Below are 283621 nucleotides of genomic sequence, written 5' to 3'. Positions count from 1 at the left end.
ACCATAACCAAATCAAGACACAATAACTAAATCAAGACACCACAACTAAATCAAGATATCTCAACTAGATCAAGACATCTCAACTAGATCAAGACACCACAACTAGATCAAGACACCACAACCAAGTCAATACATCACAACCAAGTCAATACATCACAACCAAATCAAGACATCACAACCAAATCAAGACATCACAGCTAAATCAAGACACCATAACCAAATCAAGACACAATAACTAAATCAAGACACCACAACCAAATCAAAACATCACAACCAAATCAAAACACCAAAACTAAATCAAGACACCACAACCAAATCAAAACACCACAACCAAATCAAGACATCACAACTAAATGAAAACACCACAACCAAATCAAGACATCACAACTAAATCAAGACATCTCAACTAGATCAAGACATCTCAACTAGATCAAGACACCACAACTAGATCAAGACACCACAACCAAATCAAGACACCACAACCAACAAAATCATTTGTACACCCACTGGCTTTAGTCTGATGAGCATTTAGCGTCTTATCAACATTGCCCTGCCTCCAAAGATAATAGCTCCCTTCAGATTCTCCATTCATATAATCTATTCTAAGACAAATGACAACATATAACCAAACACACAACTTTCTTGTTTAAAAATATATTTAGCTATGTTCTATTGTCTGTGGCTGGATTGCCTGTAGATGGTAATGCCTTTTCCTTGCATTTTGATGTATTGGCTGCATGTGGTTATTGTGTCAGTATTGTCTACTTTTTGTTGCCTTGCCTTTATTTTGCTGTATTTGATTGTGTTGAATGCATTTCTACAATTCTACAACTTATTTAGCAGACACTTTTATCCAAAGCAACATACATCAGAGAGTAATTTAAAAAAAGCGAGGATCTAGAGAGGAGGAAAACGATGTCAGTAAGTGCAAATGAACAGCTTTAAGTCAGATGCTGCTTACAGGCAGTGCACAGAGGCAAAGCACAACATTGACAGCTTTTCTTGGGAGTTCAATCAGTATAGAAACCATCCTAAAATCATGTTTATCAAACAAAAACTATCATCATCAATAATAATTAGGTTATGTTGTCTTGATTTGGTTGTGTTGTCTTTGGTTGTCTTGATTTGGTTGTGGTGTTTTGATTTGGTTGTGGTGTCTTGATTTGGTTATGTTATCTTGTTTGGTTGGTTGACCTTTTTTGATGGTTATTTTCTGCAGCAGTTGTTTTCTTAAAGCTCCTGGGAGGATTGTTTTGGTTGGTTATGTAGCTCACTTAAACTTGTACTGATATCTTGAAATGGTTTACAAAAGCAAACAAGACCTTAAGATGGAATATATTTTCTTCTGTGAAGTTATTCTTATTCATTACTGCTTTCAGCGGGTTGGTGTCATTTTACAGCCAAGATTCAGAGTTACGGATATATTTGACAGTTCAAATAAAGTAAACACAACTTACACAAGCACAGGACAAGATCAGCGAAGAGATAAGAGGTCAAACTTTGTCCCCAGGGGATGCTTACTGTAACACAACTAGTTGTACGGTGTTAAGCTCTCAGGTTCATATCCATATTGTCTGAAGTGGAAATCATCCTTTGTAATTAGCATTTAAAATCAAATGTCATTATATATAATGAGGTAAAATAAGTGTATAAAGAAGTTTCTCAAACATGTTTGCACGATTGTTATCCTAATTTACCTTACACATATTTACGCCATCATAAGAATTGTTTTGTATCCCAGATCCATTGGTTGCCTGATGAATCATTCAACAAAAATAGCTATTGTAGCTTTTTTTTAACACTATCATACTTAGGATATTATAAAAACTATCCCTTCATCCAGTGTATCCTCTGGAGTAACTAAGGTTCTTCTTAAAAGCAGGAGATATGGTGACTACACACCATCTTTATATGACTGAAATACATTTAAAAAAAACTACAACAGGCTGTATAGCAGATATACAAATACACTATATGAAGTATATTTAATTTCTAAGAACTCAAGGTTAGATATATATATCAATACTGTTTATTAGTTCATTAATATTTCACAACTGATGTCAAGACAATTCTTTAATTTTTTAGAATGAAATAGAAATAATGTCATAGGTGACAATATTGTTGAAAGCAACGGGTGTCATCATATCAATCATATGTAAGATAGAAAATATGAGACAAAATGTATTAGGAATAACTATAAAATGTTCAATTTTATTTATATATATATATTACAGAATACAATTATATTGTGTCTTGTTAAGTCTTAATCAATTGTTTGTGGCCACCTCCTCCCACATACACATCCATAGGGCCCCATTGTACCAGGTCGCCCTGAAATCCTGGCTGCACTAGTTTCCTGTTAGGGGCTGGTGACAGCATAGGGTCAAGTGAAAAGTAAAATAACTTGCTTTTATGTTGAGATAACAGTCTAAAGAAGATAAAAATGACATATTTGAATGTTTGGTGTCCTTACTTAAAAAATGACAGACTTTGATATACATACCTTCTGAATTTTTGTTTCAATTTTCAATTTCTGCCTAAACTAACATGTGTTGAAGTGTGAAAAATTCAAAAATTGAAAATGGTATTGATAAAAACTTTGCATAATTGTAACTAATAACTATCTGTGAACATCCTATCCAGATTTGGTGAAATTCTGATTCAGATTCCCAGAGATACATGTGATAAGGCTAGAGCTGTCACTTTTGGAGAAGCCCTAATTTGACTTATTTTTGTTTTTGGTAAGATGCATAAAACATCTAAAAAAAAAAAAAAGTTATTTTGCAGTAAAATATTTTTATACAACTATCCGTTTCATAACCTAAACATGTTCAAGTTATGAAAAAAATATGGTTGTGCTTTGTTCTACCTCAGGTAGGGGTATCTCAAAAACTAAAGCCTTTTTGGGGGGTTTGTTCCTCTACTAATAGAGATAGCAGGTCGGACCGTTCGGATCGAACAGCTGATTCCGGAAAAGACAAAGGCGGTGGAGTGTGTATTTATGTGAGTAACACCTGGTGCACATCCACAGACACTGTTGAGCAATTTTGTTCCCCGGACTTGGAGTTCATAACACTGAAATGCAGGCCGTTCTGTCTGCCCAGGGAGTTTACTGTTGTTTTTCTCACTGCTGTTTACATCCCACCACAAGCTAATACAAAGCTAGCGCTGTTTAAGCTGCATGATGCCACACATGAACTTCAAAATGACCATCCAGATGGCGTGTTTATGACAGCAGGGGACTTCAGAGAAGCCTCAAGACTGTGCTTCCCAAATTCCATCAGTTTATTGACTTCCCAACCAGAGGAACTAACATTTTAGACCATGTATATTGCAACGTAGCAAGGGGTTACAAAGCCTCGCCTTCCCCCCATCTTGGCCGGTCTGACCACATCAGCCTGCTTGTGACCCCTGCATACAGACCTCCCATTGCAAGGATTAAGCCCAGGGCCCATTAAGCCCTGGGCTTCCACTTCCACACAGAACAACCACACAGACCTGAACACCTATGCCTCATCTGTGCTGCACTACATCACCTTCTGCATGGACAATGTAACCACAGAGATGAACATACGCACACTCCCCAACCACAAACCGTGGATGAATGCAGCTGTGGTTAACCTGTTAAAGGCTCGGGATGCTGCTTTCCGCACAGGGGATCATGTGGCCTACAGAACAGCCAGGTCCAAACTGAGGAGCGGCATCAGAGAAGCCAAGCGGTGCTACAAAATGCGTATAGAGGAGCACTTTAACAGCTCTGACTCCCGACGCATGTGGCAGGGCATCAAGACAACAACAGGCTATGCAGGCAACAACCGCAGCCCAACACACACTGCCAACCCATCCCTACCCGAAGATCTGAACCGCTTCTTTGCCAGGTTTGATTGCAGGGACAGTCACAACGACTCACCACTGACACTGCAACGGGACCCACCAGGTGCACCGGTGCTGAGTGCCCACGAGGTGAGACGGGCTCTGAACAACATCAATCCCAACAAAGCTACTGGACCAGATGGAGTACCAGGGCGGGTCCTGAAACACTGCGCAGGACAGCTAACAGCAGTGTTCACTGACCTTTTCAACACCTCCCTGATACAGGCCACAGTCCCAACCTGCCTCAAGTCAGCCATAATCACTCCTGTGCCAAAACAGACAGCAATCGGGTCATTGAATGACTATCGACCAGTGGCGCTGGCCCCGGTAGTGATGTAGTGTTTTGAACGACTCGTTCTGACACACATCAAGAACATCTTCCCACTCTCCGTGGACCAACACCAGTTTACCTACAGGACCAACAGGTCAACTGAGGATGCGGTGTCACAGGCCCTCCATACTGGTGTGGATGCTGTTCATTGACTACAACTCCACTTTCAACACCATCCCCCCCCCCACAACCTAGCCACAAAACTGATCCACCTGGGCCTTAACACACATCTGTGCAGCTGGATCCATGACTTCCTTGCCGACAGACCACAGACTGTGCGCATCGGGAAACATGTCTCTACCTCTATCACACTAAACACAGGTGCACCGCAGGGTTGTGTGCTGAGCCCCTTACTGTTCTCCCTCTACACAAACGACTGCAAAGCCTCCCATGAGACCAACTCTGTCATCAAGTTTGCAGACGATACCACCGTGGTTGGCAGAATCACCAACAACAATGAGTCAGCCTACAGAGCAGAGGTCGAGAACCTAGAGAGCTGGAGTCGAGACTTTAGGAGGCTGAAGCCCAACGTCCACCGCCCCATAAACATCAACGGTGAGATAGTGGAGGCGACACCCCCCTCCCCCCCCCCACTGACTCTCTGCATCACAGAAGAATTTTTTTTCTTATTTGAATATTTGGTTTTAGTATTTGTTTATTTCTGATATTAGGCATCTACAGGCTTGCTCCAACAATATTTCGTTGTACTTGTAAAGTGACAATAAACATACTCAGGGGAGATGAAACACAAATCTGTGCTGCCTCTCAGACCTTTATGTAATTTTACTTGTATTGAACCCTGACTTCTCAACAAGCCTCACTAGAACTTAATTTTGCTATTTATGTGACATTGAACCTGCTAATGAAATTTTGTTTCAAAGAGATTCACTCCAAATATTAACTTGTTCGGTCTTCTGTGCTGATCAATGGCAAAGTTATAAGCAACCATGAAAGCATTCCTGTCCAATTATTGTGACCATGCGCTTTTTACAATAATGTGTTGCAGATTTTAAAGCCTGCCTTAAAAGATGACAGTAATGGGGGGAAATGTAACACTCTTTCCCTGTATGTCAGGGCCACTTGATAGTGGGAACATATTAGCACGTTTATCACTAGGACTTTTTGTTCTGAGGTGTTTGGAACTGAGTTAATGTGACAAAGTAGTAAGACTTTCTTTTCTCTGTATTGTGGATATGACAGTTCGACTTATAGGCTATTCCTTTTGAAAATGTCTTACAAATCTCACAGAGAGACATACGATTGTTACTCGTTCTTTATTACAAGATCTATCAGATTGCTTGTATAGTTATGACATGTTGCTGCTTCAGACCTCATCATAGACTTATTGAAACTGGCTTAAAGCTCACAATACATGTGATAAAGTCTGACCTGCAAACAATCAATCTTTATTTGTATAGTGCCAATTTATTACAAATGTTATGTCAAGCATTACCCTACCTTATTCTTTGTTATATAATCTACACAGACAAGTCTACAAGTCCATCATCAGCACACATGACAGGAGTACAATAGCAGCAGCAGAGGCTGTCGGATAATATTTGCTCTGCGGGGACATCTGCTGGTGAAAAACAAGTTTTACTCTCAAAAGTTTGACTCCCTACAAGATTAAAATCAAAATCATCCCAAATAAAGCTTTGAAGTTGTTGTGATGATTTACCTGAGTGAAGAACATTATGTTTCTTTCACTACTTCACTTTTAAGTACATACAAGACCAAAGTAGCCATAATCCTTTATTCACAGTCCATAGTTTCTGTTTGTTAAAGATGGTAGCTTTTTCTTTTTTCTCACCATGACGAGCATTTAAGGAACCACATGTGATTCTGTTTAACTCATCTGGACTCAAACAAACTTTGACAAACATGTCTTAACAAAGATGGAAAGATCAACACTACACAAAATGATCCTCAAAAAGTTGTTGGTAGATACATTATAGCCTAAGCAAACACTGTATTTTCCTATAATGGATCCAACAAAACAAAAGGGCATCAAGGAGGCATTAGAGTAGGAAAAAAATCACTTATTTTGCTTTGTTGTGGTTGTTCAGAAAATGCTGTGTAGTTTGCTGATAGCTTTTCATTGTTCATGTTTCTTAATCCTGGCAAAGGCATAGTGTTTTACTTGATAAATGGAGACTTTGTCAATGTTTTTATTTTCTCTGCTGAGACCTATTTTCTGCTTGGTTTAAGCAACCATTTGGTGACCCTTTTAGGACACACAACTATTGAAAACTGTCTCACTGCTCCATATAGGATTGAAAAGATCAACATATTTCTTGTCACCCATTGGGAATGAATGAATCCATAAAAACAAAAAATGTAACCAGATACAGTGGAGGAAATAATTATTTGATCCCCTGCTGATTTTGTAAGTTTGCCTGATTTCAAAGAAGTGAGAGGTCTATAATTTTTATGGTACCTTTATTTTAACACACAGAGACAGAATATAAAAAGAAAAGTCCAGAAAAAAACCATTGTTTAAAGTTATACATTCATTTGCATTTGATCGAAGGAAATAAGTATTTGATCCCCATGCAAAACATGACTTAGTACTTGGTGGAGTGACCCTTGTTGGAAAGCACAGAAGTCAGACGATTATTGTAGTTGGCCACCAGGTTTGCAGACATCTCATGAGGGATTTTGGTCCACTCCTCTTTCCAGATCTTCTCCAAATTCTGAAGGTTTCGAGGCTGTCGCTTTGCAACTCGAACTTTCAGCTCCCTCCACAATTTTTTTTTTTTTTTTATAGGATTAAGGTCTGGAGACTCGCAAAGCCACTCCATGACCTTAATGTGCTTCTTCTTGAGCCACTCCTTTGTTGCCTTAGCCGTATGTTTCGGGTTGTTGTCATGCTGGAAGACCCATCCACGACCCATCCTCAGTGCTCTGGCTGAGGAAAAGAGGTTCTTGTCCAAGATCTCACAGTACATGGCCCAATCCATCGGCCCCTCAATGTGTGAAGTCGTTCTGTACCCTTAGCAGAGAAACAGCCCCAAAGCATAATGTTTCCACCTCCATGCTTGACGGTGGAGATAGTGTTCTTGGGTTGGTATTCAGCATTTCTCTCCCTCCAAACACAACAACTTGAGTTTATGCCAAAGAGTTCAATTTGGTCTCATCTGACCACATCACCTTCTCCCAAGTCTTCTCTGAATCATTTAGGTGTTCATTGGCAAACTTCAGACGGGCCATCCTGAGCAGGGGGACATTGCGGGCACTGCAGGATTTTATTCCATTACGTCGTAGTGTTTTACCAATGGTTTTCTTGGTGACTGTGGTCCTAGCTGCTTTGAGATCATTACAAAGCTCCTCTCTAATAGTTCTGGGCTGATCCCTCACCATTCCCATGATCATCCTTACCCCACAAGACGAGATCTTGAATGGAGCTCCAGAAAGAGGGCGATTGATGGTTATTTTAAATTTCTTCCATTTCATTATAATTGCACCAACAGTGTCTCCTTCTCACCAAGCTTCTTGCTGATGGTCTTGTTGCCCATTCCAGTCTTGTGCAGGTCTACAATCTTGTCCCTGATGTCCTTTGAAAGTTCTTTGGTCTTGCCCATGGTGTTGGAGTGGTTGGAAAGAAGGAGATTGATTCTGTTGACATGTGTCTTTTTTACCCATAACGAGCAGTGATGGGAGTACTTTCTTAAAGTGACGGGACTAATCTGAGAGCCTCCCAGGCAAATAATGAGCCTGAGGGAGCCAGAATTCGTGTTGGTTTGTAGGGCATCAAATACTTGTTTCCTTCGATCACATGCAAATGAATTTATAACTTTATAAAATGTTTTTTTTTTTATATATTCTATCTCTGTTAAGATAAAGGTACCATAAAAATGATAGACCGCTCACTTCTTTGTAATTGGTCAAACTTACAAAATCAGCAGGGGATCAAATAATTATTTCCTCCACTGTACATGTAGCTCGAGAGAAAGTTCAGTCAGGAAGACTTTATATTCTGCATGCAGGTTTTAAAGCTTCATTTTCACTCTAAGCAAGCACTAGCTGTTCATATCACCTGGTAACATTTTCAAGGCAACAAACTTCGAAAAAAAATTTAAGTTGGGCAATTAAACTAAATATTTTAAGTTTTGCTTTTGAGGTTGCTCAACTCTGAATTCTGATGTTTGTCAACTCAACTGTAAATTGTACTAACTTAAAATTTTACGTTGTATAAATCTGAATTCTTCCACAGAATCCACTTAAATTTGGTTAAGTTAGTATAGCAGAATAATTTAAGAGGAATTTCAAATTGCACACTGCAATAGTTTATAATGTAACCAATAACTTCTAATCAAATGTATAAATAATTACAGATGCAACATATACATTCAAAACATTTGTTTTATTTAAACTGTACCAGCATCAAATCCCTTTCAACAGGGCCAAGTAAATGCAAACTGATGAGACCCAATTGTCCCAGTCCTAGCAGTCAACTTGTGCTACATTGTATACTTGTAAACTTTGAGATTGAATAAAAGATCAAACATGAGTCATGTTTACAAGACCATACAGAACCATGATACACAACTATGAATCTAATAAATCTGTTAACAAGGTAACTGAGCGCCGTAACTTCCGGTCTCAAAATAATCAGCATATTCTTTTTTGTAACACTGCTCAATACTATGTGACAATTTACAAACACTGAATCTTAACATGTTTAAGAAAAACCCAATAAAAGTGCAAAATAAAAGTAAGAGTTGGAGATGGAGGTACATAAGAGTTGAGAGTGAGTAACAGCAAGAGTAAATTAACATGGTGTTGGCTGGACAGAAGGGAACTTTTAGAGGTCAACATTTCACATCCAACATTATCAGTTAACTTGTGGATTCACTGAAGGAGTTTGTTTTTGAGGGATCTGACTCTTGCAGAGAGGTCTGTACCAAGTTCCAAGAAAACCTTCTGAACAGTTTCAAATGTGTACCGGAGATCTTTTGGGTGACTTCAGGTTTAAAGCATAGATCAGTCCAAAGAGGTAAGCAAAAGCAGCTGGCAGGTCAGGGAGATCTTGAAGGACAATCTCTTCTTCCACAACAACATCAACACTCACGACACTTTGAGGAGCTGCGTCGTTATTATCCTCCAACACAGTGAGGATACCCACAATGAGGCCCTTCGTCTGCTCCTCTTCTGGGTCAGTGTCCTTGTGTTGACAGACAGGAAAAGACCAACACATGGATTGCAAGACATTAGATTAAAATACTGTGAATCAGAATAAGCTATTACACTAAAATAAATCCAAATCATTGGATAAACATTTTTTTACAAATAGAATTAATTACGAGTTTCACATATTAATTAACTATTAACTATTTCCATCCCATACCCCACAACCAAAAATTTAACCCCCATACACACATCAACTGACATCAATTAGGCTACATCAAGTCATAGCCAGGACAGTACAACTATTGAAGACACTCTGGACATCGGGAAAGATGAAGGAAACTCTGCTCTATTCAATAAAAGCTAAATAACCTGATTCACGGAAACATAAACAAAGGCTTTTCTTGAAGTCCGGTCATACAATAACTCAGTTGGTTCAATGATGGAGAAATGCTCCCTGAAATATCTGTTTCTCTTATAATCTGTTGATAATGTACCTTTTTCTGATGTAGTAACAAGTACTGGATTTTTTTCAAACACAATATTACTTATCTCTTGAATAACTTCTTCCTCAACTTCAATATTATGTTTAGCAAAAACCTCTGAGAATTTCAGTTGTATGAAACCTGGAAAGGGACAAAATATCATTAAATTATTTTATAATTGCCTGTATTGCATGTTTCTACACATGTAGACATTGCATACGAAGAAAAACGGAAGCTAATCTGTGCTCAAGTATTTCGGAGTCAACATTCTGTACACAATCGGGTTCACCTTTTTCTGTGGAATCCAATCTAGGACTGCTTGTTAAAGAAAATCCAGCTTCAGGATCAACATTACATGGCTGGTCCGTGTCATTAGACTGAAAATCACTAACTACCCTGACTGGTGTCAGAAAATCTCTAAGCTTATGGTTTTTATGATTCTGTGATGTCCAGTAAAACTATTAAGACTATCTCTCTGCATCTAAGGCAATGATACAAATTAATTAATATTTTCTTTTTACAGAAAATGTCCTTGTCGGCAATGTCCATATATTGTTTTTGATATTTTATTTTATTATCTTGTTCAATCATATTGTTAGATATTTCTGTACAAAGGCACCGTGATATTTTAGTTGGTACATTTGTGGGTCAAATTGAAGAAGTATCACACAGGCACTTTTGGGGTAGCACAGGGGTCTTTGATGCCATGCGTAGCTCAGTCGACCCAGATGTCCAAGAGTGTGCAGCCACGCTGAGTTGATGTGTTTGTATCTCTGTGTTTCAGACCGAAGTAAAAGAATAATCATAAAACCCATGCACGCTTGGTTCTTGTGCAACACATGAGTGTTATTACCACAGTGTATTGACACCGCCAACATTTCTGTAAGATGACATCAAATGTCAGCTAATGTTGCGACCACCATTTTGAGTTAGCATTAATACTTTTTTTTTTTTTTCAAAATCAAGCCTGTAACGTGGTTCATTTTTTTGGAAAAGCTTTCTGCATTTAGCTCAGGTCATTCAATGGTTAAACAACAGTCCGCTTGTTTGCAAAAACTTTGCATACGTTTTTTTTCATAGTTAACAAAAAAAATGTGGAAAATAGAAAAAGCTGTAGATTTAAAAAAAACAACAACAAACATGTTACTGAACATTTTCTGTTTTAGGAATATTGTTCAGCCTTTGTTAACATGAAAAAGAAAAATAAGACAATGTGCCAATCTTAATCAAGGCCTTGGGCCAAAACCTTCTGATTAATTACTTCCTGCTTTCTTACAGTGCAGACACTTTTCTTCTTGCTCTCTGCTTTGCTTACATTCTTTTGCTGATATCTTCTTTTTTCTAAATCTAATTTAATCGACAGTCACACATGGGTATGGGCAGAGATGTGTTGATTTAACTCACCTGTTCAGCTTTTGTTCTCGGTGGAAGAGAGGGGGTGAGCTGGGTTGCCGTATTTTTTGTTGACCGCTATTGTTTCTGGTTCACTGTGATTATGAGTTAATGCACGTTATCATAAGTTAAGTTGATTATCTTTTTTATGTTAATAAAAAAGTCAAACTTATTTTTACGTATCACAGTATTCTTTTGAAAGCACGTCGGACAAATATATTAGGCCCAACCTTAGCCTCTCAGCGGCTTCATCTTCAGGAAAGCCGCTACAATCCATTTTCCACCTTCTTTACTGAAAAAATCCAGAAAATTAGACAAACTGTCAGTAACTCATCATCAGGATCAGGATATGTGCTGTGTCCATTTAAAACCAACTTAAGCACCATAACACAATTTAATCAACTCAACCTTAACAACCTGGAGGACATTATACAACAATTAAATTTCTCCTCCTGCTGTCTTGATGTTCTGCAAACAGGTTTTAAAAAAAAAGTCTCCCAAGTCATGGCTCCAGATCTGTTGCAAATTGTAAACCTGTCTCTTCTCTCAGGTGTCTTCCCACAGGCCCTGAAAACAGCAGTCATCAAGCCACTATTAAAAAAGAACCATCTGAACAAGTCAATAATGAACAATTACAGGCCGATATCAAATCTTCCTTTTTTAAGTAAAATAATCGAAAAAGCTGTTTTTCAACAGTTAAATAACTTCTTGACATTGAGCGACTGTTTCGATGTCTTCCAGTCAGGTTTTAGATAAAATCACAGCACTGAGACAGCTCTGGTTAAAGTGTTTAATGACATCTGTTTAAACACAGACAGTGGCAGAACCTCAGTCTTAGCTTTACTTGATCTCAGTGCTGCGTTCGACACAGTTGAACATAATATATTACTGACTGGAAAGCTTGATGGGTGTTTCTGGCACAGTACTAAACTGGTTTGAATCCTATGTAAAGGACAGGGACTTCTTTGTGTCTATAGGTAACTTCAAATCTGAGCAAACAAAAATTATTTGTGGAGTTCCCCAAGGTTCCATCCTGGGGCCTCTTCTGTTTAACCTCTACATGTGTCCACTAGCTCAGATTAAAAAAAATAAATAAAAAAGTTATCATAACTACGCAGACGACACACGAATATATATTACAATGTCGCCAGGCAACCATGGTCCCATAAAAGCACTGGGTAAATGCATAGAACAAATCAATGAGTGGGTGTGAAAAAATTTTCTCCAGCTAAACAAAGACAAAACCAAGGTTGTTGTTTTTGGAGCAAAGGAGGAGCGATTAAGAGTCAGCAATCAGCTTCAGTCAGTAAGATTTAAAACCACAGACCAGGCAAGAAATCTGGGCATAGTGATGGACTCAGACCTCAATTTTAAAAGCCACATTAAGACAATTACAAAGTCAGCCTACTATCACCTGAAGAACATATCAAGAATTAGAGGACTTATGTCCCAGCAGGACCTGGAAAAACTTGTCCATGCCTTTATCTTCAGTCGTCTTGATTACTGCAACAGTGTCTTTACAGGTCTGCCTAAAAAAATCTGTCAGACAACTACAGCTGATCCAGAACGCTGCTGCTAGAGTCCTCACCAAAACCAAGAAAATGGATCACATCAGTCCAGTTCTGAGGTCCTTACACTGGCTCCTAGTCTGTTAGAGAATAGACTTTAAAATCCTGTTGCTGGTTTATAAAGCGCTTAAAGGTTTAGGGCCAAAATACATTAGAGACCTCCTGATTAATTACAAACCATCCAGACCGCTCAGGTCGTCTGGGACAGGTCTGCTCTTTGTCCCCAGAGTCAGAACCAAACATGGAGAAGCAGCGTTCAGTTTCTATGCTCTTTATATAACTAGAACAAACTCCCAGAAAACTGCAGGTCTCAGCTCTTTTAAATCGAGGTTGAAGACATACCTGTTTACAGCTGCCTTTCCTTAAACAATTTTAATAAGATTTTAAATTTTAACTCTGCACTGTAACTTTTAACTCTTTTTATATTTTTACTTTATTTATTTCAATTAATTTTTAATTTTAATTTCATTTTAATTATTTTTATTTAAACATATGTTCAGATTGAATAATTCCAGTGATTTTTTTTTTTAATGTTCTATTTTAATGTTTCTTTTCATTCCTCTGTCATGATGCTTTTGATGTCTTGTGTGAAGCACTTTGAATTGCCTTGTTGTTGAAATGTACTATATAAATAAACTTGCCTGCCTTGCCTTGATTCGTCATATGAAGTCAAAAAAAAACCCTCAAAGGCCGCAAATGGCCCTCGGGCCGCACTTTGGACACCCCTGCCCTAATGACTACTTTTGTAGCTGTAACAAGTTATCGAGCATAAATTAACACAACCAGTCAGAAGATAGCATGTCTGTCCTGTTTGAACGATATTTGCCCAGATATGTTAACAATGCAGCGCCGTAGCATCAGTTTGCCGCTAGCTTTCGCTAATGACTGAAAACTTGTTTGTGTTTAAATGTTGAAAATGTGTAGGTCGCTTTCTCCATTAAACAACGTACAGTATACTGCACAATACAACTCAGAATAAAATTCCTGTATCATTTTAACTTAATTTAATTAAAGGTTGGTTAAAACTCCAGCTCGAGGCAGCACAGCCACAATGAGACTTCAAGTGAAGAAAGCCAACTCGGAAAGTTGGCTTTCCCGCATTTCACAACAAACAAATCAGAGTTAGCAGAACTGTTGTCCCTTGTATTGAACCCTAACTTAAAGATTTAACTATTAACAACTCACCAAAGTGTTTTGGAGTAATACAACTGTCTTGCTTTGTTGTGCTAACTTACATTGCCTTAAATGTAAAAAAATGAGCTCATAATGTTGTTAATATTGCATACCTTTGTCTGACATTCAGTATAAACAATTGATTATATTTTACACCTGGCAGAAACCTGAAGGACAGAGACTCATAACCATCCCCGCCTGCTTTGCCTAACTTCAACTGAGGAGAGGACTAACCACACTTCAGCTCTGAGTGAGTTCTTGTTCTGCTTTTCGTACTTTTTCTTCTTCTACTACTGCTTTTATTTTACTTTTTCCTCTTCTTCTACATCTACTTTTTCTTCATCTTCTACTGTTTCTGCTAATTCTTCTTCATTCAGCAAAAAATTTCAGCGGTCAGCATTCCCATGCATTTTCTGCAGGTAAATCTGGCATTACTGGTCAGTCTGTCATTCTAGTTTCTAGTTATCGCCTGAAGCTGAGCGGGCGGCTGTGAGAGATTGTCATCAGGAATGAGGAAATTTAAACTGATTTGAGAAATGCTCTGATCTGCACTTTTTTACATTTTTATTGTTACGAAAAACAGCGAGGGAATCAGAAATGAAGCAGATAGACGACTAGGTTTTTTAAACTCCAGACAGCAGCAATACAGCCTACACTTGTCTAACCTGAGAAAAGCTGAACAAAGTGCTTCATCCTGTAATTACTTGATTTTATTTTTGTGCGCACCTTCTGTCTTTTTTTTGGTCTCTTTCTCTCCCCAATCCGTTATTGAACTGGACAAGTAATTTGAAATAGTTTATTGTCCAAATGTTTAATTGTTTTTCTGAATTACACTTTCCACTGTTTGTAATTATTATTTATTTTCTGTCTGTTTCTTTTTATGTTCACCTTTGTCTTCTGTTATATGGGACCTTCAAATAAATTTGATTGGCTAAAAATTATCCGAAATCTTGGTCGCGATTTTTCAAGCAGTAGTTGGTAGTGGGTGCTCAGGCTGAAGTTGAAGTGGGGCAAAGGGGTCTTCTTTGAAAAGCATTGGAAGAATGTGCCATGTTCTGCATTCTTTTCTTCTATTTTTCAATTTTTTTCTCCATTTTAACATTTCTAATCAAAGGCAGAATTGTTATTATTTCTCGATCAGTCTGGAACCTCAGTTAAATCATGCAAAATTCCTCACCTTTTATTTGTTCATTTATTCGTAGCTTTTCAGATCTGTTCCATACATGAAATATAATTGATCATTTCTACATATGCTATAAAAATGAGATGTTTCTTTAAATACTAAGATATGAGAAAAATCCTGTCAGATTTTAAAAAATCTGAGGTCCCAGTCCCCCCATTTTAAAATGGCATGACACCTCTGTGTGCAGAAACAAAACAGACCATCTAAATCTAGTGAAATGTATCATGTCTCTAACTGTTGTTTGTATTTCTGCCTCAGGTTGGGAATCTACCCTCTTTGGCCAGATGAAAAAAGCAAAAGAACCCAGAGGGAAACTTTTCTTCCTGTTCGTTTCTACTATGGTTTCTACCATCATTTTCATTCTCTATGTCACTGGGACATCTCCTGTGGAGTACTTTTCCCCCCCAAGGCTGCCGGAGCCTCCGAAAATATGCCCTGTGAGGACTGCCGAGCACACCATCACCCCCCTGAACAACACTGACCACTTCCTGGTATCAGCCTTCATGGACCAGAGAGTGAAAGGATTTGATTTACGCATTATTAGCATATTCAAAACAAACTCCGCCAAACCTCTTTACTGTCTTTTCTGCTGTGCAGGCCAGTTATCAAATACAACTCCAACAAACATTTTACAACATACAGAAAACTTTGGTTTTCTCTTTGTCACTGCGGATATCATGTGTCAGATTCCTCAAAACTGCAACGCTACACATGTTACTCTTCAGACTGAGCCAGAAAGAGTGAAGGCATTGGACCAGCTTTGGCTTCCTATAAGAAACCAGAAGACCACAGGGAATGAGGAGAAAAAGTTGCAGTTTAACTTCACAGTCTGTATCTCTAATTTGTTTGGAGGAATCAACAACGTGCTTTAGTTTGTACAGACACTGGAGATGTACAGGTCAGCATCACACCACACATTACACAGCTCCAAATCAACCTTGAGGCATTTTCTCTAAATATTTCATGATTTAAAAGGTTCTGTAGAAAGTGCACTGAATTGCATCACATAATATCTGATTATCCCTCTGCTGCTGTTGTCATACTTTGAAAAGTTCAAGTTCAAACAAACACTTATCCATTCCAATACTTTTGAACGCAGTGATTTACCCTTCAGTACAGCCTTTGTCATTATGACATCAAAGTCGTCAGTTTTACCTCTTCTAATGCTTCATCTCGGAACTTCTTTAGCTGCAGTCCAACATTGTTCTACTGTCTCCTTCTTTTGCCTTATCCTGATGTCAACGGTTTTGGCCAATTAACTTCCATTAACACGACCCTAATTTATGTAATGGGTTAGGGTTAGGGTGCCACTAGTCGCCAGAGTCGTTAATTAATGACATGGTGAGTCAAATTTGTACAAAAATCAGTTTTAACTAGCTTGTTCCAATGTTACACATTGTTACCGATTTTCACTGTCTCCCCCTGTTGCGCCTGTTACATCTGAAGATAGATCATGGGTGGAACAACAAACCCCAACCATTCTGCATCCATGCATAAGAACATTGCAGACAGGGGCGTGAATATCCTGCTTTGAAATGCCAATATGTAAGCTACAAGAGATGTAAAAAATGCTGCCAAAAAAGCTGGAAATCACTAGCACAATATGACTAACTGTGTTATTTCTTTTAATTGGTTGAACAAATGATTGAACCTTTGATTTACCTATCTGCAGGTTGCTAGGCGTTGACAGGGTGGTGATCTACAACACCAGCTGTGGCCCAGAACTGGACCTCCTGTTTCAGAGCTACAGCAGGACAGGCTTCCTGGAGATAGTTCCTTGGCCGATCGACTTGTTTCTGAGTCCATCTTGGGGCTGGCTCTACTCTTTGAGCGGGGGGGACGTGCATTACTTTGGTCAACTGGCTACACTTAACGAGTGTGTTTACAGATCCATGGACCGGTCGCGTTACGTCCTGTTGAACGATATTGATGAGATTATAATGCCATACCAACACAACAACCTGATGTCTCTGATGAACACACTCCAACAGCAGCATCCAAAGGTAGGCCACTTTTGCTAGAACAGAATCAAAACAATCATATTTGACATGTATTAATATTTTTATATTTCCCCCCGTCTTCCATGTTGTGTCACATTCTACAGACAGGTGTGTTCCTCATTGAGAATCATGTCTTCCCCAAGACTGTTTTCGAGCCAAGCAAGAGGTTTCATCTACCTAAGTGGGACGAAGTGCCGGGGTTCAATATTCTGGAGCACATCTACAGGGAGGACCCCGACAGAACAAAATATCACCCGCACAAGTTAATAGTTCAGCCAAGGTAGGATGCGGATTTTTGGACTGATAACTTGCTCACTTAGTCAGAAGAGCCAGTGTTTTGGTACTATGAATTGTGTATTTTGCCAAGTCTTTTTGAAAAAAAAAACATTTTCAGTCATTGTAAAAAGTTTTTCCTAATCCTAATCCTTCCTAATCTTGCCTAAAAAAAAACACCCTCTCAAACCTGAGCATTTTTTGACAACAACCTCCCAAAACTCCAGAAAAACAGCAAAGAATTTCAATGTGGACTAAATTCTTAATTTTTCAGCTTTTGGAGCAGAAAGAGACATCAAATTAGAAATATGTGAAAGCTTAAACCTCAATAATTGCCTGTGCACTAAAGTGCAATAATTTTTTTTAGAATTATCAATGAAAAACAACAAAAACAATGTTACATGGCGACGTTGCATCAAGTCCTAAAGGTATGTGCACGTCAGCGTCAGATCTGATCTTAAAGGTGGACAGGCAAACGTTGCATCCAATCTAAATGGGTTAAATGTTGTAAAGATTGATGGGGGATATTCCTTACAGCAAATCAGAGTCCTAATAGACATGAAGTTATTCAGAATTGGAGAATAACATTGGAAGGACAGTCTGCTCTAAGTCAAACAGAAGCTCAATTCAGAGTGCAGCCGGATCCAAAACATATGCCTCCAAGCCAAGACGAGGGTCACTGATACACTGTTCTTTTGTGTCTCTGTGATTAACAGGTTGGTGGAGCAGGTTTCTGTGCATGATGTGCTCAAGGCTTTTGGAACCACATACAAAGTTCCCCCAGACGTTTGTCGGATCATTCACGTCCGTGGTTCTCTGAGGGGAAAATTGGATGCCAAGGAGCTCAATGAGGATACACGCCTGTGGGACTTTCACGAAAAACTAATTCCCAATGTTGACAAAGCACTGGAGAGAGCAGGGCTGCTGAGATCAGAACCTGCCCTTTAACAGGTTATGTACTTCAAGGTCTAGAAACGTCAACTGATCATCTGTTCTATTGTAACTCAGATTAGTCTTGAAACCTTTCTGTGTTCTAATCTCTTTCCATTTTTTACAAAAGCAGCTCCAATATTTTTGGCTCTTTTACCATGTTTCTGGTGGTGGAACTTTTTAGAAACATACCGAGATTTTTAGGTTGGGTAGAATCAAAGATCTGAATCAGTTTGCTTGACTGCTTCAATTGCTGCAACTCCTGTTGGTTTGCCATGACAACTGCTCTCATATCTCGCAAACTGAGGGGCGTCCAAAACGGTCGTGTCAGGGTGCCTTAAAACCGCCTACCTTCTTTGGTCAAAAGAAATGCAGATCATTCTGGCGTAGAATCCAAACAAGAAGGAGGACATACTGGCTGCTGCATCGAATGAATAAAACCTTTATTGCCCCTAGGGGAATTTGCCTTGCACCGAGAGCATAAAACCCTTTACAAGAAGCCAGTACATGTATTTGAACATAGAATGTTCCCCTAATTTCTGATGATAAAGTTAGGTAATTTTAGGATTTAAATCAGTAGTTATCTAACATATTACACATGTATTCTGTCACTTGTTTTTCTCCTCCTGCTTCCTGTGCTCTGGGAATTCAAGATTTGAACTCTTATAGACTAAAATAAAATATAGCCTATAAAAGCATATATATTATATAAATAGCAAGTTCAGTGGCTTTAGCTGTTACTGCTAACACTACACATACTTTTGTCTTTATTACTGACACTGTAGCTTATATATACCCTCTACCTGCTCCCCCTCGGTCACATCATCACCCGGCACGGAATCTCATTCCACTGCTATGCTGACGACATGCAACTGTACATGAAAACCCACACCACCTCGTCCACAGCCTCACCAGCTTCATCCACACTCACCACCTGCCTGGATGAGATAAAAGCGTGGACGAGTCAAAACTTCCTCCAATTAAACAGCTCAAAAACCAAAGCCATGCTAGTCGGCAAACACCTCACCAAGTTCAATCATCTCCCATAACCACCATATCTTTCTCTGGTCAAGACATCCATCTTTCACTGCTCATCACCAACCTAGGCGTAAAAATGGACCCTCATCTAACCTTTGATTCACACATAAAACACATCTGCAAAACCTTGTTTTTCCATCTCAAGAACATTGCTAAACTCCGCCCCTCACTCACCCCCCAAGACGCTGAGAAACTCGTCCACGCTTTTGTCTCCTCCAGGCTCCCTGGCAAGAGCATACAGAAACTCCAGTACATACAGAACAGCGCGACCAGGATCCTGAGGAGAGTGCGGAAACACGAGCACATCACACCCATCCTGCACTCACTACACTGGCTTCCTGTCTCACTCAGGATCGAATATAAAATCACATTACTCGCCCATCAATGCATACACGGAAATGCCCCTCCATACCTCAAAGAACTGCTCACCCCACTAACCTGCACAAGACACAAATTGCCTCCAAACCCCCAGGACTAAGCTCTGCTCCCTGGAGGACAGAGTCTTCTCTTCTGCTGCCCCAAGGCTATGGAATACTCTTCATGATTACCTGAGAGCCCCACAGACAGTGGACTCCTTTAAAAAAGACTTAAAAACTCTCCTCTTTAAAAGACCTTTTCCCTTAAACCACTGCTTTTAGATGTTGCTTAGATTTAGATTATGCTTACGTTCTTAACTCTAATTTCACCTTTGACTATTGCTATTGAGATTTTTGTTTAAAGGTAAAGTGTGTTTTAAATCAAATGTATTATTATTATTATTATTATTATAAATGGCAAGTTCAGTGGCTTTAGCTGTTACTGCTAACACTACACATACTTTTATAATTAATAAGAATCAGCCAAACAAAATGTGACAGAAATGATAGAATAAGGGCTTTATTTATTTAAGGAAGGTGACAGTTTTCCGATCTTTGCACACAGATCATGCACTTGCACGTTTTTAATAACAGGGGCATCAATATTTTTACAATGTTAGTATTTAACCCCAGTAGTAGAAAAGTTGATTCTTCTATACGTATATTCAAGTCTGCAGCAGGTTTAAATTCAATTCAGTTTAATTCAAAAAACTTTTTGTCCCCGGGGGGCAATTCAAAATCACACAGAGCAGTAAAATAACAACAGTGCAGGCAGGTGAAACATTTTAACCTAAATATAAACAGTCAGTTTAAATACAACTTAAAGCTTAAACTAAACATACAAAATATAAGAAAAGTAGATATAAGTGGACAGTGATAGGACTGACAGATGTAAACAGAACTATGTGCAGTAAACGAGAAATAAATATATATATATATATATATATATATACATACAAAGCTATGTGCAAGTAGGCAAAACTAAATGATAAGTTATAAGGTGCATGGTGAAAAATGGAACAACAGAACTAATATATACAATATAACTTGTTGGAGCTATTTAATTGTGGTTAGAATTAGTTTTGGTATTTAGTTTACTAATATTTGGATGGTGTTGTTTATTTATTCATTCTACACGTTTTCTTTGTTTAGAAAAGATTTTGGATAATATTTTCTTTTTGCTAGTTATTTGTTTAGTAAATTTAGTTTTGTATTAGTATTTTTGTTAGGTATTTGGGGAATACTGTGGGCACCGGAGGTTATTTAAATAAGAGGCAGATAGAGAACCAGCATGCACCTGGGTCGGCCTATTGTTTTTTACCAGAGCAAGAGAGGCAGCAGGAGCCACGATTTTCTTTGTTCTTTTGTTTGCTTTTTTCAAATAAACCACCAAAATACCGCAGCTCTTGCATGGACATTGGATTTCTTTTGCCTGCGTACATCACATCCCCATGGTGCATCAGTGGTCATTTGATTATTTAGATTTTTTATTTGTTTTTGGACAAATAGCCACTACATAACTATAAAGGTAAATATGAGATAAATTAAGTGACCGTAGTGCAATGATGGATAAGAAGCAACAGGAATAAAGTCACCAGGACTGTATAAATACTAATATAAACTGGATAGAATAAAATGATGTAGTTCATGAGACCAGATAAAGCAGAGGCAGTTAAGGTGCATGTCAAATATAAAGGAAGTTAAACAGCAAAGTTCACAGCTAAGAGTCTGCATTGGGTGAGAGGTGTTGGTGTCTGTTTGTTTGGTTTTTTTTTTGGTTTTTGGGGGGGGGGGTTAGGAGTTGAGGAGCTGGACAGCCCTGGGAACAATGGTTGCTCTTCTCTTCTGTGTCCTGCAGCAGGGACAGCGAAGCCAGCGTCCTGAGGGGAGCCACTCAAACGCTGGGAAGAGAGCGTGTGATGGGTTTCCTGCATAATCCGACCTGCTAGCCTGAGAGTCTGTTGCTCGTAGATGGATGTTAGAGTCCTTACAGGTAGTCCAGTGATCTTAGAGCAGACTGTGACCATGCTCTGCAGGTGGTTTCTGTTCTGGAGGGTGGTGGAGTGGAACCAGCAGGTCATAGAAAATGTAATAATGCTCTCAATGAAGGAGTAGTAGAAGGTCAGAAGAATGTTCTTACTGACTCCAAAGGAATTGAGCTTCCTCAGGAGGTATTTTCGCTGCGGACATTTCCTGAGAATCTCCTCGGTGTTGGAGGAGAATTTCAGCACGTCAAAGGTGGTACCCAGGTACTTCTACTCCTCTATTAGTTCAACAGGATTCCTATGGATTGTGGGGATTGCAGCTGCAGCCAGTTCCCTCTGCTTGTTGGAGAAGGTCACCACCATGCCTTTGGTCTTGCTCATGTTCAGTTGGAGGCAGGACCTCTCACACCACTCCACAAACTCCTGAAGAACTGGTCCATGGTGCTGAGAGGGGCCTGACAGCAGAGACAGGAGAACTGTGTCGTCTGCGTACTTCACCAGGGGACAGTTTGGCTGTGTGGTTCTGCAGTCGGTGTAGAGAATGAAGAGCAGAGGAGGGCACACACAGCCCTGAGGGGAGCCAGTTGGCCATATAGGCTAGTCCTTTTGAAAATGTCTTACAAATCTCACAGAAAGACATACGATTGTTACTCGTTCTTTATTACAGGATCTATCAGATTGCTTGTATAGTTATGACATGTTGCTGCTTCAGACCTCATCACAGACTTATTGAAACTGGCTTAAAGCTCACAATACATGTGATAAAGTCTGACCTGCAATCAATCAATCTTTATTTGTATAGTGCCAATTTATTACAAATGTTATGTCAAGCTTTACCCTACCTTATTCTCTGTTATATAATCTACACAGACCCATCATAAATCCATCATCAGCACACATGACAGGAGTACAATAGCAGCAGCAGAGGCTGCCGGATAATATTTGCTCTGCGGGGACATCTGCTGGTGAAAAACAAGTTTTACTCTCAAAAAAGTTTGACTCCCTACAAGATTGAAATAAAAATCATCCCACCTAAAGCTTTCAAGTTGTTGTGATTCACTACTTCACTTTTAAGTACAAACAAGACCAAAGTAGCCATAATCCTTTATTCACTGTCCATGGTTTCTGTTTGTTAAAGATGGTAGCTTTTTCTTTTTTCTCACCATGACGAGCGTTTAAGGAACCAAATGTGATTCTGTTTAACTCATCTGGACCCAAACAAACTTTAACAAACATGTCTTAACAAAGATGGAAAGATCAACACTTCACAAATGATCCTCAAAAAGTTGTTGGTAGATGCATTATGATAAGTTAATGCCTAACTAAGATATGCCTAAGCAAATACTGTATCCAACAAAACAAAAGGGCATCAAGGAGGCATTAGAGTAGGAAAAAAATCACTTCTTTGTTGTGGTTGTTCAGAAAATGCTGTGTAGTTTGCTTATAGCTTTTCATTGTTCATGTTTCTTAATCCTGGCAAAGGCATAGTGTTTTACTTGATAAATGGAGACTTTGTCAATATTTTTATTTATTTTCTCTACTGAGACCTATTTTCTGCTTGGTTTAAGCAACCATTTGGTGACCCTTTTAGGACACAAAACTATTGAAAACTGTCTCACTGCTCCATATAGGATTGAAAAGATCAACATATTTCTTGTCACCCATTGGGAATGAATGAATCCAGAAAAACAAATAATTTAACCAGATACATGTAGCTCTAGGGAAAGTTCAGTCAGGAAGACTTTATATTCTGCACGCGGGTTTTAAAGCTCCATTTTCACACTAAGCAAGCATCAGCTGTTCATATCACCTGGTAACATCTATCCAATAGCACTGCTCCACTCTTTATTTAAATATGACTTTGTTGCTCCTCCGACCTGGCCTAGGGGTGCCAGGGAGGAGTGTGTCTTTAACCTGCAGTGGTCTGTCTGTATGTAAATATAAAGAAGCAACTAAGTTTGGCTGTGTTCAGCTCGGCTGCAGGATTTATTCTGCAGATTTTGCGTCTTTGGGGTATAATGCTCCTCAAAGGCGCTATGCGCCCTCTAGCGACCCAGGTCGGTATTGTAATAACATAGTACTTCGCTCAGTGCACAGGAATCAGGCTTTAAATAGCTATTTGAGATACATAAACATAAAAAAATATATTGGGATCTCTTTTTAACTCATTTAACTTGTTCTTTTAGCAATGAACTGTATTTTCACTATAATTAACTTTTACAATGTCCCAATGACTTTGAACCTTGAATCTTGTGATCCATTTTTAACCTTTAAATAACCTTTGTTTTTTAGCTTAGAACAAAACACATTTTTCAACCCTTTACAACTTTCTCTTACTCAAGTTCATGCATGCCATTGTCACGTACAAACCTCCACTTCCCCCATCACCAGCAAGCCTATACACTGTTTCATCACCTTCTTCATCCCATCAGCCTCAGATGACATCATCAGCCATCATCTGGTTTTTAATCCCCCCAACAAATAAATGCGACTTTTTCAAAAGTTTATGTATGTAAACTACTTAAGTCGTCATGTGTCTCGTGAAGGTGCAGGTGAGACGTAAACCACTGCAAAAAAAGAAAAGTTGGGTGAACTCAAAATTTCAAGGCAACAAACTTCGATAAAATTTTAAGTTGGGCAATTAAACTAAATATTTTAAGTTTCGCTTTTGAGGTTGCTCAACTCTGAATTCTGATGTTTGTCAACTCAACTGTAAATTGTACTAACTTAGAAGTTTACATTGTAATAACTTTTAATCCTTACTTCTGCTAACTCTCCCGTAAAGTGCACTAACTTAGAATTTTACATTGTAATAACTCTGAATTCTTACACAGAATCCACTTAAATTTGGTTAAGTTAGTATAGCAGAATAATTTAAGAGGAATTTCAAATTGCACACTGCAATAGTTATAATGTTATATAAATAATATAATGTAACCAATAACTTCTAATCAAATGTATAAATAATTACAGATGCAACATATACATTCAAAACATTTGTTTTATTTAAACTGTACCAGCATCAAATCCCTTTCAACAGGGCCAAGTAAAAACAGATGAGACCCAATTGTCCCAGTCCTAGCAGTCAACTTGTGCTACATTGTATACTTGTAAACTTTGAGATTGAATAAAAGATCAAACATGAGTCATGTATACAAGACCATACAGAACCATGATACACAACTATGAATCTAATAAATCTGTTAACAAGGTAACTGAGCGCCGTAACTTCCGGTCTCAAAATAATCAGCATATTCTTTTTTGTAACACTGCTCAATACTATGTGACAATTTACAAACACTGAATCTTAACATGTAACATGTTTAAGAAAAACCCAATAAAAGTGCAAAATAAATATAAGAGTTGGAGATGGAGGTACATAAGAGTTGAGAGTGAGTAACAGCAAGAGTAAATTAACATGGTGTTGGCTGGACAGAAGGGAACTTTTAGAGGTCAACATCATTTCACATCCAACATTGTCAGTTAACTTGTGGATTCACTGAAGGAGTTTGTTTTTGAGGGATCTGACCCTTGCAGAGAGGTCTGTACCAAGTTCCATGAAAACCTTCTGAACAGTTTCAAATGTGTACCTCAGATCTTTCGGGTGACTTCAGGTTTAAAGCATAGATCAGTCCAAAGAGGTAAGCAAAAGCAGCTGGCAGGTCAGGGAGATCTTGAAGGACAATCTCTTCTTCCACAACAACACCAACACTCACGACACTTTGAGGAGCTGCGTCGTTATTATCCTCCAACACAGTCTCGACTGACTGGAAAGCTTGGTGGGAGTTTCTGGCACAGTACTAAACTGGTTTGAATCCTATGTAAAGGACAGGGACTTTTTTGTGTCTATAGGTAACTTCAAATCTGAGCAAACAAAAATTACTTGTGGAGTTCCCCAAGGTTCCATCCTGGGGCCTCTTCTGTTTAACCTCTACATGCGTCCACTAGCTCAGATTATATATATATATTTTTTTAAGTTATCATAACTACGCAGACGACACACAAATATATATTACAATGTCGCCAGGCAACCATGCTCCCATAAAAGCACTGGGTAAATGCATAGAACAAATCAGTGAGTGGATGTGCAAAAATCTTCTCCAGCTAAACAAAAACAAAACCAAGGTTGTTGTTTTTGGAGCAAAGGAGGAGCAACTAAGAGTCAGCAATCAGCTTCAGTCAGTAGGATTTAAAACCACAGACCAGGCAAGAAATCTGGGCGTAGTGATGGACTCAGACCTCAAGTTTAAAAGCCACATTAAGACAATTACAAAGTCAGCCTACTATCACCTGAAGAACATATCAAGAATTAGAGGACTTATGTCCCAGCAGGACCTGGAAAAACTTGTCCATGCTTTTATCTTCAGTCGTCTTGATTACTGCAACAGTGTCTTTACAGGTCTGCCTAAAAAAATCTGTCAGACAACTACAGCTGATCTAGAACGCTGCTGCTAGAGTCCTCACCAAAACCAAGAAAATGGATCACATCAGTCCAGTTCTGAGGTCTTTACACTGGCTTCCAGTCTGTCAGAGAATAGACTTTAAAATCCTGTTGCTGGTTTATAAAGCGCTTAAAGGTTTAGGGCCAAAATACATTAGTGACCTCCTGATTAATTACGAACCATCCAGACCGCTCAGGTCGTCTGGGACAGATCTGCTCTCTGTCCCCGGTGTCAGAACCAAAAATGGAGAAGCAGCGTTCAGTTTCTATGCTCTTTATATCTAGAACAAACTCCCAGAAAACTGCAGGTCTTCTGAAACTCTCAGCTCTTTTAAATCGAGGTTGAAGACACACCTGTTTACAGCTGCCTTTCATTAAACATTTTTTTGTTTAATCTCTGTTTAGATTTTAAATTTTAACTCTGCACTGTAACTTTTAACTCTTTTTATATTTTTACTTTATTTATTTCAATTAATTTCATTTTAATTATTTTTATTTAAACATATGTTCGGATTTAATAATTCCAGTGATAATTTCACACATTTCACAACAAACAAATCAGAGTTAGCAGAACTGTTGTCCCTTGTATTGAACCCTAACTTAAAGATTTAACTATTAACAACTCACTAAAGTGTTTTGGAGCATACAACTGTCTTGCTTTTATTGAACTAACATTATTGCCTTAAATGTAAATAATTTATATTTTCAAGTTTTACCAACATAAATTTTAGGCCAAAAAATACAAGTTGGCTTTTTTGCAGTGTAGTAATCCAACCGGAAATTATTCTTGTGAGCTCATAATGTTGTTAATATTGCATACTTTTGTCTGACATTCAGTATAAACTATTGATTAATGGGGTCATTGTTCTGATAGGCAGCAGATGTGCGGCAGCACGCAAAATACACACATCACTGCTTTGGCATCACCCCGCCCAACAGAGAGTCGGAGTCGCAGGTGTGTTAGACACAGAGTTTGTTGGACCTGGGAGTAGATTTAAAGGTGGAGAGGAGGGAATCAGATGGTAGTGGAGGATATAGAATAGAATAGAATTACTTTATTGATCTCAAACTGGGAAATTAATATTTGTCACCTGGCAGAAACCTGAAGGACAGAGACTCATAACCATCCCCGCCTGCTTTGCCTAACTTCAACTGAGGAGAGGACTAACCACACTTCAGCTCTGAGTGAGTTCTTGTTCTGCTTTTACTGCTTTTTCTTCTTCTACTTCTTATTCTTCTGATTGTACTACTTTTTCTTCATCTTCTATTACTTTTATTTTACTTTTTCCTCTTCTTCTACATCTACTTTTTCTTCATCTACTAATCCTTCAGCTGTTTCTGCTCATTCTTCTTCATTCAGCACTGTTTTGCAAAACATTTCAGCGGTCAGCATTCCCATGCATTTTCCGCAGGTAAATCTGGCATTACTTGTCAGTCTGTCATTCTAGTTTCTAGTTATTGCCTGAAGCTGAGCGAGCGGCTGTGAGAGATTGTCATTAGGAATGAGGAAATTTAAACTGATTTGAGAAATGCTCTGATCTGCACTTTTTTTTTATCAATTTGAGTTTTTTACACTTTTATTGTTACGAAAAACAGCGAGGGAATCAGAAATGAAAAAAATAGACGACTAGATTTTTAAAACTCCAGACAGCAGCAATACAGCCTACACTTGTCTAACCTGAGAAAAGCTGAACAAAGTGCTTCATCCTGTAATTACTTGATTTTATTTTTGTGCTCAGTTGATCATTTTTGGAATTAAGAATTCATAACAAATCTTGTACCAAAATAATGGGTCACTATTTTGCATCATTAAGGTGCACCACCTCCCCATAGGAGGAAATAAAACTAAGGAACATTTGTTAATAATCCATTTTTTGGAATTCATACACGCCCACAAAGTTCATTTCCAACACACCTCAAAAAGTTAAACTTTAACAGCAGACTTTAGATGGTCGTATGGGATCATGGCATTCCAGTCCTACAGTATCGTGCAGAGTTGTTAGGATTTATTAAAAAAACAATACGTGATGCACATGAGAGCTATTACTGAATGATTTGATCAGTAGTTTACCCAGTTTAATATTTAGTCAAGAGAAGCACTCAGGCGTTTCTCTGCTGAGATTTAAGACATATCTGCAGGAAATGCTGTTTGACCCTGCAAAAGGAATATGAATGATCGGGTTCTGAGTCGGGGTGAAATATCTTAGCTTTTCAAACTGATGAGAGATGGAACCAGTCTCCACAGGGTTATTAATAACTCTGTGCCTTATCACTCTTGCGGTCAGTAAAACAGGGAAAGTTAGTGTCCTATCAGGTCCAATAATCTCACTCAAGGATGCTTTGGAACCAAACTTCCGGGCTGGACAGTGTCATTGTGTCACATTTACAACTGAAGTCAATCCAGGCATGGCGAAAGACAAACAAAGCCGTTTAGAAAAAATAAAAGCGGGCTGGATGGAACAGCAATCAATGTTTGTACTGTAAAACAGTAATGGACTCTCTGTCTAGTCAAACCGGAGTTTGATCTGTTAGAAAATAAATGAATTAGCAGAAAGAGTCGCGGAAGTGTCAGCAGTGGGCTTTAAACGTGTTTGTTTTGTTTCTAGCTTCCGTCAGATGTTTTTACTGTCTGAGGTACAAAAAAGTCTGATGGAAGCCACAAACTGCACAATTTCTCATTAAATAAATTTGATTGGCTAAAAATTATCCGAAATCTTGGTCGCGATTTTTCAAGCAGTAGTTGGTAGTGGGTGCTCAGGCTAAAGTTGAAGTGGGGCGAAGGGGTCTTCTTTGAAAAGCATTGGAAGAATGTGCCATGTTCTGCAATCTTTTCTTCTATTTTTCAATTTTTTTCTCCATTTTAACATTTCTAATCAAAGGCATAATTGTTATTATTTCTCGATCAGTCTGGAACCTCAGTTAAATCATGCAAAATTCCTCACCTTTTATTTGTTCATTTATTCGTAGCTTTTCAGATCTGTTCCATACATGAAATATAATTGATCATTTCTACATATGCTATAAAAATCAGATGTTTCTTTAAATACTAAGATATGAGAAAAATCCTGTCAGATTTTAAAAAATCTGAGGTCCCAGTCCCCCCATTTTAAAATGGCATGACACCTCTGTGTGCAGAAACAAAACAGACCATCTAAATCTAGTGAAATGTATCATGTCTCTAACTGTTGTTTGTATTTCTGCCTCAGTTTGGGAATCTACCCTCTTTGGCCAGATGAAAAAAGCAAAAGAACCCAGAGGGAAACTGTTCTTCCTGTTCGTTTCTACTATGGTTTCTACCATCATTTTCATTCTCTATGTCACTGGGACATCTCCTGTGGAGTACTTTTCCCCCCCAAGGCCGGAGCCTCCGAAAATATGCCCTGTGGGGACTGCTGAGCACACCATCACCCCCCTGAACAACACTGACCACTTCCTGGTGTCAGCCTTCATGGACCAGAGAGTGAAAGGATTTGATTTACGCATTATTAGTATATTCAAAACAAACTCCGCCAAACCTCTTTACTGTCTTTTCTGCTGTGCAGGCCAGTTATCAAATACAACTCCAACAAACATTTTACAACATACAGAAAAATTTGGTTTTCTCTTTGTCACTGCGGATATCATGTGTCAGATTCCTAAAAACTGCAACGCTACACATGTTACTCTTCAGACTAAGCCAGAAAGAGTGAAGGCATTGGACCAGCTTTGGCTTCCTATAAGAAACCAGAAGACCAAAGGGAATGAGGAGAAAAAGTTGCAGTTTAACTTCACAGTCTGTATCTCTAATTTGTTTGGAGGAATCAACAACGTGCTTCAGTTTGTACAGACGCTGGAGATGTACAGGTCAGCATCACACCACACATTACACAGCTCCAAATCAACCTTAAGGCATTTTCTCTAAATATTTGAAAGGTTCTGTAGAAAGTGCACTGAATTGCATCACATAATATCTGATTATCCCTCCACTGCTGTTGTCATACTTTGAAAAGTTCAAGTTCTAACAAACACTTATCCATTCCAATACTTTTGAACGCAGTGATTTACCCTTCAGTACAGCCTTTGTCATTATGACATCAAAGTCGTCAGTTTTACCTCTTCTAATGCTTCATCTCGGAACTTCTTTAGCTACGGTCCAACATTGTTCTACTGTCTCCTTCTTTTGCCTTATCCTGATGTCAACGGTTTTGGCCAATTAACTTCCATTAACACGACCCTAATTTATGTAATGGGTTAGGGTTAGGGTGCCACTAGTCGCCAGAGTCGTTAATTAATGACATGGTGAGTCAAATTTGTACAAAAATCTGTTTTAACTAGTTTGTTCCAATGTTACACATTGTTACCGATTTTCACTGTCTCCCCCTGTTGCGCCTGTTACATCTGAAGATAGATCATGGGTGGAACAACAAACCCCAACCATTCTGCATCCATGCATAAAAACATTGCAGACAGGGGCGTGAATATCCTGCTTTGAAATGTCAATATGTAAGCTACAAGAGATGTAAAAAATGCTGCCAAAAAAGCTGGAAATCACTAGCACAATATGACTAACTGTGTTATTTCTTTTAATTGGTTGAACAAATGATTGAACCTTTGATTTACCTATCTGCAGGTTGCTAGGTGTTGACAGGGTGGTGATCTACAACACCAGCTGTGGCCCAGAACTGGACCTCCTGTTGAAGAGCTACAGCAGGACAGGCTTCCTGGAGATAGTTCCTTGGCCGATCGACTTGTTTCTGAGTCCATCTTGGGGCTGGCTCTACTCTTTGAGCGGGGGGGACGTGCATTACTTTGGTCAACTGGCTACACTTAACGAGTGTGTTTACAGATCCATGGACCGGTCGCGTTACGTCCTGTTGAACGATATTGATGAGATTATAATGCCATACCAACACAACAACCTGACGTCTCTGATGAACACACTCCAACAGCAGCATCCAAAGGTAGGCCACTTTTGCTAGAACAGAATCAAAACAATCATATTTGACATGTATTAATATTTTTATATTTCCCCCCGTCTTCCATGTTGTGTCACATTCTACAGACAGGTGTGTTCCTCATTGAGAATCATGTCTTCCCCAAGACTGTTTTCGAGCCAAGCAAGAGGTTTCATCTACCTAAGTGGGACGAAGTGCCGGGGGTCAATATTCTGGAGCACATCTACAGGGAGGACCCCGACAGAACAAAATATCACCCGCACAAGTTAATAGTTCAGCCAAGGTAGGATGAGGATTTTTGGACTGATAACTTGCTCACTTAGTCAGAAGAGCCAGTGTTTTGGTACTATGAATTGTGTATTTTGCCAAGTCTTTTTGAAAAAAAAAACATTTTCAGTCATTGTAAAAAGTTTTTCCTAATCCTAATCCTCCCTAATCTTGCCTAAAAAAAAACACCCTCTCAAACCTGAGCATTTTTTGACAACAACCTCCCAAAACTCCAGAAAAACAGCAAAGAATTTCAATGTGGACTAAATTCTTAATTTTTCAGCTTTTGGAGCAGAAAGAGACATCAAATTAGAAATATGTGAAAGCTTAAACCTCAATAAATGCCTGTGCACTAAAGTGCAATAATTTTTTTTAGAATTATCAATGAAAAACAACAAAAACAATGTTACATGGCGACGTTGCATCAAGTCCTAAAGGTATGTGCACGTCAGCGTCAGATCTGATCTTAAAGGTGGACAGGCAAACGTTGCATCCAATCTAAATGGGTTAAATGTTGTAAAGATTGATGGGGGATATTCCTTACAGCAAATCAGAGTCCTAAAAGACATGAAGTTATTCAGAATTGGATAATAACATTGGAAGGACAGTCTGCTCTAAGTCAAACAGAAGCTCAATTCAGAGTGCAGCCGGATCCAAAACATATGCCTCCAAGCCAAGACGAGGGTCACTGATACACTGTTCTTTTGTGTCTCTGTGATTAACAGGTTGGTGGAGCAGGTTTCTGTGCATGATGTGCTCAAGGCTTTTGGAACCACATACAAAGTTCCCCCAGACGTTTGTCGGATCATTCACGTCCGTGGTTCTCTGAGGGGAAAATTGGATGCCAAGGAGCTCAATGAGGATACACGCCTGTGGGACTTTCACGAAAAACTAATTCCCAATGTTGACAAAGCACTGGAGAGAGCAGGGCTGCTGAGATCAGAACCTGCCCTTTAACAGGTTATGTACTTCAAGGTCTAGAAACGTCAACTGATCATCTGTTCTATTGTAACTCAGATTAGTCTTGAAACCTTTCTGTGTTCTAATCTCTTTCCATTTTTTACAAAAGCAGCTCCAATATTGTTGCCTCTTTTACCATGTTTCTGGTGGTGGAACTTTTTAGAAACATACCGAGATTTTTAGGTTGGGTAGAATCAAAGATCTGAATCAGTTTGCTTGACTGCTTCAATTGCTGCAACTCCTGTTGATTTGCCATGACAACTGCTCTCATATCTCGCAAACTGAGGGGCGTCCAAAACGGTCGTGTCAGGGTGCCTTAAAACCGCCTACCTTCTTTGGTCAAAAGAAATGCAGATCATTCTGGCGTAGAATCCAAACAAGAAGGAGGACATACTGGCTGCTGCATCGAATGAATAAAACCTTTATTGCCCCTAGGGGAATTTGCCTTGCACCGAGAGCATAAAACCCTTTACAAGAAGCCAGTACATGTATTTGAACATAGAATGTTCCCCTAATTTCTGATGATAAAGTTAGGTAATTTTAGGATTTAAATCAGTAGTTATCTAACATATTACACATGTATTCTGTCACTTGTTTTTCTCCTCCTGCTTCCTGTGCTCTGGGAATTCAAGATTTGAACTCTTATAGACTAAAATAAAATATAGCCTATAAAAGCATATATATTATATAAATAGCAAGTTCAGTGGCTTTAGCTGTTACTGCTAACACTACACATACTTTTGTCTTTATTACTGACACTGTAGCTTATATATACCCTCTACCTGCTCCCCCTCGGTCACATCATCACCCGGCACGGAATCTCATTCCACTGCTATGCTGACGACATGCAACTGTACATGAAAACCCACACCACCTCGTCCACAGCCTCACCAGCTTCATCCACACTCACCACCTGCCTGGAGGAGATAAAAGCGTGGACGAGTCAAAACTTCCTCCAATTAAACAGCTCAAAAACCAAAGCCATGCTAGTCGGCAAACACCTCACCAAGTTCAATCATCTCCCATAACCACCATATTTTTCTCTGGTCAAGACATCCATCTTTCACTGCTCATCACCAACCTAGGCGTAAAAATGGACCCTCATCTAACCTTTGATTCACACATAAAACACATCTGCAAAACCTTGTTTTTCCATCTCAAGAACATTGCTAAACTCCGCCCCTCACTCACCCTCCAAGACGCTGAGAAACTCGTCCACGCTTTTGTCTCCTCCAGGCTCCCTGGCAAGAGCATACAGAAACTCCAGTACATACAGAACAGCGCGACCAGGATCCTGAGGAGAGTGCGGAAACACGAGCACATCACACCCATCCTGCACTCACTACACTGGCTTCCCGTCTCACTCAGGATCGAATATAAAATCACATTACTCGCCCATCAATGCATACACGGAAATGCCCCTCCATACCTCAAAGAACTGCTCACCCCACTAACCTGCACAAGACACAAATTGCCTCCAAACCCCCAGGACTAAGCTCTGCTCCCTGGAGGACAGAGTCTTCTCTTCTGCTGCCCCAAGGCTATGGAATACTCTTCATGATTACCTGAGAGCCCCACAGACAGTGGACTCCTTTAAAAAAGACTTAAAAACTCTCCTCTTTAAAAGACCTTTTCCCTTAAACCACTGCTTTTAGATGTTGCTTAGATTTAGATTATGCTTACGTTCTTAACTCTGATTTCACCTTTGACTATTGCTATTGAGATTTTTGTTTAAAGGTAAAGTGTGTTTTAAATCAAATGTATTATTATTATTATTATTATAAATGGCAAGTTCAGTGGCTTTAGCTGTTACTGCTAACACTACACATACTTTTATAATTAATAAGAATCAGCCAAACAAAATGTGACAGAAATGATAGAATAAGGGCTTTATTTATTTAAGGAAGGTGACAGTTTTCCGATCTTTGCACACAGATCATGCACTTGCACGTTTTTAATAACAGGGGCATCAATATTTTTACAATGTTAGTATTTAACCCCAGTAGTAGAAAAGTTGATTCTTCTATACGTATATTCAAGTCTGCAGCAGGTTTAAATTCAATTCAGTTTAATTCAAAAAACTTTTTGTCCCCGGGGGGCAATTCAAAATCACACAGAGCAGTAAAATAACAACAGTGCAGGCAGGTGAAACATTTTAACCTAAATATAAACAGTCAGTTTAAATACAACTTAAAGCTTAAACTAAACATACAAAATATAAGAAAAGTAGTGTGGACAGTGATAGGACTGACAGATGTAAACAGAACTATGTGCAGTAAACGAGAAATAAATATATATATATATATATATATATATATATATATATATATATATATATATATATACATACAAAGCTATGTGCAAGTAGGCAAAACTAAATGATAAGTTATAAGGTGCATGGTGAAAAATGGAACAACAGAACTAATATATACAATATAACTTGTTGGAGCTATTTAATTGTGGTTAGAATTAGTTTTGGTATTTAGTTTACTAATATTTGGATGGTGTTGTTTATTTATTCATTCTACACGTTTTCTTTGTTTAGAAAAGATTTTGGATAATATTTTCTTTTTGCTAGTTATTTGTTTAGTAAATTTAGTTTTGTATTAGTATTTTTGTTAGGTATTTGGGGAATACTGTGGGCACCGGAGGTTATTTAAATAAGAGGCAGGTAGAGAACCAGCATGCACCTGGGTCGGCCTATTGTTTTTTACCAGAGCAAGAGAGGCAGCAGGAGCCACGATTTTCTCTTCTCTTCTGTGTCCTGCAGCAGGGACAGCGAAGCCAGCGTCCTGAGGGGAGCCACTCAAACGCTGGGAAGAGAGCGTGTGATGGGTTTCCTGCATAATCCGACCTGCTAGCCTGAGAGTCTGTTGCTCGTAGATGGATGTTAGAGTCCTTACAGGTAGTCCAGTGATCTTAGAGCAGACTGTGACCATGCTCTGCAGGTGGTTTCTGTTCTGGAGGGTGGTGGAGTGGAACCAGCAGGTCATAGAAAATGTAATAATGCTCTCAATGAAGGAGTAGTAGAAGGTCAGAAGAATGTTCTTACTGACTCCAAAGGAATTGAGCTTCCTCAGGAGGTATTTTCGCTGCGGACATTTCCTGAGAATCTCCTCGGTGTTGGAGGAGAATTTCAGCACGTCAAAGGTGGTACCCAGGTACTTCTACTCCTCTATTAGTTTAACAGGATTCCTATGGATTGTGGGGATTGCAGCTGCAGCCAGTTCCCTCTGCTTGTTGGAGAAGGTCACCACCATGTCTTTGGTCTTGCTCATGTTCAGTTGGAGGCAGGACCTCTCACATCACTCCACAAACTCCTGAAGAACTGGTCCATGGTGCTGAGAGGGGCCTGACAGCAGAGACAGGAGAACTGTGTCGTCTGCGTACTTCACCAGGGGACAGTTTGGCTGTGTGGTTCTGCAGTCGGTGTAGAGAATGAAGAGCAGAGGAGGGCACACACAGCCCTGAGGGGAGCCAGTTGGCCATATAGGCTAGTCCTTTTGAAAATGTCTTACAAATCTCACAGAAAGACATACGATTGTTACTCGTTCTTTATTACAGGATCTATCAGATTGCTTGTATAGTTATGACATGTTGCTGCTTCAGACCTCATCACAGACTTATTGAAACTGGCTTAAAGCTCACAATACATGTGATAAAGTCTGACCTGCAATCAATCAATCTTTATTTGTATAGTGCCAATTTATTACAAATGTTATGTCAAGCTTTACCCTACCTTATTCTCTGTTATATAATCTACACAGACCCATCATAAGTCCATCATCAGCACACATGACAGGAGTACAATAGCAGCAGCAGAGGCTGCCGGATAATATTTGCTCTGCGGGGACATCTGCTGGTGAAAAACAAGATTTACTCTCAAAAAAGTTTGACTCCCTACAAGATTGAAATAAAAATCATCCCACCTAAAGCTTTCAAGTTGTTGTGATGATTTACCTGAGTGAAGAACATTATGTTTCTTTCACTACTTCACTTTTAAGTACATACAAGACCAAAGTAGCCATAATCCTTTATTCACTGTCCATGGTTTCTGTTTGTTAAAGATGGTAGCTTTTTCTTTGTACTCACCATGATGAGCGTTTAAGGAACCAAATGTGATTCTGTTTAACTCATCTGGACTCAAACAAACTTTAACAAACATGTCTTAACAAAGATGGAAAGATCAACACTTCACAAATGATCCTCAAAAAGTTGTTGGTAGATGCATTATAGCCTAAGCAAATACTGTATCCAACAAAGCAAAAGGGCATCAAGGAGGCACTAGAGTAGGAAAAAAATCACTTCTTTGTTGTGGTTGTTCAGAAAATGCGGTGTAGTTTGCAGATAGCTTTTCATTGTTCATGTTTCTTAATCCTGGCAAAGGCATAGTGTTTTACTTGATAAATGGAGACTTTGTCAATATTTTTATTTATTTTCTCTACTGAGACCTATTTTCTGCTTGGTTTAAGCAACCATTTGGTGACCCTTTTAGGACACAAAACTATTGAAAACTGTCTCACTGCTCCATATAGGATTGAAAAGATCAACATATTTCTTGTCACCCATTGGGAATGAATGAATCCAGAAAAACAAATAATTTAACCAGATACATGTAGCTCTAGGGAAAGTTCAGTCAGGAAGACTTTATATTCTGCACGCGGGTTTTAAAGCTCCATTTTCACACTAAGCAAGCATCAGCTGTTCATATCACCTGGAAACATTTATCCTATAGCACTGCTCCACTCTTTATTTAAATATGACTTTGTTGCTCCTCCGACCTGGCCTAGGGGTGCCAGGGAGGAGTGTGTCTTTAACCTGCAGTGGTCTGTCTGTATGTAAATACAAAGAAGCAACTAAGTTTGGCTGTGTTCAGCTCGGCTGCAGGATTTATTCTGCAGATTTTGCGTCTTTGGGGTATAATGCTCCTCAAAGGCGCTATGCGCCCTCTAGCGACCCAGGTCGGTATTGTAATAACATAGTACTTCGCTCAGTGCACAGGAATCAGGCTTTAAATAGCTATTTGAGATACATAAACATAAAAAAATATATTGGGATCTCTTTTTAACTCATTTAACTTGTTCTTTTAGCAATGAACTGTATTTTCACTATAATTAACTTTTACAATGTCCCAATGACTTTGAACCTTGAATCTTGTGATCCATTTTTAACCTTTAAATAACCTTTGTTTTTTTAGCTTAGAACAAAACACATTTTTCAACCCTTTACAACTTTCTCTTACTCAAGTTCATGCATGCCATTGTCACGTGCAAACCTCCACTTCCCCATCACCAGCAAGCCTATACACTGTTTCATCACCTTCTTCATCCCATCAGCCTCAGATGACATCATCAGCCATCATCTGGTTTTTAATCCCCCCAACAAATAAATGCTACTTTTTCAAAAGTTTATGTATGTAAACTACTTAAGTCGTCATGTGTCTCGTGAAGGTGCAGGTGAGACGTAAACCACTGCAAAAAAAGAAAAGTTGGGTGAACTCAAAATTTCAAGGCAACAAACTTCGATAAAATTTTAAGTTGGGCAATTAAACTAAATATTTTAAGTTTTGCTTTTGAGGTTGCTCAACTCTGAATTCTGATGTTTGTCAACTCAACTGTAAATTGCACTAACTTAGAATTTTACATTGTAATAACTCTGAATTCTTACACAGAATCCACTTAAATTTGGTTAAGTTAGTATAGCAGAATAATTTAAGAGGAATTTCAAATTGCACACCGCAATAGTTATAATGTTATATAAATAATATAATGTAACCAATAACTTCTAATCAAATGTATAAATAATTACAGATGCAACATATACATTCAAAACATTTGTTTTATTTAAACTGTACCAGCATCAAATCCCTTTCAACAGGGCCAAGTAAATGCAAACAGATGAGACCCAATTGTCCCAGTCCTAGCAGTCAACTTGTGCTACATTGTATACTTGTAAACTTTGAGATTGAATAAAAGATCAAACATGAGTCATGTATACAAGACCATACAGAACCATGATACACAACTATGAATCTAATACATCTGTTCACAAGGTAACTGAGCGCTGTAACTTCCGGTCTCAAAATAATCAGCATATTCTTTTTTGTAACACTGCTCAATACTATGTGACAATTTACAAACACTGAATCTTAACATGTAACATGTTTAAGAAAAACCCAATAAAAGAGCAAAATAAATATAAGAGTTGGAGATGGAGGTACATAAGAGTTGAGAGTGAGTAACAGCAAGAGTAAATTAACATGGTGTTGGCTGGACAGAAGGGAACTTTTAGAGGTCAACATTTCACATCCAACATTATCAGTTAACTTGTGGATTCACTGAAGGAGTTTGTTTTTGAGGGATCTGACCCTTGCAGAGAGGTCTGTACCAAGTTCCATGAAAACCTTCTGAACAGTTTCAAATGTGTACCTCAGATCTTTCGGGTGACTTCAGGTTTAAAGCATAGATCAGTCCAAAGAGGTAAGCAAAAGCAGCTGGCAGGTCAGGGAGATCTTGAAGGACAATCTCTTCTTCCACAACAACACCAACACTCACGACACTTTGAGGAGCTGCGTCGTTATTATCCTCCAACACAGTCTTGACTGACTGGAAAGCTTGGTGGGAGTTTCTGGCACTGGTTTGAATCCTACTTAAAGGACAGGGACTTTGTTGTGTCTATAGGAAACTTCAAATCTGAGCAAACAAAAATTACTTGTGGAGTTCCCCAAGGTTCCATCCTGGGGCCTCTTCTGTTTAACCTCTACATGCGTCCACTAGCTCAGATTATAAAGAAAATTAAAAAAAAGTTATCATAACTACGCAGACGACACACAAATATATATTACAATGTCGCCAGGCAACCATGGTCCCATAAAAGCACTGGGTAAATGCATAGAACAAATCCATGAGTGGATGTGCAAAAATTTTCTCCAGCTAAACAAAAACAAAACCAAGGTTGTTGTTTTTGGAGTCAGCAATCAGCTTCAGTCAGTAGGATTTAAAACCACAGACCAGGCAAGAAATCTGGGCGTAGTGATGGACTCAGACCTCAATTTTAAAAGCCACATTAAGACAATTACAAAGTCAGCCTACTATCACCTGAAGAACATATCGAGAATTAGAGGACTTATGTCCCAGCAGGACCTGGAAAAACTTGTCCATGCTTTTATCTTCAGTCGTCTTGATTACTGCAACAGTGTCTTTACAGGTCTGCCTAAAAAAATCTGTCAGACAACTACAGCTGATCCAGAACGCTGCTGCTAGAGTCCTCACCAAAACCAAGAAAATGGATCACATCAGTCCAGTTCTGAGGTCTTTACACTGGCTTCCAGTCTGTCCGAGAATAGACTTTAAAATCCTGTTGCTGGTTTATAAAGCGCTTAAAGGTTTAGGGCCAAAATACATTAGTGACCTCCTGATTAATTACGAACCATCCAGACCGCTCAGGTCGTCTGGGACAGATCTGCTCTTTGTCCCCGGAGTCAGAACCAAACATGGAGAAGCAGCGTTCAGTTTCTATGCTCTTTATATCGAGAACAAACTCCCAGAAAACTGCAGGTCTGCTGAAACTCTCAGCTCTTTTAAATCGAGGTTGAAGACACACCTATTTACAGCTGCCTTTCATTAAACAATTTTAATAAGATTTTAAATTTTAACTCTGCACTGTAACTTTTAACTCTTTTTATATTTTTACTTTATTTATTTCAATTAATTTCATTTTTATTATTTTTATTTAAACATATGTTCAGATTTAATAATTCCAGTGATTTTTTGTATTTTTTTTAATGTTCTATTTTAATGTTTCTTTTCTTTCCTCTGTCATGATGCTTTTGATGTCTTGTGTGAAGCACTTTGAATTGCCTTGTTGTTGAAATGTACTATATAAATAAACTTGCCTGCCTTGCCTTGATTCTTCATTTGAAGTCAAAAAAATCCCCTCAAGGGCCGCAAATGGCCCTCGGGCCGCACTTTGGACACCCCTGCCCTAATGGCTACTTTTGTAGCTGTAACAAGTTATCGAGCATGAATTAACACAACCAGTCAGAAGATAACATGTCTGTCCTGTTTGAACGGTATTTGACCAGATATGTTAACAATGCAGCGCCGTAGCATCAGTTTGCCGCTAGCTTTCGCTAATGACTGAAAACCTGTTTGTGTTTAAATGTTCAAAATGTGTAGGTCGCTTAAACAACGTACAGCATACTGCACAATACAACTCAGAATAAAATTCCCATATCATTTTAACTTAATTTAATTAAAAGGTTGGTTAAACCTCCAGCTCGAGGCAGCACAGCCACAATGATACTTGATGTGAAGAATGCCAACTCGGTTGTTCTGATAGGCAGCAGATGTGCGGCAGCACGCAAAATACACACATCACTGCTTTGGCATCGCCCCGCCCAACAGAGAGTCGGAGTCGCAGGTGTGTTAAACACAGAGTTTGTTGGACCTGGGAGTAGATTTAAAGGTGGAGAGGAGGGAATCAGATGATGGTGGAGGATATAGAATAGAATAGAATTACTTTATTGATCTCAAACTGGGAAATTAATATTTGTCACCTGGCAGAAACCTGAAGGACAGAGACTCATAACCATCCCCGCCTGCTTTGCCTAACTTCAACTGAGGAGAGGACTAACCACACTTCAGCTCTGAGTGAGTTCTTATTCTGCTTTTACTGCTTTTTCTTCTTCTACTTCTTATTCTTCTGATTGTACTACTTTTTCTTCATCTTCTATTACTTTTATTTTACTTTTTCCTCTTCTTCTACATCTACTTTTTCTTCATCTACTAATCCTTCAGCTGTTTCTGCTCATTCTTCTTCATTCAGCACTGTTTTGCAAAACATTTCAGCGGTTAGCATTCCCATGCATTTTCCGCAGGTAAATCTGGCATTACTAGTCAGTCTGTCATTCTAGTTTCTAGTTATCGCCTGAAGCTGAGCGAGCGGCTGTGAGAGATTGTCATTAGGAATGAGGAAATTTAAACTGAATTGAGAAATGCTCTGATCTGCACTTTTTTTTTTTTTATCAAATTGAGTTTTTTACACTTTTATCGTTACGAAAAACAGCGAGGGAATCAGAAATGAAAAAAATAGACGACTAGATTTTTAAAACTCCAGACAGCAGCAATACAGCCTACACTTGTCTAACCTGAGAAAAGCTGAACAAAGTGCTTCATCCTGTAATTACTTGATTTTATTTTTGTGCTCAGTTGATCATTTTTGGAATTAAGAATTCATAACAAATCTTGTACCAAAATAATGGGTCACTATTTTGCATCATTAAGGTGCACCACCTCCCCATAGGAGGAAATAAAACTAAGGAACATTTGTTAATAATCCATTTTTTGGAATTCATACACGCCTACAAAGTTCATTTCCAACATAACTCAAAAAGTAAAACTTTAGCAGCAGACTTTAGATGGTCGTATGGGATCATGGCATTCCAGTCCTACAGTATCGTGCAGAGTTGTTAGGATTTATTAAAAAAAACAATACATGATGCACGTGAGAGCTATTACTGAATGATTTGATCAGTAGTTTACCCAGTTTAATATTTAGTCAAGAGAAGCACTCAGGCGTTTCTCTGCTGAGATTTAAGACATATCTGCAGGAAATGCTGTTTGACCCTGCAAAAGGAATATGAATGATCGGGTTCTGAGTCGGGGTGAAATGTCTTAGCTTTTCAAACTGATGAGAGATGGAACCAGTCTCCACAGGGTCATTAATAACTCTGTGCCTTATCACTCTTGCGGTCAGTAAAACAGGGAAAGTTAGTGTCCTATCAGGTCCAACGATCTCACTCGAGGATGCTTTGGAACCAAACTTCTGGGCTGGACAGTGTCATTGTGTCACATTTACAACTGAAGTCAATCCAGGCATGGCGAAAGACAAACAAAGCCGTTTAAAGGTTAAAAGGTTAGATATGGGCAACTACCTTATGAAAAAGGGTTTTGGATCCATTTGATCAATAACCAGAATTTTCTGTTCTTTCAATCGAACAAGCTACAAATAACAGAACACCTTAACATCAGAGCTAAATTTACTGTGACTTGCAAATATAACTGCTTTTATCTAAGAATTTTCTTATTAAGAAGTTTGACTTTGAGATTGTTTTTCTTTTTTACAAATATGGAAATTCATTAACTTTGGGGCTGTGTTCTTTTAATTTGTGGTCATTACTTTCATGTTTTCAATCTGAAGGGGTCCTCATCTAGTTTCTGTGTGTCTGAAGCATTTTGCAGCAGTTCCTCTGTTCACATGTCCTGTGTAAAACACTTGTAGTGCCATATTTGGTCATTTCTGATTGATTTAATTGCGATCGATCCGCAGCACATGTGTATCAGTGAGTTGCACTATTATCTCAAAGCAATAAAGACCTGCCTTGAAGCAGTTATATGGGGGTTTACCCTCTTAGTTTACTTTGAATACTTAGCAGTAAAGTAAAATTGGAAGCTGGAAATCACAGGTGAGTGTAAGTGTCTTTGCCAAGCCTTTTCTGGCCCGTGATGTCCAGGCGCCGGCCAAAGACCCCTAACTAACACATTTAGGGAAAGTTCCAACATCTGAAGATCAGGATAACATCTTTAAAATAAAAGCGGGCTGGATGGAACAGCAATCAATGTTTGTACTGTAAAACAGTAATGGACTGTATGTCTAGTCAAACCGGAGTTTGATCTGTTAGAAAATAAATGAATTAGCAGAAAGAGTCGCGGAAGTGTCAGCAGTGGGTTTTAAACGTGTTTGTTTTGTTTCTAGCTTCCGTCAGATGTTTTTACCGTCTGAGGTACAAAAAAATCTGATGGAAGCTACAAACTGCACAATTTCTCATTAAATAAATTTGATTGGCTAAAAATTATCCGAAATCTTGGTCGCGATTTTTCAAGCAGTAGTTGGTAGTGGGTGCTCAGGCTAAAGTTGGAATGGGGCAAAGGGGTCTTCTTTGAAAAGCATTGGAAGAATGTGCCATGTTCTGCAATCTTTTCTTCATTTTAACATTTCTAATCAAAGGCATAATTGTTATTATTTCTCGATCAGTCTGGAACCTCAGTTAAATCATGCAAAATTCCTCACCTTTTATTTGTTCATTTATTCGTAGCTTTTCAATCAGATCTGTTCCATACATGAAATATAATTGATCATTTCTACATATTATATAAAAATCAGATGTTTCTTTAAATACTAAGATATGAGAAAAATCCTGTCAGATTTTTTAAAAATCTGAGATCCCAGTCCCCCCATTTTAAAATGGCATGACACCTCTGTGTGCAGAAACAAAACAGACCATCTAAATCTAGTGAAATGTATCATGTCTCTAACTGTTGTTTGTATTTCTGCCTCAGGTTGGGTATCTACTCTCTTTGGCCAGATGAACAAAGCAAAAGAACCCAGAGGGAAACTGTTCTTCCTGTTCGTTTCTACTATGGTTTCTACCATCATTTTCATTCTCTATGTCACTGGGACATCCCCTGTGGAGTACATTTCCCCCCCAAGGCTGCCGGAGCCTCCTAAAGTATGCCCTGTGGGGACTGCCGAGCACACCATCACCCCCCTGAACAACACTGACCACTTCCTGGTGTCAGCCTTCATGGACCAGAGAGTGAAAGGATTTGATTTACGCATTATTAGCATATTCAAAACAAACTCCGCCAAACCTCTTTACTGTCTTTTCTGCTGTGCAGGCCAGTTATCAAATACAACTCCAACAAACATTTTACAACATGCAGAAAACTTTGGTTTTCTCTTTGTCACTGCGGATATCATGTGTCAGATTCCTCAAAACTGCAACGCTACACATGTTACTCTTCAGACTAAGCCAGAAAGAGTGAAGGCATTGGACCAGCTTTGGCTTCCTATAAGAAACCAGAAGACCACAGGGAATGAGGAGAAAAAGTTGCAGTTTAACTTCACAGTCTGTATCTCTAATTTGTTTGGAGGAATCAACAACGTGCTTCAGTTTGCACAATCGCTGGAGATGTACAGGTCAGCATCACACCACACATTACACAGCTCCAAATCAACCTTAAGGCATTTTCTCTAAATATTTGAAAGGTTCTGTAGAAAGTGCACTGAATTGCATCACATAATATCTGATTATCCCTCCACTGCTGTTGTCATACTTCTGAAAAGTTCAAGTTCTAACAAACACTTATCCATTCCAATACTTTTGAACGCAGTGATTTACCCTTCAGTACAGCCTTTGTCATTATGACATCAAAGTCGTCAGTTTTACCTCTTATAATGCTTCATCTCGGAACTTCTTTAGCTACGGTCCAACATTGTTCTACTGTCTCCTTCTTTTGCCTTATCCTGATGTCAACGGTTTTGGCCAATTAACTTCCATTAACACGACCCTAATTTATGTTATGGGTTAGGGTTAGGGTGCCACTAGTCGCCAGAGTCGTTAATTAATGACATGGTGAGTCAAATTTGTACAAAAATCAGTTTTAACTAGCTTGTTCCAATGTTACACATTGTTACCGATTTTCACTGTCTCCCCCTGTTGCGCCTGTTACATCTGAAGATAGATCATGGGTGGAACAACAAACCCCAACCATTCTGCATCCATGCATAAGAACATTGCAGACAGGGGCGTGAATATCCTGCTTTGAAATGCCAATATGTAAGCTACAAGAGATGTAAAAAATGCTGCCAAAAAAGCTGGAAATCACTAGCACAATATGACTAACTGTGTTATTTCTTTTAATTGGTTGAACAAATGATTGAACCTTTGATTTACCTATCTGCAGGTTGCTAGGCGTTGACAGGGTGGTGATCTACAACACCAGCTGTGGCCCAGAACTGGACCTCCTGTTTCAGAGCTACAGCAGGACAGGCTTCCTGGAGATAGTTCCTTGGCCGATCGACTTGTTTCTGAGTCCATCTTGGGGCTGGCTCTACTCTTTGAGCGGGGGGGACGTGCATTACTTTGGTCAACTGGCTACACTTAACGAGTGTGTTTACAGATCCATGGACCGGTCGCGTTACGTCCTGTTGAACGATATTGATGAGATTATAATGCCATACCAACACAACAACCTGACGTCTTTGATGAACACACTCCAACAGCAGCATCCAAAGGTAGGCCACTTTTGCTAGAACAGAATCAAAACAATCATATTTGACATGTATTAATATTTTTATATTTCCCCCCGTCTTCCATGTTGTGTCACATTCTACAGACAGGTGTGTTCCTCATTGAGAATCATGTCTTCCCCAAGACTGTTTTCGAGCCAAGCAAGAGGTTTCATCTACCTAAGTGGGACGAAGTGCCGGGGTTCAATATTCTGGAGCACATCTACAGGGAGGACCCTGACAGAACAAAATATCACCCGTACAAGTTAATAGTTCAGCCAAGGTAGGATGAGGATTTTTGGACTGAAAAGTTGCTCACTTAGTCAGAAGAGCCAGTGTTTTGGTACTATGAATTGTGTATTTTGCCAAGTCTTTTTGGAAAAAAAAACATTTTCAGTCATTGTAAAAAGTTTTTTCCTAATCCTTCCTAATCTTGCCTAAAAAAAACACCCTCTCAAACCTGAGCATTTTTTGACAACAACCTCCCAAAACTCCAGAAAAACAGCAAAGAATTTCAATGTGGACTAAATTCTTAATTTTTCAGCTTTTGGAGCAGAAAGAGACATCAAATTAGAAATATGTGAAAGCTTAAACCTCAATAATTGCCTGTGCACTAAAGTGCAATAATTTTTTTTAGAATTATCAATGAAAAACAACAAAAACAATGTTACATGGCGACGTTGCATCAAGTCCTAAAGGTATGTGCACGTCAGCGTCAGATCTGATCTTAAAGGTGGACAGGCAAACGTTGCATCCAATCTAAATGGGTTAAATGTTGTAAAGATTGATGGGGGATATTCCTTACAGCAAATCAGAGTCCTAATAGACATGAAGTTATTCAGAATTGGAGAATAACATTGGAAGGACAGTCTGCTCTAAGTCAAACAGAAGCTCAATTCAGAGTGCAGCCGGATCCAAAACATATGCCTCCAAGCCAAGACGAGGGTCACTGATACACTGTTCTTTTGTGTCTCTGTGATTAACAGGTTGGTGGAGCAGGTTTCTGTGCATGATGTGCTCAAGGCTTTTGGAACCACATACATAGTTCCCCCAGACGTTTGTCGGATCATTCACGTCCGTGGTTCTCTGAGGGGAAAATTGGATGCCAAGGAGCTCAATGAGGATACACGCCTGTGGGACTTTCACGAAAAACTAATTCCCAATGTTGACAAAGCACTGGAGAGAGCAGGGCTGCTGAGATCAGAACCTGCCCTTTAACAGGTTATGTACTTCAAGGTCTAGAAACGTCAACTGATCATCTGTTCTATTGTAACTCAGATTAGTCTTGAAACCTTTCTGTGTTCTAATCTCTTTCCATTTTTTACAAAAGCAGCTCCAATATTTTTGGCTCTTTTACCATGTTTCTGGTGGTGGAACTTTTTAGAAACATACCGAGATTTTTAGGTTGGGTAGAATCAAAGATCTGAATCAGTTTGCTTGACTGCTTCAATTGCTGCAACTCCTGTTGGTTTGCCATGACAACTGCTCTCATATCTCGCAAACTGAGGGGCGTCCAAAACGGTCGTGTCAGGGTGCCTTAAAACCGCCTACCTTCTTTGGTCAAAAGAAATGCAGATCATTCTGGCGTAGAATCCAAACAAGAAGGAGGACATACTGGCTGCTGCATCGAATGAATAAAACCTTTATTGCCCCTAGGGGAATTTGCCTTGCACCGAGAGCATAAAACCCTTTACAAGAAGCCAGTACATGTATTTGAACATAGAATGTTCCCCTAATTTCTGATGATAAAGTTAGGTAATTTTAGGATTTAAATCAGTAGTTATCTAACATATTACACATGTATTCTGTCACTTGTTTTTCTCCTCCTGCTTCCTGTGCTCTGGGAATTCAAGATTTGAACTCTTATAGACTAAAATAAAATATAGCCTATAAAAGCATATATATTATATAAATAGCAAGTTCAGTGGCTTTAGCTGTTACTGCTAACACTACACATACTTTTGTCTTTATTACTGACACTGTAGCTTATATATACCCTCTACCTGCTCCCCCTCGGTCACATCATCACCCGGCACGGAATCTCATTCCACTGCTATGCTGACGACATGCAACTGTACATGAAAACCCACACCACCTCGTCCACAGCCTCACCAGCTTCATCCACACTCACCACCTGCCTGGAGGAGATAAAAGCGTGGACGAGTCAAAACTTCCTCCAATTAAACAGCTCAAAAACCAAAGCCATGCTAGTCGGCAAACACCTCACCAAGTTCAATCATCTCCCATAACCACCATATCTTTCTCTGGTCAAGACATCCATCTTTCACTGCTCATCACCAACCTAGGCGTAAAAATGGACCCTCATCTAACCTTTGATTCACACATAAAACACATCTGCAAAACCTTGTTTTTCCATCTCAAGAACATTGCTAAACTCCGCCCCTCACTCACCCCCCAAGACGCTGAGAAACTCGTCCACGCTTTTGTCTCCTCCAGGCTCCCTGGCAAGAGCATACAGAAACTCCAGTACATACAGAACAGCGCGACCAGGATCCTGAGGAGAGTGCGGAAACACGAGCACATCACACCCATCCTGCACTCACTACACTGGCTTCCCGTCTCACTCAGGATCGAATATAAAATCACATTACTCGCCCATCAATGTATACACGGAAATGCCCCTCCATACCTCAAAGAACTGCTCACCCCACTAACCTGCACAAGACACAAATTGCCTCCAAACCCCCAGGACTAAGCTCTGCTCCCTGGAGGACAGAGTCTTCTCTTCTGCTGCCCCAAGGCTATGGAATACTCTTCATGATTACCTGAGAGCCCCACAGACAGTGGACTCCTTTAAAAAAGACTTAAAAACTCTCCTCTTTAAAAGACCTTTTCCCTTAAACCACTGCTTTTAGATGTTGCTTAGATTTAGATTATGCTTACGTTCTTAACTCTGATTTCACCTTTGACTATTGCTATTGAGATTTTTGTTTAAAGGTAAAGTGTGTTTTAAATCAAATGTATTATTATTATTATTATTATAAATGGCAAGTTCAGTGGCTTTAGCTGTTACTGCTAACACTACACATACTTTTATAATTAATAAGAATCAGCCAAACAAAATGTGACAGAAATGATAGAATAAGGGCTTTATTTATTTAAGGAAGGTGACAGTTTTCCGATCTTTGCACACAGATCATGCACTTGCACGTTTTTAATAACAGGGGCATCAATATTTTTACAATGTTAGTATTTAACCCCAGTAGTAGAAAAGTTGATTCTTCTATACGTATATTCAAGTCTGCAGCAGGTTTAAATTCAATTCAGTTTAATTCAAAAAACTTTTTGTCCCCGGGGGGCAATTCAAAATCACACAGAGCAGTAAAATAACAACAGTGCAGGCAGGTGAAACATTTTAACCTAAATATAAACAGTCAGTTTAAATACAACTTAAAGCTTAAACTAAACATACAAAATATAAGAAAAGTAGTGTGGACAGTGATAGGACTGACAGATGTAAACAGAACTATGTGCAGTAAACGAGAAATAAATATATATATATATATATATATATATATATATACATACAAAGCTATGTGCAAGTAGGCAAAACTAAATGATAAGTTATAAGGTGCATGGTGAAAAATGGAACAACAGAACTAATATATACAATATAACTTGTTGGAGCTATTTAATTGTGGTTAGAATTAGTTTTGGTATTTAGTTTACTAATATTTGGATGGTGTTGTTTATTTATTCATTCTACACGTTTTCTTTGTTTAGAAAAGATTTTGGATAATATTTTCTTTTTGCTAGTTATTTGTTTAGTAAATTTAGTTTTGTATTAGTATTTTTGTTAGGTATTTGGGGAATACTGTGGGCACCGGAGGTTATTTAAATAAGAGGCAGGTAGAGAACCAGCATGCACCTGGGTCGGCCTATTGTTTTTTACCAGAGCAAGAGAGGCAGCAGGAGCCACGATTTTCTTTGTTCTTTTGTTTGCTTTTTTCAAATAAACCACCAAAATACCGCAGCTCTTGCATGGACATTGGATTTCTTTTGCCTGCGTACATCACATCCCCATGGTGCATCAGTGGTCATTTGATTATTTAGATTTTTTATTTGTTTTTGGACAAATAGCCACTACATAACTATAAAGGTAAATATGAGATAAATTAAGTGACCGTAGTGCAATGATGGATAAGAAGCAACAGGAATAAAGTCACCAGGACTGTATAAATACTAATATAAACTGGATAGAATAAAATTATGTAGTTCATGAGACCAGATAAAGCAGAGGCAGTTAAGGTGCATGTCAAATATAAAGGAAGTTAAACAGCAAAGTTCACAGCTAAGAGTCTGCATTGGGTGAGAGGTGTTGGTGTCTGTTTGTTTGTTTTTTTGTTTTTGTTTTTTTGGGGGGGGGGGGGGTTAGGAGTTGAGGAGCTGGACAGCCCTGGGAACAATGGTTGCTCTTCTCTTCTGTGTCCTGCAGCAGGGACAGCGAAGCCAGCGTCCTGAGGGGAGCCACTCAAACGCTGGGAAGAGAGCGTGTGATGGGTTTCCTGCATAATCCGACCTGCTAGCCTGAGAGTCTGTTGCTCGTAGATGGATGTTAGAGTCCTTACAGGTAGTCCAGTGATCTTAGAGCAGACTGTGACCATGCTCTGCAGGTGGTTTCTGTTCTGGAGGGTGGTGGAGTGGAACCAGCAGGTCATAGAAAATGTAATAATGCTCTCAATGAAGGAGTAGTAGAAGGTCAGAAGAATGTTCTTACTGACTCCAAAGGAATTGAGCTTCCTCAGGAGGTATTTTCGCTGCGGACATTTCCTGAGAATCTCCTCGGTGTTGGAGGAGAATTTCAGCACGTCAAAGGTGGTACCCAGGTACTTCTACTCCTCTATTAGTTTAACAGGATTCCTATGGATTGTGGGGATTGCAGCTGCAGCCAGTTCCCTCTGCTTGTTGGAGAAGGTCACCACCATGCCTTTGGTCTTGCTCATGTTCAGTTGGAGGCAGGACCTCTCACACCACTCCACAAACTCCTGAAGAACTGGTCCATGGTGCTGAGAGGGGCCTGACAGCAGAGACAGGAGAACTGTGTCGTCTGCGTACTTCACCAGGGGACAGTTTGGCTGTGTGGTTCTGCAGTCGGTGTAGAGAATGAAGAGCAGAGGAGGGCACACACAGCCCTGAGGGGAGCCAGTTGGCCATATAGGCTAGTCCTTTTGAAAATGTCTTACAAATCTCACAGAAAGACATACGATTGTTACTCGTTCTTTATTACAGGATCTATCAGATTGCTTGTATAGTTATGACATGTTGCTGCTTCAGACCTCATCACAGACTTATTGAAACTGGCTTAAAGCTCACAATACATGTGATAAAGTCTGACCTGCAATCAATCAATCTTTATTTGTATAGTGCCAATTTATTACAAATGTTATGTCAAGCATTACCCTACCTTATTCTCTGTTATATAATCTACACAGACCCATCATAAGTCCATCATCAGCACACATGACAGGAGTACAATAGCAGCAGCAGAGGCTGCCGGATAATATTTGCTCTGCGGGGACATCTGCTGGTGAAAAACTAGTTTTACTCTCAAAAAAGTTTGACTCCCTACAAGATTTAAATAAAAATCATCCCACCTAAAGCTTTCAAGTTGTTGTGATGATTTACCTGAGTGAAGAACAATATGTTTCTTTCACTACTTCACTTTTAAGTACAAACAAGACCAAAGTAGCCATAATCCTTTATTCACTGTCCATGGTTTCTGTTTGTTAAAGATGGTAGCTTTTTCTTTGTACTCACCATGATGAGCGTTTAAGGAACCAAATGTGATTCTGTTTAACTCATCTGGACTCAAACAAACTTTAACAAACATGTCTTAACAAAGATGGAAAGATCAACACTTCACAAATGATCCTCAAAAAGTTGTTGGTAGATGCATTATAGCCTAAGCAAATACTGTATCCAACAAAGCAAAAGGGCATCAAGGAGGCACTAGAGTAGGAAAAAAATCACTTCTTTGTTGTGGTTGTTCAGAAAATGCGGTGTAGTTTGCAGATAGCTTTTCATTGTTCATGTTTCTTAATCCTGGCAAAGGCATAGTGTTTTATTGATAAATGGAGACTTTGTCAATATTTTTATTTATTTTCTCTACTGAGACCTATTTTCTGCTTGGTTTAAGCAACCATTTGGTGACCCTTTTAGGACACAAAACTATTGAAAACTGTCTCACTGCTCCATATAGGATTGAAAAGATCAACATATTTCTTGTCACCCATTGGGAATGAATGAATCCAGAAAAACAAATAATTTAACCAGATACATGTAGCTCTAGGGAAAGTTCAGTCAGGAAGACTTTATATTCTGCACGCGGGTTTTAAAGCTCCATTTTCACACTAAGCAAGCATCAGCTGTTCATATCACCTGGAAACATTTATCCTATAGCACTGCTCCACTCTTTATTTAAATATGACTTTGTTGCTCCTCCGACCTGGCCTAGGGGTGCCAGGGAGGAGTGTGTCTTTAACCTGCAGTGGTCTGTCTGTATGTAAATACAAAGAAGCAACTAAGTTTGGCTGTGTTCAGCTCGGCTGCAGGATTTATTCTGCAGATTTTGTGTCTTTGGGGTATGATGCTCCTCAAAGGCGCTATGCGCCCTCTAGCGACCCAGGTCGGTATTGTAATAACATTGTACTTCGCTCAGTGCACAGGAATCAGGCTTTAAATAGCTATTTGAGATACATAAACATAAAAAAATATATTGGGATCTCTTTTTAACTCATTTAACTTGTTCTTTTAGCAATGAACTGTATTTTCACTATAATTAACTTTTACAATGTCCCAATGACTTTGAACCTTGAATCTTGTGATCCATTTTTAACCTTTAAATAACCTTTGTTTTTTTAGCTTAGAACAAAACACATTTTTCAACCCTTTACAACTTTCTCTTACTCAAGTTCATGCATGCCATTGTCACGTGCAAACCTCCACTTCCCCATCACCAGCAAGCCTATACACTGTTTCATCACCTTCTTCATCCCATCAGCCTCAGATGACATCATCAGCCATCATCTGGTTTTTAATCCCCCCAACAAATAAATGCTACTTTTTCAAAAGTTTATGTATGTAAACTACTTAAGTCGTCATGTGTCTCGTGAAGGTGCAGGTGAGACGTAAACCACTGCAAAAAAAGAAAAGTTGGGTGAACTCAAAATTTCAAGGCAACAAACTTCGATAAAATTTTAAGTTGGGCAATTAAACTAAATATTTTAAGTTTTGCTTTTGAGGTTGCTCAACTCTGAATTCTGATGTTTGTCAACTCAACTGTAAATTGCACTAACTTAGAATTTTACATTGTAATAACTCTGAATTCTTACACAGAATCCACTTAAATTTGGTTAAGTTAGTATAGCAGAATAATTTAAGAGGAATTTCAAATTGCACACTGCAATAGTTATAATGTTATATAAATAATATAATGTAACCAATAACTTCTAATCAAATGTATAAATAATTACAGATGCAACATATACATTCAAAACATTTGTTTTATTTAAACTGTACCAGCATCAAATCCCTTTCAACAGGGCCAAGTAAATGCAAACAGATGAGACCCAATTGTCCCAGTCCTAGCAGTCAACTTGTGCTACATTGTATACTTGTAAACTTTGAGATTGAATAAAAGATCAAACATGAGTCATGTATACAAGACCATACAGAACCATGATACACAACTATGAATCTAATACATCTGTTCACAAGGTAACTGAGCGCTGTAACTTCCGGTCTCAAAATAATCAGCATATTCTTTTTTGTAACACTGCTCAATACTATGTGACAATTTACAAACACTGAATCTTAACATGTAACATGTTTAAGAAAAACCCAATAAAAGTGCAAAATAAATATAAGAGTTGGAGATGGAGGTACATAAGAGTTGAGAGTGAGTAACAGCAAGAGTAAATTAACATGGTGTTGGCTGGACAGAAGGGAACTTTTAGAGGTCAACATTTCACATCCAACATTATCAGTTAACTTGTGGATTCACTGAAGGAGTTTGTTTTTGAGGGATCTGACCCTTGCAGAGAGGTCTGTACCAAGTTCCATGAAAACCTTCTGAACAGTTTCAAATGTGTACCTCAGATCTTTCGGGTGACTTCAGGTTTAAAGCATAGATCAGTCCAAAGAGGTAAGCAAAAGCAGCTGGCAGGTCAGGGAGATCTTGAAGGACAATCTCTTCTTCCACAACAACAGCAACACTCACGACACTTTGAGGAGCTGCGTCGTTATTATCCTCCAACACAGTCTTGACTGACTGGAAAGCTTGGTGGGAGTTTCTGGCACTGGTTTGAATCATACTTAAAGGACAGGGACTTCTTTGTGTCTATAGGAAACTTCAAATCTGAGCAAACAAAAATTACTTGTGGAGTTCCCCAAGGTTCCATCCTGGGGCCTCTTCTGTTTAACCTCTACATGCGTCCACTAGCTCAGATTATAAAGAAAATTTAAAAAAAGTGATCATAACTACGCAGACGACACACAAATATATATTACAATGTCGCCAGGCAACCATGGTCCCATAAAAGCACTGGGTAAATGCATAGAACAAATCAATGAGTGGATGTGCAAAAATTTTCTCCAGCTAAACAAAAACAAAACCAAGGTTGTTGTTTTTGGAGTCAGCAATCAGCTTCAGTCAGTAGGATTTAAAACCACAGACCAGGCAAGAAATCTGGGCGTAGTGATGGACTCAGACCTCAATTTTAAAAGCCACATTAAGACAATTACAAAGTCAGCCTACTATCACCTGAAGAACATATCGAGAATTAGAGGACTTATGTCCCAGCAGGACCTGGAAAAACTTGTCCATGCTTTTATCTTCAGTCGTCTTGATTACTGCAACAGTGTCTTTACAGGTCTGCCTAAAAAAATCTGTCAGACAACTACAGCTGATCCAGAACGCTGCTGCTAGAGTCCTCACCAAAACCAAGAAAATGGATCACATCAGTCCAGTTCTGAGGTCTTTACACTGGCTTCCAGTCTGTCCGAGAATAGACTTTAAAATCCTGTTGCTGGTTTATAAAGCGCTTAAAGGTTTAGGGCCAAAATACATTAGTGACCTCCTGATTAATTACGAACCATCCAGACCACTCAGGTCTTCTGGGACAGATCTGCTCTTTGTCCCCGGAGTCAGAACCAAACATGGAGAAGCAGCGTTCAGTTTCTATGCTCTTTATATCTAGAACAAACTCCCAGAAAACTGCAGGTCTGCTGAAACTCTCAGCTCTTTTAAATCGAGGTTGAAGACACACCTATTTACAGCTGCCTTTCATTAAACAATTTTAATAAGATTTTAAATTTTAACTCTGCACTGTAACTTTTAACTCTTTTTATATTTTTACTTTATTTATTTCAATTAATTTCATTTTTATTATTTTTATTTAAACATATGTTCAGATTTAATAATTCCAGTGATTTTTTGTATTTTCTATTTTAATGTTTCTTTTCTTTCCTCTGTCATGATGCTTTTGATGTCTTGTGTGAAGCACTTTGAATTGCCTTGTTGTTGAAATGTACTATATAAATAAACTTGCCTGCCTTGATTCTTCATTTGAAGTCAAAAAAATCCCCTCAAGGGCCGCAAATGGCCCTCGGGCCGCACTTTGGACACCCCTGCCCTAATGGCTACTTTTGTAGCTGTAACAAGTTATCGAGCATGAATTAACACAACCAGTCAGAAGATAACATGTCTGTCCTGTTTGAACGGTATTTGACCAGATATGTTAACAATGCAGCGCCGTAGCATCAGTTTGCCGCTAGCTTTCGCTAATGACTGAAAACCTGTTTGTGTTTAAATGTTCAAAATGTGTAGGTCGCTTAAACAACGTACAGCATACTGCACAATACAACTCAGAATAAAATTCCCATATCATTTTAACTTAATTTAATTAAAAGGTTGGTTAAACCTCCAGCTCGAGGCAGCACAGCCACAATGATACTTGATGTGAAGAATGCCAACTCGGTTGTTCTGATAGGCAGCAGATGTGCGGCAGCACGCAAAATACACACATCACTGCTTTGGCATCGCCCCGCCCAACAGAGAGTCGGAGTCGCAGGTGTGTTAGACACAGAGTTTGTTGGACCTGGGAGTAGATTTAAAGGTGGAGAGGAGGGAATCAGATGATGGTGGAGGATATAGAATAGAATAGAATTACTTTATTGATCTCAAACTGGGAAATTAATATTTGTCACCTGGCAGAAACCTGAAGGACAGAGACTCATAACCATCCCCGCCTGCTTTGCCTAACTTCAACTGAGAGGACGGAGAGGACTAACCACACTTCAGCTCTGAGTGAGTTCTTGTTCTGCTTTTACTGCTTTTTCTTCTTCTACTTCTTATTCTTCTGATTGTACTACTTTTTCTTCATCTTCCATGACTTTTATTTTACTTTTTCCTCTTCTTCTACATCTACTTTTTCTTCATCTACTAATCCTTCAGCTGTTTCTGCTCATTCTTCTTCATTCAGCACTGTTTTGCAAAACATTTCAGCGGTCAGCATTCCCATGCATTTTCCGCAGGTAAATCTGGCATTACTAGTCAGTCTGTCATTCTAGTTTCTAGTTATCGCCTGAAGCTGAGCGAGCGGCTGTGAGAGATTGTCATTAGGAATGAGGAAATTTAAACTGAATTGAGAAATGCTCTGATCTGCACTTTTTTTTTTTTTATCAAATTGAGTTTTTTACACTTTTATTGTTACGAAAAACAGCGAGGGAATCAGAAATGAAAAAAATAGACGACTAGATTTTTAAAACTCCAGACAGCAGCAATACAGCCTACACTTGTCTAACCTGAGAAAAGCTGAACAAAGTGCTTCATCCTGTAATTACTTGATTTTATTTTTGTGCTCAGTTGATCATTTTTGGAATTAAGAATTCATAACAAATCTTGTACCAAAATAATGGGTCACTATTTTGCATCATTAAGGTGCACCACCTCCCCATAGGAGGAAATAAAACTAAGGAACATTTGTTAATAATCCATTTTTTGGAATTCATACACGCCTACAAAGTTCATTTCCAACATAACTCAAAAAGTAAAACTTTAGCAGCAGACTTTAGATGGTCGTATGGGATCATGGCATTCCAGTCCTACAGTATCGTGCAGAGTTGTTAGGATTTATTAAAAAAAACAATATGTGGTGCACATGAGAGCTATTACTGAATGATTTGATCAGTAGTTTACCCAGTTTAATATTTAGTCAAGAGAAGCACTCAGGCGTTTCTCTGCTGAGATTTAAGACATATCTGCAGGAAATGCTGTTTGACCCTGCAAAAGGAATATGAATGATCGGGTTCTGAGTCGGGGTGAAATGTCTTAGCTTTTCAAACTGATGAGAGATGGAACCAGTCTCCACAGGGTCATTAATAACTCTGTGCCTTATCACTCTTGCGGTCAGTAAAACAGGGAAAGTTAGTGTCCTATCAGGTCCAACGATCTCACTCGAGGATGCTTTGGAACCAAACTTCTGGGCTGGACAGTGTCATTGTGTCACATTTACAACTGAAGTCAATCCAGGCATGGCGAAAGACAAACAAAGCCGTTTAAAGGTTAAAAGGTTAGATATGGGCAACTACCTTATGAAAAAGGGTTTTGGATCCATTTGATCAATAACCAGAATTTTCTGTTCTTTCAATCGAACAAGCTACAAATAACAGAACACCTTAACATCAGAGCTAAATTTACTGTGACTTGCAAATATAACTGCTTTTATCTAAGAATTTTCTTATTAAGAAGTTTGACTTTGAGATTGTTTTTCTTTTTTACAAATATGGAAATTCATTAACTTTGGGGCTGTGTTCTTTTAATTTGTGGTCATTACTTTCATGTTTTCAATCTGAAGGGGTCCTCATCTAGTTTCTGTGTGTCTGAAGCATTTTGCAGCAGTTCCTCTGTTCACATGTCCTGTGTAAAACACTTGTAGTGCCATATTTGGTCATTTCTGATTGATTTAATTGCGATCGATCCGCAGCACATGTGTATCAGTGAGTTGCACTATTATCTCAAAGCAATAAAGACCTGCCTTGAAGCAGTTATATGGGGGTTTACCCTCTTAGTTTACTTTGAATACTTAGCAGTAAAGTAAAATTGGAAGCTGGAAATCACAGGTGAGTGTAAGTGTCTTTGCCAAGCCTTTTCTGGCCCGTGATGTCCAGGCGCCGGCCAAAGACCCCTAACTAACACATTTAGGGAAAGTTCCAACATCTGAAGATCAGGATAACATCTTTAAAATAAAAGCGGGCTGGATGGAACAGCAATCAATGTTTGTACTGTAAAACAGTAATGGACTGTATGTCTAGTCAAACCGGAGTTTGATCTGTTAGAAAATAAATGAATTAGCAGAAAGAGTCGCGGAAGTGTCAGCAGTGGGTTTTAAACGTGTTTGTTTTGTTTCTAGCTTCCGTCAGATGTTTTTACCGTCTGAGGTACAAAAAAATCTGATGGAAGCTACAAACTGCACAATTTCTCATTAAATAAATTTGATTGGCTAAAAATTATCCGAAATCTTGGTCGCGATTTTTCAAGCAGTAGTTGGTAGTGGGTGCTCAGGCTAAAGTTGGAATGGGGCAAAGGGGTCTTCTTTGAAAAGCATTGGAAGAATGTGCCATGTTCTGCAATCTTTTCTTCATTTTAACATTTCTAATCAAAGGCATAATTGTTATTATTTCTCGATCAGTCTGGAACCTCAGTTAAATCATGCAAAATTCCTCACCTTTTATTTGTTCATTTATTCGTAGCTTTTCAATCAGATCTGTTCCATACATGAAATATAATTGATCATTTCTACATATTATATAAAAATGAGATGTTTCTTTAAATACTAAGATTTGAGAAAAATCCTGTCAGATTTTTTAAAAATCTGAGATCCCAGTCCCCCCATTTTAAAATGGCATGACACCTCTGTGTGCAGAAACAAAACAGACCATCTAAATCTAGTGAAATGTATCATGTCTCTAACTGTTGTTTGTATTTCTGCCTCAGGTTGGGTATCTACTCTCTTTGGCCAGATGAACAAAGCAAAAGAACCCAGAGGGAAACTGTTCTTCCTGTTCGTTTCTACTATGGTTTCTACCATCATTTTCATTCTCTATGTCACTGGGACATCCCCTGTGGAGTACATTTCCCCCCCAAGGCTGCCGGAGCCTCCTAAAGTATGCCCTGTGGGGACTGCCGAGCACACCATCACCCCCCTGAACAACACTGACCACTTCCTGGTGTCAGCCTTCATGGACCAGAGAGTGAAAGGATTTGATTTACGCATTATTAGCATATTCAAAACAAACTCCGCCAAACCTCTTTACTGTCTTTTCTGCTGTGCAGGCCAGTTATCAAATACAACTCCAACAAACATTTTACAACATACAGAAAAATTTGGTTTTCTCTTTGTCACTGCGGATATCATGTGTCAGATTCCTCAAAACTGCAACGCTACACATGTTACTCTTCAGACTGAGCCAGAAAGAGTGAAGGCATTGGACCAGCTTTGGCTTCCTATAAGAAACCAGAAGACCACAGGGAATGAGGAGAAAAAGTTGCAGTTTAACTTCACAGTCTGTATCTCTAATTTGTTTGGAGGAATCAACAACGTGCTTCAGTTTGCACAATCGCTGGAGATGTACAGGTCAGCATCACACCACACATTACACAGCTCCAAATCAACCTTAAGGCATTTTCTCTAAATATTTGAAAGGTTCTGTAGAAAGTGCACTGAATTGCATCACATAATATCTGATTATCCCTCCACTGCTGTTGTCATACTTTTGAAAAGTTCAAATTCTAACAAACACTTATCCATTCCAATACTTTTGAACGCAGTGATTTACCCTTCAGTACAGCCTTTGTCATTATGACATCAAAGTCGTCAGTTTTACCTCTTATAATGCTTCATCTCGGAACTTCTTTAGCTGCAGTCCAACATTGTTCTACTGTCTCCTTCTTTTGCCTTATCCTGATGTCAACGGTTTTAGCCAATTAACTTCCATTAACACGACCCTAATTTATGTAATGGGTTAGGGTGCCACTAGTCGCCAGAGTCGTTAATTAATGACATGGTGAGTCAAATTGGTACAAAAATCAGTTTTAACTAGTTTGTTCCAATGTTACACATTGTTACCGATTTTCACTGTCTCCCCCTGTTGCGCCTGTTACATCTGAAGATAGATCATGGGTGGAACAACAAACCCCAACCATTCTGCATCCATGCATAAGAACATTGCAGACAGGGGCGTGAATATCCTGCTTTGAAATGCCAATATGCAAGCTACAAGAGATGTAAAAAATGCTGCCAAAAAAGCTGGAAATCACTAGCACAATATGACTAACTGTGTTATTTCTTTTAATTGGTTGAACAAATGATTGAACCTTTGATTTACCTATCTGCAGGTTGCTAGGTGTTGACAGGGTGGTGATCTACAACACCAGCTGTGGCCCAGAACTGGACCTCCTATTGAAGAGCTACAACAGGACAGGCTTCCTGGAGATAGTTCCTTGGCCGATCGACTTGTTTCTGAGTCCATCTTGGGGCTGGCTCTACTCTTTGAGCGGGGGGGACGTGCATTACTTTGGTCAACTGGCTACACTTAACGAGTGTGTTTACAGATCCATGGACCGGTCACGTTACGTCCTGTTGAACGATATTGATGAGATTATAATGCCATACCAACACAACAACCTGATGTCTCTGATGAACACACTCCAACAGCAGCATCCAAATGTAGGCCACTTTTGCTAGAACAGAATCAAAACAATCATATTTGACATGTATTAATATTTGTATTTTTCCCCCTGTCTTCCATGTCGTGTCACATTCTACAGACAGGTGTGTTCCTCATTGAGAACCATATCTTCCCCAAGACTGTTTTCGAGCCAAGCAAGAGGTTTCATCTACCTAAGTGGGACAAAGTGCCGGGGGTCAATATTCTGGAGCACATCTACAGGGAGGACCCCGACAGAACAAAATATCACCCGCACAAATTAATAGTTCAGCCAAGGTAGGATGAGGATTTTTGGACTGAAAAGTTGCTCACTTTGTCAGAAGAGCCAGTGTTTTGGTACTATGAATTGTGTATTTTGCCAAGTCTTTTTGAAAAAAGAATTTTTTCAGTCATTGTAAAAAGTTTTTCCTAATCCTAATCCTTCCTAATCCCGCCTCAAAAAAAAAACACCCTCTCAAACCTGAGCATTTTTTGACAACAACCTCCCAAAACTCCAGAAAAACAGCAAAGAATTTCAATGTGGACTAAATTCTTAATTTTTCAGCTTTTGGAGCAGAAAGAGACATCAAATTAGAAATATGTGAAATCTTAAACCTAAATAATTGCCTGTGCACTAAAGTGCAATAAAAAAAAATTTAATTATTAATAAAAAACAATAAAAACAATGTTACGGGCGACGTTGCATCAAGTCCTAAAGGTATGTGCACACCAGCGTCAAATCTGATCTTTAAGGTGGACAGGCAAACGTTGCATCCAATCTAAATGGGTTAAATGTTGTAAAGATTGATGGGGGATATTCCTTACAGCAAATCAGAGTCCTAATAGACATGAAGTAATTCAGAATTGGATAATAACATTGGAAGGACAGTCTGCTCTAAGTCAATCAGAAGCTCAATTCAGAGTGCAGCGGGATCCAAAACATATGCCTCCAAGCCAAGACGAGGTTCACTGATACACTGTTCTTTTGTGTCTCTGTGATTAACAGGTTGGTGGAGCAGGTTTCTGTGCATGATGTGCTCAAGGCTTTTGGAACCACATTCAAAGTTCCCCCAGACGTTTGTCGGATCATTCACGTCCGTGTTTATCTGAGGGGAAAATTGGATGCCAAGGAGCTCAATGAGGATAAACGCCTGTGGGACTTTAACGAAAAACTAATTCCCAGTGTTGACAAAGCACTGGAGAGAGCAGGGCTGCTGAGATCAGAACCTGCCCTTTAACAGGTTATGTACTTCAAGGTCTAGAAACGTCAACTGATCATCTGTTCTAATGAAACTCAGTTTAGTCTTGAAACCTTTCTGTGTTCTAATCTCTTTCCATTTTTTTCAAAAGCAGCTCCAATATTGTTGCCTCTTTTACCTTTTTTCTTGCACCGAGAGCATAAAACCCTTTACAAGAAGCCAGTACATGTATTTGAACATAGAATGTTCCCCTAATTTCTGATGATAAAGTTAGGTCATTTTAGGATTCAGCTTCCTGAGGAGGTATTTTCGCTGCTGACATTTCCTGAGAATCTTCTCGGTGAGAATTTCAGCAGGCTGTCGAAAATAGTACCCAGGTACTTAAACTCCTCTACTAGTTCAACAGGATTCCTATGGATTGTGGGGATTGCAGCTGCAGCCAGTTCCCTCTGCTTGTTGGAGAAGGTCACCACCATTCCTTTGGTCTTGCTCATGTTCAGTTGGAGGCAGGAGCTGTCACATCACTCCACAAACTCCTGAAGAACTGGTCCATGGTGCTGAGAGGGGCCTGACAGCAGAGACAGGAGAACTGTGTCGTCTGCGTACTTCACCAGGGGACAGTTTGGCTGTGTGGTTCTGCAGTCGGTGTAGAGAATGAAGAGCAGAGGAGGGCACACACAGCCCTGAGGGGAGCCAGTTGGCCATATAGGCTAGTCCTTTTGAAAATGTCTTACAAATCTCACAGAAAGACATACGATTGTTACTCGTTCTTTATTACAGGATCTATCAGATTGCTTGTATAGTTATGACATGTTGCTGCTTCAGACCTCATCACAGACTTATTGAAACTGGCTTAAAGCTCACAATACATGTGATAAAGTCTGACCTGCAATCAATCAATCTTTATTTGTATAGTGCCAATTTATTACAAATGTTATGTCAAGCCTTACCCTACCTTATTCTCTGTTATATAATCTACACAGACCCATCATAAGTCCATCATCAGCACACATGACAGGAGTACAATAGCAGCAGCAGAGGCTGCCGGATAATATTTGCTCTGCGGGGACATCTGCTGGTGAAAAACAAGTTTTACTCTCAAAAAAGTTTGACTCCCTACAAGATTTAAATTAAAATCATCCCACCTAAAGCTTTGAAGTTGTTGTGATTCACTACTTCACTTTTAAGTACAAACAAGACCAAAGTAGCCATAATCCTTTATTCACTGTCCATGGTTTCTGTTTGTTAAAGATGGTAGCTTTTTCTTTTTTCTCACCATGACGAGCGTTTAAGGAACCAAATGTGATTCTGTGTAACTCATCTGGACTCAAACAAACTTTGACAAACATGTCTTAACAAACATGGAAAGATCAACACTTCACAAATGATCCTCAAAAAGTTGTTGGTAGATACATTATAGCCTAAGCAAATACTGTATTTTCTTATAATGGATCCAACAAAACAAAAGGGCATCAAGGAGGCATTAGAGTAGAAAAAAATCACTTATTTTGCTTTGTTGTGGTTGTTCAGAAAATGCTGTGTAGTTTGCTTATAGCTTTTCATTGTTCATGTTTCTTAATCCTGGCAAAGGCATAGTGTTTTATTGATAAATGGAGACTTTGTCAATATTTTTATTTGGTGACCCTTTTAGGACACAAAACTATTGAAAACTGTCTCACTGCTCCATATAGGATTGAAAAGATCAACATATTTCTTGTCACCCATTGGGAATGAATGAATCCAGAAAAACAAATAATTTAACCAGATACATGTAGCTCGAGGGAAAGTTCAGTCAGGAAGACTTTATATTCTGCACGCGGGTTTTAAAGCTCCATTTTCACACTAAGCAAGCATCAGCTGTTCATATCACCTGGTAACATTTATCCAATAGCACTGCTCCATTCTTTATTTAAATATGACTTTCTCTTACTCAAGTTCATGCATGCCATTGTCACGTGCAAACCTCCACTTCCCCCATCACCAGCAAGCCTATACACTGTTTCATCACCTTCTTCATCCCATCAGCCTCAGATGACATCATCAGCCATCATCTGGTTTTTAATCCCCCCAACAAATAAATGCTACTTTTTCAAAAGTTTATGTATGTAAACTACTTAAGTCGTCATGTGTCTCGTGAAGGTGCAGGTGAGACGTAAACCACTGCAAAAAAAGAAAAGTTGGGTGAACTCAAAATTTCAAGGCAACAAACTTCGATAAAATTTTAAGTTGGGCAATTAAACTAAATATTTTAAGTTTCGCTTTTGCGGTTGCTCAACTCTGAATTCTGATGTTTGTCAACTCAACTGTAAATTGTACTAACTTAGAATTTTACATTGTAATAACTTTTAATCCTTACTTCTGCTAACTCTCCCGTAAATTGCACTAACTTAGAATTTTACATTGTAATAACTCTGAATTCTTACACAGAATCCCCTTAAATTTGGTTAAGTTAGTATAGCAGAATAATTTAAGAGGAATTTAAAATTGCACACTGCAATAGTTATAATGTTATATAAATAATATAATGTAACCAATAACTTCTAATCAAATGTATAAATAATCACAGATGCAACATATACATTCAAAACATTTGTTTTATTTAAACTGTACCAGCATCAAATCCCTTTCAACAGGGCCAAGTAAATGCAAACAGATGAGACCCAATTGTCCCAGTCCTAGCAGTCAACTTGTGCTACATTGTATACTTGTAAACTTTGAGATTGAATAAAAGATCAAACATGAGTCATGTATACAAGACCATACAGAACCATGATACACAACTATGCCTCTAATAAATCTGTTAACAAGGTAACTGAGCGCCGTAACTTCCGGTCTCAAAATAATCAGCATATTCTTTTTTGTAACACTGCTCAATACTATGTGACAATTTACAAACACTGAATCTTAACATGTAACATGTTTAAGAAAAACCCAATAAAAGAGCAAAATAAATATAAGAGTTGGAGATGGAGGTACATAAGAGTTGAGAGTGAGTAACAGCAAGAGTAAATTAACATGGTGTTGGCTGGACAGAAGGGAACTTTTAGAGGTCAACATCATTTCACATCCAACATTATCAGTTAACTTGTGGATTCACTGAAGGAGTTTGTTTTTGAGGGATCTGACTCTTGCAGAGAGGTCTGTACCAAGTTCCATGAAAACCTTCTGAACAGTTTCAAATGTGTACCTCAGATCTTTCGGGTGACTTCAGGTTTAAAGCATAGATCAGTCCAAAGAGGTAAGCAAAAGCAGCTGGCAGGTCAGGGAGATCTTGAAGGACAATCTCTTCTTCCACAACAACACCAACACTCACAACACTTTGAGGAGCTGCGTCGTTATTATCCTCCAACACAGTCTCGACTGACTGGAAAGCTTGGTGGGAGTTTCTGGCACAGTACTAAACTGGTTTGAATCCTACTTAAAGGACAGGGACTTTTTTGTGTCTATAGGAAACTTCAAATCTGAGCAAACGAAAATTACTTGTGGAGTTCCCCAAGGTTCCATCCTGGGGCCTCTTCTGTTTAACCTCTACATGCGTCCACTAGCTCAGATTATTAAAAATTTTAAAAAAGTTATCATAACTACGCAGACGACACACAAATATATAGTACAATGTCGCCAGGTAACCATGGTCCCATAAAAGCACTGGGTAAATGCATAGAACAAATCAATGAGTGGATGTGCAAACATTTTCCCCAGCTAAACAAAGACAAAACCAAGGTTGTTGTTTTTGGAGCAAAGGAGGAGCGACTAAGAGTCAGCAATCAGCTTCAGTCAGTAAGATTTAAAACCACAGACCAGGCAAGAAATCTGGGCGTAGTGATGGACTCAGACCTAAATTTTAAAAGCCACATTAAAACAATTACAAAGTCAGCCTACTATCACCTGAAGAACATATCAAGAATTAGAGGACTTATGTCCCAGCAAGACCTGGAAAAACTTGTCCATGCTTTTATCTTCAGTCGTCTTGATTACTGCAACAGTGTCTTTACAGGTCTGCCTAAAAAAATCTGTCAGACAACTACAGCTGATCCAGAACGCTGCTGCTAGAGTCCTCACCAAAACGAAGAAAATGGATCACATCAGTCCAGTTCTGAGGTCTTTACACTGGCTTCCAGTCTGTCAGAGAATAGACTTTAAAATCCTGTTGCTGGTTTATAAAGCGCTTAAAGGTTTAGGGCCAAAATACATTAGTGACCTCCTGATTAATTACGAACCATCCAGACCGCTCAGGTCGTCTGGGACAGATCTGCTCTCTGTCCCCGGTGTCAGAACCAAACATGGAGAAGCAGCGTTCAGTTTCTATGCTCTTTATATCTAGAACAAACTCCCAGAAAACTGCAGGTCTGCTGAAACTCTCAGCTCTTTTAAATCGAGGTTGAAGACACACCTGTTTACAGCTGCCTTTCATTAAACATTTTTTTGTTTAATCTCTGTTTAGATTTTAAATTTTAACTCTGCACTGTAACTTTTAACTCTTTTTATATTTTTACTTTATTTATTTCAATTAATTTCATTTTAATTATTTTTATTTAAACATATGTTCGGATTTAATAGTTCCAGTGATTTTTTTTCTTTTCTATTTTAATGTTTCTTTTCTTTCCTCTGTCATGATGCTTTTGATGTCTTGTGTGAAGCACTCTGAATTGCCTTGTTGTTGAAATGTACTATATAAATAAACTTGCCTGCCTTGATTCGTCATTTGAAGTCAAAAAAATCCCCTCAAGGGCCGCAAATGGCCCTCGGGCCGCACTTTGGACATCCCTGCCCTAATGACTACTTTTGTAGCTGTAACAAGTTATCGAGCATGAATTAACACAACCAGTCAGAAGATAACATGTCTGTCCTGTTTGAACGGTATTTGCCCAGATATGTTAACAATGCAGCGCCGTAGCATCAGTTTGCCGCTAGCTTTCGCTAATGACTGAAAACCTGTTTGTGTTTAAATGTTCAAAATGTGTAGGTCGCTTTCTCCATTTAACGACGTACAACATACTGCACAACACAACTCAGAATAAAATTCCCATATCATTTTAACTTAATTTAATTAAAGGTTGGTTAAAACTCCAGCTCGAGGCAGCACAGCCACAATGATACTTGATGTGAAGAATGCCAACTCGGAAAGTTGGCTTTCCCGCATTTCACAACAAACAAATCAGAGTTAGCAGAACTGTTGTCCCTTGTTTTGAACCCCAACTTAAAGATTTAACTATTAACAACTCACTAGTGTTTTGGAGCATACAACTGTCTTGCTTTTATTGAGCTAACTAACATTATTGCCTTCAATGTAAAAAAAATATATTTTCAAGTTTTACCAACATAAATTTTAGGCCAAAAAATACAAGTTGGCTTTTTTGCAGTGTAGTAATCCAACCGGAAATTATTCTTGTGAGCTCATAATGTTGTTAATATTGCATACTTTTGTCTGACATTCAATATAAACAATTGATTAATGGGGTCATTGTTCTGATAGGCAGCAGATGTGCGGCAGCACGCAAAATACACACATCACTGCTTTGGCATCGCCCCGCCCAACAGAGAGTCGGAGTCGCAGGTGTGTTAGACACAGAGTTTGTTGGACCTGGGAGTAGATTTGAAGGTGGAGAGGAGGAATCAGATGATAGTGGAGGATATAGAATAAAATTACTTATTTTAATATTTGTAAATTAATATTTGTCACCTGGCAGAAACCTGAAGGACAGAGACTCATAACCATCCCCGCCTGCTTTGCCTAACTTCAACTGAGGAGAGGACTAACCACACTTCAGCTCTGAGTGAGTTCTTGTTCTGCTTTTACTACTTTTTCTTCTTCTACTACTGCTTTTATTTTACTTTTTCCTCTTCTTCTACATCTACTTTTTCTTCATCTTCTACTAATCCTTCAGCTGTTTCTGCTAATTCTTCTTCATTCAGCAAAACATTTCAGCGGTCAGCATTCCCATGCATTTTCCGCAGGTAAATCTGGCATTACTGGTCAGTCTGTCATTCTAGTTTCTAGTTATCGCCTGAAGCTGAGCGAGCGGCTGTGAGAGATTGTCATCAGGAATGAGGAAATTTAAACTGATTTGAGAAATGCTCTGATCTGCACTTCTTTTTTTTTTATCAAATTGAGTTTTTTACACTTTTATTGTTACGAAAAACAGCGAGGGAATCAGAAATGAAGCAGATAGACGACTAGGTTTTTTAAACTCCAGACAGCAGCAATACAGCCTACACTTGTCTAACCTGAGAAAAGCTGAACAAAGTGCTTCATCCTGTAATTACTTGATTTTATTTTTGTGCGCACCTTCTGTCTTTTTTTGGTCTCTTTCTCTCCCAAGTGCAAGTTACTGAACTGGACATGTAATTTAAAATAGCTTAGTTTCCAAATGTTGTTGTTTTTTTTCTGAATTATACTTTCCACTGTTTGTAATTATTATTTATTTTCTGTCTGTTTGTTTTTATGTTCACCTTTGTCTTCTGTTATATGGGACCTTTAAATATATTTGATTGGCTAAAAATTATCCGAAATCTAAATTATATAAAAATGAGATGTTTCTTTAAATACTAAGATATGAGAAAAATCCTGTCAGATTTTAAAAAATCTGAGGTCCCAGTCCCCCCATTTTAAAATGGCATGACACCTCTGTGTGCAGAAACAAAACAGACCATCTAAATCTAGTGAAATGTATCATGTCTCTAACTGTTGTTTGTATTTCTGCCTCAGGTTGGGAATCTACCCTCTTTGGCCAGATGAAAAAAGCAAAAGAACCCAGAGGGAAACTTTTCTTCCTGTTCGTTTCTATTATGGTTTCTACCATCATTTTCATTCTCTATGTCACTGGGACATCCCCTGTGGAGTACATTTCCCCCCCAAGGCTGCCGGAGCCTCCTAAAGTATGCCCTGTGGGGACTGCCGAGCACACCATCACCCCCCTGAACAACACTGACCACTTCCTGGTGTCAGCCTTCATGGACCAGAGAGTGAAAGGATTTGATTTACGCATTATTAGCATATTCAAAACAAACTCCGCCAAACCTCTTTACTGTCTTTTCTGCTGTGCAGGCCAGTTATCAAATACAACCCCAACAAACATTTTACAACATACAGAAAAATTTGGTTTTCTCTTTGTCACTGCGGATATCATGTGTCAGATTCCTCAAAACTGCAACGCTACACATGTTACTCTTCAGACTAAGCCAGAAAGAGTGAAGGCATTGGACCAGCTTTGGCTTCCTATAAGAAACCAGAAGACCAAAGGGAATGAGGAGAAAAAGTTGCAGTTTAACTTCACAGTCTGTATCTCTAATTTGTTTGGAGGAATCAACAACGTGCTTCAGTTTGTACAGACGCTGGAGATGTACAGGTCAGCATCACACCACACATTACACAGCTCCAAATCAACCTTAAGGCATTTTCTCTAAACATTTAAAAGGTTCTGTAGAAAGTGCACTGAATTGCATCACATAATATCTGATTATCCCTCCACTGCTGTTGTCATACTTTGAAAAGTTCAAGTTCAAACAAACACTTATCCATTCCAATACTTTTGAATGCAGTGATTTACCCTTCAGTACAGCCTTTGTCATTATGACATCAAAGTCGTCAGTTTTACCTCTTCTAATGCTTCATCTCGGAACTTCTTTAGCTGCAGTCCAACATTGTTCTACTGTCTCCTTCTTTTGCCTTATCCTGATGTCAACGGTTTTGGCCAATTAACTTCCATTAACACGACCCTAATTTATGTAATGGGTTAGGGTGCCACTAGTCGCCAGAGTCGTTAATTAATGACATGGTGAGTCAAATTTGTACAAAAATCAGTTTTAACTAGCTTGTTCCAATGTTACACATTGTTACTGATTTTCACTGTCTCCCCCTGTTGCGCCTGTTACATCTGAAGATAGATCATGGGTGGAACAACAAACCCCAACCATTCTGCATCCATGCATAAAAACATTGCAGACAGGGGCGTGAATATCCTGCTTTGAAATGCCAATATGTAAGCTACAAGAGATGTAAAAAAATGCTGCCAAAAAAGCTGGAAATCACTAGCACAATATGACTAACTGTGTTATTTCTTTTAATTGGTTGAACAAATGATTGAACCTTTGATTTACCTATCTGCAGGTTGCTAGGTGTTGACAGGGTGGTGATCTACAACACCAGCTGTGGCCCAGAACTGGACCTCCTGTTGAAGAGCTACAGCAGGACAGGCTTCCTGGAGATAGTTCCTTGGCCGATCGACTTGTTTCTGAGTCCATCTTGGGGCTGGCTCTACTCTTTGAGCGGGGGGGACGTGCATTACTTTGGTCAACTGGCTACACTTAACGAGTGTGTTTACAGATCCATGGACCGGTCACGTTACGTCCTGTTGAACGATATTGATGAGATTATAATGCCATACCAACACAACAACCTGATGTCTCTGATGAACACACTCCAACAGCAGCATCCAAATGTAGGCCACTTTTGCTAGAACAGAATCAAAACAATCATATTTGACATGTATTAATATTTGTATTTTCCCCCCTGTCACATTCTACAGACAGGTGTGTTCCTCATTGAGGACCATTTCTTCCCCAATACTGTTTTCGAGCCAAGCAAGAGGTTTCGTCTACCTAAGTGGGACAAAGTGCCGGGGTTCAATATTCTGGAGCACATCCACAGGGAGGACCCCGACAGAACAACATTTACCCCGCACAAGTTAATAGTTCAACCAAGGTAGGATGAGGATTTTTGGACTGAAAAGTTGCTCACTTTGTCAGAAGAGCCAGTGTTTTGGTACTATGAATTGTGTATTTTGCTGAGTCTTTTTGAAAAAAAAACTTTTTCAGTCATTGTAAAAAAAAATTCCTAATCCTAATCCTTCCTAATCCCGCCTAAAAAAAAAAACACCCTCTCAAACCTAAGCATTTTTTGACAACAACTTCATAAAACCGGAGGGTCTCCAGAAAAACGGCTACTAATGACCATGTGATATTTCAGTTTTTCTTTTTTAATAAATTTGCAAACATTTCTACATTTCTGTTTTTTTTCTGTCAAGATGGGGTGCTGAGTGTACATTAATGAGAAATAAAATGAACTTTTTTGATTTTAGCAAATGGCTGCAATGAAACAAAGAGTGAAAAATGTAAAGTGGTCTGAATACTTTCCGTACCCACTGTATGTGCACGCCAGCGTCAGATCTGATCTTTAAGGTGGACAGGCAAACGTTGCATCCAATCTAAATGGGTTAAATGTTGTAAAGATTGATGGGGGATATTCCTTACAGCAAATCAGAGTCCTAATAGACATGAAGTTATTCAGAATTGGATAATAACATTGGAAGGACAGTCTGCTCTAAGTCAAACAGAAGCTCAATTCAGAGTGCAGTCAGACTTCAAACTGAAATCCAAAACATGCCTCCAAGCCAAGACGAGGTTCACTGATACACTGTTCTTTTGTGTCTCTGTGATTAACAGGTTGGTGGAGCAGGTTTCTGTGCATCAAGCGCTCAAGGCTTTTGGAAACACATACATAGTTCCCCCAGATGTTTGTCGGATCATTCACGTCAGTGGTTCTCCGACGGTAAAATTTAATGCCAAGAAGCTCCATGAGGATAAACGCCTGTGGGACTTTAACGAAAAACTAATTCCCAATGTTGACAAAGCACTGGAGAGAGCAGGGCTGCTGAGATCAGAACCTGCCCTTTAACAGGTTATGTACTTCAAGGTCTAGAAATGTCAGCTGATCATCTGTTCTAATGAAACTCAGTTTAGTCTTGAAACCTTTCTGTGTTCTAATCTCTTTCCATTTTTTTCAAAAGCAGCTCCAATATTGTTACCTGTTTTACCATGTTTCTGGTGGTGGAACTTTATAGAAACATACCGAGACTTTTAGGTTGGGTAGAATCAAAGATCTGAACCAGTTTGCTTGACTGCTTCAATTGCTGCAACTCCTGTTGGTTTGCCATGACAACTGCTCTCATATCTAGCAAACTGAGGGGCGTCCAAAACGGCCGTGTCAGGGTGACATGCACTTTCACGTTTTTAATAACAGGGGCATCAATATTTTTACAATGTTAGTATTTAACCCCAGTAGTAGAAAAGTTGACTCTTCTATACGTATATTCAAGTCTGCAGCAGGTTTAAAGACACAGTCAAAGGCCTGTGACTAAAATTGAAACGTCAGATACATTTACCTTTTTAAGGATTTCTATGTCTACATGACAAAGCTACAGGACTCTGACTAAACTGCAGGGGCATCTTGCACATACGCTCTCTGTATTCAAAGCATTTGGTGAAACTGCATGTCAGCTTATTATGAGAAGAAAATATATCAAAAATGTCTATGGATGGATTTTGAGCTGATAATGCTATATGTTCACCATCAAGTTACTATGTGTTTCTTTTAACAAGTGAGCATGTCTGGGAGCTACAGGTTAGTAAATAAATCACCTCTAATCCCCTCAAGTCATATTTTGAGAACATTTAAGTGTACTTAAAGAAAATCTTTCAAGTTTTTTTTTCTTCCTGTGATATATATTCTGCTTTGTTTGCTGGTTCAGTGTGAAGTCATAAAAAGCTAATGGATCCAGCATATTTAGATACTTTTTTCTTGTTTCACCGACAACTTCCCAACACGGGCATCATTATTACAGAAAAATGATTTGCTTGAATAGCTCTACTTGTAATATATTACAAATGCCAACCCATGCATGTGTGATTGTGTTTTTGTATTTATTCAAAGTTAAAATAATGGCCTTGGTAACTTAAAAAAAAGGATATTATCTAATAACATAATGTCACGGAATAGCAGACACACAAGTCTTCTTTATGTAATGGGTATCTTTTGGTTCTTTTATTTTGTATATATTTGAAAACACAGCCCCTTTACTTCTCAGTGTGTATTGAAACTATGGTATAACTAGTCTTGGGTCTTGCCAAGCAGCAGGAAAAGGGGATGGAGACCCCTCCCTTGACAGGCCTATTTTTCTTTTTTATCCCTCTGCAGTTTCATGGTTTACTGCTTTGATGTTTTCAGCTGTTGCTGGAAACGTGTTTGTCCCAGTGCCCCATGGAACCAGACAACAATATTTCAGCTGACAAGAGCAGTATCAAGTAAATGGCCTGGTACTTTCAGGAAGCATCTGCTGAGAAGGATGTTCATGCTCATCAAAATCAAGGGCAGTGACCTTATGATGACAAGCATTATTTACATAATGAATCTGCATAAAGGCTGCTAAGGCTTGACTACAAAAGGGTTTTTTCAAAGGAGTAGGTTGTTGTTCTGATCTAATCCACTCACCATGTGTCTAATACACCCAATCACAGAGCTGAGCATATGATTCTCAGAAAAATACTTACATGGAAACCTTTTAAAGCTCAGCAACTTGTTAGGTTACATCTCACTCTCAGTCGCTCATCCTCATTTCCGGAGACACCGGCCGCTTAGATCACAACCTGTGAGACTGCAGACCTTTTACAAACCAATGGTGATAATCAGCATGTTTCTATTTGTATATTTTGTTATCTATTGTTTGATTACCTTTGCCCTCCATTGTGAGCTGTTGTACTAACCAAATAGCTCCCAAAGGTGGATCAATAAAGTGCTTCTAATCTAATCTTTAAAAAATGCCATGAGGACTGCTTTGGCCATTTGATTATTGTTCTACACTGAAAGAAAAGCAGAAGTGACGATGTGATTCAATGCTTTTGTGGCTGATCAGGCAGCTATGGGAAATCTGGTCAGTTGTCTAGTGATGTAGCTTGAGTCAGCAACGACACAGTATGCGCAGAATGCAGGTTTAAATATGAGTAGCAGAGGTCCAGTGTTAGAAAATCTGTAACTGTTGTACCTCATTATCTTGCTCCTCCTCTACACTTTAGGCTAACTGGCCTCGTGAGTCGTTACAAGCCTAACAGACAAACAGCCTTGAAAACTGACAAAGGGCCACGTTGAGTTATGGGTAACGCATATATTTTGTTCTGATAAGAAAAACAAAAATGTTTCTAAATCAACACATTTTTTTAAACTAGAAGCGACCACATTTTTTTGTAACAGGGCGTATACACTAAATGGCAAGTTCGGTGACTTTAGCTGCTAAACTGCTAATACTACACATACTTTTACCATCATTACTGACAGTGTATCTATCTTATTCATCGTTTGTAACTATCCTTCGTCTTCCTGCATCACCCTCAGTCCCACTTTCCAAGCCCAGCACATTTTCAGCAGACGTCTGTTCATGAGTCTGGTTCCGCTCAAGGTTTTTTGCCTGCCTGACTAATGTTGGGTGTAAGTGTTTGATGTAATGAAGAGTAAGGTCTTTACCTGCTTTGTGTAAAGTGTCTTGAGATAACATTTGTTATAAACTGGCGCTATGCAAATAAAGATTGATTGACTCAAATTAGCGGAGGGGATATCTAACACCAGCTAGCAGCACCCATTTGCCACTCAAAGTAGCAACACCCCTAATTTTGCCTAGCTTGATTTAAACATGCACACCTTGTACAGTTGTCAAGAATGGTTATAATTGCTATGGAAACCAAAACTACTTTTGGTCATTGGTTTTGAACATATTGATTTGTGATGAAAAGTATGGAAATTTTAATATATGGCCTTATGGGGATTAACTCATTTGGAGCCAGCCTCAAGTGGCCACTCCAGGAACTGTAGTTATTTGAGTTACTGTGTTAAGGAGCCAAGCTTATCACTGTGCTTAACCTGGAGTATCGATGTACTTTCATTACGAATTTTGGAAAACAGGTGCCTCGTTTGAATAAAAAATAAAGGAATAATTCAAAGAGTAAACTCTGTGTTTGTCTATGTAATGCTGAAAATAACAACAACAAAACCTCTTTCATAAACAATAGCATACACACTTCTTTTCATTAAAAATACATTTGTAATGTCAGACATAATTGACACGGACACACATAGAAAAACATCATCATTTGGAAACTATTTATTGAACATTTGCAACCAGATATCAGTTAAATACAGAACTGTCAATTTTCTCTCTACGTCCCCCAGCAGCAGGGACAGGCTTCCATTAAACTGACAGGAGGGAATGTTACAGGACTTGTTAAGGCGCACACTGTGCTCGAAGTCATTTGGCTTTCTGTCTTCTGATAATAAAGAAAAAATAAATCTTAGTCTGCCTCTAAAATGTCCATCTCTGCTTTCTCTCCCCGCAGCTAGATCCTGCGTGCACAGACCATGGCAAAATGACACGAAAAAGGAGCCGAGAAGACTGGGACACACCCCTACTGAACGCTGTGTGAGAAGTGTAGCCATGAATGAAAAGCTAGAAGTAAAATGATTAACATGAATACATTAGAAAAATGGCAATTAGTCTTTAATAAACACCTCGCCTCACCTACTCCAAACAAGACCAGGGTTATAAATTAAAACTGTCCAAATAAAATCAATCAACCAACACTTTGGGCCCATTCAGTTCCATTTCAAGACTGGAAAATCCTCATTTAAAAAACAAAAACAAATGGCACTTTTCAGTCTCTTGAACTGGAATCTAGAATTTCAACGTCAATGGAATTGACCCCAACCGTAAAATCAACTCTGTCTAATTTACATATACAGGTCAGGTGCTCTTCAAGCTCCCACCTTTCTAGCAGTTTCTCCCCACAGGATGGGGGGGGGGGGGGGAGGAGGATGGGGCTCGGTGGTCTCTGAGGGCTAGGCCACGGTTTTGAAGGTCTGCAATATGAGGTTGGTTTGGTGGATGAGTCGGTTCGCGCTGATGAAGACGTTTATCGCCCTGGGGACGCAGAAAGAAGTAGAAGGTGATGAAACAAACTCCAGACGCTGCTCAAAATAAAACTTTAAAAGATTTGTGGGGGGGGGGAGGGGGGGGGGGGGGGGGGGGGAGATGGGAATAAGGGGGAGCTGGTTCTGTAAAAAAAATGTTTGAAGAGCCACAGAAGGTTTAGCCAATAAATGAGGGGGCAGAGCAAACGTTCATTGTCTTTGTTGAAACCTCTTGATACAGTGTAGGATCGTTCAAAGAAGGTAGGCATGACGAGTTGGACGATTAAACAAAAAACTCTGGCACAATTTCAAGCGGGGAACTCTGTGCCAGCAATATACTGTACAGGTTATCCTTTATGAAGGGTAAATTGTTGGTAATTACTTTATGACACTGTTTCATCAAAGTGTAAATTCATCTCTGACTACTTCGATGGATTCAGTTGAAGTGAACAAAAGACCCACAACAAAGTGTCCTTCCTCATGTTTCTGTCAATCACCCTTCACTTCAATGCTAACCACACAGAGTAGACTTGGAAGGCATGCTGCATAGTTTTCTGACAGCTGACTTATACTGCCATCAAGGGCTGCAACCAACAGTCTTTTCTATTGTCAATAAGTACATGTGGTATTCATGACCTTTTGTCTGTAGAATTCGTAATTCTACAGACAAAAGGTCATGAATACCACATGTACTTATTGACAATAGTATGAGCATGCCCAGCTGCTGTACACTGTTTTGTTAGTTTTAAGTTTGTTGTTGATTTGAATTGGCGGGACCGTTTGTGTTTGTGTGTTTTTAAATGTAACTGTTTATTTAGGTTTCTGACATTGACACGAGTCCCCCATTTTGCATCCCAACGAGAGAAGTCCAGTTAAACTGAACATTGCATGTAAAAATGATTGTGGCTGTGCAGGAGGGATACCTTCTACCTTAACATTCATATACTTTTCTCTCTCTCATTTTTTTTTCTACCGCAGAGTACATATTTTTCTCACCTGTACAATATTTATTTTTATTCTGTACTCGTGGCAAGATACTTTCTTTACTGTGCTATATACATTACCTGCTGTAAATACTTTCTACACATACATTGCACATCTTACTTGAATGCAAGGTGTTTGTTGTTTGTAGCTGTGGAGGCCTGTACGTACGTGTGTGTGTGTGTGTGTGTGTGTGTGTGTGTGTGTGTGTGTGTGTGTGTGTGTGTGTGTGTGTGTGTGTGTGTGTGTGTGTGTGTGTGTGTGTGTACTTTAAGGTGAAGCTTTTCTAATTTGGTTGTATAATGACAATAAAGGCATTCTATCAATGTGCAGAGGGACTACTTCTTGGCAGACTTAATAGAATTAGACAAGCAGCTAAGACAAACCAAACCACCAAAAATGTCAATCTATTCCCTTGAAAGTCACTTCAAAGTTTGAATTTGGAGTCAGAACAGTCGTCATATTGACTTGTTTTGAGATATTTCAGCATAAATCAGATTGCAACTCAGTCACACAGAGTTGAAGGGAGTTTGTTCAACTCCATCATTTCTAAAATAGAATGTATTTTTAGCACGACAGCTTGTCTACAATGAGCAGCGTTATTACAGTACAAAGCATCAGAGGATTCGTTAGGGTCACACTTACTTTCCGTCTTTGAAGTATGTTTTGAGGGTGTCGCTGAAACTTTTGGAGTATTTCACAAACTCCTTTTTCTGGTGCTCCAGGGCCTTCATAGTGCACAGAGATACACACAAAAAACCCAATTTCATCAAACAACAACAAGGACAAAGTGAGACACATGAAGAGTTGTGTTGTTAACTGTGTTACTCACTCTGCGATTCTGGTACTGATATTTCTTAATGACGTTGTTGACTGTGTCCAGAAGCTCTTTTATGGCGCTGGCTATATCTCTGTTAGACAAACAAAAAGAACAAAAGTGAGGATTTCACAACACAAGTTCCAACAAGGGGCAGAACAGTAAGTATTAGAGATGTTTGCAAAGCAGCTAGTTGCAATTGTATTAAGGCGAGCCTACACCCAGGTTTACTGTAATAGGACAACGTGTTCAGAATAAGAACGAGCAAATGAACCTGTTTTTATCATCTACAATACATCATGAAAAGATTCAGAGAATCTAGAGTCATCTCTGTACACAAGGAACATAGCCCAAAACGTATATTGCATGACCATGATCTTCAGGCCCTCAGACAGGCCCAAGAAAAGCGCCGGCTGTTCTCCCTGTCTCTATGACAACAGTCTGTTGACATGGCTCCGTTACTTTTTCCTGTGTGTTTTTTTTATTGTTTAGTTCCCGATCAGACACGGAGCAAACAGGATGTAGGTACAAGACCCGATCCCAAGGCGGCAAAACTACAGGGAATATCATACATTTAGAAAAGAGCACCGGTGACGTCAAAAGTTGAAAGATTTTCATCTTGAGTGCTCGGAGTGGACGCCCAAAAAAGGCAGAGCGCTCGAAATAAGACGCTGGGCGCTGCGCTTTTTCTCCACGCGGCAATTTCCTTCTGCGAATGCTCTCACTTTATTGAAAACAATTGAAAAAAGCAATGGCGCTCGGGAAAAAAAAAAACAAAGTGGACACGGGGCCTTAGTGGACATGGCTTGGGTATCCTGCACATGTCTGAAGGTGTACAGTATGTATACAGGTTTTGGCTCAACACACACATGCTGCCAGGTAAACACATTTCAGAGAGGGCCCTGCTTATTTCAGCCACACAATGCCAAACCACATCCTGAATGCATTACAACAGCATGGATGTGAAATAAAACACTGAGTGATCAACAGGCCCACCTGCAGTCCTGACATGTCACGCAAAGAGAAAGTCTGGGGCATTATGAAACGTCAGATAACACAAAGGAGACCCTTGAACAGCTGAGACCCTACAATAAGCAAGAACGGTCAAACCCTCCACTTTTAAAATAACAAAAAAAAGAAAGAAAGAAAATAATCTCTTCGTTTTTTGTTTTTTTTAAACATGTTGCTGACATCAAAATTCTAAATGGGGTACTGTATTTAGATTTTTTATAAACAATGACATTTTTTATACACATTTCATAAAATGTCCCAACTTTTTTGGAACCAGGTTGTAATTGGCGAAATGTGTTCACACTTACAAAGACTCTGGTGAACTTTAATCTCCATGTACATTAATACTTGCTTTTCTCTCTTCCCTCTGGCTGCTAGTATATCTTTGTGTGTGTGGTCCTGTGTGTACGCTCCAGTAGGAACGTGTGTGTGTGTCTTGGATGGTAGAGGGTACTTTTTGAAAATATGAATCTATTAGTGATTTTTTGTAATGTGTTTGTTGATTTTGTCTTCTGTAACGCACATTGACTTTACATCTGTAGGAAATATGCTACAAATAAAACCAAATTAAATTAATCATGGATAATTAAACTACTATGCACAAGCCTAAGACAATAGTGCAGTGGCGAGGATAGCAAAGGATGCTGGGATCAGTGTGATAAATTATGTCAGTGTAGCAGGGGGTTTAATTAACCTGGGGTAGATATATATATTTGCATTAAAATCAGGTGTGTTGGTGTTTTGTGTTGAAGTAGCCACATTTGGCCTGAGGGCTACACTGGAGAGTAGTTTTTTGGGGGGAAAAGACAAATCCAAACAGTCTGCCCAGTGTGATTTCAACATCCAAAGAAGAGAGTGAGAGATTTCCCCACAGAATAAGACTCTACTTTGCCAACAGCTGACATGAGTTTTTTTTTTTTTTTTTTATACTTTAATAAGAATGTGATGTTGGCCACATAACCGATCATCTCATCACGGCTATGATCGGGCCGCCCCACATAAATTGATTCATGAGGAGAACTGAAGAACAAGCCAAGTACAGACACTTTTAAAATTAAAACGTTTGATAAAGACTACGATTTCACTCACCCCAAACAACTGCGCCACAGACTTTAATACAATATACTGAAAAATAACTCATTATTTGCTCACAGCTGTGACGTTTGGCTCAGTGACTCATTGTGAACACACAGTGCAGACTTTTGTTTAAAATAGCACGCTTTTTTTTGTGTTTGTGTGTGCTCACACTTACTTGATAGTCTGTAAGAAGCGTACTCTGTCATTGATCTCATCGGGGATTTTGCTGAGGATGTGTTTCAGGGCTCTGGCCTTCTCGTTTAGGTCCTGGAACTCCTGCTCAGGCCGGTCGATCATGAACTCTGCAGGAAGAGAGTGTTCAGCACAGAGACACAAAGGGTTTCTATCGAAAAGAGCGCTGGGGTAAAACAGTAAACGGGGGTTAAAGGTCATGAATTCAAGAGTCTCTAAAAGACATTTTCCAACATAATATCTCCGTTCTTCTTCTTCCTCCTCTGAGATTCTCACCTTCCACATCATCGGCTGCCATGCGCAGTAAGGATTCAGTGAAGTTGATTTGGACGTTCTTTTTCTCCAAGATTTTCATGATGATGTCCTGAGTGAGGCCGGGGTTCTCCCTCTCCGCCTAACAAAAAAAAAAAAGAAAGAAATACAATAAGCTAGGAAGAGAAGTAAGCCGTTCATATATGAGAGGAAAAATAAGGGGAAAGAGGGCTTTTTTTCTTCTCCAAAGCGAGAATTTCATTGAATGTAAGTTCAGACGAACGCACAAAAGCGCTGCTCCTGAATTATTCAACCATGAATTGCAGCAGCCAGGAAGCGGCGGGGGCAGCAGAGACACCAATCAGTGAGACAAGTGAACAAAAGACCCACAAATGTCACAGCCAAACAGCTGTAAGGTGAGCACATCTCCCTTTGGTTTGGAGCGCGACAAAGCAGTGTCTCCTTCATTAATACTTCATCTGAGCACAGAGTGAACACTACGGCTCATCAGCAGCAGCAGAACAGCGCAAATCTATTACCAAGTCAACGACAGCAGTGAATAGACAAAAAAAAAAAAAGTCTTGGCTAGTGACTGGATTCACGTATCACTTGTAAAAATCAAGACATCAGTCTGAATATCAGAAGCTTTAATGCAGCGATGTCAGCTGAAGTCAATAATTTGATTATCAATCACTCAAGCACAATAAACACACATACACTGATCCTACCAACCTCTGTTTGACTGATACCAAAGAGAAGATTGAAACGCTAACATTGCATATGACTTCATACATTATCTAAGTGTTGAAAGGATTCCTCTGTATTGGATATTATATGTATAGTACGCATACAATAGATATAACAGCAAATCTTTCATTAAGGCGGAAGACTTCAGCCGCCTTCTTGGATATCTTGTTAACACTATGACTACAGCGTCCTGTGAGGGACGTGTGTGTGGAAAAACAACTGTGGAACATTTCACGGGTTGGCTCTGGCGGCCCTGAAACAATTTCTAGAAACGTTCAGGAGTGCATGTGTTAATAAAAAAAAAAAAACACAGCAAAGGAGTTTTGTTATAGGGCTTTCATGTTTTAGGTCGTGTGACAGAGAAACAGTCTTACTTTTATGAAGGCTGCTCTGAGCGTCTGAGCTGCTGATAAGTTGATCCTCTCGAGCTTGTGGGGGGAAAAAAAAAGGAAGAAAAAGACGCATTAAGTTAGCTAAATCTTCAACATGTTGCCCTGCTGTTTTGATCAAAATTAGAGCAGAACTTGCAGAGGTTTCCTCTACAGCTGTGTTCTTAGATGAAATAATGTTCATTTCATTGATGAGATGACGTCTACCTATCTCAATTAACTGCAGCGATTAATTTGATACCCCATAAAGGAAATAATATAGATATTGGAATGTAAGGTTTAACCATGCCGGTATGTGAACATTTTAAATACACTTTTAAATGTGTTTAAAATCAATCGAATGCAAACATGAGTCATGTTTGTAAAAATCGACTCCTACTACAATAAGTCAGTTTCTTCTACTTTTGTGAAGTCTGATATATTAGTGCTTACAGAAACCTTCAGTGCTGACATGGAAGCAGATCCTATAGGACGTCGACCTGGCTCGACTGCTTGAACTACTGACTCCAAGATTTGCGTGATATATTGTTCTAATGCAAGATGTAGTGTTTTGTAAATTGTACTTTGTCTCTCTTTGTGTCTCTGTCAGTAACTTTGTGTTTTTGCTGCTGCCTGTCTTGGAAGGGTCACCACCAAGTTAAGTGGTGGTGACCCTTCTCATAATACCTTTTCTTTTTTTTTTTTTTGCTGAGTATGCTATACTAGTGGAGACAATTTGCCAAACTCTGTACGTTGTTGTGAATTTTGGGTATTTATGCCATGGATAAACAATGTCAGCACCCATTTGCTCCGTAACAAAGAAAAAAACACTCATATTCAAATTCTAACTAATAATGAAGGCACAAGGGATTAAACAGAATACTGACAAACACTCAACACCGAGACAGATGCTGTACCAAAGGTCTCTTCTGTCAACGTCAAGATGTTTTACCTCGTTGAAAACTGGGTACATCACAGCGTACAGTGTCATGGATACCATGGAGTTTGTCTCCGCTTCATTCTTCATCTCCTCCATTGTCATCCTCCAGGGAGGAGCAGCTATAGATGAAAAGGTGAGGAGGAATCTGCAGCTCACACACACTCACACATACACTCACCCACACACACTCACACACACTCTGAAATCCACACAAGCTCCAGAATGTCAAGAGCCTGGTAAAGAACAACAATAACAACAGGTTATTAATAAAACCTTGTATGGCAGCGTTTCTAATAGATTTATTTTAAGCACCGGTATATATGATTCGTACAAATGCAATACCTTTAATTGTGTATTAAGTTCATTAGTTTATTCTTTTAGAAAAATTTGCTTTTTGATCTGACGATAAATACGTAATTAATTTTAATCACAAGATAACAAAAGGTGCCTCGATTTACTAATAATGTTTGTCACACATAAACATGACATCTTGATGACTGTATAACGTGATTTAAACTCCAGAATTTAGATCAGGGATTATCAATGATCAATCAACACACCAGACCGACAGAGTGCTTGAAAGCTGAAATCAGGACTGATCAACAAACCGGTGACTTTCCATTTCTCCTGTGAACTCTGGAAAAAAATCGTGTGATCTCTTAATTTTTTTCTAAAGATAACAACTTCACCCGTTATTAAAATTAATTTCGTTATCAGGAGAAAATGTATTCTGTCACCACGAGTTAACAATATTTAAATAAATGATTGTACTCACATCCCTTGTAGGCTCCTGTACACCGATCGTGTAGGTATTAATCATTTATTTTTACACATCTTTTTTTACTAGTAGGGATTTCCAGATCTAGTCCAATGTAATGGCACAAACTGGGTACTGGCTATGATGTGACCAGTCCACATTTAAAACAGGTGCCTGCACCGAATGATGTTCAGCTCCAGCTATGAATTAAACTGATTCAGCCAATAAATCCAGAACTCTGTAGCCCGTCTTCTACTCCCGCTCCCGAAGAATTCACTGCTGTCCTGCAATTCACTGATGTCAGTGATTTTATAAACTACTTTTAGTCAATAACTTTTCTGCACTCTTGTTAAGCACTTTGAACTGCAATTTAATTTATCTGAAAGGTGCTATATAAATAAAGTCTGATTGATTGATTGATTGAAAATGTCCACTGGCTCCCTGTCCCGTACCGCATCCAAAATTCTGCTCCTCACACACAAAGCATTTACCCAGCAGTTCCCCTCCTACCCCAATAACCTCCTCCACTGTCACACCCCTCCCAGTAGTCTCTGTTCTTAAAATGCCAACCTGAGTTTGGCACCACCACACAGAACCAAGCACCAAACCTGGGGGGGCGGGGGGGTGTCAGAGCCTTCTCCATAGCTGCCCCCTCCCTCTGGAACTCACTCCCCACACATATTCAAGGCTGAACAAACCCATCACACTATGTACAGTGTCTTTGTAAGTGCTTTATAAATTAAATGTATAATCACTCCATGACGCCAAAAGAGTGGTGACTCATGACCCCCCTGGCCTTTTATTGCCTGATCAAAAATGATTCCTTCTTACAAGTGCGGTCTTAAGATTTTAAACTTTACACCACTGAGGGGTTTAGGTAGAGATCGGGCGCTGGAATTGGTATTTGGATGGGATAAACAGCTGCATCTGTTTGTACAAACAAGGGGAAGAGTTAAGTATAAACATGTCAGCGACAAACCATGACACTGTCTGGATTTTTAGTTGTTTTTTTTTTGTTAACCTTTCAAGCAGATATTAATTGACTCTAATTTATTTCAACCAACACTGTACATTTACTCTATATTATTATATGATCAAGTAGGCAGTGGTAATAGAGGTATGTTTATTTAACTGTGACAAGGGGAGTGGTGCACTTATCTATCAGCTGACAGGTGACAGCAAGGCCAGATGTGTCATAATATATATTAGAGACACAGGCAGTAAGGAAACAGAAAAGAAAGACCACTCTCCTTTCCTTACTTTAGGATAAATATTACATTTATAAGAATTGTAATAGGCAGGAAAACAATGCTCGTCAGTGAAGCTTGGTGTAGCTAACGTCAACGCATTTGGCTATTCGGATAGCTTGTCGATTACTTTTAGCCGAACAAATCTGTCACATGCGTACTTTAGTAAGTGAAACAGTAATATTAATGTGTCTGACACGACAGCTGGCTGACCTGAAGGCTAAATCGACGAGCAAACTGATTCCACTCAGCTCCAGGTGAAAAGCTAATCGGCTAACTGGACATGGCTAAGAAAGTAGCTGACGGACATTTAACTGAGACTTACTGTTTAAAATACTGTAAAACACGACACAGATTAATAGTCCCAACAATTGTTATAGATAAACATGTTGATATGATGAATAATAACGCATCTAGTCGTTTGGAAACCTAACTGAGGCCTATGGTCGACCAATTCGATGGTAGCGAACTGCTAGCAGGTAGCTCAGGTGCTAGCTGCAGTCGACGTCCTAAAACACGTCGACGAACTGCGTAAGGACGTACTGCGTGAGTCCGTGTGTGTGTGTGTCAAATGGCAACTTGTATCTACCTTTTGTCTGACTTCTTAAATGAGTTGGTTATGCCGTCGATGTCCCTTTTTAGCTGCTGTGTTTTCTTTACAACTTGAGGCGGAAGTTTTTCAGGACTGGCCTGAGCGACATCTTCCGGACCGTCGCTGCGTAAACACAAGTTATCCAATCAGAAGAGGCCTGTGTGTGACGTCATGTAAAAAATACTTACATGTCTGTTATTGGAGCGTTTTCGGGTTACTCGGCAAGTGAGTCAAAGAAGAAACATAATGAGTTTTTTTTTTTATCTTACAGAAAATATACAGACAGTGACATTTGCAAAGATATCATTGATGATAATGATGGTTGTGTAGATTGTTTTTGTTTAATAACGATGACTTATAAGATGGTTTCTATGCTGATTAGAGCTCTCAAGAGCTGTCCTCAATGTTGTGCTTTGCCTCTGTGCAATGCCTGTCAGCACCTGTGTGTCCAATCAGACTCAAAGCTGATCGTTTGCTCTTACTGACATTGTTCCCTTTTTTCTAGATCCTTGCTTGTGTTGTACTTACTCTCTGATGTACGTCGCTTTGGATAAAAGCGTCTGCTAAGTGAATCGTAGAATTGTAGAAGTATAGTGTATGTTATGAAGTTATATTAAATACCAGACAATTGTAACTTATATTAAATACATGTGGAATTTTATGTTGGTTTGCAAACTATAAGTAAAAACGGTAAGGACATCTTTCAGCAAAAAATATTGAGGAATGATTAATCATTTCGATTTTCCCCAAGAAAAAAAAGGAAGTGTTATTCTGTTTCCTTTATCTTGTATGATGATACCTTAAATATCTCTAAGTTTTAGACTATGGACACTACTGGACAACACAAACAATGTGAAAGACACAGATTGGGCTCTGGAGAACGGGTTCATTCACCAAAAGATTGATGTATTTATCAAATAAACAATTCAATATAAGATGAATCAATTATAAGGATATTTGTTATTTGTAGCTCTAGACTAGGCCAAATGTTAAAGCAGACCTACTTGTGGAGCTCTGGAGGGAATGCTCTGATGATTCTAACTTGGCATATATTAATTAAGAAGTTGTTTTTTATTAAAGAAAAAAGCCTGAAGCTACTCAAAGACAGTTAATCATTTAGCATATTAGACATTATATTGTGGCTTTGGAGAGTCCATTTGTTAAAGTTAACAGTTTTATATATCGTTAACTTGGGATGCACAAAATACAGTTGAAACAACTCAAAAGTCTTATAAGGAATGAAAACATTTATAGTCCACCACACTGAGCCAATAGGCTACCACCTAGCGGCTTAAATGTAGCATACAGAAATGTTTACGTCGAAAAGAAAATTGTTTTTTTTTTAACAAAAATATATTTCCACCAGGACACATTGATGTCTTCATGTATACCATTTAAGTTACTAACCATCTTCTGGGGTGTTCCTGAGCTCCCTTATCTCAAAGGTTCCTCTGGGTCATTGGTGTGGATCTACCTGATCCAACAACTATATCAGCCTCATGTCTATTATCTTTTATGTGTAAGTAAATATTAAAGCTATTCGACTTCAACTGCTATGTTTACTAATATCAGTCTTCTCAATTTCATTATCCTAACAGTTGCTAATGTTAATATTATAATGAGCAGTCTATTATACAATGTTCTTCTGGCATTGCACTGTAGCTTTATATCTTTTTTTTAATAAATTGTTGTTATTGTTGTTGCTCTGTTTGTTCGTCTCGATCTCTCTCTGTCTGCATCTCCCTCAATCCCCTCTCAACCCCAGAACAGTCTCTGCTTGGGGTTTCTGCCAGTTGAAAGGCAGTTTTTCCTTGCCATTGTAACTTTGCTAAATGTTGCCAAGTTCTGTGCGCATGATGGATTAGAGTAAGGTCTATCCTTCTCTGGTTAGTGTCACTCGTTGTGATGTCTGAACCTGTTGTTGTGATGTGTCGTCTTACATTGTTGATCTGTCATCTGACTCTTTTTTACCTGTGGTTCTGTGATCTGACTTCGTCGCGATGGTTGTTGTTCTAGTGGCACAGACACAGTCAGACTACACATCAGAATGATGAAGGTATAATAACAAAGTCGGAATACTTTTCAGAGCCGGAAAAACATCAGAACAATAAGTAAAACAATATGCTACTATCAGACCACACATCAGAATGACAGTAACACACGTCACAAAAATCCTGTGACTGTGTGTTACTGTGGCAAATCATCTTCATCACCAATAAATATTTTTGTAATAATTCAGGGAAAACACTGGCATCTGCTGAATCACAAAATGAGGTGGTCACTAAATATATATTTTTAAACCTCCAGAATGTTACAATGTATAGTTTTGACATCCCACAAACACTGTGAATAGGTGAATTTGCATGCATAGGCTATACCTTTTATTTATTATTTGAGCTGGTTAACATCCATCTGTAAGGCCAATGGAAATTTCCAACCAATCTTAAAACCTACAACAAAAAAACCCAGTAAATTGGATATGTCAAATTCTAAAGTCCACAACACTGAAGCTTTCTCTATAAGAAATGTTATGTTACTCACCCAGTTTTTACCCTTTTGTGCATTAAGTTGGTCTTTATCAGGTATAACGCAATATCTTTTTGAATGAGGTCAGCTGACTGATTATTTAAAACAAGAAGACTCTTGGCCCTGATTGATTGCTTTATCTGTTTGTCTATGATGAAAGGTGGGTGACTGAAAAGGTTTCCTACGGTGTTCATACTTAAAGCTCATTATCAGCTCCGTTGTGAAACCATTTCTTATCTTTAGAATCATTTAACCTACCTCTTATTTTTCTCCCTTTGGTCTCACGTCTCCCTCGTCACATTATTTGACGTCATCTACTTTTTTTATGTCTCACTTTATTTCACATGGAAAAAAAACAAAAAACTTTAATAGCTGGCTGAACACACACGGGGAAATTATAGGCTACACATTGATCAAATATTAATGCGTAATCCCATACCTTTATTAAATTGTTTAACTAACCTTTTTTTGATCGCTTTGTTGCTGATGACTTATGACAGATTCTGATGAATGGTTCTTTTTGTGATTCCTGTATTTATGTTCATTGTTGTTAAGTGTTTTATGTCTGAAACCCTGTAATTGTGCTGCTGCCTGTCTTGGCCAGGACACATTTTTAATCTCAATGAGACTTTTCCTGGTCAAATAAAGGTTACATAAAAATAAAATAAATAATTTAATTGCTACTGGGTTAGTAGACATAGAATATATATTAATCATTGGAGTCGCTTTGGATTAATTAATAACAAACAAAGTCTTTAAGGTTCAGAGAGTAAACACAATATGCAGCCTGAAATAAAATGAGATACAGTATTTGGTCTTTACAATCTTGGATGTTGCTACTCTGTTGTCAAGCTTCATCCTTGCGTGTTACGTATGTTACGTACGGTACGTCACAGGAGAACGAGCGCTCTGATTGGCACTCGTGCGGAAAACGTCACACGTAGGAGGATGACTAGTCCGCACCCAGTCTGAGGAGGAGGGGAACACGCAGCAAACCGTTCTGACAAGAAGTAAAGGTCTCTTAAACTTCCCATTAAGGAGACGAAGAACTGTCCGCGCAAACACACCAGGACACCAATCAAGCGAAGTGACATTTTAACTTGTGAAGTGGAAAAAGGTGAGAGGGTTTCGTTTGATTCACACGAGGCAGTCATTCATTCATTACCGTAACTACGTTTTTTTTCCATAGATAGGAAACATAATCTGGAAGGACTATTATAAGATCGCCAAGTCATATTTAGAGTTTGTCCGACAACGGAGGCAAAGGAATAGAATTCATAATGTATGTTTTCCATTTTCATGTTAGAAAGCCGGTAGGTTGAATAACCCCAGGAAGTGCGCCATGCATCACAGCGTTTAAAAAAAAAAAAAAAAAAAAGTGGCCAAATGTGGTATTGCGACGTCACGCGATGCCTTTGGGCTCAAAAATACTTCTTTCACACATGCTGCGTATTTTTAGGTGCGTAAACCTCCCAATACCACCACTTGAATAACCACTTTTTAAAACAACGACTTGTGTAATAACGAAATGTAATGACAGAGATATTTTGTAGACATAATGAAAGCAGATCAGAGCCGCGGGACTGCGCCTCCTAAGAGCGCAAATTCTGTTGGCACACATTGGGCACAGCAACGCGGAAGTCCACGTTTCTTTTCCTTTTATGTTCCACTGGAGCATCTTTTATTGGAATGCACGGGGATCGTTTCCACATGCAGTGACATTACTTCTGTTAACTGAGCCTTTTCACTCTTCTGTGTCTTTGCAGAATCCTCAGCCATGTCTGTGAACATTCATATCAACAGCCCTGATGTGAAGTACACAGACACACACATTGTGTCTCAGTATTCCTACCAGACGTCATCAGTACAAAGAGATGGGAACAAAGTCACTGTAAGTGTACGATTTTTACATAACAGCACACAATTACATGACATTTGTGCAGCCTGCCTCTTATTTCTTTTTTTTTTAAAATATTATATAAGGTGACCCCACGCACTACTGAGATGACGTTTCGCACAGAGAGACGCGTGCCCCGGCTGGGTGTAATGCTGGTGGGCTGGGGAGGCAACAATGGGACCACGGTCACTGCAGCAGTACTGGCCAATAAGCTGGACCTCACCTGGAGAACCAAAACAGGGCTGAAGGTGAGTGGAGGAACACTAATACACCTGTACCTATATAATCATATCAGTACAAGGTGGTAATCATAGACTGAAAATATTAATGGACAAAGCCTGAGTGACGTCACCCATCTGCAGGTGGTTTTGGAAGCCTGTCGGTGGCGGTCGCCATGCTGGAAATGCTGTTTCAACCTAACAACAGGCTGAGAGCTGGAGCTGAGGCGGGTTTTTAACCTCTTGACAAACCGTTACGTTGCACCTGCTCGTCATTCAGGTCAAGCATGCGCCCAACTATGCATAACTCGTATCCTTCATGAAATCAAAAAGGGATGAGGTAAAAAAAAAAAAAAAAAAAAAAATCAGCCCCACTACAGTGTGTACTGATGAAGAGAATAACTAATCAGAACAAAATCCTTTTTTGAACCAGGCTCTAAATATATTCATTTCTGCCAATGCGGAAGTGCAAAATCCTGCAGTTCGTTGAGTGTCCGCTTGAGGCCGGCTCCAGGAACACTGGAAGTCACATACACACCACAGCCAAAAAAAAGCTACTTTTTACAGCAGAAATCAACATGTTTACAGCCTGGTACAAAAAACGACATGGGTCTGATTAGTTATTGTCATCATGTACACACACTGTACGGGGGGTGAATTTTTATTAAATGGCTCCATTCTGATTTTATGAATGATACTTGAAGTTGCTATCCATAGTTAGACACGTAGCTGATATGATTGACAGGTGGGCTTGATGTAATGGTTCGTCAAGAGTCTTAAAACCCGCCTCTGCTCCAGCTCTCAGCCTGTCGTTAGGTTTCCTGAACATGGGCCCCTCCCCCCCTGCCATAACAGATGGGAGACGTCCCTCAGGCTTCAACCATTAATATTTGCAGTCAATGGTGGACACTTGACAAACTGCAGTTTTTTTCTGGCTTCATTTTTAAACACAGGGGGTTGCTGCCTGGTGGTTATTCACTTTATGAGTCGTCCCCCCCCCCCCCTTTGAGGACACCAAATGTAACATTGATTATATAACTTTGGTTACTTTGATGTGGATTAACTTGCACATTAAATTCTGTACTAATGAATGCAGACCACTGGCTGCCTTAAGGTAGGCAAAAGCAGAAAATGATCCCTTGTAATCCCATTTAAAATACAGGCGTTTAGTTAAGCTGCTAAAGCATGCAAATAGCACTAAGATTCTTCTATTAAAATGTGCTCAAAGGTCCTGATGGTGAATGAACTCTTTATAGCAGGAATATAATGGAATAAAGCTGCCATGAGGGCGCTAATAGTGAACCTCCTTGTCCTAGTTTATAAATATAGCCTACTGTACGTCCCATGATGCTGTGGAAGAGACTCATTATAAGCTGGTTATGCTGACACGTTCAGTGGAGTGTTAAAAGCTCAACTGAATTTGTTCTTGGGAAAATTCCCTTATAAGGTCGAACATACAGTATTACCTCTATCCTGCAGTTTTCCATTTTAGCCATCCTACTCTTGTTTAGAGGGTTTAATATTGTTTTAATACTCTTCATGACTTTTTGAAAATGAACTACTTAAACAGATCGAATTTTGTGATTTAAAAAAAAAAAAATTTTTTAACCTCTTCTTTCTGTCTATCATTCTTCAGAAAGCGAACTACTTCGGCTCATTCCTGCAGGCATCTACTGTGTGTCTCGGATCAGGACTCGAGGGTGATGTCAACGTTCCCTTCCGTGACCTCCTACCCATGGTGCACCCTGATGATATTGTCTTTGATGGTACGGACAGTAACAGATAGTCTCCTTGTGCTCTGGCTTATGACACAGAAAGAGAGAACTGCATGCAAAAGAGGAAGTTAGTTAACAGGGGGGGAAATCTGACCTGAAGACAGCTTCAGAGGACCCCCCCCCCCCCCCCCCCCCATAAGGCGAGGATGGTCAGAGTCTAGTCTGTTACTTCAAAAGGAAAGAGCTATTTTTAGATCTGCCACAGTTGACTCACAGTCAATAGTTTAGCCCATTTAGATGTAAAAGAACGACAGATATCTAAGCAGTGCAGCCAGTGTTTCCCCTAGGTTGGAGTTGTAGCAGCAGAGGTGAAGTAGAACAATGTTTTAGTTGCGTGCAATTTAAAAAAAATAATTTTCTTTAAAATAATTATTCACATTTATTGGACAAGATAATCAACCAACCACCACCCTATTGTCATAACCTGGTTTATGGGTAATGGTGAAAGATGGGAGGAGTCCGAAATTTACCAAAGAAAATGAAAAATGTATTTCATAAACGATTGTCACATTTGAGTTTGTAGCACAAATTAGTAATAATGTTAGTTTCTAAGGAGATAAGCTGGAGTCGAGCAGCGGAGGTCATATAGTAGCGGTGCAAAGGCGCTGCAAGATGCATATAGGGGAAACACTGAGTGCAGCACCATCTTTATTTACTCAGGGTTCGTTTGTGTTTTTAGGTTGGGATATCTCATCAATGGATCTTGGCAGTGCCATGGAGAGAGCTCAGGTACTTGACTGGTCTCTACAGGAGCAGCTGCGACCACACATGAGCTCCATGAAACCCAGAGCATCCATCTATACTCCAGAGTTCATTGCTGCAAACCAGAAGAGTCGAGCAGACAATGTCCTCACCGGCACCATGGCAGAGCAGGTAATGTTTGGGCGATGGACGAGCTGATCTGGAAAACTGAAGTCTCCTCTGTAAACAACGTATTTCATTTAATGCTGTGGTATTTGTTGGGTTCCTTTTTTTTCTTCTTCTGATTTACAGAACTCAGTGTCTGCCAGTACTAAGGACATGTCAGATAATGATGCAATTAAAACAAAAATGTATAGGCCTACATTATTAAGAATTTTTAACAGCTGTGTAACGCTTTAAAGGATATAATACAACTGCTATCACTGATCTGGCTCTGAAGAACAATCTATGCACCTGGAAGCTGATTCAATGTTAGCAGTATCTTTATATAGTTTCTTTATTAACTTAATGTTAGATCAACAAAAAAAAAAAATGCCTTAAAATGTATGATCAGAAAACACAGATTGCTACATTGACTTGGCACATTCGATGTGCTATTGTCACATTATTGACTTCCTGCAACCACTTCCTTTTCTTTCTAAAAAAAGTAGTTGCTATAATGTTAGTAATATTAGTATAGGCTCTGTGATTTGGATGTAACTCTAATAGCAAACTGTCTTTCAGGTGGAGCAGATCAGGGCTGACATCAGGGACTTCCATCAGTTGAGTGGTGTTGACAAAGTCATCGTTCTGTGGACCGCTAATACTGAGCGCTTCTGTGATGTCAGACCTGGAGTCCATGACAGTGCAAAGAACCTGCTGGCTGCAATCCAGGTGAGAGAATGAGCCTTAAAAACGGCTTTATTTAGAAATAATATTAATAATGGCAGTATCCAGTATGTAGGCATTTTTAGTCCTTAAAAAACAACAATCTGTTGTAGTTGTGAATCGCCCATTAAACTTGAATGTCCTCTTAATTCAGAGGACCAGCAGTAATCCTCCATCACGTTTCATGATTAATAAAGCTTAGAGGATGAAAAGATTAGCTCTCCTTACAATTCACTGTGGATTTGTGGATGAAATTCCACAATAAGTCTGAAATAGTATCCTTTTATATCAGATCAGGGGAAGAAAATTATGATTTTCCCCTCATGGGTGATTTTTTTTATTTTATCTCATGTCTTCAGCGTGCTTGTACTGCTGTCAGCTTAAATACACTATTTCACAGACTTGTGATCTTCAGCAAAGCTTATTTTAAAACCGGAGCAGACAATAGAGCTGTGCAACAGAGATGATGTGAAGACAGTCTCAGGGGAAATGAGGCTTTGTGTGTGTTTTTTTTTCTTCTCTCTTGACAACATGATGAGACACTTTGTAACAGTGTGTTTTCCCCCTTGCTTCCATCAGAGTGGAGCAGAGGTTTCTCCCTCCTCTCTTTTTGCTGTTGCCAGTATACTGGAGGGGTGTGCTTACATCAACGGCTCTCCACAGAACACTTTTGTACCTGGAGTTGTAGAACTGGCTGAGCAGAGAGGCGTGTTCATCGGCGGAGATGACTTCAAGTCTGGTCAGACCAAAATCAAGTCTGTGCTTGTAGACTTTCTGGTCAGCGCAGGTATCAAGGTAAGACTAAGAAAGTTAAGTTAAGTCACATGACATTCATCTCAAGAGAAGGGGGCGTGATAATTTGAATGGATCATAAATAGATTAAAATCAGCCCACTAGCTTGTAACATAAAACCTTGTTTACTTCATTGGAATGGAAAATTAATTATCACGTCTTTTTTTTTGGAAATAGGAATTTATTTTGGTCCCATTGAACACTTGAAATAATCAAAAGGGAATACATTGTGAAACTCGAACTCCCTCTATCCTTTAACTCCCGGTTTGTTTAACTTAGACACAGAAACCATATAATTGTCCTACTAGATCATCTCAGCTGGGTGGCAGAGCAGCTTTCTGTGGGTCGTGACTGTGTGCCTGGAAAAGACAATTGTGTCATAAAGTCTATGAAGCCCTTCTCAAACACATTTGTTTTGTTCTGTCACATGTTCTCTACAGTCTGAGGTCCAAATTGCAAATTTTTTCATGAAATAAATCTGATTGGTTGAAATCTAATTTCAGAAATTTGGGTCGTGAATGAGTTGGTAGTGGGTCCTGAGGCTCAACCAGTTGAGAACCTCTCCCCTAGATGATATGAGCTCAACATGAAGCCTTCAAACTCCTTGTACTGTGTATGTTCTTATTTTAATAAGCTCCTCTTGCCCTTCACAGCCAACCGCCATCGTCAGCTACAATCACCTTGGCAACAACGACGGGAAGAACCTGTCTGCTCCTCAGCAGTTCCATTCCAAAGAGGTGTCCAAAAGCAATGTGGTGGATGACATGGTGCAGTCGAACCCCATACTGTACAAGCCCGGAGAAAAACCTGACCACTGTGTGAGTGACTCAGACGCACAGAGAGATAGTGAGCTCTGTATTAATGTTTGAACCTCAGACTTCTTCAACTGCTTGTGTTTGTTGTTTCAGGTGGTGATTAAATACGTCCCCTATGTGGGAGACAGCAAGCGTGCCATGGATGAATACACCTCTGAAATAATGATGGGAGGGACTAATACTATCGCACTGCACAACACCTGTGAGGTCAGTGTTTGAAATCACGACTTAATAGTGATTCAGTTTGTATAAAATCAAAACACCTTCCAATGTGAGAGGCCACACTATTAACTGCTAGCTACATACACCCCACATACCCTTTCCTGCTTTATCGGACTGTAGCTGTAGTGGTAGAGGAGGAGTCTGGGGACTGCCAGAGCTTAATGTTAATCCTTCCTTACATGTCTCGGAGCTAATGTAAAGAGACATCTGCAGGTCACTACCTCATATTTTAAGCCCACCCACAGCCATTCCTACAAATAAAATAACCTGTTTATGTTTACACACGTGGTCTATATTTTAAGAATACATTTAAGTTAAGTTATTTTTTTTAGATATGACTCAAGATAATAAATTAAATTTGAACATTTCAAACTTTGGCACCCCCTAGTGGCAGAATCAAAGAAGACAAAATAATACTAAAAAATTGCCTGACAAGATGTTTCCTAGGAGTTCCCTATTTTTGTACAAAAAAAACGACCAAAGCGATCAACATAATATAGACAGATTTTTCAATCACACACAAATGCTTAACGTCAGTGTAATGAGGGAGAAAATGTTTTGTTTTGTACATATCAGACATAATTTTTTTATGAAAAATACTGGATTTATGGTTAATTTAACCAACTTAAGTATAGCGTGAATAATTGTCAAAAAGGAACCAACAACAATCAAAGAATTTTCAAAATATACTTTTATTAAACATGCACAAGTGTGGATGATCTCGATGTACAGATTATACATAAAGATTCTGTACTTTGTGTTCTGCATTGTTGGTGTTGTTGTTTACATTTGTAGTACAAATGTAGTCCAAACTGTATTGACCAATTACGTATCAGCAGGCTTTGGTGTGCGCAGGAAATAGAGTCCATAAGGTTGCCAAAAGCCAGCAGACTGCAAACAAAACAAAATCTGTTTCTTTTATGGGCTCATACAGTTGAAGTAAGCCAGAGTGAAGCCCATGTGTAACTATCATCTACTAGAACTGAGACTCCCGAAAAACAGATGAATGGAGGCTCCCTTAGCCGATGTAATGGACCAAGACATGACAGCGTATGTGCTGCAGACGTAAACACCGCACGGAAAATAAAGTCTTGGTTGTTAAAGGCTAAACGTTAGCTTCTCAGGAATAACTGAATGAAAAATGTATAGTTTATGAGATGTTGATTTTCAATGGGTTCCAAGACTGAAGTGTAGATGAAGTTTAAACCTTGAAAACCAAAGTGTCTGATTTGATTACAGCCTGAAAAAGAATTAAAAATGACACTCCTGTATGCTGGATACACTTCCTGCATATGTTTGGACCTGCAATACTAAAAAGAGTTGTAGGTATTGATTGAAATCTTTCATACTATTAAACACACCTTGTATATATCTGTCTTTTCAACAGGACTCTCTGCTTGCCAGCCCGATCATCCTGGACCTGGTGATGCTCACAGAGCTTTGTCAGCGTGTCACTGTCCGGCCTCAGGGAGAGGAGGACTTCCAGTCCTTCCACAGTGTCTTAGCACTGCTCTCCTTCCTCTGCAAAGCACCCCTGGTGCCATCAGGGACCCCAGTGGTAAACGCCTACTTCCGGCAGAGGGCCTGCATAGAAAACATCTTGAGGTATGGACAGAACTGTGAGATCTTACTCAAAAGCAGCCAGAATGATGCTTAAATGGCTCAGTCTGGTGTGATATTCTTGTGTTTCAGAGACAGACGTTGACAACACTCTCCTTTGTCTCTTTTTTTCAGAGCATGTCTGGGCCTTCCTCCTCAGAACCACATGCTGCTGGAGCACAAGCTGCAGAGAGACTTCCTACCCCTGTATGACAACCACATCGTCAACAAGGCTGCTTTGGGAAAAGTTGCCCTCACCAACGGGAACCATATTGCTCTAACAAACGGCTTCTGTGCACATGTGAATGATGTAGCACATGTAATATGACAGCAAAAACAGCACTCTACCCCAAGATGGAACTGAAATCTAATTGGACTGTAACGCTAAGACCAATAGCCCACAAGCCATCATAACAGAAAAACTAAAGCCACACTGATTCCATAGCTTTGCGTTTAGAGTAAACTTAACATCTTTAAGTATTCAGCAAGTCTTCTTTTATGAGACTAGTGTGGTGATTAACATTTAGCTACTAAGCCTTGATGAGGTTCATCTGTTTGAGTCTGTACTCCACACAACACTGTTAAAGGCAGCCAATTTTGTTACCATTTATGTCTGTTTTTATTTATAATTAACCATGTATTTAATATTTAAAAAGTAAATGCAGCTTTTTAGATTTGTGTTCATCTTAGTTATATCTTTATTGGACTTTTTTCCCCCCATTTGTCAAGCAAATGTAAATACAATTTTAACAGAAGTTCTTTGAAACAGGTTCACATGTGTAACCATAAAATATTGTAGTGATGTTGCAGCTGTGAAAATAAATGGGATCGTACTTTGTTTTTGTTGTTGCAGCTACTTTTCAATTACAGAAGAATGAGGGGCATCTTTTTTCAAAGTACTCTATTTTGTGTTTTTGTCTGTCGCTGCCTTTCTTAGCCCTCCACATGATTTAGCTAACTGGCAGGTGATATGCATGGAGTAAGGAGTGTTTTGTTTAAAGGTAAAGCCAGCTGTTTATGTACAATAAACATTTGAATACATTGTTAGAACTTAACTCATTTGTGGTATCTTATTTTTTTTAATCTTTGGAATAGGCTACGTCTTTCTCTTTTTTAAGCACGTATTATAGTAAGTTTAAATTTGAATGCCTTTTCATGAAAAGGTTGAATGGATGCAAACCACTGGAATAACAAGAGAGCCAAATCTGGATTTTGACAAAAAGCTTGTGATCAGACAATTGCGTATCATGCAAGTACACGTTTTTTGTTTTTTTGGGGGGGGGGGGGGGGGGGTTCTATATTATTTTTGGGCTGGTGCTTAAATAAATAATGCAAATCCATGGGTACGGATTACAAATGCAAATTCTTTTTTTTTTAATAAATGGGGCTTTTTGGGCTGCAGAATCCCCTCGCACGCCCCTGCAAACACAGCCTTAGCAACGACCCTAGCAACCAGACCACAGAGGAGAGTGTTAGTGATAAGGTTCAATTGGCAAGTCTTTCCAGAAGGAACTTTGTCGCCGATTATGATGTTTTGTTTTTTTTTGTTTGTTTTTTTTTGGTGACATTTTATGTGCTATTTTGATTACCAAAACAAACGGTACCAGTTGGTCCGTTTCCTGTCATCCGACCGGTCTTATCACTTCCGCTGCCGTTACTGCGACACGGTGCGTCATTACCAATGGCGGACAAGGAGAAGCGCCGGTCAGGAGCTACTCCTCCGGGGATGCCTGAGGGCAAAGCCACCAAATCGGACAGCGACAGGGAGTTTCTGATGCAGGCTGGGGTGGGAGAGCTGCTCCGCGGGGCCATCCTGAAGATGGTGGAGGCCAGATCGGACGATCCAATAGGGTTCCTGGCAGACCACTTCTGCAACATCGCATCTGTGTCAGAGACCGGCTCAGCTGGATACGGAGAGGGGGATCAGTTCAGCAACGGCCTGGTGAGCGCAGGCGCGCAGGAGCAGCAGCATCTCAACCGGGCGCTGTGGCACCTGCGGCTGGCACATCACTCCAAGAGGTGTGTGGGTATAATGTCTGGGATGCTTCTTTTGTTAGAGCCCAGTAGAGATTGTGATCAAACCTTTTATTGTCTCACTGCTCAAATGGAGACATGTAAACAACGGAGCTATGCAGACATTTCATTGGCACCCCGATGTCTGGTAGTTAAGACTTCTCTCTTTTTTTTTTTCCCAGCAGTCTGTTTTGGGCACATTTTCTCGCAGTTCTTAAAAAAAATTAACCTTGAAATTTGATGGGTCTATTAACCCTTAAATCATCTTAAAGGCGGCCTAAAAAAGGATAATTTACAAAGCATGTGGACAGAAATGTACAAGATTCATAGACAGAAAATCATGCCAACCTACTTCCAAACTCATTTTCTATTGATAAAAGTCATCAGTTGAATCCAAAGATAAATATCTATCCACTATATAGTTGAAAGTTACACACAGATCTTCACTTAAAGGCAAGGGCCATTTCATGTAAGATCATGAAGAGATTATAAAGATAAAAAATATTTTCAAAAACTTTCCTTTACTTTTCTTGAACATTATTCTCCAGAAACCTGTCCTCTTTGAATGCACTCCTCAGACCTCACTGAATGACAAAGATATATCTACATAATGATAAAAAAAAAGAAGCTGTTTGGATAAGTAAAAAGATCACTATCTTTAATGCAATTGCGCCAAGTTGCGGCCACAATTTTGCTAACTTCGATGTCTATAGTATGCTATAGCGATAGTTTCAAATTTGCCCTCTGTTAATGTCGTGCTTATTTTTTTTCCCCAGATCTGCCTTTAGTAACAATGTCCGCGTGGCCTACGACCTTTTGAATCTCACCGTGCCCCTGAGACAATCTGGTGAGGCTCCTGAAGGCCCTGATGGCTCCGGCAATGACAGCCCAACTGGAGAGGGAGGAGGAGTGAGAGGAGGCCTCTACACACAGACTCTGCAGTGTCTGTGCAGCGAGGGTGGTGTCCCTGCCTCCACCTCTGCCCCTCTACTCCGTCGCCTCCACTGCCAGGACCATGAGGCCGTACTTTATGACATCTTCCGTCACGGTGTGCTCACGTGTGCAGTTTTCTCAGACTACATCCGGCAGGCTCAGAGGCTTTATGCTGAAGTATGCTGCCCAGATGTAGGGCCTGCCTCTCGGGCCCTGTGCCTGGCTGTGCTGGGGACCTTAAAAGAAGCCCTGGAGACTTCCCAAGGCTGTGACGCAAACCCCCCTAATGCTAACACTAAAACTAGCTCCTGTTTGGAGGCAAACGTGAAGGCTATACGCTACCTGGAGGCCAGTGCCAAGATCTCTCCATACAAGATAGCACAGGCCATAGCTGGAGCCCAGACACGAGGCCCTGGTGGTGATATGGACGCTAAGGAGTTTGAGAATGCTGCAGCAGAGCTTTTTATCGCTCGTGTGAAAGTTGTATCCTAGGTTTTACATAACTGATGAATGTACAGAAATCTATAAAAATAATAAATTAATAATAATAATAATGAATTAAATAAGCCTTGTACCCTAACCTCTAACAACCAAGTCCACATGGCGGCCATTCCCCTCTTTCCCTATGAAGTTCGAATTTGGTTATAATGTTGTAGTGCTGTGTCTTTTGGTTGTATTTTGCATAAACGTTTGTTATCTAAAGATATTTAGGATTGTTACAATTTTCTGATTTGAAACCAACCATAAAAGACACGAAGTGATTTGTTTATCTATTAGCTACATACTGACGACAGTTAATTTTAGCATTCAGCCACTGGTCATCTAACCTATCTGCAGGAAGCCAAATTCAAGCTAATATTACCATTAGCTAGGAATGTTATATGCTTACATAAACCTCTTGACTGTGTTGTACTACATGATTGGAAAGTCTTAAATTACGGTATTGTTAGCAGGAAATTTAATACGAACTGTAGCTGTTGTTCAGTTGTATCAAATAAGTTGTGAAAATGATGCTTTTACAATGTCAAAAAAAAAAAAAAACTCTTTAGCCTTAACTATATTATAACACTTTTAGAGGTTATGTTAACGTTTGGCCATTTCCTGGCTAACAGTGATGTTAGCTAATGCTTAAGTAGCCCGGTATTACTCTGAAATGGCTCAATGTCCCTCAAGGTATTTGGGGTTTTATTGTCATCTCCACCACCGTTCAGATCAATGTTAGTGTTGGAATGACAATGATTTATTAGATTTCCTGAACGCTTATATGACTTACTATCTGAAAGACAGCAGAACAACAGTGTTTGAGCGCCACGCCATGGGGGTGTGATGTGAAAAGAAAATGGCCGCCGTATACAGATTTACCCTTGTCATGAAATGCTTCAATAAGAAAGTAACACTGCTTGTCTAATCCAATAAAAAAAAAAACCTGTTATAAGTTCTCCTTTTCATGTGTATAAATGAGTGTAATGTGACTTAAACTAAGCATCTTGTTAGGCTGAGTGTGAGATTCTTTGTAACTTTATTTTCTTATTTTCAAGCATTTTGTTGACTACTAATTACAAATTATTAGCCAGTTTATGCTATCCTAATGAAGGGTTTGTAGCAGAAAAATATTATGGAATATATTACATAGTTTGCTTATGGGATACATATTTATAAATAAATGCTAAGGAGCAGAGTAATTCCACTTTATATCCAAATATTGCTGCTGCACTGAACCTTTATTTTAAAGGTTTACCTTTCATGAGACAACGTGGTTCTTTTGTCATTTTTGCACTGCACCCCCGACCCCTACTCCCTCAGGTATGAGCAGGTTACTCAGTAGCCTAGACCACTAACTACTTTGAGTACTTTTTTCTTCAGTCTATTTTTAGACCACATATTATACTTCTACTTTAGGAAATTTAATCTCAGTAACTGTACTTTTACTTGAGTACAATATTCTTGTAGTCTTTCCACCCCTGTTAGTAAATATAAGTAGGACATTTAGCTTAATGCTCCCTGGAATTGTGTGCAACTGTCTTCCAACCATTACTTAAGTTAAGCCACTAGATGGCAACACCACTCTGGTGCTCAGACTATCAGACACAAACAGAGAAAAGAGGCGGAAGTACTATAACTTACAGTGACAGGCGTTGTTTTGTAGACATTAGGCTATACTTTTCGTGGAAATAATGTAATTTGTTGCGCATTTCTGTGCGGTTAAATATGGAGGAGGAGGGACAGCTGCGGTCCTTGATGTTCCTCATACCTTACCTGCTGCTGAAGCGCAGAAGAGACATAAACGATTTAAACATTCAGAGGCGCAATGAGATCCAGAGGCGCATTAGACATCGTCAGTACTTCTTCCAGAGACAGAGGAGGATGATGATGGTCGGTCCCTACCTCTCTCATCTCTGTCATTGTATAGGTCTTTATAAAATGAGTTGTAGGCTATATGTTAGGCTTTTGACATAGCCAATGCTTTAGGCCTTATTAGTTAGTTTGCATGGATGTTAATGTTTTCTGTTTGTCAGTGGCGGTTCTAGACCATTTTTACTGAGGGGGCCAAACTGGGGCCAGTTATTTTGTCAGAGGGGAACATTAAACCCAGGTGAAAAATAGACAAAGACGATTGCTTTAAAAAAATATGTATTATGCCAAATAATAGCACTCATCATTAAATACCACAAGATAAAATACCATGATTTATATTTGTTTCAGTTACAGAATTTAATACTAGATTGTGAGTCAAATACTGTGTATGTGTTATTAGGGGGGGGCTCTTCCTTTTGGAGGGGTGGCCACAGGGGGGAGCAAGATCAGTGTTACAGGGGCACTGGCCCCTGTTGGCCCCTGCCTAGAACCGCCCATGCTGTTTATCTCGACACATTTATTAATTATTTAGGCGTACATGAACACGGCGTTACCACCATTGTTAAGAGTTCATAGGTCTTCTCTCGGCTAAACAATATAACATCCACCAAATACTATAGGCCTACTGTAGCCTAATTGTATAAAAAGAAAATTGTGTTATATTAGTGTTTGTAATGTTTGTGAAACATTTGTCTGAACAAATGTATTAGGTAGTTTGGTATATTTCTAACTGCAGTCAAAGAAACAAAACAATACTTTTTCCCATTTAGTAGTAGCCTAAGATTCATTTATGCGGCACATTAAAGAGAAAGTGGCTTACATTTTTATAGATCTGGCAGTAAAAAAAAAATGTCAATAAGCTATGTTTTCTGTAATATCCTGCTCTCACTCTACTTTTTGACATGTTAGTTGAACCTGTGATTATCTCTTATCTTTTCATTTGTGTATGTAAACGTCAATTAAGTAAAAATCTGATCACCAAAAAAGATCCGGCATTCAGAGAGAAAAGTGATAGCCCCAAAACCAACATTTGTAAGAGACCGATGGTTGAATGAAAAATGGGTTCATTCATTTAAAATAACTCCTCATTTTGCCGTCAATCCTCTTCACTCCAGATGATGTTAGCTGGAGGCATCCGCTCCAATGTCCACATCCGCACACGTCCCTGGACCACTACTGCAAGCACTGACTGGTGGGAGCGTACAGTGATGACTGAATTTGAGCCGTCTGATTGGCTGGATAAGTTTAGGATGAGTCGGCAGACATTCTTTTACCTGTGTGAGAAGCTTAAGCCTCGACTAGCTCGCCAGGACACCAGTTTCCGCCTGGCGCTGCCGGTGGAGAAACGAGTAGCTGTGGCTCTGTGGCGTCTGGCGTCCAACGTCGAATACCGTACCATCAGCACTCTGTTTGGTGTGGGGAAGTCCACTGTGTGCAGGTGTGTCCGAGACATGTGTCACGCCATTGTGGCGCTCCTCAGCTCCCTCTATTTGCGGCCTCCCTGTGAGCAGGAGCTGGAGGACTCAGCCGAGCTCTTCCTTTCCAATTGGGGCTTTCCTCATTGTGTTGCTGCCGTATCAACACTTCATACAGCTATCATCACCCCATCAAACAACGCCTCTGACTATGCCAATCCGGCCGGCTGGCTCTCCGTGATGTCACAGGTAGTGCGGGCACCCTTTTATCATCAAATAATCAAATAATGCCTCAAAGTGGTCTTCAGTAACATTTGGGTGACGTGTCGTTTTTGTTTGTCTTTAATGTTTCAGGTGGCTGTTAACGGGCGGGGGCAGTTCTGGGATGTATGTGCAAGTTTCCCAGGTGGGACAGACCCAACTGACATCTTACAAAACTCCTCGTTGTGGGCCACAGCTGCAGAGGGCGGCCTGTCACCTGCCACACCGCCCATCTTCATGGGAAAACCACTCAGGTAAAGTAAGATACAACAGAATGATAGTTTGTCACATTTTTCAGGCATTGAATGATACTTTAAGCAATTGTTCTGCCTTGAAGGGAGTAAAGTGTTAGTCTCTCCCCGTATCATTTGTTAATTATTCAATCATAAAACGGCATCTGGCATTAGGCTTTGACAAACTCCTGCCATGGAATATTGCTGTTGTTTGTGTTTTTATATTGAAAGTTGTAGGGGGGTACACTTTGTGTTGTCCGACTGTTTCTCCAGCTTCCTGGATATACCATGAGGCATCTCAAATCTTATCAAAGAGTTTGACACCAAATCATTATTCATAAAGGAGTCAAAACTCTGACCAGTTAATGCTGATGGGAGTCTCTCAAACCTGTGTACAGTGGACTTGTACTACATAGAAATCTGTCGTGGTCAAATTCGGACCCTTTTTTTAGAGGCCATATCAACTAGTGCCTGTTTTAACTAACTGAAAACCATCTGTTGCGTCCAGGTATGTGCTGCTGGGGGAGCCCTGTTATCCTCTCCAGGACTGGCTAATGAAGGCTTACCCTGAGGAAAGGGGTCGGCGGGCTAATCAAACAGCACTGACTCAGCAACAGCGACTCTTCAACAGGCAGCTCACCACAGCAATGCGTGTGCCTGAGGAGGCACTGCTGAGGCTGAGGGCACGCTGGCAGTGTCTGAGCAAGAGGAACGACTGTGGCCTGGATGTGGTGCCCACAATGATCCTAGCCTGCTGCATCCTGCACAACATGTGTGAGTCCCACGGAGACCCCTTCAAGGCAGAGTGGCAGGAGGAGGTGGTGTCTGCTGAGAGCCCTCAGCCCAGCCACAAGCATCTCCTCTCGACCAGTATGGACGACGGTCCTGCTGAGGAGGTGCGACAGCTATTCTGCGACTACTTTGAACAGCTGAATACCTAAAAAACTCCCTTCACTTTTAGACTGACATGTGAATATTCGGAACCATTTCAGTAATCTTGTACTACCAGTACATATTTTAGACATTTTATAGCAGGTCATTTCAGAATGCAGTCGTTGCTATCATGTAAATAATGCTGAATGTTAACACGAATATTGAAGCTTAGGTTTGCATTTATCCTGAAGCATGGTTGACGAAGGAAGTAAGACTGACTGAAAGAAGTTTAATCTGAGAGGTTTGACCTCAGCCCTGTCTGAGATGGCCTAAATTATGCATTCAAAGGAAAAACACTCAGATTTATGTACCAATTATCTTTTTGGAGGAGATCGTGACAGACAAGTTTCTTATTTTTTCAACCAATGTTTCATCTACCAAACTCTTTTTTTTTTTTTTACTGTAAAAGCTTTGGACAACGGATCATGATATTTATGATTACTTTGTTTTACACATTTGTACATCCCGATATATAAACATCCAATTTTCTTTGAGTAAGTCTTTCGTAAACAGTTATGTATTATATTATCTAACTGCCAATATTGTCATCCTTTGACCAGTGTGTAATCAAGCCTAATTTATGCAAATTATGTTTTGTCTGTTTTTTTCTGAAATCTAATGTGTGTCACTCCTTGGCTCTAAATGTAGCCTATGTAGAATATAGATTGCCTTATTTTAGAAATAGTCAGCATGTTACATGCAACTACACAGTTAGACCACAAGATGTCCCTCCTATCAAATCTAACGACCGCCACAGTCTTTGTCTGCTGCTTGAATTGCACTGCAGGTTGATGAACTGCTGGGTTTCTACTTAGTTATAATATCTCCTGTGTTGATAAACCAGCACTATTCTGCACTGCATTTAGGAGTAATGTGTTTTAGTAGTGCGGGGCATAGCCTACAGGAGGCGGTGGGCATAATTTAGCAATGCACTGCCTAAAAAAAAAAAAAAAAAATTGTAGGCTATTAAAAACACCCCTTTACATCTTTAATTTTTGCGTATTCTCATCGACCTGTGCGCTCGGGAGTCAGATCCCACCCCAAAGGACCCGCCTTGTTCATTCAATTGGTCTGCAACAAACCTGTTTCATGTAATTCTCATTCTGTCACTCAACACCACAGTATCTCCTCCTCTTTGCTCCGGCATCAAGACTGGTGTGTGTCGACCTTGTTTCAGGGCGACGAGCTTACCCGAAAAAAAGAAGAAAAAAAAAAAGAAAACAGTTTGCAGGGTTTACATTTGCCCGGTCCGGCACGCATCTATCTTCTTCTCGCCTCCCCCTTCTTCTTCTTTTTCCGGGATAACCTTAAAGCATAGATTTTTTTTTTTTTTTTTCACCGTCAAAATGTGTCAGGGTGAAATGGGTAGCTACCCTGCTTTCGTGAGCTAGGCGGACAAATTCCTTCCAACCAGTTCGCCGCTTCAATCACTGCGGGTTCACACAGCATTTAGCCGAGGCGTTGTTTAAGCGAGCTAGCGGGTTTAGCAGCAAAGGGGGGGGGGACGCCGTTACGTGTAAAGTGTGCTAACGTCGGCTAATGTAGTTACTTACGGACGCATCGCTGCGGATAGTGCATTAAACGCGTATCCCTCCTACTGTAAGCTTTATTACTACTTACTACTTTTCACCAAGCTGACGTCGGAAGAGACTGCACAAGATCAACTGGTCCTGGGGGGTGTTTTTCTTTTTTTTGTTGGATGTCGCGACACTGCAGTTTTGAACCCCTTTTTTTTTTTTTTTTGGTGGATTGTGTGAAGATTGAATTGGACCAAAAGTGAGACCGTAAGATAACATTTTGGGGGACGCTTAAGTAACAGATGGTTTAACTGTCTCAACAAAGTGTTAAGTGGCTAATCTGTTGCAGTGAATTTAACTGTGTTTAAAGGCAGCGCAACCCCCCCGGAGAAGAAGGCCCCACCAGTCTCCTAGGCTTGCCTTCCCTTGTTTGAGTCTCCCGTGATTTAGCCGAGAACTAACCCGGGTGAAGTCGCAGTTATTCTCGGCTTGGGGGGACAACTTGACAGCGAGGCCCCAAAGCTAGTCTCCCCCTCCTCTCCCTTCCCCCCCCCCCATCATCACCCCTCGTCTTGTCCATCAATTCCGTCAATCTAAAAGGCAGACCACCTCCTCCTCCGCCTGAAACCGAAGCCGGAGGGGGGGAAAAAAAAAAGACTTTTGAGCTGAACTAGTGGGGCAAAGCGTTGCACGACCGTGTCCTCGTCTGAAAACCGGGGGCTGATAAAAAGGCAGAGGGGATGACTCTGGAGTCCATGATGGCTTGCTGCCTGAGCGAAGAGGCGAAGGAGTCGAAACGAATCAATGCAGAAATTGACAAACAACTCCGCCGAGACAAGAGGGACTCCCGAAGAGAGCTGAAACTACTACTCCTCGGTATGTGGCACATGCGTATTTGGCGAATATGTTTGTATAATTCCTGTCATGGGTCCTGTGTGTGTGTGTGTGTGTCTGTGTGGTTTGTGGAAAACGGGCCTTCTTCTTTTTGGCAACGCTAGCAATTGTGCTGCTAGTTTATGTTGCTAGCAGGACGCCTAGTTTCAGTGTGAGTAACGTAATGTCCTGATATCCGAAATGCGTGGCTTCTTGTCTTGGCAGCTCGTTTTGGTTTTGAAATCGGTTACCTTCTTCAAACAAAACCAAATGTACTTGTCTTTTTTTTATTTAATTGTTTTATTTCGGTGTGCAGACAATAGCTAATCGAAGTTACTTGTCACCATTTACAGGCTCCCAACAAGCTTGTCAGTCCGGGCCAGTGTGACATTAGTGACTAGCCCCCAAAAGCTAATCATTCTGGGTAGCTTGTTAAGGGGGTAAAATATGGTCACTTGATAATACAAGGTGCAGCAGCAGGTTTGGATTGCTTTGCACTTTGGCTTTCTCCATGTTGCATAACATATTTGCAGCTGCATGAGGCTTCAGATTCTTCTATGTAGCCTTTTTTTTTTTTGTTCAGATATCAATGTGTCTTATTTATTAGCCTGCACAAAATCTACCCCTCTATAGGAGAAGCATACTGAAGGATTTGCCCCCTCATCCTGTAGTCTAGCTGAGTAGGTTAGCTATTTTTATAGCTGGTGTGTGGGCAGGTGGGAGCTGCTGTTGAATAAGTTGCACTGTGCTGCATTGATTCATAGTTCTGTGCACAGTAAAAGGAACAATAGGCCACCAGTAATGCACTTGTGTTGCTTTCATGGAACATGCATTTTGCGGTCATGCCTCTTCTAACAGGTGAACATTCAACTGGATGTGTAGGGACGACTGAAAAACAAGAGACATGTGAAAGCTCCTTGGAAAATAAATCAGGCGTCCATTTTTTTTTTTTTAATTTTTTTTTTAGGACAATTAAAATTATCTAGGCTGCATCCTCGGTTTCAAAAGTTGATCCTATTTCTCGCCCACCTAGCAGCCCTGGATTTCTGACATGTGTGTCTACTTTCATTTCCCTGCTGAATACCTCAGCTCAGAGAAATAGGCCACACCACCGCCATACCGTTGATGGGACGTGTTCTATTCTGTGTCATACATTTTAATCTCTATTGCAATCCTTTCCACCTGCAGGGGAAGGTGAGCGGGGTTGCATTTTTTGCATTTGTTTGGAAATGGTTCATTTGAGAGCTGCAATCAATAAGGCTAGCTATTGTCACTTGATCAATGAAGGGGATGGGTTTTTCCATGATTTGTAAGTTAAGGTGATAATGAACACTGTGTCGTTTTATGCTTCTGTTGCTTTTGCGTTTCCCTGATTTTAACAGCAGGCATTAAAAACCCTTATTTAAATGTCCTTTTATAAAGGCAGAATATTAGCACTGTATTCAGTCATGGTGTTAGTGGCACATCCTGTGTGAGTTAAGGCTGTCAGTTGACGCCTGGATAAGGACGTGTAAGGCAGGATTAGTGCAGGTCTTAATAGGCTTGGTTAAACACATCCGCTGCTCAGACTTTGAGATGTCACTGACTCCCATCATCCCCTGCCATTATTCTCAGGCCCACAGCCCTCAGTGAGTCGCCCGCCTCTCCACACTCAGTGGAGGAAAATGACAACCTTCTGTTTCTGAAAATGTTACAAGTGTGTTTTAAAAAAAAAAAAAAAAGATGGGAAGGGATGTTGAGCTGCATTTTGAAAAGTAAATGTTTTGTTTGCCATTAGCTGCACATGCTATGTAACATGAGATGTGTTGTACATTTCAGCTATGATACATGATGTGTTACTGCAGACTGCTGTAACCTTGGTAATCAAACGTTACAGTTTGCAGGTATGTGTGTAGCAGTTTTTTCTGGTGTTGAGAAGAACACATCTGATGTCACGTGTATGGAAATATCATAGAATGACTGATTAAGGGTTTCAAAAAAACTTCTGATAAACTTCTAAATGACTGAGGAATTCATCAGACATACCCAACATCAGCTGAACGATGCACAGTTGATCACTTATCGCTGCCGATTGAGTTTATTCAACTTGGCTAAGCTGACTAGCATGTTACAGTTGAAAGACAACAACTAGGGCACTGCCAAAGCTTTCATGGTAAAATTTGAGCTCTAGAGTTTCTGTTCCCTGAGTGCAAGCAGCCGACATAATTGGCTATTTTGGTTCACTTCACTCCAATGAATAATCAAATGTTAACTTTAATTTCACAATGGAAATCTTTACAGTGAATGAAGACAATACCTATTTCATAAAAGTTGTCGTTTATGTATACAATGTTTTGTATGATACCCATGTAACTGGGATTTGCCTGTATCAGATGATAGTTCATCGGCTACTATTTATTTTGCTTTCTGCATCCCTATTCAAATTCATAGTTATTTATTTCCATAAAAATAGGATGCAAGCATTTTTCCACTTAAATGTCTTTCAAAACAGAGAATACTTGGAAAACTTGCAATATGCTAAAGCCTAAGGTGGTGTCTTAACATCAGTTCACAAAGAAATGCATGTTTGATCAGGTGAAAGCGCAGAGGTTTCTATTGTTGCTTAAAAGATAACTTAAATGGTTTAGAAAAAAAAGTTATCAATTAAATTGCAAACATTTTCGGCTGCAGATTGATGTAAGAGCCACTGTTATTTCTGATTGTTGCAGAAAACAAAGTGTCCTCACACGCTGATTCAGGTCCACCCTCCCTCCGTTTCCCTCTCCCTTCCTTACAGGGTTTACTTCACTGCCAGGGTGCACTGCCAAACTAAAAAGGAAGCAGTGGTGAAGTTTGGTTTCTCTTTGAGCCAGACACAGGCATGAAGTTTCAGGACTGAAAAAACAGAATAAGAAGAATATAAGGGTTAGTTTTATATGTAGAAGCTGTTACAACTTTAAGCCTATCCAGTTGGTCAGAAAGTTACAAGTCAGCCAGGGCTGCAGCATTGCCCGCAGTCTGGCTGCCTGTCACTGAGAGCCATATCAGGCCATACCGCCAGCTTCCTGCTCCACAGACCAGTGGTTTGCCTCTACTTGGTCAAAACACAGCGGGCTGCAGGCTTTGGCCTCTGCTGCTTCGGATAAATGAACTGCTGGAGCGAGGGAACGGTCAGTAAAGTGAGATGGAAGGGCAAACGCTTTAGGGTTTCTCAAAATGCTGACCTAGGTAAACTGTCAGGGCACCGGTTGGCATTCACTTTTTCAGAAAATGTGGGTTTCACATGAAATGTGAGGATCGGAATGTCTGGTTATTAGTTATAAAAGATAATAAAAAAAAATCCCCAGAATGACTTCAGAAAAGCATTTTTGGTCAACAGAGACTCAAAATGCCTTTTGTAAACTACAGGGTTTAAGAGAGGGGTCTCACTGGGGTAGAAAGTTGGCTCAACAACCAGAAAGTTAGAAGATAATTCCCATAGCACACAATTCCAGGCAGAAGTTTAATGTACGCTCATTGCCAAGTATTCATTAATTGAATCATTCTTTTTGATCCCCCCCCTGCCTCAGCTGTACGTCTTTTTTATTTTTTTTTACCAGGTTAAGGCATCCTTCAGAGGAACAGTGAGATTGAACCAGGAAGAGGATCAGGGGTTAGGCTCAGATGTTTATTGCTGACCTCACTTCTCTTGCCAAGACATCTTATTTTGAACATATATGGCAATAAGGATCTTCTAGCTCTACTCCTCAGTGGTGGTGCGTGTGTCAGTGTGTGTGTGTGTGTGTGTGTGTGTGTGTGTGTGTGTGTGCGCGCGTGTGTTAGCACGGTACGTTTAATGCCAGCGAATGTGGAGTTATGTGGACGGTCAGGTATTACTCAAATCCTCTTTATCATGGTCAGATCTAGAAGTTTTAATATGGAAATCCTTATGAGACGGGCTTTTGCAATATTCAGAGGTTAAGAATGCCAGATATTGAAATACTGGTTGATCTAGTTTATTTTTTCCATCACGTGAAGTTTTTTGAGGTTAAGATATGTCCTGGCTAGGACTTTTTCAGTTGATAGAAATTCTCCCTGCTGGACTAACCGGTTATAGAAGTACTATTTTTCATGTATTTGCATTTTCAATACTGCTGATTTATGAACCAATACTAAAACAGTTCCATGTCACTCACCATATTGAGCAGAGTCCAGATAAAGCAGTGCTTTAAATCCTATTTTATTTCAATTACAGTCTTTGCTTCCAACATTTCTGACATGATCATCAAGATAAAAAAAAATGACCATGCCAGTATGTTTCCTAATGATTCAATGGTTTTTGTCTCGGCTTATTGAAAATAAGATGAGTGCAGTGGTTGCCTTTTCAGAACACACATGCTGCTGATTTCATTCTCTCTTGATTGGAAACAACGCTGCAATAAGAGACTCCCAAAAAGTCTGTAAGCGCCGCCCTTCGCTGCCACTCTAGTCAATGATTGTGTTTCCACAGCAAGTACCGCAGTCCTCTTCCGGAGCTTGCCAGCAGCGCCACTTCGCTCTACTCCGTTTCAAATATTTTCAATGGAGTACGCTGCAGTCACGCGTCAAACTGGACAGAAAAGAATAACCCCGACTGGAGGTCAGACAAGGAAACGCACAGTGTCCGGCCAATTTCAAATTGAAACTCAATACACAGACTCATACTCGTATGTTCCAACACTTTATCAACATTACGTCAAAACAGGCACCAGAGAACAACAAATCAACACCAGAAAGACAAAGTAGCATGTTTTGTCTTTATTCTTGCGTGATCTTGTAGTTCTCCTGTGATGTGTGTAGCTGCTGATGGCTGTTCTCAGCTGTGCTCACGTTCCATAAACTGATCCAGGAAGGGCCAGGGATGGGTATTTCCCACAACCCCACTATATGATACTTATCGCTATACAGAGGCCACGATACGATACATATCTTGATAAACATTGATTTTGGATAATGACCGTGTCCTACACAGAATTTACTACATCAGCTATACTTTACTGTTGAGAATAATAGCAGAAGCATAAGGATCCTACAACTTAAAACACTTCAATTCAGATCCTAGAATTACATTAAACTATTTGAATTCCAGAGCTATGACTAAGGTTGTAACATTAGCATCGATATACATGTACTGTATTTGCAAGGAGCACATGACTATATATTGCCATATCGATTTTTTTAGCACAGCCCTAGTGCGCACAGAGTATGTGGAAACTGGGGGTCATTCTTAATCAGTTTTACAGGAAATAGGTTAGGGGTTAAAATAAATCCATAATCATAAATTCTTGCACATGTATTTAGCTTAAAAAAAAAGTACGACTATGGTGTAGTTTTCTGATCATACCTGGCCTTGAAGGCCTATGCAGCTTTGCTGTGAATAGCAATGTTTTGATAGTCATTATGTCTTAACATTTTAGATGAATTTGAATGTGTGGGAAGTCATCTCTCCTCTCTGGTAAAAGTACATACTTTTATCTGGGTAGTTAAAATTACAGTATATTACTAGTTTTTAACATTCATTCATAAGTATTAGTCAAATGAGTGGATAATCGCAGTGTATCTTTAAAGGCTCTTTTTAATTTAACATTTTTGGCCACAGAACGGTGACACTCTAAAAAAGGTCCTTGGCCAGTCTCAAACAGGGGACGTTGCAAATCACACGCTCATTTTACATCGCAATTCTGCAACAGGATCCTAACCAGGCTCAGCTGTCAGTACAACTTTGTACTCTGACATCAAATTTCCAACGAGTGAATACTGGTGGGCCAGTTTGTGGTTTTACTAAAACTGCATCTCAATTTGGAGGTAGCATCCTTTTGAAAGAAGCAGCCTGCAAAGTTCCCAGCCTTCATAGACTGCGTAGACTGCTCAGGCGGATCTGAAATAAGACCGTCTTGTCCACGGAGGATTTCCTGTTTGCTTCATCATCTGTCCCTGCCCTTACCCTGTTGATTCCAAGTGACGCCCCTGTCGCCTAGCAACCTCAACTGCGCACTGGAACTAACCAATGTTAAAATAATCAGATTATTATTGCCAAATACTTCATTGACAAATGTAGATTAATGAACACCAGACCGTCAAACTTCAAGAAAACTTTTTAACTTTTTCCATATGGTCTTTCGATGTTTTTTGCATACTACTGGGAGATTTAAAGCGCTCACGCACCTCTTCCTATTTTGACATAAACGCAAAAGGGGCTATTGTACAACAGCATGTTAAATTCCTTGGTATGAGAGAGCCCCTAAGGTAGTGTTTTATTCAGCCTTGGAAGGCTAAAATGTATCTTATTTATTAAAAAACTAAATAAAAGTTAGCCCACTATAAAATGTGTGCCGGTTGCTTTTATTCTTAAACAAATGATGTGTATTGTTTTGTAATGGATACATTAGAGTGTTGAAGTTTGTGAATGAGTCGCTGTATGTTGGACTATGTATGGGATTGTGTAATTTAGCTCGTTGGACCAGATTTTGTGCACTGTATTAAATGAAGACCTTTCTGTCTTAATACCCGAAAATAACCAGTGGCCTGTCATGATTATTTATCATGCTTCTTAATTTATCATTAATAAGCATAATGGTGTAATTCCAAGTCATTTTCAGGTATTTATTTTTTAAGTCCCAGCTAAGCAACTACTAGAGGTGGCGGGAAAAAATCAATACAGCATAGTATGGCAATATTATATCGTCTAACGGCCGCCAAGTATCTACATTTTTATCATGCAGTATTAATACCAAATATCCTTCTTAATTTTTAATTGCTGAAGGGGTTCTGAATTTTTTGTTGTTGCCGAAATTCACGTTCAAGTTCGATTAGACTGAAATACTAACAGTTCAGATTGTGAGGCGCATGCAGCCTTTTACAGGTTTTACTTTAATCACAGTGTTGGTCCATCTGTTGGCTTCACTCCCATTGTGTAGAAATAAAGACTGAAGTGAGATGAATAGACTGAGAATGTTTTCAGTTCTTGATTTAATTTAATTTTGTGGACACAAATATGCAGTTAAATCACAATATATTGTATCGCAATTCTCAGCATTTTGCAAAATGTTTTAAATGGCAATAACTTCAAAGCGTGACTCAAGTATCGTGATCGTATCGTGGGGCCTCTGGTGATTCCCACCACTAAGCACGTACACAATGTATGTTTCAAAGGCAGTTCATCCCTCTCTTACTCTGCCAGTTTTCACTTAATGTTCCAAGCATTCAACCTGACCCCAGCCAGCTTCACATACAATCTTTGTCTCCCTCTACAGCATTGTGTCTTTTACACAGTTTCTTATATCAGTGCACAGATGAACACAATTTGCACACATTCTTAAATAGGGTCATGGCTGCTTCTCAGGTGATACGGGGGTGAATGAGGCTGGGTGTTTGACTGTCCCACATACTGCCGCTGCTTTGGCAGTCCCTGGACAGGACAAGGGACCTGGCCCGCCTCTGTGTTCGCTGCCAATTATCTTCAGCTCGCTCTGTGCTGACAGGGTGGCATGTTCATTCCTGCTTACTCCCACCAGCTGCTGTGTACAGTGAAGCCCACACGTCTCTGTGATCATACCGTTTCAACTTCCGCCAGTGCATCTTTCAATTTTGCGTTGGATTCAGAATGACAAACTGTGCTCCCACTTGTAATTTTTGGAGGATCTTAGACTTGCAATGTGGTTGTAAATTCTGGTTTGATTTGTGAAATCCTAATGTGGGGACAATTAAATCATTTCACTAGAGCCGTTCACTAAATTCACTCTGCCCTTTTGTGGAAATGGAGGGATGTTATCTAGCATGATATCCGTGATGAGGTTTCCTAAAACAAGAGCACTAGCTCAAGAAATAATGTCAACATCTTCGGATTTGGCTGGTTTTAGTTGATAGCAGCCAAGCTGTGTGTGTGTTGCAGACTAAAATACTGCTGCTCACTCCAAATCTTTTTTAAAGCCTGCTTTTGATTTTTCTTTTCGCTCACCCACACCCACTCGACCAGTACAGCACTCAATGCACACTCACTGTTGAACAGACGAAACCGTCCTAAGGTGGTCAAATGAAGGTGTGCGAGATGTGTAATAGTGTGCAGTGCACACTACAGGGTGTTTATTCAGTTTGCAGTTGACACCCACGCACGTGCAGCACTCTGCCGATGCAGAGACATGGCACAAAGCAGCAGGCTGCTGTGCCTCGATGAAGACAGCAAAGAACACATGTTGGAAAGCTGCACCAAAGCTCAGAGAGACATCTTTGCGTTTAAGCTTGTGTGTATCCCTGTTTTGTACTGTCTGCATTTTCAGTTCATTACATGAAATAGAAAAAGAGAATGGGCTGCACAGGAAAGGTAACGTCTTTGCCTCAAGGTTGACCACAGGATCTGTGTGAGTCCAGTCAGTTACGCAAGTGGTGTGTGTGTGTGTGTTGCTCTAGGCTCACTTGTCTCAATCCCTTCCCTTTCTATGCCTAAAAGAGGCTACTCTCAAAGATCATTCCAGTGAAAGATTGAGGACATCGCCACATTACATTAGTTCTTGTGACTGCCTGATTCATACAATCTCACTTTTCAGTGTGAACATGAGCAGGCTAACACGTGGCTTGTGCCAGTGGTGTGGTTTTGACTTTAACCTCTGCCATGTTAAATACAAACGTTTAATCTTTGCTGAGATTGGATTGCTATGTGCTTCCTGAAAGAGGAGTTCATAAACTCTGATAAGCAAACACTGTTCATACAAATCTATATTTGCATTCAGGTTAGCAATGAAGATAATATCCATCTCTTGTTCATAGAAAGCGGCAACAAGCACCAAAGAGGGAGGATGAACTTAGCTTGCACATGAGGCCTTCGGTGGCTGCCCCATGATGCAACACGGAAGAATGATGTGATATGAGCAGACGGTGTAAACAAAGCAGCAGGCCCTACTCACACATGAGATATAAACTGATAAACTGACAGCCTAGGATCAACCAAAACTGCTGCACTAAGACAGCAGAGTGTCAAGTCCATCAGGACATCAGTGGTGTTATGTAAAAGCTTATGAAAACTAGCCGGGCAACGGGGCATACAGGTGAAGTGTTTGATGTCTTTCAAACATGGAGAGCTGTTACTATTTGCCCACGGTTCTCATTTCACTTCTTAATTTGGCTACTCTGAGCAAGTTGTAATGTTCGGCTCATTGTTGTCAGGTTACCCCTGATTGAGAATGTTCCAAGAAACACACAGGCTCCACAGAAGACCAGTGTCGGCGTGTGGGCTGTGAAGTGTACCTTGCGCTGTTTCATTTGGGGCACAATCTCTTGTCTGTCTTTATATCTTACTCGTTTTGCTACCTGCAACAGAAAGTGTTTTTAAACCCAAGTAGTGTGCGAGCTATTAAAAGGTGGCCTCCTTTTTCTAGGTCATTACCAAAAAAGAATGGATGGATTCTAGTTATGAATATCCAAAATTCTTGACAGAGAGGGATGAGAATGGAGAGGCATATTTCTAGCCTGAGGGAGGTTAGGAGGGGATCGAGACGAAGGGGGGTGACAGAGGGCAGGTTCGTGGTGGTTGGAGTGGGGGATGTGGAGTATGTATTTGTGAATGGTGCTGGTACAATCTGGGGCGGCAATATGGGAAGACAGAGGCTCATAGTGTGCTGCCTTGGGAAAGAGGGACACGACAGTTAAGAGAACACAGCGGAGAGAGATCTTGTGATGGGGGTCACGAGAAATAAATCAGACATCAAGCTGGAGAGCGATCCTGTGGCTCCTTTTACGACACTGTGCTGCAGCCCCATAGAAAGAATACATGCTCTGTATTTGACTCTTTTTGTTAGCTACACAATCAGAGTTTTTGTGAGGACCCTGAAGGAAGCAGGATAAACTATGAAGATAGTCTATCTAGTCTACAAAGGAGAGTAGTTTCCCTCATGAACAGAGGGTAGAAACCTTAATTTTGTGGTTTGAGATGAAGGCAATACTTCACTCTATCTCGCTCCACCTTTTTCAGTTACAAACCCCCTGATACACCCCCCCCCCCCCCCCCCCCGTCCACCATCACCAAAGACCTCTATGGAGCCAAGTCCCTTCTTTCTCTGTGGCACGCCGAAAGATGAAGAGCACAGTGCAAGCCTGAGGTGCTCGCAGCTATATTTACTGTCTGCTACGAAAGAGAGGAGAGAGAAAGGCGGATGGGAGGGGTTAAAAAAAAAAAAAAAAAAAAAACACACAGGAACGAAAAAAGAGAGGGAGACAGAGGACGGGTTGCTATGGTGACGGAAATATGGCTGCTCTTCAAAAACCTTGAATGTAGGTGGATGTGAGATGAGTGTATGTGTGTGTGTTTTTTTTTTCTCCTCCTCGTCTTTCCCTTTCAGTTTTGCAGATATTATGGATGTGCTGGATCCTTTTTGATTTCATCGAGGACTGAAATACCATCAGCTTTTGGCCTGAGGGCTGTGTTTCTGGGCATAAAGAACATGTATAGAAGGCTAGGGTGAAATGTGGGTTAGGCCCAACAGAATTTCCCCCCTTCCCTCTGTCAAAGCCCCCAGCATATTGGGTTTCATTTGGCAATCAGTGTGGGTCCTGAAAAGCTTAAAAGTGTGTTTTACCCCGTTCAGAGACTGTAGTTTTTCCACTGAATTCAAGGAGGTACTTGTGAATAGAGCCAGAACAACAGTTTGAAAGTGTGCGACTATAATCCAAAGCCTTTTCTTGGGCTCCTTACCATATGTGTAAAATTGGAAACCGGCCATTACTTGAAATATTGCGATGACTTTACAGCCAGAAATGGACTCAGGAGGGCAGAGGAGGATCACTGGAGGAATGCACCCTTTTTGACATCAACCCCTGCTGTCACCTTTCAGGGGAGAGAATTTAGTGTTGGATTCTGAATGTAGGGCAAGTTGTCTTAATCATTTTCATTAAATTAGCTTGCTCCCACCATCTCTCCACTTCTCCCTTGAAACATTTTTTATTCCTTTGCGCTCAAAACTGTGGCATAACCTGCAGGACAAAGAAGCTTTTGACATACAGGCAGTCATAACCAGTTTACTTAATCAACTTGTGAGTCCAGCAGAGGGCTTCTTTAAACCAAAACAACTGACTTACATGAGCATCCCATGTTCATTGAGATTTGAGAAAGTATGGGAAAGTTACTTAGGTTCAATTTTACTGTGCTGTGCCCATTTGCCTTCCCAATTAATCAACATAAATGTACGAGTGCCAATTAAATGTCAAGAGTCCACAACCATAATGCTGCATGTTCTTGGTAAGTTTTGTTCGTCTTTGGCCTTGTTTCAAAAGGTTTCAAAAAAGATATTCACTAACTGGAGGGGACAGGGGAGTAGATAATAGGAGTTTGGTTGAATGACATCCTGGTTTGAAACCTTATTGCTATCAAGGACATATCAATACTCTTACTGCAAAATGATATTTTATGATGCATTATCATAACCTCCCCTCAGGGGGTCTGTTTTGATGTTAATTTAAAGGGGACATGTTATGAAAAATCCACTTTTACAGTGTTTCTGATCATATATTAGAGGAGCCCGAGTGTCTACCGACACAAAATGTGAAATAAATCCATCCAGTTCTTTGTGTGTGGTCTGCATAAGTCTTACAATTTAGAGGAAAATGCTCTGTTTCGAATTTGCTCAACTTGTGATGTCACAAGTTGGATTCTGCTAAAAAAAAAAAAAAAAAAAAAAAAAAAAATCCTCTCCCTCCCCTGATATCTCCACCCATGGACTCCACCCCCAGCCTAGAGCAAAGCTTTTGCACAGGTCTGCTCATTGCATTTAAAGAGACACACACACCAAAACGGAGTGTTCTGAGAGAGCTGGTTTATACAGGGTCACAAACCTCCTCTGGTTCTTGATTCATGTTTTATTTTGACCACAGCACAGATATTTCAGTTAGACCACAGGGGACTGTTTGAAAAGGTTAGAAAATTGGTATAGTACGTCCTCTTTAAAACTTACTCGACTATTATAAAAAGGTCTTTTGTAAGAACTAGTATGCTAGGCCTATTCTGATGGGATATTATAGAAAACATGTCAAGCTAATAACAGAGAAGCGACATACCAATGGAAAAGGTAGATAGAAGTATAGGGGCTCAAAGGGAAAAGTTTGGGAATCACTGGTCCAAACACCCAAGCACTTCATGGCATCATCATGATTCATCACCACCTATTCAAGCTTTTCACTCAAACAGAGACAGTAAGAAGAATGCACCTATGGCTGGCCTGAACCCCAAATCCCCAGCCCTTTAAAACATGCAGAGTCAGAAAGGGCATAATATATAATGTATTGGTCACAATATTGATTGCACTGTATGTAATTGCTAGAGTCATGCTGATACACTGCCCGTCTCTCCTCAAATCACCTGGGTATCTCTTGTATGAATGAACTGTTCTTGTACTGTATGAGGGCTGCATTTTTCAGATGCTACTACAAACTCCAGTGACGTAGCCTTTTTTTCTACCATGATTTATATTGCAATGTGATAACCGGCTAGGCCATATGTTGCTGTGCCCACTATGCTGCGATCTGTGACTTTAACGCTTGCCTCTGTGTCTGGTTCAGGTACGGGAGAAAGTGGCAAGAGCACATTCATCAAGCAGATGAGGATCATTCACGGTGCGGGGTACTCAGACGAAGACAAGAGAGGCTTCATTCGGCTTGTTTACCAAAACATCTTCACCTCCATGCAGTCCATGATCCGCGCCACTGAGACCCTCAAGATCCCCTACAAATTTGAGCAGAACCGGGTAAGAATTAATTTGTCAAAGCAAGAGCAGGAAATATTCTTTATGCCCTTTTTCTAGAGTGTGTTTGTTACTTAGTATGACATCTTCAACTCAGGCACGGATTAACAAAGAAGAGGCCCTCTGAGTACAAACAGCCTGTGACCACAACCTGTATGACAACACCTGTAGTGTAGATCTTACCTGTCATACAGGATGTACACAAAATGTTTGCACAAATACTTTGCTTGGCTTGCAGCAACAATATCAGTGCACTACAGTTTGTAGTTAAATGGTATATAACATCACATAGTGCCCCCAATGGGCTATGTGCTGAAATGATTAGGCTCTGTGTGTCTTAAGATATTACAGTATTATTATTAGCATCTCCATTGCAGCAGGTCTACCTGCTGAAGGTGTTGTTAAACTGATGTCACGCCCAAGATGGTTAGAAGGAAGCGGGCTGTGGCTCTAAATCATGGGCAAAGGAGTGGCTGTTAATGATTTCACATCCGACAGCGTTATCGAGAATCGTTAAGCAGATTGAAAAACACACTCAATTTCCGGAAAGTTCTTCATAATAAAAGTCCCCAATTACAGACTCTTTGAGATGCTTTTATTTTGAAGCAGTCTCATCATTGGGGGTTTTTAGTTGTAGCAACTTAACGCAACTCGGATGAATATAAAAACTTCAAACCACACAGATTCAACGTAGCCTGCTAAAGGTTGAACACAGTGACTTGTAAAAACATCTCATATAGGCTCATTGTAAAACAAGAAACTGAATTGCCTCTCAGGTTTAGAGGCGGCTAAATCAGCCTTTTTTCAGTCACTTTGTAATAGACAAAGTTTTTTTTTTTATCTTGAATCTTAAAATCTGGGTGCACAGTTTAAAAAATCTTTACCACAGATTTCAAATTAATATGCATGGATTTGCTAACTGTGGACTTGCAGGAGATACAATGCTCATTTCAAAACTGCCTTACTTTCAATATTGTTGTGAAGCTACTTGCTGCCAATGCTGTCCTGCACTCGTAGTTAAGGATGATTGTTATGATACACATCATCATGATTAAGCCCCCCTGCCCCAACTCCCCCCGTACAGTCCAGTTTCATTCTGTGGGAAACACTGCAAATTAATATAGTGACTTTGTAAATAGAGTTTTGCCATTACTAATTGAATAAAAGAGGATCACTTTATCCTGGTTTGTTTGTGCCTGTTCTTGATGGCTGAAATATTAAGTGAAGAGTGTCGAGACTAAAACTGATACGGAAAAGATAAACTGCTGGTCTGTTAAACTTGTTGCCAACCCACAAAGGGGTTTCTGCCATCCGCTTCGGTGTCCGGCTGTCCTGCACATTCGTATCAACAATTGTGTCATTCTCATTGTGAGGCTCCGGGTCTTTGCCAGAGGGGACGAGTATGGAAAAAATGATGAAAATGTGGGTACATACATCGGTATTTCATTCTCCCTGTTATGCTTTTCTCCCTTTACTTTCCTTTTGGCTGATTCACTGTTTCTTTTAAATCAATTCTCATGGTCACCCGACTCATTTTCGTCATTATAAAGGCACAGCAACAAAAGTATTATAAGTATAGTAACTGCATTCATTTATTGTGGAAAGCAAGGGCAGGATGGTATAGTTGGTGGAGTATTTGTGGCCCTCGGCCCAATCGGCACAGTGGTTAATTTGTATTTGCTTCAACTCCTCCATTGGGGTTGATTTTGTAAAACTTCATTAAGTATATACCTTAAGAGCTTTTATTTTTAGCATTCTTCCACATATAATGTTTGAGTTTTTGAGTGACTGAAAGTGAACTAGTTACAGGTGGTGTGGGCACAATACAACTACATTATTACAGTCTATTATTGTATGCTTCATTGGCTCTCAATTCCAGTCTTCAGAGCCCTGCTGCTCTTTTATTGTGAACCACTAATGAGGACAGATTTACACCTGGGATACAAGGTGAATTTAGTCCGCTGCTCAGTAGGACAGAAATCCCCCAGTACACTTCTTCACAAGAACCAAGGTTCAAACAGATGTGCTCCACAGTGAAATCTCAAATGGTTGACATTCACAGATACTATAGTGCAATTGATTTTTTTGTTTGTACATCTCCTCTTTTCTCTGCTCCTTATCTTCTCTGGTTTGTGTTTTTCCAGTCTAATGCCATGCTTGTGAAGGAGGTGGACATCGAGAAGATCAACGGCTTCGACCAGCACTACATCGTAGCTGTCAAATGCCTGTGGTCCGACCCCGGGATCCAGGAGGCCTATGACCGCCGCAGAGAGTACCAGCTCTCTGACTCCACTAAATAGTACGTCTGTCTGTGTCTCTGATTGTGTGTGTCTGTCTCCGTGTGTTGTCATCAGGTATGATGTCTGTTTAGGATTTAAGAAAAATATGAATAACACCATGTCAGAGTGTGCTTATGTAACTTATGCACAGGTATGTCTGTTGTACTGTTTTAGGAAGTGAAATTGAATTCACGCTGATTTTGATACTGAATCCTAACAATCCTGTGTTATTCTCTTTTTCAACTTTTATTTTGAAATTTCAAGCATTTTAAGAAACCTCATAATTAGTAATAATTTCGTTGAGTTCCTGTCACTTTAGTTTCACGTGTCAGGTAGGGACAACTCCAGAGATCAAGTCTAGTTTTTAGTCATTAGGGTGTGTTTGGATGTGTGGTTTGTGGCAGCTTGTGTGGATGTTCTGTTTGGAAAGACATTGTTGGTGTTGTAATGTATGCCGGGCAGGGCAGCACGTGAGTCCACATATGGTTTTTGCAGGCAAATTTCAAAATGACCTCGCCAATTTTGACAAAAAACTTCAAGCCCCAAAAAGAAGAGATTGCATGCATGTCAGTAGTAAGATTAGTTTTTTTTTTAATTTATAATGAAGATATAACTTAATTGTATTCTTTTTTTGGTGGAGGTAAATTGTAGAAGCTGAATGAAATAAACTACATGTGTAAAACTAACCACAGATAAAAAAACAAAACTACAAAAACAGGTGTGTTGCCAAATGTGTGAGATGCCTGTTTTGTGGTTGAGTGTGTTTGGCACTACACTGTAATAACATGTAACCCCAGGCTTAATAGCCACTGGCACTTGACTCACTTTCTGGAGCCCCCTGGTTGTGGACGTGCTGTACTGCAGTTTAAAAATGCTTTAAGCCGGTGTGCATGCTTGCTATGTAAGGAATACGTATGTTGTGGTAAATATGTCATGATTTGTTTTTGAATGTGTTTGAGTGATGGAGAAAGAGAAGAAAGGTGTCAGTGTTATCCACACTGCTGTGATGTATATCTCCAGTTACCTTAGCGATATAGACCGTGTGACTGCGGAGGGATACGTTCCCACCCAGCAGGATGTGCTGAGGGTCCGTGTTCCCACAACGGGTATAATAGAGTACCCATTTGACCTGGAGAACGTCATTTTCAGGTACTCGACCCCCTCCCCCCACCCCATCCCACCCCACCTCATGGCACCAGAACAGCAGTGTCCCCATAGCTCAGGGACAGAAACCACTGATGACTGTCAATATGTTAACATGTAATTTAAAATGGTTTAAAAGAAAAACTAAAAAAAATCTTCAGATGGTGTATACTTCGTGGTTACTATCACATTACTACGGGATGTCATGTTACTCCCTGGGCCCACTTATCTGAAAAGACCCAATATTCCTATAGAAACAAGAAGATAATGTTGTGTTTAAATCAAAAGGCCTGTGGGGCCACATTGGTTGACCTGATTTTGTGTATCAGTGGTTTGTGTTCATAATTGTGCTACGGTTCTGGCTCCAGGACACAAACTAAAGGCAGACATGCTGCACTGAAGCATGTGGGGAGCAGCCACCAAACTCCAGATGAAGAAGGATTAGACAGTGATGTCAGAGATTCTCCAGGAAATTGTTACACAATCAATGAGGCAATGGGCACAGTTAAAAACACTTGCATTTAAATCGTATTAGGCGACCTTTGGTGAAATTCTAGTAGTAGGGATTTTGTTTCCTGGTCCTGTTGATATCATACATGTTCAAACCTTCTTTATGGATTCCAGGTGCTGCTGAAGTCACTGCTACAGCTGTCACTGATGCCTCCTCACTGTCTAAAGCAGCATCCACAAACTCTTTTACCTCACTCCAAATTGATTTAATTAAAAAAAGAGAGTGAAGGCAAAGCACCATGTTGGTTATTAGATAGTGTTGGTGGAGCAGTGACACTAACTAACACCCTGCTGTTTTTGAGATGTGGCCTTTTTCTGTGAAGCTTTCTCAACAGGACTCATCCACACTTCCTGGAATGGCACGAGGGGTTGCGGTAATTGCCTGTCACGCTTTATATAACTGTTTTTCTGTCTTTTCTTCTCTCCTTATCTCTCTTTTTTTTTTTTTTCTACCCTCGACCGGCCTGCCTGTAGTTATCTTTCCGATCTGGATCGTATTGCAGATCCCAGCTATCTTCCAACTCAGCAGGATGTGCTCAGGGTGCGCATCCCCACCACAGGAATCATAGAGTACCCGTTCGACTTGCAAAGCATCATTTTCAGGTAGACAGATGCCTGTCACGGCCCAGTCTCTCCTTCTTATGACCTCATTAACCCATACGTCATCTTATGTGTTTTTGTTCACTTAATTATATAAACCATGTTCTTTATTGTCCCCTACATTAATGAAACTAACTTTATGCACCTGATTAAGTGTCTGTATCTTATTTTTATTCAACCATTCCCCGGATCCCTTACAATAAAAATCCATACACACTCTCCTTTTACCTCGTGTCGCCAAAAGGAGTGGTACACAAAACACAACCCCCCCAATAAACACAAAGTCCTACATTCTGGTACCCGGTCTCTGTAAATGGGTCACCTCCTCTCTTCCTCCTCCTCTCCTCCTTTCCTCTTCGGCTGGCAGAAGAAATGAGGTCGTCCTCTTCGCGCTGGAGGAATGTTATTTTGGGCAGCAGGTCCTGCAGGGCCTATATTGGCCCCCGGGTCTCTGTGGACCACAGTGGACTGGGCCACCACTAGGGGGCAGACTTGATTTGTGAACTTCACAATTTGTGAACGTCTTTATCAGAGACTATGACACACCCGGTCTGGTGGCATGTACCCCCCATGTCAGGAGGTGAAGAAAAAAACCACGCACATAGTTAATGCCAAGCTGTTATATAAATAGCTTCAGTTCAAAAGGTCTTAACTGGAAAGATTTGTCTAATCGAATGTCGCAAATGAAGGCTTAATGAAACTGGGACCTAAACTCCCTAACGTGTGATGGGTGACCTTGTGAAGGAGACGCTGAAGCAGTGTGAGGATCCACACGTCCTCCAGTCAGTACATCAGGCAGGATTAGTGTTCATGAATGACCTCAGTGCATATAAACCGGTTTGCCTGCAGGTCCATGAGCTGAAATCAAAGTTTTCATGACCACTTAAGCTTGGTTAGTATCGTCAGTTTAACTCTTTAGAATAATGTATATCATTCTTTTTGAGATCTCAGTTTGTAGCTTCTCATGAGGTGACATATGAGGCGTCCCTCGTCTCCGAAAAGGATCCCGCTGTCAGAGGTGCCCCCTGTATCTTTCAACCATCCTGTCCTCTGCGTGTCCTCTGTGTCTTGTGTTCCTGCAACAACCCCCTCCATTTCATGCCCCCACCCCCCCAAATTTCTCCATTTGTCTTTGTCTCCAATATGCTTCCAATAATCCACGATTGTTTTTGTGTGGTGCTTTATCACACAATCTTTAGAAAGTTAGAAAATCAGTCTCTTAGAGCAACAAAGGTGTTACGTCCCCCACTTTCACTCAATCACTTAAACAGAGGTACAGACTGATCTAGTTTCACATGTTAACTTAACTCCTTGATAAATGACGCTCAATTTAAGGATACCTGTGAGCTTTTCCCGTCAATAATGTATACTTCTGCTTAAAACTGTGACATAACTTCTAAAAGTTAGAATAACACAATTTCCTACATTGAGTGGCATTTGTTTTAAAAACTGATCCTAGATCTGTCTGTCACTGGGAATTTGAAGCGTTGATTTTTGTGGCGGCATGCGTGACTCACTTACAAGGACATAAGGCACTTGTGTTTTGTTTGTAATAAAGATATCTGCCAGTGTTTTCTCCGAGACCACAGCCAAAAGCTGAGAATTTGATCCGTACTCTTTATGGTGATGAATCCATCAGGTGTGTGTTTTTTCCCAAACATTTTCTCAAACCGAGGTTATTAGGGATAAATGATCCGAAAACAAACAAATGATTGGCCTTCTGCTCTCTAAGGATAGTAGAAATATGTTATGTCACCTGATGTGAGACTCCATCTTTATTTGGGTCATGTGATGAATATGTGTAAAGAAGACGATCACCAGAGAATGCCTTTAGAACAAATCTGCACAAAAAATACTTCCCAACTGAGTTCTCCTGCTACAGACATCATTTGCACTTTGAGAAAGGCCAAAAATTAGTATATGTGTATGTATATATGTGTGTATATATATATAAGATAATTCAATGAATAGGTTTCACAACTTGGCTACACATCTTGATGGATTCAAAACCTACCTCAAACAATACCTGAGAATATTAAGAAATTCTCTGTTAAACAAAACCAGTCTCCTAACATAAGAGCACTTCTAATATGTATTTTTTTCCTTCCTGTATTTCGACTCGTCACCCCTCCTCTCCTCCCTCATTGTGCTGTTAGAATGGTTGATGTTGGGGGTCAGAGGTCAGAGAGGAGAAAGTGGATTCACTGCTTTGAGAACGTCACCTCCATTATGTTCCTCGTGGCGCTGAGCGAGTACGACCAGGTCCTGGTAGAGTCCGACAATGAGGTAGGTGGACATGCTTGCGGATCGTTTCCTGGGTTTGTTACGGATGCATTACCTTGATTTTTTTTTTTTTTTTTTTTTAATTATTATTATTTTATGAGGAAACACTCAGAATGTTGCACAAATGTATCTTCACACACACATTTAGAACTACAACAAGTCGTTCCTCTCACCATTACTGTACTCGTCCCTCTCTGCATCAGAATCGCATGGAGGAGAGTAAAGCTCTCTTCAGGACAATCATCACCTACCCCTGGTTCCAAAACTCCTCCGTCATCCTCTTCCTGAACAAGAAGGACCTGCTAGAGGAGAAGATCTCCTACTCTCACCTGGTGGACTACTTCCCTGAGTTTGATGGTGAGATTATCTTTATCTTGGTGTGACTACTCTGAACTGTTCATTTTTTTGATTTATAACGGGTCTAAGTCACCCTTACTGATGAATAAAAGTAGCTCAAGATAATATATTATATATATTATGATAGTATTCTTTACAAGAACAGTAACGCTGGCGTTAACATTACCTATATCTGTGTATTACCGTAAAATCCGGTGTATAAGACGCACTTTTAATACCAATTTTTTCGTCTTAAAAGTTGGCTGCGTCCTATACACCAGTGCGACCAATATACCAGTATAAAATACTGAAACACTGGCTGTGTGACTTTTTTCACATCTTTTCGCCCTCACGAGGTCATAATCATACATTTACAGTAAACTGTCATATATTGTTCCATAAATAAACATTGTGGAGCGCTCTTTTGATTTAAAAAGTCCTATATTAAAGTTAAAGAGTGACCAGCGGAGTCGGGCAGCGCAGCTCACAAGCTAGGAGCCTGTGCCACACAACTTTCCCTGCAGGCTGAGAGCTCAACTACCGTACTGTAGCTAGCAGGAGAGCAAACTCCACAAAGTGAAACAGGCCGAACTAAAAGAGCGACACAGCTGCACAGAAACTGCATGTTGTAGACATCGCTGAGCACAATATAAATCGTCACGCAGGAAGACAGTTAAACCATTTTTTTCTCTCTAAGAGACCTTCAAAACAAGGGTGCGTCTTATATACTGGTGCGACTTATATTCCGGATTTTACAGTACCTACCATATACACTGAGCAGCTATAACACTATGACCACCTCTGCAACTAATTCTGGCCTTAAACCAAACGGCATTTCAAGCAATTTCAAATGCACAGACAATGACATTATTTCCAAAGTTGGAATAGAGTCACAAGAGTTTTGCGGCGCGCTCTCATGATCTCAGTCGTTTGGTGTAAAGTTATTTGTTAAAAGTAAATCTGTTCCATCTGATTTTGCAAAAAAAAAAAAAAAAAAGCCAATGAATTTCAAGCGCTGATAATGTATGCCTTAAAATTGGAAAAGTTACAGATCAAGCCATTGTTCGTCAACAAATAGTATTGAAACGATAGTAGCATACAAATAGTATTTTGATATATCTTGTTTTTGATACAGTGTTTGAGTCAGCATGAAGTCTGACAGCAGGGGGAAACACCTAGCATGGGTCCGTTTTTAGCTAAGCTAAACTGCGTCTCTAATCTAAAGCTCCATACTGAATGCAGACTTAGCAGTTAGTAAAACTGTATTTCAAAATTAGTTGTTCACCTTTTAATAAGTTTAATGCTCGTCTGTGTCTCAGGTCCCCAGAGAGATGCACAAGCAGCGCGGGAGTTCATCCTCAAGATGTTTGTGGACTTAAACCCAGACAGCGACAAGATCATCTACTCCCACTTCACGTGTGCGACGGACACTGAGAACATCCGCTTTGTGTTTGCAGCTGTCAAAGACACCATCCTACAGCTCAACCTCAAGGAGTACAATCTGGTGTGAGGCTTCTCGTATGACACCCGTCTCCTGCCCATTGCACAACTGTTCACCTCCTCCAGGAGTGTGCGCCCAAACTCCACACGCATTACACAGCACATCATGCCGGCTCACACACACACACACAAACACACACACACACACACACACACAATCACACCAACAGAGCCCTTCATGCCCCCCTCCAGTACTATACATTCACAAATCGTCCCACCTGTAAACTCCTCCCCCCGCTTTCACCAAAGCTCCTCCTTCCTCCTTCGCTCGGCAGCTTGTTGTGTCAGAATCCTCCTCGCTCCCCCCCCAAAGCAGCTCCGTGTCAGATTTGGCTCCGGCTGCTGCTGGCTCTGGCACATTTCATCTGGCACACAAACCTTTCACACGGGCTGTATGGTGACTTAAAGGGACTTTGTTGTATTTGTGTGTGTGTGTGTGTGTGTGTGTGTGTGTGTGTGTGTGTGTTTTCGGAGCAGCATTGACTAGCGAGGAGCTGTGTTTTGGTGACTAGCGGCATCTAACCCCATTGGCTCTCAGGAGTTGACCCTCAGCGGTGTGAGATCAGATCCTCGGTCGTGTCCTTGTTGAACTCAAGTCCAAGTGAAGGGGGGGGGGGGGGGGGGGAGTGGAATTGGTACCTCCTGAAACCAATCACGGACCAGCGAGCATCATCATGCTTGTAAGGACAGAGTGGCCCATACAGGAAGCGAGGTCGACACTGGATACAAGGGGGGGGTGGGGCTGAGGATTCTGTCTCTACCTGGCATCTATGAATGTACCCACCAGTGTGAGCATCGCAATCGCAAAAAAAATATATAAATATATATTATGAAGTAAATGCATATGTAAACACACTTAAGATAAAAAGCACGAGATGGCAAGACATAGCTAATCGAAATCTGTTAATTGCTGAGATTTTTAAAATGTTTTTAACGATAGAAATTTGTTGCTACATCTACTTCTATTTAACAAATAATGGCTAAAAGGAACGGAGATCAGAAGTGGTAAGAAAATCTTTAAAAAAAAAAAAAACACTACACTTTGATTCTTTGCAAAACAAAGACGTCTGAAAAGAAGAATTTACTTGACATAAGTATCCTCTAAAGAGTTTGTGTGGGATTTTTGTGTTCTTTATGTTTAAGTTTATCACATCGCATCCCTCCTCCAGATGTTTTCTGCATGGATTCAAAAGGACAGAATCTGACTCCACCTACAGCCCCAACCTCTTAAAACCGAACATTCAGTATGTGAGAGGAGTCCCTGCTTTTGTAGTGGGCTGTGCTCTGATTGGTGGAGACAGATGTGGAGGGGCGTGTGATGTCATCAGCGTTTTCAAGCCTTGAAGAGAACATCTGCAACTTGGGCTGCAAAGAGTGTATTCAAGAAGATGAAAATTAGAAATCAAACACACCCACATGTTCTGTGAAGTGAAAGGAATCCATGCAGTCACATCCCGGCTAACATCACACCTGCGTCACTCAGCCGTCCAATCAGACACACTTCCTGACAGTGACATCACATCAGGATGTGCTTCTGTTTACTTTATTTTTTACTGTATAGTCACTTTGTTTATATAAAGATTGCTTGCTGTTGAGTGGTGAGAGGGAGGGAGGGTGGGCGGGGCTACGAACCTTTCACTAAAAGCGCACTCTGAAGTCTGCAAATGTTTGTGTATATTTGTTTGTAAATACATATACACAAAACACTCCTGTACAAAAAAAACGCTCTGTGGTACACCATCTTTAGCAAAAAAAAAAAAAAAGTAACAAAAAATCAACAAAAAAAGTTACAACTTCTTTCATTAGCATACAGTTTTTCTTATGAATTTCTGGTAGTAGTGATACTGTGATTATGGATTATGTTCACTTGATTAATAGGACTGCACAGAGCTGAGTGGTGTTGAGGAAACGATCAGCAAAGGAGCAATAGTCAGAGAAAAGAGGTTCCTCCCAACCAGCCTCTCGATTCCACACTACTGCAACAGCTCTGGCTCCTCGGTGTGCTAAATAGGGCTGGTAAAAATCTTCACAGTATGGTGACAAGATGATTTTAAGAGTAATTAAATAATTTTTTTTATTTATCTAATTTATGGACCAGGTATGAAGGTGTTGATAATTTGACTGCTTTTGATTCTGTCATGTTGAAGTGCTCCTTTTCTCATGGCGGAGCCTACTTGAGTCTGAACTGCTGTAAAAAAAAAAAGAAAAAAGAAAAAAAAGAAGAAAAAAAAAACTGAATGTCTGGTATAGTAAGGACTTTATCTCTGCTTTCTATTTCTTATTGAGACATTTACAATTGTACTTTGCCATCACATCTCCATCCATGGTAATACTGTTTGGTTTTCTGTAGGAGCCCTCACATTTGTTTTGGTTGATTTATTTTTTCTTTTATTAAGAAGAAACTTGTATTTTCTCTTGGTTTATAGGCGCAGCGCTGTAACGCATACCTAGAAAAATGTACAGTACGAACGTAGGTGGACTTTCTTCTTTTTTTTTTTTTTTAATCAGTGGTTGAAGGCCTACGCGGTCCATGCTTGCTATTTGTAATTTAACACAAAAACTCTGTTGTCGGTTGTTTGCATTGTTCATTTCCAGTTTTTTGAGGCTTGCTTTGATAGTGCCAGTGAAGTGCAGATATACTTTTTGGGTCTTTGACCTTTTCTACAGATGACTTATCCTTCATCCTCATTAAGGGCTATCACAGTGCATCAGGCATCAGACAGCGGGGAGTGGAGTACATGACCACAGTGAACCAAGTCATCCACTACTAATAATTGTTTATAAATGGAGATTACTTGCAGTATGTGCTATAAGAAGTATAGGCAGGATGTTAATGTAAACATAAGATGTGTGTAGAGAGTTTACCAACACTAAGTAGTTTTCTTTGTATTTCTATATGTGTCTGGCCCTTTGGTGACTTAAATGTACCCAGTGTCTGGCTCTCAAACCTTCACAACTTCTCTTTTGGTATTAAAGTGTACCCTTTATACCTATCACTAAAATACACTACTACCAGGACAAGTATTGCATGTTTTCCCAAGTATTTGACCTCTAGCTGATAGCCAAGTAATGACCATACTCATGATGACTTTGCATGTTTTAACCCATTAACTACAAATATCTTATTTTATTTCAATTATTTTTCCAAGTTTGTGATCTAATACTCCGTGGTACCTGTTGGTTTCCATTCATGCCAGAGAGTTTTGATATGTAACTTGATTCAAATTCAGTTTGATTCTTGGAGAAGATCTGAACCGAAGTAAAAAAAAAAAATTAAAAAATGTTTTGTCATGCATCATTGCACATAAGATACAGAGGTAAACATTTTGTTGGTTCAGCGATTAATTTGGCTCTAAAATACAAGATTTAAAAAGCTGACTGCTGTCATAACATTTGAAAACTGCTTTTTGTTATTCAACCAGATTTACAGGGCAAACCAATGTAATGTAAACTGAATTTGATGTCCTGTTTTTTGTTTTTTTTTTCTGCAACACAAAATGCTTTACCTGTATGCTACACTTTGTAGAACTCACTGAAATCATTTTATTTTTGGTTTGTATTGGGATTGCTAACGTGCTAAAATCTACATCAGAGGCATGTCGTAACCAAAAACAAGTCGAATACATTGTACAATGACACGTGTTAAAAAAACATCTTCAGATAATTTGGAATTGATTATGTCAGGCCATTTACCTGAATGCTAAATCGGTTTGATACCAGCTCTGATAAACAATCTGCCGTACCTGATGACTGCCACCTTAAGACTGAGACGAGTTTTCACCAGTCTGTGTTCATGTCACTTTGAAAGGAGCTCTTCTTTGATTAATGGAAACCAAAGGCTGCCAAGAAGACAGGGAATCAATCAAAAAAAACTCAAGTAATACCTTGAAATCAGTCAACAGTTTGAACACTATCAAAGTAAATGGGGCAATCATATATATATTATATAAAAATGTTAAACCTATGTTGTCCTGAACTGCCATTTCGTCTGCTGAAAACAACATGAACCCTGAGTGGAGAAGCAGACAGCCAACCATTATTAGACTGCTGTCTCAAATAGGGCCAGGATGCTAGCTTGAAGTGACACCGGTATGGATACCCAAGTATTAATCAGTAGTGTTGATACTGTGTGTTGAGTGCAGCTCACTGAATGGTTACGAGCCATGTTGTATTATTGGACTTGACACTACAACTCTAGCACATGGTTTAAGGGCTGACTGGTTGTTAGTTAGGGTTTGGTTGTGTGTTAGCAGCCCTGCGTTGCACAGTGTGTTGTATTTAAAACATGTAATCTCAATATTCATATGCGAGCTGGAGAAAGGCGAGAGGCAGTCCCTCTGAAACTCTTCATTCTTTACTTCATGGCAGTTTTTAGCGATGATAATTGTTTCACTACACCTTCCTTATTTGCACAGTATTTTTTTTCCTCTTGACACATTTAATCTCTACATTATATATGAGCTTGATAGAGGCGAGGCTGTAGGAAACTTCTTGTTTTTTGTTATCCGTGACAGTTTTTAGCAAAGTCCAGTGCAGTGTGACCCGATTGGGTTTTCACTAAAACACTCTTATTTGCACAGTGTGTGATTTTTTTTTTTTACACTAATAATAGTTAGATTTTAGCTGAAGAGAGGCAAAGCAGACTTTATGAAACTACCCGTTCTTTTCTTTCTTTTTTTGTGACTGTTTTGAGCAGTGACCAGTGCAGAGAGTTGAGATTGGTATTTTACTACAATTATTTATTGCCTTTCATGCCTTGAATAGAGAAAGATGGCCCCCTTTTTTTTCTTTTAAAGGTTTTCAGAGCTTTTGCTTTGTTGCCTTCTGGGTGGCAGTGGTTGTGTGATGTCACTTCCTGTTGGCTTGTTGATTGACTAAGTGGAATCAAACGTATCTCTCGTAGACCAGTGGGGACTTGTTGCATACTCTAAACTTCAATCTTTTCCCCCCTAATGTTGTGTTATTCCTTTGCTCTTTGATAACTAAACATTACCATTACACTGTTTTTTTTAAGGACCACTTGATTGATTTTTTTTTTTCTTCACTCCAATGAAACCTGAAGGTCAATTGTGTAGTAGTGTATGAAATTGACGTTTTCTTTTCTTTTTTTTCTTTATTTTGTATCTAAACCAAATGTAAATGATGTATTATATTGAGTGTGCCAACCCCACTCTCTCTAGAGCCAGGCTCTCTCTAAGTGCCAACGCTGTGGTCATCAAAGGACCACACCTGAGATGGTCCCCCACCCCCCACCCCCACCCCTCCCACTTTTTAAGTAAAACACACCGGAGACTAAAAAAAAAATAGATGATTAAGTACACACAAAGACTTTATTCTGTATTTAAGATTGAAGATTTAAAAGATAATCTGCTGTTTTTTTAAGAAACTGTAATTATAATTGCATGTGCTGTTTATTTTGTGTTGAAAGTGAGGGCTTTGATGTTTTCATTGAAGCAGAGCCCTTGATGAAGGGGGGTTCAATCAGTTGGTTATTATCAATTATTGATTTACATAACTCTTGCCATATTTTTTTATGTGTTTTCATGTATTTGTTTCAACCACTGTTGCCTGATCCTCATTCAAACATGAACATGACTTATGATCATTGCCGCCTTCTAAGAGAAACATAATGACAAGGTATCTGTTTTAAATTGAAATAAATTTGTTCCTATACTTGCTCACGGTGTGTCTGAGTTGGTTTTATGATTCTGAATGCTTTAAACTTGAAAATATTCAGATGTGTTTGACTGTACAGCAAAGATCCTGTGTCTGTAAGTATACATTTCTTCATCACAAATTTGAATTTGAAAAGGTCTTAAAATGTGATTTCAGAAGAAAAATATATTTAAATGGGAGCTTAAGATTTTCATCCTTTTTAAGGCTCTGATTGTCCAGAATAGATGCATCTGTGCATATCGAACCCCTGTTGATGGTGAGCATGGTCTGCTGCCCTTGATGGATGATCTTGCTGTATACTTGATATCCGTGTTGGGTCGGCAGTAGAACTAGCCAGAGGTTTATGCAGTGGTGTAGTGGTGCCTGAAGAAATAGGAATACTATTCATTTTTCGCAAAAATGTTTGAAGGGGCCAGTCCAGCAGAGGATAAATGGTCTCTTATAAAAAGTGACATGTAAAACTACTTTTGCATATTTAATTCACTTACAAAAAGGCCTTTTGTATTGACATGTAAACACTACTTCTGCTGCTTAACTTAAGGGAGTAGGTATTGTTATGAAATTAACAAAAAACGCAGAAGAGCAAGTTATAATAATTTGGAAAAACAGACTGCAGGCTTAGACAACTACATTGTCCCTTCACAGTTCTAGAAAAAACAAATTGCATCATACATAATGTGAATAAGAAGAGGTTTAGAAGTGGGTATACACTGGCCTATGGAGACTGAACAATAAGTGGGTATACTCCATATACCTGCGTATACCCTGCACTGCACCTCTGGGTTTATGTAAATAAAACTTAAAAAGGGCCTTCAGAGGAATTTACAATGTAAACTAATTGGCTTTCTGATGATCATTTAAAGCAACAACAACAATAAAAACTCTCAACTTCTCTGCAGGACAAGTTTAGCTTGAAGAATGTAAAGGATTATAATGATAAAAACAAACTATTATATATACTGTAGGCATTTGGATTTTAAGATGAGGTCAAATACATTTAGTTTTATGAAAAACTGCACCACTTGTGACAGGATATCCTTTTTCACAACACAAGTACAGAAATAGAAGTCTACATGACAGAGCTCTGAAGTTGAGATTATTATTATCTCCCCGTTGCACCGCATCATCACTTTGGACAGCCGTTAAGAAATTCTACTCAATAATGTTAGAATGAGGCGGGTCATGCAAGTTGGCACTTCAGTGAGCTATGCAAGTTGGCACATTAGTGTGGTGGTTAGCACTGCTGCCTTAACTCAAGCTGGCTCTTGGTTCAAATCCTGGACAGGGCCATCCCCTTGTGGGGATCGGATGTGCTTTCTTCAGCTGACTGGAGAATGGACCATGCTTGGCCTCAAAGCAAGAGGTTAAGGGAAAGTGTAACTAAAACAGATGAGCAGTCCCAGATAGGACTGTGGTGTTCCGGTTAGGGCTGCTGTCTCAAAGCAAGAGGAGTCAGGGTCCAATGCCTTGATACAGTCCTTCCCTGAGGTGCTTGAATGTTCTGGCTTTCTCAAATTTAAGTCTTGATCAGGTTTTTGAAATACTATAATGAACTGGAAACTAAATAGGCCTTAACACAGTGGTTCTCAAACCTTCTCTGTCCCTCTTGAATGACAGATAGAAAGTGACCAATGAGTGTTATATACACGCAGATTTACTTAAGCAGACGTATCGCTTTTTAAGAGAATGGGTAAGTAGTTTCTAATTCACATTCTTTCAAAGTAAGAGTAAATAGAGAATGCTCTAAAATACTCTCATGGTATAAAAGTTAAAAAAATATATATATATATTTTTAGGATAGGATAGGATAATACTTTTTTGATCCCCAGAGGGGAAATTCGGGTGTTACAGCAGCACAGACAAGAAAGCTCAAAAATACACATTAAACAGAATAGATAAGATAAATTTAAAAAAAACTTGGTTTGGGAACCGGAGGGTCGCTGGTTCAAGTCCCGATGTGGACCAAATATGGAAGTTGGTCTGGTAGCTGGAGAAGTGCCAGATCACTTTCTGAACACTGCCAAGGTGCCCTTGAGCAAGGCACCAAACCCACTCCCCACCACCAGCTCAGAAGCGCCCACTGTGGGCCGCTCCGTCACTCTGACATCTTTCCATTAGTGCATGTCTATAGGATCCTGTTTGTGCATGTGTGTATATTTCAGCCTGTGTGTGTTGCATGACTTACAGAGTGTAAAAACAGAATTTCCCCTTGCTGGGTCATTAAAGTAAATCTTATCTTAATATGCAGCCACATCTTGGTGTAGGCCAGGTGAAATGGCCATGGTTCACTTATTGGGGAATTTACAAGTCAATGGTTTGGGAACATGCTTTACAGCTGTGTTTCACTGAACTCAAACATTTTCGATGGTACTTAGAGTAAATAATCACTTGATTACATAAAAACAGAAATAACCAAAATGTCTTCTCAAAATTTAAGATTTAAACTTGGCCCTTCTGGAATATTTGATAGCCAGTCCATTGGAGCTAGATGAGTTAATCCGTTGGGGGATTTACTGCTTTTCTTTGTCATTTGGAATTGTAAATGAAGATTAGTTTTTGGATGTCTTCATTGCTGATGAGACAAAAGAAGCCACCTATTATTTTGAACATATGATACACTCATCCATTAATCCTTAAAATAATCTTGAAGTCGATCAAATTAGTAGAATCAATTTCTTTAGGTTAGTGTGCAGTCGCCCAATTGTGTGAGAAGACACTTCAGGAAACTGTAACATAATTTATTTATGTTTACTTTTTCGGACATTTTCAATTTCTACTTGATTTATCATCATGTTGATAAAGAACGGAAGATTTGACCACTAATGAAAATAATTCCAGTTCACAGTGTGAGTGTGAGTGCAGAGTTTAACATGAGAAAAGGAGACAGGAAGTTGAGCTCACAGCATTAATAATTAACGATACATAATGCTTCACTTATTGGGGAATTTACAAGTCAATGTTTTCTGGGGATTTCTGGGGCTATCTTCTCATATTTGTGTTATTATCGGCAAATACATAAACAAATAAAAAAAAAATCAGGTGAAAATCAAAAAAGTCTGGCCTATAGCCAAATTCATTACTAAATTATTATGTGTAAAAAATGTTGTGTAATTATGCATAAATAACAAAATATTTACAGTTTAATAAATGTCTGTCTTCTGGTCTGTTTTTCTTTCCTTTTGCTGTATTATTGTTATAAATATGTACAGAACAAGCTTCATGGGGTTGGAGAAAATAACAACAAAAAAATAATACCAAAAACCAAATACCAAAAAAAAAAAGAACAATTCTGGATGTTCAGGGCCCCCCCCCTCCTCGGGGGTCCCATCTGCCCTGTCGCCGGCCCTGCTTCCCCCTGAAGAAGCGGGTCAGTTCAGCTCTGCGTCACACGGGGCGCCCGCTCCTCCGCCGCTCGGTTTGTGTTCCGGGTGATGCTGCTCTTCTCTTCTCTTCAAAGCAAAGGAAAGTCAGGGGGGCTCATGTGTCAACATCCAGGGTTTCCCCGGGGAGGTATAACGCTAACGTTATTCCGAAAAGAAGAAAAAAAAGAAGAAGACCTGATGTTCCTTTTGAAGATCGTTTTATTCGTTTAAAGCCTGTTCGTCCTCGGTTGGCAGCAGTTCTCCTGACCGCGGAGACCAGAACGCGATCTTCGGCTTGTGCTGCTTTGACGTTAGCTAACGTTATTCTGAACGATGACAGAGTACAAAGTGCGAATAGCGTCTCCTATCATTTAATAATATCTGGGGACCTGTTAGCTTAGCCGGCTGGCCGTGTACATTTCGAGTAGACCAAGGAAACAAGGCGAAACACACTGCTGACATGATGTTTCCTCAATCAAGGCACTCGGTGAGTTGTTTTGGTTGAACTTGTCCCAGTAGGAAACTAAAACACTGAGCTAAGCTAATGCTAGGTAGCAACCGCCAGCTGATACTAGCTGTGCTGGCTGCACGTAGCTGTCAGCTATTCTCACAAAGCCAGGCGTCTCTCTACCTTCCCCTCGACGTTTCACCGTCATTAAAGAGTAGACGTCGCAGTTTAAAACTTAAAATGTACGTATATGGTAGCTATAACACTTACTTTACCAAAAAATGAAGCTGAAAACAGAGGCTGCTCGTCGGCTAGCTGCTCGTCGGGGGCAGCTAATTTAATTGTGTGTGTGTGTGTGTGTGTGTGTGTGTGTGTGTGTGAAGAAAGGCAAATCATCTGCGATGTTTTTGAATCGCAGACTTTTTCCTTTTTATGAACTGAAATATGAATGTAAGGGTGCAGCCGATGTGTACAGAGCAATTTCACTTAATTGGGAAATGTAACTTTGTCTCTTTTTTATGATTTATAAAAGTTAACAAATGGAGCTTAAAACACTTTTAAATCTCAATGAAAAGTTGAATCATGTTTCAGGAGGGAGGTTTAAGAAGTCCATACAAAATCATAGATGTGGACCACACATCAACACTTTAAATGTTTTAACAATAGCAGGTTATATTACTCTAGTTTGCATGTTAATCAATGTACAGAGGTGAGTTCATTTCAGCTGCAGCTAACACTTTAATTTTTTTTTTAAATTTGTTTATGTATTTGCCAATAATACCAAAAATATGAGAAGATAGCCCCAAAACATTGACTTGTAAATTCCCCAATAAGTGAAGCATTATTTGTCGTTTATTATTAATGCTGTGAGCTCAACTTCCTGTCTCCTTTTCTCATGTTAAACTCTGCACTCACACTCACACTGTGAACTGGAATTATTTTCATTAGTGGTCAAATCTTCCGTTCTTTATCAACATGATGATAAATCAGGTAGAAATTGAAAATGTCAGAGAAAGTAAACATAAATAAATTATGTTACAGTTTCCTGAAGTGTCTTCTCACACAATTGGGCGACTGCACACTAACCTAAAGAAATTGATTCTACTAATTTGATCGACTTCAAGATTATTTTAAGGATTAATGGATGAGTGTATCATATGTTCAAAATAATAGGTGGCTTCTTTTGTCTCATCAGCAATGAAGACATCCAAAAACTAATCTTCATTTACAATTCCAAATGACAAAGAAAAGCAGTAAATCCCCCAACGGATTAACTCATCTAGCTCCAATGGACTGGCTATCAAATATTCCAGAAGGGCCAAGTTTAATTCTTAAATTTTGAGAAGACATTTTGGTTATTTCTGTTTTCATGTAATCAAGTGATTATTTACTCTAAGTACCATCGAAAATGTTTGAGTTCAGTGAAACACAGCTGTAAAGCATGTTCCCAAACCTTTAGTGCCCGCTGTTGTTTTACAGCAGTTCATAGAGATCACTGGCTTTAACATCATTAATAGAGATATCAATAGTTTTAACACTTACCTTTATGTAGTGTACGAGTGCATTGTGCATTTATGTGTAACCATGGACTCCATCCTCTCTGTCCTATAATCCCCACTGGTGACCTTTTGCCCTTGTGCCACTTATTTAGAGAGTAATAAGGTTTAAGACACACAATAAACCCTGGATTACAGCTTTAGACTGATGGTTTAAGTGAAGTCTATACATCCAGACTTCTAATGCAGACTCTAAACACCTCTCACATATGGTCAGCACGGCACACTTGAATCTTTCCTTCTGTAAACACAGTTCCTCATTCACCACACTCTGCGTTCCTGCGAAGAGTTAGCCGCCCGGTGTTTTTCTTGTGGAAAGACAGATGTTTAATATCAATTTGTCAAAGACAGATGTTGACGAAAAATCTCTGTTTTCAGATATTTAGAGCTCTGGTTAATACAGTAGTAGTGTTCTGTAAGTTAAACATGGCCGACTTTCAATCTTGCTATCCTCTCAAAAGGTTAATCCCAGAGGTCAAACCTCTGTTTCCTAACAAACCCAAACACTTTTTTTTTAGCAACAGAACACACACACACACACACACACACACAGACACATCTGGCTATTGCAGGACTGTTTGTGAAATGTTTAAGCAATCTTTGTAAATCCAAAGTGTGGTTTCAGTTTAATTTGGACTCTGTGAGAATGTCAAAAATAATCCTTTTCTGTGTGCTAGGGGTCCTCTCAGTCTAGTCAACCTCTCAAGTTCACCACTTCTGACTCCTGTGACCGCATCAAGGATGAGTTCCAATTCCTCCAAGCACAATACCACAGGTATGAAGTCAACACTCCAAAAAAAAAAAAAAAACCCTCTAAGTATGATGTATGTGAGAAAACTCTTCCTGTTGTTCTTCTCAGCTGGGCTTTGACTTACCTTCCTTTGTGTCGAGGGTTTCTAATAAAGACATGTCTGATCAATCAGACTGGTTTCTAAAACACAGTGATGACATTTGACTTCTGTATCCATTCTGTTTGAAACTTCTAACAAAGAGGAGTGACTTTAATTGAGATGATGGCAGTGCTCAGTGTTTTGTTTTTGGGAAACGACCGTTCAGAGAAAGGACAACAAGGTTCAGAAACGTGGGTGCAGTTCTTCTACTTCTGCACACAGAGAACTGATCATGTATCAAGACGGGAACACATAAATATTCAATCAGTGAGCGGATTCAAATTGTATGAATTTCCTTTCTTACTCCTGCCGCAGTTGATGCTCACAATTTCTTGTTTTGTGTGTCAAAATCCTTTACGTAAATGTGTCTTTAAATTAAGTTTGTTTTTCTTTCTCTTTTACACGTTCTTTCTTACAAATTCTTCACTTAAAGGTAAATTTGGTTTACTTTGTAAAAAGAAAGACAATCATTTATCCGCTGTCATAAGGAGGCTTTGTGTTGTAATGACATCTTCAAAAGCTGTTTGATATTTGGGTAGATCCTGCTCTGCCTTTTTTTTCCTGAGTGGTTGATTGGAGGAGAAGATACAACTCCTATCCATGATTTAAAATATGAAGCCAGAGCGTGCAGGTGATAGTCCTAGCTAAGCATTAGTGACACATGTTGTGGGATAGCATAGCTCCTAAACTGTCAAAGAAGATACAAGAGATACATCTTGTTATGTCTGTGCTCAAACTAACCTGTAACGTTTGTTCTTCTTCTACCCAGTCTAAAGTTGGAGTGTGACAAACTGGCTTCTGAAAAGTCAGAGATGCAGCGTCACTATATCATGGTAATCTTACTTTAACTCTTGACATTTTTAATTCTATTTATTATAATGTGATCGCAACCAAAGATGCTAAGTGCTGCGGTATGAGCACAGATTTTCCAGTGTATGTGTATATGCTCTCCCCTTACTTTTAAAGTCAATATCAAATGTGAGAGCCAAAGTGTGTTTTGCTGGCTTCATCAGCTTCACACATCCCGTGGTCTGCGATAGATGAACACTTTCAGAGCCTCTCTTATAGCCAATGATCAAATGCAGATCATATGACAAAGACCTCCATTGATAAGTCCTCTACATGTTTGTTTTCTCTTGCTGTAGTGGAAAGTCATAGAATTCTGAGTTTGCCTGTAGATGTTAGTTTAATGTTCGTCTTTTCTCCCTCTTTGTTTTCATAGTACTATGAAATGTCCTACGGGTTGAACATCGAAATGCACAAACAGGTAGGAGCTTTTCTCCAACAATGAATCACCCAGATCTGATGACATGCAGGTGTGAACGTTTGTTGTTCTCCGATGTTTTCAGGCTGAAATAGTGAAGAGACTGAACGGGATCTGTGCTCAGGTGCTGCCTTACCTGTCACAAGAGGTAAGGACACCGTGATGTGTTCATGAATATTGTGACGCATGAGTGAAAAGATGCAGGCTAGAGAACTGAATCGATCGTTCTTATGTTATCTACATGTACGTCCTGGTTGTATTCACGGACTTTGACTATTGAACAACACTCTCAATTTCCCTTCACTTGTTTCAGCATCAACAACAAGTCATGGGCGCCATAGAGAGAGCCAAGCAAGTCACGCCCCCTGAGATGAACTCCATCATACGGGTGAGCTTTAACAGAGTAATCGATCTTCTCTCTGAAAGTGGTTGGAGGAACTGTGAAAAATAAATGGGTCAAAGTTTCTGATGAGAGGGCAACAAACTCCTCATGTACTGAGTGTACTGAACACAGGCATAAAACAAACAAAATGACCAGCTGAAGAAGACCTCTGGTCGACACGTTGTGATTGTGATGAATTAAAAACTTTTTGTGTGCGGGCCTATCTTCTTCTCCTTCCTCAGTCGGCTGTCTTTGCACGGCCCTGCACCTCCATGATGTGCGTATGACTACCTCCTTTTTCTAAAAAAAAAAAAAAAAAAAAAATCTCCAAACAGAAAACAAATCATGATGTGAAAGAAGTTCAGTCAAACCTAAAACACAGGGATGAGGATGTTTCAGGAAGGCTTGTCTATACAGATGAGAAACTAGTAGAACCATTTTTTTGTTTGGATAAAATTCAATACATCACTTGTTGTTACAAACAGGACGTGTTAAAAAGTCATGTTTTGAAAATGCAGCAAGAAACAGGCATACCCAGGTCTCTCTTGAGAAAGAGATAACAAATCTCAATGAGACTACCTGGTAAAATAAAGATAAAATAAATAAAAAATGCTTTTCCAAAGTTAAACGTAAGGCCACAAATAGTCCCCTCGTCAAAATCTATATTCTATACAATACTACACATTATGTTTATGTTTGGAAAAGCCCTTTATTTTAAACAAGAACTGTGCAGGTTAGCTAACTGTTCATTTGTTGTCCTTTGACAATTTCTTCAAAGTGTTCATTTGTCAAGTCATAAAACAGGCAGCCTGTAGATTAACAGGATAAAACACATCCAAGGCAGTGCAATGGGGAATCTTTTTTTTTTACAAATAGCACCATGCATTCAGTCATTAAGTTTTCTGAGTTGTGACTTAGTAATTGAAAAGTGCAAAGCAGAAGCTGTTCAGCAATTCACCGTGTTTGTGCCGCGTGTCTTTACAGCAACAGCTCCAGGTGCAACACCTGTCCCAGCTGCAGGGGCTGGCCCTGCCTGTGACCCCGCTGCCCCTGGGCCTCACCCCTCCCTCCCTGCCCGCCGTCTCCTCCAGCTCCGGCCTGCTCTCCCTCTCCTCCATCCTGGCCAACTACTCACACAGCCAGGCCCAGGTGGCGAAGGAGGACAAGGCCCGGGAAGCTGCGGAGAGAGCACCACGAGGAGAGGACGGGGACAAGTCAGACTAGAGTCAACACGAGATGAAGGTTTGAGAGGGGGAGCGTGGAAAGTGTCAGGAAAAGAAAGGTTAAACTTTAACTATAAATGGAGATTGATGTAAGACTGGCTGCCTGTCTGTTGATGATGAAGAAGAGTAACTGCAGGGATGATGACAAGCAGAGTTCAAACTTTTTGGATGAACAGACAAAGAAAACTGCTGAATGGAGAGTGAGAGTTAAATGTTCTTATTTTTAGTGGTAATAGACTCAATTCAGGCTTCTAGACTTAAAATAGATGCTTTTTTTTTTTTTTTTTTTTTTTTTTTTTTAGTGTAAGCCACTGTTGGTAGGCTTAACTACGATAATGTTTCCCCATTCAGAGTGAGAGCTGAAGATGACAGTAAACAGCAGTGCCCCTTACATGCATCTGCCTCACACAGGTTTCTTATTCTTTTTTTTCTTATCAGATTTTTTTTTTTTAATGTCCTTATTTAGTCAATCTGGTTGTTTTGTGTCTGCCACTGTAAGCAGCTCCCTCTGACTCCTTCCTCTCCTCTGATTACCTTCAAAAAGCTCCCATCACCTTTTCTCCAAAATGAAAAATGTTGACTGGTTGTCTGAATTAATTCTGGATGTTTTTAAAGGGACATTTTACATGTCAGGTTCATTCGAATGCTTCAAACATAACCCACCTGAGGTTTCACTCTTTGTCTCTTAAGGCCAACTGCTGGATGCGTTACCTTTAACTGTGTACCTCAGTCCCCCCCAAAAATGGGATTAGATTATATTAAAAACTTACAATTATAAACGGTAGTACACTCGTCTTTAAGAGTTTTTTTTGTGTGTCAAAGGCCGAGCTGCTGCTGCTGCAACTAGGGGCGCTACGTGGCATGGACCATGTGCATGGACTCGCTTTAAATGACGAGAATTTAAACTCTAAGGAAATTTGGCTTCATTTGAACATGTTGTTTTCACAAAGTTAGAGGCTAATTAGACATCCGAAATGTGTGTGTGTGCTGAATGTGATCAGAGAGAAGGAAACACTTGTGTAATTAGACTTTTGTTTTTTTATAAGGCACCTTTTATATTTTCACCCCACCACCTGCTCACGCCCCTCCCTCACCCTTTCTTAAAATTGACATTTTCAAACTAGAACAGGGTCCAAATTCAGAACCAGACGATCTAAACTTGTAGGAGTACCGTATCTCTGCACGTTAGCACGCTTCAGCTCATGCACCGTTTTTTTTTTACATTTTCCTGTCTTTGTGTGGGATTGAAATCCTCTCTTTATTCCTCTCCACATTGTTTTAATGAAGAGTGTGTCAGTGGGGAGTTGCTAAAGCTCTTTAAGCAATCAAAGATTAATCCAAAGACAACTGGACTTGTTTTCTCTGCTGGACGTTTTTCAAGACCTTAAAATTCAAGATCTTCCAACATGCCCAGTTCCTTTGGATTAAGCTTTGATTGACCCTGACCTGGATGACTGAGAAGCTACACAGACCTCTTTAAGCAATGTCAAAAATGTTCCCTCAGACATGATGAAAAGACATCAGACATGATCCTTACACTCACAATTTTTTTGCCAATGATCACATAATCATCTCCTGTTGCACAACAATTCTCCTGGTTTCACATGTAGAGATGATCAAATCAAAGCTGTGCTCCGATTCCACACTACAGTACAAACATCTAAAAGGCTCTAGCAGCTGTTACAAGGAAACATTAAAACACACCTATAGTAGCCCTTATCACATTCTATGATTTCAAAAATATATAATAATCAGTCTTATTTGAATGTTCTACATGTTGGTCCTCTCAGTTGAAGTAAAGCCTTAAAAAGATTTACACGCAGTTCCATGTTTAGTCAGTAGGAGGTGAGAACGATTTCAGGGGACACTGTCTGAAAGCATTGTAATCCCCATTTTTTTGAATTCTTTCAAAACTTTCAAACAAACTACATGGTGAATAATTTGAGTTAATGAATTTGATGATGATGACAATTGAGCGCCAGTTCAGTCTAAATCTCCTGAGCAGATATTTACGACCCCTGTGAACAAAGCAGGACAATTTATCTCTTTGCTGATCTTGTCCTGAACGTGTGTAAGTATTGTTTCAGATTTTTTTTTTAAGTAAGGTCTTTATTTTAACTGTCTGATGTTCATCTCAAATAATACGTTGGCCTGGAAAAATATAGAAAAGACTGTTTCAGCAACATGCTGTTACACAATCTACCGCCCTTCAGGAGTGACTGGTGTATAAAAATGATGATATAGAAATAGGCAAAGATTCCATTTAGTCTAAGTATTTAAATTTCTTCAATATTAAATGAACAGGTCACTGTATCTCTCATGTGGTTAGTCTGTAGTGTGGAGTTTGGATGCAGTTAAAACATTAGTTTGGAGATTCATACTTCATCCATCAGAGGGCAGCAGTGCTCTCTTATCCATCATCAGTTTAAAGTTACATTCACAATCCTGACGTCTACTGAGTGTTCAGAGATGGTCCAGCTCATTCTTCTCTTCACCTCAGGGTCACTGCTGATCTCTTTCCATCTTCTTCTCCAGTCTGTAGGCTGAGCCTCCGTACGCTGCAGGCCTCAGCTGTGACTCCACTATAATGTGAGTGCTGTGCAGAGCTTTTAAAGTCTGTGCATGTCCCAGATCAGAGCTTCAGCCTTCCTTTCCCCCTCTATTTTTAATTTGAAAAGCACTTAAGTTCTGGCTGAGTGCTCTCTTTTTTTCCTCTCTTTTTTTTTTTAATTTGCTGTGCTTGTTTTTGGGGACCTGAATATTTGCCCCCCCCCCCCTCCCTGGAGATTTGACCTTGATGTATCGAGTGTGAGAACTCTTGATGCTGACGTCAATCTCTGTTGAAAAACCTCCTTTGGCAAATCTCAGACATATGAATGGTATGTGTGTTTGTTTTTGCTGTGAAGGGCCAATTTGTATACATATGAATATATCAATATACATATTTTTTAAAGCATTTTTGTATGTTTCAAAGCTGCTTTTTAACGTGTGTGTATCATGAAAGATTCGGTGTTGTATGTGTGCTTTAAACGCCTACAATTACGAGAGGCACAATGTTGTATACCATGTCGTTTTTCCTGTTTTCTCTCCCATAGTCCCAGTAGGCAGTAACACTTAACATTGTTTCTAGGTTTGTAAATGTTTGACCCTTTTTTTTTTGTGCAAAACAAAACCAGTTTAATGTGCTAATGAACACAGTCTCATTTTAAGATACCTGGGGCAAAAAAAAAAAAAATCAAAGATGTAAACAAGAAACTGTGTACTCTAATGAGAATGAATCAAACTTTTAGCAGTAAGGAAGCTTCTCTGGTGCCTTACAAATAAAAGCCGTGATTGAGAGGGGTTATCTGTGTTTGATTTGTTACTGTGTGGAGAAAAAGACTGAAGCAACATGAAGGACACAACTGCAACATGAAAGGACAACGAGCTCCTTTCAACACTGACTTATTGACGCTCCTATATTGTAACTTTGAAAGCCTGATAAAAAAAGAACTTTCAGTTAGTCATCTCTCTGGTTCTTGAAGAAATCATTTGTGGTATGAGGGTTGACTCAGATACAGTTTAGCATTTCAAGGGCAGAAATTCATTTGTGTGTCACAGTGTGATTAAAAACCAAGCGTCAGTAAATTCTTTTGATGAGTAATATCTCACAAGTTGAGTCACTACCTTAAGAACTTCTGTTCACCTGATCAATATTTCTTTTAGAGCCCGAACGATTAACCAGCCAATCGTCCGATATTAGCATGTCCAGTTTCTATCAGTATTGGCTAAATTTATTGCTGATATGAACGGATATTCCTAGATTTATTCACCAGTCAAATAGCATTGAAGTTGAGTTTCACTGTATTACACTAGCAGTTCTCTCTCACCAACAGTTAGCTATATGGATTAAATGGATATCTTTTCCACAAGTGTACGGAAACTACATTTAAGGGGATAAACGCCATACATGTGTTCCTCTATATCTGTCTATCGCTACCATTTGAAGATAAATCTAAGAAAGATATCGGCATCAAATTTTTCTCTCTCCCCAATATCGATATCGGTATCTGCCCCAAAAATCTCATAATGGTCAGGCCCTAATTTTATAGAGACGCAATGGACACCCAATACTATGTTGTTCGAAAGGTATAAAAGAACCCGGAGAATAATCACATTTTATTTCCTTTCTCCCCAGTTCAACACAGTGTTTTAGTGTCTTTCAGCGCCATGTTTTGTTTTTTGGACCAAACTTTGTTTAAGATGACCCCCCGGCTTTTGTCCACTCCTAGCTGGAAAGGTTTTTCCAACCAACTCTACCTTTTACAGTAACACCAAATAAAACATTACAGAGAAAAAGTTAGCCACTATTAGCTAGTGAACTTAGTGGGTTTTTAATAGCTAAGAGAGCCGGATTAATCTCTCAGGAGTAAGTGGACACTAAAATAGTTTATTTACTTTTGTACATCAGGTGGATACAAACATGAATCAAAATGAACCCTTAAAGATGAGCAGTAAATAAACAAGGCCTTTAGATAATATTCGTTGTAAATGTGAACAGATATTTCCTGATTTTAAAGCACCTCGTACGTATCATCAAACAGCCTCATTCCTTTTAGCGCTGAGGAATCCCACAAGCATCAGCAGCAGGTCCAGACATGAACCCTGCGTCAGTGTGTTGTGCTCTTGTTTTCACAGAGAACACAGCGTGGAAATAGGTCACTGAAAACGAAAACGTCTTAAATATCAGAATTCTTTCCACTAAACAACGTCTTTACATTTCTTTTCTTTTTTTAATGGCTGCTGAAGTTAAGTAAGCACTCAGATGACATGCTGGCTAGTATTGAGGAGAAATTACATGAAACAAGGCGGAGGGGGGGAAATTATTACATTATGTGGCGTTGCATAATAGATTACACAAAGGTTTTTTTGTAAGGAGGAGAGGAAGAGGTCCAGGAATGTGTGTTGGGGTTTGTGTCAGTCAGACTTGAAATTTCTCCACACTTGATACAAAAACCTCAAAAAAAATGCTTAAAAGGGATAAACATAATCGTTCCATTTTCAACGATTAGTTGAATGAAATTGATCATAAACAGAAGATGTCAAATTTCCAGAACTTTGTCGCCAGCTCAAAAAGTTGCACTTTAACATCACAGCAAAAAAAACAAGGCTACACAATTTATTTGATACAGTAGTTACAGACATGATAAAAATGTTAGTACTATACATATTCATGTATATCATTAAAGCAATCCATCATCATTACACATGCACATCTTTTAAGGAAAGTAAAAATACAGACACATGCAGAGAAAAACAACATGGCGGATATACTTTAGCTCCAGTGTCTTTGAGACATTCAGCCTCGAAAAAGGTTTTTGTCACTCCAGCCAATGACACAAAGAAATCTTTGGTTGGTGTTTTTATTTTATTTACAGATCTCTTTAGCAGGCTTTGCTTTCACTTTTCAGTTTAACTCACAGCATCAAATCTGAAACTCTTTTCAAACCACAGATTTAAAAAAGAAAAAAAAAAAAAAAATCATAAAATAGATATAATTGTAGACAACATGCTACACATGTACTCTAAAAAAACACACAACAAAATCACTCACATATTTTGGCATCACACGCCCTGACTAAAAAAGACACAGAGACGTTGGAGCTTCTGTTCCAACAGGTTTTGGGAATCTGAACGTTTTCATAGCTGTAAAACTTGTGGGGAGAAGGTCTCGTCAGGATCACCAGGTAGTGGTTTTTGCCGTTTTGTGTTTGTTGAAGTTGTCTGTACAAGTCACAGTTCTTTGGTAAGGAGCTGCTGCTAGATAGTGGAGGTTAGTAAAAAAAAAAGCAGCTGTGCGTGAGGAGCTCATACAGGTCCAGAGTAGCTGTAGTGGTTTCCGTGCTGCGAGTCGGGAGGCTGCGGGCTCGGTTTGCGCTCCAGGTGTTCAACCTCTGCCGTGTCTTGTCGTGTGCAGCGAGGGGGGCGATTTTTGAAGAAGTCGGACGCATATCGAACCTGAAAAGGACAGAAGAAGAAAAGTGAAAGTCAGTGGAGAGAAAATTAAAAGTATTTACAGCGCGCACCGGACTAATTTACAAATAAACGTATAAAAAACTAAGTGCAACATCTTTTTTAAAAACACAGATGAGATGGAAAAGATGACACATTTTTTTCATTGCTTCTCCATCCAAGAGGGACAATGAAAGTCAAGAAAAACTTCTACATTGAATTGTATCATAGCCCTCTGTTACGTTCTACCGCAGCCAAGTTAAAGATTAGTCATATGGCACATTTTTTAAAACAACCTCAGTTGACCGAAGTGCTGTACATGTCTTAAAGCTAAATCAAAAACAACATATACGAATAAAATGATGAATAAAAACACATATTAGAGCAGGATAAAATGTCATAATATCAAGCTCAACTTGTACAAAGGTGAGAGAGGTGAGTCTTAAAAGGATTTAACATTTTCAATAAAAAGAGCAGTTCTGCTATTAAACTGTAGATCGTCCACAGACTGGGAGCAGCAGAGGCGCCGGTTGTCAACAGGCAAGGCAGGCAACTGCTAGGGGCCCCAGGCCACTTAGGGCCCCCCCCCCCTTTAAAGCACAGCAGTAAATCAGATGGCGCAAATTTTGCAATGACAGTAGGAGACCTCCCTAGTGGGGCCCCATCCGACAGCAGTCACACTCATTGCCCTGCTCAGCATGTTAATTGTTGTGTGGGAATTCATGGGAGACAATGGACTTATTAACCGTTCGCTTCTGCACTGTTTGTGAGTCGTTCATTAGGTCTTCATACCGGTAAGTCATGTTTCATGATATTCACAAATTCCACTTTCCCACCGTTACTAACCCCTTTCGCTGTTGGAGACGACTTCCTGCTGCTAAACCAAAACATTTTGGACATCATGAAATCATTTGTGGTATTGAGGGTTGGTAATTTCAAATGACTCAGCTGCTAGTGAGCGTTTTGAGGGAGTCATCCTATTACGAGATCACACGGAGTCAAAGTGTAAAGCATTCCCTTTGGATTACTAACAGTTTACAGGAAGAACAGCTCATAATAAGAACATCCTACAAGACACACTAAGACCTAAGTTTGAAAAAATTAACAACTGCAACATAACCTTTGAAAAGTCAAAGAGCTTCAGAAACCAGGACTAGGATTTGTCCTTACGCAGCTATCATCACATAAAATGTTACGGACACTCACAGTGAGCACAGCGATGAGCGCCCCCTGCAGCAGACCCACGAGCACGTCGCTCCAGTGATGTTTGTAGTCAGACACTCGTGTGTATCCAACATAGAGAGAAAACGCCACCAGGAAGAACTGGATGGTCGGACGGACCAGTCGTGTCCACTTCCCCTGCATCCGGGCCTGAACATAAAACTGCAAACACACAACAACACATCCATGTTTAAGATCAACTGGTATCTAAAGTCTCTGCTTTGACAAAAAGCTTTCAAATGATTGTGTATACATTTAGTGTTTATATACAGTATGAGCAAATAGTTAAGACACTTAGGGGCTTAGCAGTCCGATACAAAGTTTTTCTATTGTCATCTCAGATAAAATAATAATAATAACATTATTCATATTGCACCTTTAAAATCACAGGTTAACAAAGTGCTTTGACAGCAAAAGCATAAAAATGTATGTTTTTGTTTTGTATGTTCTCACACAAAGAAATTCAAGCTTTATTCATACATAACCACGACAGGTTTCATTTTTTCTTCAAATTTACTAAACAAAACATAAAATGAGTCTAGATGAGATCAAAATGTGTTTTTTCCCCACTTATTAGTAAGAGACACATTAAAGATCTGTGGGGGCGCCGGTAGCCTAGCCTCTTGAGGCTTTAGTCCTCAAAGCGGGCGGCCCGGGTTCAAATCTATCTACTGTCCTGTCTCTACAATAAAAGGCATAAAAAGCCCCAAAATAAATCTTTAAAAAAAGAAAAAAAAAAGACATCTGTAAATGTATTATAAGAGAAATAGTTCTGAGGTAAACAGTCACTGTTTAAATGTATTTCTTTTATGAGACATATCTGGAACAGTATTGATATTACAATAAACCAACACTGATGTAGAATTGAACTGTACTTTTGTGGGCAATCATACAAACTAGCAGTAATGACAACATGTCTCACCTTTATAGGATTTTTTTTCTCTCTTTTAAAGGAACAGAGACACTCCTCCACAAAGAGCAGGGAGGTCAGGTACAGAACAGAAATAAAACTGAGGATTCTATAAAGTTTTATATAACTGGAGCGATCATGTTCCGACTATTGTTCAGTGTGTCTTATTACAACAATGATGTTTTCAAACATCAGCTCAGCCCCCCCGCCCCCACACACACCCACACCCACACACACTCACACACACACTCCTGTTTTCAGTAACTTGTGGGTGTTTTTGGTAAACACGGCATTTCACAGACACAGAACGTCTCACACAACAACGATAACTAACCACATACTCACCGACAGAAAGAGCATGCAATACATCCCAAAGGACGAGTGGCCCGAATAGAATGATAACCTGAGGAGAGAAAACAGCAGCAGGACATGGGTCATTTTTTTTTGTTTATAAAGAATGGTGATAAGTTATCAAGGATAACTCAAATCTATTCATCAGTTTCTTGATCACTTTCAATGAGATTCCTTTTAAATGATCTATAATTAAGATTCATTATCTATATTGTATCAATAAGGGAACACATAATTCCAACAAAGGGGATTGCTATAACCTCACCATGAAGATAAGTCATGTCCTGAGCTCCAAAACTGAGCCAGCCTGAGCCAAACTTAACATGTTAAATATTCATTGTGAATTGAGTATTTGGTGCTCATTCTTGAATGTGAAAACTTTCTTTTTTTCTACACATCATTTCACTTCATACTTTATGTTTTGGGGCATTGACTATAAGTCAAAGTTAAGTATAAATTAAAACAGCACTTGAGCAACTTGGCTTTGTGCCAAAAATGTGGACAACTCTATAAAACAATTTTACAACAGGGCCAGATGATGTTCTCTGTACATTTTGCTCAGAATAAAGTGTATCAAAAAATGAAAATATCTGCTGTTCTATTCTGATTGAAAAGAAAGCACATTTGATGTTCTTGGGCTTTTGTTTGTTAGTTAATCAACATGACTTGAGCTCTGGGAATTTATCATTTTACATTTATTATTTTTATCTTTACATTTTTTCATTTCAAAAAGTTTAGTGACAATAAAACATTTTGTACTCAACCAAAAGCACTGCTAAAAGTTAAAAATGTATGTATGTGAATGTAAAATATGACCTAAATATAAAAATATGACCTGATTTACAAACTTAAGACAGAGAGGGGCAGCATGTTCAGCACTCTCACCTTGATTCAGTCACATTGCGAGGGTTGCCAGTACAGTTGATATGCAGCATGTATCCGTTACAGCTGACTGGATTGCAAACGGATAAGAAGTTTGGACGGGGTCGACCGATAGTGAACTTGGCCAGGTCGGTCAGTGATTGGCTGACGGCTGCTCCAAAAAGGAAGGTGCCCACCACCTTGTAAAGAGCGGACAAGTACTGGTTGAACTGGGAGTTGGAGTGCAGACGCTTTGTGTGCACGAGGTAGGCCTCTCCTGTAGTGATCTGTGGAACAGACAGAGCAGACATCATGAAGGCTTTTTTTTTTTTTTTTTTTTTTTTTTTTTTAAATAGATATTTTCAGCGTGCAACAAAGATGCTCAGATGTTTTGACTCACAATGACAATGGAGCAGATGATGGTGACGGCAGCCATGCCTCCATGGGAGATGGTGTCTCTCCTGTAGGGGTAGCTGATGCTTTCATCATCGCAGTAGATTCCTCTTTGGTACGGAGAGAACATCAGAGTCAGGATGGCAGAGGGCAGAGCAGCTGGAGGAGGAAGAAACAACACGTATTCTCCTTATTATGAGTGCAAATTACAATCTACTGAAATTTGCTATAGAAAGCTGTGCAGTCACTTTCGTTTGTCAGTTTTTAACTTGAGAACACTGGAATATACAGTATATGTTTACATTTATTAATCTATACAACATCAAATTTAAAGACAGTGACTGAATACTTTTTAAAGATCTATTTAATTCAAGTAGCTAAGTGAAAATCTACAAGTGCCCTGCTTGGAACTTGAAAAAGAAAAAAAATTGCTCAACAGTGCTCGATCCCTTTCATTATTTATTTATACTTTGTTTCCTTTTTTATATTGAAATGCACTATTGGGAAACTCCCTGCACCAGGAGAGGTTATCAGATGGGTAAAGGGTGGGGCGCAGATGGCCTGGCGGTTACGTCGCACCTCATGTACAGAGGCTATAGCCCTCAAAGCAGACGGCCCAGGTTCAAGTCGGACCTGTTGCTCCTTTCCCTGCACGTCTTCCACACTCCCTCACGCGCCAATTTCCTGCTCTATCCACTGTCCTATCAAAATGATGGCTAAAAGTTCAAAAAATAAATCTTAGAATAAGGGGTAAAAACAAGTGCGCATTTACAGTCTGCTACTTTACTTTGAACTTTTAAAATGAAGTAAAAGAAAAGTCACAAAAAAGGCCTAGTTTGCCGTGTCTTCTGCAGAAATTCAACAAACGACTCCTTCATCTGCGTTGAAAACTAAACTAATTTGTTCATGATTCAAAATGTGTGAACAAACAGGACTACAAACACAACATACAGCAGATAATCAAGACTTAATACGTTGACTGACACTGAAAACAATACCTAAAAAGAAAATGTATAGTGCTCTAAAAAGAAAAAATAATTGTATCACTCAAGTAGAGCTTCTGTAATTGGTGCATTGGAACAGTTCTACTGAAATCTTTGGTAGCCACACTGCTGTTTGTGTCAGAGGTCGATCCTGAGAGCAGCTTTGAGCCTTCAGCCGAGCGATGACATGTGAACCAAAACACAATGAGGAGCAGCTCAGGAAACAGCTAAAAACACACTGATTGACCAAACTTTTGACTTTGGACAGAAGGTTTGACTCCGCCAAGTAAATTAACATGTCATCGATGGAGCTCAATGGGAACAATTTCACCTCTACAGGTCACTCTGTATTGATTGTCTTTCTGTCACTATGGAAACACGCAGGACAGGACAGGACTGGACAGACATGACCTTTAACATCAGGGTGCTGTTGACACTGAAGGTCCTGGGAGCTGAGGATTGAACTGAAACACAGTCTCACACACTCCAGTATTTATAAATCTGTCATGACGAATAGTTTCTGTATGTTTGACAGTGAGAACATTTGGTGTCATAGTTTTGCTCCAAATGCAAACAAAAAGAGTCAGAGCAGCACATAAAGCTGTCTCTTAAATCCAAACAGGGACAATAGTCCAATCTGGAGGGCTGATGTCATGAACCCTCTAAACTGCAACTCTTAGAGTGTCTTCCTGTTTTCAAGAATGCCTCAGCGAGCTGCAGAATTTGACAAGAGCGAGGAATGGATGGAGCTTTGTTTTTGAAAGCTGGAGCTGTAAATTAAGTGGGTAATGCCATAAAAGAGGCTCTCTACTAACAACTTGCTTCCTTCCTAAAGAGTGTGTCGCTGTGCTCTGACAAGCAGCAGTGAATGAAAGCACATGAAGACACACAGAAAGGAAACCATGATTCAAACAGGTCATGTCAGGAAGGTAATTCTAATGTGATTTCAAGTTATTGTCTTCAGGTATAGAGTGCAAATTAAATCTGAGGTCATGTGGCAAGTGTGGGTTATTTCAAAGGAGACAGGTTACATATTAAGCTCCTTTTCAACAACTTTAAATAAGTCTCAGTGGTCACAAACATGTCTGGGAAGTTTCTTGCTAAAAGTCCACTCTGATCCTGTATGTTAGCATGCCAATAAACCCCGATATTTCCAACCTGATCAGAACAGGCTGTTTCTGTGTCCGTAGCTTTAAATGCAAATGAGATGGGTTTGCCCACGCCCCTCTCTGGAAGGGCTGTTTGGGCTTTCATGCACCATGCCCTATTGTTTATGGTGAGAAGGCAGACTCAGAGGGCAGAACAAACAACTAGCTGTGGGAGTGTCCCCAACCTGGGGGAGGGGTTACTGCCCTTAGTGATGTCACAAAGGGAAAATCTGCACACGGCCTGTTTAAGCACACGATTTTTAAAAAAGTGGAGCAGGTAAAAGACATGATTGGGGGGTTTGTAGACTGACTCAGCACACATATCATAGTGTGTTTTGCATAATATGTGACCTTTGAAAATGTAAACAAGAAAAGAAGGATCTGAAAATATGGAGCATAACTCTAAAAGGAGAATTGATGGTTTTCATTTCATGCAAATAAATACTCTTTTAGCTGCTAAAACTTTTGTTTTAAGCATTTTATATAATATTTTTTTATTTAAAAAAAAAGGTATTTGTGAAGGTTCCGGAAATAAGAGGAAAAAATAAAATGATGGTTTGCCCTATCCTTTAAGTGTTTTTATGTCATCTATAAGAACAGCAGAAACAATTAGTAAACACAACACTTACAGTGTTTTACCACAGTTAGTGCTATTTGGACAAAGAGATGAGTGTTTAGGCTTCAACTGATGCCAGGAGGAGAAATGTAGGTTAATTTGGTAACATACATTGGCAATGGAATAACATATCACTAATTTAGACTTGTGTTTCTGGCCACCCAATTAATCTCTTTCAATACAGTGTTTCTGTTCATGCATGGCAGTCTCTTTGTTTCTCTGTTTTAAAGATGGACTGTCTCTTTAAGGAGCTATCAGTCTGACACACCCACCAGTTTATGCCACTACACACTGCCTAAGGAGCACACACACAGGCTGCAAAGTGTAATGTTGAAAAAAAGAGCAATTATTACAAGTGCTTCTAATGATCTTGATGAAAAGCTGTTTCATCATTAAAGAGAATGTATTGAGATGAAGGGGCGCCCTCCCTCTGCTCTTCACATCTCAGAGTTCATTATTCCAGCAGGTCAAGCGTAATCTCAGTTCCTCTTTGAAGTCAGCTCCAACCATTGTTTATTCTGAAGGGTGCAAGGATAACATTTAGATAAGAGACTGTCGGCTACGTACTGCCAGGGTGGATGTGAGACTGGACAGAGTTGGGCAATGGCCACACACGCACACACACATACACATACACATACACATACACACACTCCTAAGCTCATTTAACAACAGATTCAGTCAGGAAGTCAATTCCACTTTGTATCAAACATGCTTCAACAGCCTCTGGGAGCCGAGCCATCTGAGAGCTTCTATAATCAGAGAGGGACTGACTGTTTTTATCTGCTCTATTATTATAGAGGGCCTGGTATGTTTTTAAAGGCCAGCTCTGGTGGGGCAGCTTACCCTCCCCTGAGGCTGGGTCGAGCTGAGGGGAGAAACAAATTTACTTAAAAAAAAAAATCCCAACAACTGTATTCCTCCTTTTTAGAAATAAAATTATTGTAGGACTTAAAGGAGACAACTTTCTGCATTTTTATTATTTGTTTAATTTACATTAAGGTGTATTACTACTTTATAAAGCATCACATCTATTTATTACTTGTTCAATGTTGTATACACTTTGGTAAATGTTTCCTCATTACAGGACTATTAACCCTTTGACTTCCACACTAAGAAATGCATTTGCAAAAAATTGTTTGTTGGTAAAATTGTGTTCCTGCCTCTTCATTAAGCAACATTTCAGGTTATATTTTTCAGATTACCCAATCAGGAAGCAGATATGCAGGTCAACCAGCTGGTTGATTTGCCTGTTTAGGGTTACTTTGGGCATGAATGGATAATTAATTTTATTTAACAAATTGAATGAGTAGCAATGGTTAGAAAACGTGAACAAAATAAGAAATGAGTGACTTGAGCCAGGCCGTTTGCGTAGACTGGCAACTCAACCGAGCGGTTGACCATGTTTTCTGAGGAATCGTAGATATTTTTTTGTCAAATGTCCTTCCTTCAACTAAAATATGATTGTTAGAGGGTCTATAAATGATATGTGAAAATATTTTTTTTCTTTTACCCGGACGTTTGCTCTTGCAGCGCCAAGTCACTCCCGGTATTTTCCACAGTTTAAAGACAATGATAATTATGTACAGCGGCGCCAACCATTGGACATAATCAGGGTAGCATACTCTATTCAATGAGGTGAATGAGGATAAACAGCCAAAGACAGGTTTTCAGAGTTTTAAATACAGCAATATGGCAGCGGAAAAAAGGTCAACCGCGTGGTTACAATGCAAGTCAAAGGGTTAAGAAGAAAATTACTGAATGAACTTGTTTTAAATTCCTTGAAGTCTTATTAAAATATGAAAGTGATAACTTTCAATATTACAAGACAAAGTTGGATTGTCTTTTGTTTTTCTTTGATTGCAGGGTCGTTCCATTTTAAGGTGCAGAAAAACAAAAAGCCGTCTTCCCGTATCATTGAGTTAGTAGCCTAAAAGCTAAAGTACTGAGAGCAGTTAGCTTAGCTTAAGCTAGCTAAGGGCAGTCAGCTTGCCTGGTTCTTCCCCAACTGCAAGATAAACATCTCAAACCCACCAATAAACACATTATGTTGTTATTATTGACAAACAAACTGACATTCAGAGTCATGTTGTCACAGTGAGGTTGACAGAAAACCCGAACACACTAACCTTAATAGAAATGTAGTGTAGCTTCTTCTAAAATGTCAATTGAATGTTTAAACTCTCTGTTTTGTAGAGAGGAAATGAACAAGGTACAATGTGCAGGTAACTGAACTTTAGAGGCTTCAGGTAGGTTAAAGGGAACTGAAGCTGGTTCCCATGAGTTTCTAATACTCAAGTTAAGGTTACAAATACCTTCCAGTGCTAAAGTCCATCAGTTAGCTAGCTACTAGTTGCTTTGTGGGTTAGAAGTTTTCTTTTATGATATAAAATGCAGTGACTTTAAAATGCTTATATCTCAGAAATAAAATGTCTGTCAAGAATTCTAACAGTAGCTATGAAAATATGTATTATGAAGTTTTATAATTTCAGAAAATGTTCTCAGCTTGTGCACTAGTTTTTCTTCCCTCAATTTTTCATCCATACCGTCCTCTTCATTTTTGTCTTCTAAAGATGTGAAAATACCTTAAGATGAAACTTCTATCTTCATCATCCACTGTACATTATTTTTGGGTGTTAAGAAATTGAGGTCAACTGAAGTTTTGTTAGTGCTTCTTTTGAGTAGCAAGATGTACCATCCTACTCTGACATTTTACATGTGGCTGTTGAGTTTTTTCCCCCACTCTATCACTTTCTTTACAAAAAAAAAACAAAACCTTTACAGCTTCAAACAATGTAGAAACCAGTTTCAGCCTGTCATTCAAAAGAGACACAAAATGTTTCTGCTGAGATTTTGTTTCATTAACATCCACAGGAGAGATTAAAAAAAAAGGGAAGAAGTGAAAGTATTGTTTTACGCTTTCACAATCTCTTCTGGCAAGAGCGAAGCGCTGAATCCACTTTGAGAAAATAAACATGATGGAATTTGGGATCAGACACAAGTACAACTTCCCCTTGACCTGTGACCCAGCGGGAAGTGGGAAGTGTTCCTGTTATTCAGCCCTGAAGATGAGTGGCCCAGGCCCTGAATAACCGAGGGGCAGTTAAGAAAAAGAAACAGAAAACCATGTTTTATGTTAACAACTGTTTGAGTTCTTTATGTCAAGTCTTAACAGGGGACTGTGAGATTTTAGGTTTCACTTTGGAGCCGTGCAGTTTGTAGGTTAACAGGTTTATTTGCAGCTGGTTTTTCTTCATCACACTAAGGTGCTCAGAAAACCAATATTTATTTTAAGATCTGTTTGGCTTATTTTGGCTCGCTCTAGGGTGCTCTATCCTTAGCTGTGATATTTCAACCCTGACTCATTAGTTTTTTGTAAAACCTTCATGTCTACAGTATATTGGTGCTCATTGTTCATCTTGATTTGGGGGGGTTATCTTCTTCTGAATTCAGGAAAACTGTTGTAGATGAAAGATCATTTCCTGTCAGTCTGGGGATTTTTTCTGGGAAAGTCCTGAGCGGTCCGGATGTTGAAAAAATGTTTAACTTCTTCAGAATCGGGTTTTATTGCCAAGGAATTTGACTTGGTGTATTGGTGCTAAACAATTAACAAGGAAATAACGCAGAACTAGCAACAATTTAAATAATACAGTATTAGAAGCTATTACAATATATAAAATAGAATTTTAAAATGTAAAATATAAAAATAAAAAGACACAAAATGTATAAAAAGGTGCAATGTAGGAGCTGTGCAGTGGACTATGAGAAAAAAAAAGTGTATGTAACCTACTCACAGAGTGCATGTAAGAAAATAAATGTTAAGTCCAGTGGGCGTTACTGTAACGCATAAAGAACAGTTCAGAATTTGCATTATTGTAAACAATGTTAAAGCAAATTGGAAAGTCTACAACTGGCTATCTTTAAATCAAATTAATCATTTAAAATCTGCAGGAGTTGATTTTATGTTTCTCATTAACTATTGAACTTGAATAAAGGAATATGGCACAGGTCTGGGGCTTATCATTAGGTATCAGTTGAAAGGTGGTTCTACATTTCTATGGGGCTAGGCTTTCTATTAGGTGATTGTTCTCTGTCTGTCAAGTGTCAACTTCCCATCATGTTCAAGCAGTCTACCATGAAAACACATTTCGCACCTCATTCTGCTTTCCCATGAAACCGTGATTTCTGGAGACACGTTATGAAACCACTGCAGACAATACATCTACTGAACACAGAGTCTACACACAGGAACACTTCCTACAATGCTGTGTATTACAAGAAGCAAGACCACTAAAACATAGACACACACACACACACCACTATGTTTCTCTGCAGCATCTCTCTTCCACTTTCACACAGGGATGTCAGGGAGCAGAAGTCAATACTTCCCACTTGACTTTGACACTTATTTGGCAGAGTGAGACTGTGTGTGTGTGTGTGTGTGTGTGTGTGTGAATTACACATTTGTTGGAGGATCTCAAACATGTCAGCAGAATGTTAAAATGGCACATAAATAATATTCTACAGAGAAAAACAACAACAGCTGTTGTCTGTCTCCTCTGCACACAAGCTTTATTTCAAAACTTGTTTCTAAAACACTTCCATTAACTCCTGAAGCTTTGAGTTGACCTGAGCAACTTCAGCTGTGTTCAGACTGACACAGACACACTTTCCTTTCCTCATTTCTGGTCTTCACCTCAAGATCAAATTAATATAGAGTCATCACTAACCCTTGAAAATGTCCTTTTTTACATATTCAGCTGACATGATTAGTCAACGACGTACATAGACAAATGTTTTCCTGACATATCCGCCGCCAGCACCGAGGGGCCACGCGGCCTCGGGTGCGGGGATCTCAAACCGGTAATGATCCTTCCACAGGTTCACCTACGGAAACCTTGTTGGTTTCCATTGGTTGTTGATTGATTTATTGTTCAAAGTAACTTTTTAACAGATACAAAGTTTAATCATTGTATTCGTACAGTTTAAGTCTTCATTCAACAGTATTTTGGTTTCAACTGCTTAGAGAAAAATACATATTAAGGTAAGGTATTACTTGGGGAATATTTCCTCTGACACTGTCTGGTGTCCCCTTTGTCGTATCTGTCATTTTCATTTAAATATGTTTACGCAGCCTAGAAAAAAATACAGAAAGACATATGGTGGGGCGCAAATGGCCTAGCGGTTAGGTCGCACCCATATACGGAGGCTATGGTGCTCCAAGCGGGTTCAGGTCTGGGCTTTGGCTCATTTCTCGCATGTCATTCCCCACTCTCCCCCTGGTTTCCTACTCTATCCACTGTCCTGTCAAATAAAAGGCAAACAAGTATGTCTTCAAAATATGTCTTCATAAAAGAAAGAATGAAAGAAATATGGTTATAAAAAAAATAGTAACATGGGACAAAGTATGAATTGTTCATGCTTAGAATAAACCATGCTAAAAAGGGTTCAATGTTAAAAACAAGGACAGTCACACTGGTAACATCTCAAGTGTGTTACATTGCAGATTTTCTCACTGATACAACAGTTCACTTAGTGCTGTGTGCAATTGGAAGTGTGTTGCTAAGGCTCACAAAATGGTCCACCTGAGGTCAACTAAGTGAAACAGGAATTTTCTGAACGGCTGGTTTGCTTTGAAGTTTTGGAGATTGCTGACATGTAACTCGAAGTTCACCTCCCTGACACTTAATTGTAGGAAAACAATTCTGGAAAAACCCACCAAATGGATACTCGAACAGTTAAACTGATTGAGCCATGCTGCTTCTTTGTGTGATTATCATTAGACTCTCGTTAGACTCCCAGAAGCAGATCAAAGTACCTGAACTGAAACAAAAAAGGGAGTAACCACAGTCATAAAAAGTAATGATTATTCTGAACATTAATCGTGAACTACTAACCCAGTGACCTCTTGTAGTTAAACGTGCTTAACAGCTGAGCTCGATCACACTGATAGGCACCCGGAAGACGTCAGCTCTTCTGTGTCTTATAATGTACAAACAGCTTCAACATGGAGACAGGCTGCGTTTAAACGCTGTCAAGGCTGAGAGAAATGGGAGTGGGAGTGTTTATCCCATGCATTTGTTTAACTCTTTAAAAAGGTAAACACCCGGGAAGAGAGGGTTTCACTAAACAGAATTGTTCAGCCTAAATGCTCTAATGTTTTCTTTCTTGCCTGTAGAATTTGAATCCCTGTCACATAAATGAAGCTCAGGAGATGTTTGCTCAGCTTAGCTCTAAGAGTTTAAGGGACACAATAAGCCTGGCTTTGTCAAAAGGGAGCAAAACCTTCTTATCGCATCACTAAAGCTCATCCAGTAACATCTAATATCTACACTCTGTGGGGTTTCATTGTGCGTTTCAAATTGGCTGCCAGCTCTGCTATGGCCAAGAAATAGTCCATCTTATAACCCCGTGAAATATGAATATGTAGTTCTTGCACTTTGATTTAGTTAAATCAAGTATTTAATGAAATAGAATGTGAAGCTTAATTGGATTTAGGGTCTTTTTTGAAATTTTTAAAGTGGTCTTGTGAACTCTTAAACAAACAGATCTGGTGATAAAACACCAAATAAAACTGTTTCACTTTTGTACACTGAAAGTTGAACTGATTCTATCTTTCGCTAACTTAATTCTCTTTTTCCAGAAGTGAGAGGGCTGAAATTCTCAATCTGTTTGAATGATGATGATGAATTATTTTCCAGTGATGGCCTTAGCTTATGGAAGGCCGATTATCTGCGTTTAACAGACAAAATCTGTGACACATGTGGGTTAAACTTAAATGACAAGATAATTGTCACAAAACATGATTTCAATCACTCACACATGATATTGCCTCAGAAAGAGACAGACACAAGCTGCAGAGAGTTCAAAGACAAGTGAAGAAGAACAAGGGGAAAAAAGATGAATAGAGCAGAGTGTTCTCATTAAAGTTCATTTTAAATATCTTGATAAATCCACTGAGATGCTCAATGTAACTTAAAGCTAAATGTCAGGACAGTGCAACAACAGGCGCTCTGTTCTGGGTGGCATCTGACTGTCAAAGCAAGATAAGGATGTGCAGTTTTTGCCTCTGTGTGTGTGTGTGTGTGTACACAGTTGCAAGTTGTATTGTATCTGCTGTGTGCACTTGTAACACATGATGGCAGGATGGAGGTTTGACTGCAGAGGGGAAGAGAGAAATAAAACACTGAGCAGAATCACAGATTGCTTACAATTTGGGCAGTCAGCACATTCCGGCCATATCACACACATACTCACACACACACACTATACATGCACACTCATTTTTAAATGGGGGACATCAAACTTGATCATAGTTTACCCTCCGCACACAGATTACAGTTATCGAGATAAAAACAAACAATAAGCAACCAGAGAGAGATGCAGCGATAAAAAGTAGGAAATTAAGAACCAGAAAAGGAGCAGACTTTTGTTCACAGATAGGACTGTTGTCGTAAACTGGCAATGTGAACTTGAGACAGATGCAGAGAAGGCAGCTCTTTTAATGTTCTTAGTGTCACATTTTGGGCTTGAAATGACTCTGGAGCTGGGAAGTTATTCATTTTAATAATTTATCAAGTAAACTACAGGATGATCTTAATATCTCCATTAAACTTTAAAGGTCCTCACATTGGGCCTTGAGGAACTTTGATGGAGTTTTCTCATTTCTTTTTATATCTTGCTAATATTTGGATGTTTTCTTTTTGGCAGCCTTCCTAGACAATTACCTTAAGCTGTGGTTTCAGTCATTTCGTAATCCTTTTTCTTTCTGAATTCAGAGCACTAGTCTTTCACCACTGTTTTCACTTTTGAAAGGCTGATGATTAACCCACAGATCCTGTAAACTATCACACCAGATGATAAATACTGGTGATGATGAACTTTTTCTTAGTCAGCTGAAGACACTGTCTACCGAGTAATAAGCCTTTTATCATCTTGTCTTTGATTTCATAACAATATGCTTTAATGTGAGACAGACTTAATATGTTGTGCCTGAGTTACTCTGACCTTCCAGAGAAGTCCCAAGACGTCGCAAGGAACCCTTAACTAACTCTGCTGTTCGACAGGGAAAAAACGTCTTCTTTCTATTTACTAAATCAGATAATATTCAGCAGATGTGTGCAGAAAACCTGTATAACGTTATTTCAGTTAACAGTACTGGAAATAGCGAAGATATGGCCTGAAAAACACGGACAAGAAATTTAAATTACAAAAAGGTATAGTGAGCATTTGCTGATACACACTATCGGAGCATTTATGGGGAAGGAGAAAACATCTTTAGAAATCCTTTCCATTCCTTTTCCCCTTAACTGGACTGACTTGGACAGTGGACTCCTCATAAGGAGTGCACATGCATGAACATACATTTGGAGTGTAGTGGGGGTTGAAGAGCAGAACGGTCATTATCTTACCTGCTTGACACTCACCAGATGGATAAATGACTGGATACACACACACACACACACACACACACACACACACACACACACACACACACACACACACACACACACACACACACACACAAATAGATTCCTATAGGAATTTCACCAAGCTGTTTTCCATCCCTAAAGCATCTACAGAAGGTTAACACATGCAGTGATAGATGAGCATCCTGGACACACTCTCTTCTTTCATCATCTAAACTACAACCTCCGTCGGCCTTGTGGTGAGAGAATGTGACACAAACAGCTGGAAGATGTCAATTCTCTTAATGGCTTTGTGTCTTCTCTGGAGTCCAAAGCAAGTCTGTACAAGACGATTTGTTCCCTTTACAGCGCGCACACAAGAGAGCCCACTTTCAACACACACATGCAAACACATGCACACACACACACACACACACACACACACACACACACACACACACACACACACACACACACACACACACACACACACACACACACACACACACACACACACACACACACACACACACACACACACACACACACACACACACACACACACACACACACACACACACACACACACACACACACACACACACACACACACACACACACACACACACACACACACACACACACACACACACACACACACACACACACACACACACACACACACACACACACACACACACACACACACACACACACACACACACACACACACACACACACACACACACACACACACACACACACCTGGGTCTCTAGTTTCCAAAACAGGATTCTAACTGTCACACAGAGAGATTCATTAACAATGGTCTTTGCTCTTACTTCCCCCCTCACCCTATGTTTAAAAAAACGAAAAGGCCAGGGGGTTGCAGAAAGAAAAATACGTAGAAAGCATGAATGCGGTCACAGAGCATGGAAATTATTCATCATGTAAGAAGAAAAAAAAGAGACAACATGGAGCGACATACATAACATACAAACACACACACACCAAATATGACCTACAGACTCCTAAAGCACTGATGGATTCATATTGTTTGCCCCTGCAGATCACCTCTGTGAAATCCAGATAGTGAGATAAGATAGTGTGTGTGTCTTGCCTTAACCCAAATGATTTCAGCCTTCATACTAACTATTGGGAAAGACTGTTTGGCCTGTTTGAACAAGATAGAGAGTACTGTCTTGTGATATTTCACTGCCCCTGGATGAGGTAAACGCTTCTCTAGCAGAAAATTTTGCAATTAACTTTTTATACAGATACCAACATTTCAACAGGTGTCAGTAACTTATTATGATCTTTGCATGAAGAGGCAAAATTGAATTAAAGGACTGAGCTTTAGACCATGTGTATTATGTGTCACCATCCTATTTTCCCCCCAAAATAGAGTTTTTAAACAATCTGGAGTCATATATCTTACATATTTACGCACACCAAAGCAGCCATACGGCCTTAAACCAACAATATGTTTTAAGCCATTTCAGGAGAGAAGAAGATAGCAGGGGTTAGCACTCACCAACAAAAACACAGAGAATATCCACCGCGATCAGGATCAGCTTCTTCCCTTTCTCCGTCATGTTTCCTCTGCTGCCGCTTCACTTTCATACATTAATCGCGTAATGGAAACAGGGCAGGTTTGAAAGCGCCTGGGGTAACTATGGAAAAAGTAGGCAACAATCAGGAGAGGTCGACCTGCTCGTTCTTCCGGCTCCGCTCCTCCGTGCAGTCTACCTGCCTGTCTACCTGCCTGTCCTCCTGTCTGTCTGTCTGTCTGACTGCACGCTGCGCTGTTCCAGGTGAGCAGCAGAGGACGCGTTGCGTTGCGCGGCCTGTCCCGCCTTTTACGCACAGGGGAGGGGGCGTATCTCCGCTCAAACATGGCTCTAGACACAAAGGATCAGGTTTTCCTGAAATTCTCGGTTTTCGAAGGCGGAAACAATTTATTTTCTTTCTTGGCCTACTTTCTCTTTCCCTGTTTTGCTCAATTTACCTTTTTAGCTACATTGAAGCAGCAATAAAACACACGTGTTTTGGCATGATTCAGTACTCAGGTCTCAGTCTGGTGAGCAAAACAAATATTGCCAGATAAAGAAGTTTGATTTCGTCACGGGATTAAAATAAACTAAAAGGTATCTTCACAGTTTGGTTTGGTAAACAGGTCTGCCTTTAAACTGGAAAGTAATCCCTGTTATGAAGCCAAAGTCACAATTTAGGCATGCGGTCACAAGTTTTGATTTATTGGCAGCAATTGCAAATTATAATGCTCATGTACACAAAAAATGTTGTAAACTGAAATGACGCCAACCCTGAAGTAATGGCTACCAACAAGGTGACTCATTATAATGGTTTAGCTTAAAGAAGTCTGCATTAGACTTAATATGTGTGGTTTCAAAGCAACCAGACATCGCTGACAAACTTCTGAGGAGGCAAGACGGTCCAAAAACAAATGGATGTTCAATGTAAAGAGAAAAGTCAGGACAGTGTATAGACAAAGAGAAGCAGCCGCTTCTGAGAGACACTGACACAAGGGATGTAACGATATGAAGAACACTGGAAGAAGAGTTGTTTGGTTGCATGCAATGACATGAGTCTGTGTTTGCATGGTTAAGTTAGTTACCTCAAAGTTAAAGTGTTTTTGAGCTGCTGTGGCCCAGTGGGAAGAGTCAGTCGTCTCTCAATCGGAAAGTTGGGGGTTTGATCCCACGCTCCTGCAGCCACATGTCCAACGCGTCCTTGGGCGAGGCACTCTACCCCGAGTTGCTCCCGCTGCTCCCGGCGGCGTATACATGTGTGTTTATGGGATTACTTAATCCTGATGGACACTTTGCTGCCATCGTTGTGTTAATGGGTGGGAATGGGAAGGTGTGACCTGCGGTGTAAAAGCGCTTTGAGTTGTCAGAATACTAGAAAAGCGCTATTCAAGTTCAAGAATATTTACAATACTATCACAAAAAAACTTTTCTCACTTATCAGGTCAAATGTATGTGCACATTACAACACCAAACAACCCAAAAGTAAAGCTTTCAGATACATCATATATCAGTTTTAGCACCATGATTGCCTATTCATGAATCAGAGTACCACAGAATAAACAAAAATAAAACATGCATATGCAAATACCATCACTGAGTCACTAATGCAGGTCAGATGCTGAGTTATTTACATTTCTAACTTTCAAGTCAAGGCTGTCACACTTTAAAGCAACAACGTGTAAAGTATAGCAGAATGTTACAAAATTATAATTAATGCAACATTATTTTTAAATTCCCTTTCAGTCTTTTTGAATTTGTCAGGTCAAACTATCATGATCTGTAAATGTGAAACTGTAGCCAAAGTAGCTTAGCTTAGCATAAAGAGTGGAAGCAGTTGGAGAGAGCTTGCCAGGTGAAATGTCCTGTAGAACAAGAGGTCATGTTGTTCTTCACTTTTTATATTTGTTAAACGAATGAAATAACACAAGTTACTTAGAGGATTGCAGAGGCGTTCGGGATGCCACAGAATGCTGTTCCAAGGCTTTAGCAAAGCTAAGCTAACCAGCTGTTTGCTCAGATCTCATTTGACAGATGTGAAAATGGTACAGATCTTCTCATGGAACTCTTACAACACTGTAATCATAAAATTCACTTTTTATTTGGGTGTGAAACTAAATAGGCAGGAGAAATGTAAGTGCCATACTCTATAGGGCAGGAGGAGAAATCCACAAAAACTGACGGAGGAAATGGCAAAAATGAAACAGTGTCACAAAGAGCATCAGGGTGGATGAAGGAATCCGGCTGGAGTGAGGGGAAAGAGTTATAGAGGCTTTTAGAGTAAGGTTTTCGAGGTGACTTGACCTCAGCTGGGCGAAAAGGCAAAACAGAGGAAAGAGAGATGCTGCTGCAGTCGGAGCTTTGATTCTGTCTCTGAAGATGACAGAACATTTTCAGTTCATCAGTTTGGGAAAGCAGTGAATCAGATTCTGTGTCACTTCTGCTCTGCAGACACACATTCAGATCACACTCTCCCCCTAGCTGTAGCTTAATGTCACTGATGCTGACGCTGCTGTGGTGCCATTCATTATACTGAAGATGGGAGGGTGATAGAAAGGGTTTGGGGAGACTTTTGAGGTACTGAGAGAAGATGACGTCAGAGTAGATGGAGGGACAGAGGGACAGATCAACTCCGCTTAAGCTATTGATGCACTTCTTCTCTGATTTTCTGTTGTAGCTCTGAGCCTCTGACAGTGGGAGCTGGGAGTAGCAGTGAGAGGGATATGTTTTGAGATTACCCAAACTTTTATAGGCAAAGTCCATATCTAGGCTGGCGTTCTGGAGGTCTCTTTCACCAAGCAAAAAAACTTCACAGTATTGGATTTCAGGCGCATCTGCGATTGCCCACTGCCTCGTACTCTGAGGGGGAAAAGAAACCATGTTTTTTAATTCATTAGCGGTATATTGTCTGCTACAGTTTTCCGCTTTCCCCACTTCATACCATCATTAAAATATTAATATTGTAATGCAAGGCAGTGGAAACACTTTGTGAGAACACATTAAAAAACTTAAGGTGAAAAATGGAACATGTAAATGAGTTTTATAATGTCTAGCATGAGACCTGAGTCACTCCCTGTTTTTAACTTTCACATCCCCCCCCAAAAAATAAAATAAAATAAAAATAAAAATTGAGGAAGAGGGAGAGAGAGAGAGGGAGCGAATAAACATATTGGTAATATTTGTCTCCCTGGAGTAAAAAAATTTGCGATCAAATCGTTTTTTATATTTGGAATCGGTATAATTAAATTGCTAGATTGTAATTATTTGCAGTGGAAGTTTGGAAAGTGACCTACAGAACAATGGTTCAGATGATTGCCTGCTGACAAGAGCAGGAGTTTGTTATCAACAGTCTGCTGGAGATTCATCTTATGCTGCCATCTAGTGGTTATATTTATAACATAGCTGATGGTGCATTGACTGATGCTGATGAGTACTGTTCTGACATTAGAGATTTGTTCTTTTTATTCTTTTTGTTCCATTTGATAAAAAAAATCATAACCCTGAATTAATAAAAGGAACTGATAAATTCCTTTTTTTGTTTTCCTTGCTCTTTGCATATTCAGAGTTATCTTAAAGAAATACACCACTAGTATTATTATTATTTTTTTAAATACCCCGCTGTAGTTTCTTTTAATATATTTTATAGTGTTTATAGCGTTTGAGGAGACAGTTGAAGGCAGAGGATTCAGGCAGGTTACCTCCAAAGCAGTTTGTGGGGTCCAGTGAGCCAAGCTGCTGTGAGAAGGATTTGGGACGTCTTGGAACAGCTTCTGTTTCACCCTATACAGAAAAATAAAATAAATGAAAATAGTTTTCAGCCATACTTTTTTGCACATAGTTCTGTGTGTGTGTGTGTGTGTGTGTGTGTGTGTGTGTGTGTAGTTTGTGATGTCTTGGGTGCATGAAACACACATCTTACATCTTAGTCTGTGCCAGAAAGACCAACAGCAACAGCATCAGTAAAGTCAGTATGAGAGGTAGGACGGCCCTAATCGCTATGGAGACTTCCTCAGAGCCTGAAGATACACACACACACACACACACGCAGGCACGCGAACACACACACACACACACGGAAAAATACACAATGACATATATTCTAAGAGTTAGGTTACAGTTACAGCATTTTAGGGTTTTTATTTTTAGGGTGTTATGATACTGTGTGTGTGTGTGTGTGTCATCGCCACCTATGTGCACATTAGCAATGGGTCCAGCTGCTCCAGAACCAGCGTCAGTGTTGGCCATTATGAAGATGTGGTAATTACCAGGCGACAAATTCCTCAAAGAGTAACTTTGAGCGTGACCAGGTAAACACACACCTGAACAAACAAGAACAGGTACGACAAAGAAAATAAATGATCATGGTTAAAGTATAAATAAAAAACAAAAGAAAAAGCAAAGATTGATCAACTCAACTCCTTTTGTCAACCCGTATATTGGGGTGAAAATGTACGTCTCGCTCACTTCTGTTTGGTTGGTTTGCTGTCGTGTAGTAAAGTGTGTAGTTGAGGATGAACCCATGCAGCAGCTCCACAGGTACAGGACTCCAGGTGAGCTCCACAGTGCTGCCTGAGATCTGCTTCACCTTCACAGTAGGACCAGCTGAGGGCGCTTCACAGGCAGAGAGATAGGAGGATCAACCACAGGGCATGATGTGAGAAGCGACTGGATCACTATCTGTATTTTCATGACATGTGGTATGATAAAGTTGTGTTTTCTTCATCAACTGGCAGATCTTGTATGCTCTGACAGATGAGGACTGAGATTATTTTAGTTTCAAATTAGACAAAATTCATTACATTTTTTCTGAAAAATTACCAAACTGCCATTACTGCACCAGGAGAGGTTGTATTTTAGTACAAATAAGATGAGAGCTAAGGAGCATCTATGGCTGAATTTCAGCATTTTGCTGCCTGTTTGTGTTTTCTTCATTTGTCAATAATAACAATAAATAATAAATAAATGAATGTTAGTGATAACTTCTGTTATACTGAGTGTATTTTCACAAAACATTTATAAACAATGAATTAATATAAAATATTACCTTTTCTTATAAATAATCAAACATAATCTCACACCAAAACTAATTCATATGCTCTCACAGACTCTGGTCTCATGTCTGAAATCATCATTAAGACAAACGTCTGTAATGTCTCTGAAAGTCTTTCATGCTGGTCGCTCCTCTCGTCCGTCTGAGAGCAGTCGAGGTTAAACGGCACTCTCTGTTCGCAAACATCTTTGAACCGCAATGCATGATGGTATATTTACTGCTCGTTTAGTGACCATCGGTTGTACACTTTTTTCCAATGCATTGTGGGATACAGTAAGTGGACTATATATGATTATGAGTATAATCATGCTCACTCAGAATTCGGACACCACTACAAAATGGCATGAACACTATATAGTGAATAGTGATTGATTTGGCACAGCCTATTTGATTAATCGAAATACTTTAATAAGAAAACAATAAGACAAATAGTCCACCATACTGTACCTCCTTGGCGTGTATAAACAAAGACCGTTCTGTTCTGTCCTGGACCTCGGTCACCATACAGCACTCTGACAGAAACAGCATAACGCTCCAACGCCTTGACCCCCTCTGAAACAAATAAAATAAGAGTACTTGGGTACATAAATACTTCATGAACTCAAAAACTTTATTCTGCATTCAACGATTCACTACTTTGTACTTTTGTACACTGAAAGTTGAAATGATTCTATCTTTCGCTAACTTAATTCTCTTTTTCCAGAGGTGAGAGCGCTGAAATTCTCAATCTGTTTGAATGATGATGATGAATTATTTTCCAGTGATGGCCTTAGCTTATGGAAGGCCGATTATCTGCGTTTAACAGACAAAATCTGTGACACATGTGGGTTAAACTTAAAGTGTCACAAAACATGATTTCAATCACACACACATGATATTGACTCAGAAAGAGACAGACACAAGCTGCAGAGAGTTCAAAAACAAGTGAAGAAGAACAAGGGAAAAAAAGATGAATAGAGCAGAGTGTTCTCATTAAAGTTCATTTTTAATATCTTGATAAATCCACTGAGATGCTCAATGTAACTTAAAGCTAAATGTCAGGACAGTGCAACAACAGGTGCTCTGTTCTGGGTGGCATCTGACTGTCAAAGCAAGATAAGGATGTGCAGTTTATGCCTCTGTGTGTGTGTGTGTGAGCGTGTGTGTGTGTGTGTGTGTGTGTGTGTGTGTGTGTGTGTGTATACAGTTGCAAGTTGTATTGTATCTGCTGTGTGCACTTGTAACACATGATGGCAGGATGGAGGTTTGACTGCAGAGGGGAAGAGAGAAATAAAACACTGAGCAGAATCACAGATCACTTACAATTTGGGCAGTAAGCACATTCCGGCCATATCACACACATACTCACTCACACACACTATACATGCACACTCATTTTTAAATGGGGGAGATCAAACTTGATCATAGTTTACCCTCCGCACACAGATCACAGTTATCAAGATAAAAACAAACAATAAGCAACCAGAGAGAGATGCAGCGATAAAAAGTAGGAAATTAAAAACCAGAAAAGGAGCAGACTTTTGTTCACAGATAGGACTGTTGTCGTAAACTGGCAATGTGAACTTGAGACAGATGCAGAGAAGGCAGCTCTTTTAATGTTCTTAGTGTCACATTTTGGGCTTGAAATGACTCTGGAGCTGGGAAGTTATTCATTTTAATAATTTATCAAGTAAACTACAGGATGATCTTAATATCTCCATTAAACTTTAAAGGTCCTCACATTGGGCCTTGAGGAACTTTGATGGAGTTTTCTCATTTCTTTTTATATCTTGCTAATATTTGGATGTTTTCTTTTTGGCAGCCTTCCTAGACAATTACCTTAAGCTGTGGTTTCAGTCATTTCGTAATCCTTTTTCTTTCTGAATTCAGAGCACTAGTCTTTCACCACTGTTTTCACTTTTGAAAGGCTGATGATTAACCCACAGATCCTGTAAACTATCACACCAGATGATAAATACTGGTGATGATGAACTTTTTCTTAGTCAGCTGAAGACATTGTCTACCGAGTAATAAGCCTTTTATCATCTTGTCTTTGATTTCATAACAATATGCTTTAATGTGAGACAGACTTAATATGAAGTGTTCTGCCTGAGTTACACTGACCTTCCAGAGACGTCCCAAGACGTCGCAAGGAACACACACACACACACACACCTGGGTCTCTAGTTTCCAAAACAGGATTCTAACTGTCACACAGAGAGATTCATTAACAATGGTCTTTGCTCTTACTTCCCCCCTAACCCTATGTTTAAAAAATCGAAAAGGCCAGGGGGTTGCAGAAAGAAAAATACGTAGAAAGCATGAATGCGGTCACAGAGCATGGAAATTATTCATCATGTAAGAAGAAACAAAAGAGACAACATGGAGCGACATACATAACATACAAACACACAAACAAACAAACAAACAAACAAACACACACACACACACCAAATATGACCCACAGACTCCTAAAGCACTGATGGATTCATATTGTTACATAAGGTTTCTGCATTCAACGATTCACTACTTTGTATTATCAGCTGTAAATTGGCCAAAGGAGGCTAATATTTCATACATAACGTTGTTCTATGTGTTGAGATTACCTGTGATGACTAATGCGGTACAAGAACTGTTCAGCATTTCCCACTGTAGGCTGCTGCTGTTTTTCTCTCTCACAGCGAACCACTCCACTACATAGCCACTCACGGGCCAACCGACTGGAGCCATCCAACGAACATCCAACCTGCTGTCGTCCAGTGAACAAGCAGTAAGATTGCTCGGGCTTGGTGGCTCTGAAGGCAAAAATGGAAGTTTTTTTTCAGAAGTCTTGCTGGTGAATTTTGCAAATGTGCAGTCTATTGACCAGTTTCTGATCCATTGCTGGTAAAAGACTGTTACAGAAGTCCAGTCATGAGGAGCTCAAACGTCAATAATGTTATGTGTGTCATTTAAAGTTTGAACTGATCTTATCCTGGCTATATTTCTGATGTGGTGGTATGATGATTGGATGACTTGGTTTGTTTGATTCTCAAAAGTGAGTTTGCTGTCAAAGGTAACAGCCACGTTGCTGACATTTAGATTTACATTAAGTGCAAGAGGACCAAGTTAGGACTGAATCAATGGGTGCGCCCAATAATCAGAATCTCTGTTTTTTCAGGATTTCTTTTAAGAAAATTTGCTGACATGCTTGTTTGAATATCTTTTAAACAATGTATGGGAATCGTGATGTTTTGAGGGGAGCTTTAGTATATTCAGCTGTGTGTCATCAGCATAACAGTTTGAATAAATATTATGTCTTTGTGCTAGTATATCAACCAATTCCGCTATTTTAAGCTGCAAACTGCTTTGCTGAGGGGCATAATGATATCAGATTGGGTTAGACTAAAGCAGCCTGTGATACACAGGGTGGAGTCACCTGGGCCCAATGCTTCAGGCCTCTACAAAGACTACGACCCTAATCCTGAAAGCAAACTATCTTTATGCACCTTGTTTGTTTCTTTAAATAGAGTTCATTTTCATCGCCACCCACACACCATGCTGCTTTTGTAAATCAGTAAACTAAAGTCTAATTTTTGAAGTCTAATTTTGCCGTACCTCCCTCTAATGGCCATGGCCCTTTGAGTCAGTCACGCCAGAAGTGATTCAAAGCAACAGTTTTTGCTCTTTCACCTTGAAGACTTTCATATTGTTGCAGTTTATTCTGAACAAAATAAAGTGACAGGTTGATGCGTGGCAATACAAAAAAAATACCTAGAAGAAACTGCCTCCACACACCTGTCAAAGTGATAGAGATGACTGGATTGTCATTTTCCAAAGTTACAAAAATACTAGACTAAATGAGGAACATATTTTAAATAGAGTTCATGAGACATACTGAAAAATGTAAACTGTTCTGGAAAGTTAGATGGAAAGCATCTAAAAAAGAGACATTAGCAGAGCCGATGAAGCTCTGTTGATTGAGAAGGCATCCCATGTACGGAGGCGATAGTCCTTGTCGCACTAGGTGCAAGTTTAACTTCTAAAGCTGACGCTGTTTGGTGCATTATCCTCCATTCCCGCTCCTCACATTTCCTTTGTCTCTCAAACTGAACTGTCAAATAAAGGACAAAAAAACACCAAAAGAATCTTCCACTTTGCCACCAATCCTAGAAAACCTACTTACCAAAGTAACACATTCTAAGAGTATGATTTTAGTTTCAAGTGATGATGCAGCTTAACATCGCCAACTGCCCCTTATTGTCATTGACAAACATCAACACGATTGTACCTCTTTCAGAAGCTCCAGGGAGCCATATTCGGGCTTCTGACGAGTTCCCTGCAGAGGTGGAGGCTGTCAGAGCGCATGATGACCGTCCAGCAGGAAGGAGCAGGCTACAGCAAGTACTTGTGGAGTTCAAATCTCTGCAGTTCCCATGATCGTATAGAACATGAGGACTTTCTGTGTGACAGGTTACATTGTAGAAGAGAACTCTGCCATTGGCCAGAAAGCCAGGCAGTGGCTGAAAAAAAAACAAACAAACGAAGCAGGAGAGAAAACAAGATGCAGTGAGTCAACGTGAGATAATTGATGTGTAAATCAGAATTCATAAAAGCAGATTATGTCAAATTGATACTCTCTCTCTCCTTCTCAACTTCTAATTGGACTATAAGGAAATGAAAAAGTAACTTCATGGAGGTATAAAAGACAATTACGGACAGAGGATGATTGAAAACTAATCAGTCCAATCCAAAAGTTATTAAACTATAAAGCTCAGAATGATATGAGCACTCATGACTCAAATCCACATGCATTTCAAGACACACACACACACACACACACACACACACACACACACACACACACACACCTTCCACAGCAGTGAAATATGTCTCCAACCGTTCTTCTGTGTTTGCTTCACTTGCCTCCAGAATGCTGGTGCTGCAGACGGAGCTGGTGGATAAACGGAGAGGAAACAATAATCAGCAATGAAAATCAGAAACACTTTCACATATTGCGTCCAAGTGATAACACTCCGGTCATCATAGACACGTCGCGATGCCCCGAAGAAGAATCCTTATATCTTTGGGAACACCTTTTGCCCAACCAATACCATGAGGTTTACTTTTAGTTAGGTGGACTGCACTTTGTAATGTTTTTGGAGTCGGCACTCATCATTTCATTTGTATTCATACACTGATGGCAGAGGCTGCTGTGCAAAGCGTCGGGCTCCTCGTCAGTGAAGTGTCTCACAAAGACTTTTCCTTGTATTTCATCTTTTAGTCAAACCCAGAACAAAGAGAAAAATGCAAATAAGTATTGGATCCTCTTGTGAGGGTTCCAGTGCTGTCATGGGAGTGTGACTACATTGTTTACTTGTTGTTTTACTTTTCTTTGGAGAGGCTCTATGACTGTGTTCCTCTGGATTTCTTGTGGTGGTTACTGTGAGTATATAAGACACTAATCCAGATTCTGTAGTTGGAAAAAGTTTCCAGGCAACTGGGATTAGACCCCTTGTCATACCTACAACATCCTGAAGGAATTACACTGTACATCCTCTCTGATCTAAGAATGCCTCAGGGTCCTGTTTGAGAAGGTGGGTTAAAGGTTATGTGGTGTTGGATCTAAGCTTCCTATTCAACCTCGGAGGTTAAGACATGTGATAGAAAATTGATTGATAAAGGAGATTATTTAGAACTGCAGGTTGATTGGTTCAGAAAAGTCATACAGATATTCTAAACAATCCTGTGTCTTGCTTAAGTGCAAATCTGTATCTGGAGAATACCAGATTTCTTCTTGTTTTCATCACTGACATGAACTGCCAGTGGTTTCAATATCAAGCAGAAAACATTACACACAGGTGTCCTCTCACCATCCTCTCCTGTCCTCCCCCAGGCTGCATTGCTCCATGGGCTCCAGGGACTCTTTGCGCCCAGGTATCGGTGACGAAGTCTGATGCTGTATGAGGTGTCAGGTCTGGGGAGACAAACCAGGAAGCTGTAGTCCCTCACTGTCTCATTTTGGTCCTGAACATCGAACTTCAAAAGTAATAGGACATAAGAAGGTAGTCAACAGGGCAAAGGAGGATGAGCGTTATAGAGATTATGGCATTTTTTTTATATAATGTGCCACTTGCTTTAGTTTTAGAAACAAATAAATAATATTACAAAACATTTAAAGTCTTTGTTTTAACCTTGAGAAACAGTACCACTACTCTTATAAATGAATGTGCATGCTCATTCAGATGTGTGTGGGTAGGTGTATACCTGTCCCTGTTCTGCAAACTGTATTTGGGATGTCAGGTTTCCAGCTTTGACTTCAGGGTGAGATACTGGAAATTCAGACAAGGTGCTGCTCCAGGTTACATTCAGACACTTAGGTCTCCCTTTGACTGGCTTGACACTGTTCAAACTCACAGGAGGCAACATCACTGAGGCAGACAGAGAAAAGTTAGGAAGCGGTTAGGCGAGAACAATCAGGGTGCAAGTGCGTCAACAGCCTTACCTTCAATTCTACCCGACTGACAGCGAGTTAGTGACGAAATGTTGCTGCTGTGACCATGAGCTGTGATGGTTGTGCAAAATGTAAATCTAACAGATGAGCCGTGAAGCTGTGCTGTGCAGCTGGTGCCAGAGGTGGTGCAGCTGAACGTTTTCAGAGTGCTGTTTCTTGAGATGTTTGCTCTATGGTTCCTGAAATACACACAAGACATAGAAGCATTACCAAAAAACAGAAACAGACACAGTGACATACAAGATAACACGCTCATCTGAGTTCAAGTCTTGCGGATGGCAAAAGGGAAAACAAGCCAACACAAAAAGCCCAAGTATGCATGGCAAGAGGATCCACATTTGCATGTTTCAGATACATAGACAAGAGCACACGCCAACATTGCTCACACATTTAAAAAAAAAAATCTGCTCTAAAATTCTGTGCAAAGATCTGCAATCTTATTTCCATTTCAAAAACCATGTAGCAACTGATATTGGCAGGATAAAAACAGACAATATAACCCCACAAACTGAAGCTGCAAAGCGAGAGACTTTATCGTATCAGTGAATCAAAACCACCATCAAAGCCTCACACGAATGTGAGATTAGAAGTGAATCTTTCAATCAACAATAATGTTGGCACACACTTTCAAACATGCTAACATGCACAAACACATCCTTTTTTTTTTTTTTTTTGCTGCACAAGCACGCAGATGATCCAGTTTGACTAGATCATTTCTAAAAATAAAAGAAAACGCCAACAGTGAAAAACATGTTTCCCTAGGGAGCAGCATGTTTGAAGGAAACGTTGTTAACATGACTCGTATCATCTAGATTATTCTTGAATTTAAAGAAAACTTTTGTCCCACTATATTTTTAAGGAAACGATCCTTATTGCGAGGAGAGTTATGATAGATTTTAAAGGAACAATGTTACCAGGCAGATAGAGAAAATGTGTGAAAAAGCTCTGCTCTGTGAAAAAAATTAATAAATCAGATATAAAGTATATCAAATGTCAAGGGTGTATCTTAGAAAAGATCTATTTCCTGTGTAGCAGAGTGGTGACGTGCGACTCTACTAAGCCTGAACTTCTCTAAATGTAGATTTGTCATGCAGGCTGCAGACAGGTATAATAGACGTAGTTTCTCAAGTTGAATTTGAACGTAATTACAAAAGTAAATAACATGGTTTGCCTTCCTCACTCTAATAAATGTATCCTCTGGGCCAACGTTTTATTCATATTTGTCTGATTTATCACTTCTCCAACAAAATAGTTGTTGGAAAGAATTGTAAAGCAGCTTAAGAATTTCTTAAGGGACAGAATAATAAAAGTTCTTGGCGAAGATTTCTATGGAAAATGTCACTGTTTTCCAAAAGGAACATGATACAGAGAAATGCAATTTTAAATGCAAAGACAAGCATGACATGGAATCTAAAAATCTGGTTTGATTTTTCCTCTGTGCCCTAAAGCTTTATTGATTTAAAAAAAAAAAAAAAAAAAAAAAAAAAAAAAAAAAACTACCAATAAAGATGGGCGCCGATAGCCTAGCAGTTTTGACGCGACCCATAAACAGGCAATTGTCCTTAGAACAGCCGGGGGTTCGAATCCGAACTCGGCCCTTTGCTGCATGTCACCCCACAATCTCCCCTCCCTAGATTTCCTGTCTCTCTTCAGCTGTCTCTAATAAAGGCAAAAAGGCCAAAAAATGTCCCCCCCCGACCCCCAAACCAAAAAACTACCAGAAAAGCATCAATGAACCCACACATTTGTATGGGGGTGTCATGACATGTTCATTAAAAACAGAAAAAGTTATATGTTTAACTGTAAGAAGACAGCAGGATGAGATTTTGTCATCAGACTTTATAGAAATCACCACAATTACACAAACAATTCAAAAAACATACAGTAGGTGCTCCACTCAACTGTGGTTGACTTACTGAAGCATGTTTCATTAGTCTAAAGGCTCGCCTTGGAAAAAGCCTGATCCCTGCCGCTATTGCTGCCCTGAACAAAAAGCCTTGCTGAACAGGCCAGGGTGGGAACTTTTGACTGTTGTTTATCTTTGTTTGTTTTATACACTGTGTTTTGTGTATGTACAGTTCTTTGTACTGAAACGGGGCTGTGAGAAGGGATTTCCCCATGGTCAAAGTCTACAGTATGCGTTCAAGAAAGACTTTGAACATACTGAAGGCATGCTACTACTCACCAAGGCCTCCTCTCAATTTGCAGGGTGTATCCCGTCCACAGTGTGTCCCCTTGCTCCCAGTGGCAGGTGACGTTAGCTCGATTTAGGAACACACAGCCAATCAGCTGTGGGGGTCTGGGGGCCTTCTTGGACGTTGTAAGGGAGACGGCTGGAGGTAAGGCTGAAGATAGAGAGAGGCTGGAGTTAATAGCATAGAGATCTTTTTTTTAATCTATCTTTAGGCTAAAGAAAAAGAGGCGGCCTGGGTTCAATCCCCACTCTCTCTCTCTCTCTCTCTCTCTCTCTCTCTCTCTCTCTCTCTCTCTCTCTCTCTCTCCCTCTCTCTCTCCACAGTCTGTCCACTGTCCTGTCTCAATTAAGGCAAAAAAAGGCTAAAAATAAATCTTTAAAAAAAAAGAAAAAAGAATGGGAGATAGACGAAAGACAAACATGTGAGAAATAAGCAATGAGGAAATAAGTGAATCTGTTTCTGCGGGTTGACTGTTTCCAAATGAAAGCGCTCAAATACTTATTAAAACAGACCTTAGAAGAATTATATCTGAAACCAATCTTTCCAAGTAGCATTCAAATGATCCATCTTGTGTAACGCGTATGAAAGGCTGCAATGGCTATTTTAGCCTCAGCGTTCAAACAGCAGCTTCGACAAAACTCAGACAGATGGCCTGGATCTGACTCTCACAAATAATCTCAGCTCGTTCAGCTGTCTTGCATTTCTATGACGGCGGCAACCTTTAAGTAAATATGCTGGTACATTTTACAGTTCAGGACCTTTCCATGAAACTCTTTTTAGGGCTGTTATATTTACATATTCAAACTTCATATTTGCATACATGCTGATTATTTGACCAAACAAAGGCTTCACTTAGTTTAAAAAAAATGCTTATCTAGAATGACCCGACAAAAAGACAACTATAAGTATTATACCAGCAGCAGCAGCTCAGTCTATAGGGACTTGGGTTGTGAACCAGAGGAACCAGAGGGTCACCGGTTCAAGTCCCAGTGCAGCCAGTTCACTTCCTGAGCACTGCTGAGGTGATATCTTTGGGTGATTTAATTATGAACATGTCACCCTTGCCATCTGTTTCTGAAGGTCATTGAAGGTCTTTACTTGTTTCTCTTGAACGTCTTTTAAAATTTACACTGAAAAAATAGAGCAGCAAAGTTGTAACCAATTGATAACCACTCCTCTTAACGTCCCTTTGCCAAATGTGGAAACAAATCTATGGTTGCCTTAAAAAAACAATGGCAGGCCCTCTCCTTATACTAATGTATTAAAAACGTTGGTATTTGTATTGGATATATTGATGTGTTTTTTGAGTCAAAACTAGCAATTAGTCTCATTCGTTTAGTCTGGACTGGGTTAAAAAAGGGGGGACTCTGAATCATACCGAGGGTGATTGCGGCCCCCAGCAGGCAGGTCCACACCAACGCCGGGCTTTGATCCATGAACACCAACAGGTCAGTCCTGGTACTGCAGCCCAGCTCGCTCACTTCTCCATCACACAACCAGTGACTCAGCTCCAGTACCTTCACAATTAACACAAACACTCAGTTTGCTGGTCACATCACATCATTTTCACTTCCTCAGCTTCTCAACCTGCAACATCATAGAATTGCCACATTGCACCAAATTATCTCGAACAATACAAAACACAGCCGTTTGCGCAATTTGACGTCCTGAGGTGGGTGTGTTAGTTTTAAGAAGGAAAAATGGGTGAATTGTGATGGAGTCAAAATAAAGTCAGGTCTGAACTTTTACAGCATAAACAAACCTCATCCGGGTGTAAGAGCTCAGGCTCGTCCTGTAGGAGCCTGGGGACAGTGCCCTGATTTGAAGGGCACTGTCACCAGGTTGTACTTTTTAATGATTGTGTGAAATGTAAAATGAGAGCCCTGCAATAAATCACATCTTTGAATTACTCTGAATAATAATTTTTCAACATGTGTAATTTTAAAAGTCAATAAATGAATGATGTTAACCATTATAACCCGTGCTGTGAGGCGCTCCTATGTGGAGGCTGCTATAAGCAGTTTATAAAGTTGAAACGCATGCCTAACTACACATGAATAAACTCTTCACAGCTAACTATTGTGATATTACCATCTATTAAGCATATATATGATGCTTAAATGTGTAAATTAGATAGCTTAACATTATCGGTAAGTGACTGTGACCCTGTATAGGCTACAACTGGAAATCAATCAGGGGACAAAGAGGTTCAGTAAATTTACAGATGTCTCACACATTTGAACTTACTGCAGGCACAACACCTTATTTGACACATAACATTTAAAAAAAAAAAAAAAAACAGTTAAAATTTAACAAGGATGTATCCTGAAATATTTAAATGTCAATTTTTTTTACAATATGTCCTGTGATGTGTTAGGGTTAAGGTTAATGTTTCAGCTGTATGGTGGAGGTTTTTTTGTATATGTTAAATGTTGTTGACTAAATTAAGATACAAAAATTATAAGCTCCTTATTCTCATCATACTTTATTTTGGAAATTATTTTACAAAGAACTGTCATAAAATAAAGGAACTAGGATTGAAAAATGTCCCTGCCTTTTAAATTTAATGATGTATTATGTAGGACCATAAACTAAAACTTCTCCAGATCAAATAGGCTACAGGTTTTATTTGAAATGATCAGGTCTTCAATCAGAGATTAGGAAAATATAGCAAATATACTTGGTATATGATTAGAAATGCCAGGAAATTGTTTGAATGTAAAGTCTTTTTTTTTTTCTCGACATAAAGTTAAAAGAGGAATAGTAAAGTAAAACAGCTTCACAAATCTTAGCCATTTAAAAGACAGAGCCACAAATATTTTACAGGGTATTAACCTCTAAATGACTTAAAATGTTCAATCGATTAATTATTGTTGCAAATCAATCAATGGAAGTGTAGAAGAGTTCGGTATAATATGCAAATGAAAGAAAATTCGGAGTAAACCCGGCATAACTTTAAAACATAGAAAACTTTAGAAAAGTATTTATTTACACACCGGGATGTTTTTCTAATGGCTGAAGGGTTTATTTATTACATAACCTATGACAATCATGCTGAGACGTGTCCAGACTCTAATCTTCCACCTTGGTATATTTGCTGAGATTAATGGATGCACGTTGAAACTATAGCTACACAGCATCTTAAAAGTCAAGACTCAGCTGAATTCTCCCGCTGAAGTTCAAAAACAAGTGCACGTAATGAAACCATATATCTTACAGTCTACGGATGAAGCACACATGGCTGGAAAATATTTGAACCGATAGGAAAGGCTTTACTTACTGAGCTCTGGCAACATCTGCGAGTCTCTGCAGCGAGTACGAGCCTCTCAGCCTGTAGTAAATACCTCTGTACCGCCCAGCTGTTTGTCAATGCCCCGGTGACGAGCGGTTCTAAATCTGAGGTTCGGGGTCCCCCAACAGGACCATGACGCACAATTAAGTAATCCACGTCATCGGGCTTTTTGCTTTTTTTTTTGTCTTCATACAGAAGCGTCACAGTTTGTGTGTTCCAAGGCCATCTACTGTTCACATGTCAGTGTTTCTCTGCAAAGCTGACTCAGATGATTTCAGAATAATGTGCCATTCAAATGTTTTTTTTAATTACAGGGAACCACAAATCTAAAGTCCTCATGAAATGAAACAAACATTTTCCTGGTTTTAATTCAGCGTTTCCGTGTTGAATCATTCATTATCTGCCAAATAGCAATGAAGCATTATCGAATATTATTAATTACATTATATATATATATATATTAATTCTTATTATTATATAATGTTTTACATTAAAATAACTATTTTCTCTTCCTGTAAAACATTTCAAATGTCTGATGACTCATCCTGCACATTTTCGACTAGGCCTAATTAAAAAACTTTGTCCAACTTTTCTGGCATGTTTTACGCTCACTTTCAACAATCCAATCAAATTAATTCCAACGCTATGTCCCGCCTTCTGTCTTGTGATTGTTTCTGTCCCATTTTAGTAGGAAATATGTCACGACAAGGCAGTTAGTTACTCTCGAAGTTCCGTTTCATGGGGACTTTAAATCTTCAGGGATTAATTTGGTGTTTCTGCATAATTGTGCAGTTGAAAATAAACCACATTGATAGATATATGTATATAGATATATACATTATTTTGCTAAATAGATACTGTCACAGCATACCATATCCTATGATTCAGTCTCTATGACATCATAAAGGAAGTGACATCAGACATATTTTCATAGTTGATCTTGGTTTTTCAACCCTGTAGTGAGTAAGTGATAACTGACAGTCTGTTTTGCAGACCTCAGCTAAAAATTGAGTTTTTAGCTGCTGTTAACCAAAAACCTCAAGTCTATAACATCCAAATCTGTCATATATTTTATTTTAATAGGATTGAATTGTGATGACAGAGTTGAATATTTTAAATTACTCAATACAATAATTCAATGAGGACCATGTCAGATATTCTTAATGATATATTATGTTCAATATTTTCAGACTTTACGATGGCTAAAACGACAACAGAGACAACAAGAGTACGGTGTAAGATGGAATGAAGATTCTTAGGGGAGGGGAGAAAAAACATCAGGAGTAAATGGATAGGGGGGCGCTGGTGGCGCAGTGGTTAGTTCGCGCGCCCCATGTATGGAGGCTGTAGTCCTCCGAGCGGGCGGCCCAGGCTCGAATCCAGCCTGTGGCTCCTTTCCCGAATGTCATTCCCCACTCGCTCACTCCCTGATTTCCACCTCTTTCCACTGTCCTATCTCTACATTAAAGGCACAAAAAGCCCAAAAATAAATCTTAAAAAAAAAAAGAGTTACTGGAGAGGTGGTAAAGATGTGGAGGCAGGAATTTTTTTTTTTATCTGAGTGATATAGATAAACGACACAAGAAGTAAAAAAAAAAAAAAAAAAGGCAGCATACAGACTCCCGGCCTCATGTTAAAAATAACTAAGAAAACAATTAGGAAGTGAATGAAGTGTGCTCCAGGATGTCTCACAGCAATCATAGCTGCAGATAACAGCATCTCCTTAACGGTTTTGTTTTTAATATTAAGATGTTCCTGCAATTACACAAGCGACCATGTTCATAAATGACTAATGGTACTCAAAAGCACATTGTAGCTAATAAAGTCCTCAGGAAACGGACCTTCAAGAGTATTTAACTGCTGTGTCGTGACTATTTCCTACTGAAACGGGACAGAACTAATCACACGAAGGTTGGACATAACTTTTGGGATGGATTTGATTAGATGGTTAGCTTCGATAAAGCTTTTTAATTGGTTGAATATTAGTATACGCCCATGAGTGTAGGGTGAGTCATCAGACCTTTGAGGAGTTTTAGGAAGAGAAAATGCAGATATTTTGATGTAAAAATACTCAGATAATGCTTTTTTGGAATATATTTTGGAGATTAAATGAACATATAAGACAGGAACGCTGGTTTAAAACCAGGATCGTTTATTCTATGGGGACTTTTAATGTGTATTGCACACATACACAGGGTTTTGTCTACAACCACATGCTTATCTAAACAACATCATAATCAGCTTATCTTTCATTAGAAAACCCTCCATCCATTAACCATATTCACAGAGCATCTAATTTCCACAGATGGCTCCTTCAGGGTGGAAAGCTCAAATGCTGCTAAAAGTCTTAGCGCTTTACATAGCAGCCTCTGCCATCAGTGTGTGAATGGGTAGGAGTGAACTGCGGTGTAGAAGTGCTTTGAGTAGTCAGAAGACTATAAAGCGCTATTCCAGCTCAAATCAATTTACCATTTACATCATGTCATAATACAAACCCCAAGCTAACCATAGTTTAGGATAGCAAGTGGTTGAATGCTAACAGTAGCAGTTTTTTTCCTGTTTCACAATGGTACTTCAAAAGCTATCGCATCTTCTGTTGAAGCTTGAAATATGGAATGCTGTGTCTCCAGATTTACTCTATACATTGTCTTTTTAGATATGAATCAACCACGAAGGCAAAAAAAAGCTAACGTTTTCTAGATTTGACTACTTTTATATGATTTATAGCACGAAGCAGAGCCTGTAAACTTTGCAGCGTTTGAGCTTCCCGTCCTGATGGCAACATCAGAGAAGAATGGCTACCATGTGAATGTTGAGAGCTGAATCCAGGTTAAGAAAAAAGAAAGAAAACAACACAACATACTAACACTGGTGTACTGTTTAATGCAAATTCAGGCTCATGTAACAAAGCTATTAATAGGCGTCATAGCTTCAAATGAAATGAATATATTAATAACGAGATCTGACTTCATCCCTCCTGCCTGGAGCTACATTTGCGAGGCAGAGGAAGAGAGAGCTGTTGAATTCGAGGGGAGGGGCTGGCCGAGCGGGCTGCCCGGCTAACTCTGTACGGGTCATAGCCCTCAAAGAGAGCCTTCCTCTCTTTAGGACTGGAGAGCTCGAGAAGTCTCTGGTCCGCTACATGGCTTCTGGCTGCTCTGGAGACGAGCCAGCACACCGGGCGCTCTCCTCTGAACTTGGGGTGGTCATGTTTAGGGGCTGCAAAGACAAAAGTAATCCTGTCAGATAAAAAATAAAACTTTTAATCAGGAAACATTGCATAATGGAAAGACGGACTTACTAGCAAGTAGCTCTATGTGTGCTGATGCTCTGTAGGGCACATGAGAGTTGGGTTCAGGTTTAGATTTGTGGCCAGAGCCCTCCAGAGCAAGCCTTCTTCTTGGTTGGGCGAGCTGGCAAATCCTCGATGTGGCAACTGCTGTCCGAGTTGCTCTGTTCAACTGCAAACACATTTCAAGTCAAGGACAAGTTTATTAAACACAAGCACTCCAGAGGGAGCACTATATCTCAAGAAGTAATAAATAAGAAGCTGCCATCTTGGTGGTTTGCTAAAGGGCCTCAAAGATGATTATTGCCATCAATGGCGAATCAGTGGCATAACGACCTGCCCCACCATTTCGCCTTCCTCCGTTACACTTTGCAGGCGAAACACACATAAAAATATCCCGCCTTGAATTGTGGGTAAGCGACCTATGTCAACCTATTTGTCAAACCTGATAACATTTCCGTATCTGTTAACATGGCTTTACAGTTAAAAGAAGACACCCCAAGGCTGCCAGCTACCTCATGATCTGCTACCTACACAGAAACACAGCAGTTTCTCAAGAAGTGGTGTGAGTTACTCACAGGGGCCAGCAGTGGGCGGTCCAGCTGCCAGCCAGCTGCAGGTGCCCGAGGATGAGCCAGACTACACAACCGATCAGATGCAACAGCCTGGAGAGCCCATTCACTTACCTCCCACGTAGGAGAAAGTCTTTGGAGAGAGAAAAAAACATGAGAAGAGAAGGTAGGGAAGAAGACGGGGGGGGGGGGGGGCAGGTGAGAGCATGAATGAGAGAAGAGATAAAAGAGAGAAAGGGGTGACTGAGGCAGAGGGGAGAAAAAGTAAATATACACCAGAGGAAATAGAAGAAATAAAAAAATGACAATGAAGGAAGGAATAGGGCAGGAAATGAGGTAAGAGCTAGAGACATAGAAGGAGAATATAAAAAAGAGCCCAGGAGATGATTTTAGAAGGATATGAAAAGTTCCCTTTGGGGCTATTCAGTCAACAACCTGGGAGCCAATAAGCAAGCTAAACGTATCCCATTTCTCAAGAATCATTTGCAGAGCTGATTTGGGTAAACTATTGTTGCTAGCATGCAGTGGGTGTCTTTCCTGGTTTTGCTTATTAATTCTATGTTTCTTTGTACCACCTGTAGATTAGTGATAGCTTGAAACCGCTGGCAGGAGTGTGACGTTCATCACTTGTGTGGGTAGAACAGGTGGGAGAACAAACAAAACAGGAACAACTCTTTAATTTGTTGGCTCAGTAGCATAGTGTTCAGATATCCAACAACACATCTTTGCTTCAATTATTGACATCTTTAAACTATAACTTTAAAAATATCAGACTTTGTCAGGGATGGAAAACGAATAAGACCTGGAAATGTCTGAAATTCAATATCTGACAGAAGTACCTTACACTGCCATCATGAAATGTAACAGTCTCCTCAGCTCTGGTCAGAATTAAAGGTAAACTATACAAAAGTGCATTACAGAAAATAAATAAAAACTGATGTAAACAACACAAACTATTTGTAACAAATACATGTGTAAAACAGGAACAATAAACCAGGCATTCAGTCCAACACAAAGCATGATGGGAAATGAGGTATGCTTGGACTACAAGAATACATTTATATAAACAAACAAAAATCTGACATGGCTTCCATCTCCAGAGTAACTGACAATATCAGGGCCTGCCTCTACTATGGCCTTGTCCCAAACAATGTCCTCTGGATCTCTCTGTAACTAATAAAGTAATTTATCATTTATCATTTGAGGATTACGTCATCTAAGCCAGGAATTTAAGAAATAGAAAACAGACTCAGAGAACAGGCAAAGAATCAGAGACACCCAAAACAAAACCACACGCGCCACATCGCGTCAGTGACAGAAGATCTTGTTATATTTACGAGACTGGCGTGCGGAACGTTTTACTTCTACACAGATCCGACCAGCGAGGGGTTAATTCTGCAGGAAGACAATTATTCATTTCATGACAAAAAAAAAAAAAAAAGTGAGGACCCTATAGGACAGGTTTGTGAACAGACAGAAGAAGTGCAGGGTACCGGTTTTGGTGATGGACCCAGTTTTGTCTGGTGGCAGATGATCCAGCCAGTAAACAGAACGACTGTGAACAAAGAAGGGGTCCTTAGAGAACAAAAAAAAAAACACATTCAGAGAGATGGGGGAGTGAGGCAGATGTTTAGACGGGCGTACCGGTCTGGATATCTCAGCTGGTTGGGTTTGGGTTGAGCCAGCTTCTTCATCCTTGTACACTGTAAAGACAAAAAGTCATAATAACATAACATTTTAAGTTAGTTTTACATCAAGCCTATGGAAATGTTGCGTTAACTCAATATTATACGTTTATGTCACCTCAACTAATTGAAAGTTTCCCAACTTTGAAAAGTAATTCATATTAACTTAAAAATGGCGAGCTCTGTCGAACCCTCCTTGCTCGCAGAGACATGTGTTGTTAGTGCAACAGAGGGCGCAGCTGTTATTTGTGCTTATCTGCACATGGGATGGGATATTGTCACAATGCTTGAGCACTTTTTTAAAATATGTGAAGCGTTGGGACCTCTACTACTTCATATGCGTGCATAGTCAATTAGAGCCCCAGCTCTCTGAGAGGCTCTGAATTAAGGTTTTTCTATGGGAGGGTTTGTGGAACATCCCCTGTCTTCATTGGCATTATAATAAAACCGCAAATGTGTTGTTGCTGGTGATGACGATGGTGGCGATAATAACGATGATGCGAATGATGATGTTGTGGAACATTACTTATTCATTCATTTATTATTATAATGCACAGACTTTTTGAAGGACAGGGGCGAAAAGAAAAAAAAAAAGGGCACATACAGCGCGTTGTACATAACATGGATGTATGAAGGAAATAAATCCCTATGGGGTCTGGGGCTGCTCCCCCAGAACATTTTCAATTAAGTCGATGCCATTTCCTGTATTCTCGTGCATTTTAACACCATTTTAGCACCAGATAATCCAAACTGGTTCTGTGAGATATAGTTCAGGCTCAATATAGATCAAAAAAGGGCCCAACATAAAAGTCATTGCAACAGTAACGTTTCATAGAATTTCTTGGTCCTAATAGTCTTCTGGACTTTAGTGTGTTTTCTTCACCCAAGAAGGCTCTGTGATAAATACACACAGGGAACAATACACATTTAAAATATTTATTTGACACCTCAAAAGAAACAAACTATGATGAAACTATGATCACAAGTGCTGCTCCATTGCTGCAGGTGGCAGGGATGAATCAAGTCTCAAGTCTTTGAGGTTTAAACCAAGTCAAGTCTCAAATCTTTGACCTCAAGTTTCAAGTCATGTCATACGTTTTTGACCTCAAGTTTTAAGTAAACCAGGAGGGCACTTTAGCACCCGTTTTTGCCACCCAAGAGGGCAGTTTAGTGTGTTTTGCCAACCAGGAGGGCACTTTAGCGCACGGTTTTACCACTGAATGTAATATAATAATGTATAATTATTTTCATTATTTCTCCAAAGCCTTCACCAGAGAGCATATTAAACACACAAGCACACACACGACCCCTTATTCTGTTAAAAAAAAAAAAACAGGCGAGGGCTCCCGATGCCGACCTAAAACTATAAACACATCATAAACACCCATAAAAATAAAGTGTATTAAGAACATCTTAAGAACAGTAGATTGATTCTGTCACTATATTTCAGCCTTGATTTGCTACACTGACTAAAATGTTCTGCTTTAGTCTAATTCTACTCAACAGGTCAAACAATGTTCTTTACCACTGGAGGATATTCTAGTTCAGTCTTTTACATGCAAGTTACACTCATGCTCCCATATACATCACATAATTGTGGCAGCTATGAATATTCTTCAAATTATGAAATACATTTCTTACTTAATTACTCTAAAAAAAGCAGTAATGTTAATGTCCTGTAACATACCTGTGGTTGCTGCAGCTCTCTAACAGTGACACCTACACCTGCTGGTTGTTAGGGGATCAGATGACAGTGGGGAGGGGGGGGGGGGGGATAACATACTGAAGATTGTCTATTCAGGCAGTGTCAAGATGGCCCAAAATGTTTTCTGTTTTTTTACATGCTGCAGTCAGCTCGGTCCAGTTAAGTCATATCAAACAATAGTTAAAATATATTATATTACATATTATTCTGTCAGGTAAAGTCTGTTTTGTACCGTTTTCTGGAAACTTATCGATGCACTTGTTGAATTAACAGCTTAGATTCAGCAAAAACATGAGCAGAGTGAACACCTTTGTATTTTCCAAAAGGAGACTGATCGAGGAAGCAGAGATAAACACACAGACCATTTAAAAACAGACAACACCTTTATTTTCAACACACACATAAAATCTTATAAAACAGTAAATAACAGTAAATTATCTACCAAAGCTTCTTTAATAATCATGATCACAAAGCCACGAGCTTTCAAGAGAATACTTCAGTTATTACTCTCTACTCTAGTATTGCAGGAGCCTGTGTGAAGCCGACAAGCCGTGTGTGTCTGATGTACTGTCGCTATGTCGTTCAAACTTACTGTGATCTGAAGAGAGAACAATGCAGGGCACGCAGCTACAGCACAGTGGAACATTCACAGGCCTCTGAAGCACACAAGTCCAGGGATAAATATGTAGTGTTTGGTTGACAGTGTAACTAACACTTAAGGGACAGTAAAACTTTTGTTTGCAGTAACAGCACTTTTTTAAAACTGCATTTCCTACTTCCTATGTCTAATTCAAATCCCAACGGCAAATAAGCACATTTTATTTTTTTGGGGTCACTTAAAAAAAAAAAAAAGTGATAAAAGTTCCTAAGTTTATTGGCACAAACCAAAATGAAATATCCCTACACCCTAAAATTGACCTGGCAGTACAGTCTCTCTTTTCAATACTGTAAAAGAAACAAATCTCCCATGCAAAAATCTTAGAAGAGTCTACCGTCTCAAGACACCTCGAGTATGTCGTTGGAAATTTGACCTATTTATACTCGGCTATACATCTTTATCAATCATCGCTGACTTCCAGGAGTAATACAGAGGGGTTTCAGTGATGATACTGGTTCACAGGTGAATATTTATGAGGCACTGAGCTTCATTGTTTAAGCTGCCAGGGTAGTCGCTGGGGTGTTTTGAAAACGGAAGAAGACGGCACTGAAAAGTCCAATCTCTATGAGCTGTGCAGGTAGAATTGCAGAGAAAAGGCATGAAGGAAAGGAAAGGGACAGAAAAAAGGTAAATATTGAGCGGATACTGTACTCAGTAGCACCAGGAGAAGGAGTATGCGAGTGTCTTCGTGTCAGAGGGTCTGCACTATGACAGGATACAGCAGGGACATATGCTCGGCCCCTCTGATTGGCAGCTTGTGTGTGGTGTAGTAGTGGATGACCTCAGGGATGGTGGAGAAGGGCGGACTGTTCTCTCCGAGCACGTAGCGCCCGTCTGCAGACTGAGTAAACTTCATATGCATGAAGCCCTTGCAGCTCCTGTCAGAGAGAGAAAGGACATCTTAAACGGTCCTTCAGAATCAGACAGTTTGGGGACATGAAATAAACAAGTTCAATGGTAGTGTTGTTGCACACTACTGGTTCTGTAGGGGGGGGGGGGGGGGGGGGGGGGGGGCTGAAGAGAAAATCTCATCTTCAGTCCACTCACTCACTGGCAATACAAAGGAGTCGTGTAAATTGCATCAGATAGTAACTTTGAAGAGCCCTAAGTCAGAGCAAGCTTTTACTACAAGACAAAGAAAATCCTCACAATGTTTTTAACATAGTGTTTGTTGCTTCAGAAGAGTACAGATGTGAGGTTAGGAACATTTCTCAGCATGCAAAAGACCAGCTGCTTTCAAGATGATTATTGATACTGGTGGAAAACACACTTCTAGAGAAACAGGGGGGCAGGGTGTGAAAAAGAGATAACGTGTGAAAATTCAAGTTCAAATCTGAGAAGAAGACACCAACAAACTGTTCAAATATCCAACTGAAGTAAAGAAAAAAAAACTACACAGTCAGTGCAATTCCCCCTTAAGACAGTGAAACGGTGTAACATATTGAGTCTCTGGAGGAGTTGTTTGTATTTCCAAACAACGCTGTTTAAAAGCAGCAACACGGAGCGCCAAATAGCCTAGCGGTTATGTCGCATGTCCTATGTACAGAGTGCTTGTCGCAGTGGCCGTGGGTCAAACCTTGGACCTTTCCTGCATGTCGTCCACCAATCTCTCCACCCAACATTTCCTGTCTTTCTTCCAGCTGTCCAATCCAATAAAAAGACAAAATGCGCCAAAAATCACAAAAAAACCATCAAATTGCACAGTGACTGGTAAGCAGGGGTGTATACCTGAGTGACAGCGAGTAGTCCGTCTTGCCGTTCTGGCTGTTTCTCACCAAGTAAGAGTTCTCTTTGCACAGAGTCAGCAGAGCCTCAGCCTCCGGGCGACTCAGGGTGCCATGGTACCACCTGGAGAAGAGCAGCAGGAAACATGACCATGAAACACTTTGACTCAAATCCATGCTGTTGGATAAGAGAACGTTCAATCCTTCTCAGAGTCTTTCATCACCCTTTCTTGAAACGAAGATATACAATGATGAAACATTAATCATCTCTTCTGTCAACCCTCGCTGAAGACGTTTGTTTGCGAAGAGTCGAAGGGAGTCGATCATCAATTTCAATCTGGATTTTTAAAGTTGATTTTCTGACATCGTATTTGTATTGTTGTTTTCGGTGTTTGATGATGATGATTAAATAATAACTTCTATACTTAAGGAAACAGCTCAGTGACTAACACTGTATGTACAGAGTGAATGAAGGTGATGAATGTTACTTGCTAGTTTTTTCAGCTCCGATTTTGAAAGTAAATCTCAGGGAGTCTTAGTAACAACAACTAACTAGGCTCAGGAGACACACAGAACAAGACACAAACAGAGGAAATACAACAACGTGAAGCACTGAGTTCATATCGGCTTTCCCAAAAGATACATTCAACCTGACATTGTGTTTTGGAGAACATATGACAGTAATATCCTTTCTGAGATCAACTGTCAATATGCAAAACAACATTTCAAGTCAAAATGAGGAGGAGATAAATGTTTTTTACGCAGTAAAAACAAGGGAAAATCAAAGTATTCATTCTAATATAGTTATATGCTGACATGTTTCAAGCAGAGATATGCTCCTCTACTTGTGTCTGCTTGACAAGTGACCTCAAAGGTTTTGCAGAAAAAAAGGGAATGCAGTACAGTTCACAGTGTCACTAAAAATTCTTCAAATCATGCTGACAACTATCTTCCTTTATTCGAAAGCTTGATCCAAAGGCAACTGGACTTGGATGAATAGTTGCCTTTGAAGAGATGCCAGTTGCATTTTTACGCATGAAGAAAATTTGCATTGAAGGGAGGTATTCAACAAAGGAGCAAAACATTTTTAAATCTGGAGATATAAGAGTCAGGAGTCAGGAATGTGGAAGTTTAACCTGCAGACGGTCGCTGCAATTCAATCACAAGACAACCATCCAAAACATTGGCAGTGTTAGCAGTGTTTACATTGCAGGTGTCTACTTACACTTGTCTCTCAAGTGGCATGAATGGATCCACCCTCTCTCCCAGGAGAGGAGGAGTGTCACCGACCAGACGCAATGTCGTCGAGTCATTTGAGGAAGATGTAGTGCCCGTCTTGGTGAGCTTGGCCTGTTCTGTCTGAGCTCTCGATCGCTCCCTTTCTGCCCCTTCAAACTGAACTGCAGCCGGACAGAAAGATATCACAGGTTAGTTTACGAATCACAATCGAGACACACTTGGAACTGTACAAAAAAGGGATTGAATGTTTACCTGCTAAAGCTTTAGAGATGTTGTCCTTCTTCCACTCCCACGGCTGGTCGTATTCATCAGCCGGTCTCTCATCATCCTGAGGCAGCCTGCTTTCCCTGCCGTCCATCAGTCCACCCTCGACCCTCTGAGTGTGTTGTTGTCCTGCTGGAGCCGATCGGTGATGGTGACGAATCCTCTCCTCGTACGGGTTATCATATAACTGACCCCCATCGCCGCTCCCAGATCTGTTAATCATCACGCTGTGCTGCAGTTCTGCAAAGTAAACACAGAAAGCAGCACTTTAGGGCAGGTTTTTAAAAGTCACAGACAGGCAAACAGTGTGACAATGCTGATCAAGATCTGTTAATAAGACTAAAAAAAAAATCATTTAGAGCACTGATGCATTGACAGGTGAACTTTAATCTGTTGAACAGGCTGACTGACTTGACAATAAATTCTTTTTACATCCTGTCAGTTCTCCAGCCTCAAATCACACCAAGGGAAACTGTGTTTTGCACAAGGACTGGCTGCTTGACAGCTGATGCTGACTCACATCCTTCCAGGCTTTATTTGAGATGAAAGTGAATGTTTTTTGGTTCATTTCCAAAAAGAATTCTGCTTGATGACATTGTGTCACTTAACTACTCATCTATGAAAAACAAAAAAGTAAATCACAGTAAAGTCACATTCACATGATTACTTAGTTACAGCTGCGTTCACACTAGAGGCTAAAGTGACCTGACTCTGATCTTTTTTGCTACCGTGTGACTCAGATCTAATATTTTATTACAGTGTGAACAGCACAAGTCATACCGGTGTGTGTATTTTTTTAATTTTACTTTTATTTAAAAAAAAAAAAAAAAAAGAAAAAAAAAAAGGAGAACCTCGGTGTCAAGAGGGGCAGCAGCACAATAAACAAGTTACAGCAATAACAAACACAGATCAACATGTTCTGAGTCACAGAGAAGAAAAGTCATTATTCAAAGCATCTACAACCTGAATCCCACAGGGGTCTGATACCGGCCACATTTAAAAAGCGATGTGAACAGCCAAACAAAGAAATCTGATCTGAACAAAAAAATCAGAATTGAGCATTAGGGCTTGCAGTGTGAACACAGCTAATGTTGCTGAGGAATTGAGAAGCCAAAGAAGCTCTTACTAAGGGCAATGAGGAAGATCACAAAATGTTAGTGTATACAAACACCATTTATGAAGAATCCATCTGACTACTGGGAGAGAGTGATCTCATAACAAACCGGAGATGATCCGCTGGGCCTCGAATGGTTCCATATAGCTGCAGCAGTCTGTTGGTGCAGATTTGTTGTCCCAGTTTGATCTGCCTCTAGGGTCTGGACGGACATCAAACGGATCAGAGTAGTCGGTGTCAGCGTCCAAAGCTGCAGGAGCAGATGGGACCACCTAGGGTATTGAGAGACGAAATAAAGGGCATTTCACAAATGAGAGACTTGAGCATACAAAACCGAATGTGGGTGAAAACAAAACAAAGGAAAATGGAGCAGAGCAGAAATGAAATCAATTCTTACAGGTTCCTCTTGAACAGTCACAGGACTCAGCGGCACTTTGCAACGACCAAACTCCTGAGAGTCCACTTTGATTAGTCTGTGCTTGGGCGACACCACTTTTACCTGGAAAATATCACATGTAAGCACAACTTTCAATGTCGATCTTTAAAGTCACAGCAAAACTTGAGGACAAGGATATATTGCGTATGGGATGGGGTGGGTCTACTAGAAATGCCAGTCTTTATTATCAAAGGCTACATTTGTATAGTGAGGAACTATTACTGGTAAACAATGTAAAAACACTTCATTTCTATACATGAACCTAAAACATGGCGATCATACCTCCACACCATTAGGCAGCGCTGAGCTGAATGCAGGGAAAGAGGGAAGGCTCACTGTGGCACTACAGGGGCTGAAACCACCATTCTGATGCTCCTTATCAGAGTGCTGGTACGGGTCCTCGAAATCTAGCTCCTTCTGAGCCCTGTAGGCCCTCAAAATCTCACTCTCACTGTAGTCTGGCCTCGGGGGCTGAGGAGGGTCACGCCTGCTGCCTAAGTTCAGGTAGTCCTTAAGCCACTTTGCCATGGATCTGGGGGAAAAGACAAGGAAAAACAGTTAAACGTACATGGGAATCATTAAATCTCATCTTAAATATTCGCTTCACAACTCATTCGACATGAAGTTTGCTTTGAAACCTGTCGAGACTGATGGTTTACACGTCATCACCGATGGAAACAAGCAGGTATAGACACATGAAGAAGAAACTTTCAAAGTGTATTATCAGGGCTGTAAGACACAAACTTGGAGACTACATTTCACACAATGTTGAGCTGTCGTTGTTATCTAATTTTACACAGAGAAATCACAGGTACACATTAATGTGACCAGTCAAAGGGTTAAACTGTCTGAGCTCATGTGGACTCTTTTTAACCTTAGCAAAAAAAATGAATTTGTGGTCAATTCCCTGTGAAGTTTACTGCACTGTCAGGAAGACTGTGTCAACAGGTCCTGCAAAAATCCTCCTGTATTGCTACGTAAAAATGTATTAAGTGGAGCTTAGCATGGGATTTTAGTCAGAACTATCCCGCTTCCGACGTCACGTCAGAAAATCACTGGAACCATAAACAATAGTTGATGTTAGTTAGCATTGGGGGGGGGGGGGGGGTTAAGATGGCTTTTCAACCCACCAGTTATTCTAAACAAGCCTTTTATTATATTTTTATAACAGCTATCGGCATCCAGTTAACTCATTAAAACACAGTTAAGCGTTGAAGATTTATTCATGGCGTGCTGTGCAAATCACGGTAGCCGCTATGTCAACATTGGCTAAGTTAGCTACGTTAGCTCGTCGTGAAACAGACGGTAAGTCCTAACGTTACTTCTCTTTAACTCACCCTCCTTTCTTTCTTGGCGCTGACGGCTTCCCGGTGGCCCAGTTACGTCTTTATGGCTGCCATCCAGCAACTCGTTTACACCGTTATTATCAGGCCCCTAAAAATAAAAAACCATTGTTATCCGTGAAATCAGTCCAGCCACTGAGCCAAGCAGGTCAAGCAGCGAATGGTAGCCGGACTGGTCCAGACCGTCAGACAGACCGTCTCCGACACAACACCGACTGGCGCGGCGGGCGGCCTTAAAGGGAGGGAGTCACAGAGTGAGCTGTTTTAAGTCTGTCGACGGAAAAGCTTCATATTGTGCTCACAGATGCGATCCTTTGTTTTACGAATTCAAATTTCAGTAATGTAATGTCATTTTTCAGTAATGGCATTGTTTCTACACTGTCAAAAATAGTCCTGTTGATTAATATTATTTTCTAATAGCAGTGTCTTGTTATGGAAAAAGTTCATATGAGTTAAGATATTAATATAGGTGTTTTTAGTTTAAATTAAAACTAAACTAAAATATCAAAGAAGTGTCTGTTAAACATAGCTTTTTATTTTATTGTAACATAATTTTAGTGTACAATTAACAAACTATGCCTTATTCAATAAGGGAGCCAACCAGAGCCGGACAAGAACAAGTTTTGGTTTTTTATGCAAATAAATATGAATTTGTTTTATTTATTTATTTTTTTTGGTCATCCGCTGGTCACAAGGTCAAGGATGAACTGTTAAGGCTAACATTATAGTGAAAATAATGTAAAGTTGACAACTAGATCAAATGTTGATACCAATATTATACAAACACCAGTTCATCTGGCAACTTTTGTGTAAATACAACGCTGTATGTAACATTTACTCATTGACCCCAAGCTGTATTAAATCACATTCAAATTTATAGTCCAAACTAATTCTGAATCAATTAAATCAGCACCATGAACTCAGTGAAACACCTGTATAATAGATCATAGATACAGGAGTTCGGGAAATATTTTTTCTAATGAGAGAGACATGAAGTTAAAAGGATTTTTAATAAACACATCAAATGAACAAATGGTATTTTATCAGGGATAGTTAAAGTCACTGGCTTTCAAGGACAGACAACAAAACCTACTAATGACTGCTCATTATCATATTGACTAATCATTCTGTAAAGACATGTCTTCATAGGAAATACAGAAACTGTTTTTTGTTTTTTTTTCCTTTTTTCATTTCTGTGCAGAATTGCAAACAGGTCCATATCAGAATATTCCTCTTTGCATCTTTTGTACAAATTTGTGTCAGTCACAAATTAAGATTCCCTTCAAACATCTTCTTTTCATTCGCTCTCATTGCTGTCGCTGTCTGAATACGCCCCCAGCAGGCTGAGAGATGACGAGCCATTTAGAGTGTTAACAGGCTTGGCGACATTGTTGGATTCAACTGAAGATGTCTTTGAATCTGCAAAACAAAACACACAATAATTGCAAACGTCTGATATAGGATGTGAACTGTGGAGAATGGATCCATCCAAATGTGTCTCTTAGAAGGCTTTCCTCCAAGTCGTATGCATTACCTGTTTGTGATGAGGAAGCGGAGGCAGTCACCACCGTACTGGGTTTACTGACGGCTGCTGCTGGTTTCTTTCGCACTACAAGTGACCCTAGTGCCCCTCCTTTGCCCAGCGTCCCGACACTCCTCTCCCAGCTCTCCACCTTAGCCCTCTTCACTCCTCCAGATGAGGTTCCCTGTTGAAGACACACCATGAGATTGAGTTTTTATCATTTGCATCATTTTAAGGATACTAGATATCAATAAATTAATTATTAATTACATTTTTATAATAATAATAATTACATCCAAGACACATTTTGCACCTTACAAAATATAGGACATAACCAAATATGAACAAACAAACTTTTAACGATTTAAATAGAGTCTGTTCTGGATCTTCTCACAGAAAGCTCAAAAATACGCTTAAATACCTTTTGATGGCTGTCATTTGAACCCATTCAGTATCATGGAAACGATCGCACTGTGTTCACATGTACCTGTGCCTCTCTGGGGATGTCAGTGGTGAGGACGTCTGTTGGTTTGTCTGTAATGGCTTTCTTTGGCTGCGAGCTGCTGCTGCTGCTGCTGCTCTCCTCCTTCTCTGAGTCAGAGTCAGAGTCTCTGAGTCTTTTCACAAGGGCACGATCCAACATCTCTCTGTGAAACAATTAGATTTGATGGGGATTTTAATGACTGCTGCTCAGAGATCACAACAATAATATAAAAGAACAAACAGGCGGAAATTACATTTTCTATTTAGCTTTACCATTAGTCATCTAGTCTTTAATTGGTTTTAGCAAATACTCTTTACCTCTTCCTTTATTTTACCTAATGATCTTCTATTTGAACATCCTCCACTTACTTTGTCTCTCGTTCATCCTCTTCTTTCTCCTTTTCCTTCTCTCTCTTCTCCAGCTCTCTGTACCGCCCAATCATTCCCTCAAAGTCAACCTGAGCCTGCCTCTGGTTCAGCTCCTTCAGCTCCTGCAGGTTCTCTAAAACTTCCATCTCCATCTTGGAATCCTTTGTGCGGTTTTCCAGCACCTGGTGGAGGAATGCATAGAAATTGACTATTTTTTCATCTTCGAAATGTAAATCTTAAATATGAAATGACGTTAAAAAAACAACAACACCAACCTTCATTGGGTTGTTGAGTTCCTCTTCCTCCCTCTCCTCTTGGATTCTCTTCTCCTCCTCCTCAATGAGTTTCTCTGCCTGGAAGTTTCTTGTTGCACCATGCTCCATAGCGTAGTCTGTGTTCTCCGGGTCAGTCTGTGGTCACAGCATGAGATATGAGTCCAAGACAAAGAGCTGTGGATGTACTTTTTTAAATTTAACTGTTATATTATCCTGTCGTAAAAAAAAAAAAAAAAGGTTATTTATCATTCAAACATGTGTCCCTGTGATAATCAGAGCTTCAAATCGTCTCACCTTGAATGTGATTTCAGCCAGACACCGAGTACATTTGATGTAGAAACGGAAGATGGGGAGTCCCATGTACAGCTCATTCTGAACAGTCTCTTTGCGGGCATTGAACTTCTTCCCCTTGTAGATGTACTCGCCACATGTTTTACATCTGCAAACAATCAGAGAGTCAAAACTGAGGACTCTATAGCAACAGGCCCCATGAATAAAAGCCATTCAGACACGTAAAAGCAGCCCTGGTCTAGTTGTTAGTAAAAACATAAATCTAAAGAACTCTAGACTTCTTATGAAACAATAAAAAGTAAAGGTCAGTTATAAACGGACACAATACATTATAAATATACATTATAAATGTATCAAAGGACAATAGTTACTTCTTTGTTTTAAGAAGGCCAACATATCTCAGCATGGAAGTGCAACAAAAACAAAGACATGTCAACACCAGCATAAATCGCTGGTGCAGACCAAGTCCGGCAATTGGTCTGGTAGCTGGAGAGGTGCCAGTTTCCATCCTGAGCACTGTAAAGATGCTCTTAAGCAAAGCAACTAACCTCCCACCCTCTCAGGAGCGCTAGCTGTTGGCAGCCCCCCCGACATCTCTCCATTAAATGCACATCCATAGGATCCTGCCTGTGTCTCACAGTCTATGGTTTGTGCATGTGTCCCAGCCCTTTTTACAATTTTTATTAATAAAATGATTCCATTATTATCTAGCGACCATTCACATGCTCACTTATATGCAGATGATACAATATTGTTCTGTATTGCTAACTCTGCTCAGCTTTCCATGGAGAACCTGCAACATTCCTTTAATGTTCTCCAAGTTGCACTTAACGACATTAAATTGGTTTTAAATGTTCAGAAAACTAAACGTATGTTGTTTTCTAGGGCTAAATGTGAAACTGATAATAATCTTCACATTACCACCTTGCTAGGATCCATTATCGAGAGAGTTAAAGCCTATAAATATCTTGGTATATGGATAGATGACAGACTAACATTCAAACTTCACATTGATAATCTTACTGTCAAACTACGACAAAAGGTTGGTTACCTATATAGAAATAAATCAAATTTCCCTATGTTCTGTCGGAAAAGGATAATTGAAGCAGTTTTTCTTTCATTTTTGGATTATGGTTATGTGGTCTATAGGCATGCCTCTTCCGCTACGCTAAAGCCCTTAGATGCTGTTTACCATTCTGCGCTTAGATTCATCACCGGTGATAGCTACATGACTCACCACTGCATTCTTCATAATAAAGTTGGTTGGCCCTCCCTCACTGAGAGATGCAATAACCACTGGCATGTTTTTATCTATAAAGCCCTCACTGGAACGCTTCCATCATATATCACCTCCTTGTTACATCTGAACCCTGGTCCATTTATAACCCGCCGCTCGAGAGAAAGAGAGGCTGGTTCTCCAGGTTCCTCATGCCAGGACTGACCTGGGGAAAACTGCTTTTTAGTGTTAGTGCTGCAAACTTCTGGAATATTTTACAACAGGACCTGAATTTGAGCACTTTTATCCCTTATGGACACTTTAGAAATATTATTTTTAACCGCCCAATACCTGACTGTAACTGTTTCATTTGATTTTAATTACTGACTTATCACTGTAGTAATTTCAAGCTTTTAAATTATTTTAGTGTATATATTTTATTGACCTTATTGCTCTTTTATTGACTTTATTTTCTGTAGTAGCTTTATCTCATTTCTCGTTGTTTATCATTTATGTATGTTTTCTCGGCATCATTGTAAATGAGGGTCGACCTCAATGACCTCTCCGAGAACATAAATAAAGGTTGATGATGATGATGATGATGATGATGTGTGTGGAGCATGTCTCACAGAGTGTCAAATTAAATTCCCTCTCGCAGGATCGATAAAGTGTATTTTATAAATATGGTTATAGAGCAGGGACGAGCAACTTTGGTCACAGCAAGGGCCACATTCATTTAATTCTCACTGCCAGGGGGGCAAATTGTAGTACACAAAAACGACTACAGTCAATTTTGTCTCCAATTTAACTCAACATATGCCAGTGATCAAATATTATTATGGACATACTTCTGGTTTTCATGATTTCAGCGCAGATTTTTGTCATGTTTTCTTCATGTTTCCAATTAATTGATATGTAAAAGTTGATCTGAGGGCCACGTTGAGGGTTGACTGGGGCCGCATGTGGCCCCCGGACCGCCAGTTGCCCACCCCTGTTATAGAGAATACGTTTTTTTGCATGCAAAATTTGTTCCAATGATCATTTTCAAGAAAATGCAAACTGGATATAAGAGGAAGTGGATGGTAAAGAGTGAGCACCTGAGCGTGGGTTTGACCCACAGGTGAAACAGACATACCTCATATTGAAGGGAGCCATCAATCTGACCACATACTGACGATCTTTGGGGAGTTTAAGCTTCGGGATTTTAGATGGATCGAAATCTGGTGGGTAGTATTTCTGTTTGGAGACAAAACACAGATGTGTTAATGAAAAACCTGCATTTGTAATGAAGTCATTAAAGCATCTAGAATAATAGGGGAACAGAAGTTTGAAAGCTGGAGACATAAATAAGACACTTTTAGGATGCCTAAATGGGAATTCGCAGAAAACTTAATTAAAAATATTAGTCTCAAAATGAATGTTATAGTTGCTAAAAACACTTAGCTTGAAGGTAATGTTAACCTCCTTGGTTTCAAACGCTCATTTTTTAATATTGCTGACAAAGCTCGTAGTTGGCGTAAAGATACTCACATTCAACACTTTTCTTTCAGACATTGTTGCTTTCGCTAGAAACTAAGCGTAAGGAGAGAAACGTCGGAATTAATAGATTTAGAGCTGGCACCGATGCACTTTTTAGGTCGCTGCTTGTAGGCCTTTATTGCACTTCCGGGGGTGTATTGTAATCACTTCCCGTGCCTCGCAGAGCTTCATAGAGTGATGACGCCCCCCTGCGGCAAGAGGACGTACAGTCGAATAAAAACCACGCAAATTAGATTAACAGAGTAGAGTCAGCTACACGAAAAGGGAAATAAAAAAAAAAGATTTTTGAAGATATATATCATCTTTCATTTTTCTTTCAAAAGGTTAAAAATAATCCCTCCATTCCCCCTCAAACCCCCCACACAGGACTGTAAAATACAATTTAACATACATCACAAACGTGCAATATATTTATCTGTGTAGTCATTTTACTAATAGCTTTTCTTTTTATATCTATTTATATCTGCACCTTGTTTTTTCTGCGTGAATACTTGCTGCTGTTTTTATCCTGCACTAACGAGTCAAATGCAACGGAATATCTGCTCTGTAAAGTACAAGTTTGAATGACAATAAAGGAAGTCTAAGTCTAAAGGTAATATTGCTTTACAGTAATCATTCATCTTTAAACAAATAGCCAAATCTTTTTGAATCACATCAAATTAAATATAAAGATACAATTCCCTTGAAAATAAAAGTATAGTATTTAATCAATGTTATTCATATTGGCTTTACAATAACAACTATAGAAGTAAAAACAAATGTGTCCATTTTATGCAACTTTTCTCACATTGAACGTATTGCTTCATCCTTTAGTGTGTGTGCACCTACACACACACACACACACACACACACACACACACACACACACACACACACACACACACACACACAGGCAGGTTTAGGTCACTCCTACAAAAGGAAATTGGGTCCTGATTACAGATTGGTGTTAATGTGGGTCAACCTGAGGTCTGATTTCACTTTTATTGAACATGACAGTGAGGAGAGTAGATTCGTGGCAACATAAAGAAGGGGACACGGTTTTGTGTTCACAAAATATCTGTCAACAACAGTTAATACAAATAAAAGATATATGTGTAAGACAAATCATTACAGTTGAATGCCATGTCCGTTGTATTTGTTCTTGCGATGATCTATTCTGTGGGGAGCCAGAATCAAATCAAAGCGACTCATCAATAAGTCAGACATGCAGCATAAAATGCTATCATTGACGAAAGTGACTTTTCAACCCCATCAGGCACCAGTTTACTTTATCAAATATGTTTTATGGAAGGTAAATCCACCTTTAACCCCTCCGTGATTTCCCCCTGTCAGGTCCCTTCCTGTGGTTATCTAAAGATACAAAGGTGCTGATCAGTGTCACCTGTGTCACAATGTTCCATCAATATTTCAGAGGTTTGCTGATGTCAGCAAAGCGTATAAAGAGGGGGGCATCTTAGAACCGGAGACCTCCATACGTCCAGGGCGTTTTGACTGACTCCCCCCCCCTTCCACCTAAAGATAAAGACGCCTCCTGTTTGTGTTTCAGCACCATGGTCAGCGCTCGTGCTCTCCTCCTCGCGGCCACCTGCTGCTGCACCTTTCTGTGGTTAGCTCGTGCAGAGGACTCCTCTCTGGAGACTCGATCGTTGGATTTCTCCCTGAAGACTCAGCAGGAGAGAGACCTGGTGAGAGAATTTATGAAGGAAATTGTACAATATTTTACATGTTCTGGAGAGAAGCTTGCGATATGATCTATTACAAACGATTACGCACAGGAAGTAAGGGGCTGAAATGTTCAGCTTAGAAATTAAGTGAAATGAGTGTTTCCAATGTCAAGTCAAGCTCTAATGATTCTAATTTATCTGATTTGAACTCTTTTCAATGCAGATTGACGCCTTGCAAGAAGTTTTGGAGAAGCTGAGGAGCAAAGAGATGCCTTTAGAGAAAAAGCTTGGCTGGCTGCCTTCGGTATGTACATCACATTTGAAATCTTGGGTCTAACTCACCAATTTAGTTGGTAGGCCTATGTTTTATAGTGTTTCGGATGGACTATGTGTAAATAAGCTGAGGTAAAAGCGGTTTAAGAGGTTATTTGTCTTCTTAGAGCGTGCAGAAATTCAAAATTCTCGAGGCATACGTGTAAAATTCATTGTTTTAAAGGGTTAAAGATTTTTTTTTTTTGGCAAGAATATAATTGTTGTCAATCATTGCAGTGTGACGCTGGGGAGCCGTGTGCCGTGCGTAAAGGCGCGCGTATTGGAACGCTGTGCAGCTGTCCTCGGGGTACTGCCTGTAATTTCTATGTTCTCAAATGTTTGTGAAAGAAGAAGACCAAGGCAAAGGGCGCAAGAAAACACAGCAGAGGAATGATGGGATTGAAGGGACTAGTCTGTTGTTAGTCCCGGAACGATACGAATAAAATGTGATTTTTCTGTTATAAACCTGGGACTCGACGTCAAATGTCACAATGTTAGTTTTTAATTGATGTCATGGCATGTGTACATCCGTCTCAACTTTGATTTTTTTAATGCGTGTAACAGATCTTAGGTGAAGTTATTTTGTGAAGAGTTATGGCATCTTGTTTGAATGCTTGAATGTAATTTTCGTCAGGACCTCGTTCTCTTTTTTTTCATTTCATCTGCTGCACTTGTTCCTGTTCTGTGGAAAATTGTGGACAATTTGTTTCTAAAGACATTTGTATGATGAGGGGGGTCAATAAATTTGCTCAACTTTATTTAAGCGTCTTTGTGTCATTTAAAGGGGCAGTTGCATTAAAACAAAAATACCCCCACCTCGCCCATTAGCAGCTTTTGATTGATTGTGATTTATTGTAGAAACAAATTGTAGCTCATTTGTGTTGGTCAACTTGTACTACCTTATTACAGCATACAATATTACACAGGCCTACTTTCACTTTGGCGTTACTTACATCTTCAGTGCAGGACTTGAAGTCACAGTATTTATACGGTATTAGTAGGCTGCTTCTAAGTAAAGAACCTGTTTACTTCTCCGACCGATGGACACCAACAAGAGAAGTGAATTGATTCCTTTTGCCACGTGCCATCAATAATTCAGCCTCTTCCTACACATCCGCTAATGTGCGGCTGCATTCCTGCACAGCAGCTGTCACCGCTGCGCAATAAGAAAGAGGCGCTACTGTCAGCCTTTTTTTTCAATGACATCACAGCCGAGTGCGAGTTTTCCAACATGGCGTCCAGCCGGGTGCTGGAGAGGGAGGTCCAGGAGGGGCCGAGGCGCGCTGCCACCGCAAACATCGACTTCTGCCTCCACAAATACTCCCTGCTCATCATCATCGGACGGACCGCTCCCCCTGGACACACGGGTCACATCAGTGAGGCAATAGAGCGAGGTACGTGCATTTCAACCCACCATTTACAGCTGCTGAACATCGCGTTGGTTTCTTTCACAGTCGAATAAAAATGCAGGTTCTACAAGTTCTCGTCGATTAAACATTTACTGAGGGTGCTACATTGCAGTGTTGGTGCAATTTTATCCACCCTACAGGGCTGAGGATGCGTCATCTGCCCATACTCCACCATCAGCACCACCTCGTCCCTGAAGGCGCATTATAATTAAAAGCAGTCTGAGGCTGGTGGACTGTCTTTGAATCAGTGAATCGTTATGTAAGGAGACGCTTTTGGAGGAATGTTGCAGGGCGGTTATTAAGCCAACAGATAGACACTTGTAAACGGTGTGCCATTTACCTTTATGTGTTGTTGAACAGCAGTTAATGCGGATGCTGTAGACATGCAAGAATAACCCTTTACAAACTATGCTCGACTGTACGCCATGGGTAAATAATTTGGGTAAAAATACACTGAAATAACGTGAACATAGAACACTAAAGGCCAAGAGAGAGTCAGATGTTTTCAATCGGTCACAATTTTAACACTGTGTGCTCAAAATATCTAAAATCTCATCTTTTCATGTGCTGAATGAAGTATGTGTCATTTGTTGTGATGGTTTATTCACTTCAGGATGTCTGAGATGTTATCACATATGACTTTTCATTTCTGCAACATGTTTACCTATATGTTATGTCATCTCAAGGGTCCCTTAATTGCACTCGCACTCTTACTGTGTTATCAGAAGTGCAACATGTCATGTAATAGTGTACAAAAACGTGCACATACTTGTGCTTGTGTTATACTCATGAATTTAATTTGCACATTGAAAACATTGAGTTATGTGTGGCAAAGTAAAACCGACCGCTGCCTCATGGGACCTTTTTACTTTGACCTCTAGGTATCCGGTCCTGGGACGTCGACTTACAATCGTGTAATCTGAACCTCTTTCTCCGAGAGTTTCTGTCCCATCATACGGCGTCTTTCAAGGGTGCAGGTAAGTGCGAGTGTGACTCCCTGCTCAAACTCCACAGACAACCCTGGACCTCTTGTTACTTAGCAGTTCAATCGGTCAGGGGTCAATGAGGAAGGAAGGAAGGAAGGAAGGAAAGTGGTGGAGCAGTTGGGCGATTGTTAGACATGGGTGGGCCCAGTGGACAGGAAACAATGGAGACCTTTAACTAAGCGGTGCCACCTCCCTTTCTGTTCTCGTTGCTGCTTTTTAGTATGCAGGGCCGAGGGCAACTGGGGAAAATGCTGACAAACATCAGTCAGACAGTTGTAATACTGCTTATCCCTAAAGTGTGGTGTGATGAACAGGGACAAGAAAAGACATCTCTTTTTACAAGGATAAAATAGAAGCCAGGGAGCGTCTATGTGGCAAACACTTCCATAGGGAAGTCTCGTTTAATAAGAGTTAGGGTTAACATGCTATTGTCGGGAATTTGTAAAATAATGTATCTTGTTCCACAGCTGAATTGTATTGTGGGAACATGGTTAATAACTTGTTGGGCAATGACAGATACAAATCTTGTGTGAAGATAGAAACTTGTTCCAAGGGGAAGCAGGATGGCCTCATGGTGAGGTCACCTGCTCCATGGACAGAGGCTATAGTCGATGTGCAGCAGCCGTGGGTTCAAATCCGGCTTTGGTCCTGTGCTGCATGTCAACCCCCTCTCGCTCCTCACAACACGTCCTGTTTCTCTTCAGCTGTCCTATACAATAACTGCAATTTAGTTAAAAGAAAGTATTTTGCCTGCATGATAACTTATTTGCACAGGATAACTTGTTACCACAAAATATCTATCTGTAACTTTTTGATCTCGCAAGATCATTTTCTCTGATTATCTTGTGCATTGAAGATATAATCCCTTTGGGAAAAGCTCACAACCTGTTTGTGCACGATAATTCTCATCATTATTTTGTGCAATCAAGACAACAATCTTGTGGGACAAGAACTTTTTTTTGTGTGTGAATTAGATTGTTACCTTATTCTTTTACAATAACTGAATAGTTTCAACAAAATGGATCACTCTCTTGTGAAAACAGGACGATGAGTTGTTTAAATGACCCTGTGTGAAGATATAATAACTTGTTTGATTAAGATAATTAGCCTCAGTGCACAAGGTAAAAAGTATCACCTGATAGGACATTTGGGGCTTCCTCTGTGTCGAAGTTTAGCAAGAACAAAACAAAAGGAAATAACTCTGTTTTTTTTTTTTTGGTCTCCCCCTTAAATGGGAACAAAATGGCTCATGAAGAGCTAGCAGAGACACATTTTGTAATCTTCTGTGTCTTGTATCTTTCAGTTTATGTTTATTTTAAGACAAACCTTTTTACATGATTTTGTCATTACTTTCCGTTTGGCCTTTGTTAGCCTCTGTACCATCAAACGTTGATCTAGCTCCCCTTAGACTGGATTTGCGCTGCTGATTGAGTTAACTTGGCATCTCGTCCTCACACGGTCCCTCTGACTCAGCTGTTCCATTCTTCTTCCTTCCTCTGTTTCTCTGAGGGAATCAATCACACGCCTGGTTGTCCCAGTTCATTCTGACTTCTTTGTGTTTACCTCCCATTAGTCTCAGCTCAGATCCGTCAGCTTGTTTCTCCCTCCCTCAGCTCTGACTTTACCCGAGTTCTTGTTTACTTCCCTTGCCTGTCAGTCTTACTTTTTCTACTCTCTGTTTTTCTCTTTGCACCCTTAGGGCAGAAGTGCCTCCGCCACAGTACCAGAGTGTTGGACACTCAGGTGCTGATCAGTCCAACTCAAGACCAGGTTCACCCAGAGGTGAGTGGAGAAACTCAGGTTTATTCTCCAAATTCTTGAAAGATATTCGACCAAATCAAATTTGTTAACCTGTAGCAACTAAATGATGGGTATATGTGCATAAAACATGACTTGAATGTGAGTTATGAATCATCATAATGCTCCTCAGTTCATTTTTTTTTTTGCTGAATAAGCACAAAAGCCTCTTAGGTTTTGAATTATGCAACGTGGTAATCTATGTTTTTTGCGTGCCTCCTCTTTTCTTTTCCTTTTGATGCTGTTCTTTCCCTTTCCATTATCCGAGAACAAAGTGACATTGCAAAATAAAAGCTCTTTTTCTTTTTGTGACCATGGCCAGGTGTCGGCTCTGCTGTCCAGGGATTCTGCACACAAGCTGCTGATCTTGGCTGGCCAGAGTGTGGAGGAGAGTGGAGAGCTGCTGTTTCATAGAGGGCTGTTTTCACCACAACTGCTGAAACAGATACTAACCGAGCAGGTACGACGTTGTCTCTCTGGGACCTTTACTTTTTTGTTTTTGACAAATTAAGCTCTGGAGCCTCACATTTAAGAAGCTAAAACCAAAGGAATGTTGGGAGTGAAAAATAGCTCAAAACAGTCAAACCATTATCAATGCTATGATCGATTTCTTTTGTGCCAATGGAATAACTGAAGAGACATTTTTCTGACTTAAATCATTTTCTGTGTAACTCAGAAAGTAAATTTCACCATTTCCTTGGATGTAAATAAGCAATGTATTCTTTAGATGATACCTTAACGTTAACAAAGTTTGCTTGGGATACATTTCTCACCTTCATATTAACAGCATTTCACAGCTGAAGGTATCGATAACAGTCTTGTTCTCTAAGACATGTTTTTCTTTAAGCGTTTCAAAACAGAGCAGTTTTCCTTCTCTCATTATGCTGTGTTGAGCCCCTTTACTGTCCGGGTCTTTAAATCTAATATCAGTTTTATCTGAATCATATGCACACCACTTGAGCTTTGCAATATCTCCCTCTAGTTGATGTTTTCTTATGAGCTTTCTTTAAAAGTCTGTTTCACCCATGGGTTATCAAAATCATTTATGTAACAGATTGCCTGTGTGGGGATGGAAGCTCTCTTGTTTTTCTATTGAGCTTTTATATGATAGGTTGCACCAGATAATCACAGCTCTCCTGTTTGTGAGAGAAAGCGGACCGCAACTCACCTTTCTTAAGCTTACTGCAAAATGTTGAGATTGCCTTACATCTTATACCTTGCCATATACAGTATACCTATATAGGCTCTTAAGTCATTTAATTACATTGGTTATGGTTCATATTCAGATGAAATTTTATGTATCTATTCCTTTTTCTTACTAAACTCATAAAAATGATCTCTTGTTTTTTATTAAGTGTGCATGGACCAAACTTGCACTTACTCTCTTTTTACTGCCGTCTTTCTTTTTGTGCAGGGATTTCTTATTTGCTTGTGTTTATGCCTTCACAATTCATCTGTGATAAGATAATATTGGATGAGAGTGTTGAAAAAACTTGACAGTGCTTGAAAAACAAATCAGAAGTATGTCCTGTAACGACAGGATCATGTTCTGTCTTTAGTTTATAGCTCAAGAGGTTCCTGCCACCTCCTCCAAACTCCGTCTGACCCTCAGCTGTCCTAACATCGGCCACTGGAGGAAGACTCTGTTGGAAAACCAGCTTCTGCAGGGTCCGTTCACACTGCACATCAATCCCCCAGAGGTGCTGCCTGCCATGGAGGCGCTGGGGGAATTCACCTCCCTCATCTCTGGTACCGTCTCTCCTCCATCTCCCTTCGACCTCCTGCCTCCTCCCATCACTGTGGGTTTTCTCAAGCTGTCTCGCCCTTGCTGCTATGTTTTCCCTGCCGGCCGCGGTGACTGCGCCTTCTTTGCTGTGAACGGCTTCACGGTGTTGATGGACGGCGGCTCGGACTCCCAGGCCTGCTTCTGGAAGCTGGTACGCCACCTCGACAGAGTTGATGCAGTCTTGTTGACGCACATCGGGACGGAGAATCTCCCGGGAGTCAACACCTTCCTGGAGAGAAAGGTGGCTGAGCTGGAGATGAGCTGTGATGTCAAAGGTAAAAGTAAAGTCACTTATGATCATATAGCCTTAATTTACAGATACTAAAAAATCTGTACATCACATATCAACCTCTACATTTAGACCCTGGTCTAGTTTATATTAGTTTAGTTAAGATAGTTAAAACTTCCCCAAAAAAAACATGTTACAGTGGGAAAAACAGGTTGGGGATCCCTCTTTTGTAAAAGAACGATGGTGATGGTGTTGATATTCATGCAAAAAAGAAAATGTAATTTTTGAATGTGCAGAGACATTCTCTGTAGTCCTCTTAGACTGTTTCATGTTCAAACATCCTTTTTATTTGCTGCTCTGTGTCTTCATGTTGTCTGAACAGATGACTCGTCGAAGAAGCTCATCTCCCCAGAGCTGGGAGTTGTATTCTTTAACGCCCCCAGCAGGTTGCAGGTGGAGGAACAGCCTTGTGAGTGATGTTTTAAAACGTACTGTCTGTTGTTGTCCCTCCTGCTTATCAGATCTGTGTCCATTAGCATAAACATTTGCATTGCAAAACTTAGTTACCTGTCCAGTGTTGGCCTTTTCAAGATTAAAAGGTAGACTATTCTTTTTTTTTCTTTTAAACCACAATGTGGGTTTTGAACTGCATATATCTATGAACCTAAACAAACTAGTTGTACGTATTTGCTTCCTTAAGTTTCTAAAAGAAATTATGAGAAGTCTTTCTGTCCTTGTTCTTCCAAGCTAATCTAAGGCTCTTTTTTATTTAACAATTTAAGTCAGTTAACATGAAGACGGTCTTACATGCGATTTTTTTAATGCAAGATATTTTTTTAAATATGAGTTTGAACTTGGCAACTAAAGTAAGAGGGATTCTTTTCCATTGGCTACAGTTTGCACACTACCAGGGATATCTGTCTGTCAGCACTTTTTTCTAAACATCACATACCCAGCAACTGCAGAAATCATTATAATAATGATAGCACCTCTTCACATATACTAACAAAATGCTTCACAACAGCAAACTAATAATAGTCTTATTCTGTGAAGAGATAAAAATACAGTACAGGGAACATTTACTTAGGAACAAAACAAACTAAACTTGCAGCCAATGTTTCAGATACATTAAAAACAGTACAGCGTGACAGAAAGTGTGTTTTAGTGTTTGTCGATATATATATTTTGATGTTTACATAATCAAAGAGTACCATTAAAGAGTCATACACAGTTCTGGATTAGTAAAAGGCCATCTAAAGAAAATGCATTTTAAAAAGAGATTTAAAAAAGGGACTAAAAGGAAAAGGGGAGTAAGGGGGCAAAGGGAATTCATAGAAATAACTTCTGAAGAAGAAAAAAGAAAGAAGGAATCTGGACTGCAACTCTTTTATACCCTGGAGTTTGGTGGTCCTCATATTCATACACATTAATAGGTGGATATTTTTGACACAACAAGACAGTGAGAGATAAAAATCCACAAGTAATCAGCTCAGTTTCTGATGTGACTGATTCCTATGAAGTCAAGTTATGTTTTTTTCTCATGCCAGGTGTTGACAATGTACTGAGGAGCACACACCAGGCAGCCCTCACCCTACAGTTGTTGAAGAAGTTAGACATCAGACCGCATCCTCTGATCCGACCACAAGGGGTCCCCATTGAGCCACTCACACTGTTTCAAAAAATGGGAGTGGGACAGTTGGACTTATATATCCTCAACCCAGGCAAAAACAGTGAGGAGTACCAGACATTCATGCAAAACTGGCCTGCTGCAGTGTCATCAGCATCCAAATCCCAAACTCTCCCTCTCCCCGCCCTGGCCTCAGTGTCTGCCCTGCTTGTGTGGCACCCAGCGTGTACACAGGAGAAGGTGGTCAGGGTGCTGTTCCCTGGTATTACCCCGCAGGCGAAGCTACTGCAGGGGCTAGAGAAGCTGAAGGGGCTGGCATTCCTCCAGAAACCCACTGTGACCACCGGGGATCTGGAGAGGCTGGGAGAGGAAAGACAGACCAAGAGGACTGAGAGCCAGGACAGTGGGAGGTCACAAGGGAAGGAGTCGACACCCAAACAAGGAAAGGATCGGGGAGGGAAAGAAGAGGGAAAGGAGGTATTTGTACGGGAAAAAGGCAAAGTATTTAATGGACTTGCAACAAGAGACGCTGACAAAAGCAGAATCAAAGAGGCCGGTGCGAAGCAAAGAGCAGCAGCATCAGAGAAGAATAGTTCGAAAAAGGGTGGAGGGAGGGATGGAAAAAAAGAGGAGAAGGCCAGCAATAAAGAAGAGAACAGTGTTGTTAGGAATGATCACGGGAAAAAGGATCTTGTCACTCCTAAACCAAAGACTGAAAATAAAACTAAACTTAAAAAGGAAGCAAAGAATGACTCTAAAACGGGGGCAAAGAAAACAAAAAAAACACCAGGAAAGGATACAAACAATGGCAAGAAGGCACATGCAGACACTGAATTGTCAAAAAACAACTTAACAAAACCCAATGCTAGGACTGTGTCAGAAACCCCGGAGCCAGATGCAGAGCAGCAGCATCAAAAACACGAGAAAGAGCCTGAAGAGAACCCTTGTGGCTCCAAATTGTCTTCCCCTGAGGATATGACAGCTGCTTTCCTCCAGCTCCGGGCGGAAAGTGAAAGGGAAGACGCAGAGGAAGGAAATAAAAAAATCAGCGAGTCAGGTAATGGAAGGATCGCTGGAGGTTTGAAGAAAGAGGTAGTTAATGAAGCTGCTGATACACGAGGGGAAGAAGCAGCAGGTTGTACAGGGCTGATGGGAGGGGAGAGTGTTGATAATGGAGCACAAGAAAAGCGTTGCACTGGAGAGAAAGCTGAGCAAGACCAGTCTGGAAACTCGTCTAAGCCAGCAAAGGTTTTAGGATTTCCCTCTCCCTTGAACAAAGCACCAATGACAGAACAAACAGTCCAGCAAGATATAACCCCAACCGAATACACTCTCCTGGATGGGGCTTTGAGGAGCAGCCCTCCCTCCCGTTCGTCTCCAGAGAACAAGGCAGCTAACAGCCCTGATGAGGAGACCGTAGAGCAAGCCTCCCCTGATTCACGGCCCAACAGTGCAGGCCACACTCCCTACTGTCTGTCCCCGGCTGATGTGTGGTGCAACAGGGCCACTCTCAGCCGGTTACAGGCCCAGGGGGACTTAGACGCAGCTGATGTCAACCAGCCAAATGGATCATCCAAGCATTGTGAGGAGCAGCCTAAAACGGTCACAGAGAGCAACTCAAACCTCAGAGAGAAGCACCTGAGCTTCCTTTCTTTGGGTTCATTTAAAGACGGATCCTCAGACCCCTCTCCCTCTTTCACTACCACAACCACCACACACTCCATGCCCGCAGAGGTGAGCTCACCTCAGTCCACAGAAGTCGACGAATCACTGTCAATGTCCCTGGAGCAGGGGCCAATCTATGTGAGCCAGAGAGACGGGGATGACAGTGTTCAGCACTCCAACTCCAATAGCAGCCATTGCGCAGGGATGTCTCTTCCAACTAAAAAGGCTCCAAGGTCTTTAGGGCAGGGTTCAGATATGGGACGCCCTCCAGCTCCGAACACGCTGCATTTTGACGCGTCAGCTCACGATGTGGATCTGTGTCTGGTTTCCCCCTGCGAGTTCAAGCATTTCAAAGCACCCGACTCCAGCTCAGGTGGGAGTGAGCCCTTCAGAGGAGCCTTTCATCACAGCCACAATAACAACAACCCAAAGGAAGCATCCCCCAGCGAGTCAAACGCCCCTGTCATCACCGAGGACTGTCCGTCCACCACAGCAGATGGCGCTCTGGACTCAGATGAGGACGAGTCTTGCAGTGAGCCGTCTAACTCCCCACACGACCTCCGCACAAGTCGGGCTCTGCCTCAGGACCCGCCTCCAGCCCCTCTCAGGGATAGTCCCCCCCTACCGCCACACCCTGACGCCTCCATGCCCGTTCCTCAGTCTGACTCTGATGCTAACGGGAAGAGGGCAAAGGGGGCCGGAATGAGAGGGAAAAAAGCGCCAGCGGTGAGTTCATCTTGTGACCATAGAAGTTAAGTCTGTCTGTGAAATCCTGTGCAGACGTTCATGAAGTCTTGTGCCAAACATTTTGGTGAATTTTGTTTTTATGGCTGTGAATGTGAAGTGGTGTGTCCCCTTTAAGTTTTTACTTTTGGTCACAGTTGGAAAATGTTTCATCTAAAGACTATAATGATAAAAAGCATCCTGCGCAACATCAGTAACTTTCACTCAGGGGACCAGTCAGGGTTGATCAAGCCATGGCTTGTGTCACAGCAGCGTTGGCCCACGGCTCAGATCTCCTGATCTAAAGCCACCTAGATCCCCTCTCTGCAGTCTCACCTGTGGCAGGTCCTTTACCAAGGGCTTTTGGGCAGCTTATTTGGATATCCTCAATTGAACTCTCAATTCATTGAAATATTTCTGTGTGACACATCACAGGTCCAAGGTCAGATTGGGCACTCGACGGGTAGTTGCTCAGCTGTTTCTCCTCTAATTAAATGTGTAGAACAACACATTTAAACGTACAGGAAATACATTTTCTTTTTCCAAAATTTCAAAAAGGGCCAAACTTACAAGCATTGAACATTATTAGGTAGATGCTCATGGAAGACATTTTTTGAGGACCTACTGTTCCAAGGTGATTATTTTGAAGGTGATTTGTTATCAAGGCAGAGTGAATTCATTGACTCCTAATAAGTTAAGCTTTTCTGTTAGCAGGTTATTGAAGCTTCCCAAAGATCAGGCTCGGGTAAAGGCAGGACAGGGAGTCAAAGTGGAGTGGCAAAGGTCTCCTTGACTCGCACCCCTTCCTCTAGCAACCGTTCAGCACCAGCAAAGTCCGCAGCCAATCCAGGTATGAGTTATACAATAGATATGAAATACTTGGCTTCAGTCTTACAATTTACTTTCCAATATTTTGTATTTTATGGACAAAAGTGTGTCCACTGATTTCTTTTTCACGCAGCAGTTATCTCTCTTACCACAGGCTCCAAAACGACCTCTAATGGAGAAGTCAGTGTGTACGTGGACTTGGCCTACATTCCCTCTGGATCCTCCTCTTCAACAGTCAGTGTGGACTTCTTCAGGTGTGTTCGCTCCTCCTGCTACATCATCAGCGGTGACAGTCCAGAGAGAGAGGAGCTACTGAGGAACACGCTGGACGCACTACTGGATGGCAAAAGATCCTGGCCTGACACCATGCAGGTAGAAACACAAACAAAACGAGATAAATGCACATTTATACACATAAATGACATCAGGTTATTGTTTGTTTAATGTAGCATTTAGCCTCAGATTAGCTAACGAGAAAAACTTCAGCTCTGCCTGATAAACCCTTTATATCAGCCCATCGTTCTCTCTGTTACTCAGGTGACTGTGATCCCGACCTATGAGTCTGTGGCGATGCAGGAGTGGTACCAGCAGACCCTGGATAGACAAAGGGAGCTGGGCATCACCGTGCTTGGATCCAATAGCACTGTCGCCATGCAGGATGAGACCTTCCCTGCCTGCAAGATAGAGTTTTGAAGAAGACTTGGTCATGCAGCAACAGGTGATGCATTTGAGCTCAAGGTCGGGCGTGTGTTTGTAAGATAGAAAAGTAGGCTAAAACGAGCGACAGAAATCTGAAGTAAAAAACATGGTTTGTGGCTACATAAAGAGCATGGATTGGCCCCTCGTGCACGAACACAACTGATTGGGTGATGACACCCCAGCTTCTTCTGAATCGCTTCTCTTTTTGGGCAACGTTTGCACCCAAACGAGTAATTTCTCTCCATCCTTGGAGAACTGTTCCTGTGGGGAGTGTTGCTTTTTTTTTTCTCTCTCTCTACCCATGACCCTGTGCAAAACAGGAGAGGAAATCACACTGGCTGCTAGAGATGCATGTCGGGCTGCAAACATGTGGATCCACATGAAAGCTGTAGATTAGTCACTTAAGTTAGCATACACGGGGTTAAAAGGGACAATGTGTCAGCTTGTCCTCTGTATACTAAGTAGTAGTTTTTGCTTGGTTAAAAGCTTTTAGTGCATTTTTTTCTTTCACTTAAATCAACCTGCTCCAGACAGCATCTGTCGTGTTTTATTTGTAAATGAATGCAGGAGAATCAAAAGAAAGTCTTACATTGTGATTGTAACCAGTGGTGTAGTGCAAGGGTATACACAGGTATATGGAGTATACCCACTTGTTTTTCAGTCTCCATAGGGTATACCCACTTCTAAATACCCTCTGATTCACACCATTGATTGATTGAGTGACAGTATTCAGTAGTATGCTGCAATTACTGTCCTATACTGGTGAAGGGATGACCCTCCCTACTCTGTCTCCAATTGGCAAGTATACACTGACTTAGAGGAGTCTTACATGTCACTGTTGCTGGACTGGCCATTCAAATAAAACATTGTGGTAAATTAAAGAGTATACCAACTTCTCCAGGCACCACTTTCTGTAAGGGAAACACAGCGTGTGGTCAGGTGTGGGTTTTTAGCACTGTAAGCAATCGAGCTGTGCTGTTTGTTGTACCTGCGTCACTGCAACCTCACTTTTGACCACCAGATTGAAAGGACGTGGAGTTGTAAAAAAAAATCAGAGTGGATTGGACAAATCTGATGATAGTGAGTGATTATCGCCCACTTGATTTGAGATTACTCAATCTGGGTGCGCAAAGATAAATCCTTCAACAAGGATTAGAAGAGAACCAGATTAAATGTAATAGCATTAACGCGCTCATCTTATTAAAAATGGTAATTAATTATAATCCATTACAGCTGCTTAAAATCATCAGGAATGAGACAGTAAACGCTTTGGTATGCATTTTTATCTTACTATAAATACGTGATGATATGTATTTGGATTGTGGATATGGTCATACGGTTTATTTTACATGAATATTTTGCACTGCAGAAACACTTGGTGTAGTCACAGTGGGTGGTAACCACAGCTTCAAAGTATGTAAATACTAAATACAGATCATTTCAGGATTAGATTCTATTCCTTATTGGAAACTATCAAAGCTGACACTTAATGATTCTATACTGATTTGCTGTAATTGACGAACACACTGTAAATTGAATGGGTCCATATTTTCTTAGAAAGCTGCCTGAAATTTAAAGTATAATCTTGAACTAGTTAAAGGGACAATAAATGCAACGTGCAAGTCAAAATTCCCATCCATGTTTTTGCATAAAAGATTACAAGAAGACATATAGACCTAAGAGTTGTTTTTTAAAGAAATGACAAATGAATAATTTGATTCTGCTTAAATGCTGCCGCTCCTTCTAGGACATTGTTCTGGAAATATATCACTGCTTACACTCACGGCACAAACAACACAATATCATGAAATTAAATGATTAGGAAATTACAGAAGCAGAAAAGAAAAGCAGATTCATGATGGATGACATTGTTTTCTCTCCAGACATCTATAGTTTTCCTTTTAATTCATTGTGTCCTGTTTGAATGTCTTTACAATCCAGAGGGATGTAAAGAAATCAGGAATAATCCTCTTTGTTACTTTTCAATGTCATGGAAAGTTCTCACAGATGTGAATGTTTTTGTTTTTTTTAACACCATAGCACGACATACCAAACACACCACTAAGCATTGTCCTGCCTGTCTGAATGCTGCCTCCAAAGTATATTTATGCAACTATTACATGTTTTATTTGTGTATTTATTTATTATTACTTTCACATTATGTTCATTACAACCCTCCAAACTCTCTCCTACATGTGACACAGTTTCTGAAAAAGGCAGGCAGGTTAAATGAAATATTGAGATTTGAGTTAGAATGGATAACCGGAACTTGAACTCCACTGTAGCGAAGTGAACTGTAACTATCTGTACGTGTCTGCATGTATTAACTATTGTATGTACTGTTTGATGTTTCATTCATGATATTCATGAAGACAGAGAGCAAAGCACTATGGGAGAGCAGAATGGTGGGATGAAAAACGAGGGTTGAAGGTTGACAACCTTTCACTTTGTAATTGTGTGTAGTCGAACACAGTAACAATGTCAACGTATGTGGATTTTGGGGGGGTGGGCTGGGATGATGAATAAAGAATGTGCATCACCATTCACACATGTCTGTTGAGAGTTTTTAAAGTGCAGATTCTTGATCAAAGCGTTCTAGGGGATGATGAAGGAAATTCCCAACATGTTGCATCTGAAAACAGGTCTGCTCCTCTTTTTTTTTTTTTTACCATTTTACCACAAAAAATACTCACGCAAAAAAAAGCTCAGACAAAATGTTAACAGAAATAACAGTTATTTTAACTTAATTTAAATGTAGACTTTATTTTGAGTACTTTTAATTTGAATCTGATTCTGGTCCATTCATCAAGACTAGTTTCTCGACATTTTATAACAGGATTGAGATTGTTCACCAGTTGAAACTGTGTCCCTCCAAACTACAAAAAATAGATCACTTTCACATAAAATGTTAAATTATTATAAAGGCTCTTTGGTAAACATGTCCTCTTTTCTCCTTGTATAATATTGAATAATTACTATAATCTGGATCAAATGTTGGTTTTATTTATGTAGGCTGTTCATATGAACCACTTTACCCATCATGTTCTCAGCCTGTGTTGCTGAAGTGAACTTGGTTTCATCTTTCGATTCAGAAAGAGAAACAGACTTGACTTGACACCGTTGGTGGGCATGGTCCAGTTCAAACAGTCATTTTCTCATATTCTTCTTTTCTTGTTTTTCTTGGTACAAGTGTGAGTGCAATATTCGTAGTGTGACTCTGTAATTGTAAGGGCATCGTTGCTATCTAAAGGCTTTTCCTGAAAGTCTTGCGTAATCTTGTTACGTTTGATTTGATACTTGTGACCCTTTTAAGTTTTACAAAGCAGGGAAAGTTACTTTTGTCTTTCCCACGGTTAGCCACCAGATGTCGCTCTCGCTTTCATAACCACTGGAGTTCAGTTACAGAGACTTTTATGAAAATGTGATGGGCTCATGTTGCAAAACTGGGCCAACTACTTAACCAGTTTATTTTAGATTATTATTTGTTACTGGTGGTTTTCCTCACATTTGATAGGTTATCGTGCAATACAACGCCTCATATGCCTTCATCACCATATCAGAATAAAAAAAGCCAATGTACTTTCATGTAGTGTGAATGTATCACTCAGGGTAACCCTGTTTACGGTCTATGGTCCACATAAATAAACCCGCCGCCCACATGTCAAAGAGGAGACGTTGGATCGCGTCGGAGCCAATTGCAGAGCGTGTGAAGTTTCGGTCCCTCCTCCTCTCAGTCTCGGTATAAAGTGTGTGTCGCAACGTTGCCAACAACACAAACGCTGCCAAACACTGCTGCACAGCCTGCTTACACACTGCGTGAGGAAATATTCCAATCAGCGGACTACTGTCACGCTATCTCTCTCTCTTTCTTGGATTCATTCCTGATAGCGAAGATGATTCCAGAGACAAGCTTCGGAGAGAACAGGTGAGATTCTTTTTTTGTTGTTGTTGCAGAATTGGCTTCTTGCATGGCTTTTCTGAGACATGTGGATAGATAACAAGTGCTGGACAGGAATGTGTATCGTCCTTTGAACCTTCTTATTACTTGCACTGCAGGCGAAGTCAAACCGCACTTGTGTATGTTTTGGATGTAGGACACCCTAGTATTCGGGTGCAGTGCACAGATGTGAAGCAAAGTGCAGAGATTTGATGCAAAAAGTTATTTATTTTGCCGTCGCCGGACCTGCTACCTTTATAACCGAAAACTCATACACAACATACAAGCATATAACCGCTTTAAAGGTTGATGCACGAGTCATTTTTTTGAAGTCATAAACAGTGTTGAGTACTCACTTTGCACAATGCTGTGTATGCATGTTGCAGCGCGCAGGCTGTGTTGACTATGCAATACATAGGCCTATTATATAAGCTTTAAGATTTAGTACCTTTTTGTATATCACAATCATCCTGATGCATAATAACTCTTAACAATTATTTGGTGGAGGATATATTTTTAAAAAAATTCCGAGGGCTTTTGTTTGACTTTTTTTTTAAGTACTTGGATATTTTGCAAACAGATCAGCAGCATGTGTAAACCTGTTTTTAATGCACATTATGAAACTTGAATTGTTCTGTTTTTTTTTTTCCTACCAGGATGCAATCCGCAGGGCTGGCTCTGGAGGAGTTGTTGGTCACGGCTCAGAAACAAGACTGCCTGACTGTTGGCATCTATGAATCAGCTAAACTTCTTAATTCGTGAGTTAAAACTACCTTTTCAGCTAATAACTTAACCCGAGCCAACAGTCTCAGACACCAGAGTGCTAATGTCAAAATGTGTACATTCATTTTCCCTCCTCAGGGACCCAGACAGTGTGGTTCTGTGCGTTCTGGCCACTGATGATTTAGATGATGTGGCACTTCAGATCCACTTCACCCTGCTGCAGTCCTTCTGCTGCGAGAGTGGCCTCAACATCCTGCGAGTATCAGGGGTCCAGCGGCTCCAGCAGCTGCTTTGTGCTGTGGATACCAACAGAAACCAGGAGGAGCACAGAGACCTCCACTGCATGCTGGTTACGGTGTGTTGACACAACACCAACAGCCCTCTATTATGTAACTGAAAGGCCATAGCAGGAATATTTTGTTACAGATGATTTTCATGTATCAGCTGATATGTTTACTTTTGAGCAATTACCGAGAGAGTGTTATTTAATTTTCTGGAACTTTACTCTTGTTTTTATACTACATTGGCAAGATTTGCATAACTAATGTGAACATGAAGTTGATGTTGTATTTTTTTTTCCTGTGCAGAACCCCCAAGCCGACCACTGCAGGCTACAAGAGGTGGGGACATACTGCCAGGAGAGTCGACGCCTTGACCAGTGGGTGCCTGAACTGGTCCTGCAGGAACGCTGAGGGGCCTGACACCCACATATATGAACAAAAACAGGAGCTTTCTGGGTTCAAATACTGGATCCGTTTCTGCTCACGCAGGGACAGCCTGGGAAAGGCTATCCCGACTGATGACTAGCAGGAACAGGGGACTCCCTCTCAGACACTTCTCAGACACAGTCAGAGTGGACACTGGTTATGAAGATCAGTGATGGGGAAAAAAAAAACCACTCATGGAAAAGCAGATTCCCTCTAAGACCCTGTCTTTTGACATCACCAGAAAAATAGATCCATGCTTCTATTTTGTGCCTCTGTTGTGTTTATGGGGTGTGACAGTCAATCAGCAGTAGCTTTGACTGAAAAATGTCCACACCCAGACGTGTACCTGGAGGATCAGTGCGTTTCTTTGGACTGGGCAGGAATGCTGTAATGAAACTATACCCAACATTCCTGTGTATTCTAACATGGGAGAGTCCTCAGAGATTATGTGTGCGTGTGAGTGTGTGGTATTTGTGTACAATCCTCAGGTCTTTCTTTAGAAAAGACTGGGCGTGCAGCGTGTGCGTTCCTGAAAAGAATGAGCAGCCAAACCTGTGGAGGAATTGTCACCATGGAAACTAAAATGGAATGATATTCATTATACAGACACAAGATTAATTGGATGAAATAGATAACAAAAGGGTTGCAGAACGTGTTTGTTTGGTAATAGGAGGATACAGAATGAAGCCGTATGAAGAAGTCTTATTTGTAAATTCTCATTGTGCTGTTGGATAGATCACACTCGGTATCCCAGTGCCTTGAAGATTGCTGCTTATGTTTGTTTTTTTTGATCAAATGCTGTTAACTAAATATGAACAGTGCTGCATCAGTAACTTATTGATTGTATTCTGTGTTTGTTTTAATATTTATGGTATATATTTTTGCTCTGTTAATTAAACCAATAAATTAATATTCATAATTTATGAACCGCTTCATCAACAGGTTTGTTCTTAGATTTCCAAAACGTAAGCTATGTGTGCATCATGGTACAAGAGTTTACATTCAAGCTCACATGTGGAAAAGTCTTTGTGAGTGGATGGCAGTGAGAAAAAGAAATTCGGGTGAGGAAGAAACTTGTGTAAGAAAATATCAGGCAAAACAAGGTGTTGCAGACTTTCTGTCCCTGCAAGACAAGAAGGAGGGGGGGGGGGTTGAAGCTGCTTTACAAATGCAAGGTGTACAGTGACTCTTTCTTCTGAACACTTTGCATCCTTCGTACTTGTTTAATGTCACATTATGCAGGTAAATATGCAAATTCTGAACCAAGAGCAAATTAGGCCCTGTGCTACCCCACCCATACTACATTGTCTGGAACATCCTCAACATTTCATCCTCCACTCTGCCCATGTGTCACTCTGTTTTTACTCCACCCTGCGCTCTCACATGTCTGTGCACAGCTTGGAGTGTAGAGCTGCAGAAAGGGAACACTCAGGCACATGGGCCTCCCATTTGTTTACAACCTAGTGGACAGGGGTGTGGCTAGTTAGGTGCTTACTTCTGATTGGCTGTGCTTCTTCCACCCGAAATATGATTGGCTTTGCGAGAGTCTATGGTTTTAAACTTGGAGGAGACTTTTGATTGTTGAAGCAGTTTTTCTGAAGGAACAGACACAGCCAAGACGGAGTACTCATGACAATAACATTCCTGACAAATGATCCACGTGGGAGGCTTTACAGTTCCTAGCAGTGTCCCTTTGTTTCTCTGCTTTGTGCAGCAGCTTTTCATCTTTGTATTGCACGCTATGTACCTATTTGGCCAGAAAGAATGTGGGTCCATGTGCAATTTGTACTTTTACAATCGTCGTGAGAAAAGTAAGATCCTCCTACTGAGACGGCACAGAAACAAAAGGAAAAACTGAAATATCTGAAGTTAATTATTAACAAGAGTCAAAGTCTACAGCTGTGCTTGTAGAAACTGTGCAATACTGAATTAGAAGATTTTAATGTCACAGTTATTGATTTTGACTTTCAGTCTCGTAAAAAGCACTTTCTTATAGGTTACAAGTCCTATACAACTTTTCTGAAAACTTGGATATTGCTGACTTGGCACTTAATAAAACACAAGTACCATTACATACTGATGTCTTTCATCAGCCTCTAATTGTCTTTTAATGTGACTTAACCCAAATTGAATGGATCTGTTGTTATTTCATTCATTCAAATAGTCTTAATTCTAACATTGTAAGTGCAAAAATGCCAATGCAGCTGTAATGTTATCCATAATGCTATCTGAGTATAGCATGTTAGCATGCAAACATGTAACATGTAAACCCAAATTACAACTGGAGCTGCTTGTAATATCAAAGTCATTCAGAGATACTGAAAATACTGAACAACTGGTTCAACAGCAGTGACTCACCTCAAGCATTAACTCAACCTAATGGTTGGTATAAAGAGTCAGTGAATTCTCAGAGTCTTTAGGATTCTTCTTCTAGAAAAATATCAATCCATCCATGAGTCGATGAGCTGTTTCACTTTAAAGAGGAAATATAAACTTGATGTCATGGGATTCATCCTCTGGGTACAATGTAAATATTTCAGCCTGCACCCAAAGTGGGTTAGAAACTGATTTACACACTGTTTGTAATGGAACTAGCATGATATACAATGGGAGCTAAAAAATCACATGAGAGCATGTATTATTATATCATCTTTTTATTAATGTTATCTACTTCTCAATATCATCTTTTTAACAGCAATATCCACAAAATATTAACAATGTGCAAGAAAACATGAGTTATGGCACATCAGAGAACAGTTACAAAAAATAGATATATTTTCTTCATAATCAATCAAGGCAAAAAGATACATATACTGTATGCATACACAGGAGATCAGAACACAAAAGATGAGTCTCAGGAAGGGCTCCGAGGCGATGCAGCGATGCTTGATTTCCACCAATGAGGAGCCTCAAATCTCCCCACCTGACTGGAATTTTTTTCACCGGGCTCGCTTTGTGTCACAACACCCATGGATTTTCATCTCGAACCATGTATTCTTAACACTGTTAGTTCTGTTGATCTGATAACCCCAAAGACCAGCATTAACACAATATACGCCACCATAAGGCAAACTAACAACCAATCAGACAAACTGTCAGCCGACCATAGATTGTAGGCCGGCTGTCTCTGATTGTAGCCCAACCAAATATGGAATGATTGAATAAATAAATATGATAAAAAAAGCATCCCCAGGACAACGTTACTGTGTGTGTGTGTGTGTGTGTGTGTGTGTGTGTGTGTGTGTGTGTGTGTATGCATGCTTACTTTATGTTTAATTGTTTGCAGTTGCAAACCTCTTTGACTATCACTTTAACATTTCAAATTACAGGGAGCAGCCTCTCCTTTTTTAAACACAAACAATGAATCAGCATTTTCCTCAATCTTCCACGACATCATCATTTAGGGGAAGGCAAACATCACATTATGATAAATTATTCGGAGTTACTCGTTCGTTGATACTGTTTGGATTCAAGGTTTCCATTTGAGCGGGCTAGTTGTGGTATTTCCTAAGCTAGTTCAATATTTTTGTTTTTATTTTTAAGAAAATCAGCGTTCAAATTTAGCGTCACATTTAGGGAAATACTTTTTATGGGTTAGTTGCAGCGAGTTCACTAGGAAGTTCAATAAGTCTGTTTGTTGAATAATAGCTACATCCAACAGCTGGTTAGCTTAGCTTAGCAACTACTAAGCTAGTCCTTCACATAGTAGATAAGACTTAAGTGATATTTAACATGTACGCAAATGTGCTTAAAGGATCGTACTGTAACACTTAGGGCCACATAAGGTTAAAGTTATAGATTATAACTAACTTACAAACACTCCCCTCAACCTCCAGAAGAAGCTGTATCGGTTTCTAACTTGTAGAAAACAGCGAAAGTTCCATTGTGTTGCCAATGTTTTTCAATTTCAACTGATCCTCTCATCTAATAGTCTGCAAAAAGCAAAAGGCCTAAGTTTGTTCCCAAAATGCAAAACTATTCAGGCTGCAGTCTAAAGCTTTAATAAGTGGTGAAAATAAGCTGCAGCTAATAAATGCAACTGACTCAGGCACAGATGGGGCTAAACAACAATGACGAATACAAAATATATTTCAAAAGGGAATTAGTCAGCTTAGTGATCATTATTGTTAAAGTCATCACATCAAAATAGCTGCTCACACTACAACTGAACAATTTAAGCTCTTGACAGAATCCTCTTTTGCACTTCTCCAGTCAATAGAAGAGTGAGTGAAGGCCATGCATACTGGTCTGACTGTGTCGCATGACCTCTCCTCCGGTCAGTCTCACCCTGACCTGGAATTGCAGGGCTGCAATTACTGTCACGTTACTGTGACGCTCTGAAACAGCCCTGGAGGCACTGTGTGTTCTTACTCACTGTGTCTCTCCCACTACACACACACAGGCGTATATACACACTCATGCGTGCACCTCTGCTATCTCTCCTCTGCCTCCTGCTCTGCCAAATCATTCTTCTCAGCTACCGAAGACCCACACACACAGGCACACACACGCACAAACACACGCACACCCTCAGTGTTCTCTGTATTTTTGGAACGGCCTACACTGTCTGTGTGGAATAACGGCTAATTTAAGACTTAGAGGAGGGCTGTGTCAGAGCTATTCAAACAACTTTATTTTGCAATTAAGCCTTGATTTCCGTTTTTTCTCCTCATTTAAAAAAAAAAAAAAACTTTTGTTTACCTACATGCTAAATATGTGATGAGTTGGTACTAATCTCCTGTATGCGCATTAAATATGATGCAGCAGCTAGCTTAGCTTAGCATACATTTTCAAAATAGCAAACATAAAACCTTGCTCTGTCGAAAGCTAGCAGCATAGTCTCATCTCACGCTTATAATTTTTTTAATGTACTGATTTGAAAAATAAATAAATGTAACATGTTATTTAGTTAACATTACTTTTGTCTCAAGAAATTGTGTAACCTTTGGACAGAGCTACGCCAACCTTTTTCAGTCATTATGCTAAGCTAAGCTAACTGGCAGCTACAGCTTCATATTTGAAGTTCACAAATTTCAAACGTCTGCAAATGTGAAGCTTTAAGCTCTCCCCAGCAAACAGTCTGCCTTCCAAACTGTGCGTACACCAGCAAATGTGGACCCACCAAAAGACAACCTCACCAACTTCCGCCCCTTCCCCCACTGGACTCCCAGAAGTCTGTGTGGCAGCAGGTAGCTCATATTGACCAAGTGATTAGAGAAGAGAAAGGGAGCAGGTTCATCTCACCTGGCAGTCCATCAGCAAGCACAAATCCTGTCCAAATGACTCCACCCTCCTCTTTCACTATACATTAGTCCTGACAAAAGCCTTTGCTAAATGCTCAAATGTAAATATGACAACACAAAGCTCTTCTCTTTCATCAATTAACCATCAAAAAGCAGCTCTATGTGGCCAGCCTTGACACTCCTTTAACCTTTGACTGCTTACAAACCTAAATAGGAGCTGCACAAGAGAGAGTGTGTTATGTAAAAATGTGTGTTGTCCTAGTTGCCTTTCACGCACCAAATGCAACACAAGAGAAATGCTTGTGGGCTACTATAGTGTTAAAGGATAGATCAGGAGGTTGGTTTTTGCCTCTGGAATGAGGTCTGATGTTGATTTATCCTCTTACAGGACACAATCCTAAACCTAACAGGTTTACATTTTCAATCTTACTCTTTATTTTGATATATCCTCATCAGGTGTCTGTGTTTGTGTCTCTGGTTAAAACCATCCTCCACTATCATAAGCCTCTAAAACCTGAATGACCAAAAATGAACTACAACAAAAGAAGACAAACATGATCTTGACTGATAGAACAGAATAAGGAGTACTAAAAGAAAAATCTAACATCCACAGAGAGGGATTCTGTGTTTAGATTTGTTATCTTACAAACACTGTACAGGGCAATACTCAACTGACCAGGTTCCATGGACTCCATAGAAAGAAGAAACTCAAAAAGTTAAACAGCTATTCGTCAACTTATCACTTCTGCACATGTCTGAAAGAAAGTTTTTACACTTAGTTATTTTCTCTTGACTTCATTTGTGTTCCACTTTTCACTTCATCTTTTTTACAATCAAGTTTGGTTTGTCCGAAGAGGAGAATTGTGGAGAAGAGAAGGATAGAAAAAAAACAGAATCTTTACTGATCCAAACTTCTCCTGGGGAGACTGAAACTTTAAGACTATAATTTCCAGAATGATTATGCATCAAAACACTGCTTGAATACAATGCAGTAAATCACAACTTTTCCTTTGTAAAACTGCCGATTTATAGAATCAAACATGAAAAGAAAAGTGGGAAAAGAAAATCTTCTACGTTTTAGTTTTAGGTAATCTCCTACAGCCTTGCTGTCCTTACAGACTTATTCCAGGGTGCAACCTGCCCTCTCTCAGGGTAAAGCACAGGGAGGCTTGAACTACAGTAAAAACCTATGTTTAAGAGTATCTGCTTAGGTGTTCCCCATGGCTTACAACTAGATCCTCTGTCTTTTAATGTAAGACAGGAGGAGAAACCTGATCAGCCAGGGGAAACACCTACCTCAGAGCAAAATAATAATTTAAAAAAGGTACAGTATTATCTTATCTGTTAGGTAATGCTTTAACAAAATATCAAAATGTACATTGAATTCACAAACAAGTATTTCTTAAGAAAAAATGCAGTAAACGTCCAGGGTTAATAGCTTGAGTTCTCTGTAGAGCAGTTCATTATGCTCCCGTCATAGTTGCAGATCTGAGGTCAGCTTAGACATCGATTTTTCCCAACAGCATTCATAAAGAACTGCAGTGGAATCGGTGACAGCAGATCAGCATCTAGAGATAATTTTCTGTAGAAGTTGGCACAGCTGGAGGTTTGGCCGAAGGCTGCGGACGGCCATGATGAGGCCACAGGCAGAGACGGTTTGTTGATACAGGTTTGGGTAGGAACATGCTAGCTTGATAAAAGGCAAAGGCTGAACTGCTTGCTTCAAGACAAACCCACCATGATTTAGCAAAGGCAGGTTTGAAGGCCAGCTCTTAGACTTCTTTTAACTGTCTCACAAAAAAAAACATTTATTGGGACACCAGATCGTGTTTGGCACGGGTGGCAGGAGCGCCTACCGTCTTTTCTGTTGCCCACATGCAGCTTCCCACTCCTATACCCAACACCTTAGTTCATGACAAAAGAAGCGGAAAATATCCTGCTCCAACTGATTATTAATGTCTGAATCCCTTTTCAAATAAATTGTCACTTTTAGTTAATTTTCAGCAGATATGACCATTACCAAAGCACCTTCCTCAGTGATGTACTGACCTCAGCCACTGGGAGCACAAGATACTTCCCTCCTAACTGTGGCTACAGAGTATGGCGCTTTTCCAGAGAGGCTATTCTGGGAGTGTGTATATGTTATATGAGTATGTGTATGCTAGGTGGTGTGTTTGCATGTGTGTGTCTGGGGATATCTGGGGACAAATGTTTGTACTTAATGTGCATGTGTGAGTATGTTTGTGTGTGAGGGCAGAAGGAGTGTAGCTCAGCTATAGGATGATGCAGGGTTTCTTGTCCTTGAAAGGGTTTTCGGAGGTGGGAACCCCAACCAGCAGAGGGTCGCTACGAGCGTGCTGCTCACAGTAACTCATCAGGTCTGCAGCTGCTTTAGACACCTGACAGGAGAGAGGGTTGAGGGAGACAAGCCAGGGATTAGAATAAGAGGCTGGTTAAAGATGAAGGACAAGAGAAAAGGGAGAGGATGGAGGAGGAGATGAAACTCACACACACAAACATGGAAGCAAACTATCTTCTCACCTTGATGCGTTCAATTCCTGCCTCAATCCTCAGCTGTTCCACCAGTTTCCTGGCCTGGGCGATATTATTAGTGGTAGACATACTGATCCATCAGAATACACCAACACAGGAGAAAACTGTCAGGAGGAGTTAAGAAAAACAGAAAAATAAGCAAGTTAAAACAAAGGTAAATACAGAAGAGTTAACATCAGAAAATGAAAGTAAAAATTTTGATTCTTCATCAACTCATTTCTTTAGCTGCATATACTGTAAAAGAGAAGAAGCATCAACACATTTCTGAATCACAGATTTTATTCAAAGATGTTTACATTTACTTTCAAATGTAGCATGGGTAAAAACTAAGAAAATGAAATTACAACAAAACAAAACTTTAAAAATGTCATTATTTCCCCCTCCTGTAACTTCTGCAGTAGTCTGCACCATACCGCTTTAATCTGCATGATGCTCTGTTTTTAGTTCACTGATTTACGAGTTAAATTACCCTGTAAGTCAACAGAAATGTTATTGATGGGCCTGTAGGACTTCAGTTGTGGATTTATAGCCCCACTGTGTGGTGACGACGTGTAAGTGTGACAGCTTTTGGTTTTAAATAGTTTGTAGGTGAAAAACATGGATTTTATATTTTAAAAGCAACGTTTGTCATGCATGTTGTATGATGTGTAAGCTCCCAGCAAATTGTGACACTTAAATAAATAGGTAATTGAATGTTACCTGGCTGGTGGTGGGCAGACAGGTATCCCTCTCTTTCTCTCTCACTCTCTCTCTCTCTCTCTCTCTCTCTCTCTCTCTCTCTGTCTCTCTCTCTCTCGCTCTCTCTCTGAACAATGACTGGATGGAGAGGACGATTTAAGTGATTAAGGTGAAGTTTCCAAGTGAAGACGACAGAGCTGGACAGCAGCTGAGCTCACATTGGCTCGTCTCTGTGAGAAAAAGAGAGCAGGTTAGATTGTTGCTCACAAAGCTATGTTACAGACAGTTTTCTCATTGCACAAATACAGTTTTTTTAATATGCAGATACGTATACCAAGGGATCAGATTTAGAGCCATATCTTTTGTGATTTTATGTTTGACCTATATCAAAGACAAAATGACACTTTGTTTTTTAAATATGAAAAATCCAGGGGCTAAAACTTAAGTGCAGCTTTTTGAGAATGGAATGGATGTTTGTCACTTTGGATGAAAGTGTCTGCTTAATGAAACCAGACTTTTTGTTGACACTTCATCATCTTCTCCTCACAACTTCTATTAGCTCCACAGAGCACGAGCAACATCACTTCATTGATCAGATGGGGGAACATTCCTCCATTTCTGATCCAAACGAGGACTTGTTCAGCTCCTTTCATACCTGTAAAAGTTGACTCGCAACCTGTTTTTATGTCTCTTTTGCTTCTTTTAGCACAGCAGAGATGTTTTCCCTCATCAGTACCTCTGATCAGAACACACCTCCCTTCTCACACACCTCAACGTCTCAGCGTGAGTGTGTTACAACTGTCTCTCACCCTGTCTATCCGTCTGTCGCCCTCTCTCTCTTGGGTGGAGAGTCCCACTTTAATTACTCCTACTGTGGAGTAGCTCAGAGATTCATGGCTGTAATTAGGGGCTTGTGTGTGTGTGTGTGTGTGTGTGTGTGTGTGTGTGTGTGTGTGTGAGTGTGACAGAGAGAGAGAAAGAGAGAGGGAGAGAACAATTTAAATCTCACTTAATCTGTCTCTGAACTTATTTTTGAAATTATACTTACTTTGGACATTCCTAATTTTTCTCTAACCTAACACTTCATCTAAATCCTAATCACAACACTTTTAGGTCCTCACTTCCACATATTTTGTGTGTTTTTGTGAAATAATTCATCTTATTACAGTGATTACAGTTTCCTGGACATTAGAACTTGTCATATATCATTTATTTTTCCAATACACAAGTATAGTGTATGTAGTATCTGGTTAGATTTTGGTCTGTATGTGAGTTCATCTGAGTTGAATTAATGTAAACAATAAACACTTTTTAAACAATTAAAACTGTCTCAAGTCAAAAACTCATTAGTAAGCAATTAACAAAGCGAAAGAGCCAAACGTCAGATTAGTGGCACTCAAAATATATTCAGAATAAGCCTATTATGGCCTAATTTCTCTTAGAAATGATGGCAAACAGCTCTCAGAAAGCATATTGTTGAAGAACTCAAGCCATCAGTTCAATCTAATTTTAAGGTACTTTCATTGTTTTGTCTTGAGCTTCAATAAATGTTTTGAGTGTTGCTTTTGTTACTTTGTTTACAATTCAAACCTCTACCTGCCAAAGTTGAACTTCTCTAAATCCCAAATATGAAGTTTATTTCAATAACGTGACTGTGTGGGATGTCTCTAAAATGTGTTTGCTATGTACACACACACACACGCAACCTTCCATCACAATATACACGCTCATTATATGTCATGGTTGGAGGAGTGTCCCGAATCACTCTGCATACAGCATCACTGACAGCCAACAGAACATAACAGATATGAGCATAAACTACAACTCCTTACAATTAAAACCAGGATTAAAACCAAGCACTACCACCTGTAAAACCCCACAGAATCAACACCTGTCATAACAAAGGCTTATCAAAGTATTTGTGTGTGTGTGCTCTTATAGGCCTATTGTCAAATTCTCCAAATATAATCCCTCTAAACATAAAAGTATCACATTTACTTTTCAACCGAGCAAATGTTGAAACAAAGTGACAGCACTTTTATCCTCTCTGTTTGCAAGCTGTTTCATCCATCTCAAACAAGACTCAAACACATTAGTTTGCATATTTTTTCTATAAATAGGGAACAGTGGCAACAGGCAGAGACAGTAGAATAAAATATACAGACTATTAAAAAAAACCCTTATGTCTCTGTTCAGTAGCAGCCTAATAGAAATCTGCTGTTTTAAATTCTTCAGCCTGTTGATTTTTTTAAACTTTCTGTTTTGGCGCTGAGAGAAGGAAGCCGTACTCTTGCAAAAGAAAAACAACCCAAAAAACAGCACAAATATGAGTTTCTGCCCTTCCACAGTCAGATCTCTCTCCTCCTACACCTCCTAAGATTGAAAACATTTGCTTAAGGCGATGCACAGACACAAAACCCATACTGTAGACTGGTCATCTGATTTAGCCTGGATCAAAAAACCATCACCAGAGCTGCAAGGCCCCGACCAACCAAACAGCCAGCCAGATCAGAGAGCCCGCAGCCGCCCTCCAAGACGCGCAAAAATGCATCAATCCATATTGATTCTCGCAGCTGCTGAGCGCTGATCAGGCCTGCATGTCCTCCGCGATAGGCCCCTGCTCACTGCTCTACCGTGAGAAAACACAATGCGGGCATTTTGATGGATAGAACAGCATGTCCTCTCTCTCCCATGGCTATCCACACACACACACAAACGCACGGGCGCGCAGGCACAGGCAGACCTTGTGCACATATCAAAGCCAGAGATATTTTCCCAAGTGACGACCGGACTATAGCCAACCGCTTCAGGTCTGGACACAGGCCCTGATTGTTAGCCGTGGGAGCAGGGTGGTGACATGTTTTGAGGCTCCAGTAGCCAATATGAACCCATCCAGCGACAATGGGCACGAGACTGGAGCGCATGCCTTTATGTTCCGCTATTATGCAAATTGATCGGCCTACTTCGGCACATATAATCCAGAGGTTTTATATATATAAATATAAATATATATATATATATATATATATATATATATATATATATATATATATATAAATATATATATACATATATATATATATAATATATATATATACACAAGTGCCTCGTGTGTCCTCAGAGTCCAGTCAAGCTGGTGGAAATCTCCCAATGACCCTGTCCCCGGTCCTCCCCACCCTCTCTGCCGGCAAAGGGCTGGGGAAAACCGGATTCGTGACACCGATGAAGCCCCTCTCCGCTGCAGCCGCCCTCGGTGACGGGAAGCCGGGGTTGCAGAGGCGCACAGACGCGTTACAATTATAGTACACAGTGAGGAAAAAAATACCCGAATATCTCCAAACTCACCTCCGAATGCGCTGTATTGGTGATTTAAAGGGCCAGATCCGCTGGTTTCTCACCCTCTCTGCTCGTTCACTCCCCGTCTTCGCCGAGCCAAACGCCTCCCCCTCCGCTACCAGTGTCTGTCCACTCCTCTACCCCCCTCCCCTCCCCTCCCTCTCTCCTCTCCTCCCTCAGGTCGATACAGTGACAGCACCTTTAACACAGGGACTACCTAAAATGTTTATGATTCACAAATGTCTTATAAATGGGAGCCAGTAATTATTCATAAAAAAATAGACAAAAATACACATTTCGCTTCAATTTAGGCTAAGTCTTGTTTGTATTGGTTGCTTCGCTGTCAGGACCCATAAATTCTTTTTTTTTTTTTTTTTTTATTAAAAGGGACATCCTTGTGAATACTTGGATGTCAGGAATGACTTACACTACCATGAATGAAAGCCTCATTCAATATTAATCAGTGTGTATTCAGCTTTATTTAACAATGAAGTCAAAAATATTCCATTGAAAGCTCTATTTTAAAACTTTATCAGTAAAACACTGGCTCAGCGGTTAAGATGAACCTTTCCTAGCATCGAAAAATGAAATCTCAAATGTATGATCAATTATTAATATTATTAAAATATTATCTATTGGCTCAGATTTCAGGGTAATAATTAAATAATTAATAAGTTTCTATGTTTTTTTTTGTATTTAAGATGTCTGTAACATTTTCTTTACATCTCTTTTTAATGTAATATATGATGTATTAATGTTTCCCCTAAATGCACGAACACGTTTCTTAGATGGTAGCCTAAAGCTGTTGTGATTTTTTTGTATTTCAAATCCTGCATGTTATTTTGTGTGATCAACAAGTGACATGTTGCTAAAAGACCAGAGTGTATGAATACTAGTGTTTTACTAAGATGTATTGGCTATCTTTAAAAACAGAAAAAGTAAAAGTTAATTGTCTTTATTATTGTTTAAAGAAAGAACGTGGATCTGTGCTTTTTATTCTTCAATATTGGAACAAAATCATTTTAAATCTTTACAGCATTGGCTCCACACCTATTCCGCCTGTAAGTGGTGTATTTTCCCTCTTTCGTGCACATCATCCCACATCTGGATCTGTTTAATAGGCTACTCAGGATTAAAAAAAATGTTTTCCTCATGCGTCAATTACGCGTTCCAGCCACACGGGAGCGCCATTGTCCCGGCTGAAGCTCCGTCTCCTCCTGGGAGGTGTGGGCCGCTCCTTCTATTCCTGGCAGGCCCGGCGCATCCTGCGTTTGCACCGATATAGCCCAGTCCTGCACTCCTCCACACAGAGCTGAAAGTGCTGCATTCGCTGCATGATTATTGGCTGTGGACGGTTTCCTTTGCGGTGAAGGGGGCTAAAGGTCTGATGTGTAAGACACTGCATCTTATTTTTCAGCAGCTCTTTGTTTTTTGAGTGATGCTGACATAGATGGAGATGCGTCTGGATATGCTGCTTTGACGCACGTAGGCATTCACACTCGTGCAGCCATATCTTCCTCCTGGCTGTATGGAAACCTTTTAGCTGCTTATTATAACCATAGGCGAGCTATTTATAACCCCCACAGAGAACCGCATTGGCCTCGTTTCCTTTAGAGTGTGAAATTTTGCTGATGCCTATACATTTGTCTCTCGTTTCCTCACCTTTTAGCTCCATTTCTTTTTGTCCCTGCTCCATTTGTCGTTCCTTATACCATTCCAGTCCATTTATCTACCCATCCCCTTTTTTTTGTGTGTGTGTGTGTGTGTGTGTGTGTGTGTGTGTGTGTTGTTGTTGAAGAGGCAGTGTATTTACAGTGTAGGCTACTACAGCACAGCTCTTCAATTTAACGACGGGTGGAAGCCCATGAGTCATGAGTCACGACTAAAAGTTGCTTTCACAAAGGTGGCGCCCCCACCCATCCACACAGATTTTTGTCCTCACACTTTCTCTGAGATTAAATGTGTGCTGGCAAGCTACACTTATACAAAGTCTTTCCTACATGTCTAGAAGCACATGTGGTGTGTGTGTGTGAGTGAGTGTGTGTGCGTGCGTGTATGTGCACGTGGATTAGCTCATTAAGATCAAAGGGGTTGCCACACTGGCCTTTGGGGGTGGCAGTTGGTCATTGTGCGTTGTTACACACTCCAGCAGCAGCAGCAGCCTGAGAGACCTCTGCCTGTCGTTACGCATTTCTGTCCCCACCAGGGTCACACCACACTCTGATGCGACAACCATCGTCAACGTCAGCGCGCCTCCATGGCAACCGCGCCGGGTACAGCATCCCCAAGCAGATGTTAGAGGGTTAAGAGAGAAGTGAGAGTGAAAGGAGGCGTGGGAGGCTGTGTGAGCGCATCATCATGGGCTATCTGTGTTTGTGTGAATCCCTGATGTGTTGTTGTGTATGCGGTGTGCATTCGGCCACAAGAACACAAGAATTAGTTTAGAAATAGTCTACATCTTTCCGGCATGGCTGTTTTTATGCTTTACCTAAAGCTGATGTGCACTCAATCGTTTGCATGCTATCATGCTCATAATTAAAATAGCCTTTGTCTTATAGTTATCAAACGAATGTTTTCTTATGTGCAGGTATAGGAACATGATGCAGTAGTGCTTTGGGTGATTTAGAAGTGATGTCATCACGTATTTGTCAAGCAAAATACTCTTGCTCTATTAATTACACTACTTAACACACTGTCTGCTGTTACAGCAATGCATTCACCTGATAGCCTACTATTTTTTAATTTATTTAATTATCAAGGGACAGTGTGGAAGGACATTAATCATTTTCAGTTAAGTTAGGATCTAAATCCCTCACCCCCAATTAGCATGCTAACATTTGCCAACTTGCATCAAACCCAAAAGTAGGCTGCAGGTTAGGCTCATGAGAATGTCTCAGTTGTGCAAGTGTAAAGTAGAGCCCAAGTGATACCAGAGTTTTGAGACTGATACAGACACCAATTTTAGATAAAGATACTCTTACCAAAATGTTGGGGATTATAGTGCTTTATTAAGTTGAAATAAAAGTTGCTACATATTTTGGACCAATTTTGCACAGATGAATTTGCAAAGGTAAGGATGCTCTATAGAGTATAACTTCATTGCATTATCATACATATCAGTTGATTCTAGTATGGGCCACAGTCTTCTCAGCTGTGATTCTCTGCTAAACGTGCTCAACACTGATGTAAGAATTGTAATCAATGGAGTCAGAGCAGACGCTGCTGCAGAAATGACAGGATGAGGACCTTAAATCACCCAAAAAAACTGTTATCTAAATTGTTTTTTTTTTTAGTGTGGAGATTTTTTTATTCCATAGCATAATTAAAAAAGAAACAGACACCAATGGACTTTATGTACCCATATTAGCCCAATAATATTTGCTGTCTGATGTATCTGTCATCGTTATGTTTGCATGGCTAAAAGTGATCATTTTGGTAAGCAACTCCTGCACCAATAAGGCTGAGTCAACATACACAGAACGACAAGACACACTTCTCAGTTCACAATTTTATTAGGAAAATCATTTTGCAGTTTTGATTATTATTATCATCTATATATATATATATATTTATATATATTATTTTCAGTTAGTCAGAGGATGCATCAGCACAGTATATCTTAATAGGAAGACTATTGCTAGAATAAATATCTATACATTATAATCAGTCAAATAAAATAAAAAGTCAGAACAAAAAGAAAAACAATCAAATAATTTACAAAAAACAATAAGTGCTTAAAAGAAATAAACCATTTGCAAAACTGAAGCGGAGAACTTCTGCTGCGGAATTTATTTAAAAAATACAAAGATGATTCACAGTTTGTGTCCTTGTTCTCATGCTGGCTGGAACACCAATAGGGACCATGCAGGAATGAAGAGCCAGAGCAACAGGATAGTACCAAACTACATTATCCACAAAGTCTATATGCCCCACTTTATGCTGTGTCCGCACAAAAACAGCTTGTGAGGATCTGAGGCGATCAGAGCAGATGTAAAGGGGTGGGCCAGAGAGGTCAGCGGGTCAGTTTCCACTCATCCTTAAACACTGATTTCCTTTAGATGTTCTGCGTCTTTGCTCGACTCGGTTGGACTCTAACCTGCCCTCATTGGTACAGATGAATAGTTGGACAAGAACACTACAACCTTTGATGGGTATTCAGTTTTTAATGACTGTCTTTTTCTAGTATCTCAGGGCCGTGCTTGTCATCCTGCTATGTAAGAACACATGTGAACCATGCTAACTCAGCTCTACAAAACTCTGTGAGTGAGGTGAAACTCCCCGGGTCCAAATCCAAATTTGAAAATTTGCTGTAGCTATGGAGACCAACTGTATTCAATATTAAATAAATGTATATGAAACTTTGGATTAAATAGTCACGTGAATTACATAAAGACATTATGCCTTTAAGCCATTAATTAAAAAATCCAGTTTTACAAAAAACAAGAATTATATGTTTTTCACTCCATCATGATTTTATTCCAGCAGTTCTAAAGGTAATTTTCAATTCCAGTTTCTGTCACTTTCATGTTGTCACAAAACAATTTTCCCGGTGATTTCATAGTGCTTTTTTCCATCAATTGAATTGAAGTAAAGAAATCATAAACTAGCAGAACTCTGTTATGTAATTGGCTGCTGCTTAAGTCTGATTAGACAGACAGCCAATCATATTACTCCCGTGTGGCTGGAACACGTAATTACTAGCTCTACGCTGTCTGTTTTGATTGACAGAGAAATATTGTGATAGATAGTGGCATTATAAAACACAATGTTCAGTGGAACAGTGGAAGCAGACATAAAACAACTAATTTAGAAAAAAGTGAATATAAAAATGTTTTTTTTTTTTTAAATAGCAAGAAGTTCAAATTTAGACAATTGTAAAAACCCAAACAGAATTTCATGGTAATGTGATATGATTTGGTCTGCATTCAGTAACATGATGACAACACTTTATTTAATCTAATATTGAACACCTTGGGCTTCCATAAACTCCATCGTTACAAACAGATTTGCTGTTTTTCTTGAAGAGAACAAATTAAATTCTTTGGATACATCAAGTTCAATGACTTTATCAGAGCACTTGAAGTTGGCATGAAGCTTGTACTTTTGCTGTGTTTATCTAATTGGACACTTCAGTTATATGAAGCAAATGCAGGTGACAGCACCCTCCCACCTCTGCGTCTTTTCCTCTGCACTCTCTCTCATCTCTGAAATGTTTAGTTCTTTACACACTATTTACAACTATCTACAATCAGATGTGAGCCGCCTCCAGTCTGTTCACGAGCAACCCACTCACAAACACACACACACACGAAAACAAAGAAAAACAATTGAAGGGATGAATATGAAAGACAGTCAAAATGTCAGGGGATGGACAGCTGATGTATGAAAGTTGAGTGCTTAGTGTTGCTTCTGAAGAACAGCCAGTGAGAGAACGTGGCCTGCGTGAATGTAAAATGTGTCTGTGTGTTTGAGTGTGCAGCTGAAGGCATGCATTTATTTATTTATTTATTTAGCCTCCATGCCTGTATTATATGCTTGTGTGTGTGTGTTTGTGTATAGAAGTATTTTGAGCAATGAGGGATGACTCATGCAGAAATGTGTAGGCATTCTCCACAGGAAAGCTTCAAACATCTGACAGACATTTTAAAGAAGGGTACAACAGCACACACTCACACTCCTGCAGGCCGGAGTGAAGCGAGGCGAATTGGGGGCTGATTTTGCGACATGCAATTATGCACTCGTGGTCACAAGCACACACATAAATTCAAACAGCAGCAGCAGTGAATATTCTTCATTGAAATATAAGGTGAGACAAGCGATGGGAGGAGAGGTGTCTGTCCTAATTCATGCCCATTATTAACTCACACTACCGAGAAACTCAAGGGATACACACAAACGCACACCTCTCCATATGCAGAGAACATCTGAATCCTACACAGGCCACTGTTTGTGCATTAGCACTTGTTTTTTTCTCTCACACCATTTCTATTAATAGCAAAGCTCGCTCTCTCTTCCGAGCTTGTTGTGCACACTGATCCCGCACGCTGTCTCATTGTTTTTGCCTCCTCCCTGTTGTATCAGATTTCACACAGGAACATGAACAGCGACAGTCTCCTGAACAACAGATTGCACAAACATGCGCTTGCAATCTGGCGTTTGTGTGGAGCAACCAGACATGTCAAGCTGATATTTATGCAGAGTGCACCACCACTGCTGGTAGCTACACATCAGATCAGAGCAGAGCTGCCTGATCCAAGTTCCAGCCCATTGTAATCTTAAAACGGACACATTATGGCAGAAATCACTCCATCTTGTTGAAATCTTATGCTTAAGAACAAATATTATCATATGCAACTTGTTTTTTTTTTTAATAAAAAGATAAAAGTAAAGAGCCCATGTGAGCATCCCTGGCACCTAACAGGTAAAGGGTAGGTTTACAATGCAAATGTTTGAGTTTAACAGGACCTCACATTAGTGCAAAGTACAACAGATAACAATGAATTCAGTCAGCAAAAAAAAAAAAAAAAAAGTCACAGCCAAGGAGTGGAACCTTTAGTTACATATTCACATTTGGCTATTGTTACTGTATCTGATTGATCTGTGAAAAATGTGTTGTGTCAAATAGTTACATATAATATTAGCAACATAATGAGCCGTGTATTACAGTACATAGCAACATCAAACCTCCTACTGTAACAACAGGAGCCAGTATAGTTTTTCATTACTTGGGTAACATCTTACTTGAAGCTTGTATACACATCGAATTCTTCTATCGTTATGCTTATTTACACTAACTACACCTCTGTGATGTGAGTTTGTGGGGGCGTGAACAATGCAGAAGGGACATTTTACATGGTGCTAATTAATGAGGTGTTGCTGATTTTTTAAGCAAATCTTCAAGTAAAATGTCACCCTAAAGTGCCCAGTTGTTGATTCTGCTGCACACGTAAAGACAGAGACAAAAAAAACAAAATAAAAAACAGCTGCTGTGCTTTCCAGAGAGATGGATACACATTTAAGAGGGGGCATCATCTGTGTCTTTCGGTATTAAACAGTACACGGGCAGATTATGCTCCACCCAAACTGTAGTTAAAACCGCCTGAGAGATGGAGACGAATAATCTGACTTTACTCTGCCCATGCTAATGTACCGTCTACAATCCTTTTTGGGGTCACATCACATTTGCACACTTCACCATTGGCACGTAAGCCGTCACGTCACAATACCCTGTTGTTCAGCAGAATCACAACCTCACTGTGCCACATACGAGACAAAAAAAAGAAAAGAAAAAAGAAGCACTTCACAACGAGACGGAGAGCTACCTATGGTGGTGATGATGATGGGATTGTTCTTCCATTTTTCAGTTCTATTTGATGAAGGTTTAAGGTGAAAATCATAAACAATATACAAAAAAGAGAAAGAAAGAAAATGTACAAATAGATATGTTGGTAAAAAAGTATTGTGCTTTTGGCTTTCCTGTGTACAATGTGTACAATTTTTCAGAGCTCCTGTGTAAAAACAAAAAGGTGTATACGTGCACTTTGGACATACATAAGAGCTAGTCTGTGGAAACAGGAGTATATTTTTAAGTAGATATCATTAATAAATAACATGTGCAAAAACATGACAAATCACCGTTAAGTGTGGGTGTGTGTGTGTGTGTGTGTGTTTACGATATAAAGTGCAATGTGAGGGCATTTAGGCTGAGCGAGCCCTGTTTGTCTTCATGTTACACGGTTGACCTTTTCTCTTTTTTGTTTGGACTCCTGCATGAATGCATCTTTTTTGCACATGATGTGCAGGTGTGTGTGTGTTTATGGATGTGATTCTGTTTCCTGTTGCCCTGCAATGAGCATATGAAAGGTAATGTGACCAAAGCAAACAAAGAGAACAAAAACATTACTGATTCAGGTCACACTGAATAAGCAGCATGGAGCTTCTTTCTTCTTCTTTTTCTATTATTATTATTATTTTTTTTACATTCATTCCATTATTTCATTTATGTATTCATCTTCTTTGTGTGCTTTTTTGTTTGGGCGGATTTCTGTTTTTTTCTTCTTTGACATGAATTTGAAGATCATTATTAGGCAAAACGAACAAGAAAAAATACAAGAAAAAAGAAGAGAAATGTTAGATGAAAAGTGCAAAGCAAACAGACATTCTCAACCTCAGAACAACACAAAACAAAAAGCCATCCCAGTTTGCTTTTGTCTTACCAGCTTGGCAATGATTATCTGAGTCTATGGTCCTGGTCGACAAGGCAGACTTTCATTTCTGTATCGTGTTTTGATCAGAGTCCAACTTATTCTACATGAGATGAGTCTTAAAAGGATTGTTGCGTTGAATCCGTCGCTTCGATAAGAGAGCTTTTTTTTAAAGAGTGGTTTAAGTAAATTAAGACCTTTTCCAGTCTTTCAGAAGTGATTCATGACTTGAAGCATTAATGACTTGAACTTCGACCTCTTCCTTTGACTGATTTAATCGTTCCGGCGGGGCATGTGTGGATCATTTGGAATATATTGAATTATCCAATGTTTATATACATCAGAGTCCTCAGGTGTGGCTCCTGAATGTAGCTGAGTCGTATATTTTGCTGCTGTAATGCGTGTCGCTCATGCTGGCAGTCTCAAACTGCCGGGTCCTGTGCTTTGTAGCGTGATGGACACATCAGTCTCTTAAAATCGTGTTTCTACCAGATAGGTGAGCTTAAATTACATTGTTGACTCTGTTACACGCACACATCACATTTCTCTATTTTTTTTTTTTATAGTATGCAAAGGATGAGGTTGCCAGGATGACAAGGGGGGTAAGTTAAAGTGTGAGCTGAGCAGGAAGGGAGGGAGGTGTAGGAGTGAGCGAGGACGCTGAATGCTTTGTGTTGATCAGAATCCTCCAGGTTTTTCATCAAGCGTTGCTGCAGATTGTGATCGTGGATGCAGTCCCAGGTCGTGATGAGCTCCTAAGCCAAGATTTGACACTCAGGTGATGAAGAATTCCACAACTGACTCAGGTAATTCTTAAATGACCCACGCCATTGCTTCTCCATATCCTGCATCGGTCTGCCCCATTTCTCCTTTTAGCAGTATGCAAATGGATGTAACGCTCCAAATGGAAATCCTGTATGTTCCTTTAAAATAACTGCTTAGTTGTGGTTGTGAATGCACCAGTCTATCAGAGGAGGATGAGAAGATGAGATTTCCGTTGTCCTCCAGTTATTTTGCTCCGTCTGACTGATAATGAGTCCCTCTATTCTCTCGTCTTCATTCTTTCCTCCGTTTCTCCTTTTTCCTCTCTTTTCCTCAAACTCCCCTGTCCTCCTCGGCCTCGTCCTCTTCTGGTTTTACATCACGCTGCATTTGCCCTTCAGTCTCTCTGCACGGGACTGCTTTCCTGAGCGCTTGCCGTCGATGTTGAGGCTCATGTTCCTCTTCTTGTCCAGGTTGAGCAGCTCCTGGAAGAGCTCAGTGACGTTGTGGTTGGTCTTGGCTGACGTCTCCATGAAGGCGCACTTCCACTGGTTAGCCTGGGCTTCCCCATCCTTGGTCTCCACCTCCCGCAGGGTCTCATCGCTCTTGTTGCCCACAAGCATAATGGGGATTGCCTCAACGTTGCCCTTTATGGCCAAGACCTGCAGGAAAGCAAGGGAAGTGCTCGTTATGTTCTGGCCTTGTCCCTACACAATAAAGTTGATTTGTTGGTCCTCCTAACACCAGTCATAGCATCCAAAAAATATATATGCTTCAATTATAAGAAGCAGACTGTACATCTGAGGACACAAAAGCTTAGATGCATATTTCAAATTGGTTATAAAGTATAACCTCAATGAATTTCGAACCAATAATGAAATATTTGATTTAATGAATGTCGTGCTGTGAAACTCACTGTGCAACATATTGATTGATATTCTGTGTTTGGGCTTTGTTAAATTGGATTATTTCTGTTAAATGAAATTAATGCAATATGAAATTCTTAAGGGAGCAAAATGGAGATTGTAAATATCTAAAAGTCACTTCAGCAGTTCAAACTGTGCTCTTTCTCTGGAAGACCAATGAAAAAAAGGAAAATCATGTCAAGTATAATGTGATTTTATACACACACACACACACACACACACACACACACACACACCTACCTGTTGGTAAATAGGTTTGAGCTCCTCCAGGGACTGTTTGCTGGTGATGGAGTAGACCAGGATGAAGGCGTGGCCTTTAGAGATGGACAGGCGCTGCATGGCCGGGAACTGGTGACTCCCCGTGGTGTCAGTGATCTGGAGGGTGCACACACTCTTGTCACAGCTGATCACCTGGCGGTAGGTGTCCTCCACTGTGGGGATGTAAGTATCCCTGAAGGTGCCCTTTACAAACCGTAGCACCAGGGAGCTCTTCCCCACTCCTCCTGCTCCAAACACCACCACGCGATAGTCGTTGCTCTGCTCCGGCATTCTGCCCCCCTCAGGCTTGAGACAGTGTTACACCTGTGGTATTGAGGGTGGGGGTATGATGAGGAAGCAGGAGAGATAGGTGAGGGGTGGGGAGAGGAGAGGAGATGAGATTAGATGAGAGGAGGATAAGTTTAGAGAAACTTTAGTAAATTAACAGGCAGCAAATACAAAGCAGACAGAGGAGCCAAAAAGAGGTGCTGGTGGTGTACGCCAGTGGGTGTAAAGCACTTTAACTGTCGGACCTGAGGTCTGACTATGAGCCAGAGTACAAATTAGAGAGGATGAAGTTGGTGAAGCTCCAAGATTGCACCTGACGCAAGCATTTCCCTGATCAATACTGCTCTCAGAGTCACAGTTTGTTAGGCTCATCCCTAAAAACAGTCCAGCGTTTCCTCATTTATCAATTTAAGGAACTGCAGCAAACTCTGGCAGAGAGAAAGTTCTTGCTGCATCAGAGGGAAACAGTAACATGAACTTGTGTATGAAACAATGCTGAATTTCTCAATCAGAATTAGTTGTGCTTTGCTTGAGTTTCATTTTCATACTGTACTACATATACTTCCAAGAGATTATTAATATTCACTGTTTAATGTTGAGTGAGGAAATAATATTTTTTTCTTAAATAATATCCAACTTATCTGTTTAATTTTTTTTTTTCAAATATTAGAATATAAGTTTACATTTTTATTTGAAAGTAAATCTTACAAACAAAACTGAAATTCTGAGCAAACAAATAAAATCTGTGCTCATTCATTTTCTACAGTGGATCAAATAACTTTCTATAAATTTGTACACAAGTGAACCTCCAAATTCCACAAACTTTGCAGTTGCCTTTCACTTGTCAAAGACTTTAGGCATCTTTCATTTGTTGTGTCTCTCTTGCCCGCTTAAAATTTACTGTTTTGGTTTAGTCTCTAGGCTCCTATTGCCTTGTTTCTTGCAGCAGCATATCATCCGTTTACAGGTGTAAAAAAGGTCTGTTGACCAACAGTACACTTGCAGATGAACCAATTTTAAATATTACTGCCCTTTTCCACTTTTTAAAACAGTCCCCTGTGATCTAAATGAAACATCTGTGCTGTGCTTTGGCCAAAATATAACATGAATCAAGCACCAGAGGAGGTTTGTGACCCTGTATAAACCAGCTCTCTCACAACACTCCATTTTGGTGTGTGTGTCTCTTTAAATGCAATGAGCCCCCTTTAAGTTTTCCCAGTAGACGTTACTCCTTCGCTAGTGGGAATAAAAATGGCGGACCTGCGCAAGAGTTTTGCTCTATGCTGGGGGTGGAGTCGACGGGTGGAGATATCAGGGGAGGGGAGGGTTTTTTTTTTTACCAGAATCCAACTGTGATGTCACATGGAAAGCAAATTTGAAACGGAAAATGTTTCTCTGTGTTGTAAGACTTGTGCAGATCACAAACAAAGAACTGGATGGGTTTATTTCACCTTTTGTGGGTCGGTAGACACTCAGGTTACCCAAATAGATGTTGAAAAACACTGTACAGGTGGATTTTTCAAAATATGTCCCCTTTAAAGCTTAACAAAGTATGTATGTTGGAGTTAAATTCACTAGCTGGTCAAGAACAATAACCAAATCCATACTACTCCTGCAACAAGCAACCGTTGTCAACATAAAAGCGTATTATGTGACTGTATTATATCTTTAGCTTGTGTTTCCGCCCCCAAGGGGACAGAAAAATCAACTCCCCACCACGTTCTCTCCTTCCAAACATGTATCAGTGGTCACACAAAGGCCCTCCAGAATGATTGTTTGATGGTCTATTCTGAGCTACAGTGGGAAAATGTGAATTCAACATGAAAGAGAAAAAAAACACCACTTCTTACATTTCAAGTGATAATACACCAACTGCATTGTAATAATGAATATTACATTACACTTCTACCAATGTTTTCATCATCTCTGCCAAGGGAACCTTTAAATTTACAAAATGGTCATTTAGAGTAAGTCATTTTAAAACCAGTTATACTTTATTGTTTGACTACAAATACCTGCTGTGCACATCTGGCTTTTGAGATTTCCCCCAAGACCAATCCAGAATAAAATAATAACTAATCTAATCTTCAACATACTAAAAGAAAAGATCCATGTTGTGTGCAGTCAGGTTAATAGAAATATAATATTAACACTCGTAAGTGTGTGTGATGAAAGAACTAATAATTACACCGCTATAGGAAACCCGCAGCAGCATCCCTGCACATTCAAGGACTACAAATTTTAACTCTCCTGCTGCATCTCATACATATCTGGACAATGCACACGTTATCTATTGCTTTCTTTGTAAGGGCTGAGCATCTGTGCATGATCACGCACTGTATCTGTTGCATTATTTATCTGCTGTTACTTTAAACTTGCTTTAAGGTCCCATAATAAGATATTCATTCGTTGTGATATTCGTTGTGATCATTTGCTGCTCTCTTAGCTCTTGCTGTAATGAAACAGTAAATTCACATCAATACCAGATGGAATAAGTGGATTTCTGTCATGCTTGCACTGCTGAAACACACTATTGATGGCAGGGCAGCTGTAATTGCATTGCCAGGCTCTAGATAATATCAGTCAAGGAGTTGGAAGATAAATGGGGAATCAGGGGGTACCTCTTGAGTTTTATAGTCAATCTTTAAGTCTGGGCTACATACAAGAGTGTTTTATATCCTTGCCGCTGAACACACAACCACAATTTAAGTTGCAGATGGGCAAGCCTGTAGATTGTTAACTGTTTTCTACTCTTCTAGCAAAGCAGAAAACCTTGTTTAATGGCTCTCTCTGGCTTTAGAGTGAAATGCACTGGCATTTTTATGATAATGAGGGATACAGTGAAATTCAATCAATGTTGCTCATCAATAAGATTTTCCAGTGGTTTAAATTAGATCAATACATAAACCTTTTTCAACTTTTATTTGCATCGTGGGCAAAGAAGACATACGTAAAGACAGCACCTACACATTATTACTCTTTAACGCTAGTTTCCTGAGCTTTAATAAATGTAGATTAGACACATGTTGTTGCAAAAATCCCAACGATGAAAGTGTGATTCACTCTGAAGGCCGTGCCTCTTTTCAGCTCCCCTCCAACTATAATAATGTCAATGTTAGCATAAAACTACAGACTGCTGATGACAACAAAGTGGCCTACTGTTTCAAAAAATGCAGAGTAGCCAAGAAATTAGAGGCTTGAAGACTCCAGCACAGCGTCTGGCCAAATAGGAATATGACAGATGCTGACTGGAAGTCATTTTGGTTTTTGTTTTGTTTTGCTGACTAATGATGAACTGCTAGCTAGCTAAAGTAGCGGAATACTGCTCAGTGGATAACCTAAGCTAATTCATCCAGACTCCCTGGGCTAATCTGTGTGGTAAAATGGCTGGCTTGTTGTTTGAAACTGTTGTTATGGCGCAACTAATAGACTCCTGACCTATAGACGATTAGTTTGTCTTGTAAGATAACTAACACCTAAAATACTAAGTTGCTTGTTTAATATGTTAGTCTTCTAGCTGCATCTCTTAAGGATTGTTCAAGAAGATTGAGGAGAGAGGGATATCTGAGGAGCCAGGACATCATGGATGTCTTAATGTATACAGCATTGGAGGTGGAACCCCGTTCATTCTAGCAAAAGCTGCTCGGTGGCCCATAGACCTACCCGGATCTCCTGCGTTAGCGAGCCCATAGAACTTGCGAACTTGGAGTGGCAGTCCTGTGGCTCTGATCTGCGTTTATTATGTCTACAAACATATCTCTGAATTTGGCTTAAATTGCATTTTACAATTTTCAGCACCTAACCATTTTTTAAAAATTGGTTATTTAAGTGTTCATATTGAGAAGTTGATCAAAAAAAAAGTGTATCTGCTGATTTTAAGACGTCTCTTTCCCAATGCAAACACTTTTTGACCTCAATTGCATCATTTGACACTTCAATACCAGCTTTGGCCGCTGTGGGAAATCGCCTTCAGCAGTCAACGCACTTCCTGGCGTCTTGAAGGATACGCAAGAGCAGATGTTAGAGAAGACTTTTTACAAATAGACATGTTTCTTAACTGGATATCAGTTATTGATTGGACACTGCAGCTGATTGGACTTCAGTGAAACTTCACAACAACACCAGAGAGAGTTGGTATGTGTTGAGCTGACATTAAGAATGAAATATTGAGCATGTGAAATTTACATTATGGAGGGAAATACACTCAATTTGATTTGTTTTCTGATTCACCATCATACAAAAAAGTATGTCATTTTTTGTTCTTAAAATCAAAAGGATCCCAAGTTACCTAAGTATAAAAGAAACATTTTCTTTTCATGATCAGTTATTTCCCCTGTTTAACTATTAATGAGAGAAGCCTGAGTGACATTACCCGTCTGTTACTGCAGGGGGCTTTGGAGTCCCATTGGCCGCAGTCGCCATGCTGGCAATGCTGCATGTCTCACTTTAACTCTCAGTCAACTTAACAACAGGCGAGCTGGAGCTGAGGCGTGTTTTGAACAGGCAGTTAACATGTTCATTTCTGCTATAAAAATGGGCTTTATTTACTGAGTTTGTATGTGTCTTCTCCAGCCTCAAACAACACTCTACAAACTGCAGGATATTGCACTTCCGCATTGGCTTCATTTTTTCCACACCAGAGGTTACCGCTTAGAACTATGGAACTTAAAAGGAGGGAAGAAGTACACAACACATAAGGAAACAGTAGAGAAGTTGGATCTTAGATTTGGGGCGAAAGGGACAAGATAAGCCAGTGAGGTAAAATGAGTTTTTGGTTATTTACCAGTCTAAGGACTGGTTCTTATACTGTTTATTCACAAAACATTGTATTAGCTTTCACAGAAACATTTCACCATATTAAATGACTAAAGGCTTTGTTATGAGGCTAATTTCCGTAGTTGACCAAAGTTATTTGCTTGAACTTTATGAAGATAAGGCTCAACATTTAGAGAGGTCCAGCTAAACAAACTAAACTAGCATAGACTTTGAAAAAAATTGGTTCAATAATAGTAATAATTAATAATAATCAGTCATAGTTAATGTCGACAATGGTTTGATTCTTAATTTTTCAATGCTGTTGGACAAGTTAAATAAGGCCACTGTGATTTTGATTGATGGGGCCCATCCTGCTTTGTGTCTGTTATTATTGTGTGTTTTTAACAACGATGCTGCTAATTAAACCACCCTCTGCTCCCATCCTTCTTTCCTCAGAACTAAAATTAGCTGAGGAGTCCCTCCCTCTGTCTGCAGCTACAACTGCACTCACAGGTGCAACCCTACAAAAACACATAAAAGGCGCACACACACACACACACACACACACACACACACACACACACACACACACACACACACACACACACACACACACACACACACACACACACACACACACACACACACACACACACACACACACACACACACACACACACACACACACACACACACACACACACACACACACACACAGTACTTCCGCTCATGTACCGTTTGTCCTTGACACCAGGCCTTGGAGATTAATGATACTCCTCCCAAATGCAAGCAGTCTCTCTGCCTCACCCCCCCTTCTCTGGTTTTATTTGAAAGGAGAGGACTGCAGTTTCTTAATGAATTAATGGAACACTATAAATGCATCTGTGGCAGTGCAGCCAATCTCCATTAGTAGATAGCTTTGGCACAGACCAAACAAGTCCTACTCTCCCCTAAGTCAGAAAATACATTCTCCACTCGTTTCTTTCACAGAGCGAGCAAGGAAATGTCACCTTTAGTGAAAATATGCACATAATTTTCCTCAAGAGAGCCACTTATGCACAGCACAAAGGAAGCGCATTAACCAACATCAAACACAATGCCATTCAACAGATCAAGAGCGTGATTAAATAGACACCCACAAAGCAGTCCCATGGTATCTTGTGGAGAAAAAAGGCTTTATTCAAGCTGCCGATCCTGGAATGCTGTGGACACACGGCTATTCTGCAACGCGTGTTTCACAGGGTCAACTGATTTTCTTCTAAGGGTTTTCTGAAATATTCCTTTCCATCATGACCATATTGTGTGAACACATTCATAAACAGACTCCTCAGAATGCCTCAAAACCTGCGCTAAGTTTATTTGACTGCTGGACTGGAGGGTCGTGTATGAACATGTGCGTGTGTGTGATTGAATCTGTGCAGTCAAGCAAGAGATTCCCTGTTCTCTGTGCACATATCAAATCGAGCATTTCATGTGTATGCGTGTGTGTGTGTGAGAGAGAGAGAGAGAGAGAGAGAGTGTGCTTGAGTGTGTGTTTGTGTATGTGTGTGTGTAATACCAGAGGAATGAATCTGCATTTTGAGAGAGAGAGAGCAATTTTTAGATCAGGGCAGTTTCATTAGGGTTTGAGCAGACTGTGGCGGTTCAATTTATACATTTTGATTCGGTCTTACATATTCAGTCACGCTGCTGTCTCACACCTGGGAAGCCCATGGAAAACAGCTTACAAGTACTTGGTTTAAAATTGCTGATAATCTGTGTGAGTTGATTTACGGTTAAGCGTGTGAGAAGCGCTCACTTGCATTTTTGGGGTCCAAACAGTAGATGGACCCCACTCTTTCCTCTCTGCTTGACTGCATGTGTGTGTTTATCTTTTGAGAGGGTTATAAATGCAAAAAAAAAAAAAAGGAAACCCTGTTTTACATTCCTCAAAGCTAAAACTACGCCCGCGTATCACTGTAACAATAATCTCACAAACGAATCAAAGATGTTAACTATTGCTGCATGCAGTTCAAAATACAGATTGGCTAATGACAAATTACTTATTTGCAAGTTTTTAATCCCAAAACTCTGCGTCTTTTACTGTGTCTCTAAGAGTTAGTCGAAAAGATCAACTGTACTCTCATGGTGCAAGGTAAGCTAGCGGCTAGCAGCTGATTAGCTTAGCTTAACTTTACTGCACAAACTCGGGAAAAGAGAAAACATTCTGTGCATGTTCAAAAGTAACAGCAGCTCGTTGAATACCATGATGAATGTCGTTTTAAATCCAAGAGTTGGAGTTTTGTCATGACTAAAAGGCAGACCTACAGTTAGAAGTCACTGCACCACCAAGGTATGAACTTCCCAAACTCTATCTGCTCTATTGGAATGCACATTTTGACATATTAGCCTTAGTCAGGCAAGCTGGTTCCCCCTCTTTTCATGAGTTATGAGTTATGTTATTGCGCTTAGTTAAGATAACTAGCTGCTGGGTCCATTCTCATATACAACTGACCAAAACATTTTGTGATATCAGTTTGCTTATCCAACTCATGGCGAGAAGGAAAACAGGAGTATTTGTCTAAATATGTCAACATTTGTATTACTTAACTTTTGAATGAATTTTTGCAATCAAAAAACGATATATAAATGTCCAAGAGAGGTGCGTGTCATCCAACAATGAAGGGACCATTTAAACCACCTCAGAGACGACATAAATGATTATGCATTAGACCCGTACAACTATCTGAACAGGTGGCTGTGGCAGAGTGTAGCCATCCAAATCAATCAATGTGAGCATAGAAACAATCACTACACATCCTCTGAGTGACACCTGTCTGTATGCTGGATGAGTTCGACTGCTTCTAATCAGTGTCAGTCTATACTGTGATTGAGCGTACACTACCATACACCTCAGCAGAATGTGCCTTAGACTGTACAAGAGATTGCCGTACTGTGGTCTTGGCTTAGTAGCTAATCATTGAGCTTAACCTCCTCTGTGGTCCTGGCCTGCTCTGCATTGACCCAATTCCCAGGACTTAAGTTACCAGCAGTCTCCATATAAGACTGCATGCAGCTTTTGATGCACGCTGAAGCCCTCTGACACCTCAAAGAAATAGCTTTGATTCAGCATGCAATGAGACTATTATTGTGCCTTTGAGATATAAGCAGAGGGACACACAAACAATGAAGGTGATATTTATGTCTATGGAAAAACACAACATTAACATTTAATTATTTTAATCTGCAGTATAAGATTCATCTATTCTACCATCTACCATAAAGACAAATAGATACCCTGTATTTGAAAAGAATATGACAAAACTAAAAGGAATATTCTTCCGGGCAGAGTTGGGAGGATTTCCTCACTAACATGTACAGTAGTGGTGCAACAGATCCCAGATGATCTGTGAACACTATCAGATCAACTGGGATCTGTTGCACCACTACTTTACTTTAGGCTGATCCGCAGATCGATGAGAAATGTATCAACTTGGTGTAAAGTAAATCTACTGACGGTAATCCCTGTGCAGATTCTCAGTAAAATGCAGCGTTCAGTGTGTGTAAGCACCATCTATTGTGCAAATAGAAAGACAATTCAGTCTTTAAAAAGTCTTTTATGGACTTTCATTTAGAAACGGGCCACAAAGGTATGATATTTCATTGTCTATGGTTACTTTGTTTCATATGCCGCGTTGACTTTTCTCCGTTTAATCACGCCCGGTCGTGCAAGTATCAGCTGCTGGCTGCGTATAACACCAATCAGAAACTTAGCGTTAGTAATGTCACAGCCTGCTGCAGCCTGTAGCCAAACAAACTCTATTACCCAGTGATATGTTGTGGCCAAAAACTGAAGATATAATCCCTAAACACACGCTGCCTGTTTGTATTGTCTGACTCACACACCGCGGGCTGCAGGTGCAGCTAGTGCACAGATACACACACACCCACTAAATCAACCACGTGTGTCTGTAGGTTACATGTTTAAGTTCAACATTGTTCAAGTTCATATCAGAAAGAAAGACTTGTTTCATGTAAATTAGAGCAAACTAGTTTTTCACAGAAGGATTTATTTTGTTTTTTATTGTGAAGTTGACACCCCTGCTAACAAGTAACAAGTCTGTTGTTGAAATGATGCAGCTTTTTATTACAGTCTGTTGTCCTCAGAATGTAAAAACTCTTTGTAAATAAAAAGGCTTGAGGTTTGTCTGATTCCTTGTATTATTATTATTATTATTATTAATGGAAGTGTAGCAATGTGTAGGCCTATACAGTGAAGAAAATTGAGGATGTGATGACATTATTAGGATTCACATAGACGCATTTTGAATTGTAGCGCTGTTAAAATGTACAGTTAGAGTCATGGCTAGCTGAGGAGTAAGAGAATAAAACACATTATAATTATTATTATATTTAACTGTGTATTGTGATTCACTACTACTAACATGTATTGTTACTATGGAAACACATCCATCTATTTTTATTTGTGAAGATTTTTGTTCATTGTTGTTTTTTTTATGGTGAAAACTAAAACCAATACAAAACCAGCTTGTTTTTGCCTGGAGTCTAAGTTTAAGACGTTTTAATCCTTAATCCTAGGCAGCTCTCATGGTGAACATCGCAGCATGTGCGGCTTATTACTACGGCTACTTGAGTAACTGGTCTGTGTCTTTAAAGTTTAAACACATACAGATCAATTTTAATCTTTGGTGGGAATGTTTGACTCTTTTGACAAAATCTACAACATACCGTGCTCTACAGATAGATGAGGACAGAATGTAACAAAATGAAAGAAAATACAAATCATATTATAATGTGCTGGCACGTTACACATTTAGTATTGTTTCAAAAATCTTTACAAATAACCTTACAGGTCTATACAATCCATATATTTAGCTTGTTAGCGACAGTACTAGGTGTTTCCCAAAAGAATTGACACTCATTAATTTCATCAATGAAAATAGTCCAACAAATCTCATCAGGTCTTCACTAGTGATGGATCCGAAATGGATTTCTGAGGAGGGAAATGTATTCCTGATGATGTTTGTTTTTCAAAAGTAAGAAACAGATAAATAAACCTCATTCATCCTAAATCTATGCAGATAGTTTTACAAAGAACTCTCTACAATAAAGCCATGTTTGAATGTGTATTAATACTGAGTATTAGCCTGACCTGGGGAACCCCGGGTTGCTCCGTCTGTCTTCTACATAAGACCTTGTTAATACCACAGCCCGGCAAATCTGGGAAGCACAGAGACACCTGCCTTTTAACAGCAGAGTTTTGTAGAGAAAAAGCTAGAGGAATTGTGCTTTTCTCATATGCATAATGCATTCAAACGGATTCATATTTTTTCTATCTTAGACGCTGTGAAGGCCGCGACCTGACAGAAGCACTAATTACACACTGGTGGAGTGGGTTGCAGAAACCTGCAGTGACAGATGGTGACAGGGTGGGTCGTTTTGGATTGACTCCACTGGTTTCTACAGGAAAATGTAATCAGACTCAGCTCTATTTTTTATTAAGACCAGTGGATCCATGCCTGATAACAGTGCAGATGGGTAAAAACAGAGACAACGCACAAGCCCAACTGCTTGTGATGCTTCTGTGGTACAACTGGGATAATGGGAAACTGGTGGTTAACTTCTCTTTAACTTAAAATATTTTCATTCTTCTCTTGCTTCTATTTATTTCTTAATATGGATTTAAAGACGGAAGGAGATAATAGATTTATATTAAATGAACATCTGACATTTGAGCAAAATGTTGAATTAAAAATTAAGAGCCAGAGGTCACAGTGTGCATAATTGACCAGAATAGCCATCCTGGCCTTCAATTAGTTATGCACATCCAAGACAATCCTGCCAAATGCCACATATAATGAAGACTATATACTGTAGACCTTTTGAATGAGCCCATGCTGTCAGAATGGCTAAAACACTTTAGCATTGATTTGTTCCAGTATTGAAGCAGACAATGTGCGGTATATAATTATAGCTGAAGGTGCACAACTTGCACTTGGCAAAGAAACAGACAGACTCTAAAATCAAGAGGACGCAACAGTTATATCTATCTATTAAAAAACAGGTTGGATTAAAAGCTCCAGAATGCATTATCGAGGTAAACTTAGTTTGGGAACAAGATGAATTTTTGCTTCAAATGTTGGGGATTTAGTGTATTGTAAATAAAGCGTGTAATGCAATGCATTAAGTATCACTTTTAATTCTACAATTCACTTAGCAGACGCTTTTATCCAAAGCGACGTACATCAGAGAGACTTTTAAAGTCACTGCTTCTTCCATTGAAAACCAGGTTTGTGCATCCCCCAAAGGTCAAACATATAATGCGCTTTTTTTGCAATTGAAAAGTAGCATTAAGAATAGTTTTCCTTTTTTAAATCAACTTAGATGTTCTATAAAGGGTACACCATTACAAAAACATGAAGCAGTGTATAAGGAAAAGATGCCACATTACATGCATTAAAGTGAACAATTCAATAATAAAAATGATTCATCTTTATTTATTTTTGGGGGGGGGGGGGGGGTAATTTAAACCCCACAGTATCAATCATTACAAAATGAAGCCGTCGAATAAATAACAGTTTTTAAACATGAATGAACTTGAAATAAATTTTATCAACCAAATAGCTTCAAATCATGCTGTGTTTCAAAATATGTTGTATATGAATACATAGTGTATTATTCAAAAGATTGCATTGCCATCAAAATGGCAGAAAGTACATAGTGTGAAAAAAACATTGTTTGATGTCTGTGGTCACACAGCAATTAAAGCCTCTTGGATCTTGTGTCCACATGAATAGGTTTCTATAAACGAGGTATGAAAACACAAGCTAGCTCAGAATCTACTGAGAAATTACACCAACGATCTAATGATGCACATTTTTTTTCTCATTCTCCGAATTAACTATTTATACTCCTGGCCACAGCTTGCAACGGACCGATCATGGTAATCACGGAAAACTGAGGGCTGCTTTGTGTGTGAGCAGAGAACCAGTCTGCCTCCACACAAACATGAAAAGACTTCACATCTTCCTCAACATCTGGTCTGCCAGACCTTTCTTATTTGTGGCTACCGTGGTTTAATGGGCCTAAGCTGAAACAACAAACTAAATATGTCATTGTTAATCATCAGGATGCCCACTCAAGCATCATGGGAGATTTCAGCATCATTGGCATCATCTCATCTTTCAGTGTTTTTCCTTGTTACCATGTATTGAGTCATTTCTTTGTCCTGCCACAGTGTTCTTATGCAACCATAGTGTGGCCATTTAAGACAGACAAACAGACTGGCAGGCAGGCAGGCCATTGACACTCCCCCACACATTCACTTATCCCCTATCAGCACATGCATGCTTTAACATCTGCATCTCTATTCTACACCCAACCACACTTCAGAGCTTAATCACAGGATTTACTGTTATGCACCTCTTCTGTTTTCTCTGCGACCCACACACATTCACACACCCATGGCTGGCAATGGATACAGGAAGTTGAGTCACATACATATTCGCACATACAGTACATAGAGAAGACCTGAATGATTCACAACTCATTTTGCATGTCATGACGCCTCTCCACCTCGGCTTTTTGAAACTAACAACAAACAGCGCATGACTGAGGCATGGCACGGCAGAGGCATGGAGAAAACACGGATCCAGATGGAGGATTAACCATGGCTTTTGCACCAGAAAATCGGGCTTTATGCGTCACGCTGGCGTCATTATTACTGTATATTCTAATGTTGACGTTCATCTCAGGCAGGAAGGAAGGGCTTGCAGTGACAGGGCTTGCCGTCGGTGCGCAATTTTGATGTGCAACGCCATTACAGACCACCCTACTCTGCTCGGTTCATTCATAAATACCAGAGGATCGCCATCTCGCAGCGGTGCCATCATTTCGCAGTCGCAGCGAAACCCCCCGCCACCCACTCACCCCTCTCCTCCTCCTCCTCTCTCCACCTCCCTCCTCCACCTCCCTTTACTCTTCAAAGCAATATGATAAACCCAGTACCCTCATGTCTCTGAACCTCTCCCGCTGACTGCCAATATGGCTGTGCAGGCATATAGGCGCCATAGATTTAATACGATAGGGTATCAAACACAAAGAAGTGGGAGGATGAATAAACAGCAAATCAACAGCAATGAGATAAAAAGAAAAGAAAAAAGCTGGTATTGCTCGGAATAGTGTGCACTCAGTATAGCACGGTAGAAGCTCCACGGTTACGCCACTGAATACCAACATGTAACCTCGATGGACGAAAAGCGAACAAGCAGCATCTTCATACCTGGTCGTGAAGTATGTAGCTCCGCTTCAGGCTCGTCCTTGGTTTAGACGGATAAAAGACAAACGCCGAAAGCGTCTTAAAACATTTTACACGGTTCATGTAGAGCTCATGTCGTCCGATTTCCAACGCCACGACAGCAGATTCTCTCTCTCTCTCTCTCTCTCTCTCTCTCTCTCTCACTCTCTCTGCCTCTCTATCCCCCTTTCTCTATCTCTCTCGTTCGCAGAAAGGACGTGGGAGGTGCTATGCCCTCTCCCTTTTCTGTCCACACTTGATTTTCTCTCAGTTCTTACAAATACCAAGTGGTTGGAGACTGGACGCAGGAATATTAGCATCTGTGGGAATCTGAACACGAGATAGTTCCAAACACCATAATCAAGAGAAGAAGAAAAAAACTGAAGTAGCCTAATAGGAAGAATTGATTTTTAATAGGACACTATACACATGCAAAATTGAATTATTCACAAGTCGGGCCATGTAATAGAATAAAGAACCAGGAAACATGTTGATTATCCCGTAGAATCATATTAAAGCAGCACAATTGTTAAAATCATTCACGTTTCAAACGTAAAGTCTACTTAGCTGAGTCTCATATCATTTTTGTCAACGTTTCAGGCACATCAAAAAAAAATACTGTTTTTCCAGATCTAAGGTACTTTGACACCTGACTGACACGTTAGATCTTGAGTTTAGTTGTGTGAAAGTCAAAGGTCAGGGATGGAAAATGTTGGATCGACTGGATCACATTACATGGTACATCATTCTCACATTACGTTCTTTGATAGATATCTTTAGAAACTAATAAATGTTTGATTGTTCATGTTTAAACGAAGAAATGTAACACTAAGACATTAAGTTTACCAAAGATAGTTTAAAAAAAATATATACGATGAAATGCTTTGTGGGGAGTATTGGTGGGGTCATTTGGGATGTATTGTTGGCTAAATCCTGATCAGCACCACGGACAGCGACCCCAATGTGTTTCAGGACCATGGACAGAGCTACTAAGCCTAAACATGTGTACAGTATGCACAGTATGGTTAATGGCTGCATAAACAGTAGGCCTATACAAACTAAAACAATAGACATGGAATTAGTGGCACGATGGTAAGAGAGCACATAGTCCACAAACCAGGAAGTATTCCAGCCCATCCTAAATATGCCCAAATGAAATGTCAGTCGGCAGAAATAAGAAAATTTCATAAATGTAATTTTATTTTTAAAGGGGTGTTTTGATAAAAGCCCTCGTGCTAATAAAAGGTCGGTGGTCCAGTCAGACCAGGCCTCGTTTTGAGCTGTGTCGGTACGTGACGGTCTCACTGTATGACTCACCAACTCCTCGTCCACACAGCCTTGTTTCTGTCTCCCTCTGTCGGTACACCCGGGAACTTGCACGGCCGGTTGCTTTCAAGTAGCAATGACTGTTTTCAGGGAAGAGATAAGAGGAGTCGAAGACATGGAGAGAGAGATGGATGATGCAGGGTTTGGTAAGAGGGAGGGAGGATTATTAAATATTTAGATGGATGCTTGGACAAAGTAGAGTGATCATTAAAATGGATTGAAATTGAAATTGAGATTCGTGATGTCTTTAAGTTTCTAGGTGTAACTTAAGTTTAGTTTAAGCATTATCACTTTTCTAATGAATGTGCTTTCTGATTGGGTCACCTTTAGGCCCAGTAAACACCAATTCTTATGGCAGAATTGTTAAGGCATTCAAGAATGAACATACAAATCTCAACTTGTACGCCATCATCCACTGGAAGTCCTGTAGTGATTTGACAACATAACAGTGAGCATATATGCTGGTGGATGGGGTCATCTGTCTGTCACAGAGTTCTTTGTTCCTTAACACAATCAGTGATTGGCAAAGGCATAAGATCTCCAGTAAACCAACCTATTGATTTTGACTTGTCAACTTGAGGTGCCGTTTGAAAATTAAAAACATTGATCAACAACTGTAGACATCAACTTTGAAAGCCAACAAACGGCTGAGCAGATCTGTGAGGTTGTGCAAGACACAGGAAATACCCAACTTCAATGCGAATGCCGGCATGCTGATGTTTGGTATCGTAGTCACTAGCTCGATTAACATGCTTATCTATGGGTTCAGACAGATATTTGGTGACAAAACAAAGTATGAGAAAAATTTAAACAGACTTATCAGAGAAGATTCTCATTTGCGTCATCGTGTCTGAAGCAAGACTTGTGTACAAATGAGAAGAAGTTAGAAGTTCTTGAGATATTTCACTGGATGACAGACACTTCCATCTGCTAGTGGTGCTACAGAGTATAAATATAATAATCATTAAAATCATGATTAATCCTATGGGAAAAAAATGGCTTTTTTATACCATTCAGTAGCAATCCATACGTAATAAAGATGCAAGATAAATGTCAGTCTGATGATCACACTTGAGTGAAGGGATCAATTCAGTCTGTATGGATTTTATCCTCTGGGGGCCAGGAATGTGAAAAACATCATGTTAATGTGTTTATAAGGGGACGACATATTAAGTCTGCCAAGTGTCAAGAAACAATCTTTACAGCCATGATTGAAGTGTGGCTAAGAAGCAACTCTAAATATGCCTAGTTAAAAAAAAAAAAAAAAAAAAAGGTGCTTTACATTTAGTCCCTTCATTCTCTGTTCCCCTCCTCTCTGATCATCTTCTGCCATCTAAAGCCATTGAAGGCCACACACTTAAAAGCCTTGACTCAAACCACACAGCAACACAATGTAATAATTGGTTTCCGTGTCAAATTTCTGTTTAATCAATAACCTGTCAGCCACCTTAGGCTTTGGGAATACATAAACACCCAGCAGTCGCGTCTTCACAGCAGCCATTTCCAGATGGGTGCCTTCCTCTCCCGTGGCGGCATGTGGCCATCACACCGGCTCCGTCCACCATGCATTACATCCACTGCACGAACACAAAGAGCCTTCCATTCAGAGCCCCTCAAGCATACATTTAGAGCCAAAGACAAATTAAAGCTCGGGTGGTTAGGCTGTCTGAATGCCACTAAATGTGGTTCAGGGTGGCAGGTCAAAAGATTAAGTGGTTCCATAGGATGGGAGAGAAAATACAAATGGCATTCATATTTTCTCAGCAAAGAAACAGAAATAACACACGCATTTTTTTTCTCATTTTACAGTTATATCTGCAAATCAAGTTAAAAAAAATTCTCATAAGATGAAGAATTGGAGGAAGTTATTGGTTTTAGAACAAAAGTGCTGCCAAAGGAATTATTACCAAATCCACAGAAATTATACACAGAGAAAATATCATTTCCCTTACCGCTGCTTAAAAAAAACCCTTACAGAAGTCGCTGGTGCATTAAAATTGTAATTTTGGCCAAATAAAACCCTTTTTCCAATTTTATAAGGAACGGCAGCAGCTATTGAGGGCAACAGAGCAGAAGAAACAAAAACATTCTTGAAGTTTAAATCCAGACAGACAGACACCTTTCTTCAGTTGATTAGGGTTCCAGTTTTATTATTATTTCATCCCTGTGAGAAGATAAATTAAGACATATCAAAAGACAGAAGTCATCCAGTTAGACTTCAAGTTATAGAACATTCCCAACAGACTTTAAATGCTGCTTGGCACAAGTAAGATTAAGTAAAAGTTCCAGTTTTCACTTAGAAAGTGTAGTTAGAAAATGCTCTTAAATTACACATTTTAAGATAACCTGCTTCTTAACTACAATATTAGGAGACTGGGTTTTCCAATTTTTTCACTGGCTTCATTGGAAAAAAAAAAAAAAAAAAATCAACACAACGCCAGGTATACTGAAACCACGTCTTTTGCTTTTCATTTCTTTTCACCAATCGTACCGCTCAACAGAGAAATCACATAAAAAAGATCACCATGTTACTGATTGTCTTGGCTGTACCAGTGGCAGTAAACTGATGCAATTGCACATACAGGCTTTAAATTATATCCAGGAGTTTAAAGCTTCAGTTCATCACAACATTGGGAGGGGGGCAGATATCATGGGGGGGGGGGGGGGGGGGGGAGTGTAAGGATGACTAAAGCTGAACAACAAGCACAGACATGCACTCATTCAGGCAATCATTCAACTACACACACACACACACACAAAGTCTTCTGATGTCCCTCACTGGTCCTTGTCGTGATTAAGCGCCCGGTTAACAGCTGATGGAACACAAAGAAGGACAAAAACACAATGTTTCACAAAAATGGAAAAAGCACCTCATGCAAAGCAGAATCAGGATGAATGTAATGATGCATTTTGACAGTGGGAAGTGTGCAGTTAGCGCTTAGCTGTTAATATGTGCCTGCATGCCCTGTATATCAGACGGGCACTCGTTATTAAAGCAGAGTCAGGTAAGCAGTAAGATGTGAATGTAACTGAGTGTTAAGTATAAGCTTCAGTAACAGATCTCAAGAACTTAGCAAAGTTCTCAAGTACTGTTATCAAGCAGCCTCATTGTTAGTTACAACTTGGCCCTGGGTCGGTAAAGGATGGCTCTAGACCACCGAGTGGAGCCTGATCTAAGCCGTGTCAGAAGCCGTAGTCTTTAGACTTTGACAACTTGAGGCTGGATCCAGAAGTTCATTAACGTCAGTACTCCCAATATTAAAATGCAAAACTTTATAGTTTAATCAATCAAGTGTACAGCCTGGTCAATATAAAGCTCTTTGTGGCCAATTCTTTTATAAATAATCGGTTTCAATTATATTCAGAATTAAAGTTACGCATAATAAGGGACATTCCAGACCATAGTTTTACAAAGTCCAAGTCCACAGAAGACACTGAAATTTTAAAGTGAAAGTGTCTGCTATGTGCAGTAGCAGAACAGAATTGTGGGAGTCTTTTCTGGCTGTAATCCTTAGATTGATTTCATGTATGAAGGCCCAGGCCTGTGTGTGACTTCTGATAGGGGTTAGTCTGCTGCCAGAGTCTGCTGCTGCGGGACAAATTGTATAAAATGTGGCTGTACTTGCATGTATACTGCAGTTAGCTCACCCTCCTTTGTGACAGTTTCAGTTACGTTCTTGGCCTTGGCGCTCAAATTGCTGACCATATTGTCCATGGCCACCTGGTGTTTCAAGAAAAAAGGGCGGATCATGCGCTTGTACAAGATATCAGAACCATTCCACGTCACTGGAGCCATACACCAAATCAGGAACAAACACTGGGGAGAGAGAAGAGGGTAGGTCTTAGAACAAAGTGATTGGTTCTGTATCTTGTCAATCAATAAATGACTAAGTTAAGGTTTAAGGCTGTGAGAGGGAGAAATATGCACATTCAAGACAACATCAGTGCTTTTAGGCTATTGTGAATTGTTTTTATTTCTTTTCAGACATTTAACAGGTTTACTAGATAATCGCTAACTAAAAACAAATATTGATAATCCGCAGATAGGGGTGCTGGATAGCCTAGCAGTAATGTCAGGCCCCCTGTACAAAGGCTATAAGTCCTCATCACAGCCTCTGTGGGTTCGAACTCTCCCCCCTTGCAGTGTGTCTCACTTCAGCGGTCCTATCCTATGAAGAGCTCAAATGTCCCAAAAATGAAACTTTGAAATAATGTAGAGTATTCAGCGATAAAATATACTCTGTGGATGCCTTTAAATACAGAATCGTAGAAGTGTACCAGGAAAGTGTAAACGATTTAGACAGCGTGCTGTATTATTGTTGATGTGTTACATAACAGGACTACAGTATTTATGTATTGCCTTCATTCGTCAGTTAGAAGGTATCATGTTTTCAATCCTTTTTTCCTGTCCAGAATTTAGGTCAACTAATGTTACGGAATAATAATAATGGGAAAAAAAAAAAGAGAAAATCATGGTCATTGAGATGAACAAACTTAGTGAGTGGACTTTTGCACGGTTCAGTGACGGTTTTGTAACATGTGGGGTCACTTTGTCTCGTTTTAATTTTACAACTTCTTATCTCTGATTTAAGAAAGGACAAGCAATGATTAGAATCATATGTTTGGATCTTGTATCACTGACTCAAATTGCAACGTGTCATGCAATGGGAGGACACAACTCTCCTCCTCTGGCTATTACAGGACATTTCCACAAGAGTGCGCTGTTGGCAAGCCAACGACATCAAATCTCATGTGATTCAACAACTTGTGACTGTTTGTAGTTTCAAAGTGAAAGGCAGACTTAAAGAACAGCAGTTGATGAAAATAAAAATACAGAAAGAAAGAAAGAAAAAAAAAAAAAAAAAAGCACTTACACAAACACACTTAATACATATTGGTCTGCCTACCTTGCCAGCGTAGTAGAAGGGGAACCAGGAGAGGAAGATGTCAGAGAAGGCCTCGACAATGCTGAAGAGTCCATAAACAACCCAATAGGTCAGCCATTGTGTGTCGTCCTCCTTAATATTGCTCTCGATTGCTTTAATACTGAATGGACAGGAGGACAGGTTTGATGAAGGAGACAGAGTCAATACTAAACAAATAACAAATATTTAGTTTAGCCAGAGAGTGGAGCTTCAGGGAGCTTCAGTTTATGAGAACTAGCAGAGCAAGTATCAAACAATTACAACACTTGAGGATGCTCATTAAACTCCTTAAAAAATAAGAGCTTGAAAGACAAATTTATGAATTAAGAAAGTTACTCAACATCTTGGTCTTAAATTCCAGTGAGACATTTGAGTAACTGCAGTTCAGCAAAAAAAAAAACAGGCTTTTCTAAAGATGGAGTCTTTTTAGTTCAACATTCTCTATTTAAGATTTAAACCCTCTCTGTTCTCTACAGCTGCACAAGTCAACTGTTAAAAAAATATATCATAGTATTGCCACATGCAATGTCTACTTAACAACAATTGCCGTTTTGACTCAAGCTGAACATGTGTGGCAAAAGAGAATTGTAATGAAGTAGTGCTGCAGAGACGCCCTGGCCTACAAATCTTCTATTGTAGATGTAAGAAAACATTTAGTTTCGGTGCAGACTCCAATAACGAATGAAGAGTTCTCTTTAATGAGAATACTCTAAACCCTGTTTAGAGAAAAAAAAAAGGGGACGCTGTGTAAAATACAAATAGCAATTTACAAAACATAGAAACCCCTACAGTATTTGTTGCCCAACATTATGAATTTGATGCCACTTTTAAAAAAAGTTGGGACAAGGTCATGTTTACCACTAAATTGTTCCACTTCTTCTTGGAAATGAGACCAGTTTCTGTAGTTTTAAAAGAGAAGCATTTTCCCCGTATTGCTTAATTTAGGATTTGTGCTGTTGGGTTGTTAGGTTGTAAGGTGATTCTCCCTTATTGTGATAGTGTTTGTCATATGATGCAGCACTAGAGCTTTCCACACTGCTCTACTGTTGAGAAATAGTGACGCAAAAAATACTATAGAGGACCAAAGAGACCCCCCTGAGGCTGTTAAGAAGAGAACATTCATTATTACAATGAACAAAGGCTCATTATTTACAACTGCTTCACAAATTCTTAAATCAATAATAGAAACAAGTACAGCTGTCAGAAGTTCACAAAGTAAAGATATTGAACGCTTACATCTATTCTCAGATATTTTCTTCACAGCGTATATTTTGACAAAGCAGGCAGTACAAGGCTGCTTCAAATGACTTTTAATAATTGACAGTGGCTGCATTCCATTTAGATGTGTACTTTACAAAGTATAGTGACCATGTTGTCTGACAGCCAAAATTACAATACAGCAATGTGTTCAGTCTACACTGAACTTAACATTAGTTTTAATAAAGTTAATTTAAAAAACAAAGTATTTATCTGCTCAGTTTTTTTAACCATATGTATTTGTATTGCATTGATTTTCAATTGATTGATAAAAAAAAAAAAAAAACATACATTAGATTAAGCCATGCTTCATACATACGAGAAATATGCTGGATAGGCAAAGCCAATCAGGTTGCAGAGCAGTGAGGCTCCATATCCAAACAGAAGGTACAGGCCGACTAAACTCAGAAAACCTGCAGAGGGAGAAAGAGGTGAGGCAAAGAGTGAGCAGAAGACAGTGAGGGGGAGGGTGAGGTTATCGTGTTACATTAAGAAAACGTCTAATGTCAAGCAACATTAACTTGTTGTGAACACAATAGCAGGATGTTAGGACAGCACAGTACCGGGATTAGGAGGCACATGGAACACAAGTCAAACACTACTATTCAAATCCTGTTGCTGGAAGTTGACTTTGACTCCACCAAAGTCTCAAAGACCTGACCTATAATCCATGACTGTGTGTGGATTCCACAAATGCTGTTGTTTTTTTTTTTTTACTTGTATTTTGTTATAATGAACAATATGTACAATGCAGAAAGCAATCTTAGTCGATGCTAAATGTAAAAATGTTTCTGCACTTATTTTTTTAGCTTGCTGTACTTATAGCAAAATCAATAACTCAAACCAACAGAAGATTATTCTTCAATGACTTTATTTATTCTACTATTCTTTTTCAGATTTAATAGAAATCTAAAAGTATTGCATGGTTTTTGTACTTATTTATAATTGTGTTTCTCCTTCGACACACTTCCTGTATATTAACAGGACAAATATGATACCTCTCAATAAACCAGTCAAAACCACCTTTGACAACGACCTCGCTGATAAACATACAACTGAAATTACACTTGACAGATAATATCCACTGAATTATTTTCATTTGTGAAGGCAGAATTTATGGCAGAGGGGTTGAATTTGATGTGGATTGAATGGTTGTATAAAAGGTGGCCACTGATCAAAATGTCATTGTTCAGAGGGCAATGTTATGAATTATACAAGGGCCCGACAGATATGGGATCTTTGGAGTCGATACCAAAAGCGATATCATAGATATCGATTGTACACATTTATTGCGTTGATCCCTCAAATGCAGCAATCAAACACTTGCGGAAAAGATATAAAGACAAGATGATCACTCAACTGAAAAGTAACTGCACATGTCCGTATATTACACCTCGACACTCTGGAGAGTGATAATGCTTGTTGTAATCAATACGGCACACTCGGCTGGTGAAAGAGAACTGCTAGTTTAATACAATGAACCTCAAATGAAATGCTAGTTGACTGGTGAATAAATCTAGTAATAGCAATGCATATATGAGATAAAACTAACCCGTCGGGCTCTGAATGATTACGCCAACAAACACACCCAAAAAAAATCTGCAGAACATTGAGGTCAGAGTTTGTATGAGCTGCAACTAACTACTTAAAAATAGAAACTTTTTCCTGACAGCTAACAAGCAAGCTAATAAGCTCGCTTGTTAGCTGTCAGGAAAAAGTTGACTTCACCTGAATTTGCTGCAGGCTGCCACATCTTACATTAAGGATTCAGTTCCCCAAATTTAGCATAGCTTTGATTTTCTAAAAGTTGAAAATACATTCAAAACAAAACTTAATTCTCAACGTTCATTAAAGTTCTCTGCCATGCCTTTAATATGATTTTAAATCCCAGATCTGTTTTACAGCCTTTATTTTGAAACAAACAAAAAAAAACAGTAAGATGAAAGTAGCTTACTGTAGGTGCAGGTTATGAAATATATTTATCATAACTGCTGACACAAAATTCAACTACATTCAAGAGACCTAAAAGACCTCGATACTTTCAAACACATTTCCTGCTCTTTTACATCTCATTTGTTTGTCCTTGTGCATATACAAATATTCTCCCATGTCTCTTCACCTAAAGCAAACTTGAACTACTGGTTGAAAAGGAAAACCCTGAAGGAAAAAAACGGTGACATAAGCAAACACTCCTTACTGGACACCTACAACTCGATATTTATAATTTAAAAGCTGCTTTGGGGATCTTTTTCCAGCTGCAACAAACTTTTCTAAACTGTCCCGCTATCTGCCTTTGTGCTGGGAGTGAGGAGAACTCCAACGAAACAAAAGAAAAGGCAGTCATGTGGTATAAAAGCCTTAAATGAAAACACATGTCCCCCTTGTGGAAAAATTTAACCCAAGGCCAGAAAGCCATTCTAATGTTGTGTAATCCTGTATGACTCAAACGACTCATTCCAGAGTAGTTGGGAGTTTCTCTGTGCAACAAATCACATAGAAGATGAAGCATTCAGAAACATTACGCTAATACAATGACCACTTTCTACTTTGGCCATATAAGAGAAGTCTACTCCAGTCAGCATTTTAGTTTACACACTTTATAGTTCCAAGGAGTCATAATAAACTTCAGTGTTTCCCCTACCATTATATTAGGGGGGGCGGCCCCAATATAACATAACATTATGTTGGGCAAAAAGGACAGAATTTCTTGTATGAACGACAGAACAACCCATAATCCGTGCACACATTTGTAAAGCGCTGCAAGACTATAAAGACAGTGCTGCAATTAGGATGGCTCATTTTATTAATTGGCTGCATTCTGGTTTTTGTTAAATGCAGGAAAGAAATTAGTAAAATGGGGTGTGGGCTAATTTCATGTGTTACCCAGGAATGCTAAGCCCTAAGCCAGCGTTGTTTATGTTCACACCGCTGGCTGCCTTTAATCCTAGCTTTGTCGACTTGGTTACAAGTGCTGCACACCCATCCTGCTCTGGAGCAGGTCGGTTTAAAGATTTGGTTGCAAATGAGCTGTATAGAGCTGCCCTTTCAACAGTTCATTTCCTGACCATGTTCTGTGCGCTCTATACACAGATAACTATAATAGAAACTTGTTGAATTGTTACTTTATGTCGGACTCGGTAATGCAGTCCGTAGGAAGCCATGCGGTTACAGTATCACTACAGGATGCATCATAACGCAGTTTTTTTTTTGGACGTGAATGCTCCACTGTCCTTGGTGTCTATGAAACATAAGGTGTTTTTATTTTTTGCTAATTAATGAAACTAAAAAAAAAAAGCTAAATCTGTAGCTATTTGTGCAGGCGTGCTTGTGATCCAGGTCTGATCAAATATAGAATAAATAGATAGATAGATATTTCATATTTGACAAGTCATACTGACAAAATGACTCTTTATTTGTGACCTTGCCATGTGTAACTTTAAAGCACGTTTCATGCCATGCTGTGAGCTCCCTTCTGTGCCAATCCATTTAGAATAAAGACTGTGGTTTTAAATGTAGGTCACACGTTTCCTATGTGAGAGTGGCACTGCAGACACAGACGTGTACTATAGCCTGAGCTGTCTGGCTTTTTTTCTTCTTTCTTTACATCCACTGTGCAAACTCACAGCAGTGAAGTGTCAATAATACTAATCCTGACACTTAAGAGCACCCTGCAGTGTGAATAACAAGTCATCTATATCTCTTTCCATCTCTGGATTGCACGGGATATTTCAGGACGTGATAAAAATACCCCTGAGACCAGCTGGTGGTGGTCCTGGCATATCAGAAACACTCCTTTTTTTTTTTTTTTTTCGGCAGCAATATTTTTTGAAATAGGTGTGTGCAATGACGATGGTGCACGTACAAACACTAATCTGTAATCTAATAAAAGTAGCATAAAAGTCTGAGCGGGATGAACTTTGGTATTCGAGCTTGAAATCAGGGTAATAAATATGAGCCAACTCACAGTGGCACAGGATATGAAACCAAGTCAAAAGTCAAGCAACTCATGCGACAGTGTGACCACAACCGGTTAGAAGTTTTTTACATGTTCGGTATTATTTGCAGTGTGTTCCAGCACGATAAAGCATGACTGAAGTGTGTTTAACTTGTGTTAATGTTTGCTTTACACCGAGCCTTTAACATACCCAAGGCGAGGTACTCTCTCTGTACTCCCGTTTTTTTCTCCAGATTCGCCAACTGATCCGTCACGAAGTTCTTCTCGTGGAGCAGAGTCGTGAAGCGCTCCTTAAACTGACTCATATTCGGGCTTTCCTCGGCCTGAAAATGACACAATCCGCAAGAAGGTGGGGTTGGGAGGGAAAAAACGGAACAAACTGTTACTCGTACCGAAATTGGATGGATGTTTTAGTAAAACAAACGGGTTTTCTACTAACCTTGGCTTGGTAAAGTTGCCCCCGAAAACTTAGCCACTGGATGGCTGGCTGCTGACTGCTGAGTTGCAGTGGCAGAAGGGGAGGAGTTTGAAAGTTTCCCGGTGACTGACCAATCACAGAGCTCCGTGAAAGTAACGTTTACTGCAGCAGCAGCAGCAGCAGGTGGGTAAAAAAACGGATTATTATTAAGATTTATTATTGTTATTATTGTATTATTATTATATATATATATATATATATATATATACATATATACTGTACATTCTATATATTATTATATTATATTATTATACTAGTCTATATTATTTAACATTTCATTATATTACACTATATTGTTCATATTGCACTATATTATATTATATTATATTATATAACTGCACTCTGCATTACTGTGGTACAACACTGCCTCTCTTCTCTGCTGTTTTACATTACTTGCTGCTATTTATCATACCAAGTCACTTTAATCACTTTATCTTGTCATTCCCTGCAAATACTGTCTCAATTCTCAATTCCCCCCAGTTAACTGCATCATTCATTTTGTACTGTATATACCCCCTGTTTTTATTTTTATTTTTATTTATCTTATCTATTCTGTTTAATGTGTATTTTTGAGCTTTCTTGTCTGTGCTGCTGTAATGCCCGAATTTCCCCTCTGGGGATCAATAAAGTATTATCCTATCCTAATATCCTATCCTATCCTATCCTATCCTAATACAATATATTGATGGCACGTTTCAAGTTAACAGGACAAAGCAAACAAATATGAAAACTAAGCATTTATGATTAACAGACATGGTGGATTAGCCTAACTGTTCATTTAATATTATTAAGTAAAGATGACTGTATGTAGGCTATCCTAGAAAATGTTAGGCTACACACAGAAGGTTAGACTCTTTTTTAATGATAAAAATGCATGCTTCTTGTTTGGGCAGTCACCAAAACAATTTGAATTAGCAGAGAATCAAACAGGTGCACCCTCGTTAATGCACTTAAAAAAAGAAGGAGCACAGAACTATAGGCTAATTCAATCGTGTAAAATAATACATTAATTTCCATAAAATGCAGGAGTAAGTTAATCCTTCATTTGATTTTTGAACTGTCATTTTTACGTCTTTGAATCAGGAACTTTAACTTTAAAGTTCCTGATTCACATCCCTTTGCATAACATTGATATTAGTTCCTCCCTGTCTATGAGGAAGAGTTGTGCATTTAACAGACAGGTATGGCCAACTGAGAACATTCAAACTTCCTAAACACAGTTATTTAAGCAGCTATCGTGCATTTTAATCACATGGAGATGGATTTTGTTTAGTTTTGAGGTGAAAAAAATCCAAATTTAAAGTCAGTCCTCTATGCCGATAAACCCAAAGGCTAGTGATTGTGATTGTATGAAAGGCTGTGTGATAGTGCCACAAACGTAGGTCATCTTAGAAACTGTGCTGCTGTTAGGTAAGATTCATGATCTGCTTTTGAATGTGTAATTGAAAGAAAAAATCTGGAGTATCTGGAATTGGACTAAATCAGTATCTTGCTAACAGAACGTTTTTGTAATCCTGGAGTACCAGCAGAGGGCAGCACACATTTGTTTATGAACAAAAAAAGCCTTTGGCCACTTTGCAAAGAAAGAAAGAGTAGAAAAGAAGAATATCAATTGCATTAGCAAGTTGCTACCTTTACTTACTCCACTTTTTGTAGTTTCACAAGGACAGGTGTGGCTGTGGCCATAATTTGCAGGAATTTTGTGTCTCAATGTTCTTCTGCTATGCATTTATTTCTCTTTCTAGTGTTTTGAAGACACATTTCAGACACAGCATGCAAAACAAAGTCTGTCACTCTTGGTGCATATGGCTCTGACTATCATATATAGTTACTGATTTTAGCTGGTACCTTTGGAAACCTGGACAGGCTCCTAAAGTGCTTGTAACTTCATCTCAGAGCAGGCTCCAACTGAGTGTGCCAACTCAGCTCCACTGATCCTCCTGTTGAGGTTGAGCAGATTGAGGCTGTGTGTTGAAGCCAGCCAGAAGAGGGAGGTCATGGAAGCCCGGACAAGCCTCGAGAGACCATGGAAGAAAGTGAACTGGCCACCAGGAAAGCCAGACTTGAGTAAGTGATATAAGAAAAAAGGCGTTGCCTGTGCAAATTCCATGGACACAAAGCTTTCAAATAATAATAACAATAATAATAATAACACAGCATGACATGACTAAAAATGACTGAAACAGAACAGTGTGACACACTAACAACACACTGTAACATCGCAGAGTTTCAACACACTAACACAACTTTTGTCTCACTGTTTTGTCCTAATCGGTATAACAACACACTGACATAAAACTGTAATATAATGTATTGTTTTAATGTGTTGTTACTCTATGTATGTTGTCACTCTGTGCAGAGTGTTGGAGGCCAAACAACTCACAAAAAAAGTACACTTCATTACAAGAAAAATGGCGGGCGGAGTGCTTAATGTTCCCTTCAGAAACATGAGCAAAAATCCCTTTTATAACCTCTTGACTATTCATACAGTGTCACCATATGCAAGGTCAAAGGTCAACATTTGATTTTTTCTGTTACATGCAAAATCCAAGACAATTCCTTCAGCCTAAGATGTACTTTGTATTTTGAGAATATTTTTTCTTTTTTTGTAATATAAGCATTTGAACATGGTAAAAACAAGTCATAACCCTTTTATCATCAGCACATTAGCATTGTATTTTTGGGTTGGATGCTTACATGATCACATTAGTGTGAATGTAGCTGCAGTAGCTGGTTCTTTGGCCACTTGGGGGCAGTATAAACAACTTCAGCTGATTTGGTTTTCGACTGAATCCTGAGGGGAATGTCTGGCTCTTAAGTTGCTGTGGCTGTAAGTTAATCAATCTTTAGAGGGGAACAAAGACTCAAATACAATTGTTTGTGAGTGTCCCTTGTGTTTGTTGATCGTGCTTCCTGCATTGTTAAAGACAAGGATTAGACATTATTGGATTGGTTACAGGTGACGTGGGGAGACATTGTTGGACAGTGAGAGTTGGATTTGTTCCCGAGTCATTATGTACGCTGTGACGCAAGCAGACCTAGGTTGACTGCAGAAATAAAGAGACATGCAAACTAAAAGCAGGAATAGACGGATAAATAATGCTGCTTCTAACAATGGAGGGCCGTGATTTCTGCTAACAGGCACTATGTCACTGTGTTTTCCCATGTTCTTTCTTTGGATTATTTTCTTCTAATTACTGGACGTGATTCTACCTTTTACAGTTATACTTCTGCTGACATACACATAACACAAATATGTCCTTAAAAGTAAAATAAAAATCAGTTGTCATTCAAATAGAAACACTTTTTCGCACAACACCTTTGATCTTGTTCAGATGAACCTCGTTTATTCTACTTTTCAATCCCTTTTTTCTTGGTGTGTGATTGCATTGACAGATAAAACATAAACACAATGACTAGAGAATGTAGAATCTAAATGTAAGAAGAATTTGGTGTTGACCTTGACATATGAACCATGTCCATATTAAAGCCAAAATGCATGTCACTGAGTTCAACATTCAAGTACCTGTATTACGAATGGGATGACTTAAAGGCATTGAGTAGTAATAACTCATAATGCGCTATGAATAGAGGAGCTTATCAGTGCTGAACTCATGTCTCCTGCCTCTTCAATAAGCCTAAGTGCCCGTGGAGGACTTGTTGTTAGCATGAGATAGGGATAATCCTTTTAGGCAATGTCTTACCAGGAATAAGACTGTCAATACTTCCTCTCTCAGACTGGAGGAGCTCCTCAGTGAGACAGGACAGACGTTTGATCTCTTTCTGTGGAAGTTCTTCTCCACCTCGGATCTTGTTGGATACAAACCGAGAGACTTCACTCACCAGGAGATTCAGATATAATTTTCATTCAGGGGGGAGGGGGGGTCTGTCCGCATACGGACCGAGTGAAAAAATGATGGAGGGCTTGAAGAAGATGTTGAACAACATGGTGTCGCTTAAAGTCCGGGCGTATGTGAAGGACTACTGCAAGAGGAACGGCTTGCTGACACTGTCGGTCATTGCTGTAGTGACTGGCTGTGTGCTTGGATTTCTCCTCAGGTCACTCAACCTTTCCACACAGGTATGAATAAATAGATGGATATACAGTACATTTAACAGAAGGCATTGTGACTGGCTTTGAATCCTAAACTTATCCATTACATAACCTTGCTGCTCTGTCGTGGGAATGTCACTTTTTAAGCAAATTAACTTTACATTTAGGCCGTGAAGGAAGAGCCAGGTTTTCATCTTGTTTAATTCTGGTCTGGCCAATCAACGAGTTATATGATATATGCTTTAAGCGTAAGTCATTACAATTATCTGAATCTGCCATTGTGTCAGTATGAAACAAACCGACCATAGTTCACATTGATTACGAATGTGTAAGTGTGAAGTACACAATATGTGCCACTCCAAATGTCCTTGACTTGGATTTTGGAATCAGCTACCTCGCCATGCAGCCTATTGCTGCAACCCTCTGATTGGCCTGGACTGTGATTCTTTGACCCTTACCAAGTCACTCCCGATGCCTAAACTTTAAATTAAGGGATTTAAATCAAGAGCGTTTGTTCACGATAACTGGCTTTATTTCTTATTTTACTTTGCCATCCAAAGTCAGAAAGGAAATCTCACTACGACACAGGTGAAAAACTTGTGAGGCGAAGTTGAGCACTTAACAATAGGAGAGCAGAATATTTCCCTTTGTAGTTACTTATATAAAAAGTGGGTGTCAGTGTCCTGTTGACAGCTCCTTTCAGGAATTGTACAAAAAAAAAAAACACAGTTCTTCCATCTTGAAAGAGTGTCTTTTGTTTGTGTCATAAGACTTCTAGTTATCATTTCATGAATAGGTTTCTCTAATAAAGTTTTCTACAGTATTCAGCAAACTTTTTAAAACATGTATTTTTGAGAAGGCTTAGAGTTCTCCAGACATTCAGTCAGTGTTATGTTAGATGCTTTTAATTGACTAAGCACATTATGTGTTCATCATTGACTTGTGCCTCGTGTGTACGCTTACAGCAGCCATTCAAACATTAAGCAACATCATCTACTGAGCCAAGATGGTGACACATGCAGCAGTTAAGATATTAAGAAGTAACTTTTTATAACCTTGGGTTTGTGTCAAGAAAAAGAAGTCTTAAAAAAATGGCATACATATGATTTCTGGAACAGCAACCACCTGACATGGAGCTCCAACATTTTGTTTGAGACAGCTTCCATGAAAGTCACATTCAGTTCAGAGTTAAATTAAAATACATAAAGGTTTAGGCCAATGAGATAATTGACAACAAAGAAAGCATTTTGAATGTTAGGAAACACACTCGCCTTAAAATGAGAAATCAAAAATATTTGACAATTCAGTTACTTCAAAATGAAGCAAAGAAATTAGAAATATTAGAAAAAAATATGAGAAAAATAATTGTGTTGTGTTTGATACTGGGTTTAAAAAGTTTGGTCTTATTTATTTTTTTCAGAAAAGATTCAAATTTGTTTGTTAAAAGTAAGAAAGACTATCATTTTGTTGTGTATACAAGGCAAGATCAGAATAGCAATAGGAGGTACATTTTTGTCCATTGTGGCTCCTAGATCTAAAGAAAATCAAAGTTGGGGCTCAGTAGCCTAATGGTTGGGCGCACCCAATGTACAGAGGCTAGAAGTGGGTTTGAATCCCACCATGACTCCTTTACTTGTCATTCCCCTCTTCCTCTTGGTGGTATCTGACTCTATCCACTGTCCTGTCCCAACAATAAAGATGTAAAAAGCCCCAAAATACATCTAAAAAAAAAGAAAGAAATGTCCTTATAGTGCATTTGAAAAGTAAAAAGAAAACAATCATGACATGCATGATCAAGAGAATTCAAAGCATCTGCAAAACTATTAGCATATCACAAGCACATCTTCCCATCCAAAGAGCTGAATCCCAATTTAAGTTTTGGCAGTTCTTGGAAGTTATAAAACGCAATATCATAAGTACAAAATAAATAAACATGGCTGCACTGTGCAAGAAGTGTGAGTAGAGGTCTCTACTTTTTGATTAAACGCTCTGAAAGAATCAGAAGTGATAGATAGTGACTTCAGGTGTTTTTCTCCCATAGGCTAAGATCTACTTCTCCTTCCCTGGAGAACTGCTGATGAGAATGTTAAAGATGTTGATTCTACCTCTCATCACCTCCAGGTAAGTTTGACTCCCGTGCTCTGATTGAAAACCCCCAATAGAATAGGATTGAACACAGGATCTTCATTTTAGTGTTATGAAATTACTTTATAAACTGTCCTTAATGTTGAACAATGTTGGTACCTTAGCAAAAATGTATAACTTGAGGTTGAATATGTTTTTCAGCAGAGAATATCTTTGGCAAAATTAATTGATACTCCAATCAGACAAATGCTGACATTAATGTGGTTTAAAATCTACATGCTTCCCAACTACCTCTCTATCCCTTTTCTATAAAGTGATTGGTTTTCTAATTTTAACATAAGAAATAAACAATCTCTGTTTAGAAAAGTGAAAAATGCCACTGACAGACCCACAGTAACTTAAAATTACTGAGAAAAACGGATTTAATTCATTTTTTGATTCAGCAGTCTGTTATTGTACGAATTAATTACTTGTAATTTTCCAATGAATGAAATGTCCCCAACGTCTCCACTTGTTTTGATAATAAAAATGTTAAATATGAATTCAAATATATACATGACAGAGTATCCAATAACTGTGAACAACAGAATACATTTTCAATCAAAGATTTGAGTTTCCTTTATAGGAATATCATTTTCAAATAATCTAAAATATAATGGAATTTAATAATCCAATTCTCTGCTTGAGTGTTCAGTTTAGTTAACTTAGAACTATTCAGACACCTATCTTTGTTTTCTCCCAGTCTTATGTCCGGCTTGTCAGCCATGGACACCAAGGCAAGTGGCCGACTGGGGGTCCTGACCATCACCTACTACCTGTGGACGACCTTCATCGCTGTCATCGTCGGCATCGTCCTGGTGCTCATCATTCATCCGGGGACGGGCTCAGAGAAAGATGGCCACCACGCAAGCTCAGGGCCTGTAATGACCTCCGCTGACGCTCTTCTGGACCTCATCAGGTGAATATTAACAGACACAGAAGTTCTCATCATGGTGAAAAATGTGAGAGGAGCGCTGTCATTCAAACATTTCTATTACTGGATTGTGTCTATACCAGCTGTCTATACCTCTGACGTGATTCTGAATAACACTACTTCCATGATGAAATATGTATTTTACAGTCATGCTGTTTGGCTGGATCTGGCATTGCAACACTTTAAGAACAACACTAAATTCGGCACGCAGCATATATCTGAAATGATAACTAAAAAAGAGGAAGTGTCAGGGGGATAATCATCATCATCAAGGGTCATCCTCTGGAAACCAAGAACGTCTACATTTAGCAGATGTGCTCGTTGTTTAGAGATATTTCACTGGATAACCTTTTTCCTGTCACAGAAGCTTGATTGAAACCCAGTGGTATAAAAACATCTTCACCGTTGGGATCTATGAGTATGTGTTCAAAATGTTGGTGGATAATTGTCTATCCACAGAACAGTTATTGAGACATTATCATTTGGGAATGGTAGACCAGGACACTACTGAAAATGTCCAGACATTTCCCAGAGGGGCTAAAAATAAACCAGCAAATATCTGAATCAGTGGACCAGGAAATTCTTTAGTCTTTGACCTGCCCGCCTGTACAAAGTCTGTTAAATGTTGGAGTCCACTGACGTGTGAACGCAGCAAGTAATAATTTAGAGCTATAACAGCAAAAGAGCGTGTGATTTTCTAGGATGAGGATTCTCTAAGAAAAAAACAAAACAATATGACCACAGACTGTATAAAGCCGAATGTACAGACCAATTAAACTCAATCCAGACCTTGTGACCCTCCTGTGCCTTGGACAGGAAGCTCTGTAATCACAAAGCCCCAAAGGATCCGTTCAGTGGCTGCAGGTGAAACATGACTGTCACAATGGGAAGTAAGACATCCTCTGCATCAAAAGATTTTTGAAATTGTGGCATTTTCTATCATTTAAGGAGCTTAAAACGATAATAAAACGTAGAATGGCTGCAGACTTTATTGAATTATCATTCATACCACCAAAGAAATGGGAACCCTCAACTAGAAGTCTTTTTAGCCGGGGCAGAGTTTGAGCATTAAATTAACAAAAACAAAGAAGAAAAAAAGTGCCTGTAAGGTACTTGCAGAGTCATTTCTACACTGCAGGCTGGCTAAGAATAGGGAGACACTTAATTGTGATCTGTTAAGCCTTCACTTTCTCAGAACGTTTTGTCAGTATGCTGCGTTAGACATGGTCTGCAGTCTAGTTCATGTGCTTAGGTCATACATGTCAGAGCTACACTAATACCTGCTTCTTAAACCTGATTATTGCTGTGAGCTGTGATCGGGGTGTTTCTTGCTGTAAGCCAAATGCCAGGTGTACATTTCAGCCCTCTTACGTATTTGACAAGCTTTCTCTGAGGCTTTAGTGTCACTGACATTTTGCTGTATTTACAGTGATGTGAATGATGCTGGCTATGACCGTGCACACTGAACTTGGTAAACTGTGAAAGGCTTGTTTTGTTTTTATATGGTGTCAAATAAATCAGCTGCTGGTTTTAAGGGGAAGAAAATCTGAACAACTGAATTTTAATCACTGATCTTTGAAGGCGTAGAGCTCATTCTTTTAGGTTAAGGTGGTATGAACACAAACAGAAATACATTCTGTTTTTATTAGTCGAGCTGGTTTTCTTGTAAAACTTGTAAAGTAAATAATAACACCAGCAGTGTGAGGGATTTATGAAGTAAAGATCCCCTCTAAACTGATGTTTAAAGTAGTGAAATGAGATATGTCCTCACACAAATGCCACAGCAAAAGTTGAATTAATCAAAATCACAGTGTTTTGACCAGAGGTCTTCTTCAGGTCACCTGAAATCAAATTTGGCTCTCAAGTAAAGCACAAGTGATTTAGTAATTTAACAGTATTCTTTGTATAGTTAAACAGTAAAAAAATATCTAACCAATTATTTGTTTTGGTCAGGTTACCTTAAAGAAATTATAAGAAAAAAACACCACAAGCAACAAAACAAAAACCTTCCTATCAGTGCTGTTAAGTTCACTCAGTAAAGCTGTGTGTCAGTATTTAATGAAAGGATTTGAAGTGTGTGGGACCAAATCACAACATCTATCAAAGTCACACAGGTTTTTTATATTGACACTGATTTCTCAGAAAAGAACAACTTTACAGAAACATTCATTAATTTGCTTTTTAAGATACAGTTACCCTGAGTTCAACCTTTGAAAAGACAACAACGAAGAAGACGATTAAAGCACAGGGAACACCGCTGAGCTGCTCTGGGGCTTTTGATCACATTATGTAATCCCCATCAGCTGTCTGGCTAGCTCTGAGTCATGACGCTGTTGGGTTCACTATTTTCCCCAACACTTTGAGGACTTCTCGCCCACGTTGGCTCTAAAGCGGATTTTTTTTTAAATGTCATTGTCGGCTTTATAAAATAAAGTCCATTAATCTGCCCTGCTGTCAGTCATACCACATGAAGTTCATCAGTGGAAAAAAGAAACAAAAGCGTGAATTAAGATTTGGAACACTCTGCTCAACATTACTTCATATCTTTTACGAATCTATCCTTGTGGGAAAAACAGGGAAATCAGTTAAATCTTATACAAAAGTTTTCATCTCTTGCACAAACAAGTGTAGTAATATCTAAACTGAATACATTTCCCAGGCTTTTAATTCTATGTTTAATAAAAGAGTCATACCTAGTATGTTCTTCACCCCAGTCATTTCCTAAAAACGTGTCATTATATTGTCTTTTATAGGAACATGATCCCCTCAAACCTGATTGAAGCCACTTTCCAGCAGGTGAGTCGATTAAAGAAAATAACTTGTTTCATTGCATTGTACTGTATCGTTTAAAAAAATAATGATTATTATAACATGATAACAGATCTCTGTTTTTTATTTCAGTATCGCACAGACCTGGTTCCCATTGTTCAGAACTCAGATGTAAAAGATTCTCAGGCCAACTATGTGTACGTCATGCCCGACTATCACAACCCTCAACTGGGTCACCCAGTCTTCCTGGAGATCACCCCGGCTCCTGACATCAAGTATAAAATCGTCCCCAGCACCAGCAAGGGCATGAACGTCCTTGGGATTGTCATCTTCTCGGCCACTATGGGTAAGTGCACCACACGGCTCTTTAAACAACAAAAAATGTATATTCTTTATATAAATATATATTATTTATCACACTTCTTTCAGCCCCTACAAATGGATTACATAAGTTTCAACTAAAGCATTCACAGCTCGTGAATAAATAAATCACTCAAATTGGATAAAAGAGTCGTTCTTGAACTTTTAGTAGGTATTAATCTTATTTATAAGAAAGAGGTCATGTCAACACTATTTTGAAATGACCAGTGTTGAAGAAGATGAAGAACAGCAGTATTAAAAGAAAAGTTTGACCGTTTCAAAATTTAAATACAGAAGAAAAAAAGCCACTGTGTCTGGTACGATGGGTGATATATATTATCACGTTTTTGGATCTATCACACTAAAAGCAGTATTTCCCTGCTGTAGCTGGTTTTGAAGTACTTGGATGCAGTTAGCTATAATGGTTCCTCATCTCAAGGGTTGAGTAGGAATAAAATAAATGTGTCATTGGAACATTTGTGGGAATAAAAGAACAACAATTTCAGTTGTACTATTTTTAGGCTTTTGTAAAATACTACTGACTTATTTATAGATCAGATAAATGTAGTGGAATATGAAGTAAATGATTTTACTTAAACAAGGTGGGGAATAAGTACAAAGTGGTAGAAAATGTATTATACACGTATCTAATGCTGTGCTGGAGAACAATGCTGCTGTATTATGTAGCTGCTTTGCACCAGATTTAGCAAAAGTGACTTTAAATAACTTTATATACTGGTATATATGTATTTTTAAAGGCAGACAGAGATGTTGTACATGCCGTCAATTAGGTAACTTATTCCAATATCTAAACCCTGAATTAGATATGACTTGTGAGACATTGGTCAGTAGTGGAATTGGTTATCAACTCAACACGTGTGAATGTACTTTCTGTTCTCAGGTCTGCTGCTGGGGAAGATGGGAGAACGTGGAGCGCCACTGGTCAATGTTTGCCAGTGCATCAACGAGTGCGTCATGAAGATCATTAATGCTGCCATGTGGTGAGACCGCACTCTCTCAACACACACACATCAACACACTGTTCAACACGCACGTCTAAAGAAAGGCGGACAACACACAACAGAGCCAGATTATACCTAAAAATAAACCTCAGGTGGCAACTCAGAGGAGATCCACGGGTGGCGGCTGAAGTGTCCTTCACAGGGAGCCGATAGTTCCACTGTAGGATTACATTTGTGTGAATGGAGTAAGAGGCACTGACGGAAATGTCGTTAACCTCTTCATCCCCAAAGGCTGCAATTAGTATGCCTGAATACTGTGTTTTTTTTTTAAAGAATGGCATCAAAAAGAGGATGGAGGGGTGTTATTGTGTGTGAATGGCAAAGAGAAGGTGAATTGGGATGTTTTGGCCTGAACTTCTCACTCTCTATTCTAACTTCATTTACCGTCATTTGTCTTGTACGGAAAACCCTCTGCAAAGTCAGATTCTCAAATGCTGACCAAGCATTCATCTAAGTGATTATGAATCTATAAAATAATGAATTGTCATGGGTTTCCCTCCCCTTCTTAAAACCCATTAAACAGAAGGTTGACAGTGGTAGGGCGTAACGATTGGCACCATGGCTACTATAAGAGGGGATTACGAGGTGGCACATAGGTGCAGGACATTTGGACAAAAATATGCGGCCAGTAAAGTCAATCCAGTCCGTTCATTTAGAAAGCACAAGTTAACATTTTGTCCATTAAATTGAATTTAAATATTGAATTCAAAAAGAACTTGAAACACAAAAAGCATTGCATAAAGAAAAAAGAAAAACAAGTAAATACAACGTAGTGCTTTGACAAGTTTGTTTGTATAAGTTGGAATAAAAGGCTAAAGAAAGATGTAAATACTGGAATACGCCATCACTCTTTTTGAGTGTGCTACAAATGTAATTTTTTAGCCCTGTCTTAAAAAATGCCTAAAGGTTAACTCGAACTGTGACTCTTGTTTTTGCCAATAGAGATTATGTTTGCAGCTCAGCATTCTTTCTCACTCCTTCAATAACGGCATATTATTGTCCCCTGTGCCTATCAAATACTTGGTTGATTACCTGATATCAGCACTGAAACAGAGCTGATAAAAATATAACTGGTTTGGATGTTGCCCAGCCAAGAAATTCATGGAGGCCACCTGAACTTAAGTCCGATCTGAGACTTTTGAACATCTCATTCCAAAGTCATTGCCATTAATCTGCTGTAAAAGCGTAAAAGTAAATTCAGCCACAGCAGCATTAGTGAGGTCAAGCTCTGACGGCAGTACGGCTTGATAAGGCTCACAGTCCAATTAATCCCGATGGTGCTGAATCAGTCTGAGGTCAAGCCAGCCAAGGTCATCCACGCCAAACGCAGAACCTCTTTCTTAATGGACTTGGCTTTGTGCACAAGAGTGTTTTAAGGTGAAAGAGATAAAATATGCAATAAGATTTCATGGTTCGCAAAGTGGAAAGATGATAAATATATACAGTATATGGGCTAGTTATTCAATATCTAGTAGTCTGATCTTTTCTGGTTAAAAAAATGCAAGTTACCCTTGCATAAATACACTAGAATATTGGAGTTGAAAAACAATTTCCCTGATCAGAAGTGAAAAAGATCTTCTTCTCTTTTCCTCCATACAGGTACTTTCCCTTTGGCATTGTGTTCCTAGTGGCAGGAAAGATCCTGGACATGCAAGATCCCGCCCACCTGGGTGAGAAGCTGGGCATGTACTTCATCACTGTCCTGTCTGGATTGTTTGTGCACGGCCTCATCCTGCTGCCTCTCTTCTACTTCTTCTTCACCCGCAAAAACCCCTTCCCCTATATCAGAGGGTTGCTGCAGGCTCTTGTTATTGCTCTGGCCACGTCATCCAGGTAAGAGGAGTTAGGGTTTCTTGTAATTGTGTTTAAAATGTAGCCCTCTGGATTCTTCCATTGAAAAAAATACAGACTGTAATGAGATCCTGACCCTTCTGGTCATCACCTCCGGGTCTGATAAGTATCCCAATGTGACCATTTCCTTTTTGTTTTCGTCTTCTGCAGCTCAGCCACGTTGCCCATCACCATGAAGTGCCTGCTTGAGAACTGTGGTGTGGACCGGCAGATTGCTCGTTTTGTACTGCCAGTGGGCGCCACAATCAACATGGACGGGACAGCCCTGTACGAGGCAGTGGCGGCCATCTTTATAGCACAGGTCAACGAGTATGACTTGGACTTTGGTCAGCTCGTCACTATCAGGTGAGGATTTAAGCTGAGGTCATCATTCCTCCCATGGTACGATCTTTGAATTGGAGACCGGGTTATTTTACATCTCTAACACCCTGGATCTTGTCTTATTAGTATAACAGCAACAGCTGCCAGCATCGGTGCAGCTGGGATACCTCAAGCGGGTCTTGTTACCATGGTGATTGTCCTGACTTCAGTGGGGTTACCACCTGCTGACATCTCCCTGATTGTCGCCATCGACTGGGTTCTGTGAGTCCCACACACAAAACAAAGTATACAATAAACTGGATCAGTGGGGCTGTTGGGGCAATGTGTAAATGGCTTCCATCTCTTCACAGCGATCGCTTCAGGACGATGATTAATGTTCTCGGTGATGCCTTGGCTGCTGGGATTATGGCTCATTTATGTAGGAAGGACTTTGAGAAAGCAGAACCCTCTTCTCCACCCACTGCCACTGCTGATGATGATAATGGAGGGGGCCCCCAACGGGTAAGGAAGACAATATTCTTTGTTCAGATCAAAGTGTTCAAGTATTTGGGGAGGCTTTAAAAGCTTTGAGAAGCACAACTTGAAATCTCAAGTATTTATTTCATGTTAAATTTAATCAGATAAATCTAAGGGGGAAAAGTTGTATCAATGGTGTGAGGCTGTACGGGGTCACAACAGCACTTTGAACTTAATTCCTTTAATAGAATTCAAACACGATAACGCACTATTGACGTCGTCGTCCCTGCAGCCGCACTGCTAGCATGGCTTAAAGACTCAAATGATTTGATTTATCAGGAGTGGTACTTGTTTTATCTTCCCTGACAACAAAACATGCTTCAATATTTTTTTTCAAAGATCTTTTTGGGGCTTTGAGAGGACAGTTGATAGAGCAGGAAATCAGGAAAGAGAGTTGGGAATAACATACAGGAAAGGTGACACAGGTCAGACTTGAGCCTGGGCCACCTGCTTGGAGGGCTACATCGTCCGTACATGGGGCATGACCACTGCAGGGCCATCTGCCCCCACCTAAAACCTTTTTTTTTTTAGCACTGAAATCTCAAATTTTTCAAGCTAAGACCTGCCCACCTCTTAATAGCTAATATTACAATTTGTGTATTTTTTTTTCTGTGAATTTTACTTGTAACTATGTTGATTTCGCTGTCAGATCTGTTTCCCTTTTGCCCTTTTGAACAAGTTTTAATGACATCTTGAAACAACCAAACCTTTTGACAACTTTTTTTTTCTATATAGAGTGACTGTTCCTTTGGGAACCACTTTTACCATCTTAACTAACTCTACTGTTTATGACTTCTTCTCCACAGAGGGACACAGTAATCTCCTTTGGTAATCAGAGTGTGGCGTTTTCTGATGCTCCTTTGATCACACACCGCTGCGATTACGTGTTCGAGGTGGACGGAGAGAGTGTGATGGAGAGACCTCTGGCCTGCTACAACCTCTGTCAAGTCTGACACACTTAAACTAAAAACGGCCAGCAAATGATACTGCCTTCTAAAGCACAAGACTTGCCTCACTTGAGACTATAAGGGACCATCATCTGAGGCTCTGAAAAATCCGGTTTTGGTAATAACCTGTTAGGTTTCAGCCCTACATGAGACCATGGATGGAGTACATTGTAGTGTCAGGATTTAGCGGCTTGAATGGATTTTCACTGTGCCATGCTGAAAACACAAACCTTCATTACTTGATGTAGTGTGTCTCTATTTGACTGAGACTGAAGTTGGGGGGGGGGGATGCATTGTGTCACATGTACACACAATGTTAATAAGGGTACTCTGAATGCATCTGCAGACATATTGTCTTGCACCGACATGCATTACATTAATTATTGTTCCATTACTCAGTGTTGACGGTTACATTTCTCAGAGTGGCTGTCCTGATGAAGTATGATGGCAGGTATAGACTTCAGTGTTTTGAGTTGCCTTACCATGATCTCAGTTATTCTGGGAAGTTGAAAGACTTGAAAGTAAAACACATTGAGAGGATGCATTTTTGTTTTTGTCGTACGTTAGGCTATGTATAGTTTATAAATAGACAGTGAAGCAACATGAATGGCAATATTTACATTATGCTAACCAGATGTTCAATTCTGTTTTTTTATACCTATGCTTTCAATTTTGCGTTAATGTTTTTTTTAAATAAAAACCTGCTGCACTCAAACTTCAGTTAGAGGTTTTATTTCGTTAAGGATCTCCAACTTGAAATCATACTCAATAAATACCTGTGTTTTGGGAGGGATTTTAGGAAAAACAAATAGGGTAAACATTTTGAGGAAAGGCTGATCTTTAGTATTTTAACTTTAATAAGGGAGCGGTCCATCAAGATAAAGAGTTAAATGTCCAGATTTTGCCAGTGGTGACAACATGATGCAAAACAATCTAGTAAAATAAAAAATAAGAATCCAAACCTGAATCACCCACCATAAGTTGCAGGATCGCTCTCTGTTCAGAGTCGCGGTAGTACAGGAGGGAGAGCATGTCTTCAACTGATCTGGTCCCTGTATGGCTGGGTGTTCTCCAGACTGCATCCAACA

At 39.7% G+C, this 283621-nt stretch overlaps 22 protein-coding genes across 29 annotated transcripts; 13 read left to right on the top strand and 9 right to left on the bottom strand.

Annotated features, from left to right (window-relative positions):
- Window positions 1-16802: 16802 nt before the first annotated feature.
- LOC136183275 (uncharacterized) lies at window positions 16803-21335 on the top strand (the record flags this gene model as incomplete). The annotated part of the gene is made up of 3 exons (XM_065966508.1): window positions 16803-17135; window positions 17237-17412; window positions 18122-21335. Coding segments are annotated over 3 exons (741 nt in total), but the record flags the coding sequence as incomplete, so codon positions are not given.
- A 5771-nt stretch (window positions 21336-27106) lies between these two features.
- Window positions 27107-36240, top strand: LOC109996195 (uncharacterized). The gene is made up of 5 exons (XM_029280470.2): window positions 27107-27340; window positions 29362-29998; window positions 30765-31095; window positions 31197-31372; window positions 32082-36240. The coding sequence occupies exons 2-5, from the start codon at window positions 29388-29390 to the stop codon at window positions 32311-32313; spliced, it is 1350 nt and encodes a 449-aa protein (XP_029136303.2). The 5' UTR covers window positions 27107-27340; window positions 29362-29387; the 3' UTR covers window positions 32314-36240.
- Window positions 36241-38115: 1875 nt separating this feature from the next.
- On the top strand, window positions 38116-49641 carry LOC109996196 (uncharacterized). The gene is made up of 5 exons (XM_065947726.1): window positions 38116-40967; window positions 43656-44295; window positions 45063-45393; window positions 45495-45670; window positions 46374-49641. The coding sequence occupies exons 2-5, from the start codon at window positions 43682-43684 to the stop codon at window positions 46603-46605; spliced, it is 1353 nt and encodes a 450-aa protein (XP_065803798.1). The 5' UTR covers window positions 38116-40967; window positions 43656-43681; the 3' UTR covers window positions 46606-49641.
- Window positions 49642-55469: 5828 nt separating this feature from the next.
- LOC109996193 (beta-1,4-galactosyltransferase galt-1-like) lies at window positions 55470-72948 on the top strand. Of its 2 annotated transcripts, XM_065966306.1 has the most exons (6): window positions 55470-55714; window positions 58403-59042; window positions 59804-60134; window positions 60236-60411; window positions 61121-67087; window positions 68020-68238. In XM_065966306.1, the coding sequence occupies exons 2-5, from the start codon at window positions 58429-58431 to the stop codon at window positions 61350-61352; spliced, it is 1353 nt and encodes a 450-aa protein (XP_065822378.1). In that variant the 5' UTR covers window positions 55470-55714; window positions 58403-58428; the 3' UTR covers window positions 61353-67087; window positions 68020-68238. The 2 variants fall into 2 exon arrangements, with proteins under 2 accessions (XP_065822378.1, XP_029136300.2); XM_029280467.2 differs by lacking the exons at window positions 55470-55714; window positions 58403-59042; window positions 59804-60134; window positions 60236-60411 and adding exons at window positions 69421-69751; window positions 69839-70014; window positions 70755-72948 and having other exon boundaries at window positions 66752-67087; window positions 68020-68659.
- Window positions 72949-74224: 1276 nt separating this feature from the next.
- pdcd10b (programmed cell death 10b) lies at window positions 74225-84175 on the bottom strand. Of its 2 annotated transcripts, XM_020650188.3 has the most exons (9): window positions 84021-84151; window positions 82203-83111; window positions 81440-81660; window positions 80494-80547; window positions 79397-79514; window positions 79104-79230; window positions 76856-76934; window positions 76669-76751; window positions 74225-75052 (listed from the first exon to the last, which is right to left on the bottom strand). In XM_020650188.3, the coding sequence occupies exons 3-9, from the start codon at window positions 81527-81529 to the stop codon at window positions 74971-74973; spliced, it is 633 nt and encodes a 210-aa protein (XP_020505844.1). In that variant the 5' UTR covers window positions 81530-81660; window positions 82203-83111; window positions 84021-84151; the 3' UTR covers window positions 74225-74970. The 2 variants fall into 2 exon arrangements, with proteins under 2 accessions (XP_020505844.1, XP_020505843.1); XM_020650187.3 differs by lacking the exon at window positions 82203-83111 and having other exon boundaries at window positions 84021-84175.
- A 3330-nt stretch (window positions 84176-87505) lies between these two features.
- Window positions 87506-96491, top strand: LOC109996197 (inositol-3-phosphate synthase 1-A). Its single transcript, XM_020650222.3, has 11 exons — window positions 87506-87666; window positions 88316-88440; window positions 88533-88694; window positions 90301-90430; window positions 91119-91312; window positions 91865-92014; window positions 92588-92803; window positions 93454-93618; window positions 93709-93822; window positions 95225-95442; window positions 95572-96491. The coding sequence occupies exons 2-11, from the start codon at window positions 88327-88329 to the stop codon at window positions 95762-95764; spliced, it is 1656 nt and encodes a 551-aa protein (XP_020505878.1). The 5' UTR covers window positions 87506-87666; window positions 88316-88326; the 3' UTR covers window positions 95765-96491.
- A 388-nt stretch (window positions 96492-96879) lies between these two features.
- On the top strand, window positions 96880-99887 carry tpgs1 (tubulin polyglutamylase complex subunit 1). The gene is made up of 2 exons (XM_020650194.3): window positions 96880-97455; window positions 98226-99887. Exons 1-2 carry the CDS (start codon window positions 97118-97120, stop codon window positions 98872-98874), a joined length of 987 nt encoding a protein of 328 aa, XP_020505850.1. The 5' UTR covers window positions 96880-97117; the 3' UTR covers window positions 98875-99887.
- Window positions 99888-100462: 575 nt separating this feature from the next.
- LOC109996190 (uncharacterized) lies at window positions 100463-104554 on the top strand. The gene is made up of 4 exons (XM_020650214.3): window positions 100463-100755; window positions 101853-102401; window positions 102507-102667; window positions 103155-104554. The coding sequence occupies exons 1-4, from the start codon at window positions 100591-100593 to the stop codon at window positions 103585-103587; spliced, it is 1308 nt and encodes a 435-aa protein (XP_020505870.2). The 5' UTR covers window positions 100463-100590; the 3' UTR covers window positions 103588-104554.
- Window positions 104555-104800: 246 nt separating this feature from the next.
- Window positions 104801-133023, top strand: gna11b (guanine nucleotide binding protein (G protein), alpha 11b (Gq class)). The gene is made up of 7 exons (XM_020650195.3): window positions 104801-105972; window positions 118510-118694; window positions 120836-120990; window positions 123098-123226; window positions 125380-125509; window positions 125710-125863; window positions 127162-133023. Exons 1-7 carry the CDS (start codon window positions 105837-105839, stop codon window positions 127350-127352), a joined length of 1080 nt encoding a protein of 359 aa, XP_020505851.1. The 5' UTR covers window positions 104801-105836; the 3' UTR covers window positions 127353-133023.
- A 3339-nt stretch (window positions 133024-136362) lies between these two features.
- Window positions 136363-145482, top strand: LOC109996169 (TLE family member 5). The gene is made up of 7 exons (XM_020650176.3): window positions 136363-136867; window positions 139062-139159; window positions 140044-140107; window positions 140497-140541; window positions 140624-140686; window positions 140852-140926; window positions 141905-145482. Exons 1-7 carry the CDS (start codon window positions 136841-136843, stop codon window positions 142142-142144), a joined length of 612 nt encoding a protein of 203 aa, XP_020505832.1. The 5' UTR covers window positions 136363-136840; the 3' UTR covers window positions 142145-145482.
- Window positions 145483-147287: 1805 nt separating this feature from the next.
- On the bottom strand, window positions 147288-164843 carry plpp2a (phospholipid phosphatase 2a). Its single transcript, XM_020650163.3, has 6 exons — window positions 164558-164843; window positions 151878-152029; window positions 151502-151764; window positions 150611-150668; window positions 149341-149517; window positions 147288-148140 (listed from the first exon to the last, which is right to left on the bottom strand). The coding sequence occupies exons 1-6, from the start codon at window positions 164616-164618 to the stop codon at window positions 147991-147993; spliced, it is 861 nt and encodes a 286-aa protein (XP_020505819.1). The 5' UTR covers window positions 164619-164843; the 3' UTR covers window positions 147288-147990.
- A 1806-nt stretch (window positions 164844-166649) lies between these two features.
- LOC109996192 (interleukin-31 receptor subunit alpha) lies at window positions 166650-181611 on the bottom strand. The gene is made up of 15 exons (XM_029280456.2): window positions 181568-181611; window positions 179666-179804; window positions 178278-178437; window positions 176084-176271; window positions 175846-176009; window positions 175452-175617; window positions 174450-174532; window positions 173870-174101; window positions 172206-172394; window positions 170068-170172; window positions 169035-169181; window positions 168758-168889; window positions 168490-168586; window positions 168269-168350; window positions 166650-167429 (listed from the first exon to the last, which is right to left on the bottom strand). The coding sequence occupies exons 2-15, from the start codon at window positions 179721-179723 to the stop codon at window positions 166662-166664; spliced, it is 2571 nt and encodes an 856-aa protein (XP_029136289.2). The 5' UTR covers window positions 179724-179804; window positions 181568-181611; the 3' UTR covers window positions 166650-166661.
- A 2831-nt stretch (window positions 181612-184442) lies between these two features.
- Window positions 184443-189070, bottom strand: spmap2 (sperm microtubule associated protein 2). The gene is made up of 5 exons (XM_065966650.1): window positions 187085-189070; window positions 186866-186995; window positions 185447-185863; window positions 184881-185040; window positions 184443-184798 (listed from the first exon to the last, which is right to left on the bottom strand). Exons 1-5 carry the CDS (start codon window positions 187174-187176, stop codon window positions 184548-184550), a joined length of 1050 nt encoding a protein of 349 aa, XP_065822722.1. The 5' UTR covers window positions 187177-189070; the 3' UTR covers window positions 184443-184547.
- Window positions 189071-189200: 130 nt separating this feature from the next.
- shda (Src homology 2 domain containing transforming protein D, a) lies at window positions 189201-195984 on the bottom strand. Its single transcript, XM_020650224.3, has 8 exons — window positions 195603-195984; window positions 194548-194797; window positions 194227-194328; window positions 193939-194101; window positions 192704-192955; window positions 192438-192612; window positions 191217-191336; window positions 189201-190366 (listed from the first exon to the last, which is right to left on the bottom strand). Exons 2-8 carry the CDS (start codon window positions 194791-194793, stop codon window positions 190180-190182), a joined length of 1245 nt encoding a protein of 414 aa, XP_020505880.1. The 5' UTR covers window positions 194794-194797; window positions 195603-195984; the 3' UTR covers window positions 189201-190179.
- On the top strand, window positions 195249-204037 carry LOC109996161 (cocaine- and amphetamine-regulated transcript protein). The gene is made up of 4 exons (XM_065966444.1): window positions 195249-195570; window positions 202850-202988; window positions 203191-203271; window positions 203517-204037. Exons 2-4 carry the CDS (start codon window positions 202854-202856, stop codon window positions 203622-203624), a joined length of 324 nt encoding a protein of 107 aa, XP_065822516.1. The 5' UTR covers window positions 195249-195570; window positions 202850-202853; the 3' UTR covers window positions 203625-204037.
- Window positions 196600-201452, bottom strand: yju2 (YJU2 splicing factor homolog). The gene is made up of 8 exons (XM_020650161.3): window positions 201295-201452; window positions 200900-201000; window positions 198552-198696; window positions 198258-198392; window positions 197983-198164; window positions 197618-197777; window positions 197143-197314; window positions 196600-197027 (listed from the first exon to the last, which is right to left on the bottom strand). The coding sequence occupies exons 1-8, from the start codon at window positions 201316-201318 to the stop codon at window positions 196906-196908; spliced, it is 1041 nt and encodes a 346-aa protein (XP_020505817.1). The 5' UTR covers window positions 201319-201452; the 3' UTR covers window positions 196600-196905.
- Window positions 204038-204205: 168 nt separating the features above from the next.
- On the top strand, window positions 204206-217162 carry LOC109996170 (microtubule-associated protein 1S-like). Of its 2 annotated transcripts, none has more exons than XM_029280464.2 (10): window positions 204206-204673; window positions 205570-205665; window positions 207374-207456; window positions 207794-207931; window positions 209031-209532; window positions 209869-209955; window positions 211034-213504; window positions 214213-214351; window positions 214484-214701; window positions 214867-217162. In XM_029280464.2, exons 1-10 carry the CDS (start codon window positions 204400-204402, stop codon window positions 215020-215022), a joined length of 4164 nt encoding a protein of 1387 aa, XP_029136297.2. In that variant the 5' UTR covers window positions 204206-204399; the 3' UTR covers window positions 215023-217162. The 2 variants fall into 2 exon arrangements, with proteins under 2 accessions (XP_029136297.2, XP_065822143.1); XM_065966071.1 differs by having other exon boundaries at window positions 204207-204673; window positions 214216-214351.
- Window positions 217163-217743: 581 nt separating this feature from the next.
- Window positions 217744-221318, top strand: LOC109996178 (growth arrest and DNA damage-inducible protein GADD45 beta). The gene is made up of 4 exons (XM_020650193.3): window positions 217744-218953; window positions 219622-219723; window positions 219827-220043; window positions 220276-221318. Exons 1-4 carry the CDS (start codon window positions 218922-218924, stop codon window positions 220378-220380), a joined length of 456 nt encoding a protein of 151 aa, XP_020505849.1. The 5' UTR covers window positions 217744-218921; the 3' UTR covers window positions 220381-221318.
- Window positions 221319-223031: 1713 nt separating this feature from the next.
- On the bottom strand, window positions 223032-232356 carry gng7 (guanine nucleotide binding protein (G protein), gamma 7). Of its 3 annotated transcripts, none has more exons than XM_020650207.2 (4): window positions 232215-232356; window positions 228891-229099; window positions 228180-228295; window positions 223032-228037 (listed from the first exon to the last, which is right to left on the bottom strand). In XM_020650207.2, the coding sequence occupies exons 3-4, from the start codon at window positions 228258-228260 to the stop codon at window positions 227912-227914; spliced, it is 207 nt and encodes a 68-aa protein (XP_020505863.1). In that variant the 5' UTR covers window positions 228261-228295; window positions 228891-229099; window positions 232215-232356; the 3' UTR covers window positions 223032-227911. The 3 variants fall into 3 exon arrangements, with proteins under 3 accessions (XP_020505863.1, XP_065822144.1, XP_020505864.1); XM_065966072.1 differs by lacking the exon at window positions 232215-232356 and adding an exon at window positions 232046-232171; XM_020650208.3 differs by lacking the exon at window positions 232215-232356 and adding an exon at window positions 231968-232146.
- A 3342-nt stretch (window positions 232357-235698) lies between these two features.
- On the bottom strand, window positions 235699-255945 carry diras1b (DIRAS family, GTP-binding RAS-like 1b). Its single transcript, XM_020650205.2, has 3 exons — window positions 255680-255945; window positions 242338-242679; window positions 235699-241833 (listed from the first exon to the last, which is right to left on the bottom strand). The coding sequence occupies exons 2-3, from the start codon at window positions 242644-242646 to the stop codon at window positions 241546-241548; spliced, it is 597 nt and encodes a 198-aa protein (XP_020505861.1). The 5' UTR covers window positions 242647-242679; window positions 255680-255945; the 3' UTR covers window positions 235699-241545.
- A 3195-nt stretch (window positions 255946-259140) lies between these two features.
- Window positions 259141-267474, bottom strand: zgc:101744 (Receptor expression-enhancing protein 6-like). Of its 2 annotated transcripts, none has more exons than XM_065966488.1 (5): window positions 267348-267474; window positions 263522-263615; window positions 261928-262066; window positions 260647-260837; window positions 259141-259833 (listed from the first exon to the last, which is right to left on the bottom strand). In XM_065966488.1, the coding sequence occupies exons 1-5, from the start codon at window positions 267460-267462 to the stop codon at window positions 259827-259829; spliced, it is 546 nt and encodes a 181-aa protein (XP_065822560.1). In that variant the 5' UTR covers window positions 267463-267474; the 3' UTR covers window positions 259141-259826. The 2 variants fall into 2 exon arrangements, with proteins under 2 accessions (XP_065822560.1, XP_020505862.2); XM_020650206.3 differs by having other exon boundaries at window positions 260669-260837.
- Window positions 267475-267478: 4 nt separating this feature from the next.
- Window positions 267479-283247, top strand: slc1a8b (solute carrier family 1 member 8b). 2 transcript variants are annotated; one of them, XM_020650197.3, is made up of 13 exons: window positions 267479-267758; window positions 269537-269702; window positions 271373-271716; window positions 273731-273810; window positions 274517-274732; window positions 277501-277543; window positions 277649-277862; window positions 278778-278877; window positions 280498-280731; window positions 280900-281094; window positions 281197-281331; window positions 281421-281571; window positions 282393-283247. In XM_020650197.3, the coding sequence occupies exons 2-13, from the start codon at window positions 269633-269635 to the stop codon at window positions 282537-282539; spliced, it is 1929 nt and encodes a 642-aa protein (XP_020505853.2). In that variant the 5' UTR covers window positions 267479-267758; window positions 269537-269632; the 3' UTR covers window positions 282540-283247. The 2 variants fall into 2 exon arrangements, with proteins under 2 accessions (XP_020505853.2, XP_020505854.2); XM_020650198.3 differs by having other exon boundaries at window positions 269532-269702.
- Window positions 283248-283621: the final 374 nt, after the last annotated feature.

The sequence above is a fragment of the Labrus bergylta genome, chromosome 18 (assembly GCF_963930695.1).
Source record: "Labrus bergylta chromosome 18, fLabBer1.1, whole genome shotgun sequence".
In the NCBI taxonomy this organism is placed as follows: Eukaryota; Metazoa; Chordata; class Actinopteri; order Labriformes; family Labridae; genus Labrus; species Labrus bergylta.
The sequence above is the reverse complement of the archived record's forward strand: the minus strand, read 5'-3'. Positions and strand labels throughout refer to the sequence as shown.

What these genes read in the sequence shown, in the direction of transcription:
- LOC109996193 (XM_029280467.2), top strand. Translation starts at nt 68,046, where the DNA reads ATGAAAAAAGCAAAAGAACCCAGAGGGAAACTTTTCTTCCTGTTCGTT. An exon ending in CAGACGCTGGAGATGTACAG is followed by an intron (nt 68,660 to 69,420) that starts GTCAGCATCACA and finishes ACCTATCTGCAG; the next exon opens with GTTGCTAGGTGTTGACAGGG. An exon ending in TCCAACAGCAGCATCCAAAT is followed by an intron (nt 69,752 to 69,838) that starts GTAGGCCACTTT and finishes CACATTCTACAG; the next exon opens with ACAGGTGTGTTCCTCATTGA.
- slc1a8b (XM_020650197.3), top strand. Translation starts at nt 269,633, where the DNA reads ATGGAAGCCCGGACAAGCCTCGAGAGACCATGGAAGAAAGTGAACTGG. An exon ending in GGTCAGCTCGTCACTATCAG is followed by an intron (nt 281,095 to 281,196) that starts GTGAGGATTTAA and finishes TTGTCTTATTAG; the next exon opens with TATAACAGCAACAGCTGCCA. An exon ending in ATGGAGGGGGCCCCCAACGG is followed by an intron (nt 281,572 to 282,392) that starts GTAAGGAAGACA and finishes TCTTCTCCACAG; the next exon opens with AGGGACACAGTAATCTCCTT.
- diras1b (XM_020650205.2), bottom strand. Translation starts at nt 242,646, where the DNA reads ATGCCGGAGCAGAGCAACGACTATCGCGTGGTGGTGTTTGGAGCAGGA. An exon ending in TCAAACCTATTTACCAACAG is followed by an intron (nt 241,834 to 242,337) that starts GTAGGTGTGTGT and finishes GCTTTCCTGCAG; the next exon opens with GTCTTGGCCATAAAGGGCAA.
- plpp2a (XM_020650163.3), bottom strand. Translation starts at nt 164,618, where the DNA reads ATGACGGAGAAAGGGAAGAAGCTGATCCTGATCGCGGTGGATATTCTC. An exon ending in TCATCTGCTCCATTGTCATT is followed by an intron (nt 151,765 to 151,877) that starts GTGAGTCAAAAC and finishes TCTGTTCCACAG; the next exon opens with ATCACTACAGGAGAGGCCTA. An exon ending in CGCAATGTGACTGAATCAAG is followed by an intron (nt 150,669 to 151,501) that starts GTGAGAGTGCTG and finishes TTCTCTCCTCAG; the next exon opens with GTTATCATTCTATTCGGGCC.
- LOC109996192 (XM_029280456.2), bottom strand. Translation starts at nt 179,723, where the DNA reads ATGGATCAAAGCCCGGCGTTGGTGTGGACCTGCCTGCTGGGGGCCGCA. An exon ending in ATATTTCACTGCTGTGGAAG is followed by an intron (nt 174,102 to 174,449) that starts GTGTGTGTGTGT and finishes TTTTTTTTTCAG; the next exon opens with CCACTGCCTGGCTTTCTGGC. An exon ending in CATTGCTAATGTGCACATAG is followed by an intron (nt 168,587 to 168,757) that starts GTGGCGATGACA and finishes GTGTATCTTCAG; the next exon opens with GCTCTGAGGAAGTCTCCATA.
- LOC109996170 (XM_029280464.2), top strand. Translation starts at nt 204,400, where the DNA reads ATGTGCGGCTGCATTCCTGCACAGCAGCTGTCACCGCTGCGCAATAAG. An exon ending in AAGACCAGGTTCACCCAGAG is followed by an intron (nt 207,457 to 207,793) that starts GTGAGTGGAGAA and finishes GACCATGGCCAG; the next exon opens with GTGTCGGCTCTGCTGTCCAG. An exon ending in CCTGGCCTGACACCATGCAG is followed by an intron (nt 214,702 to 214,866) that starts GTAGAAACACAA and finishes TCTGTTACTCAG; the next exon opens with GTGACTGTGATCCCGACCTA.
- LOC109996178 (XM_020650193.3), top strand. Translation starts at nt 218,922, where the DNA reads ATGATTCCAGAGACAAGCTTCGGAGAGAACAG. An exon ending in ACAAGCTTCGGAGAGAACAG is followed by an intron (nt 218,954 to 219,621) that starts GTGAGATTCTTT and finishes TTTTCCTACCAG; the next exon opens with GATGCAATCCGCAGGGCTGG. An exon ending in TCAGCTAAACTTCTTAATTC is followed by an intron (nt 219,724 to 219,826) that starts GTGAGTTAAAAC and finishes TTCCCTCCTCAG; the next exon opens with GGACCCAGACAGTGTGGTTC.
- LOC109996197 (XM_020650222.3), top strand. Translation starts at nt 88,327, where the DNA reads ATGTCTGTGAACATTCATATCAACAGCCCTGATGTGAAGTACACAGAC. An exon ending in GAACCAAAACAGGGCTGAAG is followed by an intron (nt 88,695 to 90,300) that starts GTGAGTGGAGGA and finishes ATCATTCTTCAG; the next exon opens with AAAGCGAACTACTTCGGCTC. An exon ending in GAGAAAAACCTGACCACTGT is followed by an intron (nt 93,619 to 93,708) that starts GTGAGTGACTCA and finishes TTGTTGTTTCAG; the next exon opens with GTGGTGATTAAATACGTCCC.
- gna11b (XM_020650195.3), top strand. Translation starts at nt 105,837, where the DNA reads ATGACTCTGGAGTCCATGATGGCTTGCTGCCTGAGCGAAGAGGCGAAG. An exon ending in ACAAATTTGAGCAGAACCGG is followed by an intron (nt 118,695 to 120,835) that starts GTAAGAATTAAT and finishes GTGTTTTTCCAG; the next exon opens with TCTAATGCCATGCTTGTGAA. An exon ending in TGGTAGAGTCCGACAATGAG is followed by an intron (nt 125,510 to 125,709) that starts GTAGGTGGACAT and finishes TCTCTGCATCAG; the next exon opens with AATCGCATGGAGGAGAGTAA.
- shda (XM_020650224.3), bottom strand. Translation starts at nt 194,793, where the DNA reads ATGGCAAAGTGGCTTAAGGACTACCTGAACTTAGGCAGCAGGCGTGAC. An exon ending in TGACTGTTCAAGAGGAACCT is followed by an intron (nt 194,102 to 194,226) that starts GTAAGAATTGAT and finishes TCAATACCCTAG; the next exon opens with GTGGTCCCATCTGCTCCTGC. An exon ending in CATCTCTAAAGCTTTAGCAG is followed by an intron (nt 192,613 to 192,703) that starts GTAAACATTCAA and finishes GTCCGGCTGCAG; the next exon opens with TTCAGTTTGAAGGGGCAGAA.
- LOC109996195 (XM_029280470.2), top strand. Translation starts at nt 29,388, where the DNA reads ATGAAAAAAGCAAAAGAACCCAGAGGGAAACTGTTCTTCCTGTTCGTT. An exon ending in TCCAACAGCAGCATCCAAAG is followed by an intron (nt 31,096 to 31,196) that starts GTAGGCCACTTT and finishes CACATTCTACAG; the next exon opens with ACAGGTGTGTTCCTCATTGA. An exon ending in AAGTTAATAGTTCAGCCAAG is followed by an intron (nt 31,373 to 32,081) that starts GTAGGATGAGGA and finishes TGTGATTAACAG; the next exon opens with GTTGGTGGAGCAGGTTTCTG.
- LOC109996161 (XM_065966444.1), top strand. Translation starts at nt 202,854, where the DNA reads ATGGTCAGCGCTCGTGCTCTCCTCCTCGCGGCCACCTGCTGCTGCACC. An exon ending in CTCAGCAGGAGAGAGACCTG is followed by an intron (nt 202,989 to 203,190) that starts GTGAGAGAATTT and finishes TTTTCAATGCAG; the next exon opens with ATTGACGCCTTGCAAGAAGT. An exon ending in AGCTTGGCTGGCTGCCTTCG is followed by an intron (nt 203,272 to 203,516) that starts GTATGTACATCA and finishes CAATCATTGCAG; the next exon opens with TGTGACGCTGGGGAGCCGTG.
- LOC109996196 (XM_065947726.1), top strand. Translation starts at nt 43,682, where the DNA reads ATGAACAAAGCAAAAGAACCCAGAGGGAAACTGTTCTTCCTGTTCGTT. An exon ending in TCCAACAGCAGCATCCAAAG is followed by an intron (nt 45,394 to 45,494) that starts GTAGGCCACTTT and finishes CACATTCTACAG; the next exon opens with ACAGGTGTGTTCCTCATTGA. An exon ending in AAGTTAATAGTTCAGCCAAG is followed by an intron (nt 45,671 to 46,373) that starts GTAGGATGAGGA and finishes TGTGATTAACAG; the next exon opens with GTTGGTGGAGCAGGTTTCTG.
- yju2 (XM_020650161.3), bottom strand. Translation starts at nt 201,318, where the DNA reads ATGTCTGAAAGAAAAGTGTTGAAT. An exon ending in AACTCAACAACCCAATGAAG is followed by an intron (nt 198,165 to 198,257) that starts GTTGGTGTTGTT and finishes TTCCTCCACCAG; the next exon opens with GTGCTGGAAAACCGCACAAA. An exon ending in ACATCCCCAGAGAGGCACAG is followed by an intron (nt 197,315 to 197,617) that starts GTACATGTGAAC and finishes TGTCTTCAACAG; the next exon opens with GGAACCTCATCTGGAGGAGT.
- zgc:101744 (XM_020650206.3), bottom strand. Translation starts at nt 267,462, where the DNA reads ATGAGTCAGTTTAAGGAGCGCTTCACGACTCTGCTCCACGAGAAGAAC. An exon ending in GCCTATCCAGCATATTTCTC is followed by an intron (nt 262,067 to 263,521) that starts GTATGTATGAAG and finishes CTGTCCATTCAG; the next exon opens with TATTAAAGCAATCGAGAGCA. An exon ending in TGAAACTGTCACAAAGGAGG is followed by an intron (nt 259,834 to 260,668) that starts GTGAGCTAACTG and finishes GTGTTCCATCAG; the next exon opens with CTGTTAACCGGGCGCTTAAT.
- tpgs1 (XM_020650194.3), top strand. Translation starts at nt 97,118, where the DNA reads ATGGCGGACAAGGAGAAGCGCCGGTCAGGAGCTACTCCTCCGGGGATG. An exon ending in CTGGCACATCACTCCAAGAG is followed by an intron (nt 97,456 to 98,225) that starts GTGTGTGGGTAT and finishes TTTTTTCCCCAG; the next exon opens with ATCTGCCTTTAGTAACAATG.
- LOC109996169 (XM_020650176.3), top strand. Translation starts at nt 136,841, where the DNA reads ATGATGTTTCCTCAATCAAGGCACTCG. An exon ending in TGCAGCGTCACTATATCATG is followed by an intron (nt 140,108 to 140,496) that starts GTAATCTTACTT and finishes TTGTTTTCATAG; the next exon opens with TACTATGAAATGTCCTACGG. An exon ending in AGATGAACTCCATCATACGG is followed by an intron (nt 140,927 to 141,904) that starts GTGAGCTTTAAC and finishes GTGTCTTTACAG; the next exon opens with CAACAGCTCCAGGTGCAACA.
- LOC109996190 (XM_020650214.3), top strand. Translation starts at nt 100,591, where the DNA reads ATGGAGGAGGAGGGACAGCTGCGGTCCTTGATGTTCCTCATACCTTAC. An exon ending in GACAGAGGAGGATGATGATG is followed by an intron (nt 100,756 to 101,852) that starts GTCGGTCCCTAC and finishes TCTTCACTCCAG; the next exon opens with ATGATGTTAGCTGGAGGCAT. An exon ending in TTCATGGGAAAACCACTCAG is followed by an intron (nt 102,668 to 103,154) that starts GTAAAGTAAGAT and finishes TGTTGCGTCCAG; the next exon opens with GTATGTGCTGCTGGGGGAGC.
- gng7 (XM_020650207.2), bottom strand. Translation starts at nt 228,260, where the DNA reads ATGTCTACCACTAATAATATCGCCCAGGCCAGGAAACTGGTGGAACAG. An exon ending in CAGGAATTGAACGCATCAAG is followed by an intron (nt 228,038 to 228,179) that starts GTGAGAAGATAG and finishes CTCTCCTGTCAG; the next exon opens with GTGTCTAAAGCAGCTGCAGA.
- spmap2 (XM_065966650.1), bottom strand. Translation starts at nt 187,176, where the DNA reads ATGTTATGTTATTATGACTTTTTGTCTTTACAGTGTACAAGGATGAAG. An exon ending in ACCGCCCACTGCTGGCCCCT is followed by an intron (nt 185,041 to 185,446) that starts GTGAGTAACTCA and finishes ATGTGTTTGCAG; the next exon opens with TTGAACAGAGCAACTCGGAC. An exon ending in ACACATAGAGCTACTTGCTA is followed by an intron (nt 184,799 to 184,880) that starts GTAAGTCCGTCT and finishes TTGTCTTTGCAG; the next exon opens with CCCCTAAACATGACCACCCC.
- pdcd10b (XM_020650187.3), bottom strand. Translation starts at nt 81,529, where the DNA reads ATGACAATGGAGGAGATGAAGAATGAAGCGGAGACAAACTCCATGGTA. An exon ending in GGCAGCCGATGATGTGGAAG is followed by an intron (nt 79,231 to 79,396) that starts GTGAGAATCTCA and finishes CTCTTCCTGCAG; the next exon opens with AGTTCATGATCGACCGGCCT. An exon ending in ACATACTTCAAAGACGGAAA is followed by an intron (nt 75,053 to 76,668) that starts GTAAGTGTGACC and finishes CTGCGTCCCCAG; the next exon opens with GGCGATAAACGTCTTCATCA.